Source organism: Eurosta solidaginis, chromosome 3 (genome assembly GCF_040869045.1).
Source record: "Eurosta solidaginis isolate ZX-2024a chromosome 3, ASM4086904v1, whole genome shotgun sequence".
Classification (NCBI taxonomy): domain Eukaryota; kingdom Metazoa; phylum Arthropoda; class Insecta; order Diptera; family Tephritidae; genus Eurosta; species Eurosta solidaginis.
The window spans coordinates 272701504-272989861 of record NC_090321.1 but is presented as its reverse complement, the minus strand read 5'-3'; the positions used below and the strand labels follow the sequence as shown (position 1 = coordinate 272989861).

Sequence of the window (288358 nt, the reverse complement as noted above, 5' to 3'; positions counted from 1 at the left end):
ATTGCACGTTCATGTCGATGGTGTCACACTACCGAATGTCAGTCGCCCAAAGATCTTAGGGGTAACGTTCGATAATACTCTAACCTTCAAAACTTTTCCCACCGAAATTGTATCTTAAGTAGAAAGTCGCATCAAAATCCTCAAGTCGCTTTGCCGGCAGCACCTGAGGAAAAGATAAAGAAACGTTGCTAACCACGTACAAAGCTACGCGTCACCAGTTTGGTCGCCTGGCCTTAAAAACACGTACTGAAAAAGGCTAAAGGCCTATGAAAGTACTGCAATCATAAACGCCACCCGATATCTCCTTATGACCCCCGAACACCGCCTACAAATAGTTCAATATTAAAGATCACAACAAAATGCTGAATAGGCACGAGGGTTGAGTCTCAAAAGCTCTATGATGAGATACGGCACCTGCCAACACAGCAGTTTTATCCACACAAGCATAACCAGGCACTAAGCCAAATCCACACAAAATCGGTAAACGCCAGGACGCGCCTGGTAAACCCCGTTATTAATAAGCAATATCCTACCTTTGCAGAAGAAGGAAGCGCAATACCAAGGGAGACACGAGTCACCCTTTCCCAACTTCGCTCTGGATACTGTAACAGGTTAAACTCTTACATGTCCAGAATCAACTCCGACATACGTAATGTGTATCCACCATGCGATGTGTCCCCATATGACACCAACCATCTTTTCAATTGCAATGTGAAACCTACGCCTCTAACACTAATCTCCCTATGGTCCTCCCCTGTTGAAGCAGCCAATTTCCTTGGACTCCCGTTAGAGGGCTTTAATGACAATTTGTGAGTGGTCGTGCCCATTGAATGGGGCGAAGCACTGTTAATACAACAACATCAGCAGGTACTACGTTTTGTCCTCATTCACCATCAAATTCATCTTTTCATTTTCGTAGAACTAACGGCGCAGGTGTTCAGGTCGATGAAATTAATGGCATTAGCATACGTCAGTTATTGTTACAGAGTAGTTTAATTCTGCAGGGGGCGGCATAATTTTCTCCAGCATCATATACATGCATTAGAAGACAATCATTTATTTCTAGTTTTTTATATGTGGTGTCTTTTTTGGCGAACTGACCCCTTTTTCGTTTGTAGAGCTTCTTCCCTTCATGATGGTAAAGATGTTTATTGTATATTACAATGCCAAAATCTGGTTCTATTTGGGATGCTACATCTCAGTCTTAATGATACTTCTTTAAATTATCTCAGTTTCAATTCATAGGTTACAGTAAATTCACTGTCTTTGTATACGTTACATATCAGAAACATAATTGATCACCGACAACGTACGTAAGAAATATGCAATGAGTGAATTTAAAATATAATATTTTATAATATCGCCATTATTGCAATTTTATTACCGTTTCCATTTTGTTTCGAGCTCCATGTTACAACATTGTACCTATATACATACGTCCATTAAATAACAATATTTTTTACACAATTCGCAGACATCTTGTCTGTGTCGTCAATATTACATTGTCTCGCTTACTGCACTTCCGTTAATACGAACAAATGAAATATATGTACATATGATTATATCTCTAAGTGTAATTTTCAGCAAATACCTTGCCCATCATCACCTCATCATAAGCCACATGTGAATGCTGTCACCAGGAAATTGAACAAATTGAAAATGTGACATAACACAACCTGAATTAATTTGTAGACAATGAAAAGAAGGCGAAACTACAACAGTAGGATTTGTAATGTGGTTCAAGGAAGATGAAGTAAAATGATATTGTAACGAATTTGCTGCAAATCCTCTTATTTGCCCTTTTGCTAGGTTCGTATCGCTAAACTGTTGAATAAATAACTCCAATATTGAATAATGGAAAAATGGCCTTTATTAAAATACTTCACAATAACACTCAAACTGTGCAACGAATAGCTTAATAACCAAACTGATAGCTTAAATGAAACTGACTTTCAAAATAATACTGCTATTGCTCGTTAGATATCGTCTTAGTCGTAACTGCTTGACAACTCAAATTAACTGAACTCCAGCGCCTCTACATCTGCGGACTTTTATACTCTCTGGTTTCCTCGTTCGCATCTTCTAGAATCTACTAGCATTGTCCATGAGCTCTCAAACTTCTCAGCTATAACTAAAATTGCACGATTTTATAGCTCCTCTCACACCCCATGCGCTTGTATGTGTGAGCGATACTTCCACAATTATAATTGCCTACATTTAGGAGCATCTCAATAAGATTTCTGCATGTGTGTGGGCATCTCATCTCCGCTTCGTGTACGTACATATGTGTAGACATAATGATTGAATTATTGATGTGAATTCACATCACTGCTTAGCATCGGCTTAGAGATAGCACCACCCCTTAGTTTTGCTAATATTCGTAACAATATGTAAAGTACGAACCGGTTCTCGAAAACGTTAAGCCCTTAAAGCAGAAGAGATATGCCGTTGAATCTACATACTTAGAAATTTTCGTCTGCATTTACATCTATGAGTCCCCTGGAGAGGTTCGGGACAGGGAGAAGTATACATCTATATTGGGTCCCAGGGCATATGGGAATAGATGGGAATGAAAAAGCGGATGAACTAGCTAAAAAGGGCGCATTCCTTGAAGCAGTTAGACTGAGCGAGATTAAGCGAAGGCGAGAGGTGCACATGATCGACCAAGCAGGAAAGGCGTGGGTTCAAGCGCGGGGCTGTAAAGTGTCGAAGATTATGTATAGGTCTTACAACCTTCGACTAACAAAGTTGCTTCTATCATTAAAAAGAGAGGACTGTAGACTCATGACGGGTATTCTGACTGGACACTGCCTTCTGGCGTCACATACCTTTAAATTAGGCTTGGTTAGTGATAGCAGATATAGGAAGTGCGGGCTGAAAGAGGAAACGATCGAGCACGTTCTGTGCTCGTGCCCTGCGCTTGCCAGGCTAAGACTCCAGCTATTAGGAGTGATACAGCTGTCAGATCTAGAAGCAGCAAGTGGCTTAAGTCCTATGAAGCTTGTAGTATTTTCCAAGAGGACGGAGTTATTTTATAACATAGGTCCTCGTTTTTGATAGGGGTTTTCAGTTTGGTCGTTAAAACAAACTTCTGGTAACACTTCGGATTTATTCAGTATATATTAGGTCCTCATGACCGGCCAGTTCAACCTAACCTAATCTACGTCTATGAGTTGAACGCAAACCCGACCCTCAATTTTCGAGATACAGTGATGAGGCTTTGCAAGCCGGTATATATGGGTGTCCAACTAACAATTTGTCAGTACCGACCGTGTCAGACTACTGCATCATATAACTTCCAATTTTTCAGATAAGTGTTTTTTTGTCATTTCCCCAACACTTTAACTGATAGAAGGTTGACATTTTTTTGGTGCTTAAGAAAACTTCGTCTAACAAACTCTTAGCAGCCTCGAGTGTACCACAAGGTAGCACCTTTGGGCCTAGTTGGTTCTTTGTTCTCATTAATGATGTTGGTTTGGTTAGTTTAGGTTGAACTGGCCAGTCCATGAGTATCACACATAGAGTTAATGAGTCCGTTGTGTTACCAGAAGTTTTTTAGCGACCAAGCTGAAAACCTCCATCAAAAAGCAAGACTAATGTTATGAAATATCTCCGTCCTCTTTGCAAATACTAGAAACTTTCTAGGACGTTGCCACTTGCTATTTCTAGATCTGACAACTGTAAAACTCCTGATAGCTGAAGTCTTAGCTTGGCAAGCACAGGGCTTCAGCACAAAACGTGTTTGTTCATTTCCTCCTCCAACCCGCGCTTGGCTGTCAATATGAAAAGTTGTCGTAGCTGCAGTTTAGCTTTGGCAACGGCTACTACTTCTGTCTTGAAAGCGCTACAGTGATCTGATAGCTTTTGAGATCTGTTTATTTACGGATCAGCACAGTATACCGCAGCCCCTACTCCTCTCACTACTTTGGTACCACCGGTGTACAACTAATAATGTTAGCTCATGCTTAAAAATATCTAATTATTTTGCTTAATGCAGACGATTTAAAACTCATTCGTAGTATCTCTTGTACATCTCATGCACTGTGTCTGCATTATTAGTAAATATTATCACATAACCTCTACTAATTCAATAAATTTGGTTGCTTCAATGTTTTCGATTTCAAATGTAAGTAACTCTCGCCTCAGTTAATGAGTTTCGCGATATTGCCGTCTTTTTTACTCATCTTTAACTTTTGTTAACTATGTTAACTTTTTCACATCAAATTCATTTACCAACTTAGTTCTTTTTTTTTTTGCTATAAGCTGTACAATGCCTAATTGCGTTCAAAGCTTCAGTCATCTGGAATCCCATATACTCTTCACAACCCTTAAACGTTGAAAGCCTATATCTCTCTTAAATTTATGGCATGCAGTTTTTTCATTGCATCCTATAAATCGATGGGGCCCACATGTTTTGTTCCGCCTCCAAAGCAAATGAATTTTTCACGAGAAATTCTTTATGACAAAAATACACTCGTAGGGTTGGCCATACCACTGCGGAGAGATATATCATTAAGAAAAATCTCTTTCGAATGATGTATTTGCTCAGGCCAACAAAATATACATACTAAATTCAAAATTAGTAAATTTTGTGCCGATTTTTTTTTTTTTCTTTTACGGAACGGATTGATGACCTTAAAACTGTAGACAGAAATGCGACTAGGGGGCCAATTCCCCAACTGTGGAAAACTGAAAAATGTACACTTATTGAAAACTCATTTGCACACAAAATTTACACTTTCAATTTGCTTGCGATTCTGTAAAGTATTGTGCACATTGTTTTACGGAACGACTGCTGAATTTAAAAGTCGTATATCAGTGAGAAAATATTTTCTCAAACGGCATGAAAAGAAAAAAGTTATTCTGCAACAGTGCATATGAATTTTGAATGTCAAAGTAGTGAACACTAGCTGTCAAGAAAGCTCACGAAGTTCTTGTCAGTGAGTTGTCTTGTTCACAGTTTTGCTTTACAGAATCAGAATTTCAAAGTGTACACAATTTCTTGTGAATAGGGCCCAGGTTCAAGATTTTTTGAAGATTTCTTTTTTGGCAAAAAAATAGATTTATGTACCATATTTTTTTTCCATTGTCGGAAAAGTTACCTGTTTTTTTATCAAATTGATTCATTCTTAAAATCGATCTATATGAAATTTTTGCGAACAAATAGATGGTCAATAATGATTTTGTTATTACAAAAACACTCTTCAAAGTGTTGGACAATTTATAGCCTGTATATCTTATATATAAATAGACAAGATGAAAAAATGTGGAACCGTTTTCTGCTAAACTATAATTCTAATGTATACGAATTATATATGTGTTAATAGGAATTTTTGAACTGCACTGTTATCCATAAATAAAAAAAATTTGAAAAATCGTTTTAATATAAAAAATTTTACATAAAAGACACACCACTACACATGCACTTATTCATATTATAGACACGCTGTGTATGTACTTGCTTTTTGGGTTCCTATGTTGAATGGTTAGCATGAGCGAGAGTATTTGCTTTGTAGACAATAAAAATTAAACAAAAATACATAGCTGATTATGCATCAAGTCTATTTCTTTTCTTTACTTTGCTTTACTTTCTTTTCCATTATATTCTTTTATTTCCCTTTCCTTTGTTTTCTTTTCTTTCCTTTCCTTTCCTTTATTTTCATTTCCTTTCCTTTCCTTTCTTTTCATTTCCTTTCCTTTCATTTCTTTTCTATTCCTTTCCTTTCCTTTCTTTTCCTTTCCTTTCATTTCCTTTCCTTTTCTTTATCTTCCTTTCCTTTCTTTTAATTTTATTTTTATTTCCTTTCTTTTACTTTTATTTTTCTTCCACTCATATTCCTTCCTTTCCTTTCCTTCCTTTCTTTTCCTTTCCTTACCTTTCCATTCCTTTCCTTTCTCTTCCATTCCTTTCCAGTTCTCTACTTTTCTTTTATTTCATTTCTTTTATTTTCATTTCCCTTCCATTGATTTTCCTTCCTTTCCTTTCATTCCCTTTCTTTTCCTTTCCTTACCTTCCCTTTTCCTACCTTTTGTTTACGAGAAGCAGATAGATTAAATCATACCCTTCTTGCCAGAGCAATATAAAATTTCCCTATTTTGAGCTTACTTATTCATTATATTACCCATCGAATGTTCCTATTATTATATTAAAATGACAAATTACATATCTTTTATTTTCATTTCCCCTCCATTGATATTCCACACGCATATGGCTAGTATAAAAACACAAACTACATATATACATGTATATAGCTGGTAACAATGCATGAGATACAACTGTTCTCGAACACATTTTCGCGAAATGACTAGACCTTAGGGGAAATGGGTGAACGAGAAAATCAAGATTATAAAAGCAGCGCAAGCTGACAAATCAGTAATTAGTTTGATTTAAACACGCTATTAGTTGCGAAGTGAAGTACAATTGCGAAGTACGCCCAAAGTAATCTGAATAAATACCAGTTTGCAATACTAAATATTGGAGTTATTTATTCGACAGTTTAGCGATCAGAACGATAGCAGAAGGTGCATAATAACCAGGATTTCCCTAAATTTGTTACAATACGAATGAAAGCTATGCCAAAATAGTGTCTATGCCTAACAGAACTAACAGCTCGTGCAAAGATTTTAATTCCGAACAATCAATCAGATACACCTTTTCGAAAACGTGCAATTTTAACAGAATAATAACTTTAATAAATAACAAATTTGTATGCAACACAGACAGCGCCTTTAATGAAATTCCTTCTTTTATGTCACATGTGTCGAGCAGAACAAAAGAAATTCAAGTTTAATTAAACATTGACACGCATTTAAACTTAAAACGAAACCATAATTAATTTCTATTGCGCGTTTAAATGTGCAGCTAACTTTTTATTCAATTAATAGTTTTTATTTCATATATTAAAAGTTATTTGTTTTTAGTTTACCTCTTCAACATATTTTTTTCTCACCTTTGTCAATTAAATAGATTGGCCTTTTTCATTCATTCCTTTTTTACATTAAGCTTGCTACATGATTTGTGTGTGTAGTGGTTAAGCATTCATAATGCTCAAATAATTTAATATTAATTTCTTGTTTTTCTTTTTTCAGCTCCCATCTGACCTCGTAATTGCCATGTGTTGAATTTTGTGTGAGGCGATATTTAGGTGTTGACTGTTGTGCCCAAGAGATTGTAAGCATATATATACATGTATACTAGAAGACCCGGCAGACTGTCTTCTGCCAGAAAATTGGTTTGGCTACATTCTTCACTCTCTATCCCATTATCTTCTGCTTTATCTTCCATTTATCTTCGTAACCTTGTCCATCCCTTATTCCATTTATTTTCCATCTGCTCCCGAACCCATCCCAACTGCCACTTCCACTCTCACTTTCACTCCCACTCATACTCCCATTTGATACTCCCACGAGCATACACCTTAACTTTCTTATATATGGAGTCTTTATATTCTTTGTTTTTATAAACCAACAGGAAACTTTATGAAACTAGCGCGACGTGACGAGCGCATGCTACGAACAGAGAACATGCTCAACCCTCTTTTCCAGCAGCTCGCATTTTCTACACCTGGTGTTACTGACTATGTCTAACTTATAAGTTTGTGAAGCCAGTAGACAGTGTCCAGTTAATATGCCAATGTAGCATTATGCGTCTCACACTGTATTGTATCATTATATGCCACACCTATTGTAACATACTTGCGGCTTTACGCATAACAAATTCAAATATATTTTAGTAATAATCATATTACAATTGTTGAACTAACCCAGACGGCACGGAATGCCGAATATGAGACACATATCACAGTTAATAAATTATACATATAAACACACAACCCATTGTAATATACATACAAACATTCAACTAATTGTGGGAAAATACCAAAATATGCAAACTGATCTGCTGACGCTGCAAATTGTACAAAACTGCATGTATGGAGTTATGCATACAAAACTACATGTATACAAAGACTGTATACAAACGTACATGTATGCATAACCCATTTCCTATGTACTTATTTTTAGTTATTAGTATTAAGATATTTATGAATGTATAGGTTAAGTAAATTAGTATAAAAGATAATAATTTATCCAATAAAGAAGAGACTTAATGTCGCACAATCAAACGTGCAACGTCTTTCAATTACGAATATTTCATGGCGATCCTGCCAGCTCAGAACAAAAATCAGCACAACTGCTAAAATGTTCTGACTGGAGAAGATCCTGCCAGCTTGATCTTAGCTGAAAATTTGCTCATAAGCAAAATTCGCTAGATCTTGCCTGGACAGAGATCCAGCCATCTCAAAAACAGCTCACTAACTGCCAAGAATTTGAGAAGAAAGGACTGGAGATCCTGCCAAACTAAAGTGGTCCTGAACGTAGCAAGATGCAGGGAAAGAAGATATTTTACGCTACAGGGAGGATTCAAAAAAATTTTTTTGCTAACATCATCAGGTGCTGAACAAATTAAAACCAAAATCATCAGTTATGAAAATTGGAGCAAATCAGAATCGAAGGATGACTGATCAAGTAAACGCATAAGCGAGGTGGAATAAAAAGGCAATAAGGAGAACGGATCAAATAAAAACGTAACCAAGCTGGAATAAAAATGACGGATCAAATATAAGCAAAAGAGGTGGAATAAATGTTGGAAATCTTCAGCAACAGCAAATTAACGGCAAACTACATCCAGACCGACTAGGAGTTATAAATATTTAAGTATACATTTTTAGAATCAATTGAGTGGCCTCAGGGACGCTAAACCATTAGCAAAAACGAAAGTTTTTTTTTTTTTGCACTCTTTAAGTAGGATATAAAAGAAAATTAGGTTTTTAGAAAAAACAATTGTATTAAACCTTGGATAAATTTTTTAAAAAAAAATTTTTTTTCCCACTAAAATATAAAGTAAAATTTCTTTATGGAAAAGAAGTAGCAGAAAATTAAAATTTTTTAAATTCAAAAAAAAATTATCTTAAATTTTTATAAAGAATATGTTAAAGTAAGTTGGAATATTTATAATAATCAATCAACTTCAAACATTTCACCTAGCCTCTGGAGAAATCCCATAAAATATTTTAATAAAATTTAAAAATTTAAATTATTTAGTCCACTACTATGCAAAGAAATTCCTCAGACTTTCCTCTCTATTGGTGGGACGAAAATACCCGACATACTAGGGACCTACCCAAAGAGTTAGAGAGTTTAAAGAAATTTTGGAAGACAATAGGTATGGAAAGGGAACCCACAATTGAGGACATTATAAACCCCACTACCAAGGTGGAAGAAATAATGCGTATGATGAGGAAAGTGTTCCCCAACAATTCCAAATGTTAGGTAGCACCAAAAAAAATATATATACTAAAAGTTAGTTTAATACAAATGGATAAGAATATTTCCAAATATATTTTTCTGGAATATTAAAATTTACATATATAAAATATTTTTAATCAACAATATCGACAAAAAAAAAAAATTTTTATCTAACTTCTTATTAACATTAGAAAACTTTCAAAATGTCTTGGTGGACAAAAATAGCAGAAGGCATAATGATAGCGATAGCTGGCTATGAATTCGGTAAAGAAACCTCCGAAGAGGAAGTAGTTAACAACAAATTGATAAAATATGAGCCTCAAACCCAAGTAGACACAAAACCTACAGATATTTGGTTAGGTGCTTTAATATGCACAATAGTGCTATTAATCATAGCGATAGCCGCTATATTTAAAACCTATATGAAATTTAAATATAGGCAAATGAATAACGCGCAACAGCGCGTCTAATATTTTTTTTTTCTCTCTCTCCTACACAAATTTCCAAACCCAAAGCTGAGGAAGAGCAATAAACAATTCAAATAAATCTCAAATAGTAAACCTAAAAATGTCACAATCGACAGTAAAGGCAACCCTGCCTAAAGCGAACAGCAAATCAAAAATTCGCATAATTCCTTTGATGGCTCCTGACAAAAATAGTCGAGAAGCAATATAAAATTCTAGGACAGTGGAAATAGGCAAAAACTAAAAACAAGAAAAATTTTAAAAACCAGCCCATAACAACAAAAAGAAAAGAATGAAGAAAAGTCACAACGAGAACCTATAAAAATATAAGTGAAGCGCTATATAAATTTGCAGCAATAAGACATGTCGCGCTCCTAAAATGGTAGCGTAAAATACAAGCAACCTGGTTGTAGATGATAAAAATTTACTTAGGACAATTACTTATCAGGCTGTACACACGTTGTACAAATGCCGCCAATACAGGATTTGAAATTTTTAAGAAAAACACAGTTGTCCTGAGGGACAAATTGGTGAAAAATAATTGAATATTTACTCGAGTAGGCAAATTTAAAATAATAAAAATAGGTACCCAAATTCCCTAAGATCAAACAATTGCACAAAAACCAAAAAAAAAATTTGTGAAAGTGACAAATCCCGGTATAAAAATAAAAATAAATTCTTCATAAAATTCATGACGATTCTGTTTTGGTGGCCGCCGCAGAAATCGCATGACAAATAAGATCAAAGAAATTGCTGGAAAATATGAAATTATCGAAAATATAAAAAGAACACTCAAAGATACGAAATTTTTTTTTTCTCATCCGGTTCTTTCCGTTAACCAGCTAAACAACTAAAACAAATAAAAATTACCTCGCTCTTCCACCAACTACAGCTACTAAATTTACCGAACAATTAACTATACAATTTTTATTGATTCTAAGTTTAATGTAACCCTAATAAAATAAGATAACAATGAAAGGGTGTTAAGAAATATTATAAGTATAAGGTGTTTCAGCTATCGGAGCATTAAGTTTTCTCTCTTCAGAGATATAGGCCACTTTGTGAGTCTAATATCGTAGGCTTTGCACATGATGTTCCGTGAGCTCCTTTCGTCTTTTAATTTCTCCCAAACAGATTGGGACATCTATTGTCGTTTCAACGAGTGTTTCACCATCCCTTGCCAACTCATCGGCCTTTTCGTTACCTTCTATCCTTTTATGACCGGTAACCCAGTATAGATATATGGTCCGGCCTGAGCGAAGTTTTTCCAATGCCTATTTGCATTCCATAACTCTTCGAATAATTTCTGTTTTGTAGATTTCCATGTTTGCGAGTACATGCAGACGTCAGTCTTTTGCTTGCATGTGATGGACCCTGACTGTTTTATTCATGTTTGCTGAGGAACATTCATTTTCGACCATGTGATTCGTGAAGATGGACTCTGGTATGATGTTTGGATTCGGTGTTTTTTGTTGTAGTCTCTAATGTGTTCTATGAACCTCATTCTTATTTGCCGTTCTGTTTGTCCTATGTAACTGTGTTGGCATCCGCTTTTATATGTCATGGCTGCTAAACGGATCCTCTGGGTTAGTGTTATTTCTTAGTTTTCGCCCTAGATTATTCGTGGAACGCTTTGTAAATTTGTGTTTTTAAAACTATAGTATCAATATTTATCGTGAGGTCTAGATAGTTCATTCCTCCGTCTTTTTCGGTTTCCATTGTGAACTTTATGTTCCCGTGCTGCTTGTTGAAGTACACCAGTACAAGCTCTTCGTTATTAGTAGTTAAATGCATATTACATCATCGACGCCTAATTTGGACTTCAGCAAGCCTCTATATTCGTTGTTGCACATAAGCACTCTAGCTCTTGCTTTAATATTCTCGTTTAGTATAAATTTAATTTTAATTACTTTTAATGGCAAGCCCAAATAAACAAATTATCAATGTTCAGTGAAGCGTTTAGGTACGCGCCATTACACCAGTGCATCAATTCTGTATATACCTGCATAGCTGTATATATGTATATAAACATATAAATGTATCGATAAACATTGTTACATATTTTATGTTGTCACAGCCGGTAGGTTGTATATTAAATTATTCAATTATGAAATTTTACACTTCATTTTGTGGCAAGCTAACTTAGCACTGAAAACTGGTGGACAGCAAGTTGTGGTGTTATTTGCTTGAACACCAAGGGAACACTCAATTCTCTAAGTTTTTATTAATTTTATAATTCTTAGAAAATACTTGGGGAAATTTGGCAAATTTCGTGTAAATTAACTGCCTGTGGGAACATAAAAATTTGCATAAGAAGTCAAAATGTACATATATACATTAATTTGTAGATACTTATTGAATATCAATGCTTATTCTACCCAGAATGCTTGTATACAAGGGTGTTATTATAACTTTAATTGGTTAACGTTGTACGTAATGGCCAAGAATAATCAGGATAGATGTATACTTCATTTCATAAAAATTATCAGCATCGAAAATGATTAAGCCATGTTCTTCCGTCCCTTAACACTTTACGTAAGGCAAAAATTGAAATATATTTACGAAATTCGGTACGACTTATATGAACTAAGAATAGAGCCCAGTTAAAGATTTGCGAAATCGAAGGGCAACCACTCCCACTTTTGCGGCACCGAAAATTGCGAAAAATGAAAAAATGCGATAGTTAATTGCAAAAGATCGATAACGTGATGACACTTTAAACGTAGATAGACCTAATAACGATGAACAGAAATTTCGTAAATTAGCGGGGCATTCACAAATAGAAGAGGAAAATTTTTGGCCGCGATCAAAAGCCGTTGAAGATATTTTGTTGAAATTTGGTATAGGGTTTTTTATTTTTTTTTTATTTATTTATTTAATTATTTAAAGTCAACTAACAAGAGTGGTCGACTAACAAAATACAAAGGAAAGTAACATAAAAAAAAAGATAGCGTAAAAATATATACAAGTATAGAATTAAAAATGGAATAAATTAAAAATTTACAATTTATTTTAACATTGAACAAGAACTTAAATTAAACTATCATTACAAATTAAACAAATAAACTTTAAGATATCAGTTGAGACTGAAAAGTATACCATTGCGTAAGGCAACAAACGAACATTCGATACTAATGCAATTATACAAGTCGTTATAGTACGAGCACCAAACACGTATAGGATCATTTTTGTCAAAATTTCTACGACACAGGGGTAAATGGAAGGGCACGTAGTGTCTGGACGTCCTAGCAGGAACTGCAAAGCTCAATCGACTTAGCAGCTCAGAGGAGTCAACCTCACCTAGAATTAGCTTATGCAGGAACATTACCCCGAGTAATATTCTACGATTTTCCAGAGTTGGCAAATTAATGAGAAGAAGTCTACTTCTATAAGACGGAAGATGAAGATTTGAGTCCCAGTTAAAGGCCCGTAGAGCAAAAATTAAAAATTGTTTCTGCACAGACTCAATACGCTTTATATGAGTAGTATATAATGGACACCAAACACACGAGCAATACTCAAGTATTGGGCGGACCAGCGAAGTGTAGAGGACTTTGGTCAGATACGGATCCTTGAACTCCTTAGCCCAGCGTTTCACAAAACCAAGGGTACCCATTGCTTTATTAGTAATAGCAGAAATATGTGAGTTGAAGCTCAGTTTCGAGTCAAACAGAACCCCTAAATCGTTAATCGAAGATATACGCTCCATAAGAGTGCCATAAAGTGCATAAGACGACAGGACAGGCTTCACGCGATGAAATGTCATGAACTTACATTTGGAACAGTTTAGAACTAATGCATTAATTGTACACCAGCGTTGAAATGAGTCCAAATCAACCTGAAGTAGATTTGAGCGAGTTAACTCCGAAGGCAAGCATGTATAGCAAATTTTTACATCATCGGCATACATTAGAGCTCGTGAATGATTCAAAATCTGTGGCAGATCATTTATAAAAAGAGTAAGAAGCAATGGGCCTAAATGACTGCCCTGAGGTACACCAGACGTAACATGAATTGATTTTGAAATAATATTTTTATAAAGCACCTTTTGGGTTCTATTAGAAAGATAGCTTGAGAGCCATGAAGTCAGACTCTTCGGAAAGCCCAGTAAATCAAGCTTCAGAATCAGAAGTTCGTGATTCACTGAATTAAAAGCTTTACTAAAATCCGTATAAATCACATCAGTTTGCTTGCAAGCCAAAAAACCATCCCGAACTAAAGAGGTAAACTCAAGTAGGTTTGTGGTGGTTGACCTACATCTCACAAACCCATGCTGAAAGGGTGATAATATGGAAATACACGAATGTTGAAGCTGACAGGTAATTATTTGTTCAAAGGTTTTAGGAATAGCTGAAAGCTTAGCAATTCCCCTATAATTCTCAATATTAGATCTACTACCCTTCTTGTGCAGAGGTATGATAAACGACTGTTTCCAAATTGATGGAAATGACGCTGATTGCAAAGATAAATTGAACAATTTTACGATCGGTTCTGTTAAGTTCACAGCACAGAACTTAAGCATACAGCCAGGAATACCATCGGGCCCTGGAGAAAAAATCGGTTTCAGAGCTAAAAAACTCTGAAGTACAGTGGCACTATCAATGACTGGATTGAGAATACAGTTAGAACTAACTATCTCGAACGGATAACTACCGGTTTGGGTACAGGTTGAAGAATAGGTCGATTTGAAAAAGTCTGCGAATAAGTCGGCAATATCATGGTCAAGGCTAGCATTCTCGCCACCCAAAGACAAAGATGATGGAAATCCCGAAGATCTGCGCTTTGAATTAACAAACCCGTAAAATTTTTTAGGATTTTTAAAAAACTCAATTTTGCATCTTGTTAAATACGACTTGTAGCAGTTTTGATTCAGGCGTTGGAAATTGGAACGGGCAACTAAATATTTAGAAAAATCTTCAGAAGAACCAGATCTTTTAAAACGCTTATAGAGCCTCGATTTAATATTGTTCAGGTTAGCAAGTTGCCTCGAGAACCAAGGTGGTTTACTACTCTTAGCCTTAACAAAATGAACCGGAACGCAACGATTAATAAAGTCACTAAGGTAACTATAAAAAATAGACGTGGCAGTCTCAACATCAGTACAAGTATAAAGGTCAGACCAATCGTGGGAAGCTAACAGTTGATTAAGCAAATCAAAGTTAGCCTTTTTAAAACATCTCGAACGAGAACGACATAACACTTCCATGCAATTAATCGTAGGCAGTAGATTGTCCAGTGTAACCTCAAGTGTAGGGTGCAAGGGATCTTCAGGCAGGGATAAGGCAGGGATTCGACTGAGACCAGTACCTATTGAACTATCACCAAAAACTAAATCTAACAACTTATTTTTAGAGTTCACCACGTTATTAATCTGAACTAGCGGCAATTCCATAAGCGAACCAATGAAATCATGCTGAGTAACAGGAGTCAAAAAGTTTGAATCATCGTTGCCAATCCAACTAACGTATGGTAAATTAAAGTCCCCAAGAACCACTAGGCGATCGTTATCACGCAAACGAGAATGAAGGCTGTGGATAACTGCTTTATGGCAATCATAAACGTACATATCTGACCGAGGCGGTATGTAGGAACAAGAAATATATAAGAAAAAATTCGGGAAAAAGAGCTTTACAGCTATGAATTCAATGTCAAGCGCGTCCTCAAAGCTCAACAATTCAGTAGAAATACTGGACAATACAGCTATCAGGACACCGCCTGCTCTCGATTGACGATCACACCGAAAAACAACGTAGTCATTTGAAAATAACTCCGAATTTAAATTATCAGGTTTTAGCCAAGTCTCTGTGAAAGCAATCACTTCCGCAGTAAAAGTAAAACTGTTAAGGTAAAATGCATTTAATTTAGAACGTAAACCACGAACATTCTGATAGTGAATAGTTACTTTTGAATCGTATTTGCAGGGCTGGTAATCAAGTTTTTTGAAACTATACGTGCGCGAGGCTCAACCTTCGACTTTGTGGTGTACAAATGTACCACCGAATGTATAAGCCAAAAAAATTTATCAAGAACCATATCAAAATATACATCTGGAACTGATATTTTAAATGAAGAAAAATCCCTCACATACTTAAAAACAAATTTATGTGCACTAATGTTAATAGAACCTGTACTATTAATCTTAGCTAAGATATAATTAACGACATCAGACTCCGTCAGAGATGGATGCAATCTTGATACGAAAATTGCTCGTCGGGGCGGCACGGCAGTAACCAACCTAGGACTAGCCGGATCTAAATTAGTGTCACCCAAATTTCCAGCAACATCAACAATGTTTTCGTCATTCGATACAGCGTCATTACCATTTAAAGTACGCGCAGTGTTGCTATCATCTACAATATTTTGATTATTAACAGCATGAGAAGAGGCAGTGTTCATAGAAATGTTAGCGCCGGCATTAGCAGTGTTAGTAGCGCAAGGCACTTCGGCAGAGCTAACAGCAACATTGAAACTGCTTTGGACATTAGCAGCAAAAACGGGGCCAGAACTCTTTTCAATGTTAGCGTCGGCAGAATTGTTACCCATGATTGTGCCTTTGTCTTTGTTTCGTTTCTTTTTTTTGCCAGCACTACCCCGCAGTACGCCACCCACCGCTTCATCATAGAGCTTATGTAAATTACTGAGCTCAGAACGTAAAATTTCCAATTCGCCTAATAACCGGTTTTTGTCCGCTTGCAGAGAGTGTATACCGGCAACCGCGCTTGCTTGCTGTGCTCGCAAACTTTTCACTTCGGCAAGAATAGACGATAACATAAAATTTAGATAATTATCATTTACATGTTGTTGCTGTTGTTTTTGTACAGCAATAGCATTGTCATCAACAGCACAATCGCCACAAATATACATCTCATCCGAATTTTTAAAATGATCCAAATCGGCAGCTAAGGTACCAACAACACATTGCAGGTGATAAACTTTTTTACATTTTTCACACTGCACACTGCTTTGAGCGCGTTCAACTCTGTGTCCACAGAAACAGGGCATATTGTTTGTGTAAAACAGCTATGAAGACAAAAACAACGTGTAGACAAGGCAAATAATATGCGAAGCAGACAACTGTCAACAGCTCAAATCAACATACACCTGCACTGCTTTTTAATATATATTGTTTATATTGTTTATATATAATGAATTGCACGGAATTGATTTAAAATCTGCTTTGCACAAATTGTTAATATTTGATTATATTTGTTAATATTTGTTAGCACAAAATACATTTGTATTACACAAATAGAAAAATATCATAAAATATCGTAAAACGAAAAACACAGAGCTCTAGTGAAACACGTCCGTACACAGCGATAGACAATAACGTTTTCTTTGCCGTAAGACATATGCTTTATGAAAAATAACAAAATCGGTTGGCGAACACACCAACTTAAAAAAGCAATCGATATCAAAATTTCAAAAAAGGTATCAAATGCGATGACAAAACATAGATAAAGTGGTAAACTTCATGCTTGGGCTGAATTCTTGTCAAAAAGTAAAAATTAAAAAAAAAAAAAACAAGTAAGGACGGGACTGTCTTCGGCTGTACCGAAGACTTCATACCTTTCATGAATGGGGCTGCACAATAATCTTATCCCTTTCGTAATCTCCACATAATCGGATGTATAAGATAAGAAATATATAGATATACATACCTAAACGATTTTTAAGATAAATATAAAATAAATGATGGCAAAAACCCCCTTATCTGAACAATCGGTTTTATGGGATATATATTATATATAGCTCCGATCGAAATAATTTTTACAGGAATACTTCTATGATATATTAGAATAAATATCACCAAGTTTAACGTTTTTATATTGGAAACTAAGGTAGAAATGGCCAAAAATCTTTCTATCTGAACGATCGGTTGTATGGGATATATACTATATATAACTCCGATCAAAGTGATTTTTTCAGAATATCTTCTATGATATCTTAGAATATACATCACCAAGTTTCACGTTTATACTTTTAAAATTGCGGCAGGAATGACCAAAATCGTTTTATCTGAACGATCGGTTGTATGGGAGATATATGTTATAGTGGTCCGATCCTACCGTATCCAACAAATGTCTAATATAATACAAAAATACATCCTTGTGCCAAATTTCATAGAGATATCTCAAAATTTGAGGGAATAGTTTGCGATCAAACAGACAGACGGACGGACAGCAAGTGTAGGTTTTACGTGAGTGCCTGTCTTCGAAGACCTAACCTCACGCATGTACCAAGTACACAGGCAAAGCGGGTCTGACCAGCCCCCAAGGCTCGCTTACCTTGGTACCAATCGATAATGTGAGTGGACACATCATCACCTTGGTGGGGTTGGAGGCCTATCTAACACCTCTTCCATTCTATGGGTCATGGCACCCGGTTGCAATGCAACTCCACATTCGAGCTGACCAACTCTTACCGCATTCGGATATCAACCACAGCCACCACGATGCTCCCAAAGGGGCCAACCGCAACCGAACAGAAACGGAGCAAGCTCCGCGGGCTATCTGTTCCCCGTGGTACCACTTTAAAGTCTTGGTCTGACTTCCGCAGCCGAAGCCACTTCCGGTTGAGTATCCACCTACTCCGGACCGGCCGCCTAGGGGTGAGGTGGGGTTAGAACCCCCCCACATCAACGAACACACACACGAATTAACCACCACGGTCACCACCACGTCTCCTCCGTCTAAACACCTCCAAAGCATACCTATTGAGCAAATCAATAGTCCGACTAGTGGAGAGCGCTCCACTAACATCAACCCTACCTTCTTCAACATTAACCCCACAACTACCCAAATCCCTTATGTCCGAGTACTCCGGGCACTCGCACAACACATGCACCCAATCCTCACATGCAGCCCCACATACACACCCCTCCGTTTCGCTCAAGCTCCTCTTATGCAAGAATGCATTAAGAGGACCATGACCAGTAAGCAGAAAACCCAGGCTCAGATTAAATCTGAAGTCTGGATTTTCCTCCACAAATTAAACGTCCCGGATGTACTCGTACGTTATCCTGCCGTTGGGACTATTGTCCCAGCGCTCCTGCCACTTCCCTCTAACCACCCCTTCTAATCGACGCCTATTTTCCAACCATCCACTCTCCACATTATCGTCGGCGGCCCATTCATCCTCCAACAGTGGCAAACTTGCCCTCCTTCTCTGCCTGAAGGAAACAGCGAGCTGTATAAAAACCAGGTCGAGAGGGGGTGCACCAAGAAGCACCTGCATCGCATTCGTGGAAACGGTACGACACAAGGGCAAGCATGGGAGCATCATGCACCTCTGTATGCTCAGCACGCGTCTCTGACCATGAGCAGCCATGACCGTTCGGTACCATATGGCGGCACCAAAAGTAGCACATGCTACGAATAGGCCACGATAGATTGTGCGAACGGCACGGCGACTCAGGCCCCAGTCACTCCGAATGATACGTCGTAACTGCCCCGAAACATTCTGCATCTTGTCCCTGACAGCATCCAAGTGTGGTAGGAAGTTCATTCGCTCACCCATTGTCAGCCCCAGGTATTTGACTTTCGTCGCATATCTGATGCTGACCCCGCCGATGCGGACAACCGGTGGGCGATTCTGTGACAATCTGCCTTTCAGCAGCATCATCACAGTTTTGTCCACCGAAATATCTACGCCAACATGGGCGCCCCAGCCAGCCACTATTTGACATAGAGACTCACTGGTACGCTCAATGCTGGCGCGAGAATCCCTCTCCACTAATAGGAGGAGGTCATCCGCATAGGCGCAGAGTTTGCAAAGATACTCGAGTTGCCTTAACAGGGAGTCCATCATCATGTTCCATATATATGGACCACAGATGGATCCCAGCGGACAACCTCGAGCCACCTCCCTTTCCACACTTTCACAGGCAGCAACGATAGTAGCTCCTCTGTCCGAGATATAGCTCTGCCACAAAGCAATTTCTGGGCAGCCGAGCTCAACTAACCGCTCGATAACCCTATCCCAGCGCAGGTAGTCAAACGCCCCCCTGAAGTCAATAAATATGCCTAAGACATATTTATTGGAGCTTCTCTCAACACAGTCTTGGACATGCATCCAGGCGTCTTCAATGCTGCGTCCTTTCCTGAATCCAAACTGTCTATCCGACTGGTTACCCCCAACTAGCTCCTGAAGCCGCTCAACTATAACCCTCTCCAGCACTTTACCAAGCACTGGAAGAAGGCTGATACCTCGGTAAGACCGAGGATCAGATCTTAATTTGTCAGGCGACTTCAAGAGAACGACAACCCTAGCAGCTTTCCATTCACGTGGGAAGTAACCCTCCCATATGCATTTATCATAAACGGCTTCCAAGTATTCCGGAATAAACTTCCACAAACACTTGCACATTTCTCCGTTTATCCCATCCAAACCCGGAGACCGTTTAGACCTAACCAGGCCAAATGCAAATTCCAGATCTTCAACTTCTAGTGGAGGTACAGGTACATCCTGCGCAAGGGGAGGTACCTGGACCTCGGCCCTAGGAAAGAACCCTTCAATAAGCAGCTCAGAACATTACCTCCATGTTGATATTGTTCTCTCGCCTACACGGAGGGAACTAACTTCGGTCTGGCGGCGACCCCTACAGATATTATAGACCTGTCCCCAAGTGTCGTGCGAGTTTTCTGACACGAAGTTGCGCCATTGTTCTTCTTTCACCATTACAATCATTCTCTTATATTCACGCGTTTCCTCACTTATTTGACTTCTGAGCCGAGACAGACCATCGGATTCGACATGCCGGGCGCGTTGAAACTGACGTCTCAGGCGCCTGACAGATCTTCTCTTCTGGGTCAGTTCATGCGTCCACCACCTGACATGGCGAAAACGTTCCTTCTTCCACCTTTCAAACATGCTGTCATTGACTCGCCAGATACAGGCATTCAAGAGGGCAATCTGCTGATCTACTGGAAGCTCTGCAAATACATCGAGGGGTGTAGCAGTCACCTCCTGCTCGACGTATAACCCGTACAGAGTCCAATTTGCCCCGGCAGTACGCCACCCCATTATGGAAGGCGTACCAAGCATATCCGAAGTGGTACGGGGAGCAACCACAATCTCAATGAGATTATGGTCGCTTATCCCCTCACCTCCCCTTACTCTCCATCCGCAACTGAACGCTCTCGCTGCTGGCTCATTCATGAGAGTAACAACAATGTCACTCTTGCCCAAGGGCCCATCGAATGTGTACCACCCACTCGGTTCGTTCACAACATGAACGTGAGAAGTGAGTACCCACTCGCCCAACGCCTCGCCCCGTCCATGACTAGCATATCCAGGAGAAGTCCTGGATATTTTGCTATGCCATATAGGGGATACGGCATTGGCATCCATACCAATGATAACTGGCGTGCTACTCGCAAGTAGTAGCACCATATCTAGGTATTGAATATATGGTTGCATGGGTTCCCCAAACTTGCAGTAAATGCTTGCAAAGATGGCTCTACCAAAAGAGCCCTCAATACTCACACATACTCCCCAATCAGACGCATTCAACAACAAGCATTCATAGCTTGCCTCATTCACCACAACTGCAGCATTACCCCGAAGGTCGCAAAAGGACCTAAACCCTCCAGGAAGCCCTCTCACCACACCATTGGTAGTGTAGGGTTCCTGGAGCAGGGCAATACTGCAACCTCCTCAGCCATACGCGCCCCCAATTCACACACAACGGAGTACGCTTCCTGACAGTTGAGTTGAAGAACTAAACCCATTAATGTCTGGCGAGTGCACGGGCAACAACGGCAGCATATGTCGGGCATTCCGCCGACATCATAAGATGTGCGGCGGGTCTTCCCCTAAATGCGCAATTTCGGCAATGCACCCCATTAGGACACTTTGCCTCAATATGCCCTTCTGTCCGCACCTCCGACAGACGGCAGCCTTCAACCCACAGTCCCTCACCTGGTGATCAAAACTCATGCAGCGGAAGCAGCTGTAGGTTTGGTTTTCCGGCCGAACCGGGAAGGAAACCCATTTAACGTATCAACGGCCCGCATCCAAGAGGGGGGACATTAACTTGTCCGGTCCCTCCAGGGTGACGGTCACCGTTGCTCCCTCGACGTCTGCCTTCCAAGGTCGGCTGATCAGCCTAACCTCTGACTTCTGACACTCAGGGTCGACCTTCGTGAGGTTTAGACGAAAGACCTCCTACATGAATTCATCAGGGGAGATTTGCGCGTAAACCCCCCGAATGACCACCCTAGTGCCTTGCTTCCGGTTCTCGCACACTTCTAACCCCACCTCAGAAAACTTCTTATTAGCGAGGACTTTATCCCGCTCCTCCTTGGAGGGTAGGCGAATAACTACCCCCCCCCCTCTCTGGCACGCCATCGGCTGCTCTACCTTCGGTTGAGGAGCCAGCGACAGTAGTCACCACGGACTCGGCAACGAAACCGGCACCCCCCGCTACATCCGATTTGTCCCAGCTTAAGGGACATACCCCGGATTCCGGCAGACTGGGTAATTCCGCGTCGTCGTCGGATTTCGGGAGAATGCTCTTCTCATCCTCTGACTTCGCGGACTTACTCGGCCCGCCCTTGCCCCCCCCCCCCCCCCCCCCCCGTTCAGCGATTTTTGAGGTGGTCGCCCTCCGCGACGCCACCGGCATCCCCGACTTACCCGCTTTCTTCTCCGCTTTGCGACCGATTTGCACAGCGGTAGCCTTCCCGGTGTTCGTTTTTAAAAACTGCCGCGAACTTACTCCTTTATCCTCTCCCGAGGTCGACCCATCAGCGGCCGTAGAAGAACGACCTCCGACGGAACGCGGCCCCGGGCGCTTCTTTGCACCGCCCCTCATTTCCTCAAAGCGCCTGTCGCCAGAGACAAACTTGGTCACACTTACACGACACGGATGTGGAAGTAATCACCAGGAGAAAACCGATGCCCACTGGGCGAATGCAGGCTGCCCTAAATTAGAGGGCTGTAACCACTCAGAACCAGTGGTCAGCAGCAGTAGCAGCCCAACCCGTCAGCTATAGCAATAGCGCGGTGACGTAGCTCGTACGCTGTTTGTCAGCAAAGTGCTGACGTGGTCACTACCACCGCCCCGACGGACGGAACACTGTTCCCCGTATCGGGGACGAGTCGACTGGCACGAAAGCTACGCCGAGCTGAACGGGCAGACTATAAACGCTACAGCTGATACTGCCACTGATACAAGTATGGGTTTATGCCCCCTCACACAGGCAGTCCACAATTGCTCACTGAGCAAGTAGTCCAACACTGCTCCCAAGCGGAACAGTGTGTAGTCACACACAAGTTTTCAACTGGGTACTCACTCACAGCCGATTGAATGCGCGCACACACAAGTATACCTCCACGTGCAAGCACTTTGAGGTTAGGGCGAAAATTAGTAGCAACCAAAATCACGCGCACAAAATTAGGGCTCCGCCGGAGATTGACCTTCGACTTGGGGCTCCAAATGTTCAACACTTTCACTAATTACACAAATAAAGGTTTTTTCCGCCCCTTTGTTTATGCTACAAAAAACACTCTTTAGGCACACACTGAATTTATTACAACGACTGTCCGCGACTTCAAAGCACAACCGTTCGCAACGAAATCCACACTCAGAGTGAGACGGACGGACAGAGGGACATGGCTATATCAACTCAGTTCGTCGCCCTGATCAATTCGGTATACTTAATGGTGAGTCTATCTTCTATATTTCTCAACGCTACAAACATCGGACCAAAGTTAATATACCATTTTATGTTCATGAAAGGTATAAAAAAACAATTTTGGAAAATGGGTGTGGTGCCGTCCACATTTACAAGAAGAAAATTAAAGTTATTAAAAATCAAAATCCGGTGAAGAAATCATATTGAAATTTGGTACGAAGTATGTCTTGTATAAACTCCTTGTGAAAATAAAGGGAATCGGTTTGTAAAAAAAAAACAATATCAAAATTTCGAAAAATGAAAAAAATTCGATAACTCCTTAGAAAAGATGTATACAGTAGTAAAACCTGACATATAGGCTAACTTTGCGACAAAAAGTATTAATTGGGTAAAGTTTTGTTAAACGGGCGGGGCCAAACCTACATTTAGAAAAGGAAACTTTAAAAGCTTTGCTGGCCATAAATAAAAATCCGGTGAAGATAACATATCAAAATTTGACATGGAGGTTGTTTTTATAACCTGAAATGGCATATGTGACCGGGAATCATGAAACGACCCTATTGTGCGAAAATACCCTTCTTCACTTTTTGAGTGATTCTTATAGGAAATTTAACGCTCTTTCCAATGTAACAAACAGCAGTTTTTTTCACAAATCGAATTTAAAGCCAAATCGGACCACAAATACGATTTTTTGAAATGTTTCGATTCGTGCGCCACCTATCGGAGCTTCTTTTTTCTTATTATTGCATTGCCATTGAGTTCTGAACTACATATATTTAAAGCTTCAAGCTTGTAGCTTATCGTGAAGTTAATTAAATTTTAATTACAAAATTCCTTCACAACGGCCAGCCGCTACACAGAATCAAGCTAAACCAAAAATTTAAACGGTTTTTCCCCGAAAACTTGTTTTTGCACAATAGGGTCGTTTGATGATTCCAGGTAACATATTAATTTTGTAACGAATCTCAGAATTGTAAGTCCTTAAAGGAAAACCGAAAGACCGACCAATAAGTATATCGAAATGATCAGGATGCATAGCTGAGTTGATTTAGCCATGTCCATCTGTCTATTTGTATGCAAATTATACAAATGAATGAGATCGGCCGTATATATAGCATTTATGTATCCCCCATAACAGATTGTTCAGATAAGAAACTTTCCGTAATTTCTGCCCCATTTTAACAGCTAGAACCTTCAAATTTCAGCATATGCTTTCGTATATAGCAAAGAAAATTTCGAAGAGATCTGCAGTATATATAGCAAATGTCCCCTACAACCAATTGTTCAGCTAAGAAACTTCAGATTTCACTAAATGCTTATGTATACGTGATTACACGATGGGTATATAATGCTGTGTTTCTCCCCAACTTAGAACCCCTAACTTGTTCGTCAAACAATGTCAACTTTGTAAAATCAAAGATAGTCTGATTAAAAGCTTTGGCATATATTGATGTACCAGTACTGTTGAAATTGTGAGTTTACTTTTGATTAAATGCTTCACTCCTTCCCAGGAATTCACTACAGTTACTGCAAAAAATTCAGAATACTCCAAATAAAAAGTTAGTTCCCGTAAAATTTTCACGAACTTTCGAATTTTTTCGAAAATATATTTGATATTGGTTTGTAAAGATTCAGTCTCAATTCAAAAAGTTTTTTTCTTAAAATATATAAATTAACAAAAAAATGTATGCTCGTGCGAAGTTATACTTCGTCATCATTGAAAATAGACTGGTTCTTGGTACACTTCCCGAAACGAAAGTAGAGTAAATACTTCAATAGGTAAAGAGCTAAATTTCAGGCAAATCGAACAGTGAATACAATTTAATAGAATAGCTTGGTCCCTGGTCCACTTTCCGGAAAGAAACTTCCCAGAAGCATTCTTCGAGTTCGTAAAATAAATACATTTTATTACAATAGATCAGATCGAAAAGAAAGGCTGTACCATTTTCCTAAATTTGAAGCAAACCCCGCCATACACTATTTTATTTAGAATAGGTCGGCTCCTGGTGCACCTCCCGAAATTCAAAGTTTCTCAAATATTATCTTTGTCAAAGAGGTACTCTTGGGTCGAATTTCAAGCTCGCACATAAATAAGATAATTTGTAATAAGGCGGCCTTGGTTCACTTCCCGGACAAACAAAATTTTATCAAAATCTATCCAATAGATAAGGAGGAGTTCAGTGACAAACACACGTACAGAAGAAAGATATAGATTAAATAAAATTTATAAATAAAATACATAAATATATACAAACATACCAAAAATAGAGGCGCAATGTCAATTTTGTTGGTACCTTTTTTTGGAATACATACATACTCAAAGCAAGTTTTCTCGTAAATTGCACAGCGAACATACACGCGAACTGCATTTTTAACCTGTGACTTTGGTGTCACATTTTTTTAAATTTTGTTCTCATCAATTTTTCAAAACGCCCCAAGAAGTATAATTTCAAAAAAAGAATCTAATTGATGAATAACAAAAACAATTGAATAAAGCACCGAGCTTTGCTCGGCAATCTTCAAGTATGCCGCATAACTTACTATGTTCTACATGTCATCATTAATCTAACTCTACTTTTTTTATGCACATATATTATATATTTTTACATACCAATATTTGATTTCCTTAAAAATTGATTTTCGTTTGATACCCATATCGGCATATCTCATGCATTTTTTTTTAATTTGCAGTAGGTGGCAACCCAATTCAAAAATGTCCCTATTGTAATGCGGAGAGAAATACCTTTCGTTTGATACCCATATCGGTAAATCTCATGCAATTTTTTTTAATTTCGAATAGGTGGCAACCCTAATGGTAACCTTATTCAAAAATGTCCCTATTGTAATGCGGAGTGAAATACCTTTCTTTTGATACACATATCGGCATATTTCATGCATTTTTTTTTTAATTTCGAATAGGTGGCAACCCTACTCAAAAATGTCCCTATTATAATGCGGAGTGAAATATATTTCGTTTGATACCCATATCGGCATATCTCATGAAATTTTTTTTTTAATTTCGAATAGGTGGCAACCTTGTGAAACATTCTGAGTGGCAACACCTAGGTAGAAAGTCTTACGAGCTGATACATTATCTCTGTGCCAAATTTCATTTAAATCGGTTGATCCGTTCCCGAGATCGTTCGGCTATACAAACAAACAAGAAAATTGCTCGTTTAAAGTTATAATAAGATGAGGCTGTCTCGCTTAATAAATGCACATTTTAATATTGCTATAATAGAGACAATTTACAAAGCGTCAAGGCGGAGCATTCATATGGCTGAGTGGATAGAAGCATCTGCCTTAACACCAGTATGAAGTTAGAGATTTCGAGTTCAATACTCAACTCCCAAAAATTTTGCTCATAAAGAAGTGAAATTCAGAAAGATGACCTAGTTACCATCGTAGTTTTTAAATTTTGCAATTGTTCCTAATATCAATAACAACAAAAAAAAATATAAAGCATTATGCGCCTGTTCCGCTAATTATATACACCTAAGAAAATTTACAAAAATTGTCATTTCTTTCTTTTGCTCTTTGCTGTATATCTTGATTATTTGTTGGCGTCAAAACGTGCTTTAAGGCAAACAAAAAACTTTCGCCTTCTATGTATTTTTCTTGAGACATTTTTTTTCTTGTTTGTGCTGACAATTCCATACAGTATAAATCCCACCTGGCTTGCGCATCAAAAACCTCTAAAGGGATTTATATTTGGCAGTAATCGCTACCATTTGCATGGGTGGCCCTTTTATAAGCCTATAAAAATATTAATATTACGTGAAACATAGAAATGTTATTACTCCAAATCACGCGCAAGGTAAGCTGCTATTGTGAATAATAATGAATTGATCTACATACATATGCACAAAATAAATACAAACACCCAAACACAGATCGAAATAAAAGGTTAATAAGAATAGAGCAGAGAAAAACTTACCTTTTTATAAAACAACGTTGTGTGATCGAACGAATTAAATCACAATAAGAAGGTAAATTGTACACAGCACTCCAAAAGTTGAACTCACTCATACACTTGCAGCTGTTTAAAGCACACAAAAAGCATTTCGCGGTTTGTATAACGGTTAATATTCTTAGTTCGTTGACTGTAACGAAAGTTCACAAGTGCCGTTGGTTGTTTGCATAGTAGTGACGCGTGTCAGCGGCCTCTTTGACGCTACTCTTCTGCTATCTTTTTTCTTTTGAACTTAAAAATGCAAAGCTTGCAAAATATTTTTTCTGCAACGTTGCTTATTCACTTTCTTCGCCTTATGAAGCTTATAATGATATTCGAGTGCAGTTTTTTATTAAATTTTTTTTTTTTTTTTTGCACTTTATGTTATTCAATTTTCTTAACAATTTTTCTTTTCACCACCCACTTGTTATGTGTGGTGATAAAATTTTAAGCGCATATTTTTTAGTTTCTTTTTTCTTTTTTAAACTTATTTTATCTTTTATGTTGCTAAGTAATAAATATTTCTTTAGCGAGCTTATCAAACAAAACAACGTGTAGATTTACCAATAACATTAGAGTATCAGTCTCACATTGCATTTACTTTATTCACTCATTCAGTTGGTTATGCAAATATTTACTATTAAACTCTCTTTGGGTTTTGCCTTTCTTATGTGCCTATACACTTTTCTATATGTGGCTTTATGTAGTAAATATGTTTTGCGGTTTATTTGTTTTTTTTTTTTACTTGTTGTAAGCAAATGTTTACATATATTTAATATGCTAAAAGAATGAACTTACAATTATGAAATAACAAAATCCGATACGTGACCTCGGATTATACATATGTAGGCATGTGAGTGCGCCTTGAAGTATGCAATATATAAGGCGATTGTGCTAGATTGGCTTTTTTTTACGTGGGTGTAGAGCTGGATTTCGATTCGATTCTTAATCGATTTAGTCGATCTTTTTTTTAGAAATGTAGAATCGATTTTTTTTTTAAATCGTTCGATTCTTAAGCATCGAAGTTTTCATCACTATCTACTTTACGGTTGCTTGAGGAAATTCATATTCTGTAATTTTTGTTTTTATAAATTGAGCTTTATTGTGTTGATGGCTTCGAGAGAAAGGAGAAAGATGAAGAAATTTCTTCGCACTTCTGGTAAGCGATATATTGAACATGTGTTTATCTATTTTGTGGTATGATATTGTGTTCAGTACGAAATTAATACCACAGTGTTAGATGGTTAGGTTAGGTTAGAGTAGCCACCGGTGCGAGCACCAGTGCACTTAGGCCCAAAAGGTCCCATTGTGATACCACGTGGATCTCTCCCCTGCTCAAACCAACACGTCGATTCAGCAAATGTCAGGAATTTCTTAGGTTCCAACTTAGCCAGATCGTCAAAGAAGGGAGATCCCAGAGATGCCTTCCTCTTGCGCCAAAGCGCAGAACAGTCGCACAGAAAATGCTTGACTGTTTCTATCTCCTCTTCGTCTTTGTAACTGCTGCAGTAGTCATTATAAGGAGCACCCAGCCGTTGTGCATGCTTCCCGATTGCTATGTGGCCGGCTATAAGTCCAACTACCAGAGATATGTCCCCCCTTCTAAGAAGCAGGATACTTCGTGTACGTCTCGTTCCCATTCAGGCCACACGAGCTTAGTGTGGTAGCAGGATACAAGATTGATCCATCTCACACACGCTTCCCTAAGGAAAATTCCTTTCAAAGTGAGCTTACAGGTAGCGAGCGGTATGCTCAATCCCTTCCAGGACGACGAAAGCGAAACGGATGTGCCCCCTCTTGCAAGTTCGGTGGCCATCTCATTGCCCGGTATTTCCGAGTATCCAGGCACCCATACTAGACTGAGGGAAGTTTGCTCAGCGATCTCGTTAAGTGATTTGCGGCACTTCTCCACTGTACTTGATTTACATGTTACCGATCCAAGCGCTTTTAGTACAGTGTTAGATTCTAGTAAGCCAATTGAAAGTGACTGAAGGGGAATTCAATCTTAAATCAAAGATTCGCAGATCTGTTGTATGGAAGTATTTTAGTCAAGTGCAGCGCGAAATCGTATAGAAAAAAATGCAAAACAGGTAGAAATACAATCAATTTTTTAAATCACTTGAAGCGGTAACATCCAATGTTGATGGAAATGTATTCATCAACAGCTTTATAGAATTCATTTTTGAACCTAATAACAACAACATAAGGCAGTCGCAGTCTGTAGATGAGCGAAAAAAAGAACTGGATTGTGATTTGATTAAAATGATTGCCACAGATTTGCAAACCTTTAGGATTGTCGAAGATAACGAATGCAGATCCTTTACACAATGCTTGGATCCTCGGTACGTTTTGCCTTAACGAGTAACATTAAGAAAGTTTTTAACTGAAACTACGCAAACCATGTCACAAATTACCTTATCTTGTCAATTGAAAGTTCCGTATACCTCATTGAATAAAAAGCTGCAAACGTATACTGAGAACATGTTACGTACATATGTAATAAACACTTCCTTTTTATATTACGCTGAACATAGATCGATTCTAATGCCGTAAACAAAGCGAGAACATTATACATATTGTAATAATAAGTACTAAAGAAGAAAGTGTATTGGTTAATGTTCCCAAAGTTGGCTTCCCTACATTTTGAAGTAAAAGGTTCAAAAAAGCGAAAAAAGTATGACATTTAGGTAAAGACTATACTAATTCACCCTTATCGCGAAGTTCACGCGGAAAAGTGTTCGCCTTCACTTCTTTTGTTCGGGTGAACTTTTTCCGCCTATCGGCAATTTCGAGCGAACAAAAGTTCACTTCGAAACATTCACCCTTATCGCAAAGTTCACGCGGAAAAGTGTTCGCCTTCACTTCTTTTGTTCGGGTGAACTTTTTCCGCCTATCGGCAATTTCGGTCGAACAAAAGTTCACTTCGAAACATTCACCCTTATCGCGAAGTTCACGCGGAAAAGTGTTCGCCTTCACTTCTTTTGTTCGGGTGAACTTTTTCCGCCTATCGGCAATTTCGGGCGAACAAAAGTTCCCTTCGAAACATTCACCCTTATCGCGCAGTTCACGTGGAAAAGTGTTCGCCTTCACTTCTTTTGTTCGGGTGAGTTTTTTCCGCCTATCGGCAATTTCAGGCAAACAAAAGTTCACTTCGAAACAGCTTATGCTCTATTGCGAATTGGCAGTGAATAAATAATTTTCTTACAATTGTGTAAATTTTGTAACCAAGCATATATTTCCTTAAAATACAACAAAAATATAAATAAAAAATTAATAAAATAATATTTATTATTACACTTAGTTTGGTATTGATTGAGCGTGAGGCGAATATATATGTATGTGAAAGCGATTCGGAGGCAATTAAGGGACAGTTCTAACCCTTTGGACCTAAATGATTCACTGTAAGCTAAAAATTACTATTTTCAGCACTTGTGAATAACAAGTTAATTTTTTTCAATTAACTTTCGCCAATATTACAGGCTAAACAAGCTGGCATTCTAATATTTGCTAGTTATTCTTACCAACTCGTTGCCACCATTGAAGCAAAAATTTGGAGTTCCACCAATTGTAAAGTTGAGTAAATGTTTTCGTTTTTTTCGCATAGGGAAAAAGCGTTGGAAAGGACCATGAAGTGGGTTGAGGTTGTTATTGTAGCTATAAGGTTGCCCCCCGAAAGCTTTGGGGAGTGTTATCGATGTAATGGTCCTTTGCGGGATACAGATCCGGTACGCTCCGGTACCACAGCACTATTATGGTGCTATTCCGACCATTACGGGAACGATTTATGTGGCCACATTAAACCTTCAGGCTATTCCCTCCCTCCCCACCCCCAAGTTCCATGAGGAGCTTGGGGTCGCCAGAGCCTCGTCTGTTAGTGAAACAGGATTCGCCGCGGATAGGTGAGGTTGACAATTGGGTATGTATAAGCTATGTATTGCGCTGGCAACCTGAAGGGTTGCGCTACACAGCCCCCTTTTAGTCGCCTCATACGGCAGGCATACCTACCGCGGGTATATTCTGACCCCCTAACCCGCTGGGGCACCATGAAGTGGGTCTTAGGTAATCTTGTTTCAGTGACGTGATCAACATTTTGGAACCGTTGCTTTGTCCACAATGGATAACTTGGCCGACTGATACGTTGTGAAAAAATAGAATCTACATACTTAGCAATACAGGAACTTCACTTTTTTCCACTCAGCTTACGATTATGCATTATTTATTGATTTATTTCTAATAATAGAAGTACATATAATTATAAGAGTATCAAATTTCAAAACAAAAAATTAATTACATTTTGTTTTCCTCTCGTTCGCCTGTAAAATATAAGTGAACAAATTTTGGTTTCCCCGCTGTTGATTTCGCCCGAACAAAGATTGCCGATAAGGTGAAATCTGTTTCGAACATGAAAAATTGCTTCGCCACCCTCTGCGATAGGGTGAACAAAAACTGTGAATATTTTCGGGTGAAAATAAGACTCGCGATAAGGGTGATTATATCACTTCGATGAAAGGATCAAGTGAAGACCGAGGTGGCATTCCTTGATTCTTCCAATTTTGTCGGCAGGCAACGAAACGAGAGAGAAAATGTCCAGCTTTATTTTTTTGGGAAAAATAGTGTAAATGGTTAAGTACGTAAGCAAGTACATTGTTAAAAAGAATAAGCAAAATGTAAATAAACTTTGTTTGCTTCTATTTAATCGACTAAATCGATTTTTTCCTAGAATCGAATCGCAAAATCGATTATAAAAAAATCGAATCGAGTCCAGCTCTATGTGTGTGTATGCATGTTGGGTGGTCAAAAAGAATTTAAGTTTTTTTTTCTTGCATGGGTCACAAAAACCGTAAAGCTAGGTACCCCTAGGTAAAGTATGGTTGTATGGCAGCTGTCGTTTTAAAAACAGCTCATTTTAACATTTTCAGAAGAAGACATGTTTAGTTACCCAATGCCCACTTGGTCCTAGTAGTAAGATGCATCACAGTCCTCGATCTCACGCTGGTAGGGCTTAACGTTTTGATACCCTCCTTACTATCTAAGGGAATGTTAAACTCAACAATAATCGGCAGCATCTTAACGCATCTTTTATAGCGGTGAACTCAGCCTGGAAGACGCTGTAGTGATCAGACAGCCTACAACTCCAGCTTACATCGAGCCCATGGCAGGAATCTCCACCCCAACCCTCTCGACCAACCTAAGCTCGTCTGTGAACATGTTCCCCATATTCTCGTCACTCAATTACTCCCCACTTCATTTCTTCTCCTAAGGATTATGAGTGGTAAATGCAGTCGCATGACCGCAAACCGGCTCACAGTAGCTCTTCCTGCCAGGAATGAAGTTGGGCTCGGTCATAATGCTGGAGCACGCGAAATTCAGAAGCTTATAATCCGTATTGCTGTCGCCATTTTGCCTATGATGTTAACCGAGTACAGATTCAGCATTACACTAAGTGCCAGTATTGGTGCTGTACGAATGCCCCGGTTTATTCCAACCATTGCCAATTGCTTCTCTACTTTCAACCTTTTTATAGTGGAAGAGGTGTCGAGTGCTTTCTACGAGGCCAGAACGAATAAGAAGAAAATCGGCTTCACCAACATACCGTACAGCCAATGTTTTGATATCCCTTATCCAAGAAAAATAAATTGGCCGAATTTCCGACCCCGGGAGAATTTTCCTTTTTTCTCAATTTCATATCAATATCAATTTTTTGACGTGTTCAAAATATATTGACATTGAGAACTAATAAGGAGAGCAATTAATCTGCCAAAAATTTGATGCTGTTGTAGCGATGAGGGCACTCGCCGAAGGTTTTGGAGAGTGTTATCGATGCTGATGGTCTTTGCCGGATGCAGGCTCGGTACATTCCGGTAACAAGCACCATAAAAGTACTAAGCCATCTCGGCGCTTTAGTACGATCACATGAAACCTATAAGGTCATCACGTCCTCCCAACCCCAACAGCTATGAGAAACTTGGGGCCTCGGCTGTTTAAGAAACAGGAGGATAAGTGAAGTTGACAATTGGGTTGGAGAAGCTATAAATTGTGCTGGCAACCCCTTTAGAGCGTTGCGCTACACAACCGCTTGAATCAATTTGGTATTTTAGTCGCCTCTTACGACAGAAATACCTACCGCGAGTATATTCTAAGCCCCCCAAACCGCTGGGGGCAAAGATTTTAACGGATGTCTTTGTATTTTTAAAGAGTAACGCCACTTTTGAACTTTTGGAAAACTGTTTTTTTTTTCTTCAAAATGCTATCTTATATTTTAAGAATACACGAAGTTTAGAACAATTTGATCGCTAAAATTATTTTTTACTCCCTTTATATTAGGTCGGTTGAATGTTTGTCCGCTTTTCATACAAATCTTGCAATCGATTTTTAAGTAACTTCTCATTGAGCTACAAACGTGAAAATTTACACGTAGGTTAGAATACCGTGACAATGCAACAAAAGGAAAAAAGAAATCCGTTAGGTGGTGCACGGATCGAAATAATTAGATAAGAATTTGAAAATTTTCAAACCAGCTTTTAAGTAACTTCTCGATGAGCTAGAGACTTGAAATTTCAAACTTAATTCAGAGGTCGATAACAGCCGATTACACGATACAAAAAGATTCTAGGGAGCGCACGAGATGAGATATTTAGAAAAATCATAAGGAACGGAGGGAATTTTGGGATTGATTTTTATGTAAGTTCTCATTGAGCTACAACTGTAAAACTTCACAGGTAAGTTAAGACACCGAGAAAATGTAAGAAAAGGAGAAAATAAAAATAAAATACAAAAATTTTAAGCACTTCCTTTATATAAATGGACAAAAATCAGCGCAAACTGTCTCCTTATATAAAGACATATTCTTACTAAACTTTGATTTTTAAATATTGACTTAGTAATTGCACAAATATTTATGAGAATTAAAAATATATAGGTGGAGCGCAATTGATTGACTAATAGTACCTCCTTTCCTACCAGCTTTCCAATCCAAGTAATGTGCGCTCCACTTTTCTATTATTACTTCTCATAAATATTTTTGCAATTTCTATGTCAAAATTTAAAAATCAAAGTTTAGCAAGAATATGTCTTTATATAAGGAGACAGTTTTCGCTGATTTTTGTCCGTTTATATAAAGGAAGTGCTTAAAATTTTTGTATTTTTTTTTTTTTTTTGACATTTGAATCCATTCGCTACCAAGCAGTTGGAAATATTTTTGTCGGTTTTTCTCGGAGTTTTCTTAAACGGTGCGCATTGCTACATATTCTAACAATACTTAGCCGATTTAAAGCTTTTTTCTTTTTTAAACCAAAATTGTCGTAAGTTTATCAGCTTTTGCCTGACGCAGGGTTTTCACGTCAGAAGTAATACATTTTTTTTTTTTTTTTTTTTTGAGAATAATAAGAACAATCAGAAACATAGACGTGATTTTTTCGCATATTTAAGAAAATTTAGAGTTTTAACAAAAATTCTACATCAGACTATAGCTAATTACCTATTTATAATATTAAAAAGTTGTTCATTGTAGTCAGACGAGAATTGTGCCCACTACACTGTGTACCAGTTGGAGAGGCTTCGTTCCAAGTGACGTTATTATACTCAGCTGAGCAGAGCTCACAGAGTATATTAACTATGTTCGCATAACGGTAATCCGTAACGGCATAAACTAATCGAGATAGATATAGACTTCTATATATCAAAATGATCTGGGCGAAAAAATAAATTTATTTAGACATGTCCGTCCGTAAAAACGATAACTTGAGTCAATTTTGAGGTATCTTGATGAAATTTGGTATATAGGTTCCTGGGCACTCATCTCCGATCGCTATTTAAACTGAATGAATTCGGACTATAATCACGCCCACTTTTTCGATATCGAAAATTTCGAAAAACACAAAAAGTGCGATAATAATTCATTACCAAAGACGGATAGAGCAATGAAACTTGGTAGGTGGGTTGACCTTATGACGTGGAATAGAAAATTAGTAAAATTTTGGACAATGGGCGTGGCACCGCCCACTTTTGAAAGAAGGTAATTTGAAAGTTTTACCAGCCGTAATTTGGCATTCGTTGAAGATATCATGATGAAATTTGGCAGGAGCGTTACGCATATTCCTATATGTGTGCTAAATAAAAATTAGTAAAATCGGATGACGAACACGCCCACTTTAAAAAAAATATTTAAGTCAAATTATAACAAAAAATGTAATATCTTTACAGTATATAAATAAATTATGTCAACATTCAACTCCAGTAAAGATGTGGTGCTATAAAATACAAAAATAAAAGAAATTTTCAAAATGGGCGTGGCTCCGCCCTTTTTAATTTAATTTTTCTAGGATACTTGTAATGACATAACTCGAAAAAAAATTTACCAATCCTGATGAAATTTGGTAGGGTCATAAATTCTATGACGATAACGGCAAAAATCTATATATCTTTCACGTACTTATCTGAACTCCCTTTATGTTGCTATAAAAATGGCTGAAATCCTACTATGACCACGCCCACCTTTTCAATATCGAAAATTACGAAAAATGAAAAGAATGCCATAATTCTACATATAAGAAAGGTTGTACCAATATCCCAACCTGTGTGAAATTTAACGATACCAGTTCAGAGAGCGTGGCTGTTACAGTAAACCTTTTTGCTGATTTTTTTAAATCTACATTTGTTGTTGATGCGGATGATACTAACAACAGGTATTCCTTTGATACACCACAGCCTTTAAACTTTGGGTCCCTGTCTTTATCTGAAATGGACATTATTAATGGTATCTCCTCCTTACAGTCCTCACTGAAAAATGATATAGATGGTTTGTCCTGTTCTTTATTTGTGTTCCATTGCGCCATATTTTCAATACTTCTCTTTCGACCGGAGTTTTTATTGGTCGCTGGAAGCTGGCGTCCATCACCCCAATGTTGAAGTCAGGCAATAAAAATGATGTAAAGCATTATAGGGCAATATCTAAATTGTCGACCTGTTCCAAACTTTTTGAAAAGGTAGTTAAGGACAAGTTATCATTCGCTATCAATAAAATAATCGATCCATGTCAGCATCGTTTTATTGCAGGGCGTTCGACTGTCAATAATCTAGCGGTTTTTTCCCAGTTTTGTGTCTCAGCGTTCAAGGATGGATGTCAAGTTGACACCATATACACAGATTTTTCCAAGGCCTTTGACACAGTTTCGCATAAACTACTTTTGTGGAAACTTGAAAACATGGGCTTTCATTCAAGTTTTCGGTTGTGGCTGAAGTCTTACCTAGAAAATAGGACATATTTTGTTGAAATCGAGAAAACTAAGTCCCACAAATTCTTAGCAACTTCCGGTGTACCACAAGGTAGCATCCTCGGTCCTATTTTATTCATAATTTTTATTAATGATGTTGGCTATTGCCTAAAATATTCTAATTATTTAATTTATGCTGACGATTTAAAACTCTTCCGTAAGATCACCAGTATTTCTGATGCTTTGCGTCTGCAGGAAGATCTGAATGCTATCAACGATTGGGCTTCACAAAATAACCTGCCACTCAACATTAGTAAATGCTGTCACATAACGTTTACTAAGTCAAGGAATACTCTTTCGTCCGTGTATTCGATCTCAAACGTAACGCTTGCCTCAGTTGATGAGTTTCGTGACCTTGGCGTAATTTTTGATTCGTCTTTTACCTTTGCTAATCATGTTAACTTTCTTATACCAAAAGCTTATGCCAACTTAGCTTTCTTACGACGATATGCGAAGGATTTCAAAGACCCGTATACCAGAAAGATTTTGTATAATTCCTTAGTACGTTCAAAGTTAGAATATGCCTCAGTCATTTGGAATCCGATATACTCTTCACACTCTTTAAGAATTGAACGAGTTCAGCGGAAATTCATGCGGTTTGCTCTTCAACCTCTACACTTTGATAATCCCATGCCACCCTAAAATACGAGATGCATGCTTATAAATGTCTTGCCACTTGAAGTCAGGCGTTCTGTTCAAGGCTTAATGTTTATTTTTGATATAATATCTGGTGCTATTGATTGTTCCGAACTTCTGGGTCAGGTAACTTTCAATGTCCCTAACAGAGCCCTCCGCTTTCACTATACATTCCGTATTGGAGTGTTGCGTTCCAATTACTTCAGCTTTGCTCCTCTTCTAAGAGGACTTGTAGAATTCAATCACCTATCTAGGAGTCTAGATCTTGACTTTGACATGTCTAGGTCTCTCTTCAAGGCATGCATTGATTCTTACTATCTATCACATTAAGTCATACTTAATTAATAATTTAGTTCTAAGTACACCTGTAATCAAGTCAGTAAGGTATGTTACCATTGACTCAATAAAGAAATGAAATGAAATGAAATGAAATGAAATGAAATGAAATACGAAAACAGGGATGAAATATTGTAATTGGATTGGTTTATTAACGCAAAATATAAATTTAGAAAAAACTATGTAAAATGGGTGTGACACCTACCGTATTAAGTAGAAAAAAATGAAAAAGTTCTGCAGAGCGAAATCAAAAGCCCTTGGAATCTTGGCAGGAATACTGTTCGTGGTATTAAATATATAAATAAATTAGTGGTATATGACAGATGATGTTCTGGGTCACACTGGTCCACCTCTATGGCGATATCTCGAAAAGGCGTCGACCAATAGAACTAAAGCCCCACTACCTTTTAAAATTCACATCAATGCCTTTCATTTGATTCCCATATCGTACAAGCATATTCTAGAGTCACCCTGGTCCACCTATATGGCGATATCCCGAAATGGCGTCCACCTATAGAACTATGGTCCACTCCCTTTTAAAATACTCTTTAATACCTTCCATTTGATACCCATGTCATACAAACACATTCCAGGGTTACCCTAGGTTCATTTTCCTACATGGTGATTTTCCCTTATTTTGTCTCCAAAGCTCTCAGCTGAGTATGTAATATTCGGTTACACCCGAACTTAGCCTTTCTTACTTGCTTTTCCATTAAAAAATTATTGAAGCTATTTAAGCTTTTGTTGTGAATTTGCTCAACATTCATCGGGTTTATTTTTGAAAAAATCCCTTAAATAAGTTTTGACTTTTTATCTTGAAGGTGGCCTCACCCTTTAAATTAGAAAATATATTGTCTCCGAGCTGAAATCCAATTCGAGTCGTCAGTCCCGCACGCCTGCCAATAGGCTATGTATGAATGTTCAGTATGTTCAGCCAAAGTAGCTGTTGTTGTTGTTGTTGTAGCGATAAGGACACTCCCCTAAGGCCTTGGGAAGTGCTATCGATGCTGATGGTACTTTGCTGAATGTATATCCGGTACGTTGCGGTAACAAGCCCCATTAAGGTACTAACGCAACCATCTCGTGAACGATTTATATGCCCACATGAAACCTTCTAGGCCATATCGCGCTCCCACCCCATATATACATCAGGAGTTCGGGGTCGCCAGAGCCTCGACTGTTAGTGAAACAGGATTCGCCTCGGGTAGGTGAAAGGAACAATTGGGTTGAAGAAGTTATATATTGCGCTGAAAATCCCTTGAGAGGTTGGGGCTACACAACCCCTTTAATAAATTTGGTATTTTAGTCGAATCTTACAACAGACACACCTACCGCGGGGGTATATTCTAAGCCCACTAACGCTGAGGCTAGGGTAAAGAAACCCAACGGAGTCAATAATTACATAGAAGAGATAATTGGCATATTTTTCTACCGCTAAACTCGCCACTCAGTTGAGCCCACGTGTGCACACATTTTGTTACATATTTACATTTATACATATGCAATAAGTTTTAAAATACCCATTTTTGTCTGCAATGTCACAAGAGCAAATTGTGAACAAGAATATAACAGATTGCAGAATATTATGGCGTTAGCTTATGCTAAACTTCTCTAGTGAGAGCAATTTAGCAAACGCTATTGCACCGAAAAAAATGAGTAAAGTTAATGTACTTACCATAATCATTTACGTAGACAGAAAATCAAATTAAAGCGCAATTAAGTTTTATTATTTGTGTCAAACGGTACGCATATCTTACCGTAAGCGGACTTAAGCCCCCTTAACTCGCAGGATTGAGCTCGAACCAGTGTAAACAGTATCAATACAGTAAACCAAGAAGATTCACGAAGTTGAAGTTCTTCTTTGGAATGATAGCCAATTGTAAAGTAAAGTTCTCTGTCGAATTGTCAAAATGGTATCTCTCATCTTTGCTGCGGAACCTTGATGTATGGCTCTGAGCTGAGCAAAAAAGATGATACATCTTGCACATTCCCATTTGGAACTGCTACAATTGCTATCTTCTCTAGCAACTGCCTAAAAAATTCGGACCATAGGTATTTATCTTGCCTTGTGCCTCCTTTTATTTGGAAAAGACCTTACATAAGTTTGTATACATTAATAAATGCATATTCTGCATATTGTCTCTTAATTTTTTGCCAATCTTTAAACCAACAAAAAAACTAAATCTAAAGTTTTATACTTAAACTTATACTCACAAAGTTTTCGGCGACAAATACCAATTGTGTGAACGTTGTTTTAAAAATCGAGCTACACTCAGAGAAAAACGCCGTTCTAAAATCCAGCATCACCGGACTCAATTCAAGCTTTTCATGTTCTTACTGTTTGTTCTTGAAAAACGAACGACCTGTGCTCAAAACAACAACCTTGTTCTTGAACTGCCAACCGTTTTCTTGAAAAGAGAACGGCTGGTCTTAAAAGATGAACAAATGTTCTATTAATGAGAACAATGTTCTTAAATTAAGAACATTGTTCTTAAATTAAGTTTAAGAAAAAAGAAACGATACAATTCGTGTACACTACAATGTTAAATACAACATTTGGCACAAGCTATGAAGCAGTTGTAGTGGCCCAGCGGCTATGATCGTGTGGCGCGAGTTCGATCGCCGTCAAACTCTGAAGTTTTTTTAAACAATTTTTTTATATTCTATTTTTTTTTTTATTTTTCGTTCAGTTCCATTGACATATGCACAAGTAATTCTCAACCTTGTTATGAAATGTTTTAAATATATATTCAAATTACATCATCAAATAAGAAAAATTTCTCGATAAGAGAACTATATGAAAAAATGCATATTATGCGTTTTTTTCAAACCTTTTGGAATTTTAATAGTAATTTGTTTTGTTATTAATATTTTTTATTAATGACAACAAATTATTTATTAATAAATAATAATAAATGAATGGGTACTACTTGAAAAAATTACCTTCCCCACTCCCCCCAAAGCTCAAGCCCAAACCGTTCTAGAATTGAGACCGAAAAATTTTAAATCGGCCACAAATTGTTCTCGAAGCGTGGGAACGCAAAATCTTAAATCAAGCCCAAAAAGTGCTTAAAATGAGCACAGAAAGTTTACACATCAATACAAAACTGGTCATAAAATACGAACGGTGTGCTTGGAAAAACCCTTCTGAAAACAAGCCCATCGTTCACGTGTTAAGAAAAGCGTACGTACAGACTTTTGTCAACGAATGTTCATAATTTTGAACGTGTTTCGTTCGTTTTAGAATGATTTTTTCTCTGAGTGTATAAACGGCAATCAATATAACCGACTAAAATTCCGTTTTTCCATTCCACAACTTTAATTATCAGTTAATTTGAATTTAGCCTTGCCAATTCGATGCTGAGGTTAAACTTTTCGTAACATTTTACTGCTCATCAAAGCTAAAGGGGACAAAAGAGCAGGTTTTTGCTTTAGTTAACTTAAGCTCGCACTGAAAAATCGCACCTAAATATCTCTCCTGAATAAGAAAAACTTGTCTGCGATAAAGTTTAATATATCGCTTTATATACCTTCAAACAAATATGAATGTATCTGCATTAACTTCGTTTCCAAACAAGGTTACCAATATTTATTTTTGGGAAGCAACTTATAGAGCTCGATTTGCTTAATCTTAAAAAATTGAGAGTTCACCGTATTTTTTTTTTTTTTTTTTTGATTTCTTCTAATTGAAAAACCTTATTTCTAAAATTTGATGTTGCCCGGGGTGGGAACCCAGGGTCTTCGGTGTGGTAGGCGGAGCACGCTACCATCACACCACGGCGGCCGCCATATATATACGTAAATATGTATTGTATTGTATTGTATTGTATTTTATTAAACATTTTCCAGATGCATACTTATTAACCTAAGATTACAATATTACATTAAATAATTTCAAATTACTATGCAGCATAGGAAAAGTATATGGCATTTTTTATATTAAAGTTTAACATAGTTCTAAATGCCAGTCCTAGCTTTGGTATATTGTTTTGTGTGGGGTGTACAAAAATAAAAATTTCATAAAGAGTTTAAGTTATACATTAAATTAAATCATCAAAGATATGAAAGAGAATCAATACTAAATATTTGCAGCTTCCTAAGGTATGTACGGTTTATAGGGTCATCCTCAGCATCGTTTCTAATTCAAAGTGATTATAACCAAAAAGATACAGCTTAACTTCTTTTTTAAATAAGTTGACATTTCTTATTACCTGTACAGTGGGAGGAAGGGAGTTGAAAAATTTGCACGACGTGTATGTGTAAAAACTTCTAAAGTGCGACGTCCTAGTATGCGGAATTTGTACCATCGGAAGTAGATTTCTTCGTAAGTTGTAGACTTCCGAAGGAAAGCTTTCCAGGTAGCCACACCGTATAAAGAATGTTTTTAAAACTTTGTAAAGATAGAGATGTCGACACGGAAATATATCTAGTTTCCTAAAATATAGCATAGAGTGAGACCTATAGTTTGCACTACAGATTCGCCTTATAACCCCCTTTTGAATTGTTACCACTGCTGACAGCTTATTAGCCGAAGCGCCGCCCCAGCATGTGATACCATATTGCAGTTTAGATTGAAATATTCCGTAGTAAACTGTTTTTAAAGTGGATATTGAACATAACTTTTTCAGACGATAAAAGTGACGAGTGGTATATAGAAAGTATTTTTTTAGAGCATTAATGTGCTCAGACCAACTCAAGCGGTTGTATATTATAATTCCTAGATACTTGAAATTCTCAACAACTTCAACCCTGAAGCAGCTCTCACTACAGTTTCTATTACAATCAAAAGATCTCATCGCGTCACTTTGAGTGCACGCTATATGGTGCATGTTAAAGCGAGAGCACACTGCGGAGTGAAATATGACATCATAACTTGGTTGTTCTTTGAGAACATGACTGAAATACATAAGTCTAGTTTTACTACTTACAATCAGTTTGTGTGAAGCGAACCAGGTTCGTAACAAATGTATATCATGGTTAATGTCACATATTAATTCAAAGTAATTCGGTGTACTGTACGCAATTGCAAGATCGTCTGCAAAGGCAATGGCCTTGCCTCTCAATGGAAGCTTAAATATTGAATTAATATAGACCAAGAACAATATTGGACCAAGAACTGAGCCTTGGGGAACACCCAGATTAACAAGCTGTAAGCTACTGTAGCTACATTCTACTTTAACTTTTTGTGTTCTGCCCGATATATACGATTTAAGCCACTTATGCATAACACCGCGGAATCCTGCACTATATAGTTTATCCAATAGTACACCCCTATCGACCATATCAAAAGCTTTTGTTATGTCCACAAAGAGACCAGCACAACTTCTTTTTTCATCCAGAGCTTTGTAGACGTTGGTGCAAAAATCTAGCAAAGCGTCTTCTGTTGAAAGGTCAGAAAGAAAGCCAAACTGCATGGAGCTAAAAAAGCTCGCTTTATTTAGAAAATTAACAATTCTGGTTTTAACAGCCTTTTCAAAAACTTTAGATATGGCCGAGAATAGTGAAATAGGTCTGTAATTATTAACATCTTTTTTATCCCCTTTTTTCAAGATCGGAATTACAATCGCACATTTCAAACCATCGGGAAAAATACCCTGAGTAATGCTGGTGTTGAATAAGTATATCAGTATATCAACCACATTAAAATATATCTTTTTTAAAATTAAATTGGAAATAACATCCTCACCGCATGAACTAGAGTTTTTTAAGGTTTTTATAATGCTTATAATTTCGAAACCTGTGATAGGGTCAAAAAAGAAGCTATTTCGAGCATATTGGCCCGATGGTAAATGGGTCGCAAACCGACAATTGCAGTTAGTTAATACTGTGTTCCCAACCGTTGTAAAGTGCGTGTTAAGTTTATTAGCTACTTCCACAGCATCCGTAATCGACTGACTTCCAGCTTGTAATGCTATTCGCTCATTATCTTTTTCACCGTTTCGATTAAGAAGATTATTGACAACTTCCCATTCTTTCCTAATATTACCAAGTGCTGAATTAAACTTGTTTCGAAAGAAGTTTTCCCGCGTCAGTCGTATGGCCTTATTGGTGCTATTACTTATTTTGTTGTATCTAGTGCGGAGCCTTCTATTACTAGGATACTTAGCACATTTTTTTCTTAGTTGGTTTTTGAGCTTTATTTTCTGTAGGAGATCCCGAGTAATCCAAGGCTTAAGTCTCACATTTCTTTTACGATTATTTACAGTATACGAAGAGTTGAGAATGTGCGCGTTTAAGGTATCTAAAAATATGTAAAAAGCTACTGATATGTCATTTTCAGCGAGGACATTCGACCAACTTTCGAAACATAGCTTATGGTTCAGCATAGGGAAATTAACTTTGGTATATGATTTCTGAACGCGATTTGCTTTTGGTTTGTCGAAAACAATTCCAAATATTTGCAAACCCGTCATCGTGTGATCAGTTATTTGCAAGTCAATGTTAAAACTATTACAATATCTATATGGTACGGCATTAAAGCGGCAAAAAATATGATCAATACACGTACCCGAACTTAAGCGCGTCGGCCCATTAATATAGGAAGTATAACCATTTCCAGCCATCAAGGCCAAATAATCGTCAGTTGTATTACAGTGATGCAAAAGGTCTAAATTAAAATCACCCAGTATGAAAAAGTTTGAGGTTTCTTCACACAGCACGAAACTGGAGTATTCTTGAATAAATACAGAAATAGGAACAGATTGTAGTCTGTATACCCCTAGGAAAACAAATTGTTCGCCTTTTATATTAAGAGAAAGTTGTAGCATATCAGCACTATAAAGATTTTTACTTACTGAGGTACACTCATAAGTATCGCGCACAAAGGCTCCAACACCTACCGCACTGTATCTATCATTCGCATTGGCATAAAAATTGAAATGAGGTATGCTGTAGTCACTTACTTCATAAGAATATATCCAAATTTCCGTTAAAAATATAATATCTGGTAGGCAACCTAATGCATCGATATGACTTAAAAATAAATCAAAATTCTGCCTAATGCTACGTATATTCTGATGCACAACTTTTATATCGTTAGAACCTACTGAGGGCGCTTTATGAAAAAAATTTTTGCTAGCGATGATTGGGTTATCATCAATCAGAACGTCAACAAACATCGAAGAAAAATAAATGAAAAAAGAACAAAGAGTATAGCTACAGAGTAGCTAATCAACAATAAATTTTATGTCTTCAAAAGTTCTGATGTTGATAACCCTCTCATTTTCTGCTCTTTTTAATAGGAAGCTCGATTTCCCTAACCATAAATATTTGTAGTGTTTCTCTTTCTTTAATTTATATGCTGCCGTAAACAAAGCTCGATTAAAACCCGTGAGTGCATCATTAATATATATTTTGCTATTGCTAGTTCCATCAAACATTCGCGCTGTCAGCTTACGTGCTTTTGTTTTTCTCGTTGCCATAACTCTCTTCTTGGTATCAGTTGAGGAGAAATGCACGCGTATAACACTGCGGGTGAGCGAAGCGTCATTTTTTTGCTTTATGCTTCTTACTACGCATTTTTCAATCTCAGATGGTGTTACTGAGATTCCCAAAGTGTCCACGATTTTCTGCATACATTCTTCCGCATTGTTGCTGTGTTCTTGTGGAATGCCAGCAATTTCAATCACGTTGTTAAGGTCTCTCTGGTCTCTCCAGTTAAGCTTGCTCTCTAACGTAGTCACCTTTTCTTTTAATGCTTTGTTTTCATCAGCAAGCATACTCAGTGTGCGAAGCATTTCAGAGTTAACACTTCTGAGGGCAACTATCTCTTCATATAGCAGCTGAAGAGTTATTGGCTTTTTGCTGCTATTCGGTAATCCGCAAGGTTGTTGACTCGTAGATGCCTGAATTTGACTTTTTATTTGATTGTTACCTTTATTTTTCATGCTAATCGTATTGGCATGTGTGTTACACTGAGCTGCACGTTGTTTTTGTTCCTCTGCACCTGCTGTAGCCGAATTAGTGTACAGTGCAGTGGGAGTTGTGGAGGCGACAGGTGGATCAGAAACAGCTTGCATTGGTGCCAGGGACTACGTCTGCATCGATTTGCGACAGAGGATGGAACATCCCTCACATCTATAGTTAAGATTATTGGCTTTCATATATTCCACATCAGCCTTGTCCATCTTGGCGCACAAACAATAAAATATGCACTTACAGTCTGCACAGGTGACTTTGGCAGGATCTGCGCGGTCAATTTTTTGCTTGCAAACTTGACAGTTCATAATTATTTATGTAAATTATTTAGTGTAAAAGAAAAAACTAAATCAGTTTAGTGAAACGAAATAATCAAATGCGCGCACTCCACACACACCGAAAAACACGTCCACTCGTGACGACGATTACTCTCTTATATGTGCACACATATAGTACACAGCATACATAAGTACAAAGTAGAGAGCGCAGTGAGCGTAAAATTCTCTTTGAAATTTGCTCATGTATTGACAGTTGATCGCCGTTGAAATGACCTGTAAGATCAGTTGTTTAACAGAAAAATCAGTTAGATTGATTAGGAATCTGTCAATTTTACAGAATTTTGTTAACTTAAGAGCACCAATTTCTCTTCTGTTGAAATGGCTAAACTTATTTGTTCGCTTGACAAAGAACTCGGTCGAATTAACCATAATTCGATCAATTTCACCGAATCTCCATTAAATGAAGAACAACAGAACCGATTTGTTGATTTTACTATCACCATTTCTTTCAGTGTATTCAGAACTGATTCATTAAGAATATTTAAACAAATAGAGCATTCCACGGTTTGATTTTGGAATTTTAGATAAGGCGAAGGAAACTTAGATTCATTTTTATTATTAAATTATCTTAATTGTATTAAGACTGACATGAATCGTATGTGCGCTTCTTGAGATATTCTAGGTCCAGGTTTGCAAAATATAGTTCTTCAAAAATTCTGAAATAGCGTGTTTTCGGAAAATATTTTCATATGGGGCGTTTGCTAACTGGCAGCTGAGAAACCTGATATTCCATTCAGCCGTCGATATGTTAGGTTGAACTGGAACGGCGCGATGAGCACCTCAGATACAGTGGCGTAGTAAGGTTTTCTTGCGCCCGGGCAAAATATTTTTCACATCACGTGACTTGGCACTAATTTAGTGTACATAGGGCCATATTGTTCACGTCGTGGACCTTGCACATAACACAACAACTGGACAGCCACTTCGATAGCATAATATTACTACTGTAGGACCCCAACAACTTTTGGTTGTGACCTTCGAACACAGTCTCTGCTTCAATACAAATGCATCCGAAATTGCCTACAATGCACAAAGATGCATCAAAATCCTCAAATCGCTGCAACGAAAAAAAGTGCAGGGCTGCCAAATTTCTCACTTAGAACTTCCACGGAGTATCTCCTTAAGACGTCTGAGCACCGAGGCATCCCAAAAGAAAATCAATTGAGGTAGTTGCGCCTCCAAGGCAGATAAGAAGATATCTATATAAGCCATATGATGAGATGTGGTGTAGTATGATCCATAGCAACACGAACGCAGAATATTTGATTTCCTTCAAAGTCAAGCCAAAGAAGAATGCACACTTCCGAAGGATATGCGCGTTATTCTGCCCTAACTTCGATCTCTTTGAATGGCCCCAGCCTGGTGTATAGCACAAATCATCTATTCGTCTGTACTGTGGAACAAAAATCTGTAATAGCAACTTCTTTTTGGTAAAACCATATTGAAACTGTTCGATTCCTTGGACCTCCTTTAGAGGATTTTAGTTAAAGTTTCTTGAGTTTTCTAGCCTATTAAACCAGGCAAGGGATTTGTACAAAAAAAAAATAAGAACCATACATGGACGGACGGGAAAAACTACGCCGCCTAATTCTGTCGATGATAAACAGGAAGATGTATATGTGCGTAGCTCTCTGCATGCCATCAAAACAAAATCGGGATGTCCCACTTAACGCTTAAGTGGGGGAAAAGGTGTCGGAAAAATCAGCCTCCACAAATTAATATCCCACAGTTGGACTAGGTGAATCGTCCAGCTGCGAAGACCTGCATCATCTCTAATGTTGGGAGTAAGCTGAATGCTGGTATGAGCAAATTATGGCCAAGCATGGCTAAATTGTACAAGTTTAAACAAAAAAAAAGCAAACTATAAAACCGAACTAAAAAATTCATACCAAATTTTCGATCTATTTTATTTTTTATCGAGCATTTGTAAAAATCAAATATGCTAAAAACTTTGTGTGTATCCTTTGGTTTGGCCATAGTACAGGTTTACAAGTATGATATGTATGAGAAGGAAACAATTCCTTTCTCTTTCTAACACACTGCAGTTTGACACTTCGGTCAGTGTCAAACTAGCGTGGAACCCAGTGGAACCTGCATGGAACATGTGTTTGACACTGAACGAAGTGTCAAAATTACCGGGGTTGCTGTCGTGGAAAGCGACGCAGGGAAACAAAAAAAGGAGCGGAATATCAGATATGGGTTGCTGTGATGGTAAATTTTGTTTAACGAATTTAATGTGAAAATGTAGTGCACCTATATGGGTCCTACAGAAAATTATACAAAAGTCTTGAATTGGGGTATCCGAGGACGCGTAGTTATTTTAGCATTAAGAACTCAAACACGGGTGCTAATTTTTTCTACCCGTTCAAAAGTTCTCCGCCAAAAACAGTTTGAAACCGAGGTCGACTGCAATAACCCGTCCAAAAATGGGGAAAGAGAAATGAAAAGACGCGTTTTGTCCTGTTATCAATAGTCCAAAGAGAAAAAGTATTCGAATTATTGGAAGCGTGGCAAAAACGTTTTTGTTAAAGCATTTTTCAATAATTCCCATCATAACCTTGAACGTGAGAAAAAAAGATGTATGATTTTACTTATTCCACAACGTGTCGCAAGTGTTCCGAATATATATGCATGCATTTTTTAAGAATAAAAAATTTTTTCCAGAAATCAGTTATAACAAAAATACAAATTATCCAGGAAGTTCTGCATTGCGGACCATTTGACGCCCCCTGTGCGTAGCGCCCGGGGCAAGATTCACCCTTGCCACCCCCGGCCCCCTTACTACGTCACTGCTCACATAGACCGAATAAGTCCATAGTGAGATATGTTAACACTCAAAAATAGTTAGATAGCTCTTTTCAAGACACAATTTTTGACAAAAAAAAAAAAACAAATGTGCAACAATTAAGTTTAATTGCTCTAGAGTGTTTTTAATATTTAGCAATTTTCAAATTATTTTCAGCAATCAACATTTTGTAAGTTTTAACTTTTTGAACATTTAAATATTTTTTAATTTTTTTATTTTTTTAAATACAAAAAATGTCAAGTGTAAAATCTTGTACATGTATTTTGATTTGTACTTCAATATACAAAATTTTGAGCAGCACTGAATAATACAAAGTGTATTAAGCTACAGATGTGCGCTTTAATTTATCCCACACATACTTTATTGTAAATTGCTTTTCTTTCACTTACCACTTAAATTATTTTAACTTTCTTGTAAACTTTTCGTTGCATTTTCTTTTCAGCCTTTGCTTCGTAGAAGCTTTTTGTTGAGTTACGTCAACTTTACAGTAACAGCCTTAATTGACATTGAAATATCAAGTAGAAAATTTTCTATATTTCACTTTGAAGGAAGGATGGAACCATGATGAAATAACAAAGATGATGTCAACAACATAACCTCACTTTTTCGGCAGCTCTATTTGCCAGTATTTACTTGTACTACAAAAGTACAAAATTTTTATTGCTAAATTTTTCGTAGAAATTTGCTCAAAAAATTTAGTTTTCTGCAAAATTTTGTCTATAATCTTTTGGGGAATATGTTTATGTCTTAAAAATTCTGGTAGCGGCTTACATAGTTATTATATTTCTAAACGTATAGCAAAATCTACTACGATCGTAGTAGAACTATAAGGCAGTTCTGTATGATAGACAACCTTCTAAATTATGCATGCCGAACTTGTCAGAATAAGGGAAAACGTCAACGGGATGAGAACACCTGAATATTCATTTCATCATGGATGGAACAATTTTTAACAATTTTCACAATATTTATTTCTACAGAATTTCCTGATAAATACCATCAAAGTCAATATCGCGAGCACAAAAAGCAAACTGACGCAGCTCAGCTGTTTGTAATTCTTCCAAGGCCAAGGTAGCACTCACATACGCATAACCGTACATTTATTGTTTTTTCACGTGCCTACATATACAGTGTGTGTGGTGTAATTAATTGTGTTTGTATGTATAAGCAAGTGAAAATGTTTTTCTTGTATTTGAACACACAAAGCACTAACCATTAACATACTCAGTGAATTTTCTTTTAGAATTCTTCTTTTCTTTTGCAACTTTACTTTTGAATTAATAAAATCACTCGCACTTTTGCAAAACTCACCGAAGCAAGCACGCAGCAGCACTCAAAAACAGCAACCGCTATTTAGAATATCTCACTGCTGGAGCGATTATATTTGTTGGTTTGCAATTTTTCGCTGTCAATTGCATGTCAAAAACATATATTTAATTTTTATTTTAACTCACTAAAATACACCATTTCATATGTTGAGCTCATTTAACTAGTATATTTTTTTTATATATTTTTTTCGCTTTTATTACACCTCACCTGCTTTTGTTTTTTGTGTTAATTCATAAAATTTTAAGATTTCACAAAAAAAAATATTTTTTTAAACTAACGGTTTTCAACACATATTTTCTAATCCGTTCACATACAAGCACCCACTGTTATAAAGAGCGCACATATGTATGTACACACATATATGTATGTACATGCGAATCTCAATTACCAATGTAGTTGTGTTAGTGTGCAACAACTAGCTGGGTAGATTTCTTGGAACTTGCATATATTTACTTCCGGTTGCTTTTTCACTTTAGGCAATTTAGAAATATTTTTATCCGTTATCACGTCCGTTCTTGTTAGCTACACGTCTGCTACTGTTGCATAAATCTCGCGAAATAGCAACTTGTAGCTGCCGATGCTGAAATGGTCAACGATGTATGTGGATGCTGCCGATGTATCAGTGATACAACAGTCATCCACTATCAAAAAGGGACTTTTTTGATAATAACAGTTATATATTTCGTGGTACCTTCTTATAATCATAAATTCAGTTTCCAAAATCAACAAATTTTATAATTAAGCAAGTTTTTTGATAATTTGAAAATAAAGTAGATATTTGTTTAGGAACTACCTGCGGTGCCTTCAAACCCTGTGAGACTTTATTTCCATCGCATATCGCTTACTTTTGGCGCCATACAGTGGCTATTTTCCGCAATTATTGGGATAGCTACCGACTATTTCGAAATCATTACCGAACACTTATAGGACAACTTCGGGATTATTTGAGGACAGCCTGTGGATCATTCCAGGGTTGCTCTCGCAATAAACGCGAGTTGACATTTGGGATAGTATCGGAAATTTTTCAGGTTTGTTGTGAGATAGTCTAAGAATCTTCAATGATAATTTCTGATTTATTTTCGGAATAATTTCGAGATCATTTAAACAGACTTTTTCGTGATTACGACGAATTTCTTTCGGATCAATACACGTTGGCCAGTATCGAAGAAGATTTAATGATGAGCTGTACGAGCTTTACGCAGGTATCAACATAGTCCAGCGAATTGAAACGCAGCGGCTACGCTGGCTAGGCCATATTATGCGAATGAAAGATGATACTCCGGCCAAAAAAGTGTTTGTATCGTGTCTAGGCTTTGGTGATTCGACGGGCGAATAATTTTTTTGTTATTATATTATTTGTTATTTTTTTGGACTGTATGTTATGTTATTATTTTTAGAGAGGGAGGCCGCTATGCACCTGTTACACCTTGTAAATATTCATTGGGGGCGAGCACTGGGGGCTCCGAGGTATTGGTTGCTGGTTGAGCCACCTTGTTTTGCTTTGAAAACCCCCACTTTGGGATAAAAAATTTAAACAATGTCTTTAGAATATTTCACTAACCAGTTGAGAATTACAAGCACACTCAATGGCTAATGAAACAAACGAATGTTCATAGTTTAAGTCACTTAAACATATCGGAACCCGCCTATTAAAGCAGAGAGAAAGGGCAACCCTAACTCCGCTGGAAGGACCAGGTGCAAAACAATTTAAATCCCCTTGCTGTGACCAATCGGCTTCAGTTGGCAGAGCCAACAAGCGACTTGCGTGCCTTTTTGCGCGGCCATAACAGTTCAAACGGTTAAGCGCCAATTAAGTCTGTCTATGGAACTTACTTCCCTCCAAAACAAAAACTATTAAAAAAGCAGGATGTTTCAAACTAGCAGCGTTTTCTTTTCTTAACTCTCAAGTTACTCTAAATCTTTAAAGTTTTAAATGAATGTATGGTAATATATACTATTGAAAATTTGTATGTATTTAACTTTTCTCTACTTATATATGTTATATTATATCTTTAGATGAATAAGTAAATTTCTTTTTGTAACATTTAGGTATACTTACTTAATCGGATTGATGTACTGCCTAAAAGACTAAGTCTTCCTTGTACAAACACTAAATAAATACATAAATAAATAACTAAGTACTTGCGAGCTCATTTCGGAACTATTTTAGCACTATGACCAGGACTATTTTGGAATTTCAGGCAGTATCATTTAGGACGTTGACAGCAATCATTTTAGGACGATTTTTCAATCGGTATTATATTCGGTTTGTTAGGGAAGTTTAGAAAGTATTTCGGAATCATTTCGTAATTATATATGGACCTTGTCGAGATCATTACGAGACTATTTTGGCGGCATTTCAATCGAACCGTCCTAAAATCATTTCGGATTTTCGGAAATATGTTTATAAAATTTCAAGAATGTTAGCGAATAAGATTTTGCTAATTGAGTGTTATTCTGAAGGATCAAGTTTCAAAATGATTTCAGAATCGCTTTCGACATTATTTTGGGTATATTTTATGATTATGGTCGTGATTAATTTGGAATGTATTTTGGTACGGTTTCGATATTATTATACATTTTAGACTGCTTTTGGTTCGGGATTATTTTCTGTACTATTTTGGGATTGCTTTATGATAATTTTGTAACAAATTCGCAACATTTCGGAAATATTTTCTGATATTTTTCGGAATTACTTCAGTACAATTTCAGTACTATATTATTTTCGGAATATTTTGTTATTTTTTCCAAATATTTTGGATTGATTTCAGAAATAGTGCGAGATATCCTTAACCTTTTCAATAATATTTTACAATGAAGTCCCATTTCAACTACAACCAACTGTTGCTTCAAGCAAAATCATATTATTTTTCTTGTTGCTATATATTCATTCATTCACACCAATAACAATCAGTTGTTGTGATGCTGTTTCATGGGGAGAAGTCTCCAAAAGTTCTATAGATAAAAGCTCAAAACAGAACTCAATACAAGAGCAAGTGAGAACAACTGTGATAACAGAAACGAGAGTGTAACAACAAAATAGGTCTCTTGATGTCTGCTAAGTTCTTCTTATCAGTTGATCCCCATGTGACGAACACCAGTGCCATACATAATTGGATGCCCTTCTTACTTTGCTCGACATTTGTTGTTACGATGGTATCATTTATGTCTGCAAAGATGATAGAATAGTGGTGCGCACCAACCGCCTGTTGAAAGAAAACAATGACGTATTCATAACATAAAAAATTCATTGAATGTACAAATGGCTTTGGCGTACATTTACATATGTATAGGTGTTTAGACAAGGCTTTGAATATTAATATATATATGTATGTAGATTCATATGTGGGTCTGTACACGTGCACAAAATATTTTTATTTGCCTTGTTTGGTATGAAATATGTCAAAATATCAGAAATATGTCAATGAAGTAGCCTTCAAAAATATATTTCTTAGTTTCTTTTTTAGAGACATGAGACACATTCTGTTTACATTTTGATATGTGCATTAGGGTGGAGTGATACCCTATGGAGTTTTTTTTTTTTTTTTTTTTTTTTTTTTGTAATGGCCTAGCAATGAAAAGTTGTCTATAAGAGTTAACCAAAACCACCAAATATTATTTTCGTAGAAGGGCGTTTTAAGGTGCCCCCAGCCCCAAGAAGTTGAGCAAAATAATCGCGATTTTACAAAGCTCATTATTTATATATTTATTTTATATCTTTTTTAATATACTTAAATTTAGTAAAATTATATATTATAACTAAAAACGACAAATTTTAAATGGTGTTTTACAGTTTTTTGTTGGTAATAGTATGCTTCTAATAAAGTGTATAAGTAAAAGTTTTACTGGCACATACTAGGCCAAGAAAATCAATAGGCTTTGAAATCAATGGGCAAAATAACAGCAAGCGAAAGTAAATCAATGACAAAAAAAAAAAAAACAACAAACACAAAATTTTGTGCCTACCGTCTCTTTCAAAGTTTAGTTGCGCTGGGGCACCTCTAAACATATAATGAGTGAAATAAAAATGTTCTACCTCATTTCTGGTCTAGAAAGGCAACTTTCTGGAGGTCAGCCAAAAGCGATTTCGAAAAAAAATAAATTCACTCCTGCCTAATGTGCATGGCTGGATAATTTAGTGCTATGAATTTTTTCATATACGGATAAAGATACTGTATACACATACAAATCTCTCAGATATAGGTTAAGTTAGTTTTAACTGGCCTATCCATGAGGACCTCACATAGACTGAATGAGTCCGTAGTGTTACCATAAGTTTATTTTAAAGACGAAACTGAAAAACTCGATAAAAAACCAGGACCTATGTTATAAAATAAATCCATCCTCTTGGCAAATACGGGAACTTTCTAGAACTCAAGCCACTTGCTGCTTCTTGATCTGACAGCTGTCTCACTTCTAATAGCTGAAGCCTTAGCCTGGCAAGCGCAGGGCACGAGCACAAAATGTGCTCGATCGTTTCTCTTAGATATAAAACAACAAAATTTTAGATGTTAAAAACTTTGGAAAAATACTTTTCAAATTTGCGTCTTTAAAATTTGGGCATGTCATGACCATTTTGCAAAAATTTGCCGAATTTCTATTTCTCGCAATCGATTAAATGTGGGCTTGGTTACAGCTCAATTTTCCCCATTTTTAATGGAGTTTTATTCTGGGTTCAAATAAGCCGTGGTGTATTTAAATTTTTACTCAAATTGTCGTATTAAGGGAGGGACGGATATACATGGCTTAATCAAAATCTTTTTCGATATTGTTAATTTTGAAATAAGTTAGTCTATATTTATCTCTATCGTTTTCGTACTCAGAGTGCTTTGCACACAGTATATTAACTTTGGTAACATAACGGTTGCTCGTGGTATAAACGAATCGAGATATAAATATATCATGATGGCCACAATTAAAAAAGCTTTTTGCATTGTCCGTCCGTCCGTATGTGATCACGATAACTTGAGAAAATATTGATACATCTTATTGAAATTCGGTATATAGGTTTCTTGGCACTCACGTCCTATCGCTTAAAATTGGGCGAGAAATATATCATGCCAGGCACGAGAGTATTTTCTTACGGATAGCAGCAACTGAATACTCAAAACTAATACAGATGTACAATTCATTATAGAGCGAGCCCCAATTGCGAAGAGGGCTATATTTGGCAAAATTTCGCGGCAGAATAGGTAAACGGAAGAGAACGCAGTGTCTTGAAGTTTTTGAAGGAAAAACGAATGAAAAATTTTGTTTGCTCACAAAGTCAGTGGAATCAATCTCTCAAATAATTAGTTTATGAAGGAACGTAACCCCGAGCAATGCTCTCCTATTCTTGTATGTTTTCAATCTTATAAGAACAAGTCTTCTCTACAGGGCGGAAGACGAAAACTTGATTTCCAATCAAGACCGCGCAATGCGATGATAAAAAACTGCTAATGTAACGATTCATATTTCGGATATCAAACACAAGAACAATACCAAAATATTGGGCGTACCAGTGATGTGTAAAGGGTATTGGTTAGACAGGGGTCATCAAATTATTTAGCCCATCGAGTACACCCGCTTCTTTGTTTATGATAGATAATATATGCATGGTAAATCTCAGTTTCAGACCATGAAGAACGCCTTGATCAGTCACTAAAAACATACGCTCCAAGGAATCTCCACCTAGTGTATAGGACTTTAAAACTAGATTGAGTCTGTGAAACGTCATTAACTTAAACTTGCAGGAATTCAATACTAGTATAAATGAATGAAGTGAGTCCGAATTGGCCTGCTCTTGATCCAAACAGGATACATAAAGGCATGGAAATGTGAAATGACCTTCGGTAAGTCATATATAAAGAGGGCAAAAAGTAATGTACCTAAATGACTGCCCGGAGGTATGCCAGAAGTTACTTCTATTAACTCAGAAAGAATTTTTTTGAACGAAACTCGCTGTATTTTATTTTTGAGATAGCAACCAAGCCAATTTAACAAATTCTTCGAAGAATCTCGTAGATCAACTTCATGAATTAAAAGCTCATGTGTAACAAAGTGAAATGCTTTGGTAAAGTCCATATAAATCATATCGATTTGCTTATTGGATAAAAATCCATCCATAACTAGAGAAGTGGACTCAAACAAGTTGGCTGTGGTGGAACTTTTACGGACAAAACTATGTTGGCTGGAAGATAGTAAAGAACCACATCAATATTGAATTTGGCAGTTAATGATTTTATCATCTGGAACCGAAAAAAAAAAATCAGTTTTAACTCAAGATGACTTGTTATTAGAGTATCTATGTCTGTGACAGGATATAGAATATAATTAAATAAATAAATGTAAAGCGCGATAACTTCGAAGAGATAGGACGAGCTTCTCTTCCAATATGCGTCGTGCTGCTTTTAATTTTTCCTACAAATGGGTGAGATGGGATCTACTTGTTCTATGCCGACATCGAACGGCATCTGCAAGCCAGATGAGTTTTCACTGAGAGCTTTTCATGACAGAAGTACACTCGGAGCGCTTGCCAAACACTGCCGGGGGCGATCACGCTTAGAAAAATTTTCTTCTAATTGAAAAAAACTTGTTCCTACAATTTTGATGGTGCTTTGACCGGAGCGTGAACCCAAGATCTACGGTGTGGTAGGCGGAGAAAGCTACCATCACACCAAGGCGCCGATGCAATTGATAAAATTTTAACAGTCTAAGCTATACGGATAGAGATCCGGTTCCAAAAGTTTAGATGAATAGGTCGAATTAAAAAATTCAGCAAACAAATTGGCAAAATCATGATCGCAGCTTGCGTTTTTGCATTCGTAGGCAAAAGAAGTCGGAAATCCTGAAGTTTTTCTCTTTGAATTGAAAAAGCAAAGGAATTGTTTCGGGTTGCTAAAAATTGGGGCTTACAACGGCTAACGTATTACTATTATCCAATTAAACTTATAATATCCTCGTGCACATTGGGTATAAAAATGTTACGTATACGCACCGGTGCCTATATTTTCAGGTGGTAAGAATATTTTTGCATATTATTATTTGATTTTCAAGCAAAGTGCTTATTAAAGAACAAGCTCGTATTGTTATATACAGTGAGTCAAAAAACTGTATTTCTAACACAAATATTGCTTTGAAAAGTTGCTAATGTGGTAGAGCTAATGTGAAGGTAAGTTTTCTAATTTGAGTTTTTCATGTAAACAAAATATGAAGTAAAATTTCCAAATTGTACCACTCAAAACTTTTAATTTGTTGTACTATTGAACGAGGAAGTACAAACCACCTGCCTTCAGAATACCATTCTTAAACGGCCAGCAACTAAACCTGTCATCGAGTACCAAGTATCCGGGACTAACAATTGACAGCAAGTTAAATTGGAAAGTATGCATAGAAGAGCGGGTGCGGAAGGCCTGCATCGCCTTCTATGCCTGCAAATCAATGTTTGGTAAGGAATGGGGACTCAAGCCAAGCATGGTACTTTGGATGTACGAGGCGGTGGTGCGACCGGTGCTTACCTATGGTTCCATAGTCTGGTGGGAAGCTCTGAGTAAGAGCTACAATCTCACCAGCCTGCAAAAAGTCCAGCGCACTGCGTGCGTTGGTGCCATAGGGGCCGCACGCACTTGCCCCACAGCTGCTTTAGACCCCATTTTGCACCTGCTTCCGATCGACTTGCATATACTTTGTACATCGGCACAAACCGCACTGAGACTCAGAGAGTCTGGGTGTTGGAAGGATACTCAGCAAGGACATAGTGGTATCCTAGACAGACTACTACCCTCGCAAACTGAAGTTTGAGTACGGTTGTAATACCTCCATTCCAAGCAGGAACGAGTGGAAGAGAAACCCGGGCATAAGGGTCGACAACATCCAAATCTACACTGACGGCTCCAAGATGGAATCGGGAGTGGGGGCCGGAGTCTTCTCTGAGTCCCTAGATTTGTCTGCATCATTCAGAATCCCATCACACTGCAGCGTGTTTCAAGCAGAAATCCTCGCGATTTGGCAAGCCCGCAAAACACTGGTGGGCTTGAATGTAGCTGGTAAAGTTTGCATCCTCTCGGATACCCAAGCAGCGATAAAAGCGCTTTCCTCGCCACACATTAACTCAAAATTAGTGTGGGCTTGTAAGCGATTCATAACCCAGTTATCCACCAATCTAGAACTACGCGTTATCTGGGTCCCGGTTCATAGGGGGATAGAGGGTAACGAAAAAGCCGGCGAGCTAGCACGGAGGGGCTCATCGAAGATGAACGAGGAAATAACCAGTGTAGAAGTAAGCATATCCTTAGCCGTAGCCAAGGGAAATATCCAAAGCTTCCACTTGAAGAAAGCACAAACAAAGTGGAATAACATCACCTGTGCGATATCAAAATCCATTTGGACAAACTATGATGGAAAGAGGACGAGAAGTCTTCTGAACAAATCCAGGGCTAACACACGCAAACTCATAGCAGTCTGCACCGGTCATTGGGCAGTAGGTACGCATGCGAAAAAGATGGGCGTTCCGTATAACGAGTACTGCAGAAGCTGCAAAGATCCAAATGTCAGGGAGACAGTAGAACACTTTATGTGTAATTGCCCGGCTCTAGCTAGAGCCCGGCTAAGGTTCCTTGGAACCCCGTTTCTAGAAGACTTCAGAGGGTTATCTGTGATAGCAATCCCGAATATTCTTAATTTTATCAACAACTCTGGCTGGTTGTAATACATTGACCGTAACATTCCGTAGGTTTTTAGACGAGTTACATGGCATCAAAACGGCTTTAAAAAGCTACTTGGGCGACCAGGGTCGCAGCCATTTCACCTACCTACCTACCTATCTACTATTGAACTTTGGCTTATATGCCAAAAAATTAAATAGCAACGGGTTGCCAAGATATAAGGGTTTGAAAATTGTATGTATCCCTTATACGAACATATTGATCCATTGTGGATAAAACAAGTGTGATATCCTATCCGTCAACTGCCTCACAGGATATTCAATATGGCTACTTTTTAGCATTTTGTCAGCGTTTTGACAGGTTGTTCAATATGGCGGCACATAGGGCGGCTATCTTCAGCGGGTGATAGAAAGAGATGCAGAATGAGACAGCGATAGTGAATAAAAAATCAGGTTTTGACGTCAATGCAGAAGTTATCACACTTGTATTGACCGATTTTTTTATTATATTGTATTATATTTTTTCGTAGTTATAAGTAAATTTTCGATAAATATAAGTAAATTTTAAATGTTTTATAATATCATAAAAATATTTTTATTTGCCTTCAAATATTATAATTTATTAAATTTTAATGAGCTCGAGGCAGTTTAAAAAATTGAAACACAGTTTAAATTTTTATATTTCAATTTTATTTGGTCGATATTTCGATCTCATTCTGAGATCATCCTCAGGAAACAATTGAATATGTTTTACCGTCGGTCGCACTATTTTTGAGGATGATCTCAGAATGAGATCGAAATATCGACCAAATAAAATTGAAATATAAAAATTTAAACTGTGTTTTATAATATCAGTAAATTAAAATTATTTTCATAAATTAAGCGGAAACTGCTCTCATTGCTATTAACATTTATTTGAAGCTATTTATAATTTATTTAATAATTTGGGAAAAATTTAAACAACATGACATCAGGACGGACAAGGCGACAACTGTTTCGATTATACCTTGTAAATCTCTTCAAAGCCTTTTCTCCCGAGAATGGGATACAAACACATTCAGCCACGTCGTGCCAAGGTATAATCAAAATAGCTGTCGCCTTGTCCGTCCTGATGTCATGTTGTTTAAATTTTTCCCAAATAATTAAATTAAAATATTTTCATCAGAAGACTTCAAATAAGAAAATTAGTTGAAAATTTAGCTATTTTTAGCTTCTCTTGTTTTATTACTAAATTATTAGTTAAATATTATCTTGTATTTCATTGTATTAATAAATTTAATTATTAAATGCTTTCTGAGGCATTTGGTTTGTTTTCAAGGAATATTTTTGATGGTCGAAAAAAATTATTCATATATTTTTTTATGTTTTATTTTTCTCGAAAAACGCAGTTTTAGTATTTTTTTCACTTAAAATAAAGCCTGCCATTTTACATTTGCAATGATATACAATTTCTCCCCACATAGGTATTTTTTCGATGTTGAGGGGATTGGCCAGTGACATCACTGACAAACACTTCTTTGTCGAAAAAAGTACCTCTTATACAAGTCGCCAAAATACTTTTCAAAACAATTCAAAATTAACATCGAGCTTTACTACAAAGGCTTTCAAATTGTAATTTGAAAGCTAAGATAAAAGCTATTCAATAAATTTCGTACGCAAGCTTTTCGTATATTTCTCATAATTTATTTAATTACTCACGCCAATACGTACACAAGCAATCTGCGAAATCTCTACAAAATTTACTCATCTTCTGTGATAAGCGCTACTCTGATTGTATAACTCCAATGAACACTACTCCAAGTCGGTATGTAAATAGTATGTATATTTACAATAATAAAAAGTATAAACACAAATTCAAAACCGCATGCAACAATTTGTTGGGCAACTAAGCAACAACCTAAAGACCTCCCACCAATTGACCAACAACGAAAGGCCACAACAACATAAATCAAGGGCAAGTGTTGGCCAAAAGGCACAAAGGCCATCAGCTAGAAAAAAGAAAAGAGTAAATCAAAAAACAAAATGACATACAGTTAGTTAGAGCTCAACAATTATGGTCGAATGAAGGCAAGCGATGCGTAAGAAGGACATTTCATGAGTATTTTGCATATAAATCATTTAACACACCCACACACACAGCCAATAGGTCTCAAGCGCCTAAAAGCACACTAACAAGTGAACTTTATGTAAATTATTTTGTGTTCTACATAAATAGATGTTGTGAAAGGACTGATTATGAAAGCGATTGGTTTGAGTGTGTTTCCTACGCACTATTTTTGAGGTTAACGGTTACGGTTAGGAATGATAAAAATAAATTTATGTGCTGGGTATATGTATGAGTATGTTTGGCTGTATGTTACATTAAAGTTGCTGCGCACAAAAGGATTTAAATTAGTGACTCAAGAGAATATAAGCCACTGATGAAGCATGAATGGTATGACGACGTGGCTAAATGTAGACTAAATGACTACATTGATTAGCACGCTTTTTACGAGATGGCAGCTGGCGTTACAGTCAAAGTCATAATAACAAAAGTCAACGCAGCTAGAAGGTTACACCACTCATATTAATTGCTATAAATGAGTGCGTGTATACTCGTATTGGTGATGAAGCAACAGCTGTTAATTACTACCAATCTATTGCGACAAAGTCAAGTCAGAGAGTGTTGTCTTGATTTATGTTAGAGCGAAGTGAACGTACGTAAGTATTGGAGTAATTACTTAAGATTGTATTCATGTAATTATGTATGTATGTATATCCATATTATTTGTTGGAGAAGAAGAAAAGCCGAATTCATAAACTGGATGAGAGAACAAATTAATTTTTCAGAAATGTTAGGTTCGGTTGAACTGGCCGGTTCATAACTGAATGAGTCCGTAGTTTTCAAAAATGTAAATTTAAATAAAAGGAAAATAAAAAATATTCTATATCGATTTTATCGATTTTCTCTCATTTTAAGATAATTAAATTAGATTGGCATCTTTAGTTATTTTACCGGCTCGCTTTGCTGGGGCTTAGGCTGATTATAAAAAAATGGGTGCATGTAGATACTTACGTACGCGCATGAGAAGTTATATGTTCTCCTTTGTCATCTTTAAAAATAGTATTTTGCATGCAAATAATTAATTACATTTAAATAAAAAGAGGAGTGGAAAAAGATATTAAACAAAGTCAATAAAGTTAAGATTAAATTTTAAAAATAAGCAAGTACATATTTGTTTTCTTTTGTTTGTTTCTTTTCTTTTCAGTTTTGATATATCGAAGTATCGAAAGAAATAAATGACGAATATATTTCTTGCATGATGAAATAATAAAAGTGATGTCAACAACATAACCTCACTTTTTCGGCAACTCTAAATGCCAGTATTTACGTGCATTTCAAAAGTAATAAATTAGGATTGCTTAATTTTTCGTACAAATTCTTCAAACAAATAAGTTGTCTGCAAAATTTTGTCTAAATTCTGTTAGGGAATACAAAGTTACGTAAATCTTTTTGGCTAAAGAATTCTAGTAACGGCTTATATAGATATAATATTTCTAAATATATAGTAAAACCTACTATGATCGTAGTAGAACTCAAAGGCAGTTCTATATGATAGACAACCCTCTAAATTATGCATGCCGAACTTTTCAAAATAATGGAAAACTTCAACAGGATGATAACACCTGAATATTCATTTCATCATGAATTTTTTGTATAAAAATTATTCGTTGATTTCATTTCATATACTTTGTCTGGACTATAGCGTGATAATTTGTTCAATATATTTTCCTCCATTTAAAAAAATATACTCGGTGCGATTTACTTCACAGCAGGTTAAAGCCGAGCTTTTCCTCCAATTTTCGTCATGCTCCTTTGTGCTTTTTCTTTTCGATTACTGTATTTAAGGGCCCAACATCGCCACGTCATAAAGTGGTGGTGTGCTCATCCATCATACTGAAAGTTTTTGGTTTACGCACTAACAATTTCAGATCAAAATAATTAAGGGGAAGTTTTTAAAACCAGATAGTTCCTGCGAAGTGCTTTGGCAAGAAAAGTAGAATAGAAGAATCCGTTTTATATTCCAAAGCAATTTTTAACATCACATGTTATTAGTTTTTTATCGTAATATTAGCGGTTTTTTATCGACGAATTATCAATTTTTTATCCAAGAATCAAAAATTTTCTATTAATAACAATGGTTAACGATGAGTTATCGATTTTTTGGCCATTTCTTATCGAAAAGCTATTTATTATCGACAATTTTTGTTGTTATTGTTATTGTTTTTCTTTCTTCTATTCTAATTTAAAAATTTTTTCAATTAAGAAAAAAATTATCATAACAATAATAATGATAAAAAATTATTGTTAGGCCTTGAGCTCGATTCGAACCCGCGATCTTAAAATCAGTAAGCCGATATAACAACACAAAAATTGTTAATACATCCCAGAGCACGGGGAAAAAAGTGTCAATAAAATATGACACTATGGCAGCATTGCCATCAAACAAGTCCAATTTTCACATCCATTCTGCAACAGATGTCGCAGTGTTGTGAATATCAATTGGCACGAACCAGAATAGAAGTAGGATTAATGAAGACAAACAAAAAACCGCTGTGATGGCTGAATGGTTATAGCAGCGGCGCCTAAACGTTGCCGATGAAGGAATTTAGCAGTTCCCGAAATGGATCTATACAACGAGCTTTGGCAGTTGTCTAAATTTTTTCTTTCTTCTATTCTAATTTAAAAATTTTTTCAATTAAGAAAAAAATTATCATAACAATAATAATGATAAAAAATTATTGTTAGGCCTTTTGCTCGATTCGAACCCGCGATTTATTATCGACTGTAAATCAAATAATTACCGATATGTTATCAAAAAATAATCATATTGTTATCTAAAAGTTGCCCATTCTATATCGGGGCGCTACCTATTTGTTTTCAGCGGAACGCAACCTATGTATGTGTTGTCAAAAAGTAATAGATTCAATACCGGAAAGTTACCAATTTCTTTTAGGAGTGTTATAAATTTTTATCGACGTGTGACCGACCTGTTATCGAAACCGACAAAATTTCAATATAAAACCGACGACACACATGTAGCCGGTCTTAAAAAGCCATTAAGAAACCAATAAGCAGACGATGACTCGGCGATAACAAGCTGATAAAAATCGATAACTTGATGATAATAAGCTGATAATAAACCGATAAGTAAACTACATATTGTCGATATCCAAAGCCAACCCAAAATTATCTTTTTCTGGTATAGTTACCTCTGCTGTGCTCAAGTTCAACCTCTGGGAGAGCTCTAGTTAACTTTAGAAAACAACATAAGCTTTCAAGATGTACACTTGTATGTTCACAAATTAAGCTTCGCGATTGCTTTGTTTTCATGCCTTTTTTAAACGGTTTTATTTAGGTTGCCTTAACAGGCTGCACGGCCGTTGTCAACGAATTTTGTAATTAAAATTTAAGTAACTTCCCGATAAGCTACAAGCTTGAAACTTGGAATATGGTTCAGAACCCAATGACAATGCAGTAATAAGAAAAACATCGTCGCCGGGTTGCGCAAGGACCGAGATATATTCACAAAAATCGTATTTGTGGTCCGATTTGGTCCATATTTGGAACACATAATACATTCCGGTAGAAGTGACATCAAATGTATTGGAGTTGGAGGAGGAACAAACATACGTGGCGCAGAGTCGCGTAAAGTCTTTGGAACGATTTTGTATTGAGGACTTAGATTGTAACAAATTGTCAGGAAAGAGTCCTTGTAATAATGAGTCACTAAATGAACTAGGCATTTAAATAATATAATAGGCAATTAAATAAAGACTAAAAACTTGAAGATAAAATAATTGAACAAAAAAATTTTAAGTTAAACTGTTTTATTGAAATAATACTTACATGAAATAATAATAACATTAAAAGCTAGAAAATAATTAGGTAGGTGTTAGGTACTAATTATCACAATCCTCATCAATCTAGGGCGTTGATCAGGCAATTAAATAAAAGCATTGGACGCGTCAAATTTCTATTATGTCATATATAAGACCAACTGAATCTTAATCAGGTTATGATACGCCTCACATTTTTAGAAATTTGATGCGCCCAACGCTTTTGACTAGTACCTAGGACCTACCTAATTATTTTCTAGCTTTTAGTATTATTATTATTTCATGCAAGTATTGTTTTCAATAAAACCGTTTAACTTAAAAAATGTTTTTTTTTATTATTTTATTTTGTATACTTGTTGACAGTGTTTCACTGCAAGATTTGCTTTTGTCGTCTTCATTTGATTAATTTGTGGTAGCAGCTAGCGCTCTGTTTTTTTTTTTTTATTAGATTATATTTACTCAGTTGAAGCTGCTTAATGTCGGCACATTTGTTTTGGTTTTAGACTGACTATAACAATACGCATACGCATATTGATATAGGCATAAATTAATGTGTTTCATGGAAAAAATAATATTGTGTGAGAAAAATATTTGTATAGCATACAAAAATGAATCATTCTTTCACTTTTTAACTTATTTTGCGTTTTACCGTTCAAAGGTTTTAGCCGTCCGTAAGGCGCCTCACTGTTATTTTTTTTCCATCAGGTTCTAATTGGAAATTTGCGGAGAGTACTTCATTATAAGCTTTTATTTACTTTCACTTGGCTGTTGTCTGTAATCAAATCTTGCAAGTTAAATTTGATACACTTGCCGGGGTCCGATTGAGCTGAAATTTTGCACACATGTATAACTCCGATGACAATGCAATATTACTTTGCGAGAATTCGATATATTAATCGATAACAGAGTTATCGGTAAAGATTTTTGTTCACAAGGGAATAAAAGCCTAAGTCATTTGTTTAGAGGGATGGTGAATAACCTACAGCGGCTCAAGAACGAGGTAACTTCGCTTTGTTTGTGTATACAACGAAGGTAGAAGTTAGGCTGTTGTTCCTCAATGTTGCATACTTTTCTGCGCACTTGATTTTGTTTTACATATTTAATCCACAGAGCAGAGATCTGCAATGAGTAGTTGTAAACTGAACGCGACATAGGCAAAGTTACAATAAAATATGATTTTAAGTTAGTTAGCACTGTTTGACACAATTTTATATGTGCTCTCTGTCAAAAATGATTCAACTAACTTAGTCACATTTTATTTCGATTATGAATATGCCCCAATATATTCGCATCATGATATAAAAAATCGTGTACTCATACTCAGTCAGGGTTATTTAAACGTAGCGATTCGTATCAGCAATTTGGTTGAGAGTCTTTTTCATCCTGACACCGCGTTAGCGTTGAACGCGAAAGATCTGACAACCGAAGATGCTGATATCCGAAATGAAACCACTTTTGGCAAACACATACGATATGTTTTCTCGAAAATCTGTATATTCATATGTATGTATGTATGTATTTAACGTTTTTTGTTGCAAGAACACGTTGAGTTGAACAAAGCATGGGGCGCATTCCAAAAGCACAACTGCTGGCGAAGTTGATTAGTGATAACTTCTTCGAACGCACAGTTGCAACTTTACGACAAATTAGTGAGCATAAAAATTTTCCGCTCTATTCACTCAACTTTTTTATCGATTGGTTGTTGACAGTTGGCTCAACGTAACGCTTCAAAGGCACAATTTCTTTCACTCAGCTGATAACTGATTATTAGCAAGATCAATTAATTGATGGAACAAACAACAATGATCAGATTGATGTTAATAATATAATACACTCAGACATTAACAAAACAGGAGGTCTTCCAAAAGAACTAGAAATATTTGTTGGTGCTAAATTTATGTTGAGAGCTAACGTTGACGTTGCTAAGGGACTTGTAAATGGAGCAATAGGTCACATCACTGAAATTATATGGCCATATTACACCATAACGATATATCATCGGTTCGCGTAGACTTTGGTAACGATGGCTTTCACATAATACAGCCTAATTCAGTTCAATTTCCTTCTAAATTTAATCACGGCACAGCTGAAAGAAGAATGCTCCCCATTATCTTGTCGTCGGCTTCAACTGTGAAAAAAAAAAATGCAGAGAACTATTGTAGACCATGCTGTTATTTATCTAGGCTGCAAATTATTTGCTGCTGATCAAGCTTATGTGGCTTTAAGCCGAGTTAGGTCTTTAGCAGGTCTTCAAATCGAAGAACTTGACTGTTCAAAGTTGACTTCGAAGAAACCTTGTAATGTTGATGCATTAAAAGAAATGGATAGGATGAGAAACGTTACAAATAACTAAGTAAAGGTTACATAACTAATTTAAAAAATATGTTACCCTATTAAAAATTTAAAAAAATTTATATTCAAATTAAATTTAAGAAAAAGCTTTTCTAAGAACAAGCTTTTATTACTTGTTAATAAAACGAACTAAAAGGTAAAAAATAAAATTTAAGAAAAAAAACTTTTTTAAAAATAAGCTTTTAGTTATTATTGGTTAATAAAATTAACTAAAAAGTAAAAAATAAATTGACTGTAAAGAAATATAACACTTTATAAGTTCATTGTAACCTTTAGCGATAATTAGGCTTCTTCGTTTGCGACAAAAAAATTCCATATTGTACATAATTATGTATTTTTAACATTGAAACTTTGCACCTAAATTATTAAACCTTACAGTATATATCACAGTCCTAATTGTTCTAATAAAAAGCGTGTTAAATTTTGATGGTATAATTAAGAACATTAAGGATCTCCTTTTCTTGCTATCACAATGTAACACGCCTTTATTAGAACAATTAGGACTGTGATATATACTGTAAGATTTAATAATTTAGGTGTAAAGTTTTAGTGTTAAAAATATATAATTATGTACAATATGGAATTTTTTTGTCGCAGACGAAAAAGCCTAATTATCGTTAAAAGTTACTATGAACTTATAAAGTGTTATATACCTTTACAGTCAATTTATTTTTTACTTTTTAGTTAATTTTATTAAACATAATAAAAGCTTATTTTTAAAAAAGTTTTTTTTCTTTAATTTTATTTTTTACTTTTTAATTAATTTCATTAACCAATAATAAAGGTTATTTTTAAAAAATGTTTTTCTTTAATTTTATTTTTCAAGTGTCTACTAAGTTCAAAGTAGAATTTGCTGTCAAATGAGTAGTTGTTTGCTGAATTTCGAGGTTAATGTGATTTATAAGAAGACTTATATAGTTGCCCTGCAAATAACCAAAATAATAATATTTTTGGACTGTTTGCGGACATGGGCACTTGAAGCATTCTTTCGGGTACGCCAGTTCGGTATTCATTTAGGTATTATTTCGGGACAATTAACACGTTACCCCCAGTTGCCAGTGTATCACCGGTGATCGCAACAAAAAACTACCCCAAGTTGCCAGTGTATCACCGGTGATCACAACAAAAAACTACCCCAAGTTGCCAATGTATCGCCGGTGATACACGCCTAGACCCCTATAATTTAGAGGCTAGGGCCTTAACCGAAAGAGTTCTAAGAAAGATGTAAATTTATTTTAAAAGAAAAAATAGCTTAGTCCATAGCAAAACAAAGTTTAAAAGTTTTAGACACTATATCTGACGACTAAGCGTTATCTGTGAAGTTAATGAATTTTAGCAAGATCTGGAACCGTTTGCGAGTCATAAAGTCTGGGACGAATTGATTTTTAAACAAGGTAGTTGCTTTCCAATAGTCCTCCATTAAAGGATATTTGACCATACCCATATACAAGACTATTGCAAGAAACTACATGACCTCCTTGCGATCAGTGTCCTTTCACTTCCTACTGTTGCTGCGAGTACTGATCCCACGTATTTGGTTGTTAGCATTTTTATTTGTCTCTTCAACAACAATATCCAAGATTTTATCCGTCAAAAACTTTCTATAATATTGAAATGGCGAACAGGCGAATTTTCTGATTCCAGCACCTCGCGTATTTCCTCGGAATTCATAACCCCACAATTTCACTTTGATTTTTCACTGATTTACATTTTCGCAATGTGGTCACCGGTGATACATATTGCAAAAAAAAAGTTAATAGATTAAAATAAACAGCAAGTGTTCACCGTTGATTATAGCATAAAAACATGCTTAAGCGCGTCGGGAGCATGACTTTTATGCGTGGTAAAAACATCCCGTTGTAATTTCAAGCGCAACATATATATTTTTGCTTGGCAACTGGGAGCAGTTTTTTGTTGTGATTAATGTTGGCCGATTCCGTGATTTATGAGGAACAATGTTATCTGTGATTGTGACCTCTCAGTTACAGCGGCTTTATACCGTGACTGTGTCCGAAAAAAAAAACAAATACCAGGCCAACAGGAATCAGTTTTGGTGATTCTATACGACAGCATGGCACTGCTAGTACACGTCCAAAAATATCGAGAGAGGTGTCAAAAGATGCGTATTGACCTCGACAACAATAATCCGAAGGCGGAAAATAAAAATGTTGAGTCTGTCAAGAGATATTTGCGAAAGATATAGAAAAGTTTCATGTGGTTGTTGTACTTTTGAAGATTTTGTGATACCCACAAAAAAATTGTGAACATACGTGTTTTACGCGGACATAGTTTTGGTCTCCAAACCGGTTTCGGAGCACTCCGGGGTCATTTTCCGGATTTTTTTTAAATATTTTTTGAACGAGCTGAAATTTTTATTTTCGGCCTTCGGATTATTGTTGTCGAGGTCAATACGCGTTTTTTGACACCACTCCCGATATTTTTGGACGGGTATTAGCAGTGTCGTGCTGTCATATAGAATTACCTCAGTTTTATATTTTCCCCTGCGGATTGTGTTGCGAATAATAAGCTCTGCGTAATTTTTTGGGACATCTACTGTTATTCAGTCGTAGCTTAGGTAACTTGCTCATTGTATTGGTTCATAGCATAGAAGCGATTTGTTCCTGTGATGAGAGCTATGTTTGAGTCTGTGATTGGTAACAGTCAATCAGTCACGATTATTGCTTGTAAGCTATCGCTGAAGTGTACTGTGATATTTCAGTAGCTGTGACAAAATCACAGGTACACGGATATTTGCCAACTCTAGTTGTGATCACCGGTGATACACTGCCAGTCAACGTGTTAAGGATAATTTCAAGACTATTTCGATACCATTTGGAGACAGTTACAGTGTCGCTACAAACTTCGGGAACATTTCGGGATTAATTGCAACAACTGAACAATTTCAGGATAATTTTATGATCCTGTAACTGTCTCAAATTGGTCCTGAAATAGTTTTGAAATGATTTCAAAACTAGTTCCGAAGTGTACCCGACGAGATGCTTCAACTGTCCCGCAATGGTTTTGAAGTTTTACCGCAATGATACCTAAAATAATCCCGAGGCAACCCTGAAGCTTTTCCAAATTGAATTATATGATATATCTGCTTCTAATTGAAAAAACAATAAGGCCGTTTTATTTTTTAACACACTTAGGTAAGTATATGTTTATAAGTTTCGCTTTTATTCATTATTAAAATAAATACACTTTTTTATTTTCGGCTGAATTTTTAAGAAGTATTTTAAGTGAACCCTTGAGTTTTTTTATATATTCGACCTGAGAACTTCAAAACCTATTGCAGTTATAATTTCTAAGTTTAAAAAACATATGACTTCAAAAACATTTTTCAAAAATTAGCTCCCATACGTTCGACATTTTTTATATCGTCACTTAATTGAGCATCAAGGCTTACTATAATCACTGCTTAGATATTTGATTTTGGAGAACGTTTTTTAAAAATGCCACATATCGAGATGGCGAGTTAACAACTGCCGTAAACTAGATCAATCAGTGTTATTTTTTGTATTCTTATTTATGGCTCCCTTGATTACGTTTATACTTATAAATACAGCTGGTTAAATGTAAATATAAACATAGCGCTTTGAATTGTAGTCAAAACAATATTTTTCATTTGACATTTTGCCGCTGGATAATTGGTTCTTTGATAGTTATAGAGCTTCTAATATTAATTTACTGCTTTTATACTCCTCATTCCACAGTTACTCTTTTCAGCACGTTTAGACATTAAAAATTTAATTTGATGAAGGTTTAAGCAAATATTTCGCCTTTGTTTTACTGGTAAATATTTTTACTATTTCACTTAGCAGCCAGCAATGATATGGATGAATTGGAGCTTTTTGCTCCATCTCCATACTACGAACTTCTTTAGAGTCACTCCACCCTTCCCTCCACGTCTGTGTCTTATAAAGGGCCGTTTTCACAATCTTCAGTTAAGTTAGATTTTACCTGGAGTATAGCAATCTATCAGGTAGCTTCATTTGACGTTTTCGTTTTTACGGAAGCAGGGTGGCCAATCCCCGGTTAAATCGATAAATTTGAATATTTTTTAGAACAAATCGGAGAAATTGATTGCGAATACACGAAAACTAGCGAAACAGCTGACTTTTGTTCACATTTTTTCCTTGAACATAACCTTCATTTAGCATGGAAAAAAAGAAAATTTGGATAAGTTGAAGATAAGCGACTAACTGAAGATGGTGAAAACGGCCCTAACGCGAAAGTATGATCTCCGACGTGTCATTGGTTCTAAGAAAATTTAAGTTACTCACACTCCCATACAGTGTGCCACACAATATAAGCCATTAGAGCTCTTGATATTCGAATAGTCGAATATTCTAATACTTTCGAATACTTTAATATTCGATTTTCATAGTTATTTAAAATCGAATAATCGTACATCGTCAACTATGCGAATAATGGCTTGTTGTTGATTATTCGAATAATCGCTGCTGAACTCCAGAGCAACAGTGGCAAAGAAAAATATGCTCTACTACTGCTCTTTGTCATTTTGGGATGGTTTAGAAGCCATTAGGGGTCATATCGGGATGTTTGTAGGGATTGTCAGAATCATTTGGGCACTATATTGTGGTCTTCGTGGGAAATTGCGAGGTCTGTTTTTGGTCCTTTCTTGATGATCTTAAGGTTATTTTGGGGTGCTGCTGGGGCCATTTAAGGATCACTTCCGGGTAATTCGGGATGGATTTTGTAGCTATTTCGATGTTATATGGAGAATATTTCTCTGTTCTACCACGGTCATTTCGAGGTCAATTTTTGGTAATTTCCTGCTCATCTTTTCAGGATTTTCCCGAGGTCATTTAAGGATCACCTCAAGGTAGTTTCGGGATAGTTTTGGAGTCTCTTAATAAAGTACCAATGTCTCCTTTATTTGCGAAGCGGTGACCATAAGTAGGTTCACGAAAATATAGTTTTTTCCCAAAAATTTTGGGTGCTTATTTATGTTTTTCTCGCTAAAATCAGAAAGATTGGAAATTTTTATTTGGGGTATGTCCCATTCTATACCATATACTCATTTATGTTCACATTCAAATTTGACGAAATATGTCGATAAACCCTTAATTCTTAGCAACAACTACATGCATTTAAGAAATCGCTTTATACACACCCATATCGTTAATTTGGGTTGTATTTCATTAAACTTGTACATTTATTACTATCTTACATTTTAGGCTTTTATCAAAATTGAAATTCCTTACATTCTCCACTTCTGACAAACCCTTCCACATAGGTACACAATTTTATAAAATTATAAATGCGTAAATACTTATTTACAAAATCATCCCCTATTTGCCACATCCACTTAACTGACTAATATTCATTATTGCTAGCTTCTTCTTCAACTTGGGTTAAGCGGCAACAAAAACTATTAGCCCGTTGGTGAAAATTTATAGCCATCTGAACTAATAATAGTTCTTTAATATTGACTATCCAATACAATATTTAGCTTCCTCTGGTCTATTACAGGTCTCGTCAATGTCCTCTATTTATGACAATTAGTGAGTGGTCGCACCTATTGGATACATCAACAATAACAACAGGTCTGGTTAGAATGGGACATGACGAACTTGAGAATTTGATAGTACAAAGGACTTATCAGGGGCTCATTGCATTTTTCGCCTCTCAAAATGTGTCTTCATCTCGGAGTTAGTAAAGAGTTCGCGCTATGGGCGATATAAGTGAGGCTACGAACGTCTAGGACATTCTGCTACCGAATATCTGCTACCTCGAAACCATAGGAACTACCTTTTGTTATAGGCTAGACCTCGTGGATATTATCGTTCTCAAAACAGTCTTGAATATATCTTTATAACACATGGGATATAATTTTATGGAGCATTTCAAGAAATAATTGCTTAACAGAAAAAAAATTAGAAAAGAGGATGTGGCACTTTCCCTCAAAATTTTTGATATTGGCATACTTTCTTATATTGTTCATGCAAAAGTTTTAACTAAATTTACCAACTTGGAACTAAGGAATTCCTCGAGAGTAAAAACTTTATATAGCAGATTTTTGAATAAAAAGCAAAATTCTTGTAGCGATAAGGATACTGCGCGAAGGATTTGAAGAGTTTAATCGATACTGATCGATTTGAAAGGACCACGTTGAAACTCTTAGGTCATCCAACCCCTACGTTTCATAAAGAATTTGCGGACGCCAGAGCTAAATTAAGAGAATTCGGCACGGTTATGGGAGGTTGATAATTGGTTTGAAGGAGCTTTAAATTGCCATGGCATTGCGTTGAAGGGTGGTGCTATACAGCCTTAAATATCTACCTTAACTGCTCATAGTGGCTGCTTTCAGTAAGGTTCGACAGGAAGCGTTAGAATCCTCAGCCTTTGCGCTTAATGTGGTTAGAAGTCAAAACAGAAGAAAATTCTAAGCCGTGTGGCTTGTTATAAATTTTTTATTGAAGTGTTAACGGTTTGCTTTCGATGAGAATGTCCAGCGCTCGGTAGAAGAAGGCAACGTTTTATGGGCAAGATTCTTCTCGTAGATCTGACTGATATAGCTGAGGTAAATACACGACGCTTAGTTAGCTTCACAAACTCAACGAAGTGTTTTGATTAGGAGAGTAGGAACAAATCCGTGTGATTTCACAATGGGCCTATAAAGGCCTTGGGTGCCGCTCCAATGCGAACGGCAGCCACTTGAACCTAACCTAACCTATAGTAATTTTATCAACTTTTTATCGACGAGTTATCGGTTTGTTACCGAAACTGTATTGATTTTTTTAAGAAAAGATTTCGATTTCTTATCGGATTGCTACCACTTTGATATCGTTGTTTTATCGATTTGTTATCAATTTTATTTTGAAATATTATCCGTTTGTTATGGGAAGGTTATCGATTATTATCGAAAAGTTATTGCTAAGTTTTCAACTTTTTAACGACGTATTATCAACCTTATATCGATTTGGTATATAAAAGTTATCGATTTGTTATAGGAGTGTTACTAATATGTTATCGGCGGTTAACGGTTTTTATCGAAAAATTTTCAGCTTTTTTAGCTATTTATTATCGAAAAGTTAACGATTTGTAATCGGGTTGTAGTCAATTTGTTATTGGTGTGTTGCTAATTTGTTATTGATGACTCATCGGTTTGTTATGAAACAGATAAAACTTCAATGTTAAATTAAAAACACATATGTACGTCGTCGACAGCAAGCTGAAAAGAAATCGTGGTCAGTGGATACTTGTCACACTAATGTATGAGGCTTTTGCGATATTTAGTATGCCCTACTAAGAGGACTCAAGTTTTTACCTATAGCAACTTCAAATACGCTTAGGTACCAAATTTAATAATTTGTCAGCTCCTTCAGATTGTATTGTATTGATATTATTTGAATAAGGAGTTGACTTCGTTATAAATTTCATACATATAAACTAATATACAATCATAAAATGTTAGAAAATTATAATTACCCAGCAAAAACTGGCATAAGCGGTTGTAAGCAATTAGGAATACTGGTTTCATTCCTGACAGTTAACCTTAGACAAAGGCAATAAATGTACATCATACTTCCTATAGTAGGACCCTATTTTATGCTTATTTATGCTACAAATAAACCTTACCCTGAACGTAAATAAAATTAAAACCGAACGTTACCTACACTTAACCGGGACACATGATAAATAAAACCTTACTATAGTCGATAAATTTTCGTAAAATCTTAAAAGGAACTGCTGTCCGAAGAGATCGATTTCCGCTTTTTGAAGTACTGTTTTTTAATATCTTTCTTACTGAATGGCGGGAGCTACATAAGTGTTTTACGCCAGTTCTACATGACATCTGGAAAATGGCATCTGGCAAATGGATTTTTGAGGAGAATATTGTCATGGCTGACATATACTTTCTGGAACCGGTCGAACCACTACCAAGGAGTTACCTTGATTAGAAAAATTTTAAAAAGTATTTTTAATGTTACTTGTACTATGACTTGAACGTAGGAATTGAAAATGAATTTTGGATGGTATATACCCATCTATACTTAAAGAAAATTTTGAAATAGGTGATTATTAATACAATAAAAGTCACATGATTTATTAATTTATGTCCTATGCAAGCCTAGTTTTATATGTGCAATAACACTTATAATTAGGTTATAATATGGCTTACTATTCCTTATTATTCCTGACTCATAAATCATATACTGTACTTTTATTTATTGTACTAAATGCATTATCTTATTATAACGCCTTATGTAACCCTAATTTTGAATTGGATATAAATCTTATACAAAAGAGTCTCATACAGCAAGTGATCTTTTATACTAAGGCCTGATGATAGAGCTACAGAAAAATAAGGAGTATTATAAGGAATACGCTATACATGTAATATTCCTTACAGAATTGAGGCCTGACGTCATAAGCCTTTTGCCTATATGAAATAAGCCTTATATAAGGTTAAAATTTTGTGCTGGGCACAATTTCTTACTGCAATAATTACAAATGTAGTTAACTTCCATGTGCTATTGAACTTGACCACATGTACTTGCCATGACACGCCAATTCCGCATGACCTGCAGGAAATACAATTGGGAATAACCATCGCACTTAATAAAAGCGAAATCGGTTTAATATAAAAAGGGAGTATCAACGCTAAACATTTTTTAAAAAAGCGATGATCAGCTGTTTTCAAAGCCTGAGAAAATATTGTCACGGATATTAGCATCACTAAATTATCCCATCACTAAGGCGATGCTAAGGCCATGCCAAGCAGTATTTACGTTAATAATCAAATCAAGTATACACATATATAGGCAGCCCAGAGAGATGTCACACACAGATGCATTTACTTATATGCCTATGTGCGCGCGAGAGACTGTAAACTACAAACATTCACATCAATAATTCAATCTTTATGTATCTACATAAACGAATAAATAATTGCCTCTACACATATGTACGTATACGAGCAGCGGAGCGGCAATGCACAAACACATGCATATATCTTATCTGAGTTGTCACAAGAGTGAGCAATAATTTGTGCACGTAGTTGTGGCTGGCGATTTTGTAGCCGAAACAACTAGTAAGTTCTGGAAATCGAAGAGCCTAGAAGTATGCAGCGTAAACTATAAAAGCGGCGCCAGCGAGTAAGAAGTAATTCAGTTTGATTTGAATTGTCAAGCAGTTACGAGTAAGACGATATCTAGCGAGCAATAGCACTATTATTTTGAAAGTCAGTTTCCTTTAAGATATCAGTTTGGTTATTAAGCTATTCGTTGCACAGTTTGAGTGTTATTGTGAAGTACTTAATAAAGGCCATTTTTCCATCATTCAATATTGGAGTTATTTATTCAACAGTTTAGTGATTCGAACTTAGCAGAGGATTGCAAATAAGAGGATTTGCAAGTAAATTCGTTACAATTGGTGTCAGAAGAGGAATTGTTGAATAAATTCCGAAGATTGGGAATACAACTTGGACATGGCAAAGTTCAGTGAATTGAAGATCCAGCAACTGAAAAAGGAGTTGGAAAACCGTGGATTAAATACAACTGGCAATAAGATCGAACTTCAAGCACGGCTACGAGAGGTAATGGAGTCGCAAGGAATTGATGTCGACGAGTTTGTCTTTTATCCTGATGGGGACGAAACAACAACAAAAATGGAAGAGAAAAACGAAACATCGCAGACAGTTACGAGCACAGACTTGAACATGATATTGGCTGCAATAACTGCTCAAACATCGACAGTGGCATCTCAGCTGGAATCGCAGGAGACACGTTTAACATCCAAGATGGAAGAACAGAAAACGTATATGTCATCTCAACTAGAAGAACAGAAAACGTATATGTCATCTCAACTAGAAGAACAGAAAACGTATATGTCATCACAGATGGAATCCCAAGAGACACGTATAACATCAAAGATTGAAGCACAAGAAACGCGTATTTCGGAAATGTCAGCACAAATTTCAGCACAGATATCATCTCAGATCTCCACACAACTAGAAGAGCAGGAAGCCCGTATATCATCTAAACTGGAAGCGCATATGGAAGAAAAACTAACCCAGTTTCATGAAGGCTTCAGTGGTCGACAGGATAAAATCGAGGCCGAGGTGGATGCTTTGAGAGGACGTATCGAGCAGTTACAACTAAATCGTCCAGCAGTTTCAGCGAGTAATCCAAAGGTAAAAACACCATCCTTTGACGGTTCTGTTCCTTTCCAGGTCTTTAAGCTACAGTTTGAGAAGACCGCAGCAGTGAACAACTGGAATGTGGAAGATAAAGTTGCAGCTCTGTTCGTGGCATTGAAAGGGCCAGCAGCCGAAATCCTACAGACGATTCCCGAAGGAGAGCGGAACAACTATGAAGCATTGATGGCTGCTGTAGAACGACGTTACGGAAGCGAGCATAGAAAACAGATATTCCAAATTGAGTTGCAAAACCGCTACCAAAAAGCAAATGAGACATTGCAGGAGTTTGCTTCAGATGTTGAAAGGTTGGCTCATCTCGCAAATGCGGACGCACCCGTGGAATACACCGAGAGGGTAAAAATCCAGAGTTTTATAAATGGCATACGAGACGTGGAAACGAAGCGAGCTACATACGCGAACCCAAAACTGACATTTGCTGAAACGGTATCACATGCATTGACTCAGGAAACTGCCGCCCTATTGAGTAAACCAGCATATAAGGCTCATCGTGTAGAAGTAGAAAGGCCAGAATGGGTAGACACAATTTTGGAAGCACTGAAGGGATCACAACAGAAAAATGCCGGAGTTATTAAATGTTTCAAGTGCGGCAACCCAGGTCATATTGCACGACATTGCAGCACCGGTGCCAATAGCTCCAACAATGTGGGTGGCCGTAAACGCAGAGCTGAAGGAGATGAGCAAATCTCCAAGTCCACTCAATCGTTAAACTAAAGCGAGTCAGCCGCAAGGGGCGACAGCTGGCTCCCTCAATTGAATGCCCCATAATCTCTATCTCACAAATTGGAAGAAGGTCAAACAATCTTACGGTCGGAGGACATGTGGATGGAAAGAAACGTTTACTGACTGTAGATACGGGTGCATCTCATTCCATCATTCGAGCGGATTTAGTCAACAAGGAGATAACACCATTGCATGGAGCAAGATTGCGTACAGCCACTGGAGAAGACAGCACGGTTCTAGGAAAAGTATCATGTGAAGTCGCAATTGGGAACGCCACGGTAGTACACACTTTTATAGTGGCAGAGATTGTTGACGAAATCATAATTGGAGTGGACTTCTTAATCGACCAGGGCATCAAGATCGACATGCAAAGCAAGACGATGCGATATAAGAACATGGATGTATCACTTAATTTCGGCTACGAGAGAGGCTACAGCAGTAAACGAGTGCTGGTAGAAGAGAGTCAGCGAATACCACCAAAATCCGAAGCAGTCATCTGGGCAAAGGTTGATGGAGATTGTGGGACAAACAAATTGTGGGTTGTCGAAGCAGCAAACAAATCAGCACTGAACATACTTGTAGGAAAAACCCTGGCTATGACAAAACAAGATGGACGTATTCCGGTAAGAGTACTCAATGAGTTCAATTCACCACTCAAACTGACTAAAGGAGCTATTTTGGGAAGATGCCAAGAGGCTGAAGTAGTTATTAACTGTGAACAGCTCCAGGAACACGTTTCAGCTAGTAATACTAATCTTTCAAATGACATCACGGCATGGACGCAGGGGCTAGGGGAATCATATCAGAGTAAGGCAAAGCAACTGCTCCTAAAGTACGCGAACATATTTGACCAGGATGGTTCTAAACCAGGCCGCACCAACGTTGTGAAACATCAAATTGACACTGGAGATGCGAGGCCGATCCGTCAAGCTCCACGTAGTGTTCCACTGGCGAAGCGGGAAGTTGTGAGTCAAATTATACAAGAAATGAGCGACAGCGGCGTCATCGAACCATCAGCTAGTCCCTGGAGCTCACCGGTAGTACTTGTAAAGAAAAAGGATGGAAAAATGAGGTTTTGCGTGGACTACCGGAAGTTGAATGACGTTACGAAAAAGGATAGCTACCCATTGCCAAGAATTGACGACACTCTGGACTCGCTCTCTGGTACGAAATGGTTTTCCACACTGGACTTGAAAAGCGGCTACTGGCAAGTGGAGGTAAATGAGGAAGACAAAGAGAAAACAGCCTTCAGCGTCGGAGATGGTCTTTGGCAATTTACAGTAATGCCCTTTGGACTATGTAATGCACCAGCTACTTTCGAGAGACTCATGGATCAGGTATTGAAAGGACTACATTGGAAAACATGCTTGGTGTACCTGGACGACATCATCGTATTGGGCAAGAATTTCGATGAACATCTTAAGAACTTGGAGGAAGTTTTCCAAAGAATAGCTGGCGCTGGTCTGAAGTTAAGTCCCAAAAAGTGTGCGCTGTTTAAAAAGGAAGTAAATTATTTGGGTCACAAGGTAACGACAGAGGGCATATGCACTGCGAACGAAAAGATAGAGGCTGTAAAGGATTGGCCAAGACCACAGAACCTACATGAATTAAGAAGTTTCCTTGGGCTGTGCACATATTACCGCCGATTTGTACAAAATTTTTCCAGCGTAGCCCATAGCCTCCATGAGCTTACAAGAAAAAATAAAGCTTTTGAATGGAAGAAGGAGCAAGAAGTGGCTTTCCAAACATTGAAGGAGCGTTTGTGCACTGCCCCAATGTTAGCATATCCGATTCCAGGAGCAACATTTATTCTAGATACAGATGCGAGTGGATATGCTATAGGAGGCGTTTTATCACAACTGGTCGATGGACAGGAGAAGGTAGTTGCATATTACAGCCGTTCGATTGGAAAACCAGAGAGGAACTACTGCGTTACGCGGAGAGAGCTGTTGGCATTGGTAGAGTGCGTTAAACATTTTCACAAATACCTCTACGGCCAGCGATTCCGTGTCAGGACAGATCACGCAGCTTTAAAATGGCTACTGCAGTTCCGTAATCCGGAAGGACAATTGGCACGGTGGATCGAGCGACTACAAAGCTATAACTTTTCCATTGAGCATCGAAAAGGTAGTACCCATGGAAATGCCGATGCAATGTCACGAAGACCATGTAGTTTGGAATGCAAGCACTGTTCAAAAGCCGAGGCTAAAGAAGAAATTATAGACGTCCGGCTAATGACTATAACATGTACAGATGAATGGGACAAGGAACAGCTAAGAAAGTGCCAGCTAGAAGATGCAGATCTGTCACGTGTTATGCAAGGTCTCGAACGAAATGAAAGACCAAACAGAGAAGAGATGTCAGCAGAGAGTCCCATTGCGAAGTCATATTGGGCACAGTGGAACAGTTTAGAATTGATATCCGGTTGCCTTCATCGAGTATGGGAGAGTGAGGATGGTAAATACAATAATAAACTGATTGTTGTTCCCAGAAAGAGGATTCCTGATGTGCTCAGCGAGCTGCATAATGGTCCAAGCGGAGGTCATCTTGGAATCACGAAGACGCTCGAGAAGATTAAACAGAGATTCTATTGGGTTGGTTGCCGTCAGTCGGTCACTGAGTGGATTGCGAACTGCGAGGTTTGCAGCAGAGCGAAAGGGCCCAGAACACGAAGTCATGGCCAGATGAAGCAATATAACTCAGGCGCGCCATTTGAAAGGATCGCCATGGATGTCGCAGGTCCATTTCCTACTAGCAACCGCGGAAACAAATACGTACTGGTGGTTATGGATTATTTCAGTAAATGGCCAGAGGTATACCCAATCCCAAACCAAGAAGCAGAAACAGTAGCAGAAGTGGTTAAAAACGAATGGGTTGCAAGGTATGGTGTACCAATGGAGTTACATTCTGACCAAGGCAGGAATTTTGAATCAGCTGTGTTCCAAGAAATGTGCAAGAAGCTGGGCATTCGGAAAACACGGACAACTGCATTGCATCCTCAGTCCGATGGTATGGTGGAACGTTTCAATAGAACATTGGAGGAGCATTTAAGGAAAGTAGTAGACAAGTACCATAAGGACTGGGATACACACATATCATTATTCTTGATGGCCTACCGATCGGCAGTACATGACACAACGGGCCAAACTCCCGCAAAGGTAATTTTTGGCAATGACCTTCGACTGCCAGCTGATTTGAAGTATGGGATAGATGTCGATGCGGAGAGGAATGTCAAGAAATCCACTGGTGTTTTGGAAGAAGAGCTGAGAGAGATACACAATCTGGTAAGGCAACGAGCAAAGATTATGAGTGACAAGATGAAAGCAAGGTACGATAAAGCAATTAATTCGGAAGGGTTTCAGGAAGGAGATTTGGTGCTGCTATACAACCCACAACGAAAAAAAGGTTTGTCCCCAAAATTGCAGTGTAACTGGGAAGGTCCATACAAAGTTGTAAAACGAATCAACGATGTAGTGTACCGCATACAAACCATCGGTAAACCACGAACCAAAATGAAGGTGGTCCATTTGGAAAGGCTAGCAACGTTTAGATCGAGAGATTTGTCTGATCGGGACGATCAGACTTAGGTGGAGGGCAGTGTCACGGATATTAGCATCACTAAATTATCCCATCACTAAGGCGATGCTAAGGCCATGCCAAGCAGTATTTACGTTAATAATCAAATCAAGTATACACATATATAGGCAGCCCAGAGAGATGTCACACACAGATGCATTTACTTATATGCCTATGTGCGCGCGAGAGACTGTAAACTACAAACATTCACATCAATAATTCAATCTTTATGTATCTACATAAACGAATAAATAATTGCCTCTACACATATGTACGTATACGAGCAGCGGAGCGGCAATGCACAAACACATGCATATATCTTATCTGAGTTGTCACAAGAGTGAGCAATAATTTGTGCACGTAGTTGTGGCTGGCGATTTTGTAGCCGAAACAACTAGTAAGTTCTGGAAATCGAAGAGCCTAGAAGTATGCAGCGTAAACTATAAAAGCGGCGCCAGCGAGTAAGAAGTAATTCAGTTTGATTTGAATTGTCAAGCAGTTACGAGTAAGACGATATCTAGCGAGCAATAGCACTATTATTTTGAAAGTCAGTTTCCTTTAAGATATCAGTTTGGTTATTAAGCTATTCGTTGCACAGTTTGAGTGTTATTGTGAAGTACTTAATAAAGGCCATTTTTCCATCATTCAATATTGGAGTTATTTATTCAACAGTTTAGTGATTCGAACTTAGCAGAGGATTGCAAATAAGAGGATTTGCAAGTAAATTCGTTACAATATCATAAGGCCCTTAATAGAGCAGGTGCGAAAAATTCCTATTTTTTCTGAAATACAAACAGTGGAACAAATTTGAAGACATTGTAAAAACGGCAATAAATATAAAAATGGGATAAAATGGAAAAAGGTTGTCTCAAAATCAAGTTTCTTGATAGACCAATTCTTTGCAAACATGAGAAAAATCGGATATTTATAAACATTTCATAACTAACAAGTAAGGAAGGCTAAGTTCGGGTGTAACCGAACATTACATACTCAGCTGAGAGCTTTGGAGACAAAATAAGGGAAAATGACCATTTAGCAAAATGAACCTAGGGTAACCCTAGAATGTGTTTTTTTGGCATGGGTTTTAAATGTAAGGTATTAAAGAGTATTTTAATAGGGAGTGGGCCTTAGTTCTATAGGTGGACGCCTTGTCGAGACATCGCCATAAAGGTGGACCAGGGGTGACTAGAATGTGTTTGTACGATATGGGTATCAAATTAAAGGTATTAAGGAGGGTTTTAAAAGGGAGTGGCCCTTAGTTGTATATGTGAAGGCGATTGCGAGATATCGACCAAAATGTGGACCAGGGTGACCCAGAAAATCATCTGTCGGGTACCGCTAATTTATTTATATATGTAATACCACGAACAGTATTCCTGCCAAGATTCGAAAGGCTTTTGATTTCGCCCTGCAGAACTTTTTCATTTTCTTCTACTTAATATGGTAGGTGTCACACTCATTTTACGGTTTTTTCTAAAGTTATATTTTGCGTCAATAAACCAATCCAATTACGATGTTTCATCCCTTTTTTCATATTTGATATAGAATTATGGAATTTTTTAATTTTTCGTCATTTTCGATATCGAAAAAGTGGGCGCGGTCATAGTCGGATTTCGGCCATTTTGTATACCAAGATAAAGTGAGTTCAGATAAGTACGTGAACTAAGTTTAGTAAAGATATATAGATTTTTGCTCAAATTATCGTGTTAACGGCCGAGCGGAAGGACAGACGGTTGACTGTGTATAAAAACTGGGCGTGGCTTCAAACCTATTTCGCCCATTTTCTCGGAAAACAGGTATCGTCATAGAATCTATGCCCCTACCAAATTTCACAAGGATTGGCAAACTTTTGTTTGACTTATGGCATTAAAAGTATTTTAGACGAATTAAATGAAAAAGGGCGGAGCCACGCCCATTTAGAAATTTTCTTTTATTTTTGTATTTTGTTGCATCATATCATTACTGGAGTTGAATTTTGACTTAATTTACTTATATACTGTAAAGATATTAAATTTTTTGTTAAAATTTGAATTAAAAAAAAAAAAATTTTTTTAAAGTGGGCGTGTTCGTCATCTCATTTTTCTAATTTTTATTTAGCATACATATAGTAATAGGAGTAACGTGCCGGCCAAATTTCATCATGATATCTCCAACGACTGCCAAATTACAGCTTACAAAACTTTTAAATTACATTCTTTCAAAAGTGGGCGGTGCCACGCCTGTTGTCCAAAATTTTACTAATTTTCTATTTTGCGTCATAAGTTTCATCGCTTTATCTGTCTTTGGTAATGAGTTATCGCACTTTTTCGGTTTTTCGAAATATTCGATATCGAAAAAGTGGGCGTGGTTGTTGTCCCCTTTCGTTCATTTTAGATAGCGATCTGAGATGAGCGCCCAGGAACCTACATACCAAATGTCATCGATATACCTTAAAATTTACTCAAGTTATCGTGTTTACGGACGGACGGACATGGCTCAATCAAATTTTTTTTCGATACTGATGATTTTGATATATGGAAGTCTATATCTATCTCGATTCCTTTATACCTGTACAACCAACCGTTATCCAATCAAAGTTAATATACTCTGTGAGCTCTGCTCAACTGAGTATAAAAAGCAGTTGTACGAAGAGCGAAGAGACAATCGCAAATCAGTGCTAGTTAATAATATGTAAATATGTTTGTTTGTATTTACACTGTGATATTATAATTAGTTAAATAATCAATCTTTCTGAGGATGACGCAGTAAGCGTCGAAACGCGTCAAAGTAACACAAAAACAACAAAGTGCACTTATTTAAAACGACCATAAAAGCTCTACCCAGCAAACCAGAAAATGAAAAATTTCTGCAGGCCGAAATCAAAAGCCCTTGGAATCTTGGCAGGAATACTGTTCGTGGTATGACATATATAAATAAATTAGCGGTACCCGAGAGAAGATGTTCTGGGTCGCCCTGGTCCACATTTTGGTCGATATCTCGAAAACGCCTCCACATATACAACTAAGGGCTACTCCCTTTTAAAACCCCCATTAACACCTTTCATTTGATACCCATATCATACAAACACATTCTAAAGTCACCCCTGGTCCACCTTTATGGCGATATCTCGAAAAGGCGTCCACCTATAGAACTAAGGCTCACTCCCTTTTAAAATACTCTTTAATACCTTCCATTTGAAACCCATGCCATACAAACACATTCCAGGCTTACCCTAGGTTGGCTCCAAAGCTCTCAGCTGAGTATGTAATGTTCGGTTACACCCGAACCTAGCCTTCCTTACTTGTTTAGTTATAAAAACAAACTAAAAGCTTGATTTTCTTTAAAACCAATCCTGTAATAGAGTTTGATTTGCTGAACGAGTGTTTGTAAAAAATGTTTATGCTACAACAGAAATTTTAAATTTAAAGGTCGCCAAAATGCGTGCCATTAATGGGTTTTCAGGACATTTTATATGAGCGACCATTTAACTAGTAGCAAATTAACCAAAAAATCTAAGGCATTTTTGCTCATATAAATTTCACTCAAAACGATGCCAGTTTTATTGGTTATTTTCGCGAAAATTATTGTTTGAACGTACACATTTTTTACATATTCGTGATTTGGAATCAAAATTTCTTTGGATTTCATTTAACAATTAAAAACAGCAAGAAAATAGCAAAATTACGCTTTCATACACGTTTTTCAATGATAATTCTTGAAACTTTTAATTGTATTTACCTTTTTTCAGTATCTGGAAGTTCTTGATATCTAAAAGGTCATTTGTAACCATATAAATATTCGGACATATGTATAAATTGTACCAAAGACCAATATCTTAATCGGGGTCGCCCCTCGGCAGTAATTTGGCAAATATTCCGAAATTATTTCTGCCATTTATATTTTTTTAGTGAAGACTCATCTGCCTTGCAGAAAAAAAAAGGAAAATTAAAAGGAGCACGACGCAAATTGGAAGAGAAACTCGGCCTTAATTCTTTTTGGAGGTTATTGGGTCTTGCCATTATTTATTTTAAAGGATTGGCTAAAAAGGTCTATTATATATATCTTTAATTCAGTCCTTATTGCAATAGTCGCAATATATAGCACATATGTATATATAATATGCATTTATATAGCATATGAGACTCCATTGATTAGAGGAATAAATATTAAAAATATAGAACCTTTGGTATTATATGTAAATCGACTAATATTATGTTGTGAACGGGTTTAACGCAATAAATTTAAGTACATCTAATCCGAATTGGCTTACATAAATTAGGGCTTCCTCATGAACACATACATATACCATTATCCGTATACGCCTCTATGGCTAACAAAATGTCACAAGCTTTTATTGTTACAAACATAGAACTTGAAAGTATCTGGTGGTATCTAAATATTTATAACTTACAACAAATAAATGCGCGATAATCTCCGAAGATATCGGTCGAGCTTCTCTTCCAATTTGCGTCGCGTTCTTTTTAAATTTTCTTACAAATTAGCAGGGTGGGACCTACATGTTTTACGCCGACTCCAATCGTCATCTGCAAGACAGGTGAGTTTTCACTGAGAAGCTTTCCATGGCAGGAGTATACTCGGATTGCCGGGGAGCGGCTCCGCTTATAACAGTTTGTTTCTTTCTAATTGAAAAAACTTGTTTCTGGTTTGCACGGGGATTGAACCCAGGATATTCGGTGTGGTAGGCGCAACACGCTATCACCACACCACGCCGGCTGACTTACATTTGTGACAAAAAAAGATTATTTTAACAGCCAAATCGTGACTGCCGATAGTTGTCATGGAAAAATTTTAATTGAAGCACAAAAAATAAAATGGAAAGATTTTTTCATAACAACTGCTAGTCACTGCGACTCAGAATATGGATGCAAAGCTTAAGATCTGACAAATACGAATTATAATTTTAATTGGGGCTCGATTTGATCAAAAGCTTTTAAATTTTTATTAAAGATTTAAGTAGTTTAGCAACGAACGATTTTCTTGCGAGTATCAAGCAACGCGAACTGCTCGATACGCAGGTACTCAGAGCTCTTATCACTGTCCTTATTATCGCATGTATGGTCATATCTATCGTATTATGGGAAAATATAAACTCATGGTAAAGAAGTTTGTTAGATTCTTTTTGTGCGGCTTGAGACTTGGTACGACAATTTCAGACCAATAGTTGTGATGCATTGAATACTGCTTGAAACTCAACGCAGTACACAAGCAAAATACCTTTTTTTATTCAGAAACTGAGGTCTGAGCAAGTGCCCGGTTCATTGTATACCAATTGTAAGCTCAAATATTTCTTTCAGGGAATTCCAATAAAAATAAACGCGTGCAAAATACTATCATAAATAAGAGCGTCGACGACTTTTAATGTCCCAAAAGTCCATGAGGGTAGTTAACAATAAAAGTTCCTGCAGACTTTACGATATCATGTCCTCACCATTCAGGGTCAATTCTGGCAAAAGGGAATTTTAATTGTAATGGCAAAGCTAAGTCCGATACAAACTTAAATATGAACATAGATACCTACACATATAGCTACAATGTACATACATTCATAAAAATAATGCGCGTTTAATTGGGTTAGAAAGGAAGCAAAGGGAAACATAGTACAAGTGTGCACTAGACAGGTAGACATTAGAACGGAAGTATAGGGAGACAGACACAGAGACAAGGAGATTTGTACGATACAAAATATAAGCTTACTAGACAGTTGAAATGCATGAACTTCTCACATGATATATGTACAAATATATGTATGTAAGTATATATACAACAATGTATATAAATATTTGTCGATACTATAAACAAAAACAAGTGGGCAGACAATTGCACGAAAGTTAAACAATAGACTGAATGGAATGTGAATGCATTTGTACTCCAGTCAGTTGGTAACAGGCAAGAATCATGCACGCGTGTAAGACTTAAGGTTTTAAGTTGGATTTCAATGATGTTGACAGGATGTCTTCTTACAGTCATAAGCCTAGACAGCTAGAGCTCCTTATAATGAGTACTAGCAACAGAACTGTTATGAGATGTCGACATGTTATGACGACTTGATGCGACATTGATGAATTCTACGTCAATGTAAGTCTAATTTCTCAGGTAAAATCCAGAGTAGTTCTTTCCTCTGAAAAAGCTGAACCTATGGCCTTACTGATTTAACATATTTCAACATACATGGCTTAACGTAGACTCTGCGTGGACTCAAGCGCTGGGCTGCGAAGTGTGTATGAGCGGGTCTTACCACTCTGTAGGAAAAATCACTCATACAAAACTGGTGGTCTTCTAGTGCATTCGGAACCAAAATCTTCGCCATAAAAATCTTTTACATGCTTTCAACTGGCCAGTTTTACACGGCGATGTCCTACGCCGTGAAGATTTTCCTCCGCTACATTACCATTTTAATAGTTTAGTTTATTGGCTCTATTTTCATAGTTGTTATCTAGTGGGAAATATACAGCTTAGATCTAATTCGGAGTTTCTACAAACTGTCACATTTTGAACTCTATAAAATCGAGCTACTATCGAACAAGATTTTATTTATTGCTTGAGAACTAGTTTTTAAACAAAAATTTTCATTTCTAGTTACTAATTTTTCAAATTACAAAGAGTTTGTTCTGGGTGCCTTCCTAGACATCGAGGGGGCGTTTGACAATGTCTTCCTGTATCGACCCCCAAATGAACGGGGGACAACCCCGACAGAGCCTCCGAGATGACCTCCTAACGACCCCGAAGTGATCCTGATATGACGCAAGCAGGATCCAGAGAGAGTCTCCAAAATTAGCTAGGAATGACCCGCAAACAACCCTGAAGTGGCCTCCAAATGAGCCTGGGAGGGCCCCTGGAAAATCCCCAAGATCATCCCGAAATTACCCGAAAATTAGCCCGAAAGAGTCCCCGAAACCATTCCAAAATAACCCTCGAACGGCCCCGAAGTTATCCCGAAATGGCTATCAATGACTCCGGGAGGATCCCAAAAGAGTTCCCAACTACTCCAAAAGGAAGGATTCCCAAGCCCGGAATTCTGCCAAAGAGTCCCAAATCATCCACCAAAGACCCCCAAATTACCCCAGGAGGACTCCGAGAGAGTACCCAAAATCATCCCGAAATATGAAAAACCCCGACGTAGTGCCCGTAGTCCGGGAAGACATCGAAAGAGTAGCCAAAATCATCCCGAAATGACGCCAAAAAGAACCCGAGAAGACCCCAAGAGAGTTCCAAATCATCCCGAAAAGTTCCCTAAATTATCTCGGGAGGATCCCATCCTGAAACTAGAGGCATTCATTGCGAAATTAGCCACAAATTAACCCGCAAGCACGCTGAGGATGTCACGAAAATCGTTGAGAAATAATTCATATAATTTGTATGAAAGAAAATGTTATATTTGAAAACTCAGCCTTAATTAATACAGCACCTGGAAAGTCCCCAAAGATATCCCGAAATGCCCCCAAAAGACGCTGGCTTAATGCAGGATCGAGTGGGAAGAGAATCGCACAGTCGATTACGCATAACGACACTTCGCCACACCGTACCCACTACTGCATATTGAAGTATACAGCTTATAGATGTTTCACATCAAAATGAAAAAAATCTAAAAATGGAAACTTGCATTCACTTCTGGTTTTTAAATAAAACCAAAAAGTTTAATCTTACTCAAAATCAAAAAATTTTAAATTTATTTTTTAAAACTGATTATCGTTTACATAATCTAAAAATATACATAAATCTTGGAATCGTGTCATCTAGTTAGCGCTTCTCTTAAATTTATAGAATTACCATAATAAGCGGTGGTTTACGAATTTATTTTAAGACCGAGAGGTATGTATATATGTATTTAATGCCGCTGAACTAGTTTTTGGGCGCAAATTTAGCTCTTCAGCCAAATTAAAGGTACAAATATTTGATTAAAAAGTCATTGACCCCGGCATAACATGTATGTAAAACAAATATTTGCTTTAATTTATTTACACTCACACAAAATACGCTCTTATTATCTACAACGTCTAAATTAATAGTATATGTAAACTGAACAAAGTTTTCGTGAAAGCAGGTGTTGCTGAGCTAATCCTCCTAACATAGGATTATTTCAAATGTGATGCTTTGTCCCTCGAGTGCTGCTCCTTCAATGTTAATGACAAGAAGTTCATTGTATACTTATAAAGGCTACATAAAAATGTTAGGTTTTTTTTTTTATTTTAAAAAAATAATGCTCCGCATAATCCTTTCCGCTCCTTACATACTACACATATCAAATAATATTGAACATTGATTAGCATTTCTATTCCCTTTGTCATGGCTTTAGGGCCCATTACTGAGCCACGATTATACTCCACTTAACGCATGCAATCTGGCATCATAATCAGCTGTCATTTTATTGTGAAATATTTGCTACAAAAAGTGGGGGTTTTTAAACAAAGTTAATTTTGAGTACTACAATTAATTTATGAGTGTAAAAATTAATAAATAAAATAAAAATAAATGTCAATTTGTATGACAAAATGTCAAAATGAACTGGAAACAAACAAATGGCATCTCAAAATGTAAACGTCACTTAGAACTTACATGGAAAATCAAAATTCAACAGACTTCTAAGTCAAGTTAAAAAGCCCATTATTATTCATACTTAGCATAGACTTGACTTGACTTTAAACTGTCACTTACAGTTCTGTTAAATTAACATTACATGTTACTGATTACTCAAAACATAGCAACACTTAAAGCCGGAGTCATTGGTGCCGTATGTCGTATCGCTGTATCCGTATCCCTAACGTAATCAGCTGTTTGTCGTTACGACGGCAAACCAAAACCCAATTGGTTGGCTACGATACGGTTACGATCTTAGCGGCACCAATAATCGATTGCATTGAATCTCATAAGTTTGGTCGAATCAGCTGTTATAAGGTTACCGATACGGTTACCGATAAAGCACCAATGTCTCCAGCTTAAGGCTCCATTACTGATACTTACCATAGACTTGACTTGGCTTGCGAACTGTCACTTACAGTTCTGTTAAATGAACATTGCTTATTACTTATTACTCAAAACTTAACTTGACTTAGAAGTCTGTTGAATTTTGACTTTCTATGTAAGTTCTAAGTGACGTTTACATTTTGAGATGCCATTTGTTTGTTTCCATTTCATTTTGACATTTTGTCATACAAATTGACATTTATTTAAAAATAAATTTCAACGCTGATTATGATGCCAGATTGTATGCGCCAAGTGGAGTATAATCGTGGCTAAGTTGCCAAGTTTACGCCAAGTCAAGTCAAGTCTATGCCAAGTATCAGTAATGGGGGCTTTAACTTGTGTAAGTTCTAAGTGAGGTTTACATTTTGAGATGCCATTTGTTTGTTTCCATTTCATTTTGACATTTTTTCATACAAATTGACATTTATTTTTATTGTATTTATTAATTTTTACACTCATAAATTAATTGTAGTACTCAAAATTAACTTTGTTTAAAAACCCCCACTTTTTGTAGCAAATATTTCACAATAAAATGACAGCTGATTATGATGCCAGATTGCATGCGCTAAGTGGAGTATAATCGTGGCTAAGTTGCCAAGTTTACGCCAAGTAAATTCAAGTCTATGCTAAGTATCAGTAATGGGCCTTTAAGTGTTGCTAAGTTTTGAGTAATCATTAACATGCAATGTTCATTTAACAGAACTGTAAGTGACAGTTCTCAAGTCAAGTCAAGTCAAGTCTATGCTAAGTATGAATAAAGCGCCCTTTAACTTGACTTAGAAAATCTGTTGAATTTTGATTTTCTATGTAAGTTCTAAGTGACGTTTACATTTTGAGATGTCATTTGTTTGTTTCCATTTCATTTTGACATTTTGGCATACAAATTGACATTTATTAATTATGATGCCAGATTGTATGCGCTATTTGGTGTATAATCGTGGCTAAAGGCCCCATTACTGGAACTTAGCATAGACTTGACTTGACTTGGCGTAAACTTGGCAACTTAGCCTTGATTATACTCCACTTAGCGCATTCAATCTGGCATCATAATCAGTAAATGTAAATTTGTATGACAAAATGTCAAAATGAAATGGAAACAAACAATTGGCATCTCAAAATGTAAACGTCACTTAGAACTTACATAGAAAATCAAAATTCAACAGACTGTTAAGTCAAGTTAAGTGTTGCAAAGTTTTAAGTAATCAGTAACGTTCAATGTTCATTTAACAGACCTGTAAGTGACAGTTCTCAAGCCAAGTCAAGTCTATGCTAAGTATCAGTAATGGGCCCTTAAGTGGCCAAGTTTACGTCAAGTCAAGTCTATGCTAAGTATCAGTAATGGGCCCTTTTACTCGTTGCCTCTAACAGTTAAGTACAGCTGATTGTTATTTAATGTTATGCTTTCTTTCAATGTTCTATTAATAACCCCATTTCTTTACTTACCTACATTAACATCTGCGTTTGCGACCAAAAGAAACGCTCATCGGCAATTACACATAGTAGTAAAGAATGGAGACATGCACTTTTTGGATTATAGTGTATAACGCATAGCAAAATCGAAAGTGGAGAATACACACACTTTTAGTACTAATTTTATGCGCATCAAATTCATAAGTGCAGATAAATTTATGCAGTTAGCAATCTATATAATGTTTAAGTGTATATGTATATTCGCGTAAAAAACACAGCTAATAACTTTTTGTTTAGCTTAATTTTCTAGTGTCTGCAAAGAGGATAAGTTATGATAAGAGACGTCACTCGTTACCCGCAGCCATTTGCTCGATGTTTTCTGTGATGATTGAAATCTGTCCTTAATTATATATTTGTGATATTGTATATCGTGAAGCTGTAGAACCAAAGAGGATATATACAATAAGAGTCGTTACTCGTTATTTTTTAGGCATTTAATCGATGTATACTGAGAGGTAGTCGGGCGAGATGTTTATAAATGTCTTCTATACATTTTTGTGGGGTTTTTGTGTTTATTTTTTGGACTGTATTTAACTAAATTATTTAATTCTCTTTCCAAAAATCACAGTTGCACAAGGGGCCTACACGGCATGGATAAATGCGAGACAATTAAAAATGTCCCTCTCAGAAAACATTCGGCATCAATTTTTTCAATTTCCGGCGAAATACTCGCCACAAAATAACGAGTAACGGCTCTTATTGTATTTATCCTCTTTGGTAGAACTAAAGAGGATAAATACAATACGAGTGGCGAGTAACTCGCTGGAAATCAAAAAATTGATGCCGAACGTTTTCTAAGAGGGGCATTTTTGAATTGTCTCACATTTATCCATTCGGGTTAGGCATCTTGTGCAACTGTGATGTTTGGAAAGAAAATTAATTAATTAGCAGTCGGAAAAATAAATACAAATACCCCAAGAAAATGTATAGAAGATAGTTTATGCACATCTCGCTCAAAAAAAAAAAAACATGGACTACTTCTAAGAGAACATCGAGCAAATGGCTGCGAGTAACGAGTGACATCTCTTTTCATAATTTATCCTCTTTGGTTGCGGAACCTATAAAGCTAGCTTTGTATTGCGCCTAACGACCCTTAAATCCCGCTACCCATCTTTTTAGGTGGTGTGAACGCAATATGCTTATTTTAGTTCCAAATATTTTGAGTTCTTTTAAAAACATCCCTATTTGCAACACCATAATATAAGAACTTAGAATGTAGGGTATTGCCTATATACACAAGCTCATCGAAATAGATCAAGGCGTTTTCAAAAAAGTAGAAGATATACAGAAAAACAAGCAAATACCGTTCGTTTCATATCCATATTGAAATAAAATTTTAAATAACTTTAGCGACTTACCTCCGAGAAAATTTTGCCAAGCTTCTCTTCCAATTTGCGTCTTGCTGCTTAAAATTCCCAATCCGAACGGCATCTGCAAGGCAGATAAATTTTCACTTAGCACCTTTTCCTGGCAGTAATACATTTGGAGAGTTTGCAATATGAGAGGCGACTCCGCTTAGAAAAAGTTTTTTCTAATTGAAAACACTTTTCTAAATTTTTGATTTTGCTCTCCAGGACTTACACCCAAGACTTTTGGTGCGGTAAGCGGAGTACGCTACCGTCACAAGTCAAAATTGTGAAAGTACGTTGGTGTTATGGTTTGGTTTCGTGGTAATCGGCTGTTTCTTGGGTATAAACAAAGCAGACGACAACAGTGTTTTTTTTTCCCTTTCTTCATCATCTCCAGTAACTGCTTACCGATACATTATTTGACAGATATCTGGACGATTTGTGTCAAATAAACATTAGAATAGCTTTAATCGAAGATTGTGGTCCTTGTAACTTTGTTGGTGGAGGTTGTGATCACGCAAAGAAAATGTTGTGAACAGGTCTCTCAGTTGGAGGCTAGAGTGCCTCATTCAGATGTTAGTTCCTCCCTCTACGAAGACCCGACATAAAAACAGCCTTCTCCGTAGGCCGGGTGGGTCTCAGGTAAACGGCGATAACATCACGTTTCTTAGGTCAGTAAAGCGGGTGGGAGTGAAGTCTGACGAGTTGACGTAGTAATTCTCTGTGGCATCCTTACTTACAGGAAAACGAGACTACAAACGGGTAGGCACATTGTGGATCGCATTTTCATGTCCATGAAAGAAATCGGTACTTGTACCACTGTAACTTATCAAAGGGCACGTTTCTCAGCACTATCTTAGCAAGGCTAGCGCTAGGTGAATGCGCTGTAGACTTTCGCGGAGTATGTAACCATTAGACAACGAAGAACTATATTCAGCCATTTTTAGGATAAATAGAATTGATAAATTTAAACTCGGGATCATGCGGCACCGAAAAGATCGGAGTAGAATGCTACATGTTGACACTACAATCCTGCAGCGACAGAGAAAACAGTAGGGCACCTATTATACAACTCCGTAATGCATTGACAAAACGCGCTTCACACGGCAGCAGGTTTTATGTAACGCAGCGACTCTGGATTCTTTTCCTCAGCCAAGGGCTGTCATTTCAGTGTAACCCCATGAGACGAAACACTGTTAACACAACAACAAAACCCAACGAAGTTTTGCGCACACCCCGTTATATTATTCCCAGAACTTTAAGGACTTTCACAAATAACTAAACCCAACGGGATGGGAATAGCAAGATGGAACTCCAACGGGCTTTTTGATTATTTGTCAAACTGCTCATAACAATTTTTTTTAACTCATGAACTGTGTTTTCAAAACGACACATTTGAGCTAATTGAAGTCAGAGGGGAGTAGCCACATCAATCAGCCTACACTTTTTATAAAGCTACTAATATCAGTTTGATTTTATGTGAGAAGTGTAGTGTTATCTTTTAATGCAACTGGGTATAGTAAGCAAAATTTTCACAACAAAAATATTCCTCTTATTTTAAAAAGCTTACAACACTGGCTTACAATTCGCCGCGACTGCTTTGACGTTTACTGTCTGCTGTTTTTTTCGCTCAGCTCAATTGTCATTTTTCTGCCTCGCTCATTTGTTGTGTTTTCGCATGCAAATTGTCAGTGCCTTTCGTGTTCGTCAAAGTAGAAAATTTATTTAGTGGTTCAACAACTATACATATTATTAATTAATTTATTGGAAAACTACTAAAGTTTTATCGAGAAGTTCCATTAGTGCTAAATTAACTAAAAAGCTCCTACTTAAAATTATCTCGTTTCGCATTGTGATTGTGTCGTGTCATTTGTTTGTAATAATTTGAGCCACTTTTTGGTGCTTGGAGTCGCTACGTTTAGCTATTTTTCGATGGCATGGTGCCAGCGATGCTCCCAACGGATAAATTGAAGAGTGGAGGAAAAGTATAAGTAAAATATAAGAAAAAAATTAAAAGCGATTTCTGATTTTATTATTGTGAAAAGGTGTACAACAATACAAATGCAGCAAGTGATCTCGTGACGGTGTAATTGGCAACAAATAACAATAGCAACGAAATTATTATTGAAATAATAAATTAGCGCTAGTGCTTTATGCCTTTCTATTAATTATACGACAACAAAAAAAAATAGTACCAAGTAGACAATAGAAGTTTGAGCTAAAATCAAATATATGTAGGTAGCAGTACGAGCTAATTAAATAAAATAATAATTGTAGCTACATTTATTATTTCTAAATAAATAAGTACATAAATACATTCATTTATTTGCGTTTGTGCCAGTGTGCTATTTAGTGTTTTGTTGTTGGCACGACATTCATATGCAAATACATTTAAAAGGTTGCTCTAAGTAAAACACCAATAAGACAACAAAAATCACAAAACAACATTAAACGATATGTAAAGTGAATAAATAAGTAAATAACGAGGACCCCGATTGCAAAGTGGTGTCAACTGGAAACAATTTAGTGGAGCTGCAACACCTCTCTTCGCCACAAAACGGTGCGTCATCGGTCAATTCTACACACATCGCACGCCTTGGACATATTTAATGCAAACACACTCACCCCTGACAACTAGAAAGACACAGCCGGAGACGCAGACAGTTTGAAGGTGAACACTATTCACATTTAGCAATATTTTTAAATTGTTTTTGTTTTATATGTTTTAAATTTTTTGCTACTATGCAAGATTGATTCTTTTGACCCCAGCGGGTTAGGGGATTAGAATATACCCGCGGTAGGTATGCCTGTCGTAAGAGGCGACTAAAATACCAGATTCAAAGGGCTGTGTAGCGCAACCTTTTAGGTTGCCAGACGAGGCTCTGGCGACCCCAAGCTACTCATGGAACTTGGGGGTAGGGAGAGAGGGAATGGCCTGAAGGTTTAATGTGGCCACATAAATCGTTCCCGAGATGGTCGGGCTAGCACCTTAATGGTGCTGTGGTACCGGAGCGTACCGGATTTGTATCCGGCAAAGTACCATCACATCGATAACACTCCCCAAAGCCTTCGGGGAGCAACCTTATCGCTACAACAACAACAACAACAACAACATTGATTCTTTTGCTAAGGGACAACAACAATATAACCATTTCATTTTGTTTTATTATAAATATGATATCCACAATTGTTGCTAAACAAACACATAGATTTCTATGGACAACATGCATGTGTATATCTCGCATCACTTGAATAAATAAATAAAATAAATGTAAGCCGCGATAACCTCCGAAGAGATCTAAGGCCGAGCTTCTCTTCCAATTTGCGTCGTGCTCCTCTTGGTTTTCCCTACAAATTGGCCGGACGGGACCTACATGTTTTATGCCGACTCCGAACGGCATCTGCAAGGCAGATGAGTTTTCACTGAGAGCTTTTCATGGCAGAAATAAACCCGGAGCGTTGCCAAACACTGCCGAGGGGCGACCCCGCTTAGAAAAATTTTCTTCTAATTGAAAAACCTTATTTCTAAAATTTTGATGTTGCTTTGCCCGGGGTGCGAACCCAGGGCATACGGTGTGATAGGCGGAGCACGCTACCATCACACCACGGTGGCCGCCAACTTGAATGGAGACACAAATAAGAGGGCATATCCGTTATCACGAGAACTAGATGACATTTAATCTGTACGAACATTAGCTGGAACGCCAACGTATGCAAATTCAATTAATCCCTTTATGAGTGCGACTTTGATGACAATTTGTGAGTGGTGGCGCGTATTGGTCGCAACTTCAACCATTGCAGAAATGGAAAGCACAGTTTTCACCGAGACGCGCCTAGCTCAGGCTCAACTGAGTACTGTTATAGGTGATATTCTAACCCTGCTAGACAGCTGTCAGTCATTTGAGGCATCAATCGACAGATATGGCTGATGGAAATTTACATCACAGCGTAAAGCAAAGTTTCTATCAGGTTGTTAGAAGCGACATGACAAACCTGATAGGCATTTTGCATACGTGTATGCATACACATACACACCATGGTTTTCCATACGAAAAAAAAAAAAAATTTATGCGAGTGTATTAGTGTTGTCAAAAATTCTGTTAATGTATTGGAGTTTCCGTCAGCTCTGTTTAGCAGGGAATTTATCCAAACTTGACTCTGCATCTGTCTTGCAAGCCAACGATATATGACCCATGACACAAACTATATATTCTACTGTAATGTAGAACCAAGGCTTCCAACTTAAAACTTTTTCCCACATCCAGTGAAAATTTAATATTTTCTTGAAATTTTGATGACAGCACAGTCGGCCAACCAAAACCAATCCGCATACATACATTTGTAACAGGATAGGATTCAGCCTAGGAAAGTAGATACCTATATATATTGAAGAAGATATCGCCTACCCGAAGACTCCTTACTTAGGTATGGAATATTCCCGCTCATGTCTGTCTTATGACCAGCATACGAGGTTGGACCTGATCACCTGGTCATATAAAGTCTTTCCTGAGATGGCCGTGCTAGTATCTTAACAGTATTAATTTCCGGAATAGTGCAGTATTTTGTCGGATATTATCTCGAATCCATACCCTTAAACCTCTGCCATTAAAACGGATGCAACCACCTCAGTCATCGATTTACGAAGCCCTTTGAGCCCCGGCAACTTAGCGATGGTGATTTGTTTTCAAAGTCTAACTCAGATTTGCTAATCTAGCGCGTCCAAGCATTTGTGTGGCATGACGGTTGAAACGAAGCTGTACTGAAATAGCAACCCATGATATGTATACGAGGGACGAAGCTTTAGAAGCAGAAGGATATAACCAACTGTTCTTCAATAATTTTACTAGACAATAACCAAACATAGAGGGAATCGAAATAGTACACGGCAACTGCTCAGCACGTTTTGCGGTCTGAGGTTTCTTGGAGTTATGTTGTACATGGATCTTCATGTGGCTATACGTTCTTGTTGTTGTTGTTGTTGTAGCGATAATGTTGCTCCCCGAAGGCTTTGGGGAGTGTTATCGATGTGATGGTCCTTTGCCGGATACAGATCCGATACGCACCATTAAGGTACTAGCCCGACCATCTCGGGAACGATTTATGTCGCCACATTAAACCTTCAGGCCGTCCCCTCTCTCCCCACCCCAAGTTCTATGAGGAGCTTGGAGTCGCCAGAGCCTCGTCTGTTAGTGAAACAGGATTCGCCGCGGATAGGTGAGGTTGACAATTGGGTTTGGAGAAGCTATATATTGCGCTGGCAACCTGAAGGGTTGCGCTACACAGCCCCTTGAATCTGGTATTTTAGCCGCCTCTTGCGACTGGCATACCTACCGCGGGTATATTCTGACCCCCTAACCCGCTGGGGGCTATACGTTGTAGGAGCTATCAATGCCCCACTCAATGCCTTGGCGATGTGCTACAAAGTATACACAATTTTTCAGTTTTACTTAATTTAAAAGTAGGCCGTACTCAACTGACAATGTTTGTATTATGGACCATTCCGCGACTTGACTCTTCTAAGTACTTCTTTTTTGTTTGCTTTATTTTCAATTCTTCCAATTATTCGTTAATTGAAAATAATTTACTCAAATACACCTTCTGTATTGTAGGTTCAGTTATTGTTGTTAGTGTTGCTGAGACATGTTTCTGCAAAGAAATGATAACTAGGAAAAAATAACGATAGTTTTTGACACACTGAATGAGCTCATATTTAAAATGTGGCACAAGCATGATTCAATTACTAGCGGTTTGTTCTCCGATGATGAAAGAGCTTTGACACTCCCAATTTTAAAAATCTGGACGGGTTGCTTTTATGAACTAAGAAAAACGGGGAATAATTCAATCCCCTTCAACGAATATTGTAGTAGAAAAGTACCTTTAGTAGTATGTTAGTAGTGAAATAAAGTAAATGCCAACAGGTTTTGTGGGAAATAATTCATTTTGAATTAAACATTTCGTTAATTTGATATTCATGTTGGTTAGGTCATGTTTTCAGAATTTGTTTGAAGAATGCCGTACGTTAGAATTTTATTCCAAAATACACTATCTCAAAATTTGTTTCAAAAACTCAAGAGGGAGTTATTGAAAAGCATTCTGAGATAAGGCGTTCTTCAATCTAATTCTAATATAGGGCGGTTTTGTGACAAATCCTGAAATTTTGAATTTTTGAAAAATATTTTTAGATAGGACGATTTTGAAGAGGGAGCCGACATGGGGTGATACTCTGCTCAGCAGCCGCAATGAACTGACAAAAAAAATAAATAAAATAAAACGGCTTATTATCTTAGAACTTTATACTCCGGCCTTGGCTTTGACAGAAGAGTTCAGTTCTTGTGCGGTCCTGCTACACAGGGAGTATTCACCTTTTTATTCTGAAATTTCGTAAAGCTCTTTCCGTTAAGTATTCATGGAGGTGCTCCGGATAAACCGTTAATTTAGAATATTCGGAACACGTTCGTTTGATACTACCTCATGAGGACCGAATATATCAAATAAGTATATAGTTAGCTTAATGTGAAAACGTGCTTAGTCAACTTTTACGAATTTTACAGGAGACGAAAAAAAATTAATAATTTTTGAAATGACCTTCTTTTTTCAAAACTGTGAATGAGGATACCTTAGTTGCAATGCTTTTGAAAGTAGAAACTTCGAAAAAGATAAATAAAAATCATGTATGTCAACCCAGCAGCTATTTTATGACAGCACAATTTCCGCACTCAAAAGAAATTTTTCCCCTGACTTAGAACTTTTTACTCAATATGTTTTCCCATCACTAATTCAAACAAATGCTGTGTTGTGTCTTATTCCAAAAAGACAACTGCCTCATACTTTATCTACAAACTAAATACTAAATCTCTAAATCGTTGTCAAGAGAGTAAAGAGTTTGGTGTAATTTTTAACTCCAAAATCTCTTTTTCTAGTCACATTGACTTCATTATTTCAAAATTTGTTGCAATGGTTGGGTTCAGTAGACGTAACACAAGTGACTTTAAGGACCCTATGACGTTGAAGGCACTTTATATATCCTTGGTCAGAAGTCGTCTTGAATATTGCTCAATAATATGGAATCCTTTCTATGAATCTAACTCCTATAAAATTGAGAGAGTTCTCTTAAATTTTTACAAAAAATGCTTTACGTATTGTTCACATGCCAGCCGGCCTCCCATCATATACCAGCAGGCGCAAATTGCTTGGTCTTCAGGCTTTGCATGACAGAAGAACTTTTATCGCACTCATGCTTGCCTATAATGTAATAAATTTTAGCACGAATTGCTCTGATTTATCTAATTTATTCATTCCATATATTCCACTGCGTGATAGCAATTCGATTCAGTAGTGTTATTAATTTTTAATACAGCTTAGTTATATAAGTTTAAGCTTGAATTGTTTTCTATATTTAACTAGGCTGTAACAAAGCATGTAGTTATCGACATGTAAGAATTGAAGTTGATTATGGTAAGCGCAAAGCATTTATCAAACACCAAAGACATGTGAATTGGGTGAATCCAATTTCAAGGGGTTGTGTAGGCAACCCTGTCAAGGGGTTCCCAGCGCAATATATAGCTCCTCCAACCCAATTGTCAACCTCACCTACCCGTGGCGAATCCTGTTTCATTGACAGCCGAGGCTCTGGTGACCCCAAGGTCCTCATGGAACTAGGGGGTGGGAAGGAGGGGATGGCCTAGAAGGTTTAATGTGGTCATATAAATCGTTCCCGAGATGGTCGAACTAGTACCTTAATAGTGCTTTGTTACCGGAACGTACCGGATCTATATCCGGCAAAGGACCATCAACATCGGCCCAAAGCCTTCGGGGAGTGTCTTTATCGTTAATACAACAACAACTAAGCATGTACTTTTAGACTGAATGAATTAAATAAGTTAATAAAATTCGCGCACAAAGAAATTACGTTTAATTAGATTGATATTATTGACAAGTTGACTTAGCACATTTTTTTTTTTTGAACAGCTGACGACTTAGCACATTTACACATTATTGCAAACAGCACGAAAAATTAAAATATTTTTTCTTGTGATCGATGTATTTTAAATTCAGCTTTAAAACTGCATTAAAATATTATTTTTCAATAAAAGTGACTTAGGACATTTTCACATTAAGCTAACGATATACATAATATTTCAAAAATAAACTGTTTCTACAAATCTTAAATGGAGATGAATGCTCCGAACATACGGAATGAATAAATTAACATGCTCAATGTTGTTGTTGTTGTAGCGAGAAGGTTGCTCCCCGAAGGCTTTGGCGAGTGTTATCGATGTGATGGTCCTTTTCCGGATACAGATCCGGTACGCTCCAGTAACAGCACCATTAAGGTGCTAGCCCGCCGATCTCGGGAACGATTTATATGGCCACGATAAACCTTCAGGCCATCCCTCCCTCCCCACCCCCAGGTTCCATGAGGAGCTTGGGGTCGCCAGAGCCTCGTCTGTTAGTGAAACAGAATTCGTCGCGGATAGGTGAGGTTGACAATTGGGTTTGGAGAAGCTATATATTGCGCTGGCAACCTGATGGGTTGCGCTACACAGCCCCTTGAATCTGGTATTTTAGTCGCCTCTTACGACAGGCATACCTACCGCGGGTATATTCTGACCCCCTAACCCGCTCAATAAATACATTTCGTAATGGCATCTCCATTATTTAGTTTTCCCATTTTTGCGTGAATCGATTTACGAGTCCAGTTTTTGACGTTGAACGATGAGTTTGGTGTCCGTATTTTCATAAAACCTGGGTACAGCCGCACTAATAGATCATGGTATAGTTAATAAATTCATCATAAAATTAAAAAAAAATGTTCTAAGGAATTATGCAGTTCAGTACTTATCCGGTATTTGTAAACTGCTTGCGCCCTATTTCTACTACTAATATTTTTCAAAAAATCGCAAAGAAACAACACAATTAACGAATGTCAATTCGATTTGGGAGCAAAATAGCTGCAATTTTCAAAAAATGCGTCAGCCGAGCAAACCTTTTGTGATTGAATCATGCGGCATACGCTGCTCTTGAATAACAAATATTAAAGACGTAGCTGAAGTTCTAACTCTTCCTTGTTGTAATCTGTTTTAATAAGTATTTAAAACTTCCAAAAAAAATTATTTGCATTTCGTCTTTTTTGTTTGTTCGATTTATAAGCTAAAAATTTATTTTCCCGTTTTACAAATTTATCCACCAAAACATGGGTATTTGCATTCGGAGTTGGAAATCAGCCCCATCTCAATAATGTTTTTTATTTCAAAAATTGAAAAGGGATGAAACCCCAAAAGACAAAAAATGTGTTCCCATGAAATTAATGCATTGGATCGGACCGTCGTTCGGCCCTCATGTCAAAAGACGGAAAAACTCTGCGGACATTCTGACAGCGGACTCGGATTCAGCGCATCAAAATGCATGTTAATACATACATACATTGTCTCTTTACCAGATCCGCTTACTTGCCTTTTTATGGCTGAGAGCTCCTTATGCGTTTTGCTGCACTGAATCAGTATACGCCCTCAGAATAAGTCAACAGTGCGTGGTTCGGCATTAACCCCAAAAAAAAAAAAAATATATCACTGCCGATTGAGCATTTTTTGAGGTTAGGCCCGAAACACGACCAGCTAGGCAAATTCTGATAGCAGATACAGGCTTAGGTCATTCCATTTTATACTTGCGTTGCTTTACTAAATCCCCCAACTTTTTTTGTGTAGCTTTTGTTGTTTTTGTAGCGATAAAACGAAGTGTTATCGATGTTGATGATCCTTTGCCGGATATAGATCTGGTACGTTCCGGTAACAAGCAGCATTAAGACCCGACCATCTTGGGAACGATTTAATATGAGCACATTAAACCTTCTATGCCTTTTTACCTGTAATGTTTCTCTCTAACTCTTCCCATTTGGCCAGCTTAGTTTTGTAATTGTTGCTCAACTCGCTATCGCAACATCATCAGCTCATCAATCCATCAACAGTTCCGATTCAAGCGTTTAATGACTGGAACGTCATACATTTTTATTCTGTGCCGTGTTAAAGTATCTGGAAACAAAAACATTTATAAATAGTCAGCTGGTGTTAAGTACAATTATACGTACCTGAGTACATACATACATACATACATACATTAACCTGGGTCGATTTGTATGGACGAAAGTTAACTTATATCGCGCCATCGATTTTTCGATAGGATTTGGGCTCAGAGAAAAAGTTCCACTACGCATACCCAAAAAATAATTTTTGAGCCTGCAAAAAAAATCGATTTTTCGACCAAAATTCTTCTAAATCTCCATAAAAGAAATTTTTCTTTTTCGAAAAACTGCATTTACCAATTTTGCATTTGCCAATTGACACAAAAAAAAAAAATACATAAAAAATGATTTGGAGCCTTGAAAATTAAAAAATGCATAAAAAATCGAAAAAATCGTTGAAATTTTGCAGGCTCAAAAATAATTTTTTTGGGTATGCGTAGTGGAACTTTTTTCCTGAACCCAAATCCTATCGAAAAATCGATGGCGCGATATAGGTTAATAAATCGACCCAGTCTAACATACATATTTATAATGATTTCAAATTGCAGCACTTGACGCACAATTAGCGACATAAATGTCTAACATTCGATCCCTCTTTATATGCCCCTTTACAAAGACGTCTCTAGTTGTTGGATTGATTTTGTGAATAGTTTGGTACACACAATGATTTTAATGAATTTTTTTTTTGCGGAAAGACAATTTTAAATACTTCAAAGGCGCCTATCAGTTCCCCTAAGGTATTTAGTTAAAACAGTTACGTGCAGGAAATTCGGATCAGTCTTTAAGTAATTTCTCTTGTCACACAAACTATTCTTCTAAAATAAATGGACACTTCAAGTCTTGTCCCAACTTTAACCCATTTTTATTTCCACTTTTTGTTTAATATTGTTGGAAGGCAATTGCAATAAAGGAAATGAAATGGAAGAAAAGGACTTGTTTATCCACAATGTAGGGAAGCATGTAGAAAGATTAGCAGTCAAAACCGAAGCACCATCCTTCAACAGGCGACATCAAATTGTTATCGAAGTACAGACGGTTTTCTATTAATTGAATCGGTTCGTTATCGACAGGTTATGGCCGTGTTTTCCATTATTTATTGACAATTGTGGGTATAGGCGAAATATTGAGGTGTTATCGAAATGTAATAAAGCTATCGACTCGTCATCGAAGAGTTATGTTGTGTTTTATGTCGTTGTTGTTGTATTAACGTTAAAGACACTCCCTGAAGGTTATCGATGTTGATAGTATATATATTTTAAAGTATATATGAGAGAGCAGCCCTCAGTTTTCTAGACGTACACCTCTATTTTTAGACATTTAACTTCTAATGCCTCTTTCTTATTCAATCACGGGGTCAACTCTTCTAAATGGAATAAAACTACAAAAAATATTGAAAGACTTCTTGAAAAGTGGTAAATTTAATATTGACCTGATTTTTAGCAGAGACTAAGACGTAGACAAAAATCTGTGTTAAGAAAATGTATAATGTCAACTCTACAGGTAATAAAAACCTGTGCAAATTCAAGCTACGTTAAAATTCCATTCGATAAATACATTATATTCAGTTTACGAACTAAAATTTCTTCGGTTGATGAACTAAAGGTTTCTCCAGCGTTTCCCGGGGGCTGTAATACATTAGAGGTGATAAAATAGAGGTAGTTATCCTATATCTCCTTATCTATATCTAATTTCAGTGTTTATAGGGATAGTAAATAAGATCCAGTGGTCTGAGGGAGTTTATTTTAGAAATAACTTTTTGTCAAATAAAAGTAACATACTGTAGCAAATTGCGGTAAATCCCTGATTATTATGCACCTTCTGTTAACGTTCGATGGTCTGAACTCTCGAATAAATAACTCCAATATTAAGGATGGCAAAATGGTCTTTATTCACAACGTTACTGTGACCGTAGTACCGCACAATTACAATACTCGCGTACCATACTAATAGCTTGTTAAAATGAAACTGATCGATCCTCCCTTACACCGCGCTGCTTTTATACTCTCAGTTGGCCTCGTTCACCTATTTCTCCCAATGTCTAGACTTTTCACGAACATAATTGGTTATTTAGCTATATACATATATATCTGTAGCTTGTGTTTTCTTGTAGCTACATATATGCGTGTGTATGTGTGAGTAATAAATTTTGCTTATGACTCCATTTGCGTATGTGAAATAATCTCTTCGCTGTTTACATGAATGTGTGGCTGCTTGCTTTGATGTGTACATGTACATAAGTGTGGCTGCTTGCTTTATTGTTGTTGTGCATTTATTTAGTAGCAGCATAGTGATGTATAGAACAGCTAATATTCGCCACAATATTAAACTTTAACGAGAGCATTGCTATTAATATGAACACAACTGTACATATAGAAAGACATATGTACATTAGTACTCTATACATCTAGGTGGGAACACAATTAGAAAGCTTATAAAACAAAACGCGAAATAGAACGAAACGGAAAAGCTGCAACAACAACAAAGCACAACACAATTGTTGACAGCATAAACCAATTATATTTACATCATTCAGGAAGAGATAAAACTGAAAGAAGATGGAAACATTTTTCGCACTCACATAATAGTTACGTATACTGAAATATGTATGTAGTAATTTTCATGCTCCCAACACAAAAAGAAGCTGACTGTGTTATGCAATCGTACAATATAATTTGATTACTTCTTTGGAAAAACTAAACTACCTTAAGAAAAAACTTCTTTTTAAACTGTTATTATAAAACTCGTAACCAGTTGAATGCGAGATTGAGAGTATTGTTAACCATTTGTTGGAAGTAATTTTCTACTTGTGATAACTACAACGCCATCTGAGTAAGCCGTAAGTCGCACGAGTCTGCTAATACTCTGCCCTACGGAAGACCACTGATTTCATGGCTTAGCACAGGCCACATTGCGAAATAATCTACCTGCAATTTAGCATGCAGCAGATCCATCTAGTTAAGGTTGATATAATTCAATGTTATTAAGAACAACCACGATAGCCCGGCATTGCTGAAAGCTGCGGCTTTCTCTACAATTATAACAACCCTATGCAGCGCTATGCCTACCGACTTGCCTTTTGTTTAAGCATTGTTTACCACCCATGTTAAACTTTATATAAGCGTCTATCACCCTCTCAAAGTAGAATAGAAATGATGCTAAGCTAATAGGCCTGTCGTCTTTGGGCCTTTGATAGGAAAACGACGCGACCAGTTCTCCAAGATTGACGTACTTGATTTAGTCGTATGTACCCGTTTTAAGCTAATTCGCTTTCACCCATTCCGACATTTGTAGCATGGCAGGAATTATACCATCTGTGTTCGCCGAAACTTAAAACTTAGAGAAAGCCTTCTCATTCGTTCTAAGTACCAATTAACAAACTTGTAACTAAGTGCTATCTGCCAGCTCTTTTGCGTCATCTACCGATCGGAAATGTCTCCTCTAGAGGAGAATTACAATTAGGTTTAGAAGTTATATGAAATACGAAATCGAAACGACGGGACTGTTGTTGTTGTTGTAGCGAAAAAGAAAATCCCCGAAGGTTTTGGGGACTGTTTCCAAAGTTGATGGTCCTTTGCCGGATATAGATACGGTACGTTCCGGTAACAAGCGCCATTAAGGTACAAGCCCGACCTTCTTGGGAGCGATTTAATATGAACACACTGAACCTTCTAGGCCCCTAGTACCATGAGGAACTTGGGGTCGCCTGAGCCTTGGCTGTTAAAGAAACAGGATTGGCCACGGGTAGGTGAGGTTGACAACTGGGTTGGAGAAGCTATATATAACGCTGGCAACCCCTTGAAAGGGTTGCGATACACAACCTCTTGAATCACTTCGTTTTTTTAGTCGCCTCTTACGACAGGCACACATGACGCAGGTATATTCTAAGCCTCCTAACCCGCTATGGGTACGACGGGACTGTCTTCGGCAACGCCAAAGACCTCATCGTTTCATGAACGAATTCATTCATGATATCTCAAAAATTTAGGTACTAGTTTGCGTTGAAACAGACAGACGGACATGGCTAAATCAACTCAGCTCGTCATCCTAATCATTTCGGTATACTTATTGGTGTGTCTATCTCTTCTCCTCTAAAGACTTACAATTTTCGAGATTTGGATCAAACTTAATATACCATTCCATTTTTATGAAAGGTTTAAAAATATTCTGAGATAGAGCGTTCTTCAACCGAATTCTGAGATGGAGTATTTTTGAAACAAATTCCGAAGTATGGCGTTTTTGAGACTTTGAGATAGCGCGTTTTCGAAACGGTCATCGAGATTGGGTTATATTCTATTTAGCTGTTGATTTGCTATGATAACGTAGCATGACTTTACAATCAATTAATAGTAGATTTTTTCAATGTTGTTAACTTAAAACTACCTTCCAGAATCCCGTTCATAGACTATATTGAATAAATAAATTGTCAACTTTTTATTACAAAGTTTGCAGCTTATACATTTTTTTTTGTAGGGTTTACAAACATAAATGCTATCATTCAGCTAAAGCATGCACTAAAATTAAAAAATAATTTATTTAAACAATAATTCTACACCTAAAATTGTACGCAAATACATACATACATATGTTTGTTCATATCTACTGCTGCAGATATGCACATAACTATTTTCTAGAACACAAACATATGTACCATAAGTAAGAAAAATAAGGCTAAATAGCACACTGGCGGTCTCTTTTCACTTTCCCAAACACGTTAATTCCTTCCTTGGTTAAATGCCAATTTGTAGAGATGGCGACCACGTGATTGTCATAATCCTTAATAATAACAAGTAAGGAAGGATAAGTTCGGGTGTAACCGAACATTACATACTCAGCTGATAGCTATGGAGACAAAATAAGGGAAAATCACCATGTAGGGAAATGAACCTATGGTAACCCTGGAATGTGTTTGTATGACATGTGTGTCAAATTGAAGGTACTAAAGAGTATTTAAAGAGGGAGTAGGCCATAGTTCTATAGGTGGACGCCTTTTCGAGATATCGCCATAAAGGTGGACCAGGGGTGACTCTAGAATTTGTTTGTACGATATGGGTATCACATTAAAGGTGTTAATGAGTATTTTAAAAGGGAGTGGTGGCAGTTGTATATGTGAAGGCGTTTTCGAGATATCGACCAAAATGTGGACCAGGGTGACCCAGACCATCATCTGTCGGGCACTGCTAATTTATTTATATATGTAATACCACGAACAGTATTCCTGCCAAGATTCCAAGGGCTTTTGATTTCGCCCTGCAGAACTTTTTCATTTTCTTCTACTTAATATGGTAGGTGTCACACCCGTTTTACATAGTTTTTTCTAGAGTTATATTTTGCGTCAATAAACCAATCCAATTACCATGTTTCATCCCTTTTTTCGTATTTGGTATAGAATTATGGCATTTTTTTTCATTTTTCGTAATGTTCGATATCGAAAAAGTGGGCGTGGTCGTAGTCGGTTTTCGACCATTTTTTATACCAATACAAAGTGAGTTCAGATAATTACGTGAACTGAGTTTAGTTAAGATATATCGATTTTTGCTAAAGTTATCATGTTAACGACCGAGCGGAAGGACAGACAGTCGACTGTGTATAAAAACTGGGCGTGGCTTCAACCGATTTCGCCCTTTTTCACAGAAAACTGTTATCGTCCTAGAATCTAAGCCCCTACCAAATTTCACAAGTATTGGTAAATTTTTTTTCGACTTATGGCATTAAAAGTATCCTAGACAAATTAAATGAAAAAGGGCCGAGCCCCGCCCATTTTGAAATATTCTTTTATTTTTGTATTTTGTTGCACCATATCATTACTGCAGTTGAATGTTGACATAGTTTACTTATATACTGTAAAGATATTAACTTTTTTTTTTTAATTTGACTAAAAATTTTTTTTTTTTTTAATTTGACTAAAAAAAAAATTTTTTTTTTAAGTGGGCGTGGTCGTTCTTCGAATTTGCTAATTTTTAATAAACATACATATAGTAATAGGAGTAACGTTCCTGCCAAATTTCATAATGATATCTTCAACGACTGCCAAATTACAGCAAATTACCTTCTTTTAAAAGTGGGCGGTGACACGCCCATTGTCCAAAATTTTACTAATTTTCTATTTTGCGTCATAAGGTCAACGCACCTACCAAGTTTCATCGCTTTATCCGTCTTTGGTAATGAATTATCGCACTTTCGATTTTTCGATATCGAAAAAGTGGGCGTGGTTATAGTCCGATATCTTTCATTTTAAATAGCGATCTGAGATGAGTGCCCATGAACCTACATACCAAATTTCATCAAGATGCCTCAATATTTACTCAAGTCATCGTGTTAACAGACGGACGGACGGACATGGCTCAATCAAATTTTTTTTCGATCCAGATGATTTTGATATATGGAAGTCTATATCTATCTCGATTCCTTCATACCTTTACAACCAACCGTTACCCAATCAAAGTTAATATACTCTGTGAGCTCTGCTCAACTGAGTATAAAAATACTTGTACTTGCACGCGCTTTCCCGTTGGAATGCTTGAAGGAGGCAAGGTCTTGCGCCCGATTGACTAACCGACTGTTTGACTGACCAGACTGATATATCAACTGAGATCACTTGTCAATAAATTGCGTAACGCTTTGTATGGCTATAATCGCATTGTATTTTTTTAATTTTTTAATAATATTCTCTCATTTCTGTTTGTCAATTGGTATACAAACAAAGTGACATGGTGTGGCAGTTGAATAGACATTTTTAGCGATAGGAACACTTCATTTGTGTTAGACATTTGACTAGGTATAGTGAGATGCGATAATAGAGCACATATGTACTTATAGTAGTCTCAATTGCTTATCATTAATGGTAAAGAAAATCTTTTCTCATATATATATTTTTTTTTAATAAACCCCTCTTGATAATTACATATTAAATTATGTAGTAAAAAAAACTAAATTTGTCTTATCGCTAGAGGTTAGAGTGGTATACAGGAATGTGCAGTTTCAATAGGGTTGGACCAGAGATGGGTGTTAGAGGCCTTTGTTCCATATGGCTATTGAAATTATGGTTGATGTCATGACAAGCGGGACAGATATTGCATGTATGTCGGGGTTGATTTTGTATAAGTAAGGGTTTAACCTATTACAGTATCCAGATCAGAGTTGAGATAGAGTGTACGTGTGGGGAAGTTGCTTTCCTCAACTGCGAGTTCAGGGTATTTATCTTTTATGACGGGATTTAGCGGGGAATCCCTGGTATAGTGCTTAAGTGGTTTCTGGTTGCTTTGGCCTCACTCTGTAGGTTATGTTCTGGGGAAATAAGAATACATCACGTGGCAGTTGTGAGCGCGGAGTTCTGGGCCAGCCTGAAATTTCCTCCAATGTGTTTCTTTAAGGCTCGGTGACCATATTGGGGATGCGTAGCATACAAGCGGCTGGGAAAATGCTTTATAAGTGCTGTCGACAAGAAACTTTTTTTGCTGCGGCTTTGGATTTTAGAGATGTAGATCCTGACTCCGAACGGCATTTACAAGGCAGATGAATTTACACTGAGAAGCTTTTCATGGCAGAAATTTGCTAAACCACTTCCGAGGCGACCCCGATTAGAAAAACTGTTTTAGTGTATAGCATGTTCTGGGAGTGTTGCACCCTGTCACCAACCCTCCACCTCAATTGTGGCCGCAAGAGCTCTTTCGAAGCTCAGGCACGGAATCATATGTTCTGTTTACCCGATATTAGATGGCGCTATACTGATATGGACATACGGACTAGCCCGAGGTCTTAAGCCGTGTTGCAGTTACTAACGCGATATTTTTTAGCATTAGGTCTGCAGGCGGAATGTGTAGAATGACATGCAATGCTGCTGTCGGGGTAGTTTTTAGGGATCCCATTACGCCAATCATTGTTAATCTGTATAACATCTTCACCAAAAGATCACTAAATTTCCGAATTGGCTGCTTAGTCCAAATAAGCACATGCTCAAGTTTCCTGGAAACAGAATATGTGTGTAATCAATCGATTTGCACTTGTAGCTCTTTTGGTTTTGTTTTTCTCTGAACTAAAGGCACAGATAAAAATTCAGACTTCAAATATAAAAAAAATTTATCGCGCTCCGATATGCCCTTGCATATATGTAAATACAAGTTATATAAGTATCTGCTTGTCATATGACAGTGCACAGCAAAAGCCTCTTGCACTTCAGTATAAGACAACGTGTACACATGCCCTAATCTACAATAAATCGTCAATAGATAATCAACGCGTTTACATATGTTCCATCTCTAGCAACTAGATTACTTTCACGTTTCTCTTTTTGTTTGTGCTTCCAATTACCACTACTAAAGACTACACTCTAGAACTGATCCTTTTTCTATGAAAAAAAAAAATCCGCATCTCTAAATTTGATCATAATCGATTATCGAAGTGAAAAATTTATATGAGACATCTTGTTATATAATTAACGATGAGGAGTTAAGTACGAAAATGAAGGTACTCTCGTTATATGTAAACTAAGTCTAAGATACAGTAATTCATACTAATCAATTTATAGACTACTCTAATGAATATAGCACTGAAAAAGTTATTATTCCAAATTGATTCATAATCTAAGTACGAAACCGAAATACACAGCAACAAACTTGAAAATAGCAGTGCAATTTTTGGCAAATTTGATCAGTGATACTCTTATTTTTTAAACGGTTTTATTTATCTATAAAGCAAGAGCCCGTGACTGCTAGACCTTCGTCATTTTATAAAAGTTGAAATGTCGTCAGTGCATACTTCCAACTGAAGCAGGATCGTTGGTCTATTATAAAACTTGAGTCATAGTCGCTTTAACAGATATCGTGCAAAAATTTTGCAGAAAAATATACATTTCTTTCGTAATTTTATAAAGACTGATTTTCATATATGGTCTTCGTCACGATACAAGAAGCCACTAGCCTCATTACCAGACACTATCCATAGTGGCTTTGATTAGCCAGACCCTTTTAATCCTTCTAGTTAAACTTCAGAGAACATGGAAGCAATTTTATACTGAAATTCGAATACAAAATCTTAAAAAAAAACTTTTGAAATTTTGTTTGCCGTAAAAAACTTTCAGCTTTCATTTTATGAAAAAGTACACTTTAACATTACAAAAAGTGTCTGGCGGGACAAAGCCACTATGGATAGTGTCTGGTAATTAGGCTAGTGGCTTCTTATATCGTGACGAAGACCATATATGAAAATCAGTCTTTATAAAATTACGAAAGAAATGTCTATTTTTCTGCAAAATTTTTGCACGATATCTGTTAAAGCGACTATGACTCAAGTTTTACAATAGACCAACGATCCTGCTTCAGTTGGAAGTATGCACTGACGTAATTTCAACTTTTATAAAATGACGAAGTTCTGGCAGTCACGGGCTCTTAGACTATGACTTGACAGGCTGGTTGGGCGGCACGAATTTTGTAATTGAAATTTTAGTAACTTCCCGATAAGCTACAAGCTTGAAACTTGGGATATAGTTCAGAACCCGATGGCAATGCAATAATAAGAAAAAAAACTCCGAAAGGTGGCACATGGATCGAAATATTTCAAAAAATCGTATTTGTGGTCCGATTTGGCTCATATTTGGAACACATAATACATACAGCAATATAAAGCGTCCTATGAAAAAAAACGCCGCTAGGTGGCGCAAGGATCGAGATATTAAAAAAAATCGTATTAGTGGTCCGATTTGGCTCATATTTGGAACACATAATACATACAGCAATATAAAGCGTCCTATGAAAAAAATCGCCGCTAGGTGACGCTAGGATTGAGATATTCAAAAAAATCGTATTTTTGGTCCGATTTGGCTCATATTTGGAACAATTTTTTTTTTTTTTATTAGAAAAATTGTTTCATTTCCTTATTTTTCTGCTTCAAACTTTTTTACCAAAAATAGCAGGGAGTTGCGGGCTAGCACGGGAATGGGTGCACTTACCTTAGCACTTTTTACTCAATATGTTTTCCCATCATTCCTCACCTTTAATGATTGAAATAAAACTGTATATTTCACAAAAAATACTATTTATTTGTCAAACTATTTCTAACCGTTCTGATCTGGACTCTTGTCGGATGGTGCGCAGACAATAATTTATATTTAAATTCAAACAAATCCTGTGTTGTGCCTTATTCCAAAAAGACAACTGCCACATATTTGATCTACAAACTAAATACTAAATATCTAAATCGTTGTCAAGAGAGTAAAGCCTTGGGTGTAATTTTTAACTCCAAACTTTCTTTTTCTAGTACCATTGACTTCGTTGTTTCAAAATTTGTTGCAATGGTTGGGTTCAGTAGACGTAATACCAGTGACTTTAAGGACCCTATGACGTTGAAGGCACTTTATATATCCTTTTTCGGAAGTCGTCTTGAATATTGCGCAATAATATGGAATCCTTTCTATGAATCTAACTCCTATAAAATTGAGAGAGTTCTCTCAAATTTTTACAAAAATTGCTTTACGTATGGTTCACTGGCCAGACGGCCTCCCATCATATACCAGCAGGCGCAAATTGCTTGGTCTTCAGGCTTTGCATGACAGAAGAACTTTTATCTCACTCATGCTTGCCTATAATGTAATAAACTTTAGCACGAATTGCTCTGATTTGTCTAATTTGTTCAATCCATATATTCCACCGCGTGATAGCAAATCGATTCAGTGTTATTAATTTTTAATACAGCTTATATAAGTTTAAGCTTGAATTTTTTCTATTTTTAACTAGTCTGTAACAAATCATGTAGTTATCGACATGTAATGTGTATTGAAGTTGATTATGGTAAGCGCAAAGCATTTATCAAACACCAAAGGCATGTGAATTGGGTGAATCCAATTTCAAGGGGTTGTGTAGGCTACCCAGCGCAATATATAGCTTTTCCAACCCAATTGTCAACCTCACCTTCCCGTGGCCAATCCTGTCTCATTGGCAGCCGAGGCTCTGGTGACCCCAAGTTCCTCATGGAACTAGGGGGTGGAAAGGACGGGATGGCCTAGAAGGATTAATGTGGTCATATAAATCGTTCCCGAGATGGTGGACTAGTACCTTAATAGTGCTTTGTTACCGGAACGTACCGGATCTATATCCTGCAAAGGACCATCAACATCGGCCCAAAGCCTTCGGGGAGTGTCTTTATGGTTAATACAACAACAAGAAAGCAAGTACTTTTCGCCTATCAACAACTCGGCAAAAACAAAAACAAATACGTGCGTCATGCGGATGCGCCCCTCGCGCCGTTCGGGCGGGCTGTGGAGGGTATTAATCCCTTGGGTATTATTATTATTATTATTATCAATGAATTAAATAAGTGAATAAAATACGCGCACAAATTAATTACTTTCAATTAGATTGGATATTATTGACAGGTTGACTTAGCACATTTTTTTTGTAAAGCTGACGACTTACACATCATTGCAAACAGCACGTAAAAATGAAAAATTAAAATATTTTTTTTCTTGTGATCGATGTATTTTGAATTCAGTTTTAAAACTGCATTAGAATATAATTTTTCAAAAAAAGTGACTTAGCACATTTTCACATTAAGCTAACGATATTTTAAAATGTTTGCTTAACTGGCTGCTCTAATCTTCTCTATTAAATAAATTTAAAAAATGATTAATAATATGTAGTCGATTTTCTATACACACATTTAACAGACAAATTGGTTTGAAACACACATGCGCAGTTCATGGCGTTTCAATTTATTTACCGCGAACAAAAAAACCTTTCTTCCATTCTCTGGCCATTCGCGACAGCTGTTCTCCCTGTCAGATATTAGTTGACAGGTAGTGTGGTAGTTGTTAAATATACCACTATTTATTGTGCACGCACTATTTTATTTTTATAAAATATCTTTATTATAATCACTCCTAAATGTATGCTAACAATTCGTTTTAAAAATTTTATATCAGAATGAAAATTATTGAAACAATCATTTCAAAATTGAAATATAAAAAAAAATTAACAAGAACCAAAAATTCAATTTATTTAAAGTAGGTACATTTAAAGTTGAATATAAATATAACCCTACAGGAAGATATGGGAATGGAGGAATAGATAGATTTTTCACTTGTATGAATTCACAATGGTAATGTGTAAGAATATCACTTTTCTCATAATTTTTTAATAAAAAATACTTGATTCTGCGCAAATCAATCCCAATTAGTACTGCCAAATTTAAGTATGTTTTATACTCAGTTGCTCCATTTTATCTCTACGCTATTCTCCGCTTCTCTGACCGATAAGTGTGTGTGCCCACGATTCAGCCATAGCAGAGAGGATAGATAGAATAGGAGACGTCATTTCATACTTTTTGTGAAATTTATTTGTAATGTCCCATTTGAGGGATAATTTTAAATTGCTTCTCCACATTTTCATGAGGTATTTTTGATTGTTTTAAAGGATCGTGTTAATTAAGCAATTCATCCTCTTTCCAATCATAATATATATAATATAATATATATTAATATAAACTTCTTAAAAATATGTAGAAGGCAATTTACTAATACCCGCCAATCAGGTACATTACAAATAAAAATTGAAATGACGTCTCGTACTCTATATATCCTCTCTGGCCATAGGTTATTCAACATGACCAATATGACGTGTCTCCTGCGTGTTAACCACAGCCCGCTTTGCAGCGGGTTATTTAAACACTACCAAGAGTGTTCAATAAATGCCGCTATACGGGTGTCGTCAGCATTATCTTAGCGATGATAAGCATTATTTTACCCGCAAATTTAGATGTATATATATGTAAAAAAAAACAGGTCCATTATTTAAAGTTTTTTTTTTGAAATTAATTTTCACTTGGTTCCATATGCGTAAGTTTGTGAGCAATAGGTTTTTTATAAATTTTTAGCAAGATTGCGATATTGTTATGCTTAAAAAAGAGATCAATTGAGTTTGAAACATATTCAGTTAAACTTTGGCTGTTAGCTAATAAAATCGACCGTTCTGACAAAGCTCGAGTTCCTGAATGGGTCGAGAAGTAGCTAAAAATTGTATCGGTGAAAGGCGACATACCATCAGCAAAAAGGAAAAAAACAGACGCTAATCAAAGCCTCTGTAGAAGAAAATAGTCTGAATGAATCTGAAGAAACAAATTTTCGCATAGTTTGAAGAGAAAAATGTGTCTAGACAGTAGAACTACCGAACACAGCCAATTTCATCATTTGTGATAAAGGTTTGAGCTTGAGTTGTGCTTTGGCAACCCGAATACTTTCCCTTGCATTCTTTGCGTCTCATAAGTATTTTCACTGCCATTTTTCATTTGATTTTTCTAGCTTCATTCTTTCATTTTCGTTCGCAAATGAACGTTTTCTATCAATAAGTTCCTAAATTTTTATTTTGTTTATCTATTACCACACTGTACAAAATCAGGCTTTAAGATTTTCAGCAAATTTTCCATGCGCATTCCGTTCTAAGTTAGGAAAAAATGTGAATGGTCTCCACGATTATACATGACTGATTTATAGAGTTTAGGGTTGCCTTAGTAATAATTTCAATATTAGTATGAATTAAACGGAAGTTGCATTTATTGCTTTTAAATGTATAAAAATATTTATTTGAAGTAATTTTTAATTTATTTAATAATTTGGGAAAATTTTTTAAACAACGTTGTTTGTTTAAATTTTTCCCAAATTATTTAATAAATTTCAATATTAGTTTTATTCTAAAATCATCTTCGTCATCAAATCACTCCAAAGGGTCCCACAAAGAACTTTAACTTAAGCACTGATAAGCAATACTTTCTACGGTTTGATTTAAATATTCTGAATGACTCAATTATCTATTAAAGGTGGATAGGTTATGTTTACTTGGGTTGTTGTAGCGATAAGAACACTCGCCGAAGGTTTGGGAGTGCTATCGATGTTGATGTTACTTTGCCGGATATAGATCCGATACGTTCCGTTCAAAAGCACCATTAAAGGACTAACCCGAACAATTTAGTATGACCACATGAAGCCTTCTATGCCAGAGTGCCCACCCACCCCTAGATCCATGATGAACTTGGAGTCGCCAGATCCTCGTCTGCTAAAGACTCAGGATTCGCTACTGGTAGGTGAGATAGATTATTCGGTTGGAGAAGCTAAAAATTGCGCTGGCAGCCCCTTTTAAGGGTTGCACTACACAACCCCTTGAATCAGTTTGGTATTTGAGTCGACTCTTACGACAGGCATACCTGCCGTGGGTATATTCTAAGCCCCCTAACCCGCTAGGAGGTGTTAGGCTTGGTTGAACTGGCCGGTCAATAAAGACATTACATAAACTGAATGTGTCCATAGTGCTACCAGAGTCTATTTGACGAAAAAACGGAAGCCCCCCAATTAGGTAACAGGACTTACGTTATAAGCCAACTCTGCCTTTTTTGCAAATACTTGGAAGTTTTCTAGGACCTAGCTTAATAGCTGCCTCGAAATCTGGCTGCCCTTAGAGATGGAGCCTTTACGAGCAGAAAAAGTGCTCTAACGCTTCTTACTGCAGCTTACACGTCCTACATCTCCTGTTACTGAGGAAGCCTAACTTATAAGCATGTGACGTTAGAAGGCAGTGTCCAGTAAGTATGTTCATTGTTATCCTTAACTCTTGTCTCTTTAGAGGTGTGAGCAAACTTTGTGATTGTACCGTCGTAGAATTTGCAGACTATCTTAGAAATTTTACAGCCTGACGTTTCTGTCTACGTCTTTTCTGCTTGATGGATCATCTGCAACTCCTCTATCCATTTGATTTCTCCCAAACGGATTGAGACGTCTACCGTCGATTTATCGAGTGTTGCAATCTCTTTTGCCAACTCAACGGCCTTTTCGTTATCTTCCATCCCTTTGTGACCGCGAACCTGGTATAGATGTACGGTTTGGCCTGAGCGAAGTCTCTCCAATGCTGCTTTGCATTCCAGTTCACTTCTTGATGAAATACCGTGTGAGACAATTGCCTTGATCGCCGCCTTACTATCAATATATGTGACCCGGCCTATGAAAAGGTGGCTTATGACTCAAAAAAGAAATTGCGAGAAACAGCTAGTCATAAGCTACCTTTTCATAGACCGGGTCACATATATGTACATATATTGACGCGATCCTCTAAAATGTCAGCTGCTTTCTTCGCGGCTACAAATTCCGCCTGAAAGATATTGATCTGGAACCCAGTATACATAGATGTATGGTCCTTATGCTTTGTATTCGCATAAACTGAATACATTTTGATGTTATAAAGAGCTGAGATAGGCGTGTTCAAACTGCTCATATATCGTTATATCCCATTCAGACGTCGATATATTTTAAAAATGCTATCCACAAATTTTAGAAAGTCTCTTCTCATTAATTATATGAAATATTAGTATTACATGGATTTTGTTCAAATAAAAAAAAAATTTAGTAAAAATATGTCAAATAGGCATGCGAACCCTCGTAAACACAAATAAAACAAGTAAGGAAGGCTAAGTTCGGGTGTAACCGAACATTACATTACTCAGCTGAGAGCTTTGGAGACAAAATTGTCTTTTTCATCGATACATACAAATGGTAAAACTAAAAAGTGGAGCAACTTGCGTTTGCTATCTTTCTTCAGCTTTCAATTCGTTTTATTTTAATATTTTCTTTACATATAAAAATTTGGTTAAATTTGAACGCATTTCTTTATCATATTTTTTTTTTAAATCACCCCTGAAATATTTTCGAAGCGCTCTTAATTATGAGTCCGATAAGGGTCTGAAATTGTAGACACAAGGTGACGTTTTTTGGAACGATTTTCCTTCATGCTTTGTCAAATAAGGGAAAATCACCATGTAGGATAATGAACCTAGGTAACCCTGTAATGTGTTTGTATGACATGGGTATAAAATGAAAGGTATTAAACCCTGTTTTAAAAGGGAGTGGGCCTTAGTTCTATAGGTGGACGCCTTTTCGTGATTTCGCCATAAAGGTGGACCAGGGGTGACTCTAGAATTTGTTTGTACGATATGGGAATCAAATGAAAGGTGTTAATGAGTATTTTTAAAGGGAGTGGGCCTTAGTTCTATAGGTGGACGCCTTTTCGAGATTTAGCCATAAAGGTGGACCAGGGGTGACTCTAAAATGTGTTTGTACGATATGGGTATCAAATGAAAGGTGTTAATGAGTATTTTAGAAGGGAGTGGGCCTTAGTTCTATAGGTGGACCGCTTTTCGAGATATCGCCATAAAGGTGGACCAGGGGTGACTCTAGAATTTGTTTGTACGATATGGGAATCAAATGAAAGGTGTTAATGAGTATTTTTAAAGGGAGTGGGCCTTAGTTCTGTAGGTGGACGCCTTTTCAAGATTTAGCCATAAAGGTGGACCAGGGGTGACTCTAGAATGTGTTTGTACGGTATGGGTATCAAATGAAAGGTATTAATGAAAGTTTAAAAAGTGTGGCCTTTGGTTGTATATGTGAAGGCGTTTTCGAGATATCGACCAAAATGTGGACCAGGGTCACCCAGAACATCATTTGTCGGGTACCGCTAATATACTTATGTATGTAACACCACGAACAGTATTCCTGCCATAATTGCAAGGGCTTTTGATTTCACCCTGCAGATTTTTTTTATTTTCTTCTTCTTAGTATGGTAGGTGTCACACGCATTTTACAAAGTTTTTTTTTTTAAGTTATATTTTGCATCATCAACCATGTATTATCCCATTGTCGTATTTGGTATAGAAGGAGCGGAAGGAGAGACGGTCGACTGTGTATAAAAACTTGGCATGGCTTCAACCGATTTCGCTAATTTTCACAGAAAACAGTTATCGTCATAGAAGGTATGTCCCTACCAAATATCACAAGGATTGGTAAATTTTTGTTCGACTTATGGCATTAAAAGTATTCTAGACAAATTAAATGAAAAATGGCGGAGTCACGCCCTTTTTGAAATTTTCTTTTATTTTTGTATTTTGTTGCACCATATCATCACTGGAGTTGAATGTTGGCATAATTTACTTATATGCTGTAAAGATATTCATTTATTTAACCTACCAAGTTGCATCGCTTTATCCGTCTTTGGTAATGAATTATCGCACTTTTTTGGTTATTGGAAATTTTCGAAAAAGAGGGCTTGGTTATAGTCCGATTTCGTTCATTTTAAAAAGCGATCTGTGATGAGTGTCCCGGAACTTACACACCAAATTTCATTAAGATACCTCAAAATTTACTCAAGTTATCGTGTTCACGGACAGACGGATGGACGGATGGACGGACAAACATGGCTAAATGAATTTCTTTTCTCGCCCAGATTATTTTGATATATAGAAGTCTATATCTATCTCGATTAGTTTATGCCGTTACGAGGTACCGTTATGCGAACAAAATGAATATGCTCTGTGAGCTCTGCCCAGCTGAGTATAAAAAATGTAATAAAATTAACTAGCATGAGTAATAAAATAAAAACAAGATAAATTAAAAATGCTAATTAACTAAATTACAAAAATTTGGATATAAATTCAAACTATAGGCTACGCTGTAGACGAAAAACAAGTTAACGCGTTGCTTATTTTAAGCATGAATGATTTTAAAGTTTGAAATAAAAATATAATTAAATATACATACATACATACATACATATACCAGTGGTGCACAGCGTCGGCAGAGCATCGAACATAAACGCAATAAACGCAAAAATAAGCAATTTTTTTTTGTAGTAGTATGTGTTTACATATAAATCGTTTGAGAGTAGAAATCACGCAAGAGAAGTTTACTGCTTGAAGAAGGAGTGGAAACCAGTGCACGGACTTTACCACTTTATTGGTAGATCTACCAACTTTTTAGCCCATTTTCATTTTCTACCACTTCTACCACCAAAGCCCAAAAATCTACCAACATGTCCATATACATATTCGCATTGAAACCAAATACTGCGATCATTAGGTACATAATAATTTTGCCATTGCTATTTCAAACGAATATTGCATTTATTTCGGTTTTTATTTTGAAAAGTTTGTTTACGAATTCATACAAGAAATAAATTTGTTTATGAAGTAAATGTGGTAAATGAGCATGCAAATATTTGTTATTCCGTGTCATGTGCTTTATTTGTTTTACAATAAAATATGAATTGTTTTGTACAAATATAAACTGTAGCTATTTTTTTCTTGGAAAAAAAATTATCTACCAACTTCTACTACTATTTTAATTTTTCGTCTACCAACATTCTCTTTTTAAAAGCCCGTGCACTGGCGGAAACTGATTGACTGCTTGCTTTAAAGCGGAGTCATTGGTGCCGTTTGTCGTATCGCTGTAGTCGTAGCCCTAACGTAACCCTATACGATACCGCAAATCACACACAGAAGATTGCGCATTCAAGAGTTCAACATTGCTTCGCTCTCCACATCTACGTCACACTTGACTGCTTGAGTGAATGAAAGAAAGAGAGAAAAAACAAGAGCTAAAGGAAAATGACGTAAAAGTTGCCCATAAAAAACAGCTGATCTTTTGTTTACATGTGCAATGCACAATATTGTGTGTGTGATTTGTGATACGATACATTGTTATCGATTAACCTAAAAATCGTGAAAATTTCATAAAAATGAAGAAAACGCAAAAAATTACAAACATATTCCACAAAAAATAAATCTCCTAGTCATAACGTATCCAAAAACAATGAATAAAGTCTACAAAAAGTTATTAAATTCACCAACTCAAATATTTTTAGGTTATGGATATGGCGAAAAACCAAAAACCAATTGGTTGGCTACGATACGGCTACGACCTTATCGTTATGATATGGCACCAATAATCGAGTACATTGATTCCCATAAGGTTGGTCGAATCAGCTGTTATAAGGTTACCGATACGGTTACCGATAACACACCAATGTCTGCAGCTTTACTGAAGTTATGTCGCTGCGCTCACACACGTTATGTAAGTGAATGCCGAATAGTTACCCGAAGCTCTACGAAGCTCTCGAGTGCACCACTAATATTCACGATGTCTGGTTATAATATGCTTATAACTGTACATATTTACATATGTATACAAGTATACAACTTAAGCAAGTCTCGAGATCAAAACAAGATAAGCCGTTATTAAAAGACGAATTATCTTAAAAAAATAGTGCGAGATTAGAACAAGAACAAACGTTTGCTGATACATTTATTTGAGCAAGTATTTGAGTGGCTTAGCTAATGTGTGAAGGTTAGAACAACTCAACTTTCAATGAAATCTCAAGGTCATAAAATTTGAAGTAGTGGTTTTTATTTAAATTGAGAATGAACCTTTTTCAAAATGAGTGATATCAAAAACTACCTTAAGCTGACTCGCTGGTCAGGTGGAGTTAAAAGCGTTTTCATTATGTCATATTACTGACTGGAAATCGATAAAGCAATGTGTGGCCAAGACTCATGCCAATAGGGCAGGTATTTTTTTCTTTTGGATATATGTAACTTATTAACAAAAGGTGGAACATTTTCCCAGGACAAACATGAAAAAACGATTGGCAAATGAATGTCATTTGGTTTTTTAATTACTCGCAAATGTACAGGCAACTTCACATAGAAATTTTTGTTTTTGATATAACTTTTTAACAAAAGAAGAGAAACGAAATTATTTCCTGGACAAACATGGACAAACGATGAGCAAACGACGGTCATACGGTTTAGCATAAAACCGAAACAAAATTTTTTGGGGTTTTTTCGAAAAAAAATTTTTTAATACGGTTTTAACAAAAGGTGGTCAAACGAAAATTTTTCCTGGACATAGGTTGAACAAGCTAATGACGTTTGATTTTTTAATTAATCGCAAATGTAGGTGCCAACTACACATACGATTTTTTTATACTCAGTTGAGCAGAGCTCACAGAGTTTATTAATTTAGTTCGCATAACGGTACCCCGTAACGGCATAAACTAATCGAGATAGATATAGACTTCTATATATCAAAATGATCTGGGCGAAAAAAGAAATTCATTTAGCCATGTCTGTCCGTCCGTCTGTCCGTAAATACGATAATTTGAGTAAATTTTGGGGTATCTTAATGAAATTTGGTATGTAAGTTCCTGGGCACTCATCTAAAATCGCTATTTAAAATGAACGAAGTCGGACTATAGCAACGCCCACTTTTTCGATATCGAAAATTTCTAAAAACCGAAAAAGTGCGATAATTCATTACCAAAGACGGATAAAGCGATGAAACTTGGTAGGTGGGTTGACCTTATGACACAGAATAGAAAACTAGTAAAATTTTGGCGTGGCACCGCCCACTTTTAAAAGAAGGTAATTTAAAAGTTTTGCAAGCTGTAATTTTGGAGCTGAGTATGTAATGTTAGGTTACACCCGAACTTAGCCTTCCTTACTTGTTTTAAATAAGTTTTTAACAAAAGATGGACGAACAAAATTGTTTCCTGGACAAACATGAACAAACGAATGAGATATGGCTGCGTGAAGCTGGCACCCCAAAGTGCGAATATTTAAAAAAAAATACAGGATTTATTTGCCCAAGGTTAGTTTAGCATAGCCCACCTTTTTTTTCGTTAGCCCACCCCTGGAAAAAAAATTTTCCGAAAAACAAAATTTCAAGTTGGGGGAAGCTGGCACCCCGAAATGCGAATTTTTAAATAAAAACTATGTGGTTCGTTTGCCCAAGGTTAGCACAAGATAGCCCAACCTTTTTTTTCGTTAGCCCACCCTTAAAAAAAAGTTATCATGAAAACAAAATTTTCAAGTTGAAAACTCTCCAAAATAAAAAAGTTGAAAAATGATTGTTTTTTCAATGCGGTTCGTTTGCCCAAGGTTAGCCCAGGATAAACCAACCTTTCTTTTCGTTAGAACGCCCTTAAAAAAAAAATTATCGTGAAAACAAAATTTTCAAGTTGAAAACTCTCCAAAATAAAAAAGTTGAAAAATGATTGTTTTTTCAATGGGGTTCGTTTGCCCAAGGTTAGCCCAGGATAGCCCAACCTTTTTTTCGTTAGCCCACCCTTGGAAAAAAAAATTATCGTAAAAATTGAAAACTCCTAAAATCAAAAAAGTTGAAAAATGATTGTTTTTACAATGTGGTTCGTTTGCCCAAGGTTAGCCCAGGATAGCCCGCCCTTTTTTTGGAAAAAAAATATCTTATTAATCGGATTATATAGCCGACCGAATTACGACAAAATTTATTAATTGATGAAAACAGTTTAATAATGCAAATTATATAGTTTTACATATATAATAATAATTATAATAATAATTGAAACGAAATGTCAGAAAGAAACGCAAGTATACATGATGATTCAAAAGATAAAAAATTACACGGTTTTCTTGAAACTGAAATTACTTTTAGTATGTAAAAAATTAACTTATTTTAATATAAGATAAAACTTCACCTACAACAAACTTATTTTTGTTAACGTTTTTTTTTTTTATTTTTTTTTTTGCATACATCATCATGCTCAACCCACGTCCCTAATGGGCTTCTGGAAAAGGCTGTATAATGCTCCGGCATATGGCGGAAAAGTCCTCATAAGATGAACTGCTCGTTTTGAACCTTAAGTTTTTCAGGTATTTCGCTAATTTTCACGCCTTTGTGGTACCTCGATTTATTCTTATAAAAGAAAATTTGTGTTTCTAATATTAAATGAGGTCCAACATTAATTTCGATTTGTTCATGCTTCTTGCACATCCTGCATATTTCTGTTGTTTTGCTGAAGGTTGTAGCAATAAAATGTTTGACGTAGTCGTCGAAACTTCGCCCGCCATCATTCCCATCAATTACTAGGTACCCGAATACCTTCTTTGTCGAATTAAATGGTCCGTGGTCTCTTATATTATGTGGTTTGTGGCGCTACAGTAGCAATTTAAAATATTGTTCTTTATTTCGAATATAGTAGCTAAAATGGTACCTCTTTAAATACAACGCCTTAGATACCCCTTTGTTCACGTAGTCTATTACAAAAGAGTAAAGTTCAATATTAGATCTTGCGTCTACAAAGTCATTGAAGTATGATAGTTTGAATAACAATGAGCAAAAATTTCATATATTAATTCTATATCGGCAGGGCCTCACGTATTTTCCTCTACAATTTTGGTGAATTTCTACCAAAGGCGAAGTTTTTGAGATTGGGGTATTTTCGCCAACAATACTATTATTTTCATCTTTTTTATGGAGTCCTATGTTGAGTCTAAGGTGCTGCTATAATTAGCTGCGCTATCCGACTCTTCCAATTTTGGCTTCTTTACATCAGGATTAAGGCCCAGCCAATTCTCCTGATTATTCAAATAATAATGGTCGTTTTTGCGAAAGTTGTTTGATACATTTGATACATTTTTTTTCATCTTTTATAGTATATCGATTTCTTTTCAAAGATTTAGCTTTCCCTAATTTCGAAATTCTTTCAATTGATTGACTATGTTTAACAACAAACTTGTCTACGCGCATTGGACATCTTCACACCTTGCAGCTGATGCCACATTTGAAGCCCACGGAAAGTATTTCGATAACACGTTGGTCCAAAGTGGGAAATGTTTGGCAAATTTAAGCAAATGTTTGCTAATGCCAGGGCAATAGAGATCGTTACCAGCTTCTGTTTTTTCGGATAACTTGATTTGTTGCAATACGTCCTCGTAAATATCTTGGATGAAAACTTGTATGCTAACGTTGTCATAATCCAAATCGAGATGTTCATATAGAAGTTTGTCAGTATCATTTTCCAATACGCTCTTCGGTAAATCGAATGTTTTGATTCTTTGGAGCATGGACGACCTTTTTTGGGAACATACAACTTCTTCTCCCTCACTGTTACTTCCGTCATATTTGCTTTCAGCAATAATCAAAGTAGACAGCAAGATTTGTTGAAAATCTTCGATGGTTGTACAGGAACACATGACTCCTACACTGCGAACATAAAAGTCCTTGACGTTTGTAAGTTTGTCCTTGAAAACTTTCTTTTGGCATATAATTTTGATTAAGTGAGCTATGCCGATTCTAATATAGCACATTATTGGATGCTGCAATTCAACCTTTTGCAACCATCGAAAACTATCAGCTATATATCCTGCCAAACTTCTTTCATTGTAAGCTAAACTGACTGCATTCAAAAGGGCCATAGAATAATCACAATCAACACCACGTGGTTTAGGAGCTCCATCTCTTATAATTTCTCGTAACCAGTAAGACATATGGTTTGTGTCATGTTTTTCAGAAATCATTTGAAACAACGGTTGTACTCCGCGAAGGCGAATGCGTAACTATTAACTTAGAGAAAGAGGCTCACATACGTACATAGTATGCGCTCAGTGCACGGACTTTTATAAGAAAGAAAAAAATTGTAGAAGTTGGTAAATTCCTTTTACAAGAAATATATTTTAATTAAATGGCTTGCCGTAAATGAAAATATTTATTAAAGTGAAGAGTGGCCGAGATTGCTAAGGGATCTGTTTCAACGCCCTTAGATAATGTTAGTATTCATCTACCTCTTCAGCTTTTTGCTTTTGTAAAAATCAATATTCGTTATCAATTGTTGAAACTAAAAAAAGAGGCTTTCGCAGCTTTTTTGCAATACAATTTATAAACAACGTTTCCTTTCAAAAACTTGTACGTAATTTGTCCGAAGATTTTTAATCTCGATAAATGAATAATTTGAAATTTCTGTGGTGATAATATTGGTAGATTTTTTGCCTTTGGTGGTAGAAAATAAAAAACTACTAAAAAGTTAATAAGTCCGTGCACTGTTGTTAGGTTAGGTTGAACTGGCCGGTCCATGAGGAACTCACATAGACTGATTGAGTCCGTAGTGTTACCAGAAGTTTGTTTTAACGAACAAACTGAAAAACCCTATCAAAAACCAGGACCTATGTTATAAAATAACTCCGTCCTCTTGGCAAATACTAGAAGCTTCCTAGGTCTTAAGCCAATTGCTGCTTCTAGATCTGACAGCTGTATGACTCCTAATAGCTGGAGTTTTAGCCTGGCAAGTGCAGGGCACGAGCACAGAACGTGCTCGATCGTTTCCTCCTCCAACCCGTACATCTGCTATCACTGACCAAGCCTAATTTAAAGGCATGTGACGCCAGAAGGCAGTGCCCAGTCAGAGCCTACAGTCCTCTCTTTTTTAATGATAGAAGCAACTTTGTTAGTCTAAGGTTGTAAGACCTACACATAATCTTCGACACTTTACAGCCCGTGCTTGAACCCACGCCTTTCCCGCTTGGTCGATCATGTGCACCTCTCGCCTTCGCTTAATCTCGCCCAGTGCACTGTTCTACTGCTCGCAATTTTTGATCCCGTTATGGATCTAATTTGGATATGTTAAAAGAGTGGGCGCTTTCAGCAAACACTACTTCTGTTCTGAACGCACCGTTGAGTACGAATTATCCAAATTTGAATTTTACGTTAATTTTCTGATCTTGTTTATACCGACAAAATAGGCGTGCTGTGTAAAACCGATTTGGTTCACCACATGTTGGCTTGAAGAATTTATACGCACATTTCTATATCGGTATTAAATCAACCGCCTTGAAATATACCTTTCACTGACCAGCTTAAATTCAGAAATATCTGTAAAAAAATGTATTCTGCCTTTTGTTTTCCAAAACCTAATTAAAGTTTAAAACTTAAAACATATTTAGTGATATTCCAGTGAAGATATTGTGGTAAATAGCTAATTCTCAATACGCTTTGTCTCCGAAAAGTGTTTATACGGTCATTCTTACCGTTTGGAGATATGAACTACCGATTTGAAAACGAAGCCGAGTCGAACCGCTTCGTGTTTTCAGAACGATTTGAAAAACTGTTTATGCATGTATTTTGAGTGTAATCGCATTGTATCAAAGCGACGTAAGCGCGCGTATAAACATATGTAGTAATAAGCTGTTTACTCTACATTTGCTCAACTGGCTTATTAGGGTTTTTGGGCAGTTCTTTGATATTTCGATAACTTCAATTGTTCGTTTTAATATTATATCGAAGCGTATAATTAATTAAAAAATACTTTTCCTTAAAATTTTAGGAAGCCCAATGAATTTTAGGTGAAAAAGCCCCAACATCGGAAAATTTTGCTTTTACGATAACTTTTTCTGGGCTAACCTTGGGCAAACGAACCACATTGAAAAAACAATCATTTTTCAACTTTTTTGATTTTAGGAGTTTTCAACTTGAAAATTTTGTTTTACGATAATTTTTTTTCCAAGGGTGGGCAAACGAACTATATTGAAAAAACAATAATTTTTCAACTTTTTTGATTTTAGGAGTTTTCAACTTGAAATTTTGTTTTCACGATAATTTTTTTTAAGGGCGTTCTAACGAAAAAAAAGAAGGGGCTATCCTGGGCTAACTTTGGGCAAACGAACCACATTGAAAAAACAATCATTTTTCAACTTTTTTATTTTGGAGGTTTTTCAACTTGAAAATTTTGTTTTCACGATAATTTTTTTTTTTTCAAGGGTAGGCTAACGAAAAAAAAGGTTGGGCTATCCTGGGCTATCCTTGGGCAAATAAACCCTGTATTTTTTTTTTAAATATTCGCACTTTGGGGTGCCAGCTTCACGCAGCCATGAGATATGGCTTTTTAATCAATCGTATATTTAGGAGCCAACTACATAGAGCTTTGATTATTTCCCATTGCTTCACACACTTTGGCATTATTTATTGATGGGAAACGAAAATATGTAAATTGTCCACATCTTAGTAAAAGAAATTTTAATGTCATATTTACCATACCGTTGGGCAATTATTATTTAATATGCTGTAACATGAGTACTTGTCAATGGGAGACTCAACCTCACGGTGTCAAACACGGATCTATCTACATGATCAATGACCCAACTATCGGCTCCATGTTGCCAACCTCAACACTTTGTAACCGAATCATTGGTACCAAATTAGCATGTAATCGGGTGTTTCAATCACAAGGTCTTATCTTGGAATGATACGGAGCCTACCCAAGCTCCCATCATTTTAAGGTTAACGGCATCCGGTTGCAAGGCAATCGTCGTTTTCATTTATTGTTGATATTGTCAAGTTTGTAATCGAATCTGACCTAGTCAAAAACGAGCATAATGGACATAAATTGAATTGAGCAAAATGACGTGGAAGAACTTCGGAGATATAAATTGAATGCCATTCGATTATCATTTGTGACTCACTGCAAATATGACCGATTAGCAAAAAAGCTGTATTATCGATCGCGAACCTCTATGTAAACCTCCATCTCATATGTCAAAATGGTTAGAATTTTTTTCGCCAACTATTTATAATACAAAACGTTGGCACACTCGGCAATCAAGTTGAGTCTCCAAATTAAGTGGATTTAAGAGGGCCATAATTTTATATTTGTGCACTTTTTTGTTATGCGAACAATGAGTCTGCAGAGTTCTAATACTAACATGTTGTATTTTATTTGCTGCCTTTCGTTATTTCAGGCATGCTTAACCAACGAAACGATATCATTTCGTTACGATAATCAACGTTAATAAACGAAACGAAGTCATTTCGTTTCGTTTATTAACGTTAAGATCGTCAAATTAACGAAATGATTTCGTTTCGTTTTCTGCCATATCAAAACGAAATCAAATCGTTTATGTTGATTATTAATTTCAAACTATGCTGGCAAAGCTGATTGATGGCGGAGTCATTAAAGGTGAAAGCATTATCCAAGCTGATTGCAACTTTTCTCATGAATTTTGACAGTACGAACATTTCTCAGAGTATTTTTGACATTACCACCAACGAATTACACAAACAAATTACATAGAGTTTGTGTGTGTATGTGCGCTCGTTGTTGCCACCTTACGGCTTCACCATGGCTATAGCATTGCCAGCACAATTCAAACATAAAGTATCACGTTTTCGTTAACGTTTTTAACGTTAACGAAAGCTTCTCGTTTCGGTTAAAAACGAGATACAATTTATCTTGATAATTTCTTTATCGATAATATTTCGAAGTGTTTCAACGGAAACGGTGGAAAAATTTTGATAAACGATTAGCTTAACGTTAAGGTGCATCCCTGCGTTATTTACATCCATATTAGGGTGGGTAAAAAAACAACACAAATATATTTTTTACGGTCTTCCTATGAAATAAAAAATATAAACAACTTTGGAAAAAACTTGTCAATAGTCAATACGAATTTTGAATGAACTATAACTTATAATATGTACTTTGTTAGAATAAAATTGATTGACCTACAAAACTATATTCTTAAAATAAAATTTACAAAGCTCTAAAAAAGAAGTACGAAACGTCATCAAATTTTCTGGAATTTCCGAATTTTTTCGAAAACGTTTTTAATATTGGTTTGCATAGTTTCAGTAGCACAATTTAAGAATTGTTTTCTTGAATTATCGAAAATAAAATAAAATAAAATAATTAAAATAAATTTTTTAAGTTAAACCGTTTTATTAAAAACAATACTTACATTAAGTAAAAATAATACTAAAAGTTAGAAAATAATTAGTTAGGTCCTAGGCACCAGTCATCACACTCCTCATCAATCTAGGGAGTTGATCAGACAATTAAATAAAAGCGTTGGACGCATGTATGTATTGTTTTCAATAAAACCGTTTAACTTAAACATTTTCTTTAAATTATTTTATTTTCAAGTTTTTAGTCTTTATTTAATTGCCTATTATTTCTCATTCTAATTAGTTGATTTAGTGACTAATTATTACAAGGACTCTTTCCTGACAATTTGTTACAATCTAAGTCCTCAATACATTATCCTTCCAAAGACTTTACTCGACTCTGCGCCACGTATGCTTGCCCGTCCTCGAACTCCAAAATATTTTGATGTCACTTCTACCGGACTGTATGTAATATTTGTTCCAAATATGAGCCAATCGGACGTCATAGGTCGCTTTCTATTCATCCTTGCGCCACCTAGCGGCGCTTTTTTTCATAGGTCGCTTTCTATTCTTGTAAGTATTATGTGTTCCAAATATGAGCCAAATCGGACCACAAATACGATTTTTTTTAATATCTCGATCCTTGCGCCACCTAGCGGCGATTTTTTTCATAGGTCGCTTTCTATTCTTGTATGTATTATGTGTACCAATATTATCAAAACTGTTAAAATTTTAAAATTCCTACTTGTCAGTATCCAAGATATATTTTTTTAAATAAGATTTGCATTCAATTATCAGTTGACTATACAATTTTGTTCAGAAGGCATGCGTCAGTGTATATCGTTAGTGGAATTGCTAACAGTGTTGTGACAAATTCTTAAGAGTTTTACCTTTAAGTATTAATATATAATTTGCTTCAGAAATTAAAATTTTTAGGTGTTTTCTATATGAATTCATGTATTAAAGTCCGTGTATAATAAAAAAGTTATTTAGAATTTTAATTTTAAAATAGCACGTAATTAGGAGCATAATTTTTTGAAGTGCACCTATTCACGTGCTTAGAACGGAATTAGGAGCATTTAGATCTTATTGTTTTGTTAATTTTTTGTTATAAGATGTATATTTTTAAAAAATTTGCCAATTATAATAAATAACTAATTTCATATACATTATCATGGCCTATTTCCGTGCAACTGTAAAACTACGGGAGTTTACAAAGCCGAAAGTTATGGTCGAACAGCTAATATTTGGGAAAATTATACAAAAAGTTAATAAAGAAAATATTAAAAATGTTGTCTAAATATACATATTTTGTGCATATATACGGATTTTAATCATATAAAATTTTGTCTCAATATAAAAATTTAGAAAAAATTTCTTTTTGGTACCTGCTTAAGAGAAAACACATAGCCCGGAATTAGGTTCATTAATTTTGTGTATGTTCCTAATTACGTTATACTATAGGCAATAATTAGGAAATATTAATGGGTTGTTCTTTCGTAACATTTTTTCACAGCACCGCATATTTTTAGTGATATAATAATAGAACAGGACGCAACTAGTATCATAATATGCCGAAGTATTCACCTACTTGTTTACAGTTAGCTATTGAGGCTGTGGAAAAGGGCCATATGACCTGCTACAGAGGATAAAAAATATATGGAATTCCCAGACAGACGTTACTGGACAAAATCAAGAAGAAGTATACGAAAAAGCCAACCTCATGCCCCCTTCCAGTTCTGTCGACAGAAGAAGAAAATATTATCGTTAAATGGATTCATCATTTGGCGGAGTTACGTTTTCCTATAACTAAAGACCAGCTTACAAACTCCGTGGTAAATTTGGTTAAGGAACTCAAACGGCCAAACACTTTTACAAATGATATTCCAGGAAGAAAATGGTTCAAAGGTTTTTTTAAAAAGAAACCCGTCCTTGATCCAACGAATGTCTCAATGCTTAACAGCTTCCCAAGCTTCAGTAACGGAATCTTCCATAAAGAATTGGTTCGAGAGAGTCGAGACTTATATAAAAGACAATAACTGTCTAGATGTACTGGCAGATCCATGAAGGATCTTTAACTGTGATGAATAAGCATTTTTCCTGTGCCCAAAAGGCCAAGCCGTGTTAACTAAACGCGGTGCTAAGCACGTTTACTTCAGATCAGGTAATGATGAAAAAAAATGTCTAACGTTGGCTGCATCTGCATCTGCATCTGCAGATGGAAAAATTATGCCGTCGTTTGTCCTTTTCCCCTATAAACGCTTTCCACCAAATATTATGGCGAAATATCCTAAAAGCTGGGGCATTGGCAAATCTGACTCAGGCTGGACGACCGGAGAAACCTTTTTTGAATATATCGCTAATTTATTTTATAATTTTCTGTTGAAAGTGAAGGTAAAACTTCATGTCGTTTTATTTTTGGATGGGCACCTATCTCATATATCTCTACCTCTCAGCGAATTTCGCAAGAAACATGGCATTATCCTAATTGCACTTCTTCCAAATTCAACGCACTTGTTACAGCCCATGGACGTTGGAATTTTTCACTGTTTGAAAAAGGAAGTACAAGATTGGAGAATTACAAATAATGGACAGCGAATGAAACGTGAAGATTTCGGTCCAGCTATAGATAAATGTATAACATCGTCGATTACGATGTGATACAGAGTGCTTTCAGTGCTTGTGGTTTAAAAACGGGCATGCAAAATCCCATCATTGCTGAGAATGTTGAAAATGTGATTAATAGTGAAGAACAGCAGTCACATCAATGTGACCTGATGAAATTATTTGAAGAGCGATTAGAAGATGAGAAAATAAAGTTATTTAACGAGTGCGATGGAATATGGCCTGGTGATATTAAAGACGAAAATTTGTACTACTTTTGGAAAAATTTGAAGAAGGAACTGAGTCCCGAAGGCAATGGGATTGCGCCTTTAAGCGGGTTTACTAGTCTATTGGCGGGAGGGTGCGGCTCATTTGATATAGTTGACATAAGCATTGACTTCCTTGATTTACGTGGGAAAGTAATTGACTTAGATTCTACTCAAAACGTTCCTATGAGATGTTCAACTCCAACTTGCAACGTAATGGATACTCAATCTTATGTGCACAAAGAAATAAACGCTTCTAATTTTGCCGTTGAAAATGGTACTAATGACGCTTTAAAGGACAATCAAAATGACAATAACAGGTTAATTGATAACCACGTGCCACTTAATAACGATTTGCCTGTGGATAGCTTAACATCCTGAACCGTCTTCAACCGATCAGAAGAAGAAACAAGTGAAGAAAAAGCTCACTCCAACTGTGCTTCAGACTATATGGAATATCAACGACGCTTGGCTGAGGAAAAACAGGAAAAACTTCAGAAAATGGCTTTAAAGAGAGAAACAAAAGAAAAGAAATCAAAGGAAAAACTTCGGAAAACAGCCCTAAATAAGCAACAAAAGAAAAGGAGCCTCGTGAAAAAGTAAATCTGGAAAAATCTTTACTTCCTGAAAAATACTATAATAAGGAGACTGTTGTTATCCAGTATGAAGGAGAAAAGTTTGCCGGAAAAGTTATCAGTGGAGATCCTTTAAAATTTAAAATAAAAAATATGTCCATGAGCGGATTTAATTGGCGTTGGCCAGAAAAAGACGATATTCTTGACTATGAAGCAGACGAAATATTAAAAAAAATTAATCCGCCTCAGCCAATAAATAAAAGAGGAAAATAAACGACTTAACTTAATTCACATAACTTACTTTACACAAATTTTTCTTTGTTTAATAAGCTATTTGCATGTATAATGTTCAGTTTTGTCATATAATTTGTAATTTCAATATACAGCTTTTAATTTTTTTATATAGATAATTACAGTAAATTGATTTAAATACTTAAAGTAAGTTTTAATTACTTTTGCTTTCATGACTTTTAACGGCACACAACTTCTAAAAATGTTCAAATTATTTAAAATATGTTAATTTAATAAATAATATATTGTTAGCAATGATTTTACTTTTTAAATTACCTTTTCTCTAATGGATTTTTCTGTTTTTTTTTATTGCTGTATCGATAAAATTTGTTTTTATGTTTTGAATAAATAAATAAAATACATGGGAATGTACTTTGTATTCCAAAAATATTTAAAATATAATCGCAAACCCTTTTTTTTAATTTATAACGGAAATAGGAACGCTTTTGCACGCAGTTAGGAGCCGGACCAAATTTTCGTACGGATTTGGGAACAAAATACGTTTGTCGAAATATGCGTATAGAGCGTAAAGTTGAAAAAAAAAATTTTTTATTCATTTTCATTCACAGTTTTGAAAAAAGAAAGTTATTTGAAAAATTATTCATTTTTTTCGTCTCCTGTAAAATTCGTATAAGTTGACTTAGCACATTTTCACATTAAACTAACGATATATCATTAATGCAATATACCAGTCGTCTAAAAAAATGTTTGAAAAAAGCTATTGGGCAAATGATTTAAGTAATCGAACAGCGATTTAACAAGGGATCCATGCTGTTTACTATTGTGAACGTTTTTTTTTTTTCCAACATTCGCCACTTGTATGAATTCACAATGATTTAAAGACAATTTTCTAGAAAATTGTTTACTCATTTTAGAAAAGTTTTTTTTTCTGAGTTAAGTTCAACGCCGCATTTCAAATAGTACTCCAATATTGTATAAACGAGTTTGCAGCCCTCGTATATTCTACTAATTTCTATAAATTATTACATGTGCTAACGTAGACTCCAAATTGAGATTTATTGCAAATTTCAAGCACGCTTCTGGCAGTAAAATATCGCTGATAGGCAAAAATAAATATAAAATTTTCAATTAAATCAAATTTAAATACATATTTGCAAACGGTGAATGAACTACATTTAGTCATTCATTTTATTTTATGTTATGATAGGCATTTTGTTTAAGCTTGAAGTGGTCATTGATATATGTTAAAGATAATTGTTCATTTTCAATATATAATAGCGTTTTTTTTTTTATATGTATATATGTTTATGGGGTATTCCATCCCATTTCGACCAATTTTGAACTCGGCCCTTTAGAATTGGCTGAAAGTTTTTCTTCTTTTTCTAGCTTACGAAAGACGTTTTTCAGAAGTTTTTCAAATTTTTTCATCCAACTCAAAAAAAGTTATGAATTTTAAAAAAACACCGTTTTTGTTTTCAAAATGCTATAACTTTTTCAAAACTTGACCGTTTGGGATCTTTTTTTTTTTTTTAATTTGTTTTTAAATGTACTTTTCGGAAAAAATTCAAAAAAATTTTTAAATTTTTTTTTTTTTTGTAATATTTCAGTTTTTCGAGATTTGTCGAATTTCGCCCTTTTTTTCTCATAAAAAACTTCAATCAATTCTGCAATCATCCCCACTAATTCCGGAGTGGGCCGAGAATTTTTTTTTTTTCATTGAAAAAAAAAAACGTTAACATTTTTTTTGTATTTTTTCCGAAAAGTACATTTAAAAACATATTTAAAAAAAAAAAAAAAAATGATCCCAAATTGTCAATTTTTGAAAAAGTTATAGCATTTTGAAAAAAAAAAACACCGTTTTCCAACTCAAAATAAGTTTTAAATATTTTGAAAAAACGATGTTTAAAACTTTAAAAATTTTTTTGAATTTTTTCCGAAAAGTACATTTAAAAACAAATTAAAAAAAAAGATCCCAAACGGTCAATTTTTGAAAAATTTATAGCATTTTGAAAACAATAAACGGTGTTTTTTTTTAAATTCATAACTTTTTTTGAGTTGGATGAAAAAATTTGAAAAACTTCTGAAAAACGTCTTTCGTAAGCTAGAAAAAGAGAAAAACTTTCAGCCAATTCTAAAGTGGTCGGGTTCAGAATTGGTCGAAATGGGATGGAATACCCCATATACATCAACATTTGCGGGTAAAAAAAAGCTATGGCTAAATAAATTGCTGTAAATCGTGCTGGGTTGTGGTTAGTGTATAACCTATAGCTGAATCGGTTGCAATGAATCATGTAAAAAAACACACCTAATATATCGCTTCCCCGGTTCAATAATGACGCAATTGTAAAATATTAAGTTTTGGTGAAGCAATTTTCAATATTTGCATCAACTAGAAAAATGTGCGAATGCAATAACGACGCAAGTGGTCTAGCGCGGAAACTATTTGTAATACAATTATAAAATTTATACACAGCAAAGATTAGTACTCTTTAAAGCTTTTGTGCGCGTTATCTCGAAACTTTAAAATTGGCATTTGCGTAATTATTGAACCGGGGAAGCGATATAAATACCAGGTACGTACTTTTATTTGATTTGGAAAAATTTAGTTTGCAGGATAGCTGTCAAAAAGATTTTTTTAACACATTAATTTTATTTGTAATTACCTATATGTACTTAAATATAGTACGAATGTAGAATTAAGATAAAAATAACAAGTAAGAACGGGACGGTCTTCGGCTGTGCCGAAGACTTCATACCTTTCATGAATGGGGCTGAACAATAATCTTATCCCATTCGTGATCTCCAAATAATGCACTGTATAAGATAAGAAATATATAGTGAACAGATGTGCATACCTAAACGATTTTAAGATGAATATTAAAAAATTGCAAAAAAACCCCCTTATCTGAACGATCGGTTGTATGGGATATATATTATATATAGCTCCGATCGAAATGATTTTTACAGGAAATCTTCTATGATATATTAGAATATATATCACCAAGTTTCACGTTTATACTTTCTAAATTGCGACAGGAATGACCAAAATCGTCTTATCTGAACGATCGGTTGTATGGGAGATATATGTTATAGTGGTCCGATCCTACCGGATCCGAAAAATGTCTAATATAATACAAAAATACATCCTTGTGCCAAATTTCATTGAGATATCTGAAAATTTGAGGGACTAGTTTGCGTTCAAGCAGACAGACGGACGGACGGACATGGCTATATCAACTCAGTTCGTCGCCCTGATCAATTCGGTATACTTAATGGTGAGTCTATCTTCTATATTTCTCAGCGTTACAAACATCGGACCAAAGTTAATATACCATTTCATGTTCATAAAAGATATAAACAAGTAAGAAAGGTTAAGTTCGGGTGTAACCGAACATTACATACTCAGTTGAGAGCTATGGTGACAACATAAGGGAAAATAACCATGTAGGAAAATGAACCGAGGGAAACCCTGGAATGTGTTTGTATGACATGCGTATCAAATGAAAGGCATTAAAGAGTATTTTATGAGGGAGTGAGCCATAGTTCTATAGGTGGTCGCCATTTAGGGATATAGCCATAAAGGTGGATCAGGGTTGACTCTAGAATGCGTTTGTACGATATTGGTATCAAATTAAAGGTATTAATGAGTATTTTAAAAGGGAGTAATCCTTAGTTCCATAGGTGGACGCCGTTTCGAGATATCGCCATAAAGGTGGACCAGAGGTGACCCTAGAATTTGTTTGTACAATATGGGTATCAAAAGAAAGGTGTTAATGAGTATTTTAAAAGGGAGTAATCCTTAGTTCCATAGGTGAATGTCGTTTCGAGATATCGCCATAAAGGTGGACCAGGGGTGACCCTAGAATTTGTTTGTACAATATGGGCATCAAACGAAAGGTGTTAATGAGTATTTTAAAAGGGAGTGGCCCTTAGTTCTATAGGTGGACGCCGTTTCGAAATATCGCCACAAAGGTGGACCAGGGGTGACTCTAGAATGTGTTTGTACGATATGGGTATCAAATTAAAGGTATTAATGAGAGTTTTAAAAGGGAGTGGTGGTTGTTGTATAGGTGGTCGCATTTTCGAGATATCGCCATAAAGGTGGACCAGGGGTGACTCTAAAATGCGTTTGTACGATATGGGCATCAAACGAATGGTGTTAATGAGTATTTTAAAAGGGAGTGGGCCTTAGTTCTATAGGTGGATGCCGTTTCGAAATATCGCCATAAAAGTGGACCAGGGGTGACTCTAGAATGTGTTTGTACGATATGGGTATCAAATTAAAGGTATTAATGAGAGTTTTAAAAGGGAGTGGTGGTTGTTGTATAGGTGGTCGCATTTTCGAGATATCGCCATAAAGGTGGACCAGGGGTGACTCTAGAATGCGTTTGTACGAAATCAAATGAAAGGTGTTAATGAGTATTTTAAAAGGGAGTAATCCTTAGTTCCATAGGTGGACGCCGTTTCGAGATATCGCCATAAAGGTGGACCAGGGGTGACCCTAGAATTTGTTTGTACAATATGGGCATCAAACGAATGGTGTTAATGAGTATTTTAAAAGGGAGTGGGCCTTAGTTCTATAGGTGGATGCCGTTTCGAAATATCGCCATAAAAGTGGACCAGGGGTGACTCTAGAATGTGTTTATCCGATATGGGCATCAAACGAATGGTGTTAATGAGTATTTTAAAAGGGAGTGGGCCTTAGTTCTATAGGTGGATGCCGTTTCGAAATATCGCCATAAAAGTGGACCAGGGGTGACTCTAGAATGTGTTTGTACGATATGGGTATCAAATTAAAGGTATTAATGAGGGTTTTAAAAGGGAGTGGTGGTTGTTGTATAGGTGGTCGCCTTTTCGAGATATCGCCATAAAGGTGGACCAGGGGTAACTCTAGAATGCGTTTGTACGATATGGGTATCAAATGAAAGGTGTTAATAAGTATTTTAAAAGGGAGTAATCCTTAGTTCCATAGGTGGACGCCGTTTCGAGATATCGCCATAAAGGTGGACCAGGGGTGACCCTAGCATTTGTTTGTACAATATGGGCATCAAACGAATGGTGTTAATGAGTATTTTAAAAGGGAGTGGGCCTTAGTTCTATAGGTGGATGCCGTTTCGAAATATCGCCATAAAAGTGGACCAGGGGTGACTCTAGAATGTGTTTGTACGATATGGGTATCAAATTAAAGGTATTAATGAGGGTTTTAAAAGGGAGTGGTGGTTGTTGTATAGGTGGTCGCCTTTTCGAGATATCGCCATAAAGGTGGACCAGGGGTGACCCTAGAATTTGTTTGTACAATATGGGTATCAAAAGAAAGGTGTTAATGAGTATTTTAAAAGGGAGTAATCCTTAGTTCCATAGGTGGACGCCGTTTCGAGATATCGCCATAAAGGTGGAGCAGGGGTGACCCTAGAATTTGTTTGTACAATATGGGTATCAAAACAAAGGTGTTAATGAGTATTTTAAAAGGGCGAGGGGCTTAGTTCTATAGGTGGACGCCTTTTCGAGATATCGCCAAAAAGGTGGAGCAGGGGTGACTCTAGAATGAGTTTGTACGATATGGGTATCAAATTAAAGGTATTAATGAGAGTTTTAAAAGGGAGTAGTGGTAGTTGTATATGTGAAGGCGTTTTCCAGATATCGACCAAAATGTGGACCATGGTGACCCAGAACATTATCTGTTGGATACCGCTAATTTATTTATATATGTAATACCTGCCAAGATTTTAAGGGTTTTTTTTTTCGCCCTGCAGAACATTTTCATTTTCTTCTACTTAATATGGTAGGTGTCACAACCATTTTATAAAGTTTTTTCTAAAGTTATGTTTCGCGTCAATAAAACAATCCAATTACCTTACCATGTTTCATCCCTTTTTTCGTATTTGGTATAGAATTATGGCATTTTTTTCATTTTTCGTAATTTTCGATATCGAAAAAGTGGGTGTGGTCATTGTCGGATTTCTTTCATTTTTTATACTAAGATAAAGTGAGTTCAAGTAAGAACGTGAACAAAGTTCATTAAAGATATGTCGATTTTTGCTCAAGTTATCGTGTTAACGGCCATGCGGAAGGACAGACGGACGACTGTGTATAAAAACTGGGCGTGGCATCAACCGATTCCGCCCATTTTCACAGAAAACAGTTAACGTCATAAAATCTATGCGCCTACCAAATTTCAAAAGGATTGGTTAATTTTTGTTCGACTTATGGCGTTAAAAGTATCCTAGACAAATTAAATGAAAAAGGGCGGAGCCACGCCCATTTTGAAATTTTCTTTTATTTTTGTATTTTGTTGCACCACATCATTACTGGAGTTGAATGTTGACATAATTTACTTATATACTGTAAAGATATTAAATTTTTTGTTAAAATTTTACTTTATTAAATTTTAATGAGCTCGAGGCAGTTTAAAAAATTGAAACACAGTTTAAATTTTATATTTCAATTTTATTTGGTCGATATTTCGATCTCATTCTGAGATCATCCTCAGGAACTGTGGACAAAAACAACAATTAGTTAACATGTAAACAATTTTCAAACCCTAAACATAATACCACTTACACAATTGAATATGTTTTACCGACTAACAAGATGTACGAAAAAAGAAAGCGTAGAAGTCAGATAAATATGAAAATATAAACAATTTAAAACACCGTAAGTATAAACAAAAATCTACAAAAACAACAATACATAGGATGACGAACAAAAAGACATAATCATTTGCATTAACACACAAATGTACATATGTACATATATATTTGACATCCCACTGCATTTGTTGTGTTGAGCTGCAATTCTAACTAGAACAGTGTTGTTGTCTTAAAACTAAGTCGCGGTAAACGCGCGCCAGCTGATCAGTGTCTATTTTATAATTCATTTTCGTGTCATTAGGGGTGTTCGTTATGTGCAGCATTTCTAAAGTATATCTTTTGCCGTAATTTTTCTCCTCGTGTAAAATGGATACATTATCGAAATCGGGATAATGTCCGGTATCTTTGCAATGTGATGACAATGCCGTCTTATTGTCCGAAAAACTGCTTCTTAATTAAGACGGCATTGTCATCACATTGCAAAGATACCGGACATTATCCCGATTTCGATAATGTATCCATTTTACACGAGGAGAAAAATTACGGCAAAAGATATACTTTAGAAATGCTGCACATAACGAACACCCCTAATGACACGAAAATGAATTATAAAATAGACACTGATCAGCTGGCGCGCGTTTACCGCGACTTAGTTTTAAGACAACAACACTGTTCTAGTTAGAATTGCAGCTCAACACAACAAATGCAGTGGGATGTCAAATATATATGTACATATGTACATTTGTGTGTTAATGCAAATGATTATGTCTTTTTGTTCGTCATCCTATGTATTGTTGTTTTTGTAGATTTTTGTTTATACTTACGGTGTTTTAAATTGTTTATATTTTCATATTTATCTGACTTCTACGCTTTCTTTTTTCGTACATCTTGTTAGTCGGTAAAACATATTCAATTGTGTAAGTGGTATTATGTTTAGGGTTTGAAAATTGTTTACATGTTAACTAATTGTTGTTTTTGTCCACAGTTCCTGAGGATGATCTCAGAATGAGATCGAAATATCGACCAAATAAAATTGAAATATAAAATTTAAACTGTGTTTCAATTTTTTAAACTGCCTCGAGCTCATTAAAATTTAATAAATTATAATATTTGAAGGCAAATAAAAATATTTTTAAAATGTTAAAATTTTACTTAAAAATTTTTTTTTTTTAAAGTGGGCGTGGTCCTTCTCCGATTTCGCTAATTTTTATTAAGCGTACATATAGTAATAGGAGTAATGTTCCTGCTAAATTTCATCATGATATCTTCAACGACTGCCAAATTACAGCTTGCAAAAGTTTTAAATTACCTTCTTTTAAAAGTGGGCGGTGCCACGCCCATTGTCTAAAATTTTGCTAATTTTCTATTCTGCGTCATAAGTTCAACTCATCTACCAAGTTTCGTCGCTTTATCTGTCTTTTGTAATGAATTATCGCACTTTTTCAGTTTTTCGAAATTTTCGATATCGAAAAAGTGGGCGTGTTTATAGTCCGATATCGTTCATTTTAAATAGCGATCTGAGATGAGTGCTCAGGAGCCTACATACCAAATTTCATCAAGATACCTCAAAATTTACTCAAGTTATCGTGTTAACGGACGGACGGACGGACGGACGGACATGGCTCAATCAAATTTTTTTTCGATCCTGATTATTTTGATATATGGAAGTCTATATCTATCTCGATTCCTTTATATATGTACAACCAACCGTTATCCAATCAAACTTAATATACTCTGTGAGCTCTGCTCAACTGAGTATAAAACAAGTAAGGAAGGCTAAGTTCGGGTGTAACCGAACATTACATACTCAGTTGTGAGCTATGGAGACAAAATAAGGAAAATCACCATGTAGGAAAATGAACCTAGGGTAACCCTGGAATGTGGTTGTATGATATGTGTATCAAATGGAAGGTATTAAAGAGTTTTTTAAGAGAGAGTAGGCCATAGTTCTATGGATGGACGCCATTTAGGGATATCGCCATAAAGGTGGACCAGGGCTGACTCTAGAATGTGTTTGTACGATATGGGTATCAAACGAAAGGTGTTACTGAGCATTTTAAGAGGGAGTGGGCATTAGGTCCATAGGTGGACGCCTTTTCGAGATATCGCCATTAGGGTGGGCCAGGGGTGACTCTAGAATGTTTGTACTATATGGGTATCAAAGGAAAGGTGTTACTGAGCGATATGGGTATCAAATGAAAGGTGGTAATGAGTATTTTAAAAGGGAGTAATCCTCAGTTCTATAGGTGGACGCCTTTTCGAGATATCGCCATAAAGGTTGACCAAGGGTGACTCTAGAATGTTTGTACGATATGGGTATCAAACGAAAGGTGTTACTGAGCATTTTAAGAGGGAGTGGGCATTAGGTCTATAGGTGGACGCCTTTTCGAGATATCGCCATTAGGGTGGGCCAGGGGTGACTCTAGAATGTTTGTACGATATGGGTATCAAAGGAAAGGTGTTACTGAGCGATATGGGTATCAAATGAAAGGTGGTAATGAGTATTTTAAAAGGGAGTAATCCTCAGTTCTATAGGTGGACGCCTTTTCGAGATATCGCCATAAAGGTTGACCAAGGGTGACTCTAGAATGTTTGTACGATATGGGTATCAAACGAAAGGTGTTACTGAGCATTTTAAGAGGGAGTGGGCATTAGGTCTATAGGTGGACGCCTTTTCGAGATATCGCCATTAGGGTGGCCAGGGGTGACTCTAGAATGTTTGTACGATATGGGTATCAAACGAAAGGTGTTACTGAGCATTTTAAGAGGGAGTGGGAATTAGGTCTATAGGTGGACGCCTTTTCGAGATATCGCCATTAGGGTGGGCCAGGGGTGACTCTAGAATGTTTGTACGATATGGGTATCAAAGGAAAGATGTTACTGAGCATTTTAAGAGGGAGTGGACATTAGGTCTATAGGTGGACGCCTTTTCGAGATATCGCCATTAGGGTGGGCCAGGGGTGACTCTAGAATGTTTTTACGATATGGGTATCAAACGAAAGGTGTTACTGAGCATTTTAAGAGGGAGTGGGCATTAGGTCTATAGGTGCACGCCTTTTCGAGATATCGCCATTAGGGTGGGCCAGGGTTGACTCTAGAATGTGTTTGTACGATATGGATATCAAATTAAAGGTATTAATGAGGGTTTTAAAAGCGAGTGGCCCTTAGATGTATATGTGAAGGCGTTCTCGCGATATCGACCAAATGTGGATCAGGTGATCCAGAAAATCATCTGTCGGGTACTGCTAATTTATTTATATATTCAATAACACTAACAGTATTCCTGCCAAGATTCCAAGGGCTGTTGATTTCGCCTTGTAGAACTTTTTCATTTTCTTCTACTTAATATGGTAGGTGTCACACCCATTTTACAAAGTTTTTGCCAAAGTTATATTTTGCGTCAATAAACCAATCCAGTTACCATGTTTCATTCCTTTTTTCGTATTTGGTATAGAATTATGGCATTTTTTTAATTTTTCGTAATTTTCGATATCGATAAAGTGGGCGTGGTTATGGTCGGATTTCGGCCATTTTTTATACCAAGATAAAGTGAGTTCAGATAAGTACGTGGGCTAAGTTTAGTAAAGATATATCGGTTTTTGCTCAAGTTATTGTGTTAACGGCCGAGCGGAAGGACAGACGGTGGACTGTGTATAAAAACTGGGCGTGGCTTCCACCGATTTCGCCCATTTTCACAGAGAACAGTTAGCGTCATAGAATCTATGCTCCTACCAAATTTCAAAAGGATTGGTAAATTTTTGTTCGACTTATGGCATTAAAAGTATTCTAGACACACTAAATGAAAATGGGCGGAGCCACGCCCATTTTGAAATTTTCTTTTATTTTTGTATTTTGTTGCATCATATCATTACTGGAGTTGAATTTTGACTTAATTTACTTATATACAGTAAAGATATTAAATTTTTTGTTAAAATTTGAATTTAAAAAAAAATTTTTTTTAAAAAGTGGGCGTGTTCTTCATCCAATTTTGCTAATTTTTATTTAGCACATATATAGTAATAGTAGTAACGTTCCTGCCAAATTTCATCATGATATCTTCAACGACTGCCAAATTACAGCTTGCAAAACTTTTAAATTACCTTCTTGTAAAAGTGGGCGGTGCCACGCCCATTGTCCAAAATCTTACTAATTTTCTATTCTGCGTCATAACGTCAACCCATCTACCAAGTTTCATCGCTTTAACCGCTTTTGGCAATGAATTATCGCATTTTTTCGGTTTTTCGAAATTTTCGATATCGAAAAAGTGGGCGTGGTTATAGTCCGATATCGTTCATTTTAAATAGCGATCTGAGATGAGTGCTCAGGAACCTACATACCAAATTTCATCAAGATACCTCAAAATTTACTCAAGTTATCGTGTTAACGGACGGACGGACGGACGGACGGACGGACGGACGGACGGACATGGCTCAATCAAATTTTTTTTGGATCCTGATTATTTTGATATATGGAAGTCTATATCTATCTCGATTCCTTTATATATGTACAACCAACCGTTATCCAATCAAACTTAATATACTCTGTGAGCTCTGCTCAACTGAGTATAAATAAGCACTAAGCTATGTAAATATACAAACTTATGTTCATATATATATACAATGCATGTTGACGCTCATATCAAGTTGAACCAAAAATGGTGGTTTCATTATTTATGTACGTTGGATCCGCTGGTCGCTTTTTTGCTGGTCCAGCCGCTTTTTTATAGGGGTTAAGCCTAGGTTGGATTTAGTGGTAGCTACCGCTGTAGAAAAAGCTTGTGGCGGACAGAAAGTATCGATACTGACTTATGTCGGTATGTTTTTGGTAATAATTTACAACAGGAATTGACGTACAAAATCGTCGGGAGAGGTATTTAAAATACCCGTTTTGACCTCGGTATCAATAATCTGAAGACGGAAATAAAATATTTTAATTCTGGCAAGAGATATTTGTTAAAAACAGTTGCAAGTTGCTATGTGGTTGTTGTATTTATCGATGTTTTTTTTACACACACACATCTATGCAGAACGGTGTTCTGGCTTGAATATGGTGGATCGCGTAGCCTGCGTTAAACCCAAGGCTACAGAAGCACAGCGGTTTTAGAGTGGCCAGGAATAATTTTTTTTTTTTTTTTTTCGATAGTGTCTAAGCTCTGGTGGTTCGACGGGCGAATAGTTTTTTTGTTATTATATTATTTGTTATTTAAGTGGGCTGTATATTATTTTATTTAGAGAGAGGTCGATATGCGCCTGTTACACGTTGTATATATTCAGTGGGGCGAGCACTGGGGGCTCCAAGGTGTTGCCTGCGGGTTGGGCCACCTTGTTTTGCTTTGAAAAACCCCTTTTGGGATAAAAAATTTAAACTATGTCTTAGAATATTTCACTAACCAGTTGAGAATTACAAGCACACTCAATGGCTAATGAAACAAACGAACGAAAAATGTTCATAGTTTAAATCACTTAAACAGATAGATACGAACTTTTGAGAGCACAAAAAAAGTCCAATATCTCCATTATTGGAAGTAGTGGCTTTGTAAGCCATGTTTAGATGTTTAGAGCTACTGATGGCAAACCACTAGTAACCTTTCTTTCGAATTTCGATCGATTCGAGAACCAATAAACTAGTCCACTATCACAGATGACTGTTGCTCCCCAGCCTTCTTTCTCTCTCTCTTGAGTTTGTACAGGAGGCGAGAGTTGCCAGTATTGACAAACCAGGGCGTTTGAGTAAGATAAATTAACGATTACGATGTACAAAAATATGCAGTCTTTAAGAATAGCACCGTCTAATTTTTTATGAATTTATTGAAAAATCCATTGAAATGTTTTGAATGTGTTATTGAAAAGCTATTTGAATGTTATCGATTTGCTATCAGAGTGTTCCCAATATTTTATCGGCGTGTTATCGATTTATGGACGAAAAGCTATCGATTTGTTATCAAAAATCTATCGATTTATTAACTACGAAGATTGAAACGGATACATACAAAACCTCAATATAAAATAGATTACATCTATTGCCCGTCGTTCACAAGCCGATAAGAAAGCAATAACTAAGACGCCGACGCCGATCTTGTCAGGTGTGAAGTTGAAATTGGTGCAGGGAATATTTAGAAGCCAATTACAATGTCTTATTACGTCTCAATGCTTAAATAAATCATTCCATAGAGATTTTTGTTTGAATTGCTAATGACATAACAATGGAATTAGATTGGTGTAGACACATAGCCGCATAGGCATCAGCTTATACCGAGATAGTTTCGGAGATACCTACGCAAGTACTATTTAATTATTTTAATAACTAGCCGGACCCCTGCGCATCTTACGCAACAAAGTACAAAAGTCTCATATCAAATATCAACAGAAATCAGATGTTCTATCATTAAATCATCTATCAATAAAAACTTACATGCGCTTGCGCTGCCATTTGGCGAATGTGCGATTTATTTTTAACAAATGATTTTAACAAAATATAGCTAAACAAAAGCACTACGTCCAATAATGCCCAAAGCTCGCTAATAGCACGAATCTCCATTTTTACAACGAAAGCTTTTTTTATTGATTTGGGTTCCAAAGAGCGAAAAAGGGATCTTAAAAACAGCAATTAGAAATCTTATATATAACAAGTAAAGAAAGCTAAGTTCGGGTGTAACCGAACATTACATACTCAGCTGAGAGTTTTGGAGACAAAATAAGGGAAAATCTCCATTTAGCAAAATGAACCTAGGGTAACCCTGGAATGTGTTTGTATGACATGTGTATCAAATGAAAGGTGTTAATGATTATTTAAAACGTAGTGGGCCTTAGTTCTATAGGTGGACGCCTTTTCGATATATCGACCAAAATGTGGACCAGAGTGACCCAGAACATCTTCTGTCGGGTACCGCTAATTTATTTATATATGTCATACCACGAACAGTATTCCTGCCAAGATTCCAAGGGCTTTTGATTTCGCCCTGCAGAACTTTTTCATTTTCTTCTACTTAATATTGTAGGTGTCACACCCATTTTACAAAGTTTTTTCTAAAGTTATATTTTGCGTCAAAAAACCAATCCAATTACCATGTTTCATCTCTTTTTTCATATTTGGTACAGAATTATGGCATTTTTTTTATTTTTGTAATTTTCGATATCGGAAAAGTGGGCGTGGTCATAGTCGGATTTCGGCCATATTTTATACCAAGATAAAGTGACTTCAGATAAGTACGTGAACTAAGTTTAGTTAAGATATATCGTTTTTTACGCAAGTTATCGTGTTAACGGCCGAGCGGAAGGACAGACGGTCGACTGTGTATAAAAATTGGGCGTGGCTTCAATCGATTTCGTCCATTTTCATAGAAAACAGTTATCGTCATAGAATCTATGCCCCTACTAAATTTCACAAGGATTGGTAAATTTTTGTTCGACTTATGGCATTAAAAGTATTCTAGACGAATTAAATGAAAAAGGGCGGAGTTAAGCCCATTTTGAAATTTTTTTTTATCTGTATTTTGTTGCACCATATCATTACTGGAGTCGAATGTTGACATAATTTACTTTTATACTGTAAATATATTAAATTTTTTTGTTAAAATTTGACTTAAAAAAATTTCTTTTTTTTAAGTGGGCGTGTTCGTCATCCGATTTCGCCAATTTTTATTTAGCGCACATATAGTAATAGGAGTAACGCGCCTACCAAATTTCATCATGATATCTTCAACGACTGCCACTTTACAGCTTGCAAAACTTTTAAATTACCTTCTTTTAAAAGTGGGCGGTGCCACGCCAATTGTCCAAATTTTTTCTAATTTTCTATTTTGCGTCATAAGGTCAACGCACCTACCAAGTTTCATCGCTTTATCGGTCTTTGGTAATGAATTATCACACTTTTTCGGTTTTTCGAAATTTTCGATATCGAAAAAGTGGGCGTGGTTGTAGTCCGATTTCGTTCATTTTAAATAGCGATCTGAGATGAGCGCCCAGGAACCTACATACCAAGATACCTCAAAATTTACTCAAGTTATCGTGTTTACAGACGGACGGACGGACATGGCTAAATCAATTTCTTTTTTCACCCAGATCATTTTGATATATAGAAGTCTATATCTATCTCGATTAGTTTATGTCGTTACGGATTACCGTTATGCGAACAAAGTTAATATACTCTGTGAGCTCTTAGCATAAAAAGCTTAGCATAAAAAGAAAGGCTAAAATGTGTGTTAGTTGGTAGCCGGTATTTGAAGAGATGCGCCGGTCGATTTTGTTCAAACTTCCACATAAGTTTCGTATACCTCACGCGGTGGTTTGCACATAGGTCATATATGTAATACTTCTATATCACTACTACTGAACTGTGCAGCCTGTCAAACATTACAGTACAGATATACAACGAGAGAAGGAGACAGAATCTCAAGGCTGTCGTTAAATTTTTGTATAAAAGGGGCTTAAATATATGTATATTTCAACAAGCCGCCTTGCTTCTATCAATATTGTACATTAGGCTATTTCGTTCTACAAAAGAAAAAGTAAGCTTTTGTTTTCCATTAGTATTATAAAATTTTTATTGTTTTAAGAACTCTGCAGAATGGAATTACCGATTTGTTTTGAGTGCGCAGATATACGTATGTAGTGACCAAAACGCGACAAAAATAATAGCAAATAATGCCAAGTGACAACTACGAATTCTTCATGCACAGAATTAACAGTTACAAAATATGCGTAGGCGCCACGAATGGCATAAATTGAAAACAAATCTAGTTAGTGGTCGTAAGATTTTGAGCTGTTATAAGTAAAATTTACAAAATTGATATTTTTTCAACACCAATAGCAGCCAGCCCAGTACTCATATTTTGTTTACTTCATCAAAAATTTACTTCATTAAAAAACTCAAAATAAGTAAAATTTTGAAAACGTTTATATATGGTTTTTTCAAGCTAATTTACTTTAAATTATTTTTAAAAACGTTTAAAGAAATGCTTGTTGGGATGTATGTATAAGTATATTTTTATACATGTATATTTGAATTTTTTTTTTCTTTTCAAAAATATGAATTTTTCGCCTTATTTTTTTACTATTTATGTAAATAATGTACTTTGTGTGACTGTAGCCCATGTTTAAATGATATTGTATTGTATTTGTTGGCCTTTTCATTGTTTAATCGACTAAACTGAGATTTTATAACAATTAGTATGAAGAAGTTGGGTAAAGGGGATAGTGACCCGTTGTTACCCCTTTAGTACTTTTGTTACACACGCTACTACAATTCACTAACACTAACAAATCCCGCGCATGCGCAGAACGTACATTTGCACAGTTTCAGCAAATAATGATTGACAGAAGATAGGAAGGTATTGATATAGAAGTATTAAATATATGACATAGGTTTGGTTGCGATCGATGCATCAACCTGGCCAAACTGATAAATATGCATTCGAAGCCGAAACAAAGTCATGAATTAATAATACCCACAAACCTATTTACATACGTCCTGTTCGATTTACCCGAAATTTGGTATATATATTTGCCTATATTAGTATTTACGATCCTTTTTTCCGGGAAGTAGACCAGAGACGGACTGGGACTGGGATTAGGACTAGGACTGGGACTGAGACTCGAAGTGCGACTGGGACTAGGACTCGGAATGGGACTGGAACAAAATACATACCACCCTCTGGGACTGGCAATAAGGGATGAAGAAGAATGAGAAGAACTTGAGAGAAGAGAAAAGAGAGAAGGAGATTGAGAAAGAGATAGAATGAGACGAAGATTGAGATAAATGAAGCGAAAAAGACGGAGGGAGGACTGAATAAAAGGACTAGGAAAAAGTGAAGAGGGGGGAGGGCACAGTTAGACGGAAAAAGCTTATTAAAATGTATACAGATAAACCAAATTTAGGGCAAAACAACGGCTGCCGGGTCTGCTAGTAATATATAAGATTCTATGCCATTTGATTTTGTATATTCATATTTTATAGCGCATGCCTATGGCAACCGGGTACACGTTTTTAGATTGTGATATACTCATTTGCGAACATGTACCACCTTATCTATACGAAATCTTAAACTGTGTTATAAAAGAAAGGTGAAGTGCTTGTTATAAATCTCCTTATAAATATTTGAATAAAATACGCCAAGCTAATGAGTAAGTCATAAAGCGATACAGCGTATTTTATTTACTTACTTACTTACTTAATTGGCGCTTAACCGTCTAAACAGTTATGGCCGTCCAACAAGGCGCGCCAGTCGCTCCTTCGCTCCGCCAACCGGCCAATTGGTCACACCAAGGGAGTTTAAATCGTTTTCCACCTGGTCCTTCCAACGGAGTGGGGGCCGCCCTCTACCTCTGCTTCCATAGGCGGGTTCCGATAGAAACACTTTCTTGGCCGGAGCATCATCTTTCATTCGCATAACATGGCCTAGCCAGCGCAGCCGCTGCGCTTTAATTCGCTGGACTATGTTGATGTCTGCGTATAGCTCATACAGCTCATCATTAAATCTTCTTCGGTACTCGCCATCGCCAACGCGTAGAGGTCCATAAATCTTTCGAAGAACTTTTCTCTCGAACACTCCCAAAGCCGCTTCATCAGCTGTTGTCATGGTCCATGCTTCTGCCCCATATAGCAGGACGGGTACGATAAGTGACTTGTAGAGTACGATTTTCGTTCGCCGAGAGGAGACTTTACTTTTCAATTGCCTACCTAGTCCAAAGTAGCATTTATTGGCAAGATTGATTCTTCGCTGGATTTCAGTGCTGATGTTGTTGCTAGTGTTGATGCTGGTTCCCAAATAAACGAAGTCTTTTACTATTTCGAAATTATGGCTGCCAACAGTAGCGTGGTTGCCAAGGCGCATATGCGCTGACTCTTTGCTCGATGACAGCAGGTACTTCGTTTTGTCCTCATTCACCATCAAACCCATCTTTACCGCTTCTTTTTCCAGCTTGGAGTAAGCAGAACTAACAGTGCGGGTGTTTAGGCCGATGATATCAATGTCATCAGCATATGCCAGTAATTGCACGCTTTTATAGTATATTGTTCCAGTGCGGTTAAGTTCTGCAGCTAGTATAATTTTCTCCAGCATCAAATTAAAGAAATCGCACGATTGGGGGTCACCCTGTCTGAAACCTCGTTTAGTTTCGAACGGCTCGGAGAGGTCCTTCCCAATTCTGACTGAGCTGATGGTGTTGGTCAACGTCATTTTGCACAGCCGTATAAGTTTTGCGGGGAAACCAAATTCAGACATAGCGGCATATAGGCAGCTCCTTTTCGTGCTGTCGAAGGCGGCTTTAAAGTCGACGAAGAGGTGATGTGTGTCGATTCTCTTTTCACGGGTTTTTTCCAAGATTTGGCGCATTGTGAAAATCTGGCCGATGGTAGATTTACCAGGTCTGAAGCCGCACTGATAAGGTCCAATCAGCCGGTTCACGGTGGGCTTCAATCTTTCGCACAATACACTTGAAAGGACCTTATATGCGATATTAAGAAGGCTGATTCCACGATAGTTGGTGCATTTTGCAGTATCCCCCTTCTTGTGGACTGGGCAAAGAACACTTAGATTCCAACCGTCGGGCATGCTTTCGTCCGCCCATATTTTGCTAAGAAGCTGCTGCATGCGCCTTACCAACTCCTCAATCTGGTTATTGCCTATTCTAACTTCGTCATAATCGGGCGGGGGGACATATATTCCATCATCATCGATTGCGGGATCGGGTTCTTCATCTCTGCGCGGTGAATTGCTGCCTCCATTTAGGAGAGCAGAGAAGTGTTCCCTCCATAATCTAAGCACTCTCTGGACATCAGTTACAAGGTCGCCGTTTTCATTCCTACAGGAGTTTGCCCCTGTCTTAAAACCTTCCGTCTGTCGCCGTATTTTTTTGGTAGAATTTTCGGGCGTTATTCCTGGTGGCTAGCAGCTCAAGCTCCTCGCACTCACGCCTTTCTGCTTCTGCTTTTTTCTTCCTGAAAAGGCGTCTCGCTTCCCTTTTCAACTCACGATAGCGTTCACACACTCCTCTTGTCGCGCTCGCTTTTAACGTAGCCCTGTAGGAAGCGTCTTTTCTTTCGGTTGCAACGCGGCATTCTTCATCATACCAGTTGTTTTTTCGTGGCCGCCGGTAACCAATTTTTTCCTCGGCGGCGGTACGAAGTGCTTTGGAGATATGCTCCCACTGCTCCTGTATTCCTTCAGGATGAGTTATGCCCTCAGAGAGCAGGTGTGCGAGTCGAGTTGCGAAATCATTGGCAGTCTGTTGTGATTGAAGCTTTTCGACGTCTAGCTTTCCTTGTGTTTTTTGTTCCTTGTTTTTAGCCGCGTTTTATTTATATGTATTTATTTAACTATGATTTTTCTGGTTATTTTGTTCTAATTGACATTAAGTGAAGACAGTTAATTGTGATGTATAATCCTTCAAGAAATAGATTTTGTTGATATAGTTTAATCATATAAAGGTAAAGACTTAGTTTAGTTAATTGATTCCATCGCGCACAGCGACTGTGATGCGTCAAATAGTTGCCGCAAAAATACAGTACGAAGTACCTGCTGTCATCGAGCAAAGAGTCAGCGCATATGCGCCTTGGCAACCACGCTACTGTTGGCAGCCATAATTTCGAAATAGTAAAAGACTTCGTTTATTTGGGAACCAGCATCAACATTAGCAACAACATCAGCACTGAAATCCAGCGAAGAATCAATCTTGCCAATAAATGCTACTTTGGACTAGGTAGGCAATTGAAAAGTAAAGTCCTCTCTCGGCGAACGAAAATCATACTCTACAAGTCACTTATCGTACCCGTCCTGCTATATGGGGCAGAAGCATGGACCATGACAACAGCAGATGAAGCGGCTTTGGGAGTGTTCCAGAGAAAAGTTCTTCGAAAGATTTATGGACCTCTACGCGTTGGCGATGGCGAGTACCGAAGAAGATTTAATGATGAGCTGTACGAGCTATACGCAGACATCAACATAGTCCAGCGAATTAAAACGCAGCGGCTGCGCTGGCTAGGCCATGTTATGCGAATGAAAGATGATGCTCCGGCCAAGAAAGTGTTTCTATCGGAACCCGCCTATGGAAGCAGAGGTAGAGGGCGGCCCCCACTCCGTTGGAAGGACCAGGTGGAAAACGATTTAAACTCCCTTGGTGTGACCAATTGGCGCCGGTTGGCGGAGCGAAGGAGCGACTGGCGCGCCTTGTTGGACGGCCATAACCGTTTAGACGGTTAAGCGCCAATTAAGTAAGTAAGTAAGTAAGTAAAAATACTAAAGAGGCAGTGCCATTATTTATTTTATTATTTGTGATTCTTATGTTAATGTTTCAAGTATCCTTCATCAGGGATGATTAAAAGTTTTGTTGACAATTAGTGGTCTCACTCGTTGGCCATTTGAAAAAAAAAAAACCAAAAACATGCCAGAAAAGGCCTGTAGAGAATTTCATGGCCTACAAAATTGTTATGAACGCTAAACGGGTGGCGAGATATTTGCTAAAAACTTATCGTTGTGGCCTTAAGTCGTGATGTTAAGGAAGTTTCCAGTTTTATAGCTCATATTCCAAGCTTCAATCTTCTTTTTTACCGAATGTGGCTCGCCTTCTAAACAAAGCTATAGCACTGTTCTACAAACAGACACCTTCGCGAAAAATATTTCGATATGAATTACACATACAAATGGCACGGTAATCTGGCTTGACTGGCTAAATAACAACCCTTGTAGGGAAAATCTCTAGTTCAAAACTGTTGCGCTTCTAGTGCATTCTGAACCACTGCTAGTTCGCCCTCTATCTCGTTTAAATGCTTTCAACAGGAGAATTTAACATGGTGATATCATAGGCGATGTGAATTGTCCGCGCTACTTTACTGTTACTATAGTTCCGAACTGGATACATGTTTCCACTTTAGAACTAGTTGGTTTATCACCACTATTCCGATATTTCCGAACTAGTGTAAAAATCCACAATTAAGATCTAGTTCTTTTGTTGGTACTGTTTCGTTGGTCCGGAACGGAACAGAAATTCTACTGTTGTCTCTAGTACCATTTTATTCCCTTTTTGATAGTTTCGAACTAGTAGAACTATCAGTGAAAACGGTTTTAAAGTGTGAGGAAAGAAGGCATACTCATATTCTAAGCTACTTAAAGCTAGTGGCAGTTTTTTTTGTTTGAAAAATATTTGTTATATTTGAAATATAAAAATTCAAACTCTCGATTTTGGAAATTGAAGAAAATCGAGTTACTATCGCATTAGTTCCTATATAGTACTTACTTACTGACTTCCCTTCAGGGAATTAGCATTCCAATTAACCACCGGCAATGCCAAGTAAATTCCATCCTTAATTTTCAAGATTTAAAAAGATAAGCTGAATTCCTTATGAAACTTCTGCCAAAAAAATGCGTTTCTTATCTATTGAGAATGTTGAATACTCGTACTTTGCCTGATATGTCATCGATATTCTGATACATTCGAAACCTTAAAAAAATATTTTTTTTATCGATAGGTTGCCTTCTCATTTCATTTTAAGAGCTTGAAAGTGCTAATTACGAAAAATAATTAAATTCACTTGTGAACTGTAAACCATAGGTCTCCAAAAATGTTAAGTGATTACCCTTTCGCAAATGCAGCTAGAGCACAAGTGTGCTATATAGTGCAAAATCCTTACATAGCGAGAGAGTGAGGACGTAAGAAAATCCCCCTACCGAGAGAATATTGTAAAACAATAAGTAACTAACCTCCACAATAGCAATAAATACTGCATGTAACACCGAGAGGAACTTAGCACTCGGGTAGCTGCGAGTACATACTCAAGTATCTGCTTCGCTGAAGGATCCAATATTTTTCGTTCTCGTACAAGTACTTTGATTGCTATCGAGTACGGGGGCAAAGTATCGACAACTAGTGCAAGCTTTTGTCTCTCTCGTTTTTATAAATTTTGCTCTGGCAACTACCGCCAATTTTATGTTATGATTTCAAAATTTGACAATTTCGAGCTCCCTTATAAAAATGCTACCTAAATAAAAGTCCAATTTTGAGGGAAAAAATATATATATGTACTAGAAGACCCGGCAGACGTTATCCTGCCCTAAATTTGGTCTATCTGCATACATTTTAATAAGCTTTTTCCGCCTGACTGCCCTCCCTCTCTTCACTTTTTCCTAATCCTTTTATTTACTCCTCCCTCCGTCTTTTTCGCTTCATCTATCTCCATCTTCGTCTCATTCTATCTCTTTCTCAATCTCCTCTCTTTTCGCTTCTCTCAATTTCTTCTCATTCTTCTGCATCCCTTATTGCTTGTCCCAGAGGGTGGTATGTATTATTATACCAGTCCCAGTCCCACTCCGAGTCTCAGTCCCAGTCCTAGTCCTAATCCCAGTCCCAGTCTGTCTCTGGATAATATATTACTCTGTACTAAAGCACTCATCAACTTTTTTGATTTGATGTCCATATTGTATAAACACTGTCTAGGTATTCGCTGGTCCACGTTTTGGCCTATATCTCGAGACCGTAGTCACCCAGGGGTATGAAAATTACCCTCTACAAAAGCACTCATATACAGCTTGCATTTGATATCCATATTCTATAAACACATTCTACGGGTACTCGGGTCCACGTTTTGGCCTATATCTCGAGACCCTAGTCACCCAGTCACTTATCCTATATTTCAAGTTAGATCAAACTACACACGGGGTGCAAACCAAATTCAAAATCGGTTCAGTAGTTTAGGAGTACATTGGCCTCAAACATAGTGACACGTGTTTTTAATATATTAAGATTACTAAAGTTAAAATAGTCATAGCCGAGCTACGGCTCTTTAGGCCTATTCTGATATCGGGCTCAGATTCTGCGTATTTAAGTGCGTGGAAATAAAAATGTATTTTTGATGAATAAGAGTGATTTGACATTTTGTTATGTATAACTTACTTTCGATATTGTGTCAAAAAATCTTGGTTATCTTATCATCATCCTATAAGTAAGTTAAAACAACTTTTCGTGTTATTTTTTTCAACTAACCGAACTTTTGTGTGTCACACCGTTTGAATCTAACACACTTGGCTTTTCCACTTTAAAATATTTACCTTTAATTATAACAAGTGTTTTGTGTGTTGTTATCATGTTTGTTGATCTGTTTTTTGTGTTTGTCAGTTATTGAATATGTAACTAAGTAGGTGCTAGTAAGTGCTAGTACGTACAAGGAACTAAGTATTTAAGTAAAATAAAAAAATAAATGTAAGGCGCGATAACCTCCGAAGAGATCTAAGGCCGAGCTTCTCTTCCAATTTGCGCCGTGCTCCTCTTGATTTTCCCTACAAATTGGCCGGACGGGACCTACATGTTTTATGCCGACTCCGAACGGCATCTGCAAGGCAAATGAGTTTTCACTGAGAGCTTTTCATGGCAGAAATACACCCGGAGCGCTTGCCAAACACTGCCGAGGGGCGACTCCGCTTAGAAAAATTTTCTTCTAATTGAAAAACCTCATTTCTAAAATTTTGTTGTTGCTTTGCGCGGGGTGTGCACCCAGGTCATAAGGTGTGGTAGGCGGAGCACGCTACCATCACACCAAGGTGGCCGCCATAACATTGAGTTGAAAAGCTTGCCAACACAAACCCGCGGGTTTTCTGAATTTCTTTGAAGTACGACAAACACATTCAATCAAGTTTTCTGATGGATCAGGCACTTCGAGATGTACATGGCTAGGCATCTGGAGTCGGGAACCATACAAGAATAATATAGCAAAAAGTATCTAGAAGTTATACTAGATATTATATTGTCGTGGAAACTCCATGTGAAAGAGGGAGCGAAGAAAGCATCCGCGACACTGTATGCATGAAAGGGGATACTAGAATGCCCGTAGGGCCTATCACCCGAACTATCTCATTGGGCAATCGTCAAACCCATACTTTACTATGGGGTTCTTGCTTAGTGGGCAGCCACACAAAAAACCACATGCCAAAAAACTAGAGGGGGTATGCAGAGTATCAATGATTAGCATAACGGGAGCCCTAAATATCATTCCGACAGCGCCATTGCATGCCAACTTCGAAAGAGATCTTGGGGCTTATCTTGTTTTGTTGATTTTTCGACAGGGTGGATAAATGATGTATATTGGAACGATTTTCCGTCATCCCTTGTCAAATTTGGTTTTGAGACAAACCGGTTTCGACGTTGTCCCATAATCAGTTCGATTTCTGATCTGTTGTTGTCGTTTGTCCTGTATTTATAGTTCGTAGGTACATGAGCAGGTATTGTCAAAATTGATGCTTGTGTATATTTAGATATGTGTATGTGCTGTATGTTCATTCAGAACCAAGGGTGGTTTACTAATCGATTTGTGTGGCTGACTGGGGTAGGTAAAAATCCGTAATTCTAGTAATTAAATTCACTTGTCGTTTGACCTTTTTTGGGGGTTTGTTGTTTTGGTGTGTTAGTTGTTTTGTGTTTATTTGTTGTTGTGTGTTTGTCTGTTGTACCTGTGTGATTACTTTGTTTCTTGTAAACAAGTTTTAAAGGCTCGAATATTGTATCAGAAATTTTGTTTATCTGTTCGTTTATTATTCTACCGTCGAATGTTTTCTGTTTGTTGATTTCCATGTTTTCGAGTACGTTGAGACGTCGGCCTTTTGCTTGTATGTGAAGAACCTTAACTGTTTTATTGATGTTTGCTGGGGAACATTCATTCTCGACCATGTGATTCGCGAAGTTAGACTCGGGTATAATGTTTGGGTTCCATATTTTTTTGTTGTAATCTCTAATATGTTATCTGAACCTCATTCTTATTTGCCGTCCTGTTTGTCCTATGTAACTATGCTGGCATCCGCAGGTAAGCTTGTATACGCCGTGGCTGCTAAACGAATCCTCTGAGTTAGTGTTAGTTCTTAGTTTTCGCCCTGGATTGTTCGATGTTTTGAATGCTGTGTCAATGTTGTATTTTTTAAAGAAGTTTGCCAATTTATATGTTGCTTTTCCAGCATATGTCATAGTCGTCCAGCTATTATTTTCCTTTTTACTAGTGCTTTTTTTATCCGTTGTTTGCAGCTATATTATATATGACCTCAAGTTCTCTCTTATATGCCTCTTGTGTAAGAGGTGTTCTTTCAAGTCTATATACCAAGTGCCTTAATGCTGCATTTTTACGCTGTTGGGGGTGATTTGAGGTATTGTGTGTTATTGTGTCGGTGGCCGTTGGCTTTCAATATATGTCATAGTTAAATCTTTTGGCTTCTTTATCAATTTTTAGCGTGAGGTCTAGATAGTTGATTCCTCCGTCTTTTTCGGTTTCCATTGTAAATTTTATATTTCCGTGCTGCTTGTTGAGGTACTCCAGTACAAGCTCATCGTTATTAGTAGTTAAAACGCATATTATGTCATCCACATATCTAGCATAAAATGAAATGCCTAATTTGGACTTCAGCTTCTGTATGTAATTTTCTTCCAAATTTTGCATGAACACTTCCATCAGATCTTGGGGCCACAATTGAGCCGAAGGGTTGGTGCCAGGGTGCAGAAATGTCAAAACATACTATACACGTGTATACGCGTTCCAAATTATGAAAGGGGTCGTCTACCATATTTATGAGTACTCAATTCAATAACCTTTCTGTTCTCATTTTAACAATTGAGCTGGTAAGCTATGTTTGGGAAAAAATAGTACTCAATACAATAGTTTCCTAGAATTTTTCTGATTGTGTATCAGGTTATTGGTTTGTTTGTTCCTTTATCTATATAAACGCCATGTACTCATATATTATTTAAGAGCAGCTAGGGTTGCAAGTTTGTTTCCAAGTTTCCCCCTTAGGCCCTTCACCACTGTTCGTCAAGTTTAAAGAAATTAAAGGATTATTAAATTATATTTGATAACATAATTCACTTACACACCTATGACACGCCCATACGATGCATTAATAAGTCGGCTTATCCTATTTTGTAAAGCTACGTTTATTTTTTTCCGATCCCTATTTTTTATAGTCAATTATTGCAATTCTTGAATCATTTATAAAAAAAATAAATGCAATATTAATGTAATTGACAGTTAGAAAATTACAGTGTGAATATTAAATAACTAATCTTTATAGTCATTCAAGTACGTATGCCTCTTGAGCCCTATCCGGTGCTCCCATTTAATTTATATTGTATAAATAATGCCCTTATTTAAAATGTTATTATTTGCATAGAAGTGTTTATGCACTTATAAGTATAAATATAATGGTATGCCTACGTATGTATATACATTAGGGTGATCCTTAGTTTCCGAAGCGCTCAGAATTTCAGTCTTACTCGGCAAATTTTTACGATTCTTTAGTCCATCCCAATTAATTTACTGTGAGCGGAATTGTCTCTCACTTGTTATCAATAACCTCTACAAATTTTGCTTTCAAACGCATTAAAATTGGTCAAATAATAAAAAAGTTATAAAATAGAAGAGGTTTTAGAAATTTTTCGAGTACGCAGGTTTTAGCTCATTTAATTTGGCTTTAACGACGTGGAAATTTCAAAACGCCATCGACCTCTGTTTAATTTTTAGAATTCGTGACGGGTGTTAGTCACTTCTACAATGAATGAAGACAAATTTTTCATTTACATTATATTATAGTCTGTAGCTCTGATATTAATCCGCCGATTCCTAAGATTGTAGCAGAGATGAAAATAATTGTAAACAAGAAACCCTACATCAACAAAAAAGGTGATTTTAAAACTTTTTTTGTCTTTCAGCAACACAAAAATTTTATTTTTTTAACAATAGCTTATGAGTTAAGCTTTACAATAGTTTTTCAAGCGTTTCATCGCTTAAGTTGTACCTCCATTCATCCAAAATGAAATTCAAAGAACAAAAAGATCTTTCTACTGATACTTGCGTACCAGGGACACCAAGAATGACTAAGGCTAATTCAAACAGCTAGGAGATGTAAAGCGGATATTTTAGTAATAAGTAATGTCTTCATATACCGGCGAACGCGTACGAAGGCTTTCAAAATTGTAAATTACGGCAAATATATTAGTAAGTTCGGAAACTTTATCATCCATCTCATCCAAAAAGGTACTGAGCTTCGAGCTTTGGTGAGCGTTATTAGCTCCCGGCCATGAGTTTTAAAATTTCAAAAATTGTTTAAATAGCTTTTTTATAACTGTACTTCCATCCCAAATCTTCCCTCGGATACCGTAATAGGCACGATACATGTTGGAGCCTCAGTTTTTAGAGGCATATTTGAAAATTTTTTTAGCGCCCTGATGTATACAATACCTATAAATTTGCTTCAGCACAACATCATATTCCTCAAGAGTTTCCAATACCGCCCTTTTTAATTTGTCACCAGTGTATGGGTGTGACAATGGCCTCATTCCGAGAGTTCTTACAACTATGTACTACTAATATGTACTACTTTTTTCCCAACCATATTTTTTTATTTCTATAGCACGATTACTTATTAACTCCATAACATTATGAGAGTTGATTAGCTTCATATTAAGGGCTTTGGAGATGGGATCGACGATTTCCCTGAACCCTTTACTGTCCAATTGCGACAACGGCCGCCCATCTTTTATTATAATTTTTCTTAACGAATTCTTAAAGGACTCTGTTTGTATAGGGTATGCAATTTTAATTTTCTTTTTTTGGTGGTTCGCTATAATTAGCGCTGAAACCGTCTAGAAATCCTCCGCGCTTCGTTATTATGTGGCATTTAAATTTTTCAAATGTTCGCCCGCTAATTTACTTTTGCACATTCTACATTGCGACGTTTGGAAAACGTCTTTAATGGCATTGTTTGCTGCAACCCTTTTCCTACCCATACCAGAGACAATTTTAAAGTAGAGCTGTTGCATGAACGAAAAATAGTGTGCAGAAAGCTTCACAAAACTATGGTAGATCACATTCACCACTCACCACAGCAGAATGTGTTAAACTACCACTGTCTGTTTTTGTTATTAAATTTTTATTTGTACACTTTTTATTCATCTACTCTGTTCAGAATTAACATTTTTGCTTTCTAAAACTCCAATCAGTGTATTTTGTGTGCTTAAATTATGTTAAAACTCGTGTTGAAGTTTGTGGTATGGTGGAAGTGACCTACTAGAATTTTGTGAAGCTCCGCTGCTTTCCACTGAAGTTCGCGCATGCAACATCTTTATCTTCAACAATTTTTGCCCGTACTGTATTTCCACAATATTTAACCAGCTTATTTACGCTTCAGATGTTTTTCTCAGAAAAATTTTCTATAATATAATCGTTTGAGTTGTTCAAGTTTTTCAAAACAATAATCAGAGAAAGAACGAAAATTTCAAACTGTAAGATTTTTTCTGAATTTTTTTTATCTTTGAATTTTAGTTTTCAACGAATATCCAAATATTTGGCTTAACTTTAATGCTATTTTCGATGTCTGGATTGTAGCAATTTTAAGCAAGGAATTAAAAACATTAAAATTGCTTTGAAAAGCAGTAAACGTTTCTAGAATATAAAAATAAGAACACTTGAAATGTTTAAAATTCGTACATTTTTGAGAACTTCAACTTTTTTTATAAGAGTTTTTACACATTCGTTTTTGAGCTATTCGGAAATCGCAGATCGAAAATCAAAAAAAAAAAAAAAACATTGTCTCTCCACACAACGAATCATCACCCTAACATACATACATATATGTAAACAAATGGTATATAGACATCGATTGACATATCAATGTACTTAGGCCTAATGGGCCTATCGCCGATATCGTTTTTCCAACTTCTTTTTGTGGCTCTACCGAAATGTCCATATACATACGTATGAATGTATGTAATTAGTGATAAATGCAAATTCTTTTTTATTTAAAATTTCCCATCTATATGTCTTGTATGCCTAGTACAAAATAGCTTTAATGGGTTTTGTAGCTTTTAAAGTTCAACGCTTTCCTGCATTTACATAAATGAAATTTTATTATTTAACAAGTCAACATTAATTGGAACCAATTCAAGTTTAAACTGGTTTTTAGTCAGTAACATATTATTTGCACAGTACTTATACTAAGTACTTAAGTATAGTGATAAATTGGTACGTGTATTGGCTTTCAGTACTAAAAAGTATAGGGTTCGATTTTCGAGTCCGGTAACAACAAAATAAAATAAAACAAATGTTCTTCAATAAAATGTTTTCCCAGGGACGACTGGTATAAAAAAATAATATAATTCCAAGAACAATAATTCTGCAAAACTGCAAAGTGAAAACTTTAAAATATTCTTCTTCTATGTATTTAAATTTCTATTATGTTGATTGGTCGATTTTAGTTGGATTTATGGCATAAACTGTATAATAAAGAGATTACCCAAAAAATAGGCGCGTTCATGTTCCTTTCGAAAAATTTTTAAACTTTCGTATTTTGCTACACCACACCACTGTCGAAGTGAACTATCAGAATAATTTAGTTATATACCGCAAATATATAAATTTTTTTTGTTGCCATTAGACTTTGAAACAATTTTTTTAAGTGGGCGTGAATCACGTCTCACTTCTTCGCGTGGAAGACTAACACAGTTGGTTAGGAAAAGCTCAAGTCCACATTTGCAAGGTCGTACGAATATTTTTTGCAAAAAAATATATTTTTATCTAATTTAATAAATATATCGGGAACCAGAGACAGTACATAACAAGTTAAAAGTTCAATTTATTTATTTTTCTACCTTGGTCACTTGTTTATGCAATTAATGCCCGGTTTTTCAGTGCGACTTTAACTGGAGTTTAAACTCGCACTGAAAAACCCGGCCTAACTCGTGAAACGTGATTGTCTGCTATAAGACCGACAATATATTCTCTGGCTTTTGATTTAAGCTTTCAAAAGTTTAAAATCTTCTTTATTTAAATGCAGGTGGCGCGACGCCCATTTTCAAAATTTTACCAAATTTCTGTTTTATGGCATAAAGTCAATCCACGTAATTTCATCACTTCATCGGTCTTTGGCAATGAATTATCGCATTTTGTCAATTTTCGAAATTTCGATATCGTTTTTTCTTTCAGTGGGCGTGGTTGCCAAGCGATTTTGTTAATTTTCACAAGGTGTATATATGTATAAGAGCAACGGCTTTTTTGATTTATGTCTTAAAAACTTAAAAATTTTCTTTTAAATTTTCGTTATCGAAAAGCTAAGCGTTTTGTCATTCGATTTCCACAACCTTCAAAACCAATCTATTCTAGGTCCAGATAAGCCAAATTTCGTAGAGATATCTAATTTTTTAATTAGTTCACCAAGGCCCTAACCAACTTTACAATTTCACAGGAAAATCAAAAAACATTTTTTTTACACATTCACTACATGCGGAAATTGCTTTTTAAAAGTGACGTCACTCCCTTTTTATTGGTTCTAACACTTTCAAATTTTTCTCGGGGTTGTGCTTTAATATATCATACCAAAATGTGCGAAAAACGCGGTTTCGAAAAATCTGTTGGTAAGGGCCTTTGTGAATTAAGCTTACGATATGTATGTGTATTAATCTAGTCTAGGAATCTGAAACCTTCGTCGATTTTATTCCAACTTTCATTTTAGCCTTGTAAACTAGAATGGAGAGAGGGAAAAGTAAAAGGAGCAGTAGAAGGAATACGAGAAGGAAAAGGAGAAGAAGAGAAGGAAAGGAGAAGAAGAAAAGGAAGAGAGAAAAAAATATAAAAAGTAAGGACAGAAAAACGTTTGCCGGGGTTGATTGTTTGTAGAATAATAAAAATCTTTATCACAAATTAAAGAGACTCTCAAAACTCTACTCAAAGCTCATAACAATAATGCAATGTAGTAGATGAATTTTATGCGTGAAGACTAACAAATGTTCAATGTTGAATCAGTTCATTTGAACTGTTTTTGCGAGGTGTACACGAAATTTAGATGGGTTGTTCAACTTTCATACTTTTCATGTAAATGACATATTAAGTTTTTTACGAATCTCAAAATTGTGAGTCCTTAAAGGAGATGAGAAGACCCACCAAAAAGTATACCATACAACCGAATGTTTAGATAAGAGGTTTATCATAATTTTTTCGTCATCTTAACAGCTAAAACCTTGAAATTTCATAAGATGTTTACATAATGACACGCCTTATTGTCTGAAAAAATCTTTAACATCGGTCGTATATATAATATACGAGTATATCACATACGACTGATTGTTCAGATTTTATGAATATTTAGCTTTCCAAACATTATTGTTCAGCTCCATTCATGAAAAGTATGAGGTCTCCGGCGCAGTCGAAAACAGTCCCGTCCTTACTTTTTCTTATATGCATTTTCCAAATTTTAAAGTTGTTAAAATTTGCATGTACCCAGATACCAGAACACAATACTTGAACTTTTTTTTAACGAAGGGAGATGCACAATAGCATATACACATCTCTTCTTCCCTTTTAGGATTTTGGTACTAAGTTGTATTATTTTTGTCTTGAAAAACGTACCTATTCTTGGATTAGATACTACCGCCCTTTAGATATTTATTTGCCACCACTTCAAGCTAAAATCGCCTTTATCTGTTTAAAAAAATTTGACTATGAAAGACGAATTTATAATTTTACCAGAACTGAAGGACAACAGCATGAACCCTACTTCTCATCAAGATGTTAGAAATTTTCAAACCGAAAAACGACAAAAAAAATATATTTAAAACAGAATATTTATGTCCCCAGAAACTAGAACAACTACGACAAGGGCATGACGTGGTACTGACATTACCAATGGAATATATAAAAGGTCGCATTCTGTACTGTCTATAAGATCTATATTGTAACGAATTTACTGCAATTCCTCTTATTTGCAACCTTCTACTAACGTTCGAATCACTAAACTGTTGAATAAATAACACCACTATATGCAAAATTGCCTTTATTAGACTACTTTCAAAATAACACTCCTATTGCTCGCCAGATAGCGTCTTAAATCAAACTGATTGTCGTGTCTGTACTGTTGCTGCCTTTTATACTGTCTGATTTCCTCGTTACATATTTCTAGGCTCTTCTATTTCCAGAACTTACTAGTTAGTTATCAGCTATAAAATTACTCAGCTGTAACTACAGATGCATGATTTTATAGCTTCTCCCAAACCCCATGCACTTGTATGTATAAGCAACACTTGCACAACCATTGCATACTTTCGAGAGTATCTCAGATATATGCATGTGGTTGTGCGTTGCTTCTCCGCTGCGTGTACGTACATATGTGTAGACATAATGATTGAATTATTGATGTGCATACAAGTCACTGCTTAGCATCGGCTTAGAGATGATAGTATCCCTTAGTGCTGCTAATATTCGTTACAATATTTTATCACCAATGAGAGATGAAAGATAGGAAAGTCATGTATATTGAGACCTTGTAGAGAATCACCCATATGTGAAAGGCATAGCACTGGACCCTTCATACGACTCAAGTCTTATACTTTCTAGTGAACAATACTATATCCGACCTGTTCGAGTCGAGGATTGGACAACATTCTGTGGCATCCCCATTTTAATTCTTCTGGGCTTAGATGTTACGTTTCTGAATTGCACTAATGCCTGCCGACCAGGCAGTCCACCTTTTGAGACAAGGAGGAAGGAGAAACCCTTCCAAGTCTTGCAGTAACGTGGCGTTTTTGACTGTATCAAAAGCTTTTGATAAGTCTTGCGCTACGTATAATGTTCTTTGGCGAAGTTCTTGATTTAATCCGCAATTTATATAGGCATCAAATTCGCGTATAAGGAATGAAACTTTGAAATTTTTTTTTGCATTAATGGAACGATCACAACCAAATCAGTCCAAAATAAATATTTCATAAAATGAACTGCATATTTGGGAACGCTAGCAACAAGTTAAGTTCAATATGTCAGTTTCAGTTAGATGGTTCTGAAATAGTCGCAGCCTTTGAGTAATTAATTTCAATTCATAAAGCTCAAGCTTGGTATAAGTGTGGCTACCAACTGTAGCCTTCTGCATCCGATTAACACCTGTACTGAGGTATTTATTAAATTTGTATTGTGAAACTGGTTCGTCTCGTGACTATGTCCGATTTAGCCTGCAGCGAAAATTCACATCACAGCACATTCTTTTTTAGAACTGCAAATACTAAGTCGGTATGAAGTTTACCATTGTCTCAATATCAATGTTGGAAAATTTATACGAAAAACGAAAATATATCCATAGTACATAAGTATAAAAGCCTCAAAATGTTCCCGCATAGCTATCGGTTCCGCGAATGCCGTCAGTTGTTGATACATGTGTGAAAATTAAAGCAATTAATGTCCATGACCCTATTTAAAGTGATAGAAACAGTTATTAATGAGTCAATTAATAATTTTTCTTTGTTTTCAAACGCCCTTATCTTTTTTTCATTTAAGCGCCTAATTTAAAATTAGACTGTGTGCCGATCATCAAGACTAGTCCATAAAAAGTAAAGGTGTCTAAGTTCGGGTGTAACCGAACATTATATACTCAGCGTGAGCCTTAATCGTACATTTAATTTCAGATAAATTACTTTTCTACATAACACGTGGCACCGCCCATTTAAAAGAAAATGTCTCCACATTTCCTCTTACAATATAACTTGATAAGTGAAATATCATTGATTCAAACTTTTTTTGCTAAGTTATAGCTTATTATTCTAGCCTACGACCCTTTTAAACTTGTTTTATATCTAAGTTGCCGTGGTCTTTAGCCGATCCCGTCCATTTTTACTAGAAATGTTTTCTGCTATAAGGAAAATATGCGTACACAATTTCATTACGATATGTTAATTTTTCTTCGAGTTATGGCTCCCGAAACATAGAAAACTGCTTAGTCGCAAAAGGAGCGGTGCCACACCCTTTTTTAAAATTTTAGTGTTTTCCAATTTAATGTTATAATTCAATTTAGAAAGTAAAATTCTATTGATACAAAGCTCTTTTTCGCTAAGATATATCTTATTATTTTCGTCTAATACCCTTTTAAAAATCTTTTATATGAAAGTAGGCGTGGTCTTTAACCGATCTCGTAAATTTTTTCTAGAAATATTTCCTGCTATAGGGAAAATTTGTGTACCCAATTTTATTACGATCCGTTAATTTTTCCTCGAGTTATGGCTCCCAAAACATAGAAAATTGCTTAGTCATAAAAGGGGCGGTGCCACGCCCAATTTTTTTAAATTTGAAGTTTTTCCTATTTATTGTTATAAATCCACTTGGGAAATGAAATACCATTGATACAAGGCTCTTTTTTGCAAATATATAGCTTATTTTATTCGTCCACGACCTTTTTAAAAATAGTTTATATAAAAGTGGGCGTGGTCCTTAACCGATTTCGTTAATTTTTCTTAAAAGCATTCCTTATAGTAAAATCAACCTCTGCCGAATTTTCTTACGATCGGTTTAACGATTTTTGATTTATGATTAATAATATTTGTAAAATTGATTTTTTCTCAAGTGGGCGGTGCCACGCCCATTTTAAAAAAATGTTTCCAAATTTTTATCAAGAGTCCATATCAGTCGACATGTCAAATTTCAACATTCTAGGTGTATTATTTACTAAATTATCAGATTTTTTGTGTTTTCCAAAATTTTATATATATAAAAAGTGGGCGTGGTTATCATTCGATTTCGCATTTTCAATACCAATCTATTCTGTGTCCAGATAAGCTAGTATACCAAATTTGGTGAAGATATCTCAATATTTATTCAAGTTATCGTGCTAACGGACGGACGGACGGACATGGCTCAATCAAATTTTTTTTCGATACTGATAATATTGATATATGGAAGTCTATATCTATCTCGATTCCTTTATACATACCTGTACAACCAACCGTTATCCAATCAAAGTTAATATACTCTGTGTGCAAAGTACGCTGAGTATAAAAAAGCAAGGCAGATAATTGTAGTCGATGAGAAGCACTTACGATAGTAATAGAATGGGTTCGTTCATGCTATTAAGGAAAAATTAAGTAACAACATTTCCTTGACTTAATTACTTAATTCTATAATTTTTCAACGTAACTATCCATTATATGCTCATAATTTTGTAGAAGATCGTTTTATGACACAAAATCTAGACGAATTGATTCTTGTAAATAGTATATGGCTTTTTGAACTGATAAGGGCACTACTTTTTGTTTATGTTTCTTCTTTTTTGTCCAAAATATACAAATGTAGGTAGTGTGTTAAACATGACTATCTCAGAACTAGTCCATAGGTTACAAGGCTATTAATGATTGGAGTTATTCAAATAGAGCCTATATTAGCTTATATCCAGTTTAACCTCGTAAACCTTGCATTTTAAGGGTCGATCCATTTCGGAGTTTTGTGAAATTCAAGAAATCCCCTTAAAATCGAAAAGAACTATGAAGATCAACCGGCGATGAACCGACGGCTAAAAGAGAGTTTGTCGACAACTTACTTTCTTGCAAGGAATAATTTCCCTTTCAAAACCACTATAAAATTAAAGCATGTATTGGCTATTCGATTTAATCTAATAAGTGGTTAGATCATGCCGATACCATAAGTTTTTGAAATAGACCTTTTAAGCTTGTATCCCCCAGAGGCGTAAAATCCAAGGATTAAGGAAAAATTATATTAGGTTAATCTTCTGAAAGTGTGTTTGTCACTAAACTCCTCCTAGACGACTGAACCGATTTTGACGAAATTTTGTGTGTATGTGTGTGTGTTCAACGGGTTTTGAGGATCTTACCGAAATAATCTTATTTATGGCGACATTCGTTTGAAATTCGATACAGGGTTACCTCTTTGACAAAGACAATATTTGATAAACTTTTCAGACCAGGGTCGATCTGTTGTGGTAATTCCTATTCATGTTGGGATTTGCTTATTATTTGGAACATACCTCTTTGTATAGCTTAATATTTGAAAAACGTTTCGTTCCGCGAAGTGGACCAGTTAGTGCGATTAGAAAAAGGAGATAAAATTGAAGAAAGTTCGGGGTGCATGTGCAATTGCATATGCTGCCAAAAATACTTACCTACTTACTGATCGGGTCACATAGAGTTTAGATTAACCGCTAACGTATAGCAGAGTACGTCGTCCATCTCGTAAAAGTCATACAGTTTCGAAATTCTCGTAAAATTATCCCTAGCTTGTCCTAAACAGCCCCGAAGTGATCTTGAAACGTTTCATATTTGGCTACTGAAATGATTCTGTACTTACCCGTGTTCGAGGTCGTCTCGAAATGATCCAGAAGTTGTCAGAAAATGGCACCTAGAACAGTAACGAAATGATCTTTGGTTCTAAAATTGTTTCGAAATAATCTCGAAATGATTCAGAAATTGTTCCCAAGTAATTTTTTGCTTCCGGAAGTGATCCTGCAACAGTCCTAAATTCGTTTCGAAATTGTTTCAAAATAAATAAATAGTCCCAAAGTAAGCCTATAGCAGTTCTAAAATGCTTTCGACTAGTCTCGGAACGATTCAAAATAATTCGAAAGTGATCTTGAAATCGTTCTAAATCGCTTTTCAAATAATCTCGAAATATGTACATATGTAATTAGGAAATAATCCAGAAGTGATCCTGAAAATGTCACAAGAAAGCACCGAAATGATTCTTAAATTAATCCCTAAGTTTTCTAAAGTCATCCCTAAATGTGTAGGAAACAGTCCCGAGGTAGCACCGATATGGTCCAAGCATATACAATACAATACAATTCCATCCTTTTCTAAAGCTGAGTGATGTGCGTCAGTCCATTATGCTTGGCCAATTAGTATATGCATTCGATGTGATTTTGTCGACCGCTGAGTTGAATATCAGCCTATACAGTTGGGTATAAAATGTTCGGTCGGAACCGAAATTGTATTTCCCAGCCAACTTGCTTGAAGCACATTACATACATATTTACTTTCTCACTCATTACTAACAATATTTTTTATTTGTTTTATTTTTGCAGACAATCGCGCTTCATTACCATTTAAGGAAGGTGTATGTACGTGCGCGTGTATATTTATGTGTGCCATCGAATGGTGCCATCGAATGGTGCACGCTGCCGGTAGTGAGCGTACGTTGAACGCTTCAAGTGAATAAACTCGCGTGCAAAATTCTACGTCCAAATAACCACCTAACCAAAAATTGACAAAAATAACAAAAGTTAAACAAACAGATAACAAATTAACAGCAACAACAAAAAAATAAAGACAAAAACCAAACAAAAAACAGCTCAAATATGGTGCAACAACAACAACGTCTAGCAATCTCTATACCAAATATAAGCGATCGGATGCCAACGGTCAGTACACCTGGTTCCGCATCCTCAACCACATCATCCACACACACATCCAGTATGCCGGCGACGTCAATGGACTCACCATCTGCGGAAGTAATAAACAGTGAAGATATTGGCCTGTTCGTTGAAACGCCATTACACGAGCTAAGCGCTAATACACGCCTTCAATTGTCACAATTATTAAATTGCCGTAAGATTCTACGTTCTGAAGATGGTTATGAGCGTGATTGGCGTGGTGTGGCTGAGTTGGCGGAGGTTCGTAGCTTTTGCAACAGCAGCAATGATGATCCGATGCGCACGGTCTTACGGGAATGGTGTGCACATCGACCACAAACAGCGACATTTGCACGACTGACACAGTACCTGGGTATCATCGATCGTTGGGATGTTAGCGATGACATTTATGAAAACATGAGTGAGTCAAATTTGTGTATTGTATAGTAGGGTGGTGTTTTGGGAAACAGAGGAAGAGGGTGGGTAAGTGTGAAATTATTATTTGGCTTCTATATTTAAACTAAGCGAATTTCCTGTCATATTTTCTGGGGTTTCGCTATTGTTTGGTTGGGTTGCGGTGATTATTGTGTACAAGTAAGGTTTTGCGTGCTCATTGAGTTTAGTAATTAATGTATATGAATTAGAGGCCACAGTAGCCAGAGCACTTAAAACGAGTGCTTGAGGTTGTTGATCCGAAGTCCTCTGTATACGACCACAGACGGTTTATTTATTTTATCATGCGGGGTTTTTTTTCAAATTTCTAATTGGTGCCAATAGAAATGACAATTCATTAAGCCCGAACTGCTAAAGCTCTTAAGAATGTAATTCATATATTTCAACGATCCGTATAAGCCAAATACATATCAGGCCTTTTTCGTGATCACTTAGAGGGACTTGAGTAATTTTTCGGGATCACCTGTGTGACTGTTTCGGGATTTTTTTTTTTTGTGATCAGATTGCACTCCATACTTCAGAATCTTTTCGGGATGAATTCAGAACCAGTTCATGATCAATTTGGCACCATATCTGAATTGTTTTTCGAAGTTATCTCGGAACCATAACGAAAGTATTTTCGCAACGATTTAATATTCATTTGGCGCCTTTTCAGACATTTTTTCCGGAACATCAGGGCACTTTTTCGTGATCATTGCTGAACGATTTCGAATAATTGCCAGTCCACTTTAGTTATGTTCTTGGGAGATTTTCAGAACAATTTTCGAGATAATTTCTGGACAGCTTTAGGACTATCTTGTGGCCATCTTGTAATTGTCTTTAGAAATTTGTCGGGATCCTATGGAGCTCAGCACCTTTTCGAAGCTATTTCAGGATAAATTCGCGACCATTCCGGAACTATTTTCGAGACAATTTTATAATAATTTCTCACCTTCTAACAAATGTTTCGGGAACATTAGGGGACTATTACGAGATCATTCCGAGAGCACTTTAGTTGTTTTTCCAATATTTTCAGAACTGTTTTCACGGACTCAGTTCAAACAACTTCAGGATCATTTCGGTACTGATTTGGGATGAATTTCAACCATTGGAACTATATTTTGCGATAGTATCGATCATGCGGGAACTATTTTGTAATGATTTCTGTACTATTGCCTTACAAAGTGGGTCAATTCGGTGATATTTTTGAAATCTTTTTCGAATTATTTTCCAGATCATTGATAGTCTATTTCGGGATGACTTTAGTCCATTTGGTATTACATTCGCTCTTATTTTTTGGACCATATCAATACAATTGGGTCATCATATCAGGATTGTTTTCAGAAATGATTCGGACTACTTTATTATCATTTTGGCCATTTCATGATCACTGCAGGACCAATTCGTGGGTAATTCACCTTTGCGGGATTGTTTTTGCGCCAAAATCAGCACCATTTGGTCATGTTTTCCGGAATGTATTCGCGATCATTAGGGAATATTTGTGACCATTTCGGGACTATTGCAAAATCACTGCGGACTGTTTGCAATCATATCGGTGTTTCTTTTTTGATGTTTTCTTCATTGTTTCTGGCATCGATTTATCGACTATTGCGGGCTGTTTTCGGGATTGTGTTTTTGTATCAATTTAGAAATTTTTCCATATTATATTTTTATTTTAGTGTTGTACACATATGCTTACACATAAAACTCGAATAGTACTTGTACACACTCATTTCTTCTCGCTTTCGGAGAATCTGTTTCTTTCGAGACTACGTTTGAGGCAACATGAACCCAGACGCTGAGAACTTGTTTGCCTTAGGCAACCTTGACTCATAGAGACTCGCACCTACCTCTTCTGATGAAAATATTATTGAATCATATGATATTTCACAGTGAAATCTCTGCAATGCATACAAGGTTTTGATTCTGTGACACACCAAACAAGAATAAATAAAAAACATAAACGTTTGCTTTTTGTTGCGGTTACATTAAACAACAGTAAGACGTAAGCTTTGATACGGAAAACAAATAAATTTTAAATTGTTTATTCTCACTGTCGCTTGCCGGGTGTCAAACAAAATTTAAATGATTATAAAACAACAGATTTAATTAAGCTAAATTGTGATAATGTAAAAAACTGCACGTGCTTGCTAAAACTAATACAGCTGATTGCAATTAGTTGCGAGTATCGATGACTAAGTACTTACGATATGTGATATATGACCTTTGTTGTTAAGTGTGTTAAATGAGAAGTCTTAATTTTTAAAGTTCTGCACACTAGAAGATTCGAAACTTATAACGGATCGATTTCCAGCGTCTCATGTTTTCTGAACAAGTTGTTGTGAATTAAAATCTTCAGTCAAAATCTGAAACTTGATTTGAAATTACAACTTATGGTTTTTCATGAAATAAGTGTGTTGAACGGGTTCCCAATTTTAAAGCAAAGATGTCCACACCCGCAATAGAAGAGCTATACAAACTAAGAGGTTTTTAACTTTCGTCCTCCTGATCGTAGTCATGTTCTATAGCCACTGTCCTTACGAATTCTACACAATTTACACGTACCACAGAGCTTCGATGGTCGAAAATGTTGAATTGCCTTGCTTCAACAGCGCACTAAAAACTGGTCGGTTTAATTTTTAATTTATATGGGTTTTTGTACAATACATAGCTGAGTGTTAGAAATCCACTGAATTTAAATATTAGATTCGAAAAGCATTGTTCAATGTAAATATCAACATATGTGTTTTGAATTGACTAAAACAGCTAACTAAACACTTACTTGAATAGATTTAACAGTCGTACATATGTATTTGATGGAATTAATAGTGGGCAAGGTCTGATTCAAAACGGGGTTTTGGCCTACAAGTCCAGTTTTTTTAAGGATATTTTGGAACGCCATAGTAGTATAGCGTCATCAAATATTGGACGGACAGACTTCCTAGTTCCCAATCTTTCCTTCGATGGGTCTGTTAGAAGAAGACTATTGGCGCAAGGGTGCTCAAATGACAGACGAGGCGATTCACGTGTACACCGATGGTTCCAAAATAATGGAAAGAGTTGGGTCTGCGGTATACTGCGCTTCTCTGGAAATAAACAGATCTTACAAGCTGCCAGATCACTGTAGGGTTTTTCAGGTGGAACTAAAGCAGAAGAAACACTGGGGAAAAGGATATGAAACTGCAACCGCGTCAAATTTTGCATTGACTCCAAAGCAGCAATTAAGGGAATAATCTCTCATAGAAAGAATAGGGATAGGGAGAAATATTCATGTATATTTGGCCCCTGGGCATTAGGCAATGGATGGAAATGAAAAAGCGAACTAAAGAGGACGCATCGCTTGACATCCCAGTCAGATTAGGCGAGATTAAAAGAAGGTGAAAGCTGCACATGATCGGCCAATCAGGAGAGGCGTAGATCTATGTGCGGGACTGCACAATGTCAAAGACTAGCAAAGTTACTCTGGTCATTCTAAAGACGGCAATGTATGCTCATAATGACGCTCGCAAGGCTAAGACTCTAGCCATTAGGAGTGGTACAGCTATCAGATCGAGAAGCAGCAAGTAGCATTGATCCAAAAAAATTCTAGTATTTGGCAAGTGGACGGACTTATTGTTTAACATAGGTTTTGGCTTCTGAGAGGGTTTTTCAGTTTGAATTTCCGCTAGGGTGAATAGTTCATGTATATCAGAACGATTTACCGTCTTCCCAGGGTAAATTTCCATCGAACAATGACACTGATGTTGGCGCAACGCCGAAGTCGGTTTGTCTTCAAACCAAATTTGACAAGGGATGACGGAAAATCGTTCCAATATACATCAGTTTTTCAGTTTGGTCGCAAACTTCTGGTAACGCTATGGACTCATTCAGTCTCTGTGTGGCTCCCATGGAACAGCCAGATCATCGTAATATAATCTATGCCAACAAATCTCAAAAACGTTTTCGAAAAAATTCGAAAATCGAGGTTATACGAAAATTTCGAACTTTTGATTTAGAGCTTTCTGATTTTTAACACGCTTATATTAGCTTCACGTGTATGTATGCTTGTTTGTAGTTCTCTATGCTAGGCGCGGAAATGAGAGTTAGACCCATTTAGGGGAAAATATTGAAGTGGTTAAATAACTCGCTGCAAAACGAGTTGTGCCGAATAGCGGAGACACGAACCTCTGTGCTTCAGTGCTATAAAATATCTAAGTGGATTGTACACTCAGAGAAAAAATCGTTCTAAAACGAACGACACACGTTCAAAATTAAGTACATTTGTTGACAAAAGTCTGTTAAGTACGTTTTTTCTTAACTCGTGACCGATGTGCTTGTTTTAAGAACAGTTTTTGCAAGCGCACCGGTCGTATTTTATGACCACTTTGGTATTGATGTGTGAACCTTCTGTGCTCATTTCAAGCGGGAAGGTAATTTTTTCAAGTAGTACCCATTCATTTATTTTTTTATTAATAAATAATTTTTTTGTCATTAATAAAAAATATTAATAACAAAACAAATTATTATTATTAGAATTCCAAAAAGGTTCGAAAAAACGCGTAATATGCATTTTTTCATATATTTCTCCTATCGAGAAATTTTTCTTATTTGATGATGCAATCTGAATATATATTTAATACATTTCATAACAAGTTTGAGAATTACATGTGCATATGTGAACGGAGCTGAACGAAAAATAAGAGTTAAAAAATAGAATATAAAAATTTTTTTGAAAAAACTTCAGAGTTTGACGGCGATCGAACTCGCGTCACACGATCACAATCACAACATCATATCCTCTGGGCCACTACAACGGCTTGGTAGTTTGCGCCAAATGCTGTATTTAACATTTTTGTGCTTCTTTTTTCTTGAACTTAATTTAAGAATATCGTTCTTAATTTAAGAACATTGTTCTCATTAATAGAACATTTGTTCATATTTTAAGATCAGCCATTCTCTTTTCAAGAAAATGGTTGTCAGTTCAAGAACAAGATTGTTGTTTTGAGAACAGGTCGTCCATTTTTCAAGAACAAAAAAGGAAGAACATGAAAAGCTTGAATTAAATCCGGTGGTGCTGGATTTTAGAACGGTGTTTTTCTCCGAGTGTAGATACTAAAATGCCACCCTATTTGTGTGTTTTTATACCTTTCATGAAAATGAAATAGTATATTAATTTCGTCACGAAACCCAAAATTGTAAGTCCTTAAAGGAAAATAGATAGACCCACCATTAAGTATACCGAAATAATCAGGATGAAGAGCTGAGCTGATTTAGCCATGTCCGTCTGTCCGTCTGTCTGTTTGTATGCAAACTAGTCCCTCAATTTTTGAGATATCTTGATAAAATTTGGTGAGCGGGTGTATTTGGCTGTCCGATTAGACATTTGTCGGAACCGGCCGGATCGGACCACTATAGCATATATCCTTTATACTACCAATTTTTCAGAAAAAGAGGATTTTCGTCATATCTTACTCAATTTAACAGATTGAAGCTTCAAACTTCACCATATAATTTCGTATATTGCACATATTGTTGCCTGAAAAAATTGATGAGATCGGTCGTATATATAGTATATATCCCCCACAACCGATTGTTCAGATAAGAAGCTTTTCGCAATGACTGCCCTATTTTAAGAGCTAGAGGCTTCAAGTTTCAATGAATGCTTACGTATATAGCATATATTGTTGTCTGAAAAAATCATAGAGATCGGTTGTATATATAGTATACATCTCATACAACCGATTGTTCAGATAAGAAACTTTTCGCAATTTCTGCCCCGTTTTAACAGCTAGAAGCTTCAAATTTCACCAAATGCTTACGTATATAGCATATATTGTTGTCTGAAAAAATCACAGAGATCGGTGGTATATATATTATATACTTCATATAAACTGTAATTTTTCCCCTTTTTACGGCTAGAAGCTTCAAAATTCATCAAATTTCATCAAATAGTTACGTTTACGTCATATATTTTTGAAATACGTGATTCGTAGTCATAGTTTTTACATGCAGACCACAAAAAACGTGAAGCTTTGTATCCTCACACAAAGTACCTACCTATTTTTTATTTTATATTTATCTTAAAAATCGTTAAGGTATGTAGATCTGTTCACTATATATTTCTTATCTTATACATCCCATTATTCGGAGATTACGAACGGGATACGATTATTGTTCAGCCCCATTCATGAAAGGTATGAAGTATTCGGCACAGTCGAAGACAGTCCCGTTCTTACTTGTTTTAAAGTATATTTATTTTTTATTTTTTTTTTTTGAGTATGCAGTTTTGTAGTCCAACCAATTCTAGTCTAACGAAGAAAAAGTTTTAGGCCTCAAAATTCGAATTAATTTTTGGCAACTTTTGCCGAAGGGTGTTTCAGTACAGACAGTAAAGGAAACAGACAATAAACGAAAGCGATAATCTCAAGCCAAATTTAATAGCGTTCATGCATTCAAAAATGCGATCATTAATCAGATATAAACAGCGAATAAACAAATTTTTATTAAAATTGATATAACCAACGTAGCGACCGCGCAAATTTACATTCGCAGACTTTTGTCAACATCATTGTTGTCTTTTCCCAAACACATTTCACCGCTTTTTAAGCTGAAATTTCTGCTGGTGTCAATTTCCTTGTGGTGACGTTGGTGACGCGCTTTTATTTGTGTATTTCAATCATTATCTGGTGGGTGCTTGCTTAAGTAGATATGGAGATGATGAATTTAAACAAAAAAAAATTGAGTTTTTGCGTGCGGCAGTCATTAGCAACTTTATCTTCTTTAACGTTTGTGCGACTTTAGCAACCATTTTTTGCTCAATATTTACAAAATAACATGTCTCAATTTCACAGGCAATTCATATGATAAACACATTTACCATTGCACCGTCGGATGGACTGTAATATTGTCATTGAGTAATTTGAGAATAATTATACTAAGTATATGTGCAAAAATCTAAAAATAAAAAAGTTGCTAAACAATAAGCAAATAAAACAAGGTATATATAATATGAAAATATATGCAGACGTATAAGCGAATATTTGCAAATGAGCGATATTGTATTTTTATCTGCTAGCTTTGTGATACCCTGTGGGAAACAACTAGGTAAACCCAACATGAATAATAGCCGTGTTTTTTTAACACGCGTATACGTTTCGTTTGGGCGTGAAAAAAAACGCCTATCCTCGCTTAGATAATGCTTAGGAGACCCATCAAACGGCTGTGGTTTAACAACTAGCTACAGCAACAGGGTGTACCGAAAAGCGGAGACACAACGCTCTGATGGCCATAGGGTATAATATATAGCTGAATCAGTTGCAATGAATTGTGGACACACATAGAATACATAGAATTAGTGTAGAGGGTGAAACAAATGCCGTCTTTCAGTGAGTGTTACAGCTCCGGATCACGCTCAATTCTCACGGGAATGCTCTGGATCATTGAGAGGCTTGAGAAGGAGATGTCGTGAAATTTTCGCACACGTGAAATGTGATAGGCAGATGTCGCCGCTGTTTTTCATTTAACTCATACGGCGAAAGGCTAAGCAGCGACATCTATTTTTGAAAAAGTAGGTATATTAAAGGCCACATTGCCAACCTAAAAAGGAGTAATTAACAAATTATCTGGCTCACAAATTGAACCAGACTTCTATCTGGATTTATCTGGCTCAAATCGTTGTTGTTGCATTTACATGCAAAATTATTTATCTGGCTCAGGATTTTGCCACCGGATGATATCGGCCACCGTGGTGTGATGGTAGCGTGCTCCGCCTATCCCACCGTATGCCCTGGGTTCGCACCCCGGGCAAAGCAACATCAAAATTTTTGAAATAAGGTTTTTCAATTAGAAGAAAATTTTTCTAAGCGGGGTCGCCCCTCGGCAGTGTTTGGCAAGCGCTCCGGGTGTATTTCTGCCATGAAAAGCTCTCAGTGAAAACTCATCTGCCTTGCAGATGCCGTTCGGAGTCGGCATAAAACATGTAGGTCCCGTCCGGCCAATTTGTAGGGAAAATCAAGAGGAGCACGACGCAAATTGGAAGAGAAGCTCGGCCTTAGATCTCTTCGGAGGTTATCGCGCCTTACATTTATTTATTTTTTTATGATAGCTAAAGACAAATATCTGAGTATAATGCGTATTGAAATTTAGTAGGACAAAATTTATGCTCAGCAATTTCAGAGGTGTATTTAAAGTTTGTCGCTTAGTAGTCCATATAAAGTTTAAGCGTATATCCGTTACGCGTGTTAAAAAACACGGCTAATATACCTACAAGCGTTGATAAAATACGTCACGAAAAAAGTCTGATTTTTTTTGTTAGCCACTAATCGCGATTTTTGAAGCAATTTTTAATTTATTTAATAATTTGGAAACAATTCAAACAACGAAACATCAGGACATTAGGACGAACAAGACGACAGCTGTTTCGATTATACTTTGTAAATCTCTTCAAAGCCTCTTCTACCGGAAGTGGGATTTTAAAGATGTTGTGATGTTCTTTATATATGTCGTGTTTCCTTTTCAAAATAGACTTGCCGTAGACAAAAATAACGAAATCGATTGATAACCACGTTCACTTTTTATTTAAAATTTATACATATATTTTGTTCATAAAAATACATTTACACAGCAATTTCAGATATGATTTAATAGTAGAGCTGCTCAACCCCTATACACTTATGGCACTTTTGTTTTTGTTTTACCCTGGCGAATAGGCATAGATATATGCCAAATATACAAATTCACACACATAAATTCGATTCATATGAAAGTGCCTTAATTTCATATGAAAGTGCAAAGGAAAAGCACTTCCATATGAAGCTAACGCACTTTGGTATGAATTTCAAATTTACAATAACAAATTGACAAGAAGAGAAGAGATTTTTATTTAATTTTGTAGCACTGAGAAAAATTGTAGTTCCAAATGTATTCATTAAAATTCTACAAACAGTTAAAATAATATATATATATATTTTTTTTACTTTAAAAGAGTTTCAGTGTACATATACTTTTGTATATGTATTGTGATTTGCACTTCATTATAAACATTTTTGCACAGCCCTGCTTAATAGAGTGAAAACGATCCACTTCGCTGTTTCCCGAAATATTGTAATATCAGCTCAAAGCGTAAGCATTAAAAGATCCATAAAGATACATGGCTGACTGTAGATCGAAAAATACGGCATAGAGTAGATGAAGAATTTAAAAAGCTACCAAAAATTCGACCAAAGACGAGAAATCTACCGTGCCGGTGAAATTTCTGTCAGAACGAAAAGGGCGATCTGGTAATCAATGTTCAGAGAGTGCTCAGATTGTAGAGGAAAGATGTCGACGTCATCTTAAACAGATACAGCTTTGAAGCACCCACTGCCCCCTCTTCACAATAATTGCTTCTGGAGCATTCCACGGTTTGTACAGGGCAAACCATACACATCTTTTTTTAATGTTTAGACCTTAACTAAAGAAAAACTATAACTTTTTCAGACAAACTATTTAGTGTGTTGATATTGTGTCGTGCACATCTAAATCACAATAGAAACCTGCTCTTGAAATATTTGTATATGTGTGTGAAAATCGCAAATAAGCGTACGTTTGTACGGGACAGCAAAAAATCATCGAAGTTTTTGGTCACAGTCAGTCAGGTGAAAACTCAGCGAAACTATGTCTATGTAAAAAAAAAAAACAACAAAAAAGAAATACTAAATTTTAGTTAAAATAACAAAAAAATTAAAATAGTTTTGATCAAAAAAATTTAAAACAAAATTGTTTGTACGGGACACGTGTGAAATCCAGTATTTAAATTTCGATTTTCTCTTATACTATCTAACGTAGTGTGAAAATTCATCTGCCTTGCAAATGCCATTTGGAGCCGGCGTAAAACGTATAGGTCTTATCCTGCCAATTTGTAGCAAAAATTAAAAGGGGAACGACGCAACTTAGAAGAGAAGGCGGCGTAAACTCTCTTCTGGAAATTTACTCCAGTTTACTTATATTCACATACTTATACCAGGTATAGGTTTAGTCTATTTTCAGAAATGAACATTCTGCATTTCCTCAGCCAAAATACGAAGGAATAAACAAATGGTTGCTAAGCAGTTTTCGAGAATTATTTGACTTAAACATTTTTTTTTTTTTCTTTTTTTTCTTTATCAATTTTTTTTTATTTTTTTTTTAAGCTGATACTAATTTTTAATTTTCCTTGGTACGTTGAGGTGTGATATATTTAAAATGTATTGGCATTGAAAATTAATAAGGAGAGCAATTCGAAAACCGGCGAAAATTTACGTTTAAGTACTAGCGGTCAGAAGATACACGAAATTTTTCGTATGAACAAACACGCAATAGTGGAAGTTTTTGCCATGGACATTGTAATCCCTGTGGCATAAGAAATTAGTTAAAAATTTCAAGCTTTCCTGTATGCTACATTAAAATCTAGCGAAAGATTCAAAATCTCGAAGAATTTTTTCATTCTCTGAACACGTGCGCCAACTTTCGGTAATTTTATTCTTATGCTGCATTGTCTCGGTGTTCTGAACTATATTGTCGATCGAAAGATTCCATATGCTTTAAGCGGATTTTTTAAATATCTATAAATATCTCGATCACTGTCCCATCTTAAAGAAGTTTCTCTACTAAATGCTATAATCTATAGGGCCCTCATGAGCTGAAGTATGTTTAAAAGCTCTAGCTCCATGGGGATCTACTCAAAAAGTGATTGCTAAACTCCCCAACTTTGTACTCAAATTTACGTGCACACATGAAACCGACTCAATATAAATTAAATAAAATGGTGACAACACGATTTTTTTAAATTTGTTAGCTAGCTAATTAATGTGGTCAGGTTACGTACAGTTAGTCGCTACGTAAAAAGCGCACATAAACGGCATGTGTCCCTAGTATTACAAGAAGTGTGGTCAACAAACAAACTGAAAAACTCCATCACAAACCAAGGCATATTTTTAAAATTAACTTCGTCCTCTTGGCAAACTTCCTAGGATCTTTCCTAACTTGGAGTCTCAATCGGGCGAGCGCAACTCGCATTTCCCACACCTTCTAACACTTACGATTCCTAATTTAAGAGCACATGACACCGGAAGACAGTGTCCAGTAATCAGCCCATCATAAGCCTAAATCATTCCTTTGTAGTGATAGAAATAACTTTGTTAGTCTAATGTAAAATCTGCACATGAGCTTCGACAAATTCCAGCAGCGCGCATGATACCACGCCTTTTCTGCTTGGTTGATCATTTGCAACTCTTGCCTCCTTTTTATCTTTTATGCAGATAATCTTGCTCGGGTGTTCGTCTTTTAAGGATATCAGTGACTAATTTTTTGCCAAAAAAAAAATAAAAAATGTATGTGCTACTCAAGCGAATGCAATTACGAATACGTACTCAATATGCCCCTAAGTTAATAAACGAATTACAAAATGTGTTTATACGTCAGTCACTTTCTCTGAATTTTGCGCAATAATCGCATCAAACAAACTGACGTGTAGTAATATTGAATACCTACAAGCTTAAATCCTCGCTTTTTTCTTTTTGCATTATTATAAATATTTGAGCATATATGTATATGGATTTGAAATATGTATATCAACAACATACGTAAGTATTTTATTTAAATGCTTGCCGTTATTATTTTCCGTTGCTTCGTTGCTTATCTCCTCTGACATTGAGTGATTTTAAATTGTTTACGCTTAGCCAAATGCCCAACGGCTGGGAAAAATTGTCGATGACAACACTCCACTCCACGTTGTTAGTGCGAATTATATGGAACAGACAAAGATTTTTCTCGAATTAGACTATTAAATTAAGGCAGACAGTTAATAAAAAGAAAACGCCCGGTGCGGTGCTAAAATAAAGACAAAGACTGAAGGTATATATGTATAATATTGCTTATGGTAGCGATCATACATATATTTATGCGGGGAGATCAACAACAGTGCGCTTTGTTGAAAAAATCAAAAATCGGTCAAACTATAATAAGAACTGTATGTAACAACGATTTTGTGGTTATGCTCATTGTGAATGATAACTAAGTGTGATATCTTCTGCATAGACGTCAAAATTCCAAAGTGATTGGATCACCTGATTTGTAGTTGACTATCGCTGTTTCATTCTGTATCTCTTTCTATCACCCGCTGAAGATAGGCGCCGCCATATTGAACACCCTGTCAAAACGCTAAAAAGTATCCATATTGAACATCCTGTCAGGCAGTTGACAGATAAGATATCACACTTAGTCATCATTCACAATGGTTATGCTGAGCTCATGTATTGGTGTCATCTAGAAACCAAAGAAATACCCACTCAATAACTAGATTTTATACTAACGATGAATTCGTCAAAGTGTACGTGTCTTGTTGCAAAATAGGTTGTCAAGTAATATCAACTGATCTGCACGGCAATCATTCATCCTGTCAAAGCTTAACAGGGCAGATAATTTGACTTTTATTGCATTTATGCACTTTTTTGAAGCGAACACACATTTGCTTTGAAGTTTTTTCTTTACATTAAAATCCAACACGAAAAAAAAAGATGAACCAATTTTAAACACTGCTTTTATATATAGGCAAGTTCTGGACTACACAACGCGACATTCGCACGCATTTAAACCTGCATATAAGGGAACATGGCGGCCGCCGTGGTGTTGAAGTAGCGTGCAGAGCTCGTGATATTCGATTAAACGAATGTTCGAATTATTCCAATGTTCTAATATTCGATTTTCAGAATTCGATTTGTTTCAATTCAATAATCGTACATCGTCGCTTATTTGAATAACTGATCGTTGTCGATTATTCGGATAATCGTCGCTGAACAATTGTTCGAGTGTTAAAATTTACATAGGTAAACTTTAAAAACAAAAACTGGTCTTTCGCGGTAATTTCGGAATTATTTTGGTCACTCCCGGAAGATTTTAGGAATTATTTCTGTGTTATTTTGAGATAATTATGCAGCTTTTTTTGGATCATATGGGGATTAGGAAACACTTTGAGGTAATTTAGGAACCATTTGGGCACTGTTTTGTGGATCTCCGTGGTCATTTCGAGGTGGTTTCGTGATGATTTTGGGACCTCTTTTCCTGAGGTCATTTACGGCTGACCTCGGCGTAATATCGGGATCCTTTTGTAGACTATTTTTGGGTCTCCCGGTGTCATTTCGATATTTGATAATATTGGGAACTATTTCAGGGTATTTTCAGGTCATTTCGAGATCATCCGATCGTAATTTGGCGATCACTTTGGAATCTGTTTTTCGTTCTTTTCGTAGTGATCTTTTGGTTTATTTTGCGGTCCTCCCATCGTAATTTTACGACAACTGTGTACCGTTGGATCCTCTTATTCTAAATACATGGCCCAGTGGGGCCTCCAAAATACTCCCCAAAATAATCACGAAATTACCCCGGTGACACCCACACGATCAAGATTTGACCCCGGAGGACTTCGCCATAGACCACAATATAGTTCATAGCAGATCCAGAGCATTGCTTTCACTATTTAGGCTACGGCTCTGCTTTATGCTATTGTCGTGTTCAGAGCCGGAGCCAGAGCAAAAGAAAAAATAAAAGTTACGAAGTAGCTAAATTACTTATTTTGTCCCACTTGCATAATTTGAGGCTTATTTGATCAAAAAATATATAAGGTTGCAATTACGTTGTCTCTTGCAAAACACTGTCGCTATAATGCATGCATCATGGCGGATGCACTGACGTGCCCGGCTTATCTTGTCACTATTTTCGTTGTTATTTCCAGAAAGATTTAAAGATACGCGTAACTTGACTTATCGACAATAGTTTCAGAACTGTTTAAACAATACCGTAATAAAAATCATAAATGTTGCCGAACAAGTCCTTAATGTATTTTCTTAACTACGAAACTACCGTTGACATATCGCTGAAACAAAATACAATTGTAGTATGGTACTGGCTCTAAAAACTGCTATTCACCAGCACATATTTAGATTCTTGTAACTCAAGTATATATTCGTAAAACCGTCTCCATTTTTGCGATTAGTTAGGCGGATTTAAATTTAACCCTTTGTACTATATACAAAGTGGTCCAAAATTGCAATCTCGTGTGCCTGGAGCTTAGATGAACAAAAATCTGAGATAAATTTTTTTGAGTTTCATACAATTATTTCGGGAAATCGATGTTCAAAGTTCTCATGCAAGCCGATTATCACTCATGACATATCGCCCGTGTTCGAGCGTACTTTTCATTTTAGAAAAATATGGAAGACACGTTGGAAAAGTGCGGAAGTGCACTTTATTTTTGAAGCTAAAAGTATTTGCGATGACTTCAAACAGGTTCCTAAGAATTGTTAAAAACGTACATTATTGACCATGTTTTGAAACATTCAGCTAACTTAAGTACGCTTACTTAAGTTTTTTTCACCAGAATCGGAAAGTTCGTAAAATTTTACTCAGGGACACCATTTTTAAAATATATGTACTTTTATAAGAGCTCAATATCTCCTAATCGATCAAATTAATAAGATCAATGAAGAAAGATGTGGAAAATGCATGGCGTATACGTAATTTTTTGTATGAATACAAAATCGAACTTGAATTTTGAAAATCGAATAATCATTGAGTGTGTGAAATCTAAAATCGATTAGTGAAATATCATGAAATCTAAAATCGAAGAATCAAATACTCCATTAATCGAATTATTTGAACTTTTTTAAGGTCCCTGGTAGCGTGATCCGCCAACCACACCGAAAATCCTTGGTTGAAGCGCCGGGCAAAGCATTATCAAAAATTTAACAACAATGTTTTTCAATTATAAACAAGTTTTTCTAAGCGGGGTCGTCCCTCGCCTAGCATTTATTTGTGAAGGGAACATAAGCAGCGGGGAATGGTGACCTAAAACATTTAAGTACTTATAGATCACCACATGTAATGTGGCTCGAAACCGCCTAGAAATAGAAATCATTTCTGAATGATTGTGAAAGTATGCAAAACTTAGCGATGCTTAGGGGAATTTTAAGTTCCTTAAATGGGAGACTGAAAGTGAAAGAAGACCTATGCTCGTAGATTTACGGACGAAACATTATTAACGCGACAATTGTTTCTCAATGAATAATACTTTATGACACTGAAATATATATACTTGGGAGATATACCTCAAGTTTTAGGTCTAGAAGAGTTTGGGCTTTCTACCAATACATAGACCGCACTAGTTTTAATGTTATGGCTTTTATACGACAGAAAAGATATTAAGTCTCTTTTTATTACAAATTTTTTAAATTCAGTGCAAGGTATTCAAAAAGAAAATATCATTTTTTGATAAGTTGTTTCTCATAATACAGTTTCATAATGTAGTACACAATTTTTTATTCGAATGTTTGTTAAGCACAAAACGAACTTTGCTTATTCCCCTCTGTGTCCATATGTGCACATTACACATGTTTAGAATCGCATATACACAAGAGTTTAAGAAAAAAGATGTATACAAGAAAGCACATAAATAAACAAATAAAAATTAAGACAAAACATTAAAAATCTACTAAAGGGAAATTAAACAAAACAAAAGAAATAAAAACAACAATGTGTTTAGGTCAGTGGGAAAAGCGAATAAAAAAGATTACAAAATTTCTGATGAAAATTCGCAATATGTGTGAGCTCATTTTTTACATACTTTGTACATATTGAAATATAAACCTACATTTGTATGGCCCAGACATATATCTTTCCGCAAACTCATCTAGATCGAAAGGAATCAGCGGTGTTTATGTCCAGGCCAGAATTTACAAAGAGTTCTCTTTTTTCTGATAATGATGTTGGATAAAAATAAAAAAAAAAATTAAAAAAATAAAATAAAATGTTTTAGTTAGTACTTATTTTAACTCAAATATTTAAGTGAATGACCTTTCATTATCTCTAAAGCTGGTTGTCTTATCCCATTTTTGCACTGTTTAGTGAACGAAAACCAAGTTAGAAAAACAAATTTGTAGAATTAGAAGAACAGGAAATGGCAAGTGAAGTAGAAATGGAAGGAATTAACATTGTATAAGAAAAATGTGGAAAAGGCGAAAGGGCGGGAACGGAAAGTAAAGAAAACTTGTGTATAGGTATGTATGTTATCGACGAGATATGGATGTGTCATCGAAGTGTTAAATTTTGATATCGATAACAAAAGTTATCGATTTATATCGGAGAGCTATTGGGTTGTATCGAAGAGTTATCGTTTTACTATCGAGAGGAAGGAATTAACATTGTATAAGAAAAATGTGGAAAAGGCGAAAGGGCGGGAACGGAAAGTAAAGAAAACTTTTGTATAGGTATGTATGTTATCGACGAGATATGGATGTGTCATCGAAGTGTTAAAATTTGCTATCGATAACAAAAGTTATCGATTTGTATCGGCGAGCTATCGGGTTGTATCGAAGAGTTATCGTTTTACTATCGAGAAGTCATCGATTTATTATCAAAAATTTATTGATTTGTTATCGAAAAATATCGATTTTTTTCGCAGTCTTACCACTTTTATCGAAGAGATATCGATTTTTTTATCGGGAATCTATCGATTTCTGATCGAATTGTTACCAATGTGTTATCGATTGGTACTACAACTCATCAGTTATAAAACAGATACCGATAAAACTTCAATAAAATATCGATGAAACACCTGAAACCCGTCGATAAAAAGCCGATAAGAAGCCAATAAAAAGCCGATGATTCGGCTATAGCAAAAAGATTATCATTCGCTATCGAAATGACGTAATCATTTACTTCTGGTAAGTTTACCCCTGTTGCGTTTTAACTTCGACCCCTGGGTGAGCAGTTGTTAAAAACATAAGCTTACTAGACCTGTATGTTGACACATTGACGAGTACCTGGTACGCACGCCTTTTATAATGTTTTTGGTTTTCAAAGTCATTAATTTTTAGTTTCAAATACCTTCACACTGGTTTTAGAAAAATGGCACACTCACTTCACAAGTTGGCGGTCCACCATAAAAAAAAACATGTTTTTTCTAATTTATTAAATATGCCACTTATCTACGGAAATTTACGTGCAAGAACTATTTTTCTAACTGGTCTCTTAGGTTGTTTTCGAAAAGTGGCACGCTAACTTCGCATGAAAATAGAGGTGCACCATAAAAAAATATTGTAACGTATTTTGGGAAATTCCTGATTATTATGCACCTTCGGTTAACGTTCGAATTGCTGCACTGTCGAATAAATAACTCCAATATTCAGTATGGAAAAATGGTCTTTATTTAGACTACTTTGGTAGTAGTACTTCACAATTACAATTATCGCGAACTTCACTAAAGCGTGTTAAAATCAAATTAACTATTCTGGATTGTACTGCGCTGCATTTATACTCTCAGTTAGCCTCGTTCACTTATTTTTCCTAAGCTCTAGACTTTTCACGAACATGCCGTCTAGAATAGTTGTATCTCATACTTGGTTATTTAGCTATATACTTGTATATTTGTAGCTTATGTTTTTCTTCTAGCTATATGTGTGTGTGTGTGTGTGAGTAACTGCTTCTGCTTTCTTATTCGCTCTTATCCGCTAACTACATATGTGTATGTGAAATAATCTCTTCGCTTCAAGCTGATGGTTATGTGTGTCAAATATTCTTCGTTGCCTTCTATGTATGTTTGTAAATGACTTACCGTCGTTGTGTGTATAGTGATGTTAGAAATGCAAATTTTTTTCGAATTTATTAAATATGCCAATTATCTACGGAAAATTCACGTGTAAGAATTATTTTCCTAAGTGGTCTCTAAGATGGTTTCCGAAAAGTGGCACTCTAATTTCACGTGAAGTTGGAGGTACATCATCAGCCTGCTTTTTGTTGCTTATCGACAGGTCAAAGATGTATTATCAATTTTACATTGAAATTTTATCGATATCTGTTTGATAACAAACCCAAGTCAACGTTTTTATAAATAAAACAACTGATAGCTCGTCGATAACAAATCGTTACACGCAGATGACTCGTCGATAACAAATTTGTAACAAATCGTAACACGTAGACTCGTCAATAACAAATCCATAATACACCGATAACAAACCGAAAGCTTGTCTATACCTCGTCGAGAACAATGCGAAAAACACATGCAAAACAATCCCATATCTGTTTAAATGGAAAATTTGGGTGTTGGAACTGTTATTTGTGATTTGTGAAATAAGGCATTTCAACTAAACTGACTTAACTCGGTAAAAAAGAGTTTTATAACGAAATAAGGCATTTCAACTAAACTGACTTAACTCGGTAAAATAGAGTTTTATAACGAAAACATGTTTTTGAACTAAAAAATCATATGCGAACGTTGCAAATTCATATGAAATCAGTGAAGTTTTTTATTTATGAGAGGCCCCATAGATACTGATTTTCCTTTACATTTTCTCGCTGCGGCCCTGCCTATACAAATAAGCATTTCTGTAAATATATATCGCAGTTGAAAGTATAAACGTAAACTTCCTAACATAAACAACAACTAAAGTCAAGGGAAGCAGACAAAACTCAACAATTTGGGTATTTGTATTTTAATACATTAATTAAACATTGTTTATCACATTGTTGTGGATGTTTTGTTCTGTTCTAGTATGGGATTACACTACAACAAAAACAAGAAAGCTTTAGTGCGAGCCAAGAATTTTTATTATTTTTGCGAAAACTAAATTACGATCGCAATTACACTTCACCCCCTCCTTTCGGACTTGATCATGTTGCTCAAAACTACACCTGCTGCTTGCCAATAACACACCTCGTACTGGTCAATTTTTGACGCAATCAGACTCATGTACATACATATGTACTCATATATTATTATATGGATGGCCACCTTGCAGGTTAGGCATAAAGTCCATCAACCCTTAAATGCACGCACATAAACATCCCAAAAATATTCTGTTCGTCAGCAATTTGTATTCTGGCCAAGGCGCGCAGTTATTCTTACATATTATTATTATTATTATTGTTATAGTCGAATTGTTTAACGATCAGCTATACAGCAATTGGCTGTGCTGTGCTTTTTGCTATACTTTGAAAAATATGTGAATGTAATTATTATTCTACTACAGTGGAGTCTGGATATAGTGAACTAATTTCTGCAAGGCCTGTTCACAGCATCCAGGATGTTCACTATATTAAGTTTGACATTTTTTTTAACTTGGTCTATTCGCTTTAAATTCACGTTTGCTTATGTGAACAATTTATTTGTATAAAATAATATTTTGAAAAGTACACACATATTATTGAAAGAAGTTACGAATAGATGTTTGCTTTTTGTGTTCGGAAATTGACTTTTGAACCGCTTTTTCGCTTAGACTTTTCAGTACTAGCATGCCAACATAGTCAGTGGTGTTAGCTTCAGTCCATGCGATAGCTATATCGAAGCTTTTAATGGCTTCAGTAGCTTTTATTGAATTTCCGATCTGTCATTCGCCTTGGCTGTCATCACCAGATTCTTCAGTATCCATAAGAGTCTTCCGCTTAGATGCTCCGACTGCCTTGTGGGATATAATACTACGAGCATTTTTTTTATTCCCGAAACTGTTGATTTGGCCACACCATAAATCTTTGCTAAGGAGGAAATACTAGCACCTTTCTCGATTTTTTGAGCAATTTCAAGGTTTTGCTTTAACGGAAGGAATTTCCTCACAGGCATGATAACACTTAATTTATTAGCACATAAACACTTTTAAAAACACATAAAACAGTACTGGTACCAAATACCTACATAGCAGCAGCTTTTCCAGTAAAAAATATAAAATGAGCAATTTTGGGGAATACCCGACTTTATTTCTGTTTAAGTTTTTTTTTTAACAGTTTATGCTTTCTGTTGCGTTTAGAACTTTGTTCGCTATTTCGAGTTTTCGATAGTTCACTCTTTAGAGTGCTCAATGTAAATTTTTTGGCGTTCACTATATCGAGGTGTTCATTATACCGGTGGTTCACTATACCCAGACTCCACTGTATTTTTTTTTTGCGGTTACATAAGCTGTGATTTTCAGCCAGCACATGAGCTGTGTAAATAAATGTGTATGTGCATGATATAATTAAAAAAAAGTGTTAATGAAAGAAATGTATTGACTTTGGTACCCGTCGTAAGCATAGCCTCTACAATACGTGATGCAAGTTTTCGTTTTTGTTGTACCGATAATGACACTCCCCGAAGGTTTTGGGTAGTGTAATCGATGTTGGTGGTCCTTTTCCGGATATACATAGAGCCATTCCGGTAACGATTCAATATGATCACATTAAATCTTCTAGACCGTCCCGCCCCTTCCCCTAGTTCCATGAAACTTTGGTTCACCAGAGTCTTGGCTGCTAAAGAAACATAACTCGCCACTAGTAAATTAGGTTGACAATTGGATTGGAGAAGCTATAATTTGCGTTAGAAACTGCTTAGAAGGGCTGTGCTATACAATCCTTGAATCACTTGGATATTTAAGTCGCCTCTTGCGACAGGCATACCTGCCACAAGTATGTTCTAAGCCTCCAGCCAATCCATATTCTAGTAGAGGGGCTATTTCCTTTACTTATAAATTCACATTAATTTGTTGGGTTTGTTTGAGTCAGACCCACACACTCCGTGGCGGTGAGTTATTGCTGTTGTTGTTGTCATAGCAGTGCTTCGCCTCATCCAATAGGCGCGACCGATCACAAATTGTCATCAATATCCTTTAATGGGAGGCACACCCAATGCTCCAAAACTTTGAAACAACTAGCGAAAAAAGAATTGACACACATCACCTCTTCGCTGATTGTAAAGGCGCCTTCGACCGCAATAAAAGGAGCTGCCTATATGTCTAATATTTTGTTTCCACGCAAAACTAATACGGCTACACCTAACGTGCCGTTTCCTGAATTTTATGCCAGAGAAAATTATACTAGCTGCAGAACTTAATCGCTCTGGAGCCAATATTCTATAAAAGCGCGCAATTAGTGGCGTATTCTGATGACATTGATATCATCAACCTGAACACCCGCAGCGCCATAAGTTCTGCTTACTTTGGAAAAAGATGCGGAAAAGATGGGTTTGATGGTGAATGAGGACAAAACGAAGTACCTGCTGTCATCGAGTAAAAAGCGCCTTGGCAACCACCCCACTGTTGGCAACCATAATTTGGTAATAGTAAAAGACTTAGTTTGTTTGGGAACAAACCTTAACACAAACAACAAGATCAGCTCTGAAATCCAGCGAAGAAGCCCTCTTGCCAATAAATGCTACCTTGGACTAGGTAGGCAATTGAAAGGAAAAGTCCCCTCTAGGGGAACGAAAATCATGTATTTAAAGTCACTTATCGTACCCGTCCTGGTATATGGTGCAGAAGCATGGACCATTCAGACGAAGCGGCTATGGGAATGTTTGAGAGAAAAGTTTTTCGAAACATTGACGGGCATCTACGCCTTGATAGCGTCGAGTACCGAAGAATGATGAGCTGTAAGTGCTTTACGCAGAAATCAACATAGTCCAGTGGATTAAAAGGCAGCGGCTACGTTGGCTGAGCCATGTTAGGCGAATGAAGGATAATCCTTCGGCTAAGAAAGTATTTTGATCGGAACCCGCCTATGGAAGGAGATAAAGAGGGTGGCCCAAACTCCGCTGGAAGGACCCAGGGGAAAATGATTTAAACTCCCTTGGTGTGACCTTGTTCGACGACTATAACCGTTTAAACGGTTAAACGTCAATGAAGTAAGTAAGAGTGAATTTCAATAGTTCTGGGCCAAGACTCATGACTCAAGAAATTTAATAAGAAGGAAGTAAACCATCGCAGTCGCCAAAATACAATACGAGAAAAGCAAGATGGTTAATATATTTTATTTTTATTAGCAAGGATTATAAATCTTAATTATAACAACAATCATATAAATTCTTGTGCATAAACACAAAACCAGTGGACTAGTATATATCGAAGGTTTTTTAATTTTAATATTTCGCTTTGTTTTATTTTATTTACCGTTAATTTGTTATATCTTGTTCAATGTTTTGGGTTTGTTTTTTACTTGGCTTTTGTTTTGTGACTGTGCTTTTGTTTTTTTTAATTTTGCCCTGCCTTTTGTTGTATGTGTCAAAAAATACTCACGTGAATTTAAATAACTAGAAATTTATATTTTAAGCTTTACGGAAATCAGTATGCAAAACAAGTAATTACAAATGTATACTTAAGTTATGTTTGTGTCAATGTCTGTTTGTAAATTCAAATATGGCCCAATATGGTTTATTGCTTTCTCTAACGATTTACGTTTTTTATAACCACTTGTGCTTGACATACAAGGTACTGTTACCATATTGACAGCTTCAGATTTGGCCAAACTCAAACGCGGAAGATTTTCTGGAGATTCAGTAACTTAGCTATATAAAAGGGGCATTTTTTCGGCCGCGTTTTCTTAATGGCTGAGCAGCTTCTGAAAAATATATGGAATAACTCCACTCTATTGTGTTTGCCGCCAATCGGCAGTCGCGACGCAGTATATATAAATTTATGGAGGTAGAACATTTGCGTTGAAATCGGTTTTCTCACTCATGTTCCAACAATTTTAAAAATTTATCTCTGTTTCCGATTAACGCAACCGGTATTCAGCAACACTTTTAAGAATTTTAGTTCAACTCATGCTAATTCTAATTTTATTCTTCACAAAATTCTTGGAAAATCATTTGGAAAACGTGGTCAAAACCCATAAAATGAATATCAAACGAGTAAAAAATACATCGAAAGAGATTAAATTTAAATAATCGTAATGATGTATGGAACGATTCCCCCTTCCCTTGTCAAATTTGGTTTTGAGACAAACCGGTTTCGCCGTTGTGCCATCATCAGTGTCGATTTTCGTTCTGATCTGTTGTTGTCGTTTTTCCTGTATTTATGGTTCGTAGGTACATGAGCAGGTATTATCAAAATTGATGCTTGTGTATATTTAGTTATATGTATGTGCTCTGTGTTCATTCAGAACCGAGGGTGGTTTACTAATAAATTTGTGTGGCTGACTGAGGTAGGTAAAAATCCGTAATTTTAGTCGATTGACCTTTGTGGGTTTGATGTTTTGGTGCGTTAATTCTTTTGTGTTTATTTGTTGTTGTGTGTTTGTCTATTGTACCTGTGTGATTACTTTGTTTATTGTAAACAAGTTTTAAAGTCTCGAATATTGTGTCAGAAATTGTGTTTATCTGTTGGTTTATTATTCTACCGTCGAATGTTTCCTGTTTGTATATCTCCATGTTTTCGAGTACGTTGAGACGTCGGCCTTTTGCTTGTATGTGAAGAACCCTAACTGTTTTAATGATGTTTGCTGGGGAACATTCATTCTCGACTATGTGATTCGCGAAGTTAGACTCGGGTATAATGTTTGGATTCCGTATTTTTTTGTTGTATCTATAATATGTTCTCTGAACCTCATTCATATTTGCCGTCCTGTTTGTCCTATGTAACTATGTTGGCATCCGCAGGTAAGCTTGTACGGATCCTCTGAGTTAGTGTTAGTTCTTAGTTTTCGTCCTAGGTTGTTCGATGTTTTGAATGCTGTGTTAATGTTGTATTTTTTAAAAAAGTTTGCCAATTTATATGTTGCTTTTCCAGTATATGTCATAGTCGTCCAGCTATTATTTTCCTTTTCATTATTTCTTTTTGGTTCTCCATTTGTCCTTCTGAGCTTATCTAGTAGTGCTTTTTTATATCCGTTGTTTGCAGCGATATTATATATGACCTCAAGTTTTCTCTTATATGCCTCTTGTGTAAGAAGTGTTCTTTCAAGTCTATGTACCAAGTGCCTTAATGCTGCATTTTTATGCTGTTGGGGGTGATTTGAGGTATTATGTATTATTGTGTCGGTGGCCGTTAGCTTTCTATATATGTCATAGTTAAATCTTTTGGTTTCTTTATCAATATTTATCGTGAGCTCTAGATAGTTGATTCCTCCGTCTTTTTCGGTTTCCGTTATTAATGTTATATTTCCGTGCTGCTTGTTGAGGTACTCCAGTACAACCTCTTCGTTATTAGTAGTTAAAACGCATATTATGTCATCCACATATCTAGCATAAAATGACACGCCTAATTTGGACTTCAGCTCCTGTATGTACTTTTCTTCCAGATTTTGCATGAACACTTCCATAAGTATTGCTGATGTGGGGCTTCCCATCCCAAGACCGTTTGTTTTTCTATATATTTTATTGTTGAATTGACAATAGTTTTGACGTAAAGTGGTTCTTTGCATATTTGTGATTTGCATACTTTTCACTTTGTTTTTTTGTATTATGAACTATTATTGAGCTAACTATGTCCAAAGTCTCCGATAATGGTATTGATGGGTATAAATCTTTTGTCAAAAAATACCAATTTGATGTTCTTTGTTAGCTGTGCGGTCTCAAGTTTCTCTATTAGCTCTGTTGTGTTAGCTATTGCATATTCGTTCCTTAGCTCCAGAGTATCTTTCAACATCGTTTTTAAATATTTGGGCAGTTTGTAACATGGTGCCGATATTCGAGCCTTTAAAAATTGTTTACAAGAAACAAAGTAATCACAGAGATACAATAGACAAACACACAACAACAAATAAACACACAACAATTAACGCAACAAAACACCAAACCCACAAAGAAGATCAATCGACTAAAATTACGGATTTTTACCTGCCCCAGTCAGCCACACAAATCGATCAGTAAAAACCACCCTCGGTTCTGAATAAACACACAGCACATACACATAACTAAATATACACAAGCATCAATTTTGATAATACCTGCTCATGTACCTACGAACTATAAATACAGGACAAACGTCAACAACAGATCAGAACGAAAATCGACACTGATGATGGCACAACGCCGAAACCGGTTTGTCTCAAAACCAAATTTGACAAGGGATGACGGAAAATCGTTCCAATATACATCAGAATTAATGTCAATGGCGAGAAAAAGTTTTTCTGACATTAATTCGCTTTTGTAAAAAGAAGTAATGTCAATGACGTTGATTTCAACATGATTCTGACATTAATTGTGTTTCAGCTATGAATTTAATGTCATTGACATAAGTTCTCTTTTAAAAGCGGATTAATGTCCATTGAAGTTAGTTCCATTGACATGTCACCTATGTCAACCCAACTTTCACACAGGTTGGATGCAAACTGCCGCGTTTTCTGGTATACATATGTACATATGTATAAGAAATACATAAGTTTCTCGCCAGTTTTCTTGAGGATCAAAGCGCGACCAAAAGCTTCAATGTCTCTCTGGTGAAGTATAAGCCGGAGAAAACTTCAAAAGCACTTTTTTCAAAGAAACCCAATATCTTTTTTCACAACGTCACAACTGGCTATATGATGGTTGTTTCTATTCTAAGTTGAGACTTTTATTTTTCTTATTTTCTTAATTTTTATTGCTCATATTATACTTTAAGCAGAAAGCATGTATGTATGTATGTTAAAGAAACTGCCCTATAAGGTCATGCCTCAATTTGAGTGCAACAACAAAATGCATTAAAAATGTAATTGATGGGCATGCAGGCATGAAAATTTAAAAATTTACGAGTTATGCCCGATTTTTTAATACGAAATGAAATTGTTTTGGCAAAACTTGTTTAGTTAGTTCGTTTATGTAAATATTCATTATAAATTTATTTAAATAAACGTGCGTTATTTACATTTTTTGTTTTAATTCATGATAAAATGGTACTGCAACACCAATTCCTCTTGACCTAATTTTTTGATACTGGGATGCGAACCGTCGTACGTATATGTATATAAGTCTCTCATATTTTGAGCCACGTGACTACCGCGCTTACTATTATTTACTACTACTCTTTTGAAAATTTTCACAGATATTTGCGAAATTTTGTGCATTTGGGCTTGTAGTACTTAGATGCTAAAAGTTAAGCGTTAAAGCGTTGTACAATTGCGATTGATGGGTTGGTGCACTGTACATGTTATATCTCAACACCCTCATTGATTTTGTTTGCTTTTAAAATTTTTTTTATTAATTAAATATATTGATGGTTGGGCATAGAGCCAAAAGTGGCTTGCTTTCCCTCTTACTCTTGTTGTTATTGTTGTATCAGTGCTTCACACCATCCAATAGGTGCGACCATCACAAATTTTCATCAATACCCTCTAACGGGAGTTCGAGGAAACTTGGGGTGGACCAGATAGATAGAGGGTGTTAGAGGCGTTGGGTCCACTTTGCAATTGAAAAGATGTTTGGTGTCATGTGGGGACACATCGCAAGCAGAACAAACATTATGTATGTGGGGGTTAATTATGGATAGTTAAAGGTTTAGTCTATTACAGTATGAAGATCGAAGTTGAGCTAGAGTGACGCACGTCTCCCTTTCCTCTACTGCGAGTTCAGGATATATGATTGTAAGAACGGGTTTTGCCGGCAATTCTGTTCGTTGCCAATTGAAATAATTTCTTCAAAGCCTTTTCTCTGCAATGCTAGATCTGTTAACAAACACTCTAAAAACACGTTTTATTGTTATACTACTTTTTATACCTTTCATGAAAATGAAATGGTATATTAATTTCGTCACGAAACCGAAAATTGTAAGTCCTTAAAGGAAAATAGATAGACCCACCATTAAGTATACCGAAATAATCAGGTTGAAGAGCTGAGTTGATTTAGCCATGTCCGTCTGTCCGTCTGTCCGTCTGTCTGTTTGTATGCAAACTAGTCCCTCAATTTTTGAGATATCTTGATAAAATTTGGTGAGCAGGTGTATTTGGGTGTCCGATTAGACATTTGTCGGAACCGACCGGATCGGACCACTATAGCATATATCCTCCATACAACCGATTTTTCAGAAAAAGAGGATTTTTGTAATATCTTACCCAATTTAACAGATTGAAGTTTCAAACTTCACCATATACTTTCGTATATTGCACATATTGTTGCCTGAAAAAATTTATGAGATCGGTCGTATATATAGTATATATCCCCCACAACCGATTGTTCAGATAAGGAACTTTTCGTAATTACTGCCCTATTTTAAGAGCTAGAGGCTTCAAATTTCAGCGAATGCTTACGTATATAGCATATATTGTTGTCTGAAAAAATCATAAAGATCGGTGGTATATATAGTATATATATGGTGGTATATATAGTATATATATATAGTATATATATATATATTTTCGCAAATTTTAGCCCCATTTTAACAGCTAGAAGTTTAAAATTTCACCGAATATTTACTTATATAGCATATATTGTTGTCTGAAAAAATCATAGAGATCGGTTGTATATACAGTATATATCTCATACAACCGATTGTTCAGATAAGAAACTTTTCGCAATTTCTACCCCATTTTAACAGCTATAAGCTTCAAATTTCACCGATTGCTTACGCATATAGCATATATTGTTGTCTGAAAAAATCATAGAGATCGGTTGTATATATAGTATATATCTCATACAACCGATTGTTCAGATAAGAAACTTTTCGCAATTTCTACCCCATTTTAACAGCTATAAGCTTCAAATTTCACTGATTGCTTACGTATATAGCATATATTGTTGTCTGAAAAAATCATAGACATCGGTTGTATATATAGTATATATCTCATACAACCGATTGTTCAGATAAGAAACTTTTCGCAATTTCTACCCCATTTTAACAGCTAGAAGCTTCAAATTTCACCAACTGCTTACGTGTATAACATATATTGATGTCTGAAAAAATCATTGAGATCGGTGGTATACACAGTATATATCTCATACAACCGATTGTTCAGATAAGAAACTTTGCGCAATTTCTGCCCCGTTTTAACAGTTAGAAGCTTCAAATTTCACAAAATGCTTTCGTATATAGCATATATTGTTGTCTGAAAAAATCATAGAGATCGGTGGTATATATATTATATACTTCATATAAACTGTCATATTGACCCCCTTTTTACGGCAAGAAGCTTCAAGATTCATCAAGTTTCATCAAATAGTTACGTTTACATCATATATTTTTGAAATACGTGATTCGTAGCCATAGTTTTTACATGCAGACCACAAAAAACGTGAAGCTTTGCATCCTCACACAGATTACCTACCTATTTTTATACCTTTCATGAAAATGAAATGGTATATTAATTTCGTCACGAAACCGAAAATTGTAAGTCCTTAAAGGAAAATAGATAGACCCACCATTAAGTATACCGAAATAATCAGGTTGAAGAGCTGAGTTGATTTAGCCATGTCCGTCTGTCCGTCTGTCCGTCTGTCTGTTTGTATGCAAACTAGTCCCTCAATTTTTGAGATATCTTGATAAAATTTGGTGAGCAGGTGTATTTGGGTGTCCGATTAGACATTTGTCGGAACCGACCGGATCGGACCACTATAGCATATATCCTCCATACAACCGATGTTTCAGAAAAAGAGGATTTTTGTAATATCTTACCCAATTTAACAGATTGAAGTTTCAAACTTCACCATATACTTTCGTATATTGCACATATTGTTGCCTGAAAAAATTTATGAGATCGGTCGTATATATAGTATATATCCCCCACAACCGATTGTTCAGATAAGGAACTTTTCGTAATTACTGCCCTATTTTAAGAGCTAGAGGCTTCAAATTTCAGCGAATGCTTACGTATATAGCATATATTGTTGTCTGAAAAAATCATAAAGATCGGTGGTATATATAGTATATATATGGTGGTATATATAGTATATTGGTATATATAGTATATATGTATATATAGTATATATATATATATTTTCGCAAATTTTAGCCCCATTTTAACAGCTAGAAGTTTCAAATTTCACCGAATATTTACTTATATAGCATATATTGTTGTCTGAAAAAATCATAGAGATCGGTTGTATATATAGTATATATCTCATACAACCGATTGTTCAGATAAGAAACTTTTCGCAATTTCTACCCCATTTTAACAGCTATAAGCTTCAAATTTCACCGATTGCTTACGCATATAGCATATATTGTTGTCTGAAAAAATCATAGAGATCGGTTGTATATATAGTATATATCTCATACAACCGATTGTTAGATAAGAAACTTTTCGCAATTTCTACCCCATTTTAACAGCTATAAGCTTCAAATTTCACTGATTGCTTACGTATATAGCATATATTGTTGTCTGAAAAAATCATAGACATCGGTTGTATATATAGTATATATCTCATACAACCGATTGTTCAGATAAGAAACTTTTCGCAATTTCTACCCCATTTTAACAGCTAGAAGCTTCAAATTTCACCAACTGCTTACGTGTATAGCATATATTGATGTCTGAAAAAATCATTGAGATCGGTGGTATACATAGTATATATCTCATACAACCGATTGTTCAGATAAGAAACTTTGCGCAATTTCTGCCCCGTTTTAACAGTTAGAAGCTTCAAATTTCACAAAATGCTTTCGTATATAGCATATATTGTTGTCTGAAAAAATCATAGAGATCGGTGGTATATATATTATATACTTCATATAAACTGTCATATTGACCCCTTTTTTACGGCTAGAAGCTTCAAGATTCATCAAGTTTCATCAAATAGTTACGTTTACGTCATATATTTTTGAAATACGTGATTCGTAGCCATAGTTTTTACATGCAGACCACAAAAAACGTGAAGCTTTGCATCCTCACACAGATTACCTACCTATTTTTTATTTTATATTTATCTTAAAAATCGTTTAGATATGTTCAAATTTCACCAAATGCTTACGTGTATAGCATATATTGTTTTCTCAGAAAATCATAGATACCGGTGGTATATATAGTATATATCCCATACATACGATTGTTCAGATAAGAAACTTTGCGCAATTTCTTCCCCATTTTAACAGTTATAAGCTTCAAATTTCACCGATTGCTTACGTATATAGTATGTATTGTTGTGTCAAAAAATCATAGAGATCGGTGATATATATAATATATATATGATGGTATATTAAGTATATATATATAGTATATATATATTTTTTTACGATTTCGGCCCCATTTTAACAGCTAGAAGCTTCAAATTTCACCAACTGCTTACGTGTATAGCATATATTGATGTCTGAAAAAATCATTGAGATCGGTGGTACACATAGTATATATCTCATACAACCGATTGTTCAGATAAGAAACTTTGCGCAATTTCTGCCCCGTTTTAACAGTTAGAAGCTTCAAATTTCACAAAATGCTTACGTATATAGCATATAATGTTGTCTGAAAAAATCATAGAGATCGGTCGTATATATATTATATACTTCATATAAACTGTCATTTTGACCCCTTTTTTACGGCTAGAATCTTCAAAATTCATCAAATTTCATCAAATAGTTACGTTTTCGTCATATATTTTTGAAATACGTGATTCGTAGTCATAGTTTTTACACGCAGACCACAAAAAACCTGAAACTTTGATCCTCACACAAAGTACCTACCTGTTTTTTATTTTATATTTATCTTAAAAATCGTTAAGGTATGTAGATCTGTTCACTATATATTTCTTATCTTATACATCCGATTATTCGGAGATTACGAACGGGATAAGATTATTGTTCAGCCCCATTCATGAAAGGTATGAAGTCTTCGGCACAGCCGAAGACAGTCCCGTTCTTACTTGTTTCTAATTGCCTTCTGCTGCACATATTTATAGCTTCTTTCAGAACATACTTTATATATTTCCCACGAGATTTCACTCTTAATTTCCTAGGATAATAAAATTAAAAAAAAAAGAATTTCCGGGCGTCCCATTTATTTGAACAAGCGGAAAAAGTGTCATAAATAAGGCGGCGAATTCTTACTTACGCTCAGTCATAATAATAATAATACCCAACGGATTAATACCCTCCAAAGGCCGCCCAACCGACGCGAGGGGCGAATCCGCATGCCGCGCGGATTTGCTTTTGCGAGTTGTTGCTAGGCGGAGGTTTGTTACGCGTTGAGATCTAAAACTGCTCAGCTACAGAATAAAAATCATCAGCTGAGTATTATAAATAACAGTTAGAAATTATGCATATACTACATTGTTAAGTAAGTGAACTTTAAAATTTTAATTACTTTATTTATTTTTGATACGAGTTAAGATAGGATAGGACAGTTTTCTTTATGGTAAAAAGTGAATCCGTTATATGAAATGTACTAGAATGAGTATTGAAATCATAACACAAACACCGAATATAATACCTACTTTTCTCCATTAATCGGTTTTTCCGTTTTCGAACATTGTTCATTATAAAACGTATGGAAAGGGGGGAAAATTAACAAGGAGTTTTGTGTGGAATTGTGCTGATTATAATTATGAATTTTACGTAGTCGTTTTTGTCGTGGCTCAGGGTTCGATGGAGGAACCGTGATGCTTCGCCCAAAGTTACGAGGTGTGTTCAGAAAATAACGGGAAATTTTTAATTTCGCGGGTTTGGAGTGTCCAATTTTTATAATGTTGATACACATGTCCCTGAAGTATGAACAAATTTTCAGTTGAATTCATTTTTTACTTTGTTAGTGACAGCTGCTAAGGTTAGACATGTTTTTATGAGGTCGGCGATTTTCGTTTGTTAAAAAAATAGATCAAAAGAGTTGTATCAAATTTTGGCGTAAAGAATGAAATAAAGTGTAACAAAGTGTGAGAAATGTTAACAAAGGCCTACGACGAGTCTGCAATGAGTAAAACAGTGGACACATTCTGGATCGCCAGGACCGAAAAAGTCTCCATAAGTGCGGCTTTTCGTGGCTTTTGCACCACGATAATGCAACTGCTCACACTTCATTGCTTGTTCGTGAATTTTTGGCCAAAAACAATACTGTAACGATGATGCCCCAGCTTCTCTTCCAATTTGCGTCGTGCTCCTTTTAACTTTTACTGCAAATTGGCGGGACGAGACCTACTTGTTTTATGCCGACTCCGAACGGCATCTGCAAGGCAGACGAGTTTTAACTGAGAGCTTTTCATGGCAGAAATACACTCGGAGTGCTTGCCAAACACTGCCGAGGGGCGACACCGCTTGGAACAAATTTCTTCTAATTGAAAAAACTTGTTTCTAAAATTTTGATGTTGCTTTGCCCGGGGAGAAGAGAAGCTCGGTTTTAAATCTCTTCGGAGGTTATCGCGCCTTTCATTTTTTTATTTAACGATGCCCCAGCCTCCATATTCGCCAGACATGGCTCTGTGTGACTTTTTTCTACTTTCAAAAATAAAGAGAACCTTGAAGGGCCGTCGTTTTACAAGCATAATTAAATTAAAAGCGCATCGCTGAAAGAGCTGAAGGCTATCCCAGAGATCGAGTTTGAGTAGTGTTTCGAGGATTAGAAGAAGCGCTGGCATAAGTGCATAGTATCTATTGGATATATAATGGACTATTTTGAAGGCGACAACATTAATGTAGATGAATAAATAAATATCTCTTTCAAAAAACGAAAACTCCCGTTATTTTCTGCGCACACCTCGTATTAATCGAAAATATCAATATCAAGATCTCAACTATTGTGCCCTAAAGTTCTCAGATCAAATTCACTGCCCTTCTGAGCATATTTCGCTTTAATGAACATACTAATTGCATTCTTATTATTGTTCGATACCTTAAAAATAAAATAAAAAAATATTGACTAAGTGGGTACATTGTTTTGTATCGTTACTTTACATAAGTGGCTGCCGACTTTTGATCTTAATGATATTTTGTATTCTCAATTGATCCATGCCTTTTTTTCATACCCTGAACAACACCACGTAATTGGATTGTGCTTTATCTGTATTTGAAAGTATGTACTCAGTAAGTGACTGTATTGTTATATATCTCCTTTTTTTTATCTTTGTAAACTGATTAAAGCGTATGTTTCATCAAATTAGGAGCTAATTAGAGTACAATAATTTTATGTCATGGAATTTTATCTTTGCATTGCTTTAGATCTTTTTCCATGCGCCACTGTCTTTTAATACTATGTAGTACTAATATTACTGTATGTATGTATGTGTGTATTATTTATTAGCTTTTTTTATTGTCGGCTTTTTTTGAGAAAATAGCAATAAAATAAATAAATAGAATGCGAATTTGTGTTGAGGTTTACAAACGACGATTAATTAGCACAAATTGTCAGAAAGATCACAATAGAGTATGAATTCATACTCGGGCGTAGATGTGTAATTTAACAACCAATGCATGTAGGGTAGCCAGACTTTCAGTGAACTGTATCAGTATTTTGGCTTTGACGTCATTAGGTGGAAGTAAAAACCATTACATTTTGGCGCCTTAAACTATTTATGTTCAAAATGAGCTTAGTACATAAAGTACTGTAATTGACAGTACTTTAGATAAAGATATAAATAAAGAAAAAAATAAAGATAAAGATATGGATGGAGATGAAGATAAAGATAAAGGTAGAGATAAAGATAAAGTTATAAATAAGAACAAAAACAAAGATAAAGATAGAGATGGAGATAGAGATAAAGACAAAGATCGTATTATGCAGCAACCAGTTTTAAAGATTTCGCAAAAATATTTCCGAAAATCATTTTTTTTTTTAAACAAAGTAACCGACAATGATGTTTTCCAAACATTTTAAGTGATTACCATTTGGCATACGCAATAAGGGCACTATTGTCCTATGGAATGCATACCGCTGTGATAGAAATTTCCGTCTTGATTTACTTTTGTACGTGTAAAATCAACAAATGAGGTTTATTGTTCTTCAAATAAAAGATATTTTGTAAAACTTATCGCATTACGGTAAATTTAGCTGCGCATTTTTTGTCAAGAGAACTGATTTTCTTAGTAATTTCGACATACGAGAAACAGTTGGTCTCATGGTAAATATATTCTGTTACAATTACAGATTATCAGTTAATCTAACTGATTTTTCTGTTAAAAAAAACTGATTTAAGTGGTAATTTACACAGCAAACTACTGCCAATATTATGCAAATACATCAGCTAAATTGAGAGAAAACCTTACCCTCACAATGCTCACTACTTCGTTCTAATGACCACGGTGCCACAGAAATCTCTGTCATGTCAGCAGCCTTTACTGTAATTTCAAATTTGATGTAAATCTGTAATTTTAGCAATTATCATTGGTATTCCTGTTGTTAAGTAAACAGAGCTTACGTAAGATGAGTTGTAATTTGTGTAACTCTTCTTTGTTTTGTAGAAAATTCTCCTTGCAGAAAAACTTGGCTTAAATTAAGGAACCCAATTTTTTAGTAGTAACTAGAACCGGGCGAACCTAAAATTTTGCGAACATTTGGAAATTTTTATTTACTGATTGTTTTTGACTGTGCAGTTGTTGTTTTTTTTAAACTTTGCAGTTAAGTTTTGACAAAGTTCAAGACAGAGGTCCCTCTTTCGTAACAAAATTTAGGCTATGCGCCCTTCGTATGGAAGGAAATATAGAACACCCTTCGGAAGAAATTTTTTTAAAATCAATGCGAATATTTAGAAGTCTAAACTTCTACTGGCAGCCGACGTGGTTTGAATGTAGCGCGCTCCGCCTACCACACCGAGGATCCTGGGTTCTCGCCCCGAGCAAAGTAACATCAAAATTTTAGAAACAAGGTTTTTCAATTAGAAGAAAATTTTTCTAAGCGGGGTCGCCGCTTGGCAACGTTTAGCAAACACTCAGAGTGTATTTCTACTTTGAAAAGCACCATTAAGTATACCGAATTGATCAGGGCGACGAACTGAGTTGATATAGCCATGTCCGTCTGTCCGTCCGTCCGTCTGTCTGTTTGAACGCAAACTAGTCCCTCAAATGTGTAGATATCTCAATGAAATTTGGCACAAGGTTGTATTTTTGTATTATATTAGACATTTGTCGGATCCGCTAGGATCGGACCACTATAACATATATCTCCCATACAACCGATCGTTCAGATAAGACGATTTTGGTCATTCCTGCCGCAATTTAAAAAGTATAAACGTGAAACTCGGTGATATATATTTTAATATATCATAGAAGATTTTCTGAAAAAATCACTTTGATCGGAGCTATATATAGTATATATCCCATACAACCGATCGTTCAGATAGAAAGATTTTTGGCAATTTCTCCCTTAATTTCCAATATAAAAACGTTAAACTTGGTGATATTAATTCTAATATATCATTTCATGAAAAATCATTTCGATCGGAGCTGTATATAATATATATCCCATACAACCGATCGTTCAGATAGAAAGATTTTTAGCCATTTCTCCCTTCATTTCCAATATAAAAACGTTAAACTTGGTGATATTAATTCTAATATATCATTTCATGAAAAATCATTTCGATCGGAGCTGTATATAATATATATCCCATACAACCGATCGTTCAGATAGAAAGATTTTTAGCCATTTCTCCCTTAATTTCCAATATAAAAACTTTAAATTTGGTGATATTTATTCTAATATATCATAGAAGATTTCCCGAAAAAATCACTTTGATCGGAGCTATATGTCCCATACAACCGATCGTTCAGATAGAAAGATTTTTGACCATTTCTCCCTTAGTTTCCAATATAAAATCGTGAAACTTGGTGATATATATTCGAATATATCATAGAAGATTTCCTGTAAAAATTATTTCGATCGGAGATATATATAATATATACCTCATACAACCGATCGTTCAGATAAGGGTGCTTTTTGCCATTTTTTTATAATTATCTTAAAATCGTTTAAGTATGTACATCTGTTCACTATATATTTTTTATCTTATACAGCGCATTATTTGGAGATTACGAATGGGATAAGATTATTGTTCAGCCCCATTCATGAAAGGTATGAAGTCTTCAGCACAGCCGAAGACAGTCCCGTCCTTACTTATTTTTTTTTTTAACAGAGTAACCGGCAATGATTTTTTCCAAAAATTTTAAGTGATTACCATTTGGCATACGCAATAAAAGCACTATTGTGCTATGGAATGCAGACCGCTGTTATAGAAATTTCCGTCATGATTTACCTTATTGTACCTTAGACTGGGTCGAAGTAAAAAATTGCTAATATCCGCCCCTGAATTTGAAGATTATGTTATGTAAAACTGATTTAATTGGTAATGTCAACAGCAAACTACTGCCAATGTTATGCAAAAACATTAGCTAAATTGAGAGAGGACCTTATCCTCACAGTGCTCACTACTTCGTTCTAATAACCATGGTGCCACAGAAATCTCTGTCATATCAGCAGCCTTTACTGTAATTCCAAATTTGACGGAAATCTGTAATTTTAACAATTATCATTGGTATTCCTGTTGTTAAGTAAACAGAGCTTACGTAAGATGAGTTATAATTTGTGTAACTCTTCTTTGTTTTGCAGAAAAATCTCCTTGCAGAAAAAGTTGGCTTAAACGTTCTCAGGCGACTGAGCCTGGAACTAGGAAGTTGGTTGTAGTCCCTCCTAAAAAATCGATATTCGTGTCAAGATTCGACAGGGATACTACTGAGGGGGATCTGAAATCGTATATCTTCTCAAAAAGGAAAACCCATGACGTAACAATTCGGAAATTTAATTTTAGTTATGAAAGAAACGTATCTTCCTTTAGATTAGATGTACCTATTGACCATTTTGACACTATCTTGAGTAACGATTTTTGGCCCTCTGGGGCACTTGTGCGGGAATTTGAATATAGGCGGAATAAGAGTGTTCCAAACTTGGCAAAGATCCCTGTTAATAACACTGAGTCAAAAAACTGAACGAAAAATCTGCTTTAGATATACTTTACCAAAATGTTAGAGGCTTAAACACCAAGTTAACAGAACTGTTTTTAAAATCATTTAACTCAAGCTACGATATAATTGCTTTAACCGAAACCTGGCTGAAACCTCATGTTTTTAACTCAGAGATCCTCTGTAATGACTACCAGATATATCGAAATGACCGCCTGAACAGGGTTGGAGGTGGGGTTCTGCTTGCTGTACACTCTTCAATACCATCTGAAGAGATTTGCGTAACCGCCACCGATACAACTGAGTTCTTGTGCATACGCACACAACTAGCAAATATCCACATTTATTTGGCCATCTGTTATATCCCGCCATCTTCTGAACTGTCCGTTTATATGAATCACATTTCCTTGCTAAGAACTGTTAATTCGATGCTAAAGCCTTCCGATTCCATTATTGTCTTGGGTGACTTCAATATGCCACACATATCATGGTGCATCTCTGACTTTAATATCGTACCAGTTTCGTCAAAGTCTTCCAACAATGAATTTCTAGACGGAATGTCTGAGCTGTGCCTTCAACAAATCAACATCCAATCGAATAAATTCGGAAGAGTGTTGGATTTAGCCTTTGTGGATGATGAATCTAAATATTCCATTAGTCGATGCGAACCCATTATTGAACCTGAAGATGCTTACCACCCTTCCCTCAAAATAGTTTACGAAGTTGTAAATTATGCTTGTAACAGCGGAAATAAACGATACGACTCCAGTTATCGCTTCGACTTTGCGAAGGCCAATTTTAAAAAATTAAATCGTGATCTATCTCGAATAGTGTGGCCAACATTTAATGCTGATGTGGAGCAAAGCGTTTCTCACTTTTACAATACCATTTACTGTCTTTTTGAAAAATACGTACCTAAGCGGATTTGTGTACATTCCGATACAAGCCAAGTATGGTTCACTAAAGAGCTGAAAATTTTAAAGAATAAAAAGTCTCGATCTTTCAAGTTGTTCAAAAAGACGGGTTTACATAACCATTACTTACAGTACTCGATTCTACGCTGCAAGTATTTTCAATTGAACAAAAAGTGTTACAAAGCTTATCTTTGTAAAATGAAAAGAAATATAACTTGCAACCCGAAGGCATTTTACGGATTCGTAAACTCTAAACGCAGGGTGAAAGGGTTTCCATCATCCATGAAATTCCAAGATAATATTTCCAGCGATGATCAAGAGATCGCCGACTTCTTTGCGGAATTTTTCAAATCAAATTACTCTATTGAGACCAACGTTCCACCTAATGAATACCCATACCATATTGATTCATGTTATTCAATCAGAGCTCCATTTATATCTTCAGAAGATGTATTATCTTATTTAAAAACTTTAAAAGTATCATATTCATACGGCCCCGACAGGATCCCGACACACTTTCTTAAAAAATGTGCCGCAAACATCTATCAGCCGCTAACAGATTTATTTAATTTATCTTTAATTTATGGCGTTTTCCCAACAATATGGAAGGAATCTTTTCTTATTCCGCTTCATAAAAATGGAAGCAGGTCTTCAATAGAAAACTACCGGGGCATAGCAAAGTTATCCGCTATCCCAAAGTTATTTGAGGCTATTGTTACCCACCACCTAACATTCCCTATTTCCCCCATAATTGCAAGCTCGCAGCATGGGTTCTGTAAGGGCGAATCACCTATCACCAATTTACTAGAATTTACCACCCACGTTTCTAATGGATTTAGAAAAGGCCTTCACACTGATGTAATTTACACCGATTTCAGTAAAGCTTTCGACAAAGTATCACACCCATTACTTATTCATAAGCTCAGTCAACTCGGTTTTCAACCCCGTCTTATATGTTGGATTTCTTCGTATCTTGGTTATCGTACGCAAAAAGTAATCTTTAAAAATACACTTTCTGGGGTCATCAATGTTTCTTCTGGTGTTCCTCAGGGCAGCCATCTTGGTCCGATTCTGTTCTTGTTGTTCATAAACGATATATCTGGTACAATTAAATACTCAAAAATCTTGATGTACGCAGACGATGTAAAACTTTTCAAATCATGTGCCTCGGTTGAGGAACATTCCTTGCTTCAAATGGATTTAAATCACTTGGTTACCTGGTGCAATGTAAATTATATGCCGCTCAATCTCAAAAAATGTAAATTCATGTGTTTTTCTCGGAGAGTTTCACCACCAGCTTCATATACAATTAACAACTATAGTCTAGAAACTGTAAATAATTTTATTGACTTGGGAGTCATGATGGATTCCAAACTTAGTTTCAATCTTCATATTAATACTACAGTGAATAAAGGCAAAGGTGTTTTTGCATTTGTTAAACGGTGGTCAAAAGAATTAAACGACCCTTACATAACTAAAGCACTTTTTACAACATTAGTTAGGCCAATATTAGAATACGGCTCGATAATTTGGAATCCGCGTTATCAAGTCCATGCAGACAGTCTCGAATCAATACAAAAACAATTTTTACTATTTGCCTTAAGAAATTTCCAATGGGACTCTTTAACTAATCTTCCACCTTATACTAATCGATTAAAGCTTATCAATCTTCCAACTCTTGCTAGTCGAAGGGAAATGCTTGGTGTGATATTTATGACAAAACTTTTAAATGGATCAATTTCGAGCCCATTCCTTCTGAATGAAGTGAACTTTTGCGTTCCCTCTCGGACATCGAGACACTTCAAACCTCTTCTGCTGAAACAATGTAGAACGAATTTCGAACAAAATGAACCTTTTCGGCGTTTATGCCAAGATTATAACTCTCACTCAAACACATTTGATAGCTCGGACTCCCTTTTTTCTATAAAAAAGATTGTTCTCACCTCTCTAAATTAATGTATAATACGTTTGCTTCTGTTCTCTTTAAGTATTACGCTTGGCTGATGAAATTTCTTCTGTAGCTGAGCAGTCTCAGATCGTGACGCTTGACAAACCGCTGCCCATCAAAGACTCGGCAAAATAAAAAAAAAAAAAAAAAAAGTTATTATATATATATATAAATCGATCGCGTGAACAGGATTAGCCTGGTTTCATTGGGCCACTTGAGGGCAGCGCGCTGCCACAACGTCCATTAAAAAAAAAACAAAAAAAAAAAAAAAAAAAAAAAATTAAGGAACCCGATTTTTGAACAGTAACTATAACCGGGCGAACCTAAAATTTTGCGAACATTTTGAAATTTTTATTTACTGATTATTTTTGACTGTGCAGTTGTTGTCTGTGCAAACTTTGCAGTTAAGTTTTGACAAAGTTCAAGACAGAGGTCCATCTTTCATAAAAAAAATTAGGCTATGCGCCCTTCGTATGGAAGGAAATATAGAACACCCTTCGGAAGAAAATTTTTTATAAATCAATGCGAATATTTAGAAGTCTATAACTTCTACTGGCGGCCGATATGGTGTGATTGTAGCGCGCTCCGCCTACCACACCGAGGATCCTGAGTTCTCGCCCCGGGCAAAGTAACATCAAAATTTTAGAAACAAGGTTTTTCAATTAGAAGAAAATTTTTCTAAGTGGGGTCGCCGCTTGGCAGCGTTTGGCAAACACTCAGAGTGTATTTCTGCCTTGAAAAGCTCTGCCTTGCAGATGCTGTTCGAAGTCGGCAAAAAACAAGTAGGTCCCGTCCTGCCAATTTGTAGGACAAATAAAAAGGAGCACGATGCAAATTGGAGGAGAAGCTTGGCCTAATATCTCTTCGTAGGTTATCGCGCCTTACATTTATTTATTTTTTATTTTATAACTTCTACTTTTACTACAAAACTGTAAATAAAAAGTTCGCAATTTTCGCTTTGCATGGTTTCAGTTATTGATTTCGTAGAATTTTTTTTTTTTTAATTATGAAAAATAAAAAAGAATTTAATTCACGAAATTTGATAAAAAATATCTACTGCTATTTTCGTGCTCGCTGCTTTATATCCGACAAAGGACCACCTAAAATCTTCGAGGACTATCTTTATCGCCAATCAATCAGTCAGCTGAGAATATTAAGTCATCTGCAATGATCTCCACAAGTGAGAAAATTATTGACACCCGAATGACCAAGGCAAATAGTTTTTATGTAGTTTACTACTTTCGAACGCTTCAGTTCAATAATCCCCTGGATAGAAACTGCAATGCGTAAGCATGCCATTACCTCAAAAAATCACTTCGATACAATCGGTTTAAGGAGTGGCTGGAGAATTTTTACGACAGCGTCTGAACACCATAAGATAGCCTATTTTCATTTTCGGCGATATTTGCATATGGAATATCTAGTCCCTTCAGAGAGATGATGCATCTGCCTGCAGGTTGGTGTTATCGTTAAAGGAAAAGCTGACATCATCACTACCGGTAAATAAGGCGGAAGAAGAAATCAAATATAGGATCTCACCATGTGATATTTTCTAAAGTGGTTATGCGGAACAGCGCCAATTAAATAGGTGTCGTTTTTTTGGTAAAAGATAGACGTGTAGTGAAAAGCGTCCATGCATGTGTGTCTTTCCCGGGATCGAAAAACATGCAACCAAATTGATCATGTTTTGATTGACGGCCGGTACTGCTCCAGTGTTCTAAAGTGGCACAATTCGAGATGACAATATTTCCTCGGATCACTATCTCGTCGCAAACAAAATGCTCCCGCATTTACGCGCCTAAAATCATACGACCAAAAACACTACAAAAATTAGGCTTCGAAAAGCTGCGCTCACTCCTGCTCTCTGAAAACGCAAGTTAACCCAAAGTTTGGTCTATAAAGGTGTGTGGATTTGACAAAGCGAACCCTTTACTCGGACTATGGTCGGCGCGGAGTACATGCGGCAAAGTGTTCTCTGCACAATCACTAAGAACGGAGATCCTACAAACTGGACCAAAACTTAGCCAGCTCTGTCGGAATCGGATACGACCAAATATAGCCGTTCAAAATTAAACGAGATTTCACGGATATCGGTGCGTGTAACGGTTTTTCTTTATTATTTGGTATATGTATATGGAGAGTAACATACATACATATGTAGATACAAGTGAACCTAATACAAGCGTGATATTCTGAACTAACAATATTTTTAAAAATTACCAGTACATGTACTCACAAAATTATTTCATCCGATTTCTCCATAAACATGATATGTGAATATATTTCGACATGCGTATTGTACTTGTAAAGTTTTATCAAAATATCATGAGTGTACTGTAAAATTATACAACGTACAAGTATAGTTAAATATTGATTTCGGCAGATATTTGTTGATAGAAAATTCACTTGATTTTATAAGCGCCCTATAGCAATCAAATACACGTAAATCTATGAAAGCAAAACACTTCTTCTCAATTTTTTTTTTTTTTTGTATAATTTTTTGATTAGAAAAAATTGTTTCTTAATGCTATTTGCACAGCAGTTTTTTCCAAGCAAGCACTTTAAATGTGCATAAACACATTTGCACTTAAATGGGCAAATACAGCAGTGAACTAAAAAATAGCAATGGCAATATTAATCAAACTTTGTCAATTTAACTCTTCTTTTTTTATTCTCTTAATTTATGAAAAAATTTCTACTTTGGTTCGAAAGCACATTGTTCTTGTTGATGTTGTAGCAATCAGGGGCTGAAACTGTTATTCCTTTTATAATATAAGTCCTTGCAAAACTATTAACTTTGGACTTTAAATATATTTGGATCAAGATAAAAATTATTTTCGGATTTTTATTTTTTGAGTCCGATAGAATTAGTTAAACTCGGACTTTTAAAAATAAAAAAAATTTTTATTTCGGATAAGCCGTTTCTTTGTTATCAAACGGGACTTTTATTTCGGCCTTAAAAAATAAAAGTCTTGATTTAACTTTTATTTCAGGACTTTTATTGTTAAAAGTCCGAGCATAACTAGTTATATCGGACTAAAAAATAAAAATACAGATTTTACTTTTATATGTGGACTTTTATGGAAAAAGTTCGAAAAATAAAAATGATGCATGATTCGACATGATATTTCTATAGGGATACCTGGGAACTCAAACATTTTCACCTAGGACAATTTTTTGACCAGGACTTTTTCGACTCCCAAAAAAATAATAATAGTTATTTTCCGTCGCTGGTAGCAATATATGCGACCATTCCACAAATTGTAAAAGAAATTTACAATTTTAACAGGGGTGGTGCAGAGTGAGAGGAGTTTTAGAGGCGTTGGCTCCACAATGCAATTGAAAAGATGGGTTGGTGTCATGTGACACGTTGCAAGCAGCACATACATTATATATGTCGGTTTTGATTCTGGATGGGTACATGTTTAACCTGTTACAGTATACAGATCGAGGTTGACCTAGAGTGACGCGCGTCTTCCTAGGGAGATTGCTTTCCCTTTTTCGAGTTCAGGATATTTATCTTTAAGAACGGGGTTCGCCGTGCAATTCCTGACATAAAGGTCCAACGCCTTTTCTTGGATATCACTTAAGACCTTTTTGTGTTTTTCTTCTACATACGGCTGACTTTTCAGGTGCAGTATTTCCTCATAATATTTGCGGAGATGTCTTCTATGCTCCTGGGAAGCGGCCCTCTTCAATCAGATGTATGTTTGTTCAGCATTTCATTTGGAGAGTATTTTCGCCTCACTGTGTATGCAGCTTTAGGTTTGGCGACCATATCGGGGACGCGTACACTGAAAGAAAAAGACTGGTGAAATCAACCGAAATACGGGTCAATTCAACCGAAATTTGTGTAAATTTTTATCCATCGCAACAAGATGTTGAATCAACTGCGCACAAATAGTTGATTCGTAATTGACCGTTTTAGTAGTCAAATGAACAAAAAAAGTTGTTGCGACAGCTTTGTACAAAAGTACCTATGTTGCGGCATTTGCAAGGCAGGTGAGTTTTTACTGAGCTCTTTTCATGGCAGAAATACACTCGGAGTGCTTGCCGAACAGTGCCGAGGGCGAGCCCGCTTAGGAAAATTTTATTCTAATTGAAAAACCTTATTTCTAAAATTTTTATGTTGCTTTGCCCGGGGTGTGAACCCAGGGTCTTCGGTGTGGTAGGCGGAGTACGCCACCATCACTCCACGGCGGCCGCCATATACATACGTAAATATGTGCATACATATAGTACACAGCATACATAAGTCAAAGTAGAGAGCGCAGTGAGCGTAAAATTCTCTTTGAAATTTGCTCATGTATTGATTGTTGATCGCTGTTGAAATGACCAGTGAAAAAAATCAGTCAGATTGATTAGGAATCTGTCAATTTTACAGAAATTTATTAACTTAATAAATGACTAAACTAATTTGTTCGCTTGACAAAGAACTCGGTCGTATTAACCATAATTCGATCAATTTCACCGAATATCCGTTAAGTCAAGAACAACAGAACCGATTTCTTGATTTTACTAGCACCATTTCTTTCAGTGTAGCACGCAAGCGGCCGACCAATTTCTTTGTAGTGCTAATGAGCGTCTCTTTATCTTTATCTTTAGTGCTGCCGGCAAAAGAGAAGAGGACGGTTACATTAGAGAAAATCATAAAGATCAAAATTTCTAGGTGTGGATGTAATTGAAACTCTGAAGGCCTAACACTGGCAGTCCAGTATTTTAAAGAGCTTAAAATTTACCCGCAATAAGGCAAAGTTCGATTGTGAAAAAAGTCATTAGCGCGACAGTCGGATTATAGCAACGAATTCACTTTATGAAAAATGCGACAACCAATGTTGGAATAAAATTTTTGCGAATTGAACACTCTAATATGTGCACATGGTAGGGGTACACAAAAATACACACCATTGTTTAATAGTAATTAAGTGACGGGAATCATCAGTAGATTCTTCATAGATAGCGTGTTTCCAATCTATTGATTTATTGCTAAGTGAGTTTGCGTGTCTAACAGACATGCTTAGATAGATATTTTAATTAATTCTATTTTTTTCACTATTTATAAAAACATCTATTTATGCATACCAGATAGAACACTTCTCACTGATATATAAAAATACCAGATTTCAATTTATAAGATATGTTTCTCAGACGCGAAATTAATTTTATGTTAAAACTACAGACAAAATTATTTAGCTTCGTATAAACTACCAAATGCGTTCATATTAATTATGTATATTTTTGTAAATTAGCATTTTATTATAGTTGGTTTACAGAAAAAAAAATAAAACAATTTGGTTCTGTAGCCGGATTCTAGTAATCGCCATCGCCTAAATGCTAAAATATGCTAAAATTCTTAAGCTAATGAACCCTCAAAATTTTAGATTTCGCTAAATTGCGATTCTGAAACACAAGAGGCTTAGCTAAAATTTAATTACGGTAACTGTTCCCCATCGTGTTAAATGAACACGTATCGAAAACCAATTTCACTCAAACGATAAATAAGAATCTGTGAAGCTTTTGGTACCAATGACCACACGTTATGGATCTAATAAGTATTTGTAGCCACTATTCCACGTATAACTTCATTCCCAACCACCATTCAGCGCTATTGCGATCTAAAAAATGAATTCGATCGGATGGTATAACACGATACGGCCCCGGTATATCTTGAAGAGTTTACAAGACATGAACTAAAATGAATAATTACTCAATATTTTGAACCATGCACGCGGCGCGCATCGTCATAGACAACAGATGCACAACACCCGCGTTGTAAGTTCTGCTTACTTCAAACTGGAAAAAGAAGCGGAAAATATGAGTTTGATGGTGAATGAAGACAAAACGAAGAATCCGCTATCATCAAGCAAAGAGTCAGCACATTTGCATCTTGGCAACCATGCTACTGTTGGCAGCCATAATTTCGAAATAGTAAAATACTTCCTTTATTTGGGATTTAGCAATAACACAAACAACAACATCAGCTCTGAAATCCTGCTAAGAATCACTCTTGTCAATAAATGCTACTTTGGACAAAGACAGTATTTTTATCGGAAGCCACCTATGGAAGCAAAGAAAGACTCATGAAATAGCGCAAGACTACATTTACACATACACTAACACATGCACTAATCTACAATAGTAAATCGACGCGTTCACACATACCCCATCCCTAAGAACTAGTTTATTAGCTGTCACAATTTCACCTTTCTCTTTTATTTCGTGATTCCACTTGAAGATGACACCCTAGAAGTAAATCTTTGTCTATCAAAAAGTATCGGCATCTCTAAAATTTGTTCATAATTACCGATTATCCAAGGGAAAATTGTTATGAGAAAACTAGTTTTTCATTAATACCTATGGTTTGAGTACGAAAATGGAGATAATCTCGTTATATGTAAACTAGGTCTAAAATGTATTGTTTTTCCAGAAGTATATATATATATATATATACATATATATTAGGCCGGCTCGATTTGTGGGGAGGCAAAAAACTCGCCCATTGCTCTGTGAAAATCATATTCTAGGGATCAAAATAAGAAACTTTGCCGAAGGAACCATAACTCTAAAACGAATTCTGATGCCCACCCTTTGGGTCGTAGGGGCAAATTTTGAAAAATCCCACATTGAAATGCCTATGTTTTTTTCTTTTTGGAGTTTATTTTTCTCTTTAGAAATTTATTTAGTCAGAACATATGTAAATGAAAAAATTAATTTAACTTAGTAATAGAAAAGAAATTTAAAAAAATTATTAGAAATTAGCGCTTTCACAACCCCCTTTTAAAACCAAGGCATCACTGTGACACAATTACAGATCGTAAAATTGCTTGTGTTGTTTTTTTTAAGCCACCACAAGACACAGCAGGTAGAATTGAAATTGCCCCTACCCAAAAGTTCGACCCAAAGGGGGTGGACATCAGAATTCGTTTTAGAGCTATGGTTCTTTCGGCAAAGTTTCTTATTTTGATCCCTAGAATACGATTTTCACAGAGCAAGGAGAGATTTTTAAATCGACCCGCCCTAATATATATATATATTTTCGAATACCTTGGTTAAATGTCTTTGAAGTGATAAGACGTGGTGAAAAGTTGATTTTTTAATTATACCTTTCATGAACATGAAATGGTATATTAACTTTGGTCCGATGTTTGTTTGAGAAATATAGAAGATAGACTCACCATTAAGTATACCGAATTGATTAGGGCGACGAACTGAGTTGATATAGCCATGTCCGTCTGTCCGTCCGTCCGTCTGTCTGTTTGAACGCAAACTAGTCCCTCAAATTTTGAGATATCTCAATGAAATTTGGCACAAGGATGCATCTTTGTATTATATTAGAAATTTGTCGGATCCGCTAGGATCGGACCACTATAACATATATCTCCCATACAACCGATCGTTCAGATAAGACGATTTTGGTCATTCCTGCCGCAATTTAGAAAGTATAAACGTGAAACTCAGTGATATATATTCTAATATATCATAGAAGATATCCTGAAAAAATCACTTTGATCGGAGCTATATATAGTATATATCCCATACAACCGATCGTTCAGATAGAAAGATTTTTGGCAATTTCTCCCTTAATTTCCAATATAAAAACGTTAAACTTGTTGATATTTATTCTAATATATCACATAAGATTTCATGAAAAAATCATTTCGATCGGAGCTATATATAATATATATCCCATACAACCGATCGTTCAGATAGAAAGATTTTTAGCCATTTCTCCCTTAGTTTCCAATATAAAAACGTGAAAATTGGTGATATTCATTCTAATATATCACAGAAGATTTCCTGAAAAAATCACTTTGATCGGAGCTATATGTATATAGTATATACCTATCCCATACAACCGATCGCTCAGATAGAAAGATTTTTAGCCATTTCTCCCTTAGTTTCCAATATAAAAACGTGAAACTTGGTAGGTAGGTTGAACTGGCCGGTCCGTGAGGACCTCACATAGACTGATTGAGTCCGTAGTGTTACCAGAAGTTTGTTTTAACGACCAAACTGAAAAACCCTATCAAAAACCAGGACCTATGTTATAAAATAACTCCGTCCTCTTGGCAAATACTAGAAGCTTCCTAGGACTTAAGCCACTTGCTGCTTCTAGATCTGACAGCTGTATCACTCCTAATAGCTGGAGTCTTAGCCTGGCAAGTGCAGGGCACGAGCACAGAACGTGCTCGATCGTTTCCTCCTCCAACCCGCACTTCCTACATCTGCTATCACTGACCAAGCCTAGTTTAAAGGCATGTGACGCCAGAAGGCAGTGGCCAGTCAGAATACCCGTCATGAGTCTACAGTCCTCTCTTTTTAATGATAGGAGCAACTGTGTTAGTCTAAGGTTGTAAGACCTACACATAATTTTCGGCACTTTACAGCCCCGCGCTTGAACCCACGCCTTTCCTGCTTGGTTGATCATGTGCACCTCTCGCCCAATCTAATTGGGACATCTACGGAGCAAGCTTCAAGGGATGCGCCCTTTTTAGCTAGTTCGTCCGCTTTTTCATTCCCATCTATTCCCATATGCCCTAGGACCCAATATAGATGTATGCTTCTCCCTGTCCCGATTCTCTCCAGAGACTGTTTACACTCTAACACGCATTTAGATGCTGTGCTATGCGAGATTATTGCCTTAATTGCTGCTTGACTGTCAATATAAAAGTTAACACGGTTGCAGCTTAAACTATTCTCTTCCAGGGTTTCTACTGCTTTGGTTACGGCTAATATTTCCGCTTGGAAAACGCTACAGTAATCCGGCAGCCTGTATGATCTGCTTATTTCCGGATCAGCGCAGTATACCGCAGACCCTACTCCTTCCACTACTTTCGAACCATCGGTGTACACATGTATCGCCTCGTCCGCCATTTGCGCACCCTTGCGCCAACCGTCCACCTTTATTGTGGCCTTAAGATCTCCCTCGAAGCGCAGATAGGGAATCATGTAGTCTGTTCGTCTTGTGATTGATGACGCTATACTACTATGGCCATATTGTCGGTGCTCAAGCTGCCCCGAAGCACCGAGCCTGGTTGCGGTCGTTAACGCTTTGTTCCTTGCTACCAGGTCCAGGTGGGATGTGCAAAATGGCATACAGTGCAGCCGTCGGGGTTGTTTTCAGGGCTCCCGTAATGCTAAGCATCGATAGTCTGCATACCCTCTCAAATTTTTTGAGGTATGCTGTTTTTTGTGTGGCTTTCCACCAAACAAGAACTCCATGGTATAGAATAGGGCTTACAATCGCTGTAAAAACCCAATGAGAAAGAGAGGGCGATAGGCCCCACGTACACCCCAGCATTCTTTTACATGCGTAGAGTGTCGTTGAGGCCTTCTTGACCCTCTCCTCCACGTTGAGCTTCCATGACAGCTTACTGTCTAGGATGATTCCTAAATATTTTGTGCAAGGTTTCTCCTGTAAGGTCACCCCTCCTAACTTAGGCCTGGTCCAATTTGGGACCTTGTATCTCTTTGTAAATAAGACCATATCCGTCTTCTCCGCATTGACTTTCAACCCGACATTAGATGCCCAGGTATGAATATCGCGAAGCGCCCGATCCATCAAAGAACTAATCGTTGGAAGGCACTTTCCACTTATGACAATTGCAACGTCATCTGCGTAAGCCGTAAGTTTTACGGGTCCCTCATCGAATTTCCTGAGCAGTTGGTTGATGTCCAGCGTCCACAGCAGAGGTGATAGCACCCCTCCCTGCGACGTGCCCTTGTCCACTGATTTCGTGGCCTCGTACAATCCCCATTGTGATGTAATCTTTCTGCAATTTAACATGCAGCCGATCCATCTGATTAAGGCAGGATGTACTTTAATGTAATTAAGACCATCCATAATCGCCCATTTTGCAAAATTATTGAAAGCCCCGGCAATGTCCAAGAAGACTCCTAGAGCATACTCCTTATATTCCAGGGATTTCTCTATGCTTTTTACCACCCTATGCAATGCGGTGTCTACCGACTTGCCTTTGGTGTACGCATGCTGTGTTGTGGAGAGCAGCTTTTCATCCACGTTGGACTTTATGTACACATCTATCAGCCTCGCAAAGGTTTTGAGCAGAAATAATGTTAAGCTAATGGGTCTATAGTCTTTGGAATACATGTGACCGATCTTCCCCGCCTTTGGTAGTTCTCCAAGAGTGCGGTACATGATTCAGTCGTATGCACTCATCGAATATTATTTTAAGCCATTCCACGACCGCCCTACTTGAGACTTGTAGCATGGCCGGGAGTATATCATCTGGGCCCGGCGATTTAAACTTAGAAAACGTCTTCACTGCCCACTCGATCTTGGTATCGGTCACCAAGCCCGGCACTACTAGCTCCGTGATCGAAGTGTGAGTGATGTCTGCTGGCTCCTCTAAACCGTCTCCCGATGGGAAATATGTATCGAGAAGCACCTCAACTTGGTGATATATATTCTAATATATCATAGAAGATTTCCTGTACAAATTATTTCGATCGGAGCTATATATAATATATATCCCATTAAACCGATTGTTCAGATAAGGGGGTTTCTTGCCATTTTTTATTTTATATTTATCTTAAAAATCGTTTAGGTATGTACATCTATTCACTATATATTTCTTATCTTATACATCCGATTATTTGGAGTTTACGAACGGGATAAGACTATTGTTCAGCCCCATTCATGAAAGGTATGAAGTCTCCGGCACAGCCGAAGATAGTCCTTACTTGTTTTTAAGTAAGCATGGATCCACAAAACTTTTCTTATCTATGTATGTATGTATTTTTGTTTTGTTGCGATGTCGAATATATTTCAAATTAATTTTATTTGTTATAATTTTTAAAAAATATTTGGTTTTTAGCTACCACTTCGTGTTCAGATCTTGATGAACATTAGAAGAGCCGTCGCTATATGGCATATTTCGGACGTGTCTGTAACGATGCTCCTCGTGTGTGCCCAGTCATAATTTCCGTCATGAGACTACAGTCCTCTCTTTTAATGATACGATTAACTTTTTGCTAGTCTAAGGCTATAAGACCTACCCATGATGCTCGACCCTTTACGGCCCCGCGCTTGGGTCCGCGCCATTCCTGGTTGGTCGACCATGGGCAACTTTCGCCTTCTCTTATTTCAAATTTCAAGTTTATGATAATTTATTTGTCCTTTTTTAAGCTATCTACAATTAGTCACTTTAATCGATAACGGAAAATTAAACTTTTTAAATAAATTTAAATACAGATGATAAATTTAAGAGCTTGAAAAACGTTATTATATAAAGTTCGTTAACACGGATCAACGTAAATTGTATTCCTCAAAAGTATATATTCCTGAAATGTTGGTAAATTATAATATCAATAGGGCTATTTTGAAAAGGGCTAGGCAGACCGGAAAATTCAGTTCGGGTTACCGAACTTTTTTTGTTCCTTACTCCAGGCGAAAAAAAAAATTTTTTTGCAGACGAATACCCATTCTGCTTTTATAGACTTACCATAAAAAATAGTTTTTTCAGAATATTTATTCATATTACTGTATGTCGATTATTCATACGTGCGAATAGAATATTGACGTAAATTCATAGCTTTCGCGCACGAATAAAAAAAGGTTTTATATCGTTAGATAAGTGCGAAAAAATTATCTTAGTCATATATGTAAGTACATACGTATGTATGTATGAACTTAAGCTTTATATATTGCTACAATAATGGCGGCTATCCATTAGAAATGCTAAATTACAAAAACAAAATATAGTAATATCGTTGTAGTGAAGTGCTGGAAGTGAGTTCTTATTCCTATACCCATAAGCGTTATCAAAAGCTTGTAGTTAATTTTCCAGCTTTTCGCGATATAACGATATCAATATCGATAACGTTTTTTCCATTGTCACAGAAGAGTTCCCAGACCTGGAACTTTGTAACATATGGCGGGAACCACATAACGTTTCATCTTTATTATGCACATAAATTCTACACAATCTTCAAAACCCGCAGTGCTCCTAGGTTGAATGAAAATGATAGAATGAAAACGGTTTTAGCGCGTCTGTCGAAGCTTCCTTTTCTTCGATCTCTTTCGCCTGCTTTATCTTATGAATCTCCAAATGTAACCGGCATCCAAGAAACGGAAATGTCTTTAAGCCTGTTATTTCTGAAACAACCAACAAAAAAACATTTGCTTCAGATGTTCAATAAATACATATGTATATCCTTCACTTTGACCGGGAGCTGTAGAAAGTTAAAAAAGAATATTGTGCGTAACTCATTATTTTTAAGGTTTTTTAACACAGGCGAACTTTGCAAATTTGATTCAAGATGTTACAATTGAAGTTCGGATTTTCTATTTGTAATTCAGAAAGTTGCACTGAAGTTGAGAAAACTACAATTCTGAACTAAACCTGAAAAGGGTGTAAATAAAGGTTTGAAATGTTCGTAAAATTTTCTCGAATTTGCAAACTTTTTTGAAAACGTTATTGAGATTGGTTCAAGGTTCGATTAAAAATGTTATTTCTTAGGTAAAAAAAAAAAATAAATAAATGTAAGGCGCGATAACCTCCGAAGAGATTTTAGGCCGAGCATCTCTTCCAATTTGCGTCGTGCTCCTTTTAATTTTTCCTACAAATTGGGGGGACGGGACCTACTTGTCTTATGCCGACTCCGAACGGCGTCTGCAAAGCAGATGAGCTTTCACTGAAAACTTTTCATGGCAGAAATACACTCGGAGTGCTTGCCAAACACTGCCGAGGGGCGACCCCGCTTGGAAAATTTTTCGTCTAATTGAAAAACCTTATTTCTATAATTTTGTTGTTGCTTTGCCCGGGGTGTGAACCCAGGATCTTCGGTGTGGTAGGCCGATCACGCTACCATCGCACCACGACGTCCACTTCTTAGGTTATCGAAAATAAAAAAAAAAAATAAAATTAACGAAAATTGATAAATTTTCCACTGCTATTTTTGTGCTCCCTTCTGTGTGTTCACTTTTTAACTTGTTTTCTGCAAATTTTTTGTTGTACTTTTTTTGTTCGTCTTGCATTAGATTGCTAATCAGTGTACTTAACCGCATCAATTACCGGGTACTCATCAATGTCATGTGCCTTTTTTACAAGGCTATAAAATATTTGTTGATAAGCAGCAAAATTTATTTTAATGTGTCCATTAACTACAATGCATAAGTACTTTACAAACTATTCTTATCTTTTGCCTATTTATTCACTATCCAACAATTATCAAAAACAAAAACTCATAAATTAGGCAGATGTCACGTACGATAATTCATCATTTTTTTGACGCTAAGTAAAATTTCATTACCCCGTTATACAAATAACAACTAAGCTAAATGTACACATGCCTTGAAGCTGCGCATTGGTGCCAATATTCGTGCGCTGATAAGCGTGTTAAAATCGCCTGAAGCAGCAATTTTAAGAAGCAAATTTTTTGATTTTCTCCTTCGGATTATTGGTATCGAACTCAAAACGCGACTTTTGATACCTTTCGACATGTTTGAACATGTTTTAGCATTCAGGGCAAAATAATTCCTCTTAAAAGGCCTAGAAAATATTGATTATATAAAAACTACTGGCTTCTACCCGGCGCGTCGCCTACCTTTTTTATCCGCTGTTCTCCACTTCTCTTTTCCTTACTTTATTCTTATTTTACCTTTATCTCTTCATCTAATGATCGCTTTCCACCTCTCCCTACGCTCTCTACCTCGCCCCTCTAAAAAAAATACTTGGCGCGATTTACCTCAGATCAGATTAAGGCCGAGCTTCTTGTCTAAGGGGACGGTATCTACATGTTTTACGCCGATACCGAACGGCATCACTCAGACGCTTTTCAAGGCAGAAAAACACTTGGAGTGTTTGCCAAATCTGCCGAAGGTCGACCCCTCTTATAAAATTTTTTTATTGGAAAAACTGATTTCTGAATTTTTATGTTACTTTGCCCGGGACTGGAACCCAGGACCCTCGGTGTGGTAGGCGGAGCACGCTACCATCACACCACTGCAGCCACCTCATCCCTTATTCTCCTATTATTATTCCTTTAAACTTTTATAGAATATACCGGTTCCTGTTCCACTTTTCGGAAAAAAAATATTCCAAATATTTACTTACACCAAAGGCTAAGTACAAAGTTTTACACAAATAACACCTTAAAAAAGATTTTTAAGGCCTGGTCCACTTTCCAAAAATAGCTTCTCAAAAATTAACCTAGAATAGGAGAAAATCGCACCATACATGAGTTTTTTTTTAGTAGGTCCACTTCCCAGGGACAAATGTTTCTCAAACGAAAAAGAAACTTATGCGCCGAGTTGCAAGCAAATTGCATGCTAAATCAGATATTTTAGAATAGGTTGGCTCTTTGTCAACTTTTAGGAAAGAAAAATTTCTAAAATATTAGCCTAAAGAGATGCCTCTGTACCAAATTTCACACAATTCGCCCCATAAATCAGAATGGGTCGACCGTGGTCAACTTCCTGAAAATGAAGGTTTCCCAAATATTAACATAGCCAAAGTGGTGTCTTTGGTGTCATGGTATCAATTACTTACCCAACCATTTCAAATCTAAGTTTATGTAAACACATCTACGTATGAAAATAGTTATGATCTATCAAAATACTAATAAAAATTAATCACATACTCAATAAATGTTTATTGTTTTCTATGTTTCATTTAGTTGAGGATGCAAAAAAGTTTAAACTACGTCAGAAATCTTTAATCGCCAATATTGATAACACAGATGTTGCCTCGTCAGAATGGCCCAACCCAACGTCACCCTTTATTCCAAGTTTTAATGGTAACGGTGACGTCCAGAGCAATGGCTGTGATGATAATGCGTTGACTGTTTTGACCAGGGATGATGTGAAACTCAACCAAAAACGACTGCCACCACAACAGTATGACGCCTTCGTTTTATTCGCTGATGCGGATATCGAACAAGCTGCTCAGATACAAACCAAATTAGAAGAGAATGACAAGTATAATTTCAAGGTATTTTTTTTTAAACAAACAAAAAACAGAATTGGTTAGTCGAAAAAGATCTTGCGCACATATTCTTTAAAATGTTATAGAGATTACAAAATTTAAACCAAAAAAAGCATACGACGGTACGAGGAAATGACATCTTATAAATCAAATAACATGTAAATTTTGGTCCTGATTGTGGACGGTTAAGAGATGTCACGCAGGGTTCAAAGCTAACATTTTCTGTGGAGACCTCTAAAGTTAAAAAAACCCCCAATTTCGATGGCAGTGTCACATTGGTCAGACTTGGAAATGGTTAAGGCGTCTCCAATTACCTTATTACCAATAGAAATATTAAAATACAAATTTCAACAACTTTGTGACACACCATAACCGTCTGTTTTCTTTTGCTCGGAATAGCTATTTTTCGAGTTTTTTATTTTGTTCGGATACTAAGAATTATTTTTTGCATTTTTTCGCATTTTTTCGCTTAGAAAATAATATCTAATTATTTTTTGAGTTTTTTTATATCGGCTGCAAAATATTAAATTTTTTTTTGATTCGCAGAATAATGCATATTTTTCGAATTTTTTTTTTTCGTTCGGAAATTAAGCGATACTTTTTGAGTTTTTTATTTCGCTCAAAAATTAAAAGTTGTTTTTGCAGCTTTTAATTTCGTACGAAAATAAAGAGTTATTTTTTGAGCTACTTATATCGCTTGTTTTTCGAGCCTTTTGTTTCGCTAAAAATTACTCTTGGACTTTTTAATTTTGTTCGGAAATTAATAATGATTTTTGAGATATTTATTTCGCTCGGACGGTAATAATTGTTTTCTGTGTGAAATTATAATTACTTTTAGAATTTTTTATCCCGCTCAGGAACAAAAGGTTATTTTTGAGTTTTTTTCTCGCACAGAATTTAAAGGTTATTTGTCGGGTTTAGTATTTTGGCCGGAAAATAATAATTATTTTCCAAGTTTTTTATTTCGATCCCAAAATAATAATTATTTTTTGGATTTTTTCATTTAAGCTAAAAAATAATTATTATTTTTCGATTTTTTATTTCGCTCGGAAATGAAGAGTTATTTTTGAAGTTTTTTTTAATTAAAAGCTATTTTTGGAGATTTCTATTTCGGTCAGAAATAAAATTTACTATATTCTGGCGCTCTGTAACTGATAATTGTTATAGTTTTGTTTTCATTGAAGCATTAGCTGTATTTTTTTACATGTATATACATACGCACTTAAAGTTTATAGCAAGTTTAATCAGTACTGCTAAATTTCAGGATGCATTATACTCAGTTGTAACTGAAATGTGTCTCAATATTTTATCTTTGGACTATTATCCAGTTCTATGACCGAAAAGGGTGTAAACATCGCAACCGATTCAGCTATAGGTTATACAACATGACCAATATGACCAACAGAGGTGCTTGTCTCCGCATTCGGTACAACCCGTACTGCCGCGAGTCTTCAATAATTGCCGCAAGATGGATCTCCTAAGCATTATTTAAGTAATAATAAGCGTTTTTTTACCCAAATAAATAGATGTATATATACATGTAAAAAAAACGAGCCTATTGTTAATTATAGAAACAAAGACGTTTCTTTAGTGTTTTCGTTGTTATAGTTTTTTATTTCGCTCGCAATATAATCGTTATCTTTCGCGTTCTTGAATACGAATCACTGGGGAAACAAAAAAAAAAGAATCTATAAACGTCAAAAGGCTCACTTACCTGTCTCTTTGAAGGTATCCTAAATATCGCCCTCGTCTTTTCGATTGATCTAATGCACACAGACTCTTTCCGACTATCCTGAATTAACAATTTTGATTATGACCTTATAAATACCTACAATTTTTAATAAACACCTTCTTTCCATTTATATTTACAGTTATGCTTTAAAAATCGCGATCTACTAGGTGGTATACCGTTCACACATATTGCATTGATGCAAATAATCGAAGAACGTTGCCGCTATTTACTTGTGATCTTAACAACGGAATTTCTCAAAAGTCCCGAGAATAAGTTTTTAGTGAACTACACACAAGCGCTACAAATACGTAAGTGCATATCGATAACTGAGTTGAACAGCGTCCTAGCTCGGTAGCCAGTTCTTATATGATTTTGTTCTAAAAACCTCTATCTTAGAATACGTTTCCAAACGTCATGTTTCGTATTCAGGTGAAAAACATCCTCAGATTTTTTTTTTTATCAAAAACACGCTATCTCAGATCAAAATCTTTGAATTTAGGGCATCGAGGTGGTGCAATTTCAAAAGTTCGATACGATGGGGCGTTTTGTTACGGCAACCGAGATATGGTTATATTCAACTGACTCAGTACATACTGATATATGATAATAATTATCATATGTGACACGGTCTATGAAAAGGTGGCTTATGACTCAAAAAAATTACTACTACGAAGAAACTGAAGAAATGCATTGTTTATCTTTAACAGTTGTTTCCCGCAATTTCTTTTTTGAGTCATAAGCCACCTTTTCATAGACCGGGTCACATATGATGATAATTATAACGGAAAATGATTCCTCGAATTTTTTGTTTTCATATATGTGTTTAATATTTCATTTTAGAGAATAATACGCGCAAAATTATACCACTCATATATGAAGAATCAGTCATTATACCAAGTACCTTAAGAATATATACACACCTTAAATACAATCCTGAAACGACAACCTTATATGACTTTTGGGCGCGCCTTAGCGATTCAATACGACGTGTTTATAATCCAGCAGACTCGTCGCCCTTGCGCTTTGAGGAAATTGACCAGTAAGTAAATTTTATTTGTTTATTCGTATCAAATATTTTTACAAATTAATAATAAAATGTACCGTTATGCATTTTGAACGTCATTGCAAATATGCAAAATCAAAATCCATAGTATATTTTTCCAACACTTACCTATAAAACCAAATGTGAAATAAAATAATTAAAACAAAATGTGTAAGTTAAACGGTTTTATTGAAAACAATACTTACATGAAGTAATAATAATGCTAAAGGCTAGAAAATAATTAGGTAGGTCCTACGTACTAGTCATCACACTCCTCATCAATTTAGGGCGTTGATCATACAATTAAATAAAAGCGTTGGGCGTATGAAATTTCTAAAAATGTGAGGCGTAGCATAACCTTATTAAGGTTCAGTTGGTCTTACTTATGACTATCAATAGAAATTTGGCGCGTCCAACGCTTTTATTTAATTATCTGATCAACGCCCTAGATTGATGAGGAGGGTGATGACTAGTACCTAGGACCTATGTACCTAATTATTTTCTAGCATTTAGTATTGTAAAGAATTTACTGCAATTCCTCTTATTTGCAACCTTCTACTAACGTTCGAATCACTAAACTGTTGAATAAATAACTCCACTATTCAACAATGCAAAATGGCCTTTATTCAAGTTCTTCACAAAAAATAACTCTACTATTGCCCGACAGATAGCGTGCTTAACCGAAACTGATTGATAGCTTCAATGAAACTAAACTCTCGCGCCGCTACTGTCGCCTTTTTATACTGTCTGATTTCCTCGTTGCATACTTCTAGGCTTTTCCATTCCATTACTTTCAAAATAACACCTCTATTGCTCGACAGATAGCGTGCTTAAATCAAACTGATTTTCGTGCCTCAACTGTTGCTGCTTTTATACTGTTTGGTTTCCTCGTTGACATATTTCTAGGCGCTTCTATTTCTAGAATTTACTAGTTAGTTACCAGCTATAAAATTACCAGCTATAACTACGTTTATAGCTTCTCATATGCGCGCGAGTGATACTGGCACAAATTATTGTCTACTTTGGGAGTATCTCAGATATATGCATATGTTTGTGCGTTGCTCTCCGCTGCTTGTATGGACATATGTATAGACATAATGATTGATTTATTGATGTGCATACAAGTCACTGCTTAGTGTTGGCTTAGAGATGATAGTATCCCTTAGTGTTGCTAATATACGTCACAGTATTATTATTACTTCATGTAAGTATTGCTTTCAATAAAACCGTTTAACTTAAAAACATTTTTTTTTAATTATTTTATTTTCAAGTTTTTAGTCTTTATTTGATTGCCTATTATTTCTCATTCCATTTAATTCATTTAGTGACTCATTATTACAAGGACTCTTTCCTGACAATTTGTTACAATCTAAGTCATCAATATATAATCCTTCCAAAGACTTTACTGGACTCTGCGCCACGTATGCTTGTCCCTCCTCGAACTCCAAAATATTTTGATGTTACTTCTACCGGACTGTATGTAATATTTATATGAGCCAAATCGGACATCATAGGTCGCTTTCTATTCATGTATATATTGTGTGTTCCAAATATGAGCCAAAACGGACCACAAATACAATTTTTGAAATATTTCGATCCATGCGCCACCTATCGGAGTTTTTTTCTTATTATTGCATTGTCATCGGGTTCTGAACTATATTCCAACTTTCAAGCTTGTAGCTTATCGGGAAGTTACTTAAATTTCAATTGCAAAATTCGTGCCAGCCAGCCCACCAACCAGCCTGGCAAGTCAAGCTAAATAAAACCGTTTAAAAAAGGCGCGCGTACTAAGTAGTACTCGCAAAGTTCGATGTATAAAAATACAGAAAACAAATTTTTTTAAATATTATGTTTTGCCGGCTTTAGGTCGACGCCCGTGATTAAAACACTGGTTTTTAGTGAAGTCTTTTATTTCCGATATATTTATGTTTTTTAAGTTAACTAGAGCCCTCCCAAAATGAAAGTAATACCGCAATACAGGTGACTTTAACAGAAACAATCAATTTCGAGTTTTTCGTCGGCTTCCTATCGAAATCGAATTAGTATCGTCGAGCTATCAGTTTATGATCGCGGAGTCATCGACTTCTTATTGGTTTCGCGTAGGCTTGTTAGCGGTGGTTTACAGATGTAGATGAGTCGTCGTTAACAAGTAGATAATTTTAGCAAATACTCTTTACTTATTACTAATTTGTGATGATGCAAAGTTAAAGAGAGGGATTGGGCTTATATTTTAGACAAGACTTGGGCAAAATTTCATGTTCTACAACTTCGTGCAGAAGACAAAACGCGGTTAAGTCATAAGAAGCGAAACACCTGCGAAAAACTTTATTTGTTCCTTTTAATCATGTATGTAGTATTTGTTGTTGTTGTTGTAGCAAAAAAGACGCTATCCGAAGGTTATCGATGTTGATGGTCCTATGCCGGATATAACAAGCACCATGAAGGTACTAACCCGATCATCTCGGGAACGATTAAATATGACCACATTGAACCTTCTAGGCCATCCCGCCACCGCCCAAACTCCTATTTCCTCGTCTGCTAAATATGTGTATGATACATCATATTTGTAAGAGGATTCGCCTCGCGTTGGTGAGGCTGACAATTGAATTGCGGAATTGCGTTTATGAACCCTTTGAGTCCCATATGCTCTATATTGCCAGTTACGAATCATCTCAATGTAAAAAAAATGCCGACAGCAAGACAACAATACAAAGCAGGCTTTTTTACCTAGAATAACTGGTGTATTAGACCCCTGCCACACCGAAGGTCCTGTGTTCAACTCCCAGGCAAAGTAACATCGAATATTTGGAAAAAAGCTTTTTCAATTAGAAGAAAGTTTTTCTAAGCGGCGTCCCGCCTCGGCAATGATTTGGCAAATTTTGCGAGTGTATTTCTGCCATAACAAGCTTCTCAGTGAAAATTCATCTGTCTTTCGTATGCTTAGAATATACCCGCGGTAGGTATGCCTGTCGTAAGAAGCGACTAAAAAACCAAATTTATTCAAGGGGTTGTGTAGCGCAACGCTCTCAAGGGGTTTCCAGCGCAATATATAGCTTCTCCGACCCAATTGTCAACCTCACCTATCCGTGGCGAATCCTGTTTCATTAACAGCCGAGGCTCTCGCGACCCCAAGTTTCTCATGCAACTAGGGGGTGAGGAGGGCGTTATAGCCTAGAAGGTTTAATGTAGTCATATAAATCGTTCCCGAGATGGTCGGGCTAGTACCTTAATGCTGTTTTGTTACCGGAACGTGCCGGATCTATATCCGGCAAAGGACCATCAACATCGATAACACTGCCCAAAGCCTTCGGGGAGTGTCTTTATCGTTAATAAAACAACAACATTATTTTTTTATTGCGTTATTTATAGTGTTGGAGAATGCTTAAAACTGGTCAAGAAATCGAAAGTTCATAACCTTGCATGGTACCATTTTCCAGTGGCCAAAGAATCTTATGATCGAAATGGTTCCCCAAATCAAATTTGACAAAGGATGACGGAAATCGTTCCAATATGCATCAGGAAAATCCAAAACACAAAATTAATCTAATAATAAGCATGTTGTTTTAGTGAAAATCAACCCATTACACGCAAACATACTCGTACCCCCTGAAAAGACGAGTACCAATGCGTAAAATGTAAATTTTTTTTATTCTTTGGTATAAATGAGTTACAAACATGCAACACCACCGTGGTATGGAGTTCGGTACAACGATGTTTCTGGGTTCAAGGCTCAGGAAAACCAGCATCAAAATCTTTAGAAAAACATTTTTTTTTTGTTTTATAATTAGAAACCAATTTTGTAAGAGGGGTCGCCGCAGGGCAGTGGTTTGGCAAACACTATGACTGTTTTTCTGCCATGATAACCGAAACAGCGAAAACTCAGTTGCAGTGAAGGCCGAATTATATCCGACGATCTTCTGACCACCTCCGAACTCAATCTGATTTACTGATCTCCTGCTGTTAACGATCGGGTTGTGTAGTGTAAAAAGTCCATTGTGTCAAGAGCTCGTCTGACTCACGGGCAAGCAAATGGCCAACTCTGAAGTATAGTTTAATTCAATTTTCTAAAATACTTACCCAGCGAGTTCGCCAAAAATTTAGGTATCTAAACTAATATTCGACTGGAACTTTCCAGCACTGTAATAATTTTGGAAAAAGCTGTCAAAACTGTGCGAGTTGATTTGAAACCCTAAATTTCTGCTAGGAAAATAACAATACGGGAAATTTGGTATTGTTGATGCGTTTTAAAGCTTAAAAAGAACAGAGGTAAATTAGGTTCCGCGGTAAGTATCTATCCCAAGATAGCAGTTCAAGAAAATGCAGTGGCTCCATTTTATAAGCCTTTTTTTCGGACATAGTGGAGCACGTGCACAATGACCTTTTCCACAATCTCGAATTCAATACTGTGATGTTGGTACGCCTCCAATAACTTCTTTAGGCCAATTAGTGCACTTGGCTGCCAAATATGTTCAGATTGCGGCCCATATTTGAGAAGGATCCAATGCTTCAGCTTGAACAAAATTGAGCTCACCATCACGTACAATCGATCGGACCTTAATCGCAGCAGGGATCATCGCTCTGTGATCTATGATTTACTTAAATTGAATGGACAAGAGCTATTTATTTGCACATACAATATTGAAAAATCAATATTTTTGTTTTTGAAATTTGATATTTGAATTTAGGTTGAAAAGTATGATAATAAAATTTCTAAATTTTTCTTTTCAACTGCCTTGCCGACAGTTTCCAGTGATTTATGTTTTTTGTGTATTTAGGTAACAATTTAGGCAAAATCGCATACAGCCTGAGATGAAATTTACTATCTCTTGGTACCTAATACTCGCGAATGCGAAGTGAATACACTATAGCTACATATATGTATACTTATATTTACAACTACACATACATATGTATGTATGGATTTTATTTTTAATCATCAGTAGTATATAACGTCTTTATATTAATTAATTTCATATTCTTTCTTCACTCTCTTTCTGTTTTGCAGCCTGCCCGCCAGTCAGCAGTTATCTATTGACACAAGTTATAAAAGCTTACCTAGCCCCCGCACAAGAACATCATCATCAACATCAACAATACCCAACACTCCTACTTCTCCCATACCGAGCATCAATATTAATGGACATGCTTACACACCCGAAGAGGAGAAAACAGAAGATGAGTTTCAACAGAAGGAGCCACATTTTAATAATAACAAACCGTCAACCCTGCGTTATCGCCATAGTGTGTATAGTCAGAATCCGAACAACAATCGCATAAGTCAAAAAACTAACGGTCATGCCTTACGTATTACCCGTTCGACAAGTCAATTAAATGCTCCCGTTAGCGACGACAAAACGTTTAGTGTGAGTGATCTCAGCATAAATTGTGAGGCAAAGAAAAAGAAGAGGATACCTATTAAAAACGTGATCAGGCGTATATTTAGCCGCAGTAGTCCGAAGCTGCATGAAACAGCAGAATAGTATTCTTTTTTTTTTATTATAATATTAATTACTGTTTGGTTTTATGTATTTCTAAAGTTCTATAATTAAAAGAATCTTATTTTAGATTTTTCTTTTAAAATATTGTTTTGTTGATCTTTTGTTTGAAATTAATGAATGAAACGTAAAATAGAATTATGTGTGTAAAAGGACGGTGCTATATTGTTGCGGCTTTTTGTTTATTAATTTAATTCATTACGGCGAATAGCGTTGTAAAAGCATAAATTATGATTTTTATACCCTGCTGTACAACAGCGTTTCAATGAGAGAACAAAAATCAAATGAAAAACGTAAATGTTTAAACAAGCAGATGAGAAAACAGAAATCAATAAAAAATGTTGTCCCATATCAAATTATGCCACGTATACGCAGCTGTACCCTTACACACTTGACTCTCATCTTCTTCTTGTTCTTGTAGCAACCCTGCAGCGTATATTACTACTCCCGAACTAAGGCAAAACTATCGCAATAAGATACGATACTAGTTCTAATTATGCGAACGATGTGGCTATTACCCCCCTTTGAGCTTTTTTAACGCACTCTAAACTGGTTCAGTCGTAGATGGTTCTTAAATAGTCGCTGATTTTGATTAATTAATTTAAATATATATAGACTTAATCACTGTTGGTACAAGTGTGAATACCAACTGCTTCGATCTTTATCTGATTAGCACTGCGAGTTTCGGCTATTCGACCCTGAGAACGGGGTTGACCGGGCATTTATCAGCATAAACCTTTGGCAACTGGGTGTGGATAAAGCTGAGGGCCTTTTGATGCTCTTTGGTTCAAACAGCTGATTTATTATGTACCGAGAGGCGATGCCGCATCAATCAGCTGTCTGTTAGGATGCCCAGGTTTCGAGGGATTAAACAGAAAGTCTTTGCTCAGCCTTTCATTTCTTCCCTCAATTCCCGACTCATGTGTATATGATATTCTGACGTCATAGGAAGACATTCCATACGGTGACATAAGGGAGCAGGACGGCTTCAAGTTACAAGGCCTTATTAGTGGTATCTTCCTCGCTTTATTATCAGGAATCAAACAAGTGGCAGGTAAATGAGTCCCGCATGCCAAAGTTTTTATACATTTGTATGGCAATCCCGTCGAGGTAGATATAAACTTCCATGTATCACAATTATTAATGTCGAAAGTTATTTAAATTGAGTCGTATCTGCCTCGTCTCTAATAGCATTACTTTCGTAGAAATCCATGCCAATATTTTGTTTGAACCCAGAATAAATTCGTTTTGAGATTTCGGGATCATGACTTGTTGAGATTATGAGGACTATCTTAATCACTGCTTGATCATTTTTGGCCAGTTTTGCACAATTTGGTCGCCAACGAACATTTTGCTTGGGAATTAGTATATAAATTTGTTGTATATCCAAATGTTTCATTTATCAAAACACTGCTTTATCTGGCCGTGGGAGGCACATTAGTGTGTTGAGTCAGAGTGGAGATCACAACGCGCTTATGGAGAGCTGCAAACTGTTTCATTTACGTATGTAAAGGCGACCCAACCAAAACAAATCCAGTCCTAATGGCTGTATTCGATCTGAAAGACACCGTTTGCTCTTTGAGACCAGAAAAGCGCGGTTGCTGCTTTCTGTGTTTGCACGGCTTTAACAATTTCTTCTTGGGTGACAAGATAACGGCGAATAAAGGCGATGGCGATTAGTATGCGTGAGTGAACAGCCACTAAGGACTGACAGAAAGTTCTGCAAATTTAGAACTCATGACTTCTTTAAAAAAAATAGAAAAATGAATACGAACAAAAAGCTACGTAATAAATATTTGTTTATTTGGAGAATAGTCCCAAGGGCCAGGTACCCAATTTTCTGCTTGCAGCCTAGTTCGAAAAAAGTCATCCATAAAGAAATGTTTGGCAGAAAGTTCTGGTTTGGCAGGCTATTCATGAATGCGGGCACAAATCCATGCCGCTCTTTACGATGGGAATCTTCAACGCATAAACTTACGAGGAAGAGTGTTTTCAAAAAGGTCTTCTGTTCTTACTACGTCTTTATAATGGCAATATTTTGGCCGGACTTGGCTGCAGCAGATTATGCTCGTGCCACCTTAAAGTAGATTGAGATAATAATCAATGTAACTTGGTGCTAGCAAAAACTTGAATCTACCCAACGTGCCTGGGTTGCGGCAAATTGATATTGAGCCCTAATGAAAGCAAAACTCTTTAAATAGAGAAACCGCCGCAAACCGTGCTAAAAGGGCACAAAATTGTTGTACAAATCTTCATAAAGAGTTTCTCCAGAAAAGTTCGGTTCTACGGACAGCAATAAATTATTTGATCAAGTTTCTATAACTGTTATTGATATAAATATGTATTTCCATGCTAATAAAAACTAAAGATAAAACAAAGTAACTGGTAACACTTTATGAGAATTTTTTAATTTGCAAAACTTTTTGTACCAGTCCTTATATTGCCGTTGTTCTATTTTTCAATACTCCTAGCTTGGTATGCTCGATTTTGAGTGGAATGATATTAGGCATTTTGTGCTACGTTCTAAAAAGGACTAGGTCGGGTTGTCTTAGATATGTGAGTTTGTATTTTGTAACTCTATGCATACGGTTACAAACGGTTCCAGGGAATATACCTTGTATGATAATACAGATATCGTCCGCATAACCAATCGCTTTTGTAATGGACAGAGAAGTTTTGAGGCCCATTTCACAATATTTGCATTTGTTCAGACAGATTTTTCTTTTCAAAAGACATTTACTTGTCTGTAGGATTATTATTTGGTTTTCCGATCTAAGTTGTTTAAAGTGCGAAATAATTTAGTACGGATTTATTAAATTCAACATATTTTGTATGTAATTTAACATTTTTTGCATTTTGTTGTTTTTAGCAGATTTATCAAATAATCATATACCCCTGATGATGCGAAAAAGTTATTAGCGAAACGTTGGGTTATAAAAGTGGAATAATGTAATTTTATTTCGCACTTTAAAAAACAGTTTCAACAAGAACTGGTCGGAAATACATAACATTTGTATGAATTGTGAAAGGGGCTCTTGATCGCCTCTTTTTACAAGTTTGCGGATCCAATTCCCACCTCGCTCTATGTTTTCAAGACTTTTTATGGTCGTAATTTAATCGAGCCTGTATTTTGTTTGTTCAGTATTCAGAATTTTGCCCAGTTGAAATAGAATACCAATACCTGCATGTATTTTTTCCTTAAAACTGAAATTTGTAATTGTTTATTATGTATATTTAAGCTTTTCAGTCCTCACTTCGTAATTTCTTTGCATTTTTTATTCGCATTTTATGCTTCTTTGCTCACCAATGCTCATAATTGTTTACACGTGATATGCACATAAAGGAATCACAATAGAAACAACGATCAATTTTCGCACACGTTCTACCCCGTACATACTATAAACATACATATCTAATTATTGATTATATACTTAAGATAGCTACTATTATTCATAAGTAAAATTATACAGACAGGCAAACATACATATCTGGTAGTTGCATAAATCTGTGTCATTTGTAATGCTTATTCGTATCTAAATTATGTAATTTTAAAATGAAATATTCTATTAAATATTAAAAACATGTGTTACCTATCAGGCCATAAAGTGCTTTATATATATTTAAATAATTCAATTATTAAGATGTAACTATTGGTTTACATATTTATATTTAATAAAAATAATAATAAAATCAAAATAATTATCTTATGTATACAACTTATTCATTAAAGAATGTACTATTTTAAGACAACGAATAAAGACAATATGCAAAATTCAAGAAAAAAACCCACCCACTATTATTTTTTTTACTAATTAACATATGGGAGATTCCATGAGAAAGTGAACCGTGATAAGGAGATAATTTTTCCTACAAAACTACAGACCGAAATGTTGTAAAAGCCTTAGATCAACCGAAAAATATTAAAATTATGCTTTAAATGCATTGTCTAAACCTTTTTTCTCTCTCCTTAAGTAAAATGCTGATGAACTATTTCAATTAGGTAGAAAAGGCTGTCAAAATATTTGTGATTTAACAATGTTGTTTTTGTATTACTGATAAAGACACTCCCCGAATGCTTTGTTATCGATGTTGATGGTCCTTTGCCGCATATAGGTCCGGTACGTTCCGGTAACAAAGCATCATTCAGGTACTAGCCCGACCATCTAGGGAACGATTAATATGACCACATTAAACCTGCCAGAGCCTCGCCTGCTAAATATGTATATTATACATTCATATTTGTAACAAGATTCCCCTCGCGTAGATGAGGTTAATAATTGGGTTGCGGAAGCTTTGAAGCTATAAAGCTTTTTATTGCGCTTATCGACCTTGAATCCATGTGATTTAACACTCAAGTGATTAATAAGAAAAATAACTGCATTAACTCATCATTGTTTTATGTAGCTGATAAAAATTTCAAATTATATAAGCCCTGTATTCTAGTTATTAGATCTATCGTATAGTGTTAACATTGTCCCACCCGTGACAAAAAAAGTGAAAAGTTATTCTAAATTTTGCAAGTCGTTCTTTTTTTTTTTTTGAAATTTATTATACAATGTTAGAAACTCGTTTTATATACATACATCTATCAATTTTGCTTTCATTTCTTTGAACTTGTTAAGGAGTTATTCAACAATTAAGTTTGTCCTACCCGTGACATGTATGCAGCAACTGTTGTTAGAAACGCGTAGGCATTGCTATTACGTCGTTTTATCCTAAAAGAGATATCAACAAATTACGTCTAGAAAAAATTTTAATCAAAATACAACATCTAAGAAGTAGGTTTTTTCATGGCCCTTGAATCTGAGTCAAAGCCCTAGAGAGCGAAAATTCTTGAAATTTTCCGTACCTCATGAAATGTTCCCATGACGTGACCCATATTTTTAACCTTTAAAGTACTTTTTTTATTATTAACAAGTTCCTTTAACGTTTTTGGTTCGAACATGTTCCACCCGTGACACTTAATTTAACATTATAACTGTAAAATCGTTTAAGAAAAATTAATTACTATTATACTATTGAATTCCTCAAATGTTCATTTATCTAAACGTTTTCAAAAAATGCAAGGTATTTCCATATATTTGCAGATTTTTATAATTTGTAACTTCGCTAATGTAGCGTCTTTTTTTTTGTCCCACCCGTGACAATTATGAAACTTACTGTAATTTGCATATTGTGAGCTAAGATATTGTGAGCTTTTTTACATAGTCGAACTGATTCAATGTTAAGTGTCTCAATCTATCTATTAGAACCTCAAATTTCAGGTGGATTTGTCAAAATGCTTCAACAAGGATGAAACATTGCTTTCAAATGTCCCACCCTTGACGATGGAACATCCCATATTCAATTATGATTCATTTGAAATTTAATTTGAGTTATAGCTAAACAATGCAATCAATTAATTGTATTAATCAGCACTATATAACTACTCACAAAGCAGAGATTTGCGCCGATTAATTTAACGACGGCGGCGTATGTTATATCTTTGATAACAAAACATTCATATATTCAGCCCTATTCTGCATTTCGACTTGGATTGGAATTTCTTCAATTTGGCAATTTTGGTATTCTGTGTTCCAATCTCTTTCGATCCAACTTCGAATCGTTCGATTTTTTGTATTCTGCATTTCGATCGTAGTTCCGTTTTTCTAAGTTGCAAATTAGTTGGCGGAAAAATATTTTCTTTTTATTTTTTTATTAATTTATAACAGAATTTTAACAAAAATGTAAGTAAAACTTGTTAAGAAACGTAGAAGGCTTGATGATGATTGTTTTTTATATGTTTGCAGGTCAAAAACAACATGTCGATGTCGAAGTCCTGGGACGTATTTGCCCCGCTAAAGTATCTAACACATACTTGAAAGCATCTTTGTTAAGTCGAAAGTTTTTTTTGAACCTAAATAAGAAAATAAGTCATTAAACTTTACCACTTTTAAGTTCAATTTCTTACAATTCGTCACTCATCTCAAATGGATTACACAAATCTCGCAATATTTGCCTTTCCATTCTCGCCTGGCAATTTTCGTATGCGTTGCTTTCCAACTCCATAAATAATGCCGCGGCTATTGATTCCATTATAATAGACAGCTATAATTTGTGTCTGTTCGTTGGGTCCAGTTATATGCCAAAGCAAGCTGCCGGCGTAGAGGAAGGTGAAGCGAAAACGTAAACAATCCTTGCGGAAAGAATAAATAAACCTTTATAAAGTATTTTAGGCCAGTGCAATGAAATTAGCATCCTTAAAATTCAGAAATGTCAACTATATTCGTGCAGGAATCCGTTTTAACAAAACTTGGTGGCCACGGCAGGGAATTGGCCAAAAGAACGACGAAAACACACTTACAATTAAGAAAGCACTTCACTCAAAAAAATATAACACTGCGGCAATATATTCTATTGCTATTTTTTGTACAAAATGGCGTGGATAATAAAATATTGCCGTTTTTCAGTGTTTTTTACAAATTTTCTTTAATTTATTTTGTTCCAATGTTCACACATTCCGTACCAACAGCTGATTTCGAGAAATCATTTGCTCTTCCCCTTCTCTTTACGATTCGGGAACGTAATCGAAATGCAGAATAGGGGTGATTGACGTTGTTTACATACGGAAAATCGATCTCGCCAATAAAGATGTGCAAAAATATTGATAGTTTAAAAATCAGCTTTTCATTTGTAATAAATAAAATTAGTAAGTGAAAATGAATAAAAAAAAAGGTAAATAGGGAAGTGAACAACGGTTGAGATGCTATTGGAATGGCACTATCCAAAACATGTCCTCATCCAATCCAAAAATCAACGCAGAGCTAAATACTGAAGGAATAAGAAGAATGCTATAATTCTCAACTGCTTCGTAAATCGTCCTCTAACCTACTACCATACAGAAAGAAATCTGTGCTTTTTTGCAACAACCGATTAAGTCGTAAATTTTAGTTTGCCGCAAATTGATATTTAAGGTTTAAATGCATATTTGAAAAAATTTAAAACAGGTACTCAATCAAAATTTCGTGAATCAGATGGCTTAAAGTAAGGTTAATAAGGGAAACAAAATCTTTTTTAAAACGTATTTGTATTACAAGAAATATTTTCACTTAAATGACTTAGTGGGTTGTTGCAAATTTTAAAATATGTACACTTACATCTTACATCGACTTAAGCCTTTATTGCAGATTTTGATTTAAATATCAGCCCAACTTATATCGACACAGGTTTTTATTGCAAATAGTAAACCAAACAAACCTTACGACTTAACTCAAAACAGAAATATATAGGCTCGAGTTAAATATTTCATTTGTTAGTTTTATTTAACAATAAATACAATTTTCAACAAAAAAACTCACTCCATAAATTAGAAAAAGTAAAAGGAAAAATTCGGGGTCATTGCACTCATATCTATGTTTATATTTAATATAGTGAGCTAAGTTTCATTATAACCCTTTCATTAAGCAATGGATTTTCTTTTATATAAATTGTATTTGAACATCTATTTAGAATATGTAAAACTTTGAAAGGCTCAAATTTCATTAAGACTAGTTTTATAGTAAATTTTGGCGAAATTGCTTTTTTATATCGTAACCATTTAACATTTTTCGAAAAAAATCTTTCGCTATCTTCATTACTAAGTCTCCAATTATATTTTGATTTTAGTATATTGGAAAATGTATAGAAATTAACTGTATCCATTTCTATAATATTAAAAACGTTTCTTGTACCTACACACTCAACAAAATAATACCAATTATGTGGATGGTGTATTGTAGCATTTGTGATTTTCTTCTTTCTTTCAATAAGCGCGTGATCTACGCCGCACTCCATGTGGGTGTGGCCCGGTTCCGTAAACTTGTGGTCGATAATATAAATAGGATTGGGAATGTGATTTGCTGATGTGAACATTGCGAACATAAATGAGCGCAATTATCACTGTGGAACACAACATGGCTCACTCCCTGAAGGTTCTTAAGATGTTCGAATTAACAAGAAGCGATCTCATTTTCACCGCGCCCTGATATTCCTTCGTGCCACATATAGCAATATTGAGATATTGTTGTGCAATCGTTAAATTAAAAGTCCATAATTGCCTTTTAGAAAAGCTTAAGGAGATGCGCAGAAAAGGAGCATATATTTTTGTAGGTCGAAGGTAAAACTTCTTATGCCAGTAGTTCATTTATCTACCCATTTGGAGTTACAAGCCAACTCCGCTGTTTCTTGGTGCACTGACCGCCCATTCTGCAATTATTGATCTAGATCTTGATTATTGTGTTGATTAGAAACAACTATTTTTGCTTCCAATTTATCACATGTTTGACAAATATCTAGTTTAATTTTCTTTGCTAAAAATGAACGTATCGAGTTAAAAATATATATAACTAGCAGACTCGGCAGACGTTGTTCTGCCCTAAATTTGGCCTATCTGCATACATTTTAATAAGCTTTTTCCGTCTAACTCTGCCCTACCCCTCTACAATTTTTCCTAATCTCTTTATTCAATCCTCCCTCCGTCTTTTTCGCTTCATCTCCATCTTCGTCTCATTCTATCTCTTTCTCAGTATCCTTCTCTCTTTGCTCTTCTCTCAAGTTTTTCTCCTTCTTCTTCATCTCTTATTGCCAGTCCCAGAGGGTGGTATGTATTTTGTCCCAGTCCCATTCCGAGTCTCAGTCCCAGTCACACTCCGAGTCTCAGTCGCAGTCCCAGTCTAGTCCTAATCCCAGTCCCAGTCCGTCTCTATTATATTTCCCGGAAAAAAGCATCGTAAATACTAATATAGGCAAATTTATATACGAAATTTCAGGCAAATCGAATAGGACGTATGCAAATAAGTATGTGGGTATTATTAATTCATGTCTTTATTTCGGTTTCGCATGCATATTTATCAGTTTTGCCAGGTTGATGCGGCTAAATCGGATATCACAATGAACTTCAGAGCTCTCACCAACAGCTTTCATTTGATATCCATTATACACACACATTCTAGGTGTATTCGGGTCCATGTTTTGGCCTATATCTCGAGACCGTAGTCACCCAGCGGTGTAAAACTTACTCTGTACTAAAGCATACATCAACAGCTTCAATTTGATACCCATAATGTAAAAACATATTCTAGGTGTATCCGGGTCCGCGTTATGGGCTATATCTCGAGACCCTATCCTTCCAGTTGTATGAAAATTATCCTGTACTATAGCACTCATCAACAGCTTTCATCTGATATCCATATTGTATAAACACATTCTAGGGGTACCCGGGTCCACGTTTTGGGCTATATCTCGAGACCCTAGCCTCCCAGTTTTATGAAAATTATCCTGTACTATAGAACTCATCAACAGCTTTCATTTGATATCCATATTGTATAAACACATTCTAGGGGTACCGGGCCCACGTTTTGGGCTATATCTCGAGACCCTAGCCTCCCAGTTGTATGAAAATTAGCCTGTACTATAGCACTCATCAACAGCTTTCATTTGATATCCATATTGTATAAACACATTCTAGGGGTACCTGGGTCCACGTTTTGGGCTATATTTCGAGGCCCTAGCCTCCCAGTTGTATGAAAATTATCCTGTACTATAGCACTCATCAACAGCTTTCATTTGATATCCATATTGTATACACACATTCTAGGGGTACCCGGGTCCACGTTTTGATCTCAAGACCCTAGACACGTAGCGAAAAAAAGGTAGACGTTGGCCGATTCTCAGACCTACCCAATATGCTCACAAAATTTCATGAGAATCGGTTCAGCCGTTTCGGAGGAGTTCAGCCTCTAAAACCGTGACAGAAGAATTTTATATATTAGATAAATTCTGTACATTTATAAACCTTCCAATATGAAAAACAAGCAGTGACTTGGGATGGATATTTGCCACAAAATAGTGCATAAATTTTCGAAAGCGATAACTCGGCGTGAAAGTATTTGCAGCATAGGCCGCTCCTTGTGTAGTGCCTCTCTTAGCTTGGAAACCTATTAATGTGTTCTTTAATTTTGCTTATTCTATCTTTAAAGAACATGTTTCATCCAGCTGGGGAGCTACGTCTATCAAGAAAACTTCAGTTTGGACTACAGATTTTTTCACAACGCTTTTAAAAAACTTTTTGATATACTTGAATATTTGTTCTTCGTTCACATTATACACAATAGTATCGTCACGTTGACGGGGCTTTTTAGCGTGGTAATATAATTTAGCCAATTTCTTGCCATCAATATTTATAAGGGCTTCAATAAATAAAACTCGTTCAAGTGCGCAAAAGCTATCAAACACTTTATTGTGGGAGAAGGTGATATTTTAGTATTTCATTTTCTGCAGCATTCGTCATTTATATGGTGGAAAACTCTTTCTGCTACTACTCCTTTGGAGTTTACGTAAGTTTTACCAGTATTCCGTTTAATTTGGAGTTTTAGCGTGAGAAGGAACCTTTTTCAGTGCTTGAAATAGTTTCATCGATTTCTTGGGGATCCACTTTTGACTCAATGATACTAATTTTATTATTTTCATGGTTATCAATTTCGGATTCAAAGTCAGTATCTTGATAATCAGGATGGATTCGCGATCCTCATTATCAAACGCAAACACTTCGAAATCGGCGAATCCAATTTTTTATACTCAGTTGAGCAGAGCTCACAGAGTATATTAAGTTTGATTGGATAACGGTTAGTTGTACATATATAAAGGAATCGAGATAGATATAGACTTCCATATATCAAAATAATCAGGATCGAAAAAAAATTTGATTGAGCCATGTCCGTCCGTCCGTCCGTCCGTCCGTCCGTTAACACGATAACTTGAGTAAATTTTGAGGTATCTTGATGAAATTTGGTATGTAGGTTCCTGAGCACTCATCTCAGATCGCTATTTAAAATAAACTATATCGGACTATAACCACGCCCACTTTTTCGATATCGAAAATTTCGAAAAACCGAAAAAGTGTGATAATTCATTACAAAAGACCGATAAAGCGACGAAACTTGGTAGATGAGTTGAACTTATGACGCAAAATAGAAAATTAGTAAAATTTTGGACAATGGGCGTGGCACCGCCCACTTTTAAAAGAAGGTAATTTAAAACTTTTGCAAGCTGTAATTTGGCAGTCGTTGAAGATATCATGATGAAATTTTGCAGGAACGTTACTCTTATTACTATATGTACGCTTAATAAAAATTAGCAAAATCGGAGAAGGACCACGCCCACTTTTAAAAAAAAATTTTTTTAAAAGTAAAATTTTAACAAAAAATTTAATATCTTTACAGTATATAAGTAAATTATGTCAAGATTCAACTCCAGTAATGATATGGTGCAACAAAATACAAAAATAAAAGAAAATTTAAAAATGGGCGTGGCTCCGCCCTTTTTCATTTAATTTGTCTAGGATACTTTTAACTCCATAAGTCGAACAAAAATTAACCAATCCTTTTGAAATTTGGTAGGGGCATAGATTTTATGGCGTTAACTGTTTTCTGTGAAAATGGGCGAAATCGGTTGATGCCACGCCCAGTTTTTATACACAGTCGTCCGTCTGTCCTTCCGCATGGCCGTTAACACGATAACTTGAGCAAAAATCGATATATCTTTACTAAACTCAGTTCACGTACTTATCTGAACTCACTTTATCTTGGTATGAAAAATGAACGAAATCCGACTATGACCACGCCCACTTTTTCCATATAATATAACTTTAGAAAAAACTTTATAAAATGATTGTGACACCTACCATATTAAGTAGATGAAAATGAAAAAGTTCTGCAGGGCGAACTAAAAAACCCTTAAAATCTTGGCAGGTATTACATATATAAATAAATTAGCGGTATCCAACAGATGATGTTCTAGGTCACCCTGGTCCACATTTTGGTCGATATCTGGAAAACGCCTTCACATATACAACTACCACCACTCCCTTTTAAAACTCTCATTAATACCTTTAATTTGATACCCATATCATACAAACTCATTCTAGAGTCACCCCTGGTCCACCTTTATGGCGATATTTCGAAAAGGCGAACACCTATAGAACGAAGGCCCACTCCCTTTTAAAAATACTCATTAACACCTTTCATTTGATACCCATATCGTACAAACAAAGTCTAGAGTCACCCCTGGTCCAGAAAGGCCCACTCCCTCTTAAAATACTCATTAACTCCTTTCGTTTGATACCCATATTGCACAAACGAATTCTAGGGTCACCCCTGGTCCACCTTTATGGCGATATCTCGAAACGGCGTCCACCTATGGAACTAAGGATTACTCCCTTTTAAAATACTCATTAACACCTTTCATTTGATACCCATATCGTACAAACGCATTCTAGAGTCACACCTGGTCCATCTTTATGGCGATATCTCGAAAAGGCGTCCACCTATAGAACTAAGGCCCACTCCCTCTTAAAATACTCATTAACTCCTTTCGTTTGATACCCATATTGCACAAACGAATTCTAGAGTCACCCCTGGTCCACCTTTATGGCGATATCTCGAAAAGGGGTCCACCTATAGAACTAAGCCCCACGCCCTTTTAAAATAATCATTAACACCTTTCATTTGATACCCATATCATACAAACAAATTCTAAAGTCACCCCTGGTCCACCTTTATGACGATATCTCGAAAAGGCGAACACCTATAAAACGAAGGCCCACTCCCTTTTAAAAATACTCATTAACACCTTTCATTTGATACCCATATCGTACAAACAAAGTCTAGAGTCACCCCCGTTCCACCTTTATTGCGATACCTCGACAATGCGTCCACCTATAGAACTAAGGCCCACTCCCTCTTAAAATACTCATTAACTCCTTTCGTTTGATACCCATATTGCACAAACGAATTCTAGAGTCACCCCTGGCCCACCTTTATGGCGATATCTCGAAACGGCGTCCACCTATAGAACTAAGGCCCACTCCCTTTTAAAATACTCATTAACACCTTTCGTTTGATGCCCATATTGTGCAAACAAATTCTAGGGTCACCCCTGGTACACCTTTATGGCGATATCTCGAAGCGGCGTCCACCTATGGAACTAAGGATTACTCCCTTTTAAAATGCTCATTAACACCTTTCATTTGATACCCATATCGTACAAACGCATTCTAGAGTCAACCCTGATCCACCTTTATGGCTATATCCCTAAATGGCGTCCACCTATAGAACTATGGCCCACTCCCTCATAAAATACTCTTTAATGCCTTTCATTTGATACACATGTCATACAAACACATTCCAGAGTCACCCCTGGTCCATCTTTATGGCGATATCTCGAAAAGGCATCCATCTATAGTACTTAGGTCCACGCCCTTTTAAACTACTCATTAATACCTTTCATTTGATACCCATATCGTACAAACGCATTCTAGAGTCAACCCTGATCCACCTTTATGGCTATATCCCTAAATGGCGTCCACCTATAGAACTATGGCCCACTCCCTCATAAAATACTCTTTAATACCTTCCATTTGATACACATGTCATACAACCACATTCCAGGGTTACCCTAGGTTCATTTTCCTACATGGTTATTTTCCCTTATGTTGTCACCATAGCTCTCAACTGAGTATGTAATGTTCGGTTACACCCGAACTTAACCTTCCTTACTTGTTTTTTTTATTTTTGTATTGAAAAATACACATCTGTTTATATCTCTTCTGAATTTTAAGGATCTCGCCTAATTAAAAACAGTTAACACTGCACTTTTCCCTCAAATGGAACACTTTTAAATGTAATTTACTAATGCGTTCATACTTAGTGCGTAACTTTTACATTAGAGAAATCATGGATGTGTGCTATTTGTTTGTACTACAAAAACTTAAGTAGACTTAAGAACTCAAACGTGTTATAACAATAGGTGCAATAACCGCTTATCTCGATAGAGGTCCGTTATTCGAGGCATAAGAAATTTACCATAAAACCTAATTCTAGTTATAACTCCACTTTGTAAGTTTTCCATTTTGCAATAATCGCTTACTACGACTTAAGCTATTTCTACTTTATATTAAAATATGCCGCTTTGTTAAGAAAATATGTTCGCAATAACCGCTTATCTCGAGATAGGCGTATTATGCAACACAAATAAATGTTTACATTTGTTCTTAAGAACACATAAGCTATTTATGCAAATGTAAATTAGTACAGTTTCGAGTTCGGCGATTATGCACTTGCCAATAACTTCTCTATTAGTTTTCTCTATCCACCTGGTTGGACACAAATATGTAGCTTTAATTCGCGAACACCATACCACTAATAACTCAAATTCTTCTTAAGTCGACTGAAGCGGTTATTGCATGCGGCCACAGAAATTAGAATTCGATTTGTTTTCTAATTGTTCTCTAACGTTAATGTATGTTGGGTGTCTCCTTTAAGCTTCGCTATCCAACTGTTAAAAAAGGAATTGTTCCGGCCAAGGGCGTATAAAGGGGGCCGTTTCCCTCCCCCCTTCCCTTCACGAACTAAGAACACAAAGCGGAAAGTTAAACATCAACAACATAAAAGGTTTTTAGTTTCTCACCTTCATCTAGACTCCCTAATTTGTGCACTAACTGAAAGGTTTTCACAGCAAAATAATCCTGCTTTTTGCTTGACTGCATTGCATCCAAATATTGTCAAAAAGATGAGTCTTAAAGACATTGCTGCCGATGCCAAGGTTTTTTATACTCAGTTGAGCAGAGCTCACAGAGTATATTAACTTTGATTGGATAACGGTTGGTTGTACAGGTATAAAGGAATCGAGATAGATATAGACTTCCATATATCAAAATCATCAGTATCGAAAAAAAATTTGAATGATACATGTCCGTCCATCCATCCATCCGTCCGTCCGTCTGTCCGTTAACACGATAACTTGAGTAAATTTTGAGGTATATTGATGAAATTTGGTATGTAGGTTCCTGGGCACTCATCTCAGATCGCTATTTAAAATTAACGATATCGGACTATACCCACGCCCACTTTTTCGATATCGAATATTTCGAAAAACCGAAAAATGCGATAATTCATTGCCAAAGACGGATAAAGCGATGAAACTTCTTAGGTGGGTTGACCTTATGACGCAGAATAGAAAATTATTATTATTATTTTGGACAATGGGCGTGGCACCGCCCACTTTAAAAGAAGGTAATTTAAAAGTTTTGCAAGCTGTAATTTGGCAGTCATTGAAGATATCATGATGAAATTTGGCAGGAACGTTACTACTATTACTATATATGTGCTAAATAAAAATTAGAAAAATCGGATGAAGAACACGCCCACTTTTAAAACAAAAATTTTTTAAAAGTCAAATTTTAACAAAAAATTGAATATCTTTACTGTATATAAGTAAATTATGTCAACATTCAACTCCAGTAATGATATGGTGCAACAAAATACAAAAATAAAAGAAAATTTCAAAATGGGCGTGGTTCCGCCCTTTTTCATTTAATTTGTCTAGAATACTTTTAATGCCATAAGTCGAACAAAAATTTACCAATCCTTCTGAAATGAGGCATAGACTCTATGACGGTAACTGTTTTCTGTGAAAATTGGCGAAATCGGTTGAAGCCACGCCCAGTTTTTATACACAGTCGACCGTCTCTCCTTCCGCTCGGCCGTTAAAATGATATCTTGAGCATAAACCGATATACATATCTTTACTAAACTCAGTTCGCGTACTTATCTGAACTCACTTTATCTTGGTACAAAAAATGGCCGAAATCCGACTATAACCGAGCCCACTTTTTCGAAATCGAAAATTACGAAAAATGAAAAAAAATGCCATAATTCTATACCAAATATGAAAAATGGGATGAAACATGGTAATTTGATTGGGTTATTGGCGCAAAAAATAACTTTAGAAAAAACTTTGTAAAATGGGTGTGACACCTACCATATTAAGTAGAAATAAAATAATTTAAAAAAAAATTTTAAGTTAAACGGTTTTATTGAAAACAATACTTACATGAAATAATAATAATACGAAAAGCTAGAAAATAATTAGGTAGGTCCTAGGTACTAGTCATCACACACCTTATCAATCTAGGGCGTTGATCAGACAATTAAATAAAAGCGTTGGACGCTTCATATTTCTATTGATAGTCATAAGTAAAACCAACTGAACCTTAATCAGATTATGCTACGCCTCACATTTTTAGAAATTTCACGCGCCCAACGCTTTTATTTAATTGTCTGATCAACGCCCTAGATTGATAAGGAGTGTGATGACTAGTACCTAGGACCTACCTAATTATTTTCTAGCTTTTCGTATTATTATTATTTCATGTAAGTATTGTTTTCAATAAAACCGTTTAACTTAAAATTTTTTTTTTAATTATTTTATTTTCAAGTTTTTAGTCTTTATTTAATTGCCTGTTATTTCTCATTATATTTAGTTCATTTAGTGACTCATTATTACAAGGACTCTTTCCTGACATTTTGTTACAACCTAAGTCCTCAATACATAATCCTTCCAAAGACTTTACTCGACTGCGCCACGTATGCTTGTCCCTCCTCCAACTCCAAAATATTTTGATGTCACTTCTACTGGACTGTATGCAATATTTGTTCCAAATATGAGCCAAGTCGGGCATCATAGGTCGCTTTCGATTCATGTATGTATTATGTGTTCCAAATATGGACCAAATCAAATCGGACCACAAATACGATTTTTGCGAATATCTCGATCCATGCGCCACCTAGCGGCGATTTTTTTCACAGGTCGATTTCTATTCTTGCATGTATTATGTGTTCCAAATATGAGCCAAATCGGACCACAAATGGGAATTTTGCGAATATCTCGATCCTTGCGCCACCTAGCGGCGACTTTTTTCTTATTATTGCATTGTCATCGGGTTCTGAACTATATTCCAAGTTTCAAGCTTGTAGCTTATCGGGAAGTTACTTAAATTTCAATTACAAGATTCGTTCACAACGGCCGGCCTGTCAACTCAAGCTAAATAAAACCGTTTAAAAAATGAAAAAGTTCTGCAGGGCAATCAAAAGGAATCTTGGAAGGATAACTGTTCGTGGTATTACATATATAAATAAATTAGCGGTACGCGACAGATGATGTTCTGGGTCAGCCTGGTCCACATTTTGGTCGATATCTCGAAAACGCCTTCACATATACAACTATGGGCCACTTCCTTTTAAAACCCTCTTTAATACCTTTAATTTGATACCCATATCGTACAAACACATTCTAGAGCCACCCCTGGTCCACCTTTAGAACTATGGCCGACTCCCTTTTAAAATACTCTTTAATACCTTCCATTTAATACCCATGTCATACAAACACATTCCAGGGTTACCCTAGGTTCATTTTCCTACATGGTTATTTTCCCTTATTTTGTCTCCAAAGCTCTCAGCTGAGTATGTAATGTTCGGTTACACCCGAACTTAGCCTTCCATACTTGTTATAATTTATACTGTATTGGTAATGAACTGGAATTGTGGTACAAGGCTTGCCAAAATCAGGGACCAACAGATTTGTATGTGCCTTCGAGAAGACAGCATTCCAAAGATAAGAGAAGCACCTGAGATTCTGCTTGCAATGCCCTGCACAACCGCAACTGTGGAACGTTCCTTCAGCACTGTAAGGAGGATAAAGACGTGGTTGAGAACAACAATGGCAGAAGAACAAATGGCAGTCTTAATGGTAAATACAGTTTTTTTAAATATATTTATTGTATTTTTTTTTCAAAGGTTTATGTATGCTGAGTGCTCACTGAAAATTAGTAGCGGAAAATGATACGGAGTTAAAAGATCTAATTTTAGATGAATTTACAATAAATCCTCGAAGATTTATACTTACTTAGAAGGTTTTCTAATACTCAGAGAATGAGTAATACAATTTAAAATACATCTCTGTAACTAAATAAAGTATGTGTAAAAATACAATTTTGTTGAATCTGTAACTCACTTGGGGGATCACATTTCTAAAGTAATTACACCTTGTACTAACTATTAAATTAATCTATCTAATTCAACAAAATTTTGAATTACCAAATCCTAGACATGTTAGATATTTTAGGAAGCTCTTGCTAAATAAATAAAAATTTTAACGGACTGCTAGAGCCCACAGCTGTGTCTATAAAGCAGACTTCGCTTTTACCTAGACGTTGTTGTTGTTGTTGTTGTTGTTGTTGTAGAGATTAGGTTGCTCCCCGAAGGCTTTGGGGAGTGTTATCGATGTGATGGTTGCCGGATACAGATCCGGTACGCTCCGGTAACAGCACCATTAAGGTGCTAGCCCGACCATCTCGGGAACGATTTATATGGCCACATTAAACCTTCAGGCTATCCCTCCCTCCCCACCCCCAAGTTCCATGAGGAGCTTCGTCTGTTAGTGAAATAGGATTCGCCGCGGATAGGTGAGGTTGACAATTAGGTTTGGAGAAGCTGTATATTGCGCTGGCAACCTGAAGGGTTGCGCTACACAGCCCCATGAATCCTGTATTTTAGTCGCCTCTTACGACAGGCATACCTACCGCGGGTATATTCTGACCCCCTAACCCGCTGGGGGTTTTACCTAGACGTCATTACTCTTTATACTTATATATACGATATATATGAATCTGAAATTAAAAAAAAAAAAATTTGCTCCCTTTGTGAAAGGCTGGATACGCCCTTGGTTCCGGCAATTAGTATCGGTGTGCGAACACCGACATAACATTGCATAGAGGGCTGAACAGAATATCACTCTCTTCTTCATATCCATAAAATTTAATGTTTGTTCGTTTAAGCACTTATAACTTTTAAACCACAGTATGGAATGATATAAAATTTTGATAGTGATTCTAGACGTTCCTGTAACACAGGCATGTTTTTCTTACCCCAGGGTGAATAGGAAATCGAGATATAGGTCAAAATGTGCACCCACACCTAGAATGTGTTTATACAATATGGATATCAAATGAAAGCTTTTGATGAGAGCTTTAAAGTAAAGTAATTATTAACAGAGTAAGACGGACAAAATCTCCTTAACTTTATAAAGATGGGCCAAATTTGGGGCAGAACAACGTCTGCCGGATCTGCTAGTAGCATATGATCTTGGCTGTTAGTTCGAAAATGCCCAATCTCAGGACTTGCTTCGAGAAAACCCTGCTGCACAGCACCTTATGTGAAACTAAGAAGGCTTATACGCGAGAGTTGGCACAGTGGGGTCAATTAGAATTACTAAGGGAAGCTTCAATTTTTCGATCCTGTTCTTTGCTTTCAGAGCCGCGTATGTACGCTTTCAGATTCGTAGAAGATTGGTCTTTATTTCTTTAGGTCAGCGGAAGTCGCGGGTTTTATCGGCGTCGGAAATTCGAATACATACAGACCAATTCTAAATATTCTCGCGGATTTTTTTATTCCCGCGGAAAAATTCCTCCAATTCTGTTCTCCTAGGGAGAACAATAATTGGGGAATAGGAATTTCGAATTTTCGAAGTCAGCTGTTTTGTCAATTGAAATTTCGTTGCGCATTTCTTATTTTGTTTAAAAAATTGAAAAGTTTAATTATTGTTGCAAATTTGTTGGAAATTAAGAAATAAAATATAAACATTGCACAGTATTTATTGCGTTTCATGTGGTATTCACTGAAATTAGTAATGAATTGGTGCCGCAGCAACATCAACAGCGGAACATAAGAAGAAGACGGCCGCACACAAATCGGCCGAGTTGCCTGCTTTCATTCAGCAAAGCAATTTTCTGGCGGCCAAGTTGAGTTGAATTCGTCCTTCATCATATGCCAAAATCTATTTAAGCCTTATTAAAAAATCCTTGCGCAATTTCTGGATGGCTGCATCAAATTTGTATACCAAGAGCTCTACCGTTGCTTATGATATACTTTTCAACTTAAAATAAAGAATATTGTGGTTGTAGTTGTTGTTGTATTAGAAGTGAGAATATTGTGGTAGAATATAAATACATCTTTTAGCACAAATTTGTACAAATAAGTGTTCTTTCTTAAAATAACCAATTTCCTTTTAAATATTTTGATGCATTCCCTTTAATTTAACAAGTGAAAAAACTATGAAATGGCAGAGAAATCTCCCTCTCCCTCACATTCATAATACCTACTTTTCTCCCATAACCGGTTTCCGCTTTTTCGAACATTGTTCAGAATAGGAAGAAAGGGAGAAGTGAAAAAACTCACAAGGAATTTTTATTTAGAATACGAGGAATGGGAGAAGGGAGAAAACTCGCACGGAATTTTCGTTTAGAATTGGCCTGATAGTATTTGATGATGAATGAGGACAAAATGAAATGCTGTCATCCAGCAAAGAGTCAGCATATACGCGCCTTGGCAACCACGCTACTGTTGGCAGCCATAATTTTGAAATAGTAAAAGACTTCGTTTATTTGGGAACCAGCATCAACACTACCAACAACATCAGCACTGAAATCCAGCGAAGAATCAATCTTGCCAATAAATGCTACTTTGGACTAGGTAGGCAATTGAAAAGTAAAGTCCTCTCTCGGCGAACGAAAATCATACTCTAGAAGTCACTTATCGTACCCGTCCTGCTATATGGGTCAGAAGCATGGACCATGACAACAGCAGATGAAGCGGTTTTGGGAGTGTTCGAGAGAAAAGTTCTTCGAAAGATTTATGGACCTCTACGCGTTGGCGTAGTCCAGCGAATTAAAGATGATGCTCCAGCCAAGAAAGTGTTTCTATCGGAACCCGCCTATGGAAGCAGAGGTAGAGGGCGGCCCCCACTCCGTTGGAAGGACCAGGTGGAAACAGATGTAAACTCCCTTGGTGTGACCAATTGGCGGCGGAGCGAAGGAGCGTCTGGCGCGCCTTGTTGGACGGCCATAGTCGTTTAGACGGTTAAGCGCCAATTAAGTAAGTAAGTAAGTATATGTATGTTTGCGCCGCGTTAATGCAAAATAAATATGTAGGTAAATATAATAACAGTGACTATACAATTTTATGAATGAATGTTAGAAAGGTTTTAGCTAAAATTGCAATTTCACTGGGAAAATATGAGTTGATTAATTATAATTATTTAAAACCAAAAAGGAAAATGAAAAATGCATTTAGCTGACATTAAGTCAGCATAGTGGAGGGTAGTGCACCAAATTTTTGTGTGCATTACATTTAATTAGCATTACATTTTGGAAGAATTGTAGTCCTGACTATTTGCTTTTCAGGGGAGGAGTTTTTGATTTAAAAATTAATTGGATAATTTTTTTCACAGTTTTCTTCTTTTTGTTGCGACAAGGAGACTCCCCGTAGGTTATGGGGTATTTTATAGATGTTTATGGTTCCTTGCCGGACATAGCTCCGGAACATTTGCAACAATTAGATTGTAGCGCGTCCATCTAAGGGTCGATTTGATACGATCACGTTGAACCTTCTAGGTCATCCATACCCTCTTTCCGTGAGAAATTTAATTAAGGAGGGTGACTACTGGCAGTTGTCATCATCATTACAGTTGTCATAGCCCACTTGTATTTGAAACATTAAAAATTATATGAGCAATTGCTAAATTATGAGTATGTAAATTTTAATAAAAACTTGTTAAGCTTCAGTATTAGTTATACTGCTAAGTGAGCTTACCACTTAACTGATAGTGCAAGCTGCAGTTTAATGCACTACCCCAACTCTTATATGAAGTTGTTAATATTTTACATTTACGGCCCGATTCTTAGCGTTACCGGTAAAATAGTACCCAGAACATTATGTAACCGAAAATCGTTACCAGTTGTTTTATTCGCGATTCTGGCCAAAGTGGTAACGCTGTCATCACCGAAAAACTCACCAGTGTATGTGGTGAAATTTAAAAGTTGGTTTTCTTCGCTTTGCCCATGGCGGAACGATACAAGGTGACAGCATGGGACAGCTGAATATAAACTTTTTTTATTTAATTTGATACATCAACTTCCGGCGCAGTACGATTTTGACATTTGTCCATCGAATTTACAAAAACGAAGTTCATGGAATTTTTATTTATGTTTGTAGGCATGTCACCATGCTGCCATCGTGTATGGTTCCGCCACGGCTTTACCGAAAATGTGTCACTCGTAGATACGATGTTAACGAATAAACGGGACGATGTGTATATACATATGTGCATACATGCATACGTTTTTACATAGCTATATTGTAATGTATACTGTTAAAGTACATGGAAACAAATATGTATAGCAAGAGGCAACACTTTTTACTATTATGTTTATTTATTTGCGCTCACAATTCTTTATTTTTCAGTATTGCCTTTTTCTAAACAACAGCTTTTGTGTGGTTACATCGATGTTACCACCTATTTTAGTGGGTAAACAATTATCCGGCTACTTTCGTGGGCAGAATACCAAAAGGGTACAAAAGTTACCACATGAAGAAAGTTGCCGTGGTGAAGAAAGTTGTTACCACATTAGAATCAGGCTGTTAATAACTAGAATGACTTAATAACTAGAATGACTTTGTAAAAATAAAAATAAAAACTAAAAGCAATATGAATATACTTTTCTCGAAGACTAGTAACTTTCACTGGAATGGGAAGCCATTTCTTAGCGACTACTGCATCCTTCGGAAAATGGAAAAATCTCCATTTGTTTTCACTGGTTTTCTTCTTGTTGTTGTTATATGCAAATACTGCACAATGCACACGGGAATGCTCTGGACCATTGGAAGTATTCAGAAGCAGAGTTCTTGATATATTTGTGCACATGAGTTGTGACAGGCAGATGTCGCTGTTGTGTTTCATTTTACATTGAAGTCTAATGGCCAGCCGCGAAATCTATTTTTTAAAAAGTCGGTTTTTTAAAGGCAATGGCGCATAATCATAGTCAAAATAAAATAGATTTTAAATTTAGTTGCAGCTTTTTGACATAATTTTCTATGAGCTATCTGTCAAAAAACTGCAACTAAATTTAAAACATATTTTATTTCGACTACGAATATGCGCCAGTGTGTCCAAAATAAAGGCAAAGAAAATAATTAAAAAAAAATTTTAAATTAAACGGTTTTATTGAAAAGAATACTTACATGATGTAATAATAATACTAAGAGCTAGAAAATAATTAGGTAGGTCCTAAATACTAGTCACCAAACTTCTGATCAATATAGGGCATTGATCAGACAATTAAATAGAAGCGTTGGGTGCGTCAAATTTCTAAAAATGTGAGGCGTAGCATAACCTTTTTATTTTAAGGTTCAGTTGGTCTTATATATGACGATCAATAGAAATTTGACGTGTTGTTGTTGTTGTAGCAATGCTCGCCCCACCTAATAGCCGCGACCGATCACAAATTGTCATCAATATCCTCTAACGGGAGTCCAAGGAAACTTGCCGTTTCAACAGGGGTGGACCATAAGGAAAGGGGTGTTAGAGGCGTTGGTTCCACATTACAATTAAAGAGATGGTTGGTGTCATGTGGGGACACATTGCAAGCGGGGCATACATTTTGTATGTCGGGGTTGATTCTGGATAGGTAAGAGTTTAACCTGTTACAGTATCCAGAACGAAGTTGAGCAAGATTGACACGCGTTTCCCTGGGGAGTATGCGTTCCTCTTCCGCGAGTTGTGGATATTTTTCTTCAAGTACTGGATTCACCGGGCAATTCCCGACATAAAGGTCCGACGCCTGTCCATGGAGTTCACCAAGGACCTGCTTGTGTTTTTTCGCTTCATACGGGTGGGTTCTCAGGTGCCGTATTTCCTCAAAATGCTTACGGAGATGACTCCTTAGGCCCCTAGGCGGTGCTGGTTCGTCAATCAGATGTCTGTTGGGATGCCCAGGTTTCTGGAAATTCAACAGAAACTGTTTGGTCAGCATCTCATTTCTCTCCCTATGGGGAGTATTCTCGCCTCATTATGCAGATGGTGTTCTGGGGACATAAGAAGACAGCCCGTGGCGATTCTGAGAGCAGTATTTTGGCAGGCCTGTAGTTTCTTCCAGTGGGTAGTTTTTAGGCTTGGCGACCATATGGGTGACGCGTAGCACGTAATCGGCTGGCTAATTGCTTTGTATGTGGTCATGAGCGTTTCTTTATCTTTTCCCCAGGTACTGCCAGCAAGGGATTTGAGGATTTTATTACGGCTCTGAATTCTCGGAACAATTGCGGTTGCGTGGGCACCAAAATGTAGATCCTGATCAAACGTCACACCCAAGACTTTGGGGTGTAGGACAGTCGGTAGCGTAGTGCCATCGACGTGGATGTTCAATATGGTCGACATTTGGGGCGTCCATGTTGTAAATAAGGTCGCAGAAGATTTAGTCGGTGATAATGCCAGGTTTCGCGAGGCGAAAAAACTGGAGAGATCAGGGAGATAGCCGTTTATTTTATTGCATAGCTCATCGATCTCTGGGCCTGGGCCTGTGGCCATTATTGTGCAGTCATCGGCGTAGGAAACGATTGTGACTCCTTCCGGTGGTGAAGGTAGCTTAGATATGTAGAAATTAAACAAAAGTGGGGATAGGACACCACCCTGTGGCACCCCTTGTTTAATTCTCCTTGGTTTTGATGTTTCGTTTCTGAATTGCACCGATGCCTGCCGACCACCCAGATAATTTGCGGTCCACCTTTTAAGACATGGGGGAAGGGTAGACCCTTCCAGTGCTTGCAGTAATGAGCCATGGTTGACCGTATCAAAGGCTTTTGATAGGTCTAGCGCTACGAGTATTGTTCTATGGGGGGGGGGGGGGGGGGGGGGGGGTGGGTATTGATTCAAACCGCAATTTATCTGGGTGCTAATGACATTTAGCGCGGAGGTAGTGCTATGGAGTTTTCTGAAGCCATGCTGATGAGGGGCTAGCTGCAAATGTGCTTGGAAATAAGGGAGCAAAATGGCTTCAAGCGTCTTTGCCACTGGCTATAGGAGAGATATCGGACGATATGACTCACCTACGTTAGCTGGTTTCCCAGGCTTTAGTAGCGGGACCACCTTGGCCATTTTCCATTTCTCGGGTATGGCAAAGGTGGAGAGAGACATGTTGAAGACATGCGCTAAATATTTGAAGCCCTCTTTCCCTAGATTTTTAAGCATCGGCATGGCTATGCCGTCTGGGCCCACTGCTTTGGATGGTTTAGCGCGACCAATGGCGTCCTCAACCTCTCTAGCGGTGATGGTGATTGGTGACGCGCTGAATTTGTGTTTATGTGCGTGTCTATTGGCTCTTCGTCTATCTTTGTCGACCGTAGGATGCATTATATATTGTCGGTAGAAAGCGCTCGCCCATTTTTTCGCATCCGACAGCACCTTATCGCCAAAGGCGATGGAAACTTTGTCTTTGTGCTTAGTCGGATTCGATAGGGACTTTACGGTGGACCAAAGTTTACCTACACCGGTAGAGAGGTTACAACCTCTTAGGTGCTCTTCCCATTTCGCCCGCTTGTGTTCGTCCACAAGCAATCTGATGCGTTGGTTTATATCCCTTATTTGGGGGTCGCCTGGATCAAGCTCTCTTATAAGGTCGCGTTCCCTCGCTAAGCTCGCGGCCTCCGCCGGGAAGTGGGGCCGGATTTCGGGAATTCTCCCGGCGGGAATGAAATGTGCCGATTCAATGACCTTACGGAAGGCACGCTCCCCTTGGCGGGCATCATTTGACGTGTCCAATGCTTTTATTTAATTGTCTGATAAACGCCCTAGATTGATGAGGGGTTTGATGACTAGTACTTAGGACCTACCTAATTATTTTCTACCTTTTAGTATTATTATTATTTCATGTAAGTATTCCTTTCAATAAAACCGTTTAACTTAAACATTTTTTGTTTTATTATTTTATATTCAAGTTTTTAGTCTTTATTTAATTGCCTATTATTTCTCATTCTATTTAGTTCATTTAGTGACTTATTATTACACGGGCTGTTTCTTGACAATTTGTTACAATCTGAGTCCTCAATACATAATCCTTCCAAAGACTTTTCGACTCAGCGCCACGCATGCGCTTGTCCCTCTTCGAACTCCAAAATATTTTGATGTCACTTTATGTATGTAATATTTGTTCCAAATATGAGCCAAATCGGACATCATATCGCTTTCTATTCATTTATGTATTATATGTTCCAAATATGGACCAAATCGGACCACAAATACGATTTTTTTTGAATATCTCTATCCTTGCGCCACCTAGCGGCGATTTTTTTCATAGGTCTCATTCTGTTCTTGTATGTATGTAATATGTGTTTCAAATATGAGCCAAACCGGTCCACAAATACGATTTTTTGAACATCTCGATCCTTGTGCCACCTAGCGGTGATTTTTTTCATATGTGGCTTTCTATTCATGTATGTATTATGTGTTCCAAATATGAACCAAATCCGACAACAAATACGATTTTTTGAAATATTTCGATCCATGCGCTACCTGTCGGAATTTTTTTCTTATTGCATTATCATCGGGTTCTGAACTATATTCCAAGTTTCAAGCTTGTAGCTTATGGGGAAGTTACTTATATTTCAGTTACAAAATTCGTGCTGGCCAGCCAGCCCGTGAAGTCAAGCTAAATAATACGGTTTAAAAAATAACAAATTATCTGGATCACAAATTAAACAAGATTTATATCTGGATTTATCTGACTCAAATCGTTGCCTTTTACGTTCAAAATTTTTTATACTCGGTTGAGCAGAGCTCACAGAGTATATTAACTTTGATTGGATACTGGTTGGTTGTACAGGTATAAAGGAATCGGGATAGATATAGACTTCTGTATATCAAAATCATCAGGATTGTAATTTCACAGTTTATAAAATAAAAAGAAGTGAAGCAAAAATGATTTTTTCTAAAATTATTTATTATTACGATGGTATTGTATCACAGAAATGTTGGATTTTTAGCGCGTCACAATTTGCACAACTCTGCCGTGTCAAAAACAATCAACAATTAAGATTCAAGCCACTTGGCGACACAACGAAAGACTCTTTAGCCCCTATTATGAGCATTTTTCGATCTTCGATCTTCGCTGGCTATCGAACATCGAAAATCGAATTTGAAATTGGTATTATGACATCAAATCTCTGTCGAAATTTTCGTTGTGTATCTAATTTGAAGCGAATAGAAATTTGTTGTCGACGCTGTATCGAATAGAAGAAAATAGTAGAAAATAGTTTTTTGTGTTTATCTTTTACTTTTTTGCTACCTAACAGTAATTTTAAACTATTTGTATTATCGTATATATTGTAGGATGCTTTATTTTATTAAAATTAATATCCACACAAAAATTATTTAAAAGAAAATGTTATATTTTCATGATGCAAAATTGAATAATAATGAAAAATCAATTATTGAAAATTTAAATGTATAAAACAAATTAAAATTAGAAAGTTCAAAGTAACATAATAACAAAGTTAAATAAAAATAATTGAGTCAATATAATTTAAGAACCCTACATATAGGTCCAAGGTCGTGAATTCAAACCAACTGCTTGGAAGATTGGTTTAAAAAATTGGACTAAATCCGTTTATAACAAATGGAACTTGCAGAAAGGATCAGGTGGAAAAAATTCCGAGTGCATTCTCGTACCCGATTCTCAGTTGAGACAATCCCTAGTGCAAAATCTGAGAATCGTTGCCAATTTCAAAAAGGTTGGAATAGACTTGGCTCTTGTGCATTGTTGCAGCCATTCATCTTTACTGGATAGCAAGGCCATGAACGCTTCTATGGTCATTATGAACTTAAGTTTTTAACACATGTAACAATATGTTTAGAAAGTTACAATGTTTAGAAAGCTACAATTACGCGTTGAAATTCATTTCAGCGTTTTATACTTCTGGCTAGTTGCAGTACTTAAGCCTTTTTCTTCATAATAAATAATTATGCTTTTATTTTATTTGACAGATGATGGGAATGTGCTTTTCCGACCGGATGAATTTATCGAACAATGACACTAGTCTTGATCGAATGAGTGTCATAATACAGAATGAAAATTCGTTCGATCAATTCTTTCGTTCACGGTCGAAGATCGAATTTGTCTCATAATAGGGGCCTAATTTTGCTTTTATTTTATTTGACAGATGATGGGAATGTGCTTTTCCGACCGGATGAATTTATCGAACTATCGAACAATGACACTAGTCTTGATCGAATGAGTGTCATAATACAGAATGAAAATTCGTTCGATCAACTCTTTCGTTCACGGTCGAAGATCGAATTTGTCTCATAATAGGGGCCTTTTTCTTTCTTTACATCTGCATGCATACACACACATTACATACGTGGGCATTGAAAATAAGCAATTGGAGAGTTTCCCCTTTTATTCAAATGTCAACACTTATTAAGGCTTAACGAAGCATTGCCGTCTTTTTCTCCTTTCGTTGTTTCGCAAAAACTAAGTATACATATGTATATGGTTGCCATTAGAACAAAAAAGAAATACACAGCGAGAAATAATATACTTTTCAGGATCAAAAAAAAATTTGATTGAGCCATGTCCGTCCGTCCGTCCGTTAACACGATAACTTGAGTAAATTTTGAGGTATCTTGATGAAATTTGGTATGTAGGTTCCTGAGCACTCACCTCAGATCGCTATTTAAAATTGACGTTATCGGACTATAACCACGCCCACTTTTTCGATATCGAAAATTTGGAAAAACCGAAAAAGTGCGATAATTCATTACCAAAGACGGACAAAGCGATGAAACTTGGTAGGTGAGTTGAACTTATGAATAAATAATAAAATTTTGGACAATGGGCGTGGCACCGCCCACTTTTAAAAGAAGGTAATTTAAAATTTCTGCAAGCTGTAATTTGGCAGTCGTTGAAGATATCATGATGAAATTTGGCAGGAACGTTACTCTTATTACTACCTGTATGTTTAATAAAAATTAGCTAAATCAGAGAACGACCACGCCCACTTTTAAAAAAAAATTTTTTTAAGTCAAATTTACACAAAAAATTTAATATCTTTACAGTATATAAGTAAATAATATCAACATTCAACTCCAGTAATGACATGGTGCAACAAAATACAAAAATAAAAGAAAATTTCAAAATGGGCGTGGCTCCGCCCTTTTTTCATTTAATTTTTCTAGGATACTTTTAATGTCATAAGTCGAACAAAAATTTAACAATCCTTGTGAAATTTGGTAGGGGCTTAGGATGGTAACTTATTTCTGTGAAAAAGAACGAACTCGGTTGAAGCCACGCACTGTTTTTATACATAGTCGACCGTCTGTCCTTCCGCTCGGCCGTTAACACGATAACTTGAGCAAAAATCGATATATCTTTACTAAACTCAGTTCACGTACTTATCTGAACTCACTTTGTATTGGTATAAAAAATGGCCGAAATCCGACTATGACCACGCCCACTTTTTCGATATCGAAAATTACGAAAAATGAAAAAAAATGCCATAATTCTATACCAAATACGAAAAAAGGGATGGAAAATGGTAATTTGATTGGTTTATTGACGCAAAATATAACTTTAGAAAAAAACTTTGTAAAATGGGTGTGACACCTACCATATTAAGTAGAAGAAAATGAAAAAGTTATGTAGGGCGAAATAAAAAACCCTTGAAATCTTGGCAGGAATACTGTTCGTGGTGTTACATATGTAAATAAATTAGCGGTATCCAATAGATGATGTCCTGGGTCACCCTGGTCCACATTGTGGTCGATATCTGGAAAACGCCTTCACATATACAACTACCACCACTCCCTTTTAAAACCCTCATTAATACCTTTAATTTGATACCCATATCGTACAAACACATTCTAAAGTCACCTCTGATCCACCTTTATGGCGATATCTCGAAAAGGCGACCACCTATAGAACTAAAGCCCACTCCCTTTTAAAATACTCATTAACCCCTTTCGTACGCATTCTAGAGTCACCTCTGGCCACCTTTATGGCAATATCTCGAAAAGGCGTCCACCTATAGAACTAAGGTCCACTCCCTTTTAAAATACTCACTAACCCCTTTCATTTGATACCCATATCGTACAATCAAATTCTAGGGTCACCCCTGGTCCACCTTTATGGCGATATCTCGAAAAGGCGTCCACCTATGGAACTAAGGATCACTCGCTTTTAAAATACTCATTAACACCTTTCATTTCATACCCATATCGTACAAACAAATTCTAGAGTCAACCCTGATCCACCTTTATGGCGATATCTCGAAAAGGCGTCCACCTATAGAACTAAGCGCACGCCTTTTAAAATTCTCATTAACATCTTTCATTTGATACCCTTATCGTACAAACAATTTCTAGGGTCACCCCTGGTCCACCTTTATGGCGATATCTCGATATCTCGTCCACCTATGGAACTAAGGATCACTCGCTTTTAAAATAATCAAACAAATTCTAGAGTCAGCCCTGGTCCACCTTTATGGCGATATTCCTAAGTGGCGTCCACCTATAGAAATATGGCCCACTCCCTCATAAAATCTATATATTAATACGCTAACAAAATTTCCATACAATCAATTGGCAGGCTGTTTCGCATACTTAGCATACGTAAAATCATATAAAAGTTATTTGAATCGATTCGTATTGATCAGCCGCAGTGCATAGGCCTATTTTTGTTAACAAATATTACTCTATTTGTTTATAATTAATAGAAAAAGTTTTTTGTAAATTCGAACAATTCATACAAATATCGTAATTCATTATCGCGCACAAGCGCGCCATCTTTGGGAACAATTATTTAAGTTTTCTAATGCGAATTTCAAAGACCTAAACCTTTATGCACAAGCGCGCCGTCTTTGGGAACAATTATCTAAGTGTTTAATGTGAATTTCAAATTTTATGTATCCCCGCTAAATTCGAAGGCACAAATGTTTCACCTACATACAAATATGGTTTCCCATTGTTGCCACTTACCTATAATAGCCTCTACCAAAATCCTAAAAAATGTTTCCAAAATAATTTATAGCGCACCAAAAATCTTAAATAGAATTAATTTTTGACCGGCCCATTTTTTGTGGCCAATTTTACCTACACGTAAATACATAAGTCTTTATTTAACAGATTCTTTGTTTTTTATTTTAGTTGTTTTCAAAAAAACATGAAATCACAAATAATGAGTTAACTTTTGTTGAAACTATATAATTTATTTATAACAATTTATGGCAAATTTGCTCGAAAATGTTGTTGCATTTGCAGATTTAATCCCCATTTTAGATAAAGTACGTCTTATACTGAACAAAAAAGAAAAAGTTACAAAAATATAACATTACATTTTTATAACTTTCATGAAAATGAAATGGTATATTAATCTCGTCACGAAACCGAAAATTGTAAGTCCTTAAAGGAAAATAGATAGACCCACCATTAAGTATACCGAAATAATCAGGTTGAAGAGCTGAGTTGATTTAGCCATGTCCGTCTGTCCGCCTGTCTGTTTGTATGCAAACTAGTACTCTTTAATACCTTTCATTTGATACACATGTCATACAAACACATTCCAGGGTTACCCTCGGTTCATTTTCCTACATGGTTATTTTCCCTTATGTTGTCACCATAGCTCTCAACTGTGTATGTAATGATCGGTTACACCCGAACTTAACCTTCCTTACTTGTTATTTTACTGCTTTGCGCAGTGCTGCTCCGGCTAAGTATAAATGCTCCATAAGAATACGTCGTATATGGTATTGACGTAATTCAAAATTTAAATTTTTGAAGATTTTATGATACCCCAAATTATACGGTTGGTGAGACTTTCACATATTTAGAATACTTCAAAGGGCAAAAAGTACCGGGTAGCTGTCTTTTAATACAATTATTTGAAAAAAGAAAACTTTGGTTGCGACTTCCCAAAAAATTTTAGTTTTTAATTACTTCTGTTTACAATGAAACGTGCGACATGCTAAGAATATTTAGTTGTTGTTGTATATTAGTCACGTATTATACTGTCGGTTACCTAGTGTGTTGTTGTTGTTGTTGTTGTTGTTGTTGTATGAACGATAAAGATACTCCCTGAAGGTTTTGGGGAGTGTTATCGATGATGATGGTGCTTTGCCGGATATATATCCCTCACGTTCCGGTAACACGCACCATTAAGTTACTAGCCCGACAATCTCCTGAACGATTAATATGACCACATTAAACCTTCTAGACCATCCTCTCCCCGCAACCATGAGGAACTTGCGGTCGCCAGAGCTCGCCTGCTAAATATGCGTAATATACATTCATATTTGTGACAGGATTCCCCTGGGGCGTAAATGAGGTTGGAAATTGGGTTGCGGAAGCTCTGAAGCTATAAAGCTTTGTATCCCTACAAGAATACTGACTATCATATGACTATCATCTGATTGTCAGCAATGTCAACCTAACAATCAGCGCCTCATACAAACTTTCTATCACAAACTTAAGGGGACTTGCGCAAATGTGATGTAAACAACTGTGTACGTGTGAGTTTTTGTCTCCTTCTTATACACCAACATCGCCTACTTATTAAGTATATAGCCGTACTGCTCACTCTCATTCCTTTTCCTCGATCAGTGCTGACACTCTAGCTATCAAGAAGTGCCATAAATGATAGTTTACTGTAGATATCAGGTTTGACTGTTATACTATCATAAATGACAATTGTTATATTGCGCCAAAAATGAAACAATGCTTTTTGCTTTTTATTTACTTTATTTCATTACGTTTTTAATTTTGTACGTGATAAAGGCATACGCGTTTCTTATTTGTTTAAAATAAATAGTTTTATAAGAATTCGACTTCAGAATGTTCAATTTAAATTCAGAAAATAACAAAACAACAGAATAGCGCTTTCCTCAAGCGGAAACACATTTAAAAATGAATCACCACTAACCACTATTATTTTTCGCGTATCAATTTTTTGAGTGAGCCCCATACATTCCGACAGCTTTTGGTATTTTCTAATATTATTTTCGATTTTTTTTCTTTTAGCATGGAGCTTTGAAATGCTATCTTTTTCATTTTTTAAACTTATTTTTTATATGGTTTTCGTCGGTTGAAAATGGCGGAATTTAAAAAATAACAAAACAACCGTGATAATCATTTGATTGTCATATGACAGTCAGTAGTGACAACATGATTAAATCGGATAAACTGTTCTCGCACACATAAAATTCCGTTGAGAATTATGTATCTGTCTCACATGCATAATGGTATCTGCTGTATGTTCTTTTGTTCTGTACCAGGTGTCCGAAGCTTTCCCAGTTTGAGTCCTTTTTCATGATTATAGGCTGTTGTTGGGAACATGCGGACATGCGTGAGCGATCAAAGGAACATACATAAATTTAAGTATCAATGTTTACGTCATCGCAGGATCAGCATTGTCAATTACAAGTGTGAGTGTTTAGTAAAACTATCAGCATTTCTTGTAGGGTATTGCGCTTATGAACCTCTTGAATCCCCTTGTGAAAAAAATCCTATTCAAGAATAGTGCCTTAAATCCCATTGCAATAGCAAAAGTTCACAACACTGGCACCGCTAAATTTTTTAAATTTTCTTTACCACGCCAATTCGCATTTGTTATTGAAAAAATAAAAAGGTGCGATTGTTCTCTGAAAGGGTGAGTTTGTAAATAATTTACAGGTTCTTGATTAATTCAATACGAAACTAAACAAAAAAGAAAATGTTTGCTACTGGTAAAGTGTTAATTTATTAGCTTTTGCAGAAAGAACTTAATCAATATTGTAATCATTGGTATGAGGAACATTTTGCAAACATTTCCCTTATCATTCCGCTTTATTATAAAGCAAACATATCAGGAACAATGTTATTGAATGCTACCACGGATAGCATGCTACCATACTCTATGAAGGGACAGACGTTCAATTGCAGTGATGAAGCACGTATGCTTGTTGATACACCACTTGATGAACTCAGTGCCGAGACACGTGTTAAGCTCTCTGAAATGTTGAACGGTAGAAAAATATTGCGATATGCCGGCCATGATCGTGATTGGCGTGGTTTGGCAGAGTTGGCCAAGGTGCGTAATTTTTGTAATAGCAACTCAGATGATCCAATGCAAACAGTGCTTAGTCAGTGGTGCCAGCGGAATGGAAAGAAAGCAACTTGTTTTCATTTGCTGCACTACTTATCCAAAATCGATCGTTGGGATGTTAGCGATGATATTTTTGTGTTTTTGCGTAAGTCTGCCAAAAGGTGTATTTTAAAACACAATTTTACCTTATCAATTAACATTTTTTTTAGTTAAAGATGCACAGACGTTTGTGAGTAAAAGGTTGCATGTTAATTCAACAGACAACGCTACTGATGGAGGAGCATCCTCTTACACTTACAACGAATATGTAGTCGAAGCTGTTGATGGTAACAACGACGAACAAAATCAATTAGAAGAATACAATGACAATCAAAATAATGATATGGACAATGACAATGACAATCAAAATAATGATATGGATAATGATGATGTTGATGATGGCGGTTCTCATTCCTCATCAAGCTCACCGCCCAGTCCACCTACAAGTACGCCACCAAATGTAGAATCCTTGATAGGGCGTGTTGAGTTGTTGACTAAAGCCAGTACCACAACTCATGCCATTCCAACTGTACCAAATGCTCCTATAACTGTGGCCGTGTACCCTACAGAGCCAGCACCTGAGGTTTATAATGATGAAATAAATCCGCTAACATGCCAAGATGCTGCACGTTTACGTAGAGGCTTACCGCTTACAAAGTATGATGCATTCGTTTTATACGCTGATCCTGACCAACATTATGCCAATGAGATGCAACTAAAGTTGGAAAAGTATACAGAATTTAACTTTGAAGTGAGTATGACCTTTAAATTTTTACTGAACTCTAAACATTATTTGTTTTTCAGCTAGTTTTCAAGAATCGTGATTTGCTCGGTGGCACATTCTTTCATGATGCAGTAGCTGAGCTAATGGAAAATCGCTGTAATTATGTATTGCTAATCGTTACAAAAAATTTTAGCAATGATTTTGAAAGCTGCTTCTTTTACAACAACGCACAAACGTGGCAACTAAGTAAATATATAATTACATACATATAATATATACATACTAACAAGTTCCATCGCTCGCATAGGCTTTAGTTCATATTTTGTTATCCGTCAACTACTATAGTGATAAGTCCTTTTTGACATCCTCATTTCAATAAGAACAATAAGCTTTTAAGATCGATTTATGTTTACAAAAAATACCTAAATGTATAGGTGTCTATTATAAAACCACCGGCAGAACTCTATTCCTACCACAACCGGACCTATCTACTGGACGGAAATCCCGTACGCACGCCTGTGTAAGTTGTTGCCGAGGAAATCGAACCAGTTCAGGAACATACTGCACTTAATCCAGCAAAGGGCTGCCCATACTCGTAACGCCATCACACGGCCATCCCGTCCCTTTCCTCTTGTCTGATGAGAACTTGGGGTCGCCAGAGCCTCAACCGCTTAAGAAACAGAATTCGCCTGGCAATTGGGTTGCAGAAGCTGTAGATTGTTCTAGTATCCCCTTGGAAGGGTTGCACCTCACAACCCCTTGAACCAATCGGGTATTTAAGTCGTCTCTAACGACGCGAGGGTATATTCTAAGCCCCCTAACCAGCTGAGGTCATCTTATACTGCTCGTTCCAGACAGTACCTTACTTTACTATCAATATCGATTACATCGTAGATCTTTTGACGAAAACCTAGGAAATTGGCAGTACTAGCAGGACTTAGGGCTCAACCGTGCTGAGGTTGTTCAAAGAAGGGACTCCGCAGAACAGTGGATTTGTGTCGTGTGGGAGCAATCCACACGCAGGCCATACTTAGGTATGTCAGAATTTAGAAGGGATTCCGTAGAATAGTGGATTTGTGTCTTGTGGGAGCAATCCACATGCAGGCCATACGTTAAGTATGTCAGAATTTAATCTGCTAGTTGTCGTTTGAACCGATAATATAACGTATCCAAAACCTTGGCAGCTCGCACACTATCATGTATGCATTAAAAATTCGTTCTATAATTCTAATCCCTAATTTATTTCGTTTTCATATTCAAAAATCGGCAGAAGAGAATCGTCGCAAAATAATACCTTTGTTATACGATTTATATTTGCCGCGCGCCTTGCGTGGTTTGCATACATTAAAATACCAAAGCGAACATTTTTGGGATCTCTTAGTGGATTCGTTAAGTGTTAAACTACCACCGTTACTAATAAAAGTACCAGAGTCTAAAACGTATGTATTAATTTAGTAGATATATGTATGCAACTACATATGACTTAAACAATAATAATCTATCTTTATTATTCAGCAATGAACAAGCACTATCAAATCTACCAAAACCACCAAACACACCAATTGTAACTGATGAAAAGGAATTGAAAAAGAAAACCACTGCAGTGAAAAAGTCTCTGTTGAAAAAGCCAGGTTGGATTAAAAAGAAGAAAATACAAAAGTAGTCATAATAAAGTGCCTTGAATCTTAGCCGAGGGGAAGGTGTGGGAGCATTTACTTGCCAATTTGTTTTAACCAAAAATATATCATATACATTCATCCATATAGCTTTACGATATTGAGATTAGCTGAGGATTGCTACGCGCAATCGTCTATATCATTTACATGTTTTTAAAATATTGTCATTAGCACGATAGTATTTAAGTTGGCCTATAGTTGGCGTTATGCAAAACTTTGCTTTAATATAATGTACTTACTTTGTTGTAATGAAAAGTTTCGAATTTCCGCTGTTTAGCATTTTGTGTGGTTAAATATAAAACATTAAAATAGCTTATATGAACTTCTATTTGTTTTGCATAGTATGAATTGGAGTTGCGGGTTTTCTTTACGTGAAGGCTTGACTTCGATGAGTGAAAGTCATTGCTAAAAATTATCTTTATTTGTTTGATTTGGAACGAAAATCTATTCAGGAAGCTAATACTTCTATTAAGCCCAATAGGTGCGCACTACAAAGTGAAAGCCTCTTAGTTTGGTTTGGCGCATTCTATCTTTAGGTAATAGCGTTCCTATCCACTGCAATGATCCAAACTCTGTTTTCGGGCCATTTGTTTATAATCGAGTCGTTTGAAAAACTTTCCTACTTTATCCAAGCAGTTCACAAAGTCTTTGTATTTATAGTCACATTTCAGAAGACTGGCTGGGACGAATACATAGAATTCACAAAGAGCTTATTTGCGAACCTCCTCTCCCAAACATCTATAAGTCCTAAATATTAAGCGGAATTTTCCCAAATTGTTTGCCTCCGTCAATGCTATTCTAATATTGAATTCCGATCCTGATCTTCCTCCGCGCCATTTCTGCAATCATTTAAATTATGAGGCGAAAACGTAATTTTCAGTGCGAGTACAGTTAATTTTGATGTCAGTTTACAGCTTGTACATACATCATTTAATCTTCTTCAGTACTCGCCGTCGGCAAGACTTAGAGGTCTTTCGAAGAATTTTTCTCTCGAACACTCCCTGAGCCGCTTTATATAGCATGACGGGTACGATAAATGACTTGAAGAGCACGATTTTCGTTTGCCGATAGATGACTTTACTTTTCAATTGCCTACCTAATCCAAAGTAGCATTCATTGGCCAGAGTGATTCTTCGCTGGAATTCAGAGCTGATATTGTTTGTGTTGATACTAGTTCCCAAATAAACAAAGTCTTTTACTATTTCGGAAATATGGTAGCCAACAGTAGCGTGGTTGCCAAGGCGCATATGCGCTGACTCTTTACAGGTACTTCGGTTTGTCCTCATTCACCATCGATAGATTTTCCGCTTCCTTTCTAGTTTGTAATAAGCGGAAGTTACGGCGCGGGTGTTCAGGCCGATGATATCAATGTCGTCAGCATACGCCACTAACTGCACGTTTTTATAGAATATTGTTCTAGAGCGGTTAATTTCTGCGGCTAGTACAATTTTCGCCAGAATCAAATTAAAGAAATCGCACGATAGGGGATCACCCTGTCTAAACCTCATTTAGTTTCGTACGGCCTGGAGAGGTCCTTTCCAATTCTGACTGAGCTGACTGATGGTGTTGTTCAACTTCATGTTGTTCAGCCGTATAAGTTTCGCGGGGAAACTAAATACAGACATAGCGGCATCCACGCAGCTCCCTTTCGCGCTTTCGAAGGCGGCTTTAAAATCGACGAAGAGGTGATGTGTGCCAATTCTTTTTTCGCGGGTTTTTTCCAGGAATTGGTGCAATGTGAAAATCTTGTCGATGGTGGATTTAACAGGTCCGAAGTGACATAATGCTAAGGTCCAATCGGCCGATTTACGGTGGACTACAATCTTTCGCAAAATACACTTGACAGGAACATATATACGATAAGGGAGGCTGATTCCGCGATTGCTAGCTCAGTTTGCAGGAACCCCTTTCTGGTGGACTGGGCAAAGAATACTTAGATTCCAATCGTCGGGCATGCACTCGTCCGACCATATTTCGCAAAGAAACTGATGCATGCGCTTTAGCGACTCTTCGTCGCCGTATTTTTATATCTCCGCAGGCAATCTATCAGCTCCGGCGGCCTTGTTGTTTTTTAATCTGGTAATTGCTATTCTGCCCTCGTCATATTTGGGTGGGGCGGACATTTATTCCATCATTATCGATTGCGGGATCGGTTTAGTCATCCCGTTGATGTACATCGCTGTCTCCATTTAGAAGATCAGACAAGTGTTCACTTCATAATCCAAATACTCTCTAGACATTGATTAAAAGGCCGCAGTTTTCCTTCTAACAGGACTTAAAACCTTCCGTCTGTCGCCGAATTTTTGGTAAACTTTTCGGGCGTTATTCCTGTTGTTGTTGTTGTTGTAGCGATTAGGTTACTCCCCGAAGGTTTTGGGGAGTGTTATCGATGTGATGGTCCTTTGTCGGATACAGATCCGATACGCTCCGGTAACACAGCACCATTAAGGTGCTGGCCCGACCATCTCGGGAACGATTTATATGGCCACATTGAACCTTCAGGCCATCCCTCCCTCCCCACCCCCAAGTTCCATGAGGAGCTTGGGGTCGCCAGAGCCTCGTCTGTTAGTGAAACGGGATTCGCCGCTCGAAGGTGAGGTTGACAATTGGGTTGGAGAAGCTATATGTTGCGCTACACAACCCCTTGAATCCCGGGCGTTATTCCTGGTGGCTAGCAGCTCAAGCTTCTCGCAGTCACGCCTTTCTGCCTCTGCTATTTTCTCCCTGAAAAGGCGTCCCGATTCTCTTTTCAACTCGCGGTCGCGTTCATACACACTACTTATTGCGCTCGCTTTTAAGCCATGTAGGCAGCGTCATTTCTTTCGCTGGCAACGCAGCATTCTTCATCGCACCAGTTGTTTTTGCGTGGTCGCCGAATCCAATTTTTTTTTTTGGATTCAAAAAAAAAAAAAATTTTTTTCGGCAGCGGTACGAAGTGCTTTAGAGGTATGCTCCCATTGTTCCTTTATTCTGTCGGGTTGACTTGTGGTCTCAGAGAGCAGGTGTGAGAGTCGAGTTGCGAAATCATTTGCAGTTGACAGTAAGATCAGGTAGTACATAAAGCAGCTTATTTGTGCAACGGAGTATCGATAGGCTATGAAAGATATTGTAATCACCATATCCTGCAGTTGAACGTAATCTACCCAGATAGATACGCGGGGATGCAGTAATAGGTCCCGTCCTTACTTACTCAGGGCAAGGCCTGACTTAACCAAAGTTTTCCCCGCAATTGAAGAGGCCCCACATCGTATTGTGTCAGCGCTATCGATGCCCCGTGGAAAAAACCCATCTAACGCCAAAATATCGCTGGCCCATCCCTATTGCAAAAGCATTTTTTCCTTGACAGCCGTAAGATCATTTCGATCAAAATTGAACATGCGTACCGACGACGTATTTTTATAGCATCAACAGTACGCGCCACGACCAGGGAGGTATACGAGTTCGGGACCCCCATGGGGAGATATTCTTGGTACTTTCGAATGCACTGTGTATCGTCTTAATATCGCGACCGTATTGGGCATATATTTTACCTAAGTCTTGCCGGAAAATGGTTTAAGGATTTCGTTGTACTAAAAAGGTTATCTGCACCATAGAAATTAGACTTATCCGAAACTATATCGCTGCAACGTAAATTTGCCAAATAATTGGAAACAAGTGTCACTTATAGATAGACTTCTATAGCCATAGTTGAACACAGTGCATACAATTTTCAATTCCGCTGCCACTAAATCCTTTTAGTCTGCTCACATTGAGAGAACGGGAAAGCTTCACAGGATGTAAACACATCACTGCGGTCAGAATACATAACAGCCAAATCCACACATATTGCCTCGAGGCGGGAAAGCTTCACAGGATATAAACACGTCACTGCGGTCAGAATACATAACAACGAAATCTACACATATTGCCTCGTGGCGGATGACACGGCTGAACATTTGGTTTCAATTACCTCGCCCTCGCTAAGTATTGCCGAATTTGCCTGCTGAATATCTAGCGTAATGTTCGAAAGGTTGCCCCAAAGGCAACGAACTGACAAGGCCTTATCAGTGCGGCTATAGACCTGGTAAATCCACTATCGACCAGATCTTCACATAACGCCAGATCCAGGAAAAGACTCACGATAAGCGAATCGACACTCAACATATTTTTTTTTTTTGGATTCAAAACAGCCGTTTACTGCGCTTAACAACACACCAGCTTCGGAAGGATTGGGAAGAACCTTCACGAGTCAATCAAAATATAAGTGGGATTCAGACAAGGCAACTCCCTTTCATGCGATCTCTTTAGCCTAATCCTGGAGAAGATATTTCAAGCAACACTGAGTTGAGAAAGGCAGATGGAGGAAGACTTCATTTTCCTTGGCGCTTTCAATTGACGTCAGTTATCGCGAAACAGGGATTGCTGGCGTGACTTGTTACAAACCACCCAAAATCGCTCGGGTTTTTAAGCGCCAATCATTGATGGTTCTGAGATGGGTCTTCCTCACTAATCAATACTATATGCTAATATTTGAACTCGTAGGCATGGTTATAAAGATTTCTAGGGCTTATGTATTATATTGGGTAATGTAACAATACTACACCTAGTGACACAGTAGTCTAGAACATTCTCTCTCGTTTCCTCGGAGCGGTCGGAAAAGTTAGCTGCTATAGAGATGTACGACATCTCAGCTGCTTAGGCTGGTCTTGTTCCATTAACGCGTTTCACAGAGCTCTTATTTGCATGTCTTTTGGCCTGAGCCTCTGCAGGCCTTGCTGAGTTCTTCATATCCTCAAACTTTTATGCTCAGATAGAAATAAATTAAGGTCACACTATTTTTTTTTTTTTTTTTTGTAATTTTTTTGCATTTTATTTCTTTTTCATCATAAATAACTTGGTTTTTTTGTTGTTGTTGTCTCTTGTTATTTTGTTATTCTTCTTAGCTTTCGCTTCGCATCTCTTTTAATTATTTTATATTATTAATTATATTTATTTTATACTTGTTAATACTACGTCATTTCATACATAATTTATTTTTAACCGTTAAATTATGTAAGTATGCATTAAGTGTTTATATGTATGTATGTTTGACACGCTCGGCATCATCACCCACCCAACATTATTAACTCTCGCAATGTAATTCAAGCGAAAGGATGCATTCACAATCAGTTTATGTATGTGTATGTATGTTTGTGTGTATTTATGTTCGAAAAACATATATAATTTTTATGAGTTTAAGTTTTTATTAGAGATATATGTACTTAATATACAAATACACGTATTAATGTATTTATGTATGTAGGTATATATGTATGTATTTGGTCATGTTTAATTTAATTGGTTTGTTGTTGTATTATTTAGTTACTATTTATTTCAAATGACTATGACTGACTAACTGACAGATTGGCTTACTAAAACTAAATTACATTAGATGTTTAAATGACATCCATATGATTTTATTATTATTATATGTTTATTGTTTATTTATGCACGATTTTTTGCTATTTTTTATATCTAAAATGTTTGTTAGTGTGTATTTGTATGTCGCATTGCGAAAGTCTGATTTTGTTAGTTTATCTTTTGGCTAAAAACTAATTTATTTTGGTATTTATATATTAATGCTATAAGGGAAGATGCACGCAAAGCGTAGCATCATAGACGCGTATTAGACACAGCATAATAAATCTGTAGGCGTTGATGTCAAACACCTTAATTTGAATGTAGACGTGTACACGAGGCATAAGCTGCATGAAAGCGACAACGCAAGAAAGCAGGGTTGAACCAAAAATTTTTGAATATAAAGATATTGCATGCGCAAACTTCGGTGGAAAGCAGCGGAGCGTAACAAAATTCTAGTAGGTCACTTTCACCACACCAAAAACTTTAACACAATTTTTAACATAATTTAAGCACAGAAATACACTGATTGGAGTTTTAGTGAGTAAAACTTAAAATTCTGAACACATTAGCTGAATAAAAAGTGTCCAAATAATTATTAAATAACAAATACAGACAGTGGTAGTTTAACAAATTCTGCTGTGGTAAGTGGTGAATGTGACCTACTAGAATTTTGTGAAGCTTGCCTCACACGATTTTTCGTCTATGCAATGTCTCTATATTATACCGTTTCTGGTTGAACTATGACCGGGCACAATGACCGTAAATTACTACTCAGATGACGTGGAGCGTTTTTGCAGGGTAGTTAGTTTATCGGTGATTTGCGTTTGTTCGAAATGGCGTCGAATATACCCAACAAGTATTTGGGTTTGGTACCATTAAAGCTCATGTTGATAATTAGCATACCTCTAAAATATCAAGAGTTGTTACGAAACAGTGGCTCAACTTGAGAATCATAGTGTACTCAGCAAATTTAGATATTTTTAGCGACAGAGTTTTAACGTTAGCGAATTTTGGAATTCGGGCGCAGATAACATTCAACGACAGCGTCTACAAAGCGACATCTGTCAAATTATTTTTAGGCATGTTCTTAAGAATGTTATTATATTCGCCGCTACATAGCAAGACGACAATCAATCACGAATGCCATTGTAGCCAGATTAAAAGTTATTCTTTTTGTTGTTTTTGCGGTCAATTTTAATTAAATATTAGTAAGGGTCGTAGGCTAGTTAGACCTAATTATGTTTGATGCAAATAAACGCTTTATTTCACCTTCTTGCCCAACGTTTCGCTGAATATTCCAGCATCATCAGGGGCTACACTATTTAAAAAAAAAAAAAAAAAAAAAAAAAAAAAAAAAAAAAAAAAATAGTGTAGCCCCTGATGATGCTGGAATATTCAGCGAAACGTTGGGCAAGAAGGTGAAATAAAGCGTTTATTTGCATCAAACATAATTAGGTCTAACTAGCCTACGACCCTTACTAATAAAAGTTATTCTATTTTTGAGTAGCGACAGTGATTGGCCTCCTTATTATTTTGTCAATAAAAACTAAAATAGAAGTAAATAAAAGATAATACAAGCTAAAATCATTTTTTGGGCGTCGTTTAAACATAATTAATATTTTTTCTAAATTTTTCGCTACTGTTTGTTATAATTTATATTTGTGACTGCTGCGTTCAAAGTAATCAAGTAGCCAATGCCTTGCTGGGGTTGTCAAGCTTTGTTACGGGAACGAACATATGTACATACATATATACCTATCTGAACAAATTTAATTGATTATTTTTTCAACAATTATTTGCTTTTTGTAGCGACGCTTGAAAGTAGATTCGTGACAAGGCGAATTCATTATAGGTGATGTTATCCCATCAGCTGATTGCTTCTTCTTAATAATTTTCCATACAAAGCCTTGTACAACAAATTGTCAGTTAATCAAAATCTATGAAAATTTTCTTTTGACTTGACATTCTTCTGCACGGCGAATTGGTTGAATTCGCTTTGCCACCACCTTGTATGGATTCGCCTTGATTCGTGTGCAGATCTTGAGGCGTAGTGAAATCGTAGCTACATGTCATATCTTGTACGCGTCTGTGAAGCTACGTCTCGAGTGCATCTTACCTAAGTTTATTCATTGTTGTTGTGAGTTGTTGTTGTTATAATTATAAGTTTTTTTCGGTTTTATGTATATAATTTGAATTTTTTATGTATTACTTTTATTTCATTTAACTTTTATATTTAACGAAAAACATTATTTAATAACGCTAATAATAATAATCATCATAGTGCTTATAACTAAATTACATAATAAAATTTTTAAATAATTTGTTTTTTCCTGTCATAATATAAACAAAGATGTTTCTTACATTTCACTTTTACAACTTTAATAAGCTTTTCTTTTAATTTTTATTTTGAAGTTTCGAGGACATCTTTTATCCACAGTTCATCAAAACTTTTTATTTTTTAACTCAGGCCAGGGGTGGCCTCTTTTGCTTGTTTTTAAATTAAAATATTTGTTGGTATTGGCAATGAAAATAGTAGTTGAAAAATAGAGACCTGGGGGAAGCAACAAAGTTGACAGATGATGCTTTGAATGAATTCAAGGAAACGCGGCAAAACGCTGACTCGTGCTTCCATTTTATCTTTGATATATCAAATATTTGAAATATGTTTTGCGAATTTTGGCAGTATTGCCAGTTATACAGCAACTCCAGAACGTTCATTTTCAACCTTATGAAGAACCAATAACACTGTGACACAAAAAAATTACCTGGGAAGTGATACCATTTTTCTAGTAGATCTTCACGATCTACAATATTTTCCCCGGACTACGCTAAAATCGTGAGCTACGGGTAAAACACCGATTTTTCGTAACTTTGGACTCTTACGAGTCTACAATTTTTTTTTGTTATAGGCCGACTCTCAGTTGTTTTCCAGTCTTACAAGAAGAGGTTTAGACCTTTCCAACGATATACATATGCATATATTAACTGGGAAAATATAATACTACTGTAAAAATTTTTCTAATGAATAAATTTTTTCACGTAATGTTTCATTGCCCTCGTGTTCTCGGTGAAAGTATAAATGTACACAGAGTTTAAGATTGATGGACTGCTGTGAGTAAAATGGCGTTTCTTGTTATGACACGGTTTATACATGCTGAATGGGCAGAGAAATGCGTATGCGAAGCAGCGTCGATTAAATCCCCTTCCCTCCATTGCGTAATGCCTAACGGAGATCTCACGAAGTGTGGACACATGAACGGTTACATTGGTTTCATTGGGCCACTTGAGGGCAGTGCGCTGCCGCAACGTCCAAGATAAGACAAAAAAAGGATTGAGGGAGCGGGGGATGGAGAATCGAGGGAGATAGAGACAGGGAAAGAGAGAAAGGGACAGCGAGGAAAGAGCGGAGTAGCGAGAGGGAGCAAGAGCGGAGGAACATAAAATATCCCTCTAAGGACTAATATCTCTCTAGACCCCAAAACTGTTACTCTTCCAGATTTTGTACACGGTGACCAAAGGCCCTTTGTTTTAAACTACCAAGTGAAAATAAAAAAAGAACACATGCGTGCTGAACTATAAGTATATTCCATAGCGGAATGATACAAGGTGGCAGCATGGTGACATACCTACAAACATAAATAAAAATTCCATGTACTTTGTTTTTGTAAATTCGATGGACAAATGTCAAAATCGTACGGTACCGGAAGTTGATGTATCAAATCAAATAAAAAAAGTTTATAATCAGCTGTTCCATGCTGCCACCTTGTATCGTTGCGCCATGGTATATTCTGGAAATAGATTTTTTTGATTCATTTTCGCTTTCTGAGAAAAATTGTCTCTTCCTTTATCTCAGTTACGATTCACAGAGGAACTGATTGTTGGTATTTTGGAGTTGAAACCAGTAACAGATATAAGGATATTTCACTGAACACTATGGACGTAGGCAGCCTATATTAACTCCTTACGGACCATCAATGTAAACCTCCCCCGAATAATTATTTCTGAATATCGTAATGAAAAGGAGTTCAGCAAGAACCAAGGTGAGTAAAAGGTGGTGACAAAGCGAATTCAGCCTTATTCACCGTGCAGAAGAATGCCAAGTCAAAAATAAATTAGCACTGATTTCGATTAACTTGTTGTACCAAGGCGTTGCTTGGAAGTTATAAAGAAGAAGCGGTCAGCTGATGGGATAACTCCACCTGGTACTGAATTCGCCTTGGATGAATCTATACAGATTAAAACCATAGCAAATACAACTTAATTTACTGTATAGCGTAATATCAGCACCAAAGAAGTTTGCTATCGCGAGATTTTGCAGGAAGAAATCAGGGCCAATATCGTGTGTCACGATTCATATCGGAATCCATTCTTCACTCAATTTATAAATATTATAACGAATTTTTGGAAATTCTGATTGTTTTGCACCTTCTGCTATCGTTCGAATCGCTGAACTGTGGAATGGATAACTCAAATATTCAGTATAGCATTATCTCCTTTATTTACAACTCTACTATAGTATTAGTGAGTTAAAATTAAACTGATTGACTATTCTTTAGCTTGCGCCGCTTTTCTACTCTCTGTTGCCTCGTTCGCATATCTGTCCAAGAGTCTAGACTTTTCATGAACAACCTTCTCTAACAACTGCTTATTTATTTCTGTTGTACATTTATTTAGTAGCAGCAGATTCGTTGATACCAAAAGATTAAATATAATAATTTATACCTGTACAACAATTTTATTTTATTTTATATGATTTGATTAAATTTTTAATTATTTTATTTTTTTATGATTTGTATTTTATTTTATAAAATGAAATATGGTGCACAAAGTTAAAATGCCTCGCTGATAACAAAGATGAAATGAGGTGTAAATTTTAATTGTTATCTTTTAATTCTTCTTATAAGCTTTTAATTTGAGTTTCTTTTTTCGGTTTTAATAGATTTTATACAATTAAAGATTTTTTTTAGTTTTTTCGATTTTGTCTTTAATTTTTGCCCAATTAAATGTTTTCCGCTCATAACCTTATTGTTTAAATTTTACTCTAGCGCTGTTTTTGTTTTTATATTTTTCTCAACATTTTAATTTTAAACTTTTTTATAACTTAGCTGATTGCATTTACACCGAAAAAAAATTGCTTTTATAATTTTTATATATATTTTTAGTTTTTAGTGTTATTTCCTTTATTTTGTTTTGTTTGTAAACTCCATAATGTATGAGTGCGTGTACCGGAATTTACAGGGTTAAACTGTACGTGCATTTACACATTACATTGGAAGTGATTTCGTGAGTGATTTGTGAGTTATTTTCGTTATTGTAATATAAGCGATTGGGGTTGTAAAATTAATACTAATACTACTTTGGCTTTTTAATAAAACAGAACATAATTAAAAACGATTAATACGGTGTCTACTATGGGTCTAATTACAACGAAATGAAATGGTTAAATACATTTTTTTCAACTTTTTTTTAAAGCATAACATATGCAAACAATTTTTATCTACGGAATATTTCTATCACCATTTTGATTGGTGTTTAGTGTTTTTCTAGTTGCCTATATTTTTAGTAATGATCTTCATTGGTTATATTTTGTAAATTTTGCTATGCAGGTTGTGTGATAATCGCCTAAAAAATAAAAATCTACAGGCCTGTTCTGGACCAGTATCATGTCTCGCGATCCGTGATTGAAATCAATTTTTGTAGCCAAATTGATCTAAAATAGTGAACGGGATTAGTAAAAAATTTGAGTTTGGGATGACACGCACACATTAGACCTCGATTTGAAATCGAGTAACAGTTTGCAAAACTTTCATATATATTTAATATTAAAGAAGAACCAATCGGAATATATATAAAATTTCATACCTACAATTCACTTGTTCAAGGCTGATCGAATTGTAACCCAATTTGAGTGAAAACTCTTTTCATTTAAGCTCCTCATTCCCTATCACAAAACGAACGTTCGTTTCGCCTCAGAGACCAATCGCTAGTGTATTTGCACTATGTTAAACGATGGCAACATATCATTCGACAAATGCTTTTGCATTCCTGTCTAACATAAAGTAAGAAACGTAAAGGCCGAACGAAAATGATAGAGCAAACCATAGCTAAACGAAATATTTTGAAGGCGAATCGTTCGTCTAAGCTATTGTTCGCAATACAAAATAAAGCCCCAAAAAATTGTATAGTTTGAGATCTTTCGGATCGAAATTACTTTCGAATCTAATTACAGAATTACGCCACAGGACTTCATCGTTTTAGGCTGTGCCAGAGCTGCCGAATAAACAACAACCAGTTTCTGACCAAGAGCGCCCAGCGAGCAAAGCATGATTTAAAATGGCACATATGATGAATATAAATGGAAGGATTAGTCTACTTATATGTCGGTCTGAAATTTCAGTCAACACCCTCAGAATTGAGTTTAGTAAAATTCTGATGACAGAAAGTTTGCTATAAACTGAAGCGTTAACGAAGGTTACACTACGACAAGCCTGCTGGTGTACTGATAACATCATAGCTTCCCTAGGAATTTACTACATTTTAAAGAAGCGATTTCTCGAGCTTTTAAATTACGATTTTTTGCAAGCGATAACGATTGAGTTATTCAATAAAGAAGGACAAGTGATAAGGATCTGATTATAGGTTAAATATTTCGATGAAAAATCATCACTAAATATCGATATCAATGTAATTATCGATTCGCCTTTATTTGCGATGGCTAATTTTTCTAAAAAAGTTGATAGATTCCATAACTAAGAATGCTTTCCAATAGCCGCGAAGTTTGCAAGCAAGAAATGAATCACCTCTAGCCGTTCTCTGAAAACAAAACTTCTAGGAAAACACCCTTCACAATGTTAGAATATGCGTGGCTATGATGGGTATTATCGGATCTTTTCATAACGAATACAGCAGCGACAACAATAAGTTGTTTGCCACAAACATTAGCGCGCCAAGACATGGCGGAACCATACAGGTGGTTGCCGGAAATCAGCTGATTGGTACTTTTTAACACGCTTATATTGGCTTCACTTGTATGTGGCCGGGTTTTTCAGTGCGAGTTTAAAATCCAGTTAAAGTTGACTACAGCTTAACCGTGCCACTTCGGCAACTTAAGCTGAGATGAGCAGCAAAATTTTATGTTATCGGACAGAGTGGCAAGGTCAACTTTAACTAGAGTTTAAAGTCTCACTGAAAAACCAAGTATAAGTGAGATACTAAAAAGGCGATTTTTTCAGCTTTTTATAAACTATATTTATTTATTTTTAATATGGTTCGACACTTCAACGTTCAGCGCAGTAGGATTCTATCGAGTACATTGAGTTACAGAAACAAAGTACATGGAATTTGTATGTCGCCGTTCTGCCATCTTGTACGGTTCCGCCATGTGTCAAACTAAGATCTCAAGAATGTTATTGAGAGCGCCCACAGCATGAAAGGAAACTAAGTTCGTGAAATATTTGTACGCTCAATTGATTTTAAATATTTTCGTCGCTGTGGGAGGCAGCAAGATATAATCTAAAGCGGGAGTCATTGGTGCAGTATGTTGTATCGCTGTAGTCGTATCCCTAACGTAATCAGCTGTTTATCCTTACGACGGTAAACCAAAAACAATTGGTTGGCTACGATGCGGTTACGACCTTCGCGGCACCAATAATCGATTGCATTGATTCCCATAAGGTTGGTCGAATCAGCTGTTATAAGGTTACCGATAAAGCACCAATGTCTGCAGCTTAAAGTGTTAATATGCCGTATTGTTCAGATTTCAAAAATTTATTCTGTTTCAAGAGTACTAAAAGTTAGATAATGACATAAATTTAACTGTTTAAAAATGTTACCAAAAAAATTTCAACTAATAGAATAAGGCAGATTAGTTTTGTTATTTGCTTAAGTTGTATTTCAGTAAAATAATTTTTTAGCTGCTTTCGAACGGGTGCATTCGCCAAGCGTAAGATTACTTTATAGCTAGGCCTCACTGTGCGAAGTTCGTCGTTCTCCTATATTGTCTTCAAATATTTTCTTTTAAGAATTTGGAGAAGTTTTGTTTTAAATAAATACATATAAGTAGATTTTTCATGTGAATATACTTTGAATTGTTGGGGCTTCATTAGAATTTTCCGTAATATTTTTCTTCAAACACGCACAGCATGCATTTTTTTTATTATTATTAACATTTTCTCTACTATCTATTTGTGCTTCTGTGTGATTTTTTATGAACTGGGCATAATAATAACAAAAAATTTGTTTTGTCTACCAATTTATTTCGCTAAACTTTTTATTGTTCTATAATTACATAATAGCTAGGGAGAAAAAAACTGATAATGGCAGTGTAACTTTGACCTCAATTATTCGGATAATATCTATAAGTAGATATATAATTTTTTTTTGTATTTTGCTTTTTAAAATTAAAAAATTATTGAGGAAAATTTAGTTTCATTACTAGGAAAGTACATATTTTAGTTTTTAACATTTTTTCTTTAGTTACTTACATTGTGAAATTTCTAAAAACCAATATCACTAAGAGGAAATTTTTGTGTGTTGTTAGTTTTGGTACTTGTTAATTTTTTATTTATATTCGTTTTATTACGCCTAAAATTTCTTAAAGTTTCCTGTTCATATTATTTTACTTTATTTGACATTTAAATTTTTTTTTATGCTGGTATTTCGTATTATCGTTATTTTTTATGTTTCGTTTTTGTTTTTTTAGATACGCGTATTCTACTAATTCTGATATTTATAAATTATGCGTGTTTTGTTGTTGTTATTGTTGTTGTGATGTCCGCATTATGTGCGTTATTAAATACTATGGCAGTTTTATTTAATTATTAATTTATTATTAAAACATCGTATCATGTTTGTTTATTGTACTGAGAGTTGGGCATTATTCGAGTTTTTATTTTAATTATTCGAATGAAAATGTTTCTCCAGAAATTTATTTAAAGTTAATTTATTCCTGAATAAATTATCATTGAATAAATTTTTCATAGATAATGTATTTTTGAAAAGTTTTTCAAAATGTCATAGGTTTCTCATTTAAATATGAAGCAAAAAAAATATTTTTTATATTAGATGAAAGAAAACGAGTGTTTCCTTTCTTGTTTATTTATTCGAATAACGAACAAAATAATTCATTCGTCACTCAAATAAAATATCTTTAATAAAAAAATGTTATCTGCATTCGTAAATAACCGACAAAAAATAGTTTAACTTTTATTCGAATAAAATTTTCCCAACTCTGATTTTATTTTTGAAATATTTATGAAGTGAAAAAAATTGTTAGAAAGAAGAAAAAAAAAAAAACAAATAAACAATGTGATATTGCAGAAACTCACGACTTAAATCACGTTAAAGCTGTTGTGGTCAAAAAACTAAATTAAATTCTATTTGGTTTATAAAACCTTTGATGAAAAAAACTGGTAATGAAAAAGGATCGAGGGCGCATCGCAGTCTTCAAACAGCATTGACGGAACAAAATTCTGTATCGCCATTTAAATCTTGCACAAAAGCATTGAGCAATAAGTGAATCTGTACAAGGCAAGGCAAATCCATACAAGTTGATGGGAAAGCGAATTCAAACCAACTCGCCTTGCAGAAGAATGTTAAATCAAAAGAAAATTAGTATTGATTTCGCTTTACTGACATTCGGCTGTACCAATAGGCGAATTGGCTAGTTTTTACAGCCTCATTTTTTTTGGCGAGTGAAACGCATAACGAACGATACCTGCGTGTGGAACATCGTCTGATAATTGTACTCTGAAGCTTACGTTTTCGCTTAGCTTTTCGCCGTCAACTGCACGAAAGCAATTGTCAAACTTGTTTCAGTCCTTTGCTTCTGACACTTCGTTTTCGCTTTCGTGATAGAGAATGCCGAGATAACGTAAAAACCGGCTATTATCGTTTTGCCTGTCGTATCGTCAATCGTGCTACAAACAGACGAACGACGGTCGTTTTGTACACGATAGCAAGGCGAATCCATACCAGGTGGTGGCAAATCGAATTCGACCAATTCGCCGTGCATAGGAATGTCAAGTCAAAAGAAAAATTCAAGGCGAATTCAGTAGAGGTGGTGTTATCCCAACAGCTGATTGCTTCTTCTTGATAATTTTCATACAAAGCCTTGTACAACAATATGTCAGTTAACCGAAATCAATGGAAATTTTCTTTTGACTTGACATTCTTTTGCACGGCGATTTGGTTGAATTAACTTTGCCACCACCACCATAGATTCGCTTGGAAAAATTTTAATTGAAGCGATTTGTCGGGATTTTAACTAACTTTTAATATGGCTAAAGAGGATACTATTATTATTAGTTCAAATGGAAGAATGAGGATATTCCCGCTAATGCTATTGGCAATCTTAAAATTATCGTCTCCAATTTAGTGACAATAGCTGGTTAAGTTTAACGAATATAGAAAAAAGTGGTTTTTGAATACCGAAGTCGTTATAGTTATCACTTCGCTAATTTATCTTTCAATCGTTAAAAATATAGTGAATTTCCATACGGGTAGCAATTTTATTGAGTTTAAATTGAAGAAAAGTGGATTCAGATCTAATGCTATTAAACCATATATGTAATACTCCTATATTGCTACAAAAGGCTAGGTACATTCCCAAACATCAGAGTGCAGATATATTGTTGTTTAAACGTTTTTGTTTTTATATTTAATAATCGAATGTAACTAAATTTAAATCTTTTCTTGTCACATTTATGCTGCTACAATCACAAAAATTTTATAGGCTGTCTTGTTTTGATTTCGAATTCAAAACACATTGCGAGCATTTTCTATTAGCAATATAGGAGTATTATATATATGCGTTAAACAAATTTGAATATCCTTTTATTATTTAGCGATAAAAGCTGATCGTAAACTTTCGAACATCGATAAAAAAAATTGTGATTGGAAATCGAAATCGTTATATTTATTTACTCGCCATATAGCGATGGCGAATGTCGTTAAATCCTAAAGTCACTAAATCCTACCATATTTGGTGAAATTTAATAACTTTTAACGATGCGATTTGCCAAGATTTTAACTAACGATTTTTCGGTGGCGTTAAAAATTGGTTTATTTACTTACTCAGTTTTAACAAGGGTAACAAGATGACCATTAATAAGAATTGAAATTGAAGAGTATTGAAGTTTCAACTAATGCCGCTAACAATATTAAAGTCATCTTTTATTATTTAGCGACAATAGCTGTTCGTAGATTAATTAGTTTATTAATAAAAATGTTATAATATCATAACTAAGCTAAATATATTTAATAAAGAATTGTGCAACTGTGGAAACCTGTAGTGGCATTCACTTAATTTTTTAACGATTTTGGTGATCATTACATTGGCGAACCGATAGGTATAAAGATTGCGGTATTCAGTAATATTTTTTTTATCGATATTCCTTAATCTTTTATTAGCTTTTTTCGCTAAATTATAAAACATAATTTTTGAGATGTCAACGGCTGGAATTCCATTATCCTTCAATGTCAACCAATAATAATGATCGCTTTGTCAGCCATGTTAAAATTGAGTTAGTGAAAAGCACAATCATTATCATAAGCGAAAAATCGCCAGTTAAAATCTCGACAAATCGTTAAAAGTGATTGAACTTCACCACTGAGTAAGTGTAGTTATAACGAATTTCTTAACTCAAACACAACTGCTAAACAAATATTTTGTGAATTCACAAAGTACTATTACCCATTATAATAGGTTACCTTATTACCGACATTTTTGGTATTATGTCAGTATAATATATTATTATAATTTGTGAAATTAAGTCTTAGTTAAAAAGCTCTGCAAGTGGGCCCTAGACAACAAAATTTTATAAATTAAAACAATTAAAAAAGAAATACGTAATTGAAGTGATTAAAAAACTTCTCGTTCATTCGAATTTTCTACAGAAATTCCTTAACTAAATAAATAGAGCATAATGCACATGTATGTATATATAAGCGTATAACTATTTGTAGTTTAAAATGCAATCTTATTAACACATATACTTTTAAAAAGAGGTATTTAGGGATGCGAAAATCACATATTGAAAACATGAATGTCAGAGCATTAGTATATTATACAAAAGTATTTATTTGAACTTAAAAAGTAAAAAAAAAAAATGATAATTAAAACTAAATAAATTTGCATATACAAGTTAAATATATACAGAGACACAGAAATATGTATGGATAAGGGGTCCAATGATGTGGCTGAGGAGATATATGTCATAACTTTTTTTATAAAGAAATGGTGCCAACGTAAGGCTATAGGAGCTTATCCTTAAAAAATCCACTTTTACCACACCGAAAGAGATAACGCTAGTAGAATCAACGAACCGCGTGTGTTGTCCTTGAATCAACAGACATTTTGTAAAATTTATAGCATTATGTTTAATTTTACCAATTTTTTTTGGTCAAGAGAACTATTTTGTTAAGCCTATTCCACAGAATAGAAACATAAAAATGTACATTAAAAATTACAGATTCTCAATCAATCTAACTGATTTTTCTGTTAAAATAATTGATTTAATTAGTAATTTATAAACCGAACAAGTGCCGATTCCAATGCAAACGCATCAGCCACTCACTACTTTGTTCTAGTGATCATGGCGCCACAGAAATCTCTGTCATACAAACAGATTTCACTGTTATTCTAATCTTGACGGAAATTTGTTATTTTAACAGTTTCCGTTGGTATTCTTAGGCTAACAATGAGCGCTTTAAGAGAACACAATTTTTTTTATACGTTGCAAACGTTCTTTTATGGAGGGCGAGTTGAGCCAACTGTCAAATTAAATAACTATCCTTAAATTTTAAAGAAAAGGACTTTTTAAATTATTTTTTACACCTCTCAATAATATTAAAAGGAAAAAAATTGATTCATA

General features: G+C 36.2%; 3 protein-coding genes across 7 annotated transcripts in view; 2 read left to right on the top strand and 1 right to left on the bottom strand.

Annotated features, from left to right (window-relative positions):
- The window catches only part of Elk (Eag-like K[+] channel), a 410371-nt gene extending 359858 nt beyond the window's left edge, over positions 1-50513 (bottom strand). The window contains exons 1-2 of the mRNA XM_067777239.1: positions 49881-50513; positions 27348-28142 (exon numbers count right to left, since the gene is read on the bottom strand). The gene's annotated coding sequence lies outside the window, so the exon portion shown is untranslated. The remainder of the gene's footprint in view (positions 1-27347; positions 28143-49880) is intronic.
- Positions 50514-94799: 44286 nt separating this feature from the next.
- Positions 94800-237629, top strand: Myd88 (myeloid differentiation primary response protein MyD88). The gene is made up of 6 exons (XM_067776519.1): positions 94800-95808; positions 170511-171258; positions 225281-225594; positions 227460-227628; positions 228161-228359; positions 233368-237629. Exons 2-6 carry the CDS (start codon positions 170784-170786, stop codon positions 233840-233842), a joined length of 1632 nt encoding a protein of 543 aa, XP_067632620.1. The 5' UTR covers positions 94800-95808; positions 170511-170783; the 3' UTR covers positions 233843-237629.
- A 29450-nt stretch (positions 237630-267079) lies between these two features.
- On the top strand, positions 267080-270423 carry LOC137247174 (uncharacterized). 5 transcript variants are annotated; one of them, XM_067778267.1, is made up of 6 exons: positions 267080-267233; positions 267330-267813; positions 267878-268458; positions 268512-268677; positions 269702-269870; positions 269947-270423. In XM_067778267.1, the coding sequence occupies exons 2-6, from the start codon at positions 267438-267440 to the stop codon at positions 270092-270094; spliced, it is 1440 nt and encodes a 479-aa protein (XP_067634368.1). In that variant the 5' UTR covers positions 267080-267233; positions 267330-267437; the 3' UTR covers positions 270095-270423. The 5 variants fall into 5 exon arrangements, with proteins under 5 accessions (XP_067634368.1, XP_067634369.1, XP_067634367.1 ...); XM_067778268.1 differs by having other exon boundaries at positions 267095-267233; positions 267339-267813; XM_067778266.1 differs by having other exon boundaries at positions 267178-267233; positions 267316-267813.
- Positions 270424-288358: the final 17935 nt, after the last annotated feature.

Coding starts and splice junctions, on each gene's coding strand:
- Myd88 (XM_067776519.1), top strand. CDS start 170,784: ATGGTGCAACAACAACAACGTCTAGCAATCTCTATACCAAATATAAGC. Junction 225,595..227,459: donor ATGACAAGTATAATTTCAAG/GTATTTTTTTTT, acceptor TTATATTTACAG/TTATGCTTTAAAAATCGCGA. Junction 227,629..228,160: donor CACACAAGCGCTACAAATAC/GTAAGTGCATAT, acceptor ATTTCATTTTAG/AGAATAATACGCGCAAAATT.
- LOC137247174 (XM_067778267.1), top strand. CDS start 267,438: ATGTTATTGAATGCTACCACGGATAGCATGCTACCATACTCTATGAAG. Junction 268,678..269,701: donor CGCACAAACGTGGCAACTAA/GTAAATATATAA, acceptor AAAAATCGGCAG/AAGAGAATCGTCGCAAAATA. Junction 269,871..269,946: donor AAAGTACCAGAGTCTAAAAC/GTATGTATTAAT, acceptor TTTATTATTCAG/CAATGAACAAGCACTATCAA.